This window comes from Aquarana catesbeiana, linkage group LG03 (assembly GCF_042186555.1).
Source record: "Aquarana catesbeiana isolate 2022-GZ linkage group LG03, ASM4218655v1, whole genome shotgun sequence".
Taxonomy (NCBI): domain Eukaryota; kingdom Metazoa; phylum Chordata; class Amphibia; order Anura; family Ranidae; genus Aquarana; species Aquarana catesbeiana.
Window position 1 is genome coordinate 704,612,366 of NC_133326.1, and position 288,358 is coordinate 704,900,723.

Below are 288,358 nucleotides of genomic sequence, written 5' to 3' on the forward strand. Positions count from 1 at the left end.
AATGTATGATAATGTAAAAATGGAAATAGAGCCACGGCCCAACCTGGAGCCCCATCTCAAAATATTCATATACTAAATGAAATTATATGAACAATACACCCCAATGTAACTAGAAATTCAAAAAAGGATAAGAGACAGAAATGGGAAAATGACAAAACACATTTGTAATCATTTAGGACTGGTTAATAAGGGCATTGATATCCCACTCGACATTGAGCCCCAATGGCGAGTGGGATTGGAGCTCATATAGCCAGTATTTTTCTAACTGTGACACGCCTCGAGTCAAGGCCCCTCCCCTCCAGGGGGGACATACCTATCTATGATAAGGAATTGTGATCCAGTTGGATCTCGGTTGTGATACTGTCTATAGTGCCTGGGAACAGTATGTTTGGTGTCACTCCCAATGATTTTTGCGATATGTTGGCCTACCCGGACGGAAAAGGTAACATTTTTTTAGCGCTGCACTTTTTTTCACATAGTATATTCCTTTGTAAGATTAGATCACTTGTTACGTGTCAGCTGCTTATTTAATTCAATCTATAGCCGATATACACACACCTTTTTTTCACGGGTTGTGGTCACATGACTACACCCACATGACTACGATCACATGGCAATGCTATACTGACTGGATATCTTTCTGCTTTCTTTATGTCCTATCACAGATGGGGATGCAGGTGGTCACATGATTTTGAGCATGTGACCGATGATCATGTGGAGTTGTTCTACGTCACATGACTCTGCTCTTTTGGCACAATTTTCAAGCTGCCACACCCCTCTACTTCCTCTTCCTCTATATAAGCTGGTACGCACATGGGTTTGGGTCACACACAGCAAGGAAAGCCATACACAGGGGTGTAGCACCAAATGGTAAGCCGTATTTTTGCTCAACCAATGTAGTAACCACTATGCGACTTTATGTCTTAAATTGGATATTTATTCCATTCAATTGCTTCTGTTACAAGGGCACACTTTTCCCCTATGTTTGAGGCAATACCAACTTGAGCCCCAACAAAAGGTCTCCCCCTATGTGATAAGCGCAGTATTTACACATTCAGGTGGGTCTGTGCGCTTTTTTTTAATATGCTAAAATAAATATACAATTGTTTCATTCACCAACATCTCTATTATGACTGATCTCCTAACACTCTCATGTTCATGATGACGTTTGGACTTTTTTGGCACATCTAAACCCTTTTTTGGTAAAGATTTTATTCTTTGATTACTTGGCTTAATTGATTGAAGCGGCAGGAGCCATGAAATACATTATGTGGTGTTCAGTAAATATGCTTTTGTTTTGTTCACTAACAACTCTGTGATGACTCATCTCCTAACACTTCCATTTATGTTACTTTTGTACTTTTTGGCACTTCTTTTCTTTTAACAAACATTTTATTCTTTAAATGAGAAAGTTTTTTTTTTTTTTTGTAACTTGCTGATTTTTATTGGGTTCTCTTAATAGTTATGAGTAACATACTGTAAATTTAAAAAGAAAATATTTAGAATTTTTTTTTTCACATGCTCTTTGCATATTGTATGCTTTTACTGTAAAACTTGTCAATATTTGCCTAATGAAGTGGCAGTTGGAATTGAAACATGTTACTTGGTGCTCAATAAAATATACTGTTGCTTTGTTCACGCCATGATGACTCCGTGATGACTCATGTTCACTCCCATGATGACTTTTGGACTTTTTGATACTTCTAAAGCTTTTTTTTATTGTTTGATTAATATTGAGTTTTTTAACCTACTGATGTTATATTTTCCTAAATTTTCTGGTACAATATTTTTATTAAGGCATGAAAAAAAAATACTGCTGTAATAATCCTGTGCAGGGGTTATGAATAAAAGGCATAACATAGTAAAACCTAAAAATAATCATATAGAATATATATTAAGGTATAAACTGTCAGAAAACAATTACCCTCTGACCGGGGCCCGGGTCAACATAGGGCGCATGAGTCAAAGGGTTCAGGAGCTAGGCTGTGGAGCAACCCAAAAAAGATTGGGAGAAATGAAACATAGACCAAGCATACAAAAACAGGAAGAAAAAAAAGGGGAGGGAGTGTGGTACGAGGGGGAAGGGGTCAGGTAAAGGTAAGGGGAGTCACAGAAGAAAAAAGAAGGGGGGAAGAGAGAAGAATGGGGAGAGTTACCCCAAGGCCGGGGATCGGACAAGGGAGCAGAGCCAATTTAGCGTCTTTGCAGGTAGGTACATGGAAGAGGGTGAATAGAAGTGCAAATACCCTCGACCAAAATCCCACTAGGCGGGGGCAGGACCACCAAATATGGAGTTCATCTGCTCTTGACCACATCCCCGGAAACATCTATCACTGTAAGATGGGTTCAATTTGGAAATATGGGCTGGGACCCAATACCAATTGAGAAGGACCTTATAGGCTGCCTCCAACATGGCCGTATTAAAGGAGCACTTTGCAATAATGGACCAGGATTTTCTGCAATCTGCCAATTCAATGGGGGGATAGATCTCGCTCCCACTTGAGGATATAGGATAGAGAAGCTGGGGTACCACTAGAATTGAGGGAAGAGTATATTAAAGATATTGTACCAGAGGCTCCTGGAGAGTGCAGGCAGGTATGCTCCAAGGCTGTCTTCTGGTATGGGAAAGTGTCATGACGTCGGAGAGAGGTTATCCAGTGTCACAATTGGAGGTAGCGAAAGAATTTGACCAATGGAGCGTTGGAGCGTTCTCTTGGAGGGAAGGCAATGAGGGAAAGGTGCGAGATGCGAGAAAATGTCAGACCAGAGATCACCCATGAGCGGGCCACCATGAAAAGACATGTGGTTGTTCCAAGCCCGGAGGAAACATAGGGTTTTTTAAAGGGGGAAGGAGTGGGAGGGACAGAGACATGAGCCTGCTGGAGTAATATTTTGCTTAATTTTAATAGTCAAGTGACACATATTTAAGAAAGAAAAAAAGAAAATACTTTTTTTTATTCCATTTCCTTTGTGTAATGGTTGTAGTTTCAGACCACCATTTTCTCACTAGAGTCTGCTTGGCAGCTGTGAAGATGCAAAATTATTTTCTATGAAACTTAAAGCCTAATAACCATTTTCAAACCAGCTTTACTTTAAAAAAAAGTGCTGTCAGCCATAGGTTCCTGCTGACAGGCAAGTCCAATATGTGGTGGAACAGCTGGCCACCACTGAGTGCCAAGCCACAAATCTTAACCTGTATTTCAGCAACAAAGCTCTGTAGCACAATATAATATCTCAGAATGATGTTTCAGTAATCATTGACATTTCCTGTGGGCTTTGATGACCTCCATGGTTTAGGGGAGAGGTAATCCAGCCTTGCCTCTAATGACACCATGAGATCCTTGCAATACTTGTCAGATGATTGCTTGGTGATGGCAGTCTGTATTAAAAGAGAGCTGACAGTGGCACAGCTGACCAGAGCCACTTACAACCAGTAGCAGAGGATCGAGATCTTGAAATGATGCCAACAGCTACTACAGCGAGGTGCGGAAATGAGACCTGGCTAGTCCGCCCTCAAACAAGTGGAGATATCGTAGCCCCTGCACTTTCCTTACTCCTCAGAAACCTTTCACTGCCGCTATGAGCTTTCCCTGCCAGGCGGAGCCTACACTAGCCACTCGCACAAAGAGCGCCGACCCAGAGCGCCAGAGTCTTAAAGTGGAACTTCACTCTCCCATTCATTGATTATTTTTAATCCTTATGCTGCTAACATCAGTAAAGGGGAGAGGGGGGTTTCTAAGCTAAGCACATCCTCCTGCATACATGCTTGGGCTAAGGGCAGATAGACTCCAGGAAGTAAATGTTACATGAATCATTTGCCCTTATTTAAGATGGCCACGGCCAGAAATGCTAGGGGGGGTGTTTTTCAAAGTGATTTCTCAACAAAATAAAGCATGGAGACATGGATGGATGCGGATTTTGCTTTGAATAATAAAAATGAATTAAATTGTGTTTTTGGTATGTGGTGCTCAGATGCAGTGAAGATCCACTTTGAAACAATATAAAGTTACTGAAATTACTCCATTGCCACATCTGTACACTTCTAGGTAGAAAACAAAACAAACTGACTTTAAAGGCAAATTGAACCACAACAATTTATAAAAAAGTCTATATTTTATTATACATAGAAAACATAAAAAGATTTTTACACATGAGTAAACACAATTTACCACTTACGGACTGCCCGCTGCAGTTTTACATCGGCTGTTTGAAGGAGGATATCGTTGTTATGGCAGCAGCTAGCTGCCATAACCCCGGTATACTCTTCTTCAGCGGGCGGTCCACTACAAGATAAAAGTGGACTCTACGGCGGATTCACCACGAGATCACTTTTAACGGCGGATGGAGAGGGCCCCCACCCCCGCCATGCTCCGGTGCAGTCTGCTGCTTACCAGAGCCATCAGGAGCGGCGGAGGCGATCATGTCCTGTCTCCTGTTAGGTATGGATACAAGTGAGGGGAAGATGGCCCCCACCCATCTCCATAACAATGCAGGGCGGAAGCAACGTCAAAATGTCACTTCTGCCCACAGCTCTCAAAGGGCCATTTTTTTTTTTAATTATTTTTTTAAAGACAATTTTTTTTATTGCATTTTAGTGTAAATATGAGATCTAAGATCTTTTTGACCCCAGATCTCATATTTAAGAGGTCCTGTCATGCTTTTTTTCTATTACAAGGGATCTTTACATTCCTTGTAATAGGAATAATAGTGACAATAAAAAAAAAAACAGTGTTAAAAATAAAAAATAAAAGGTAAAATAAATAAGAAAAAAAAAATGTAAGCGCACCCCGTCCCGACGAGCTCGTGTGCAGAAGCGAATGCATACGTAAGTAGCACCCGCATATGAAAACAGTGTGCAAACCACACATGTGAGGTTATCTATCGTTATCGGTAGAGCGAGAGCAATAATTCTAACCCTAGACCTCCTCTGTAACTCAAAACTTGCAACTTGTAGAATTTTTTAAACATCACCTTTGGAGATTTTTAAGGGTAAAAGTTTGTCACCATTCCACTAGCGGGCGCAATTTTGAAGCGTGACATGTTGGGTATCAATTTACTCGGCGTAACATTATCTTTCACAATATAAAAAAATTGGGCTAACTTTACTGTTGTCTTATTTTTTAATTAAAAAAAGTGTATTTTTTTAAAAAAAGTGCGCTTGTAAGACCGCTGCGCAAAATACGGTGTGACAGAAAGTATTGCAACGACCGCCATTTTATTCTCTAGGGTGTTCGAAAAAAAATGTATAATGTTTGGGGGGGGGTCTAAGTAATTTTCTAGCAAAAAAAAAGTTTTTAACTTGTAAACAACAAATCTCAGAAAGAGGCTCGGTCCTTAAGTGGTTAAGAGCATTCAGCGTTTTTTTTCTGCTGGAAAAATGCTCTGAAAACTCTACTTAACAATTTTTTTTTTTTGCTCCTAGATGCTGAAGCTTCAGAAAATGCTAATAGCCAAAAGTAATGTGCATGGACACATAAGATAACACTATTTAGCTTCTAGGAGCAGAAAAAGAAAAAAAATGCTAATAACAGCTTCTAGGAGCTTAAAAAAACACTAGAGTGCATTGAGCCTGAAAGCTACTAAAATGCTACTACAAGCCGGCATAAAAATGTTATTATCAGTATTTTTCATCCAGCGTTTTTTCTGGCATTTTTTGAGCTTATTTTTTGAGCTTATATGCATGCAGCCTCACAGGGCTAAATCTTTTGTCCAATTTCTAAATTGGTGAATTTGTAAGTTTCAAAAGCCAAAATAGAGGAATAGTAGTGTTTAAAAAAAGCACTTTTGGATTTAACCACTTCAATACCAGGCACTTATACACCTTCCTGCCCAGACCAATTTTTAGCTTTCAGCGCTGTCACATTTTGAATGATAATTGCACGGTCTTGTGACGCTGTACCCAAATAAAATTGTTATAATTTTTTCCCCACAAATAGAACTTTCTTTTAGTGGTATTTGATCACCTCTGCGGTTTTTATTTTTTGCGCTATAAACAAAAAAAGACTGAACATTTTTTAAAAAGTTATTCTTCGTTTTTGTTACAAACTTTGTAAATAAGTATGTTTTCTCCTTCACTGATGAGGTGGCACTGATGATGAGACACTTATATGCAGCACCGACGGTCACTGATAGGTAGCACTGATGGGCACTGATAGGCGGCACTGATAGGCACTGATGGGCAGCACTGATAGATGACACTGTTAGGCAGCACAGATCAGGGGGCACTGGCTGGCATCACTGATGGGCACAGTGCCATCCCTATTGGGCACTGATTGGTATACCTGGTGGTCATGGGTGGGCATCTCTGTTGGCCCTGGGTGGGCATCCCTGGTGGTCCTGGGTGGGCATCCTCGGGGGGCTGCACTGATAATCAATCAGTGCAGACCCCCCTGTCAGGAGAGCAGCCAATCAGCTCCTCTCTACTCGTACCTGTCAGCGCAAGTGGAGTAAATGCCTCTTCCTGTGTACACTGTGATCAGCTGTGATTGGACACAGCTAATCACAAGGTAAAGAGCCTATGTCAGAGGCTCTTTACCAGGATCGGCAATGCAGTGCATCAGACTGAAACACTACATCATCGATCACCGCGCTGCGTGCCCCAATGGGAGTGCACTAGTGGCTTATCCTGCTGACGTCATATTGCTATATGGCGGGCGGGAAGTGGTTAACTGGTGGGAAGTGGTTAACTAACCTTTTTTTTGTATATGTCTCCTTTAAGGAGGAGTGGTAGCGGGTGTGTCCTTGGCCTATCATTTTATCATAATAGACATCCTTCGTTGCCATCTCAAAAAATTGGGAGGTAGGCAATATCACACTGCATTGTCTTAAAAGTTTAATTAAATGTCAAAAAACAGAGAAAGAAAAAACCTTCAAATCCATAAACCCATGTTCTCTGGACCCCCTTCCATCCCTGTACCCTCAGGGATTCCAAAATATAAAAAAAAAAGGCTTCAGGTATGTGTTTGATAGAAACTTGTTAGCATCAGGGCAGTACACAAGCACTTGAATAGGCAGAAAATTAGGAGACAAGGCAGGTTTTATCTTGCAACAAACATTAGATTGTATTAAAGAGACGATAGTCACAAATATTATTCAGTGGCTGGAAAGTACTGTACGTAAGCAGCCTGGTAGAGTTGCAGTTTAAAAAGTAGAGACAAGGAAGGCTTTATCCTGTAATATGTCAACCTCACCGTACAAACCTCAAATAACCCATCTATAAAGGTGAGTGCTTGGCTAAATGGTGACACTGTGCAAATCCAAACATAGAAAATAGTCCAATGTCCCTTGTGCATCGCCTTCCCTCCCTCATCCCTGTACTCTCCATACCCCCATCCATCACAACCAACCTTAATTAGCTCACCCTCACTATTCACATTTACATTAATGTTCTGAGGTTTCTGGATACTCACCCTTTCTCTGATTGTCACTGTTCACTATGTGGCACATAGTGACCACATGTACGAGGATGAGAAGAAAAAGAAGATGGACCTCCATCTCCACTACAGGCTAAGCACTGAACACTGATATAAGGGATAGCTGATGCTGAGGCTTTATACTAGTGAGGGGTGTGTACTGACCATTATTAGAGGAAATTATTTCAATAGATGATATCTATGAGGTATTCACATTTCCTGGTGGTCATCACTGGCTGCTCTTAGTTTGTCACAGATCATGTTTTTGCACAGCTGGGTTGTCTCTCAGTGCCTCTGATATTAGCCAGATGATGCATAACATAGACAACATAACTACTACTACTACTACTACATCTAAAAAAAAACATAATAAAGTATGTTGGTAGACCCAAAATCAAATGTAGTCCTTCTTTAACCACTTGACCTCCGGAAGATTTACTCCCTTCAAGAATAGGCCATTTTTTGCTATTCAGCACTGTGCTATTTTAACTGGCAATTGCGTTGTCATGCAACACTGTACACAAATTAAATTTATATCATTGTTTTCACATACGGTAAATAGAGCTATCTTTTGGTGGTATGTAATAACCTTTGGGTTTCTTATTTTTTGGTATATAAACAAAAAAAAAAAATACAGACAATTTTGAAAAAAAATATTTATGAAATTATTCAAATAAATAATCTTTCTTTATACATTTAGGCCAAAATGTATTCTGTTACATTTCTTTGGTAAAAAATAACAAAAATCTATGTATATTATTTAGTCTGTAGGAAAATTATAGAGTCTACAAATGATGGGATATACTGTAGGTTTGAAAATTGTTCAATCCTGATGTACTGTATCTCATTTCTTGAGGCCCTAAAATGCCAGGACAGCATTCCCCAAATTATCCCTTTTCAGAAAGTAGACAGTCCAAGGTATTTAGCAAGAGGTGACCAGGACATTTTGATGATAGGCAGCTCCTATCCTCATATTGATTAGTGGTTCCAAATTAATAATAACTACTGCAGTGGGGAACAGACACAAAAGATACGCTCAGCATCTTTACAAATAACTGTCCTGCTTTATTATGATGCAATTGAAGGTTTTTATACACATGATTACGTAGATATCACATTAATATTACAATTGTACGTTTATGGTAACAAGAGGCGTTACATAGGCAGGGTAATTCTAATCATGACTCGAAAGAATGTAAACATGTAATGAAAACATTATTAGTGCTGTGTGCACAGTGAGGGCAGTGTACAATACATATAAAATAGAATACAATTATATACAGAACTTACAAATTTCCATTACAGTCTCCCCTCTTTTCATCAATATTTTGATCACTAACCATACCTGCTATCACCTTTAACCTGGAACCTTCACACGCTTAGGTGAAGGTAGTCCTGGCCAAAGAGGCAAAAAACTCCATTGTGGAGAAAATAATAGATGAGCAGTTTTTTTCATTACAAAATGACTTTTCATTGTGAAATACAAATGATTGATAAGACATATTTACAGAGTACTGGCTGTACACTCCTGTGGCCAGAATGGCCTTCTAGCCGAATTGTTGGCATGCTGACATATATGTAAACACAGACAATTCTACATAAAATGGAAGACGTACAAAAGACAAATATAACTTCAACATGGTTAAACTACTTCTCAAATATATATATATCCCTTACAATTAAAGTAATTGAATCAAAAAGTACCCTAGACTGTTATAGCAAGAGGTAAACAAATCAAACACAGAGATTGCTTTAATTTAGTCATTTTTGCAGTGTCTGGTGTGGATCCAGGTGACTTTTCCTTCAAGTTTTGCAAAACTGTACATGAAATAGATGCCATATTAAGTCTCCAAACATTATATACATTATTATATATAAATGTCTCTTAACAATCCACAAGTCACCTGGCTTTAGTTTTAGATCCTTCCAAACTTTTAGGATCTGGAATTGGGGAGAAAAACATAAATGAGTTTGTCGAAAAACCTTAAAAGATCAGCAACATTCTCTGTGAGATCCGAATGGAGGACTTCAGCTGCTGAGACAAAATATAAGCAAGTGAGTAACACTCCCAAACCAAATCTCATAGGGAGAGAGTCCAACATCCCCCTTAGGGGCTTCATAAAATATAAGAAAACATTCAGGCAAAAGTTTTCTAGTTTCTTACTCTACTTTGTCCGCTACATTGTAGACAGTAGGAAGTGGAAAAATAAAACCCCAAAACGTCTAGTAAGGACTCTCCTATAAAAATGATTTCCTCTGTTACTCTCTGTAGATTCTGGCACTCTGTACTTACAAACTACTTCTGATAACACTTTTTACTGTGGCCTTTGCAGTAGCATTTGCCACTGGACATCCAGAAAACATGTCCATACAGACAAAATGCCTACTCGTAAGATCCTGACTTGGGCATCTGGATATATCTTTTTGTAATCTCTGAAAGGGATGTTCAGCTTTTGGTAACACCTTTGGTAACAGGTAAAACAAGAAGTGGTATGTTATAAAAACAACCGTGGAGAACCCTGGCTCTATCCCACGCTCATTTACTAAGGCAGCCATAACTGCTTGTGACCGATGACACGGTCCATGTGTCAAGCTGGAGGGAAAAGAGTGGCTGGCAGACATAAATGATCACCTTTTCCAAAGTCCTGTTTCATAAGAAGTTGCCCCCTGTGGACCACTTGTTCTTCTCGTTCTGGGGTCCTTAAAGTTGAATTATTAATCCCAGTTATACTGGGCCAGAACTAAGGTTCAATCTGTGAGTTGCACAGACCCATCAAGTGTCCGGGGCTGTAATGCAGCATCCTTAGTCACCTGGTCTGCTTCCATGTGTGAAAGTTAATATGACTACCTCAGCAAGAACCTGGAAGGCTGAAAACAGCCAATCAAATTAATTTGGCATGCTTGGTTGGTTTACCTGCCGAAGTAAAAACAAACTTCTGGCCCTTCAAATGGAACCAAAAGCTCTTGATATCTCGACTATCTATATAAATATACACTCTTTTTATAGCTTACAGGCTTTGCTAAAACATGGAGCTCTGTTTCTTGAGCTGGGGAAAAATGATCCAATGACTTTGAATACAGAGTACCCTTCTGGGTGATAAACTGCATCCTCAGTATAAAACCGGGAATAACTCTACAAAAAATAAAATATCTGGGTCTTCAGGGAGTGTGTCCTGCACTGGGCTCACAGCAGCTGATTCCTACAACATTAATTTAACACATGTGGCTTCCGTTGTCTCCAGCCTCCTCCAATAGAGGCAATAAGGTGGCTGGATTCAAATGTACACATTTTTCATTGTTAGATTTGTACATAAACAAATTCATATTTTAAACCTTTCATTAGACAAACATTTAGTTAGCTGTATATTTGCTGCACAGAATGTGGGACCATTAAAAATTAAATATTTGATCAAAATAATGTCTGTAACTTTGTCTAGCACCTTTGCATAAAGTTACAGCTCTGATATATCAGGGTGAACCCTTCATTACTGGGTCAAGCTTGCATAAATATATTACAATGGCTTGTTTTCTTTCACACTGTTTGTGTAAGAACTCTAGTTTCATGTTTCAAAAAGACATCTTTTTCCTGGCAATATTATAATAAACAATAACAATACCCTGCGGTCATGCAGAGATGTCCATAAATCCAAAATATTCTTCTCCTTATACCACTGCACTTACAAGGAAAAGGGGCACATCATTTCACAATCCACACATTCTGCTTTGGATTTCAAAAATAATAATAAATAAAAACAAAAGGACCAACAATCTGTATGATGGACCAGAAAGCATCAAAAACTATAAAACAACGGGCTACAGGTGGCATCTATCCTAACATAACAGGGTGTGTGGACTTGATGTGATGGGTCTGTTATATTTAAATTCTATTTATTATAACTCTCACATCATGGACCGCACATCAATTTATTATCAAAAACCTTAAAATGTCATTTTTGTAGAAAAACTTCTTATGTATCCCATCCATCTTGGCTTTGTTAAATATTATGGCAGCTTTATTCCGAATAACAACCTCATCTTAATCTTTTTTTCTCTCGATAAGGGCTTATTGTATAAATGTAAAATTACAAAATTGTTATCTTAATCTAAAATAATCCCATTAATTACAAATTTCCCCATTAACCTGGATTTCATTTCCAACCAAAGGTTGTCTAAACAAGTTTCAGTATATCTATATTATTAATAAAATTGTTAAACTCATATTAGAAATGAATACTCATTATTACTTAATTTTACTTAATTTCCCTTTTTTAAAAGCACTGTTTCCACTATCAAAGGATATTAAATTTGTGTAATACACGGTTAAATGTAACCTAAATGTAAAATTTAAACCTAAATGTAAATTTTACCATGTTTGGAAAACAGATTAAAAAAATAATTGTGATCACATTGTTTACCATTAGATTCGTTAACCCGGCACATTTTGTTTTGTCTAAAAAAACTGGAATTGGCATGGTTTCCTTCCAGCTTATCACTGACCTCTCTTTTTTTTTTTTTTTTAATCTTTATTTAAGTTTTAAATATCCATACAAAAGGAAAAGGAAAGAAAAACATACAATAACCCACACATCCTATCTCTAAGACCTCCCCTCTTCCCGCCCTCCCTTAACCATACCCCCCCCCTCTTCCCCCCCGCAGACCCCAATACTGTTTTTTCCACCAGTGTAGGACACCTATTTCCCCCCAGCGTATATGGGAGATTTCCTGAAGGCCGCCCACGCTGCCCATCTTCCTCCCACCGTCGCTTTCTCTTTAGATAACAAGTCTTTCTCCCTTTTTCTCTAAAATATATGTTTCCTGTATTTTTAGAAACCAATCCCTAATCTTAGGGCCTTCCGCATTCTGCCAATTCTTGGGAATTTCACTTTTTGCTGTATTTAATAATACTGGAATTAAGGACGTGTTGTACTCCCGATTACCTCCCTCCGAGCTATGAAACAAACATATCCAGGGGTCATATGGTATTAATTTGCCCGTTATCATCTCAATTATTTGAATTACCTCCTCCCAGAACTTTTTAGCCACCGGACAGCTCCACCATATGTGAGCCATAGACCCGGGCTTCCTGCAACCCCTCCAACAGTTTGGCGACCTGTCTGGTTGGTATTTATTGATTTTTACAGGCGTTGCATACCATCTGGATAGGCACTTATAGTTTGACTCTATCATTTTTGTGTCAGTTGCCGTGCTGTGTGTTGCCTTTATTATGTTACCCATTGCACTTTCTTCTAGTGGTACCCCCAAATCCTTCTCCCATTTCTTAATGAATGGCGGCATTTCCATCTCTCCACTGTTTAACAGCATTTTGTATATGGCGGACATATACCCTTTGGTCTTATTGCTGCTAAATATCTTCTCTATTGGTAAGAGGCTATTTTCCTCTCTTATAGGCGCAGGAAGACTTTTGACAAAGTGCGAGAGTTGGGCATATCGCCATCCATTTAGTCTCATTAAGTCTCTACGTGTATCTAAGTGCTCATAAGTGCCTATTTTCCCTTTCTTCACTATATCTTTTAATTGTGTTTCGTTGCTTATGATCCAGTTACCCCCAACTTCTTCCATCCCCGGGGGAAACAGCTCATTGTTTTTTAAGTAAATCAGTGGTGAATTATACTCCCACCTGTTTAGTGTGTGCAACCAGTCCCAAATTTTAAATGTATGTTGTGTAATGATATGTGTGTTTGGTCCTAGCTTTCTACAACGTGGGGGATTCCATAACAAAAAATTCAAACGTGCGTTACTTAAGCCTATTTCTAGACTGACCCATCTTTTGTCAGTCCCTCCCTTAACCCAGTCTACCGCCCGTGCAATTACTATTGCGTTATAATATTTTTTGAAGTCGGGGAGAGCCAACCCCCCTTGTGCTTTCCCTCTACATAATTCTTTATGTGCAACTCTGGGTTTCTTATTGTTCCAAACAAACCCCTTTAATATTTGTGTCAACTTTTTAAAGTAAATTTGAGGCAATTGGATAGGCAGCATTTGCATCTTATACTTTTGGGGCCAGCACCACCTTGACTGAATTGATTCACCCTATCCATGAGGTCGGGCAGTGACTCTGCCTTTTAGCTTCTGCTCGGACTTCGTCCAGAAGAGATACAAAGTTTAAAGCATATATCCTCTGCACGGAGTTCGAAAGCTTAACCCCCAAGTATTGAATATTGTCTCTCACTGGAAAGTGGAAAGTTTCCTTAATCCACGCCTCTTCTTTCTTTTCCATGTTGATATTTAAGGCTTCGGATTTTCCCAAATTGATCTTATAATTTGATAGCTCACTATATTTCTTAATATCCGATAGTAGGTTAGGGATCGAGATCCTTGGGTTTGTGATATACAGGAGGACATCGTCGGCATATGGGGCCAATTTATGTTCCTCCTTCCCCACTATACACCCACCTATATCCGGATTCTTTCGTATGGTGGCTAGCAATGGCTCTAATGTCAACACAAACAGGAGAGGGGATAGCGGACAGCCCTGTCTAGTCCCGTTTTTCATTTCAAACTGAGCTGAGGGGATGTTGTTAACTTTGACAAAGGCAGAGGGATGGTCATATAAAATTTTAATCCACTTTATCATTTTTTCTCCCACCCCCATAGCTTCCAACGTTTTGATCATGAAACCCCAGTCTACTCTGTCAAAGGCCTTTTCGGCATCAATTGACAGAAATAGACCTGGGGTTCCGTTGCTCTTAAAGGCCTCTGCTATGAGCAAGGACCACACCCCATTATCTCTGCTCTCTCTCCCAGGGACGAAGCCCACCTGGTCCGGGTGGACCAGATGCGCCATTCTCTCCTTAAATCTAGATGCGAGCACCTTCGCGTACAATTTAATGTCTGCGTTTATAAGCGCTATAGGTCTATAACTTGAGCAGAGGGTGCGGTCCTTGCCCTCCTTGGGAATTAAGGTCACAGCCGCTAGCAGAGCACCTTCACTCAGCTCACCCTGCGACCCGAGCTCGTTCCAAAGCCTACACATCTTCAGGACTAGCGTTTCTTCAAATATTTTGAAAAAAACAGCTGTAAAGCCATCCGGGCCTGGGCTTCTCCCAGAGGGAGAGGATCTCAAAGCAAGACGGATTTCTTCCTCTGTTATGGGATTGTCGAGATCTTTTGTGTCCTTTTCAGATAGTTTATTGAGCCCTGCCTCTGTTAGGAAAGCCTCCGCCCTTTCTTTATTCCCTCTGCTACAACCGTTCTTACTAAGTGAGTATAGGGAAGTGAAATATTGTCTAAATTCTTCTCCGATTTCTCCCGATGAATGCTTCAGTACCCCATTTTTATTTTGGATCCTGTCAATAAAATTTGTGTCCCGTTTTTTCCTCAAAGTTTTTGCCAGGTGTTTACCTACTTTATTACCCCACTTGAATTTTTCTCTTATATGTCTATTCATTATATGTTGTGTCTCCTCTTCCATTAAGTCTTTTAGTTCCTCTCTCTTGATGGTTAGCTGTTTCAGTAGTGTCTTATCTGGTCCTCTATAGGCTTTGTGTATCTGCTCTAATCTAAAAATTTCTGCAATAAGAGCTTCCTTTCTTTTTATTCTTTCTTTTTTCTGCCCTGCTCCCACCGAGATCAGGATCCCTCTAATATACGCCTTAAAGGCTTCCCATACCATCGCCCCCTGCATTTCACCCGTGTCGTTGGTTAGGAAGAAATAATCAATTTCCTGTTGGATTCTTTCTGCGCTTTTGGGGTCTTTAGTTAGGTTCTCATTTAGGCGCCAAGTAAACGGGGGTTTTTGCACTTCTTTTAGTTTTATTTTCATCGTGGCAGGGGCATGGTCTGACAGTGATCTAATCCCAATCTTAGTTTCTACTACTGAATCCACCAATCGATGATCCACCAAGAGATAATCCAATCTGGAATATGTGCCATGCACGGGGGAGAAGAAGGTATAGTCTCTGACCCCCGCATGTTGGATCCTCCACATGTCTAACAACTGACATTCGTGTAGCTTTTTCCCCACTCTTTACTCATCCCCCGTGCATTTGATGAGCTGTCGAGTGGTGGATCAATACAGAAGTTGAAGTCCCCTGCTACTAGCATCTCCCCTTCCCTGAATTCCAATAAATCATTTAAGACCCGCACCAGAAATTTAGACGGGTCTTTGTTCGGGCAGTATATATTGGCCAGGGTGAGGATTCTCTCTCCTATCCTAATTTTCAAAAATAGGAATCACCCATTGGGATCTGTTTTCCTATCTTTTAAAAGGAAATTGACATTCTTCGAGAAGCCAATTGCCACCCCTTTTGCCCGTTTTGTTGGGGAGTCGCTGTAATACCACTTTGGGAGATGTTTAGAATAGAGGTTTATATCTGTTTCCCATGCAAAATGGGTTTCTTGCAGGAAAACTACATCTGCTCCATAGTGGTGCAGCTCTCTAAGTAATTTGTGCCTCTTATTGGGGGAATTTAAACCCTTTACATTATATGTCAGACATATGAAATCCATTTAACCAAAACCTTGTACCTTGTCTGCAACCCGATGGAAATATAGAGAACTCTATGTTGAGTATGTCTGCAAGGGAGAGAGCCCCACCTATCCCAACCCTCCTCCCCCCAACCCTCCCATCCCGTCCCCACCTCCCCCCCTTTTCCCATGTCTCCCTCACCCCACCTCCCCCCCTCCCTATTCCCCCCCGCCACTACCAGGCAATTGGATCGCAGAGCGACTTTTGCTGTACTCCTGCTCTGCGTCCGTTGTACCCTGGGGTGGGTCCCGGTGATGGACAGCAGCGGTGTCTTCTCAAAGCTCTACTATTTACGCTTGTTTCCCCCCTTCTCCTACCCCCCCCCGCCCCCCAACCCCTCAGCCCACCCCCCCATGTCCCCCCCTTCCCCTAAATACGTAATGTAGTTATCAGACCCCTTAACTACGGGAAAACACTTTCAGGGATATTAGGGACCACAATATCTAGTTTCCCACAAAAGTCCTGCAAGTCCTCCATATATCTCAATTTAAAAGTCCTGCCCTCTTTTGTCACGCTTAGGGACAACGGGAAACCCCAACTGTACTTTAGGTTTGCACCCCTTAGTAAGTCCAGCAAGGGCTTCAGCTGTCTTCTCCTTGCTAATGTACCAGCGGATAGGTCCGAGAATATCTGTATCTCTTGATTGTTGAATTTTACCGGTAGAGCCCCTCTTAGTTTGCTCCAGATTTTGGCTTTGTCCTCAAATTGGTGAAATTTCACAATGACGTCTCTAGGTGCATCTTCTCTTAAATTTTGAGGTTTCCTGATCCTGTGGACTCGATCGATTTTCAATTCGCTATCCGGGTTTCTTCCCAAGAGAGGGTTGAAGATCTTTTTGCAAACTATGAACAGGTCTTCATCTCTCTGCTCTGGGAGAGATCTTATTCTTAAATTTTGTCGTCTGTTTTGGTTTTCTTGTTCTTCCATCTTGTACAGCAGCTCTCTGTGTCCCCTCTGTAGTGTTTTTACTTGTTTTTTTAACCTGGCGATTTCTCCACCTTGCTGTTCCACCCCCTTCTCCACTTCTTCTACTCTTGTTAGGAGGTGTCCCATGTCAGTCCTTACGTTGAGGATTTCAGCCTTAATTACCTTTTCCAGCTTTTCAAACATGTCTTGAATCTCCATTTTTGTGGGGAGAGCTTCTCTTGCCAGATCTGCCTCCATATTTAGAACTGGATCACTTTCAGATAGTGCCCCTGTGATAGCTGCTCCCCCCTGGGCCCCTTTATTTTTAGTTGCGGCCTTTTTTTTATCCTTTATCCTTGATTCTTTTGACTCTTGTTGTTTATTGTCCGTACCTGGGCTCTTCAAAAACTTTTGGATAGTACTGGAGTTCAAACTGTCTCTGGTTTTGTTGGAGTCTGCAGATTTTTGGGGACGCCCTCTCATGTTCATCCCCGCTCCCCTAGACCGCCTGAGCCTTGTTTGACCTGGTTAATACCAACTCCTGTTATTGCAATCTGGTTCTAGTCCCGGCTTATACCAGTAGAGAAACTTTTTCACAGGGATAGGTACTAGTCCCGGTGTCCTTCACTTTGGGGAGGACACGACAACACGCCAAGCAAGCTTACAGCGAAATAGGTAACCTCGACTATTATGTAGCTACGGCCAGGTCCCAGCTCGCACTTAGTAGTTGAAAGACCGTCTCACAGACACTCACCCTGTCTAACCGCTAGGAAAGCAAAGAGAACGGGAGGCCCCTCTAAGACCTTCAGGATTGTTGGTCAGGTAGATCTTGTTTTTTTTTGTCAGGTTCCCCTGTCACGCTCGAGTTGCGCAAATGTTCAGTTTAACCTAGCTGATCTGACCCGGCTCTTTGCATTGCTCTTTATTGGGAAAAAAGCCCACACACCCCAGGAGGCGGTCCTGCCTTAATCCCAACTTGAGCCCAGCCTTAAGCAAAGTGATAGAATGTTGTGGCCTAAGGCAGTACCTATGTTGAGTTGACACAGATCGATTAAGCTGACAACGCACCTTGTAAGAAATATCAAGTGTTAGACATATCACCACTTTTAATTAAGTATTGTCCACTCTATCAGCAGCAACGATATATTGTTTTAACATCCACTTGCAACTTTCACATGGCTTTACTTGGATTTTCTTCCACAGGTAGCTTTAATTAGCATTTAGGACAGTTCTTATGAAATTGGTATCAGCCAGGCTGATCCTACCTGGATCCAGGGGACCTCTTGTGGGGGAGTCTTCCACATTCGAAGAGGGTATCTCTGCCAGCGCCTGTGCTGTGCTTAGGAAGGGAGCAAGGGGGGGAGAAAGGGGGGGACCCCATACAGTTCACTGCGTTGTCTATCTGCCAGGATGACCAGTTTTCGTAGGACCCGATTCCGCCGTTCTCCTTAAGGCTGTCCCAGCGCGAGTGTTAGGGTGTGGGGGAGCAGTGCCGAGGAGTCCCGGAGCGACAGCCACACAGGGTGGGGGGGGGGGGCCGGGGGATATTGTATGCGCTGCTGTAGTGTGCCTCTGCACCGTCTGCTCTCCTAATCGCTCCGAATGAAGCGCCAGTCCGCAGCGCTCGTGATGCGGCCTCTCCTGCTCACTGGATCCAGCTGACAAGTGAGCCTACCTGTAGCTTCAGAGGAAGGGGACAATCGTTCGTCGGCCACGGTCTCTCACCCCGGGCTTTTAGGACGCTGACATCTTGCAGCGTTCAGCTCTCACCGCCCCATCACCGAGCCCCGCCCCCAAACCTCCGCACGTTACGTCATGCCTCCTCCTGATCACTGACCTCTCATCCCAGCCACATTCTTTCAGGAGAGCACAAAGGAGGGGGTCACATCTGCATACATGACACACACAAGCGATAGAACTAAAGATTCCAGCATTCACACACATACACAAATATCTCTCTAAAATCGCTTACATTTATCCCATTTGTACACAACACATGCATATCATTCTCTCACTTTCTTTTAACTCTTTAATATTTCCTTGCTTAACTTCTGCTTTCCTTATTTTTTTCTGATATCCTTTGCATCCAATGTATTGTAATACCATACTTCACATACTGTACCTTCTATGATCAGACGGGCAGCAATAATGCTCATCCCATCTTCCCTCTCTGACAACATATAAAGTATTCTGCTTTAACTCTCCATTTCTCTGTTATGACTTTACTAGTTGTAGTGTCTGACCCCAAATTCATCCCACAACTTAATATGAAAATGTCTCTGTCTAGAGTTAGTTGTCACCCTTGATCCATCCTGCTCACATAGATAGCTGTTCCTCTAGCTGTTTACTCTGCATGATTCTTAGTCCCTGTGGACCTTGGTGGTAACCAAGTTACCCAATGTGGATCCCTGTCCACTTTACCCATTAATCTAGGGGCTCAGTATAGGCGGAACCGCAGCTCTGGTTCATGTATAGTGCTCCTCTTGCGCTGGGCATTTTTGAGGGTCTCTTACCCTTCATTCCCTTACTTAATTTAATGCCCATAATGACTGGCCAGTCTTCTCTACTTGTGCCTATACCCTCTTGCCTCTAAACTACTTTATCTAGCAGATGTACTACATGTACCTGTAAACAGCACTATTCTTTCCTTTCTTATCTATAACACTCCGATGGACAATAGACAGTGACAACATAACATATAACCACCATTCAATACAGTTCGATTAAGAGGAGTAAAATGGGTACCCTTTGTCCCGACAATGCCTTACCGATCAAGGAAGTCTGATAACTCAAATGTAAGCAAAAGGCTTACCTCAGCCGGCTGATTATCAGAAATTCCCGGATCGTCTCAAGCTCCTCGTTTCGGTTCTCAGGGTCACCTGTAAACCCCTCCTAAGCGAAGCTCGCCATGTGACCAGGACATTTTGATGATAGGCAACTCCTATCCTCATATTGATTAGTGGATCCAAATTAATAATAACTACTGCAGTAGGGAACAGACACAAAAGATACGCTCAGCATCTTTCCAAATAACTGTTCTGCTTTATTATGACGCAATTGAAGGTTTTTATACACATGATTACGTAGGTATCACATTAATATTACAATTGTACTTTTATGGTAACAAGGGGCTTTACATAGGCAGGCAAATTCTAATCAGGACTCGAAGGAATGTAAACATGAAAACATTATTAGTGCTGTGTGCACAGTGAGGGCAGTGTGCAATACATACAAAATAGAATACAATTATATACAGAACTTACAAATTTCCATTACAGAGGCATGGCGAGTTTTGATAATTTTTTGTAATAAAAAACACATTCACCCAACAGTGCAGTTCAGTGTCGCCATACTGACACTGAATTTCTCTGGGGGTGATGATCCCTGTAACAGCAATCTTTTAAACTGTTATGCTTGCATAAATGTTTGCTTTCATTTATGACTCATTGTTTACCATTGTGATGCGGTGATTGGCCCACAGCTATAACATTGTACAGGGTGCTATGATTGGCCCAGATATCATGTGATCACTGGTAGCCATTCGCAGATCACACACACAGTAGTAAACAATGATGTCATGAATGGATTCCATTCATGACTATTGTTTACCATGTGATATGTGATCACACAGCGATCAAGTGGTGTCTGGACCACACACAGCGGCCCAATACCAAGCACTGCACTCTGCTGTGTCTGGTTGAAGATCGTGCTGCTGCGTTCCCCAGGGGTCCCACGTGGTGCGCATTAGCTCCTCAATAGGGATGAGCTGAACACCCCCAGTTCGGTTCGCACCAGAACCTGCAAACGGACCGCGAACTTTAGAACCCCATTAAAGTCTATGGGACTCGAACGTTCAAAATCAAAAGTGCTAATTTTAAAGGCTAATATGCAAGTTATTGTCTTAAAAATGGTTTGGGGACCCGGGTCCTGCCCCAGGGGTCATGTATCAATGCAAAAAAAATTTAAAAACTGCTGTTTTTTCGGGAGCAGTAATTTTAATGATTCTTAAAGTGAAAAAAAAAAAGTGAAATATTCCTTTAAATATCGTACCTGGGGGGTGTCTATAGTATGCCTATAAAGTGGCACGTGTTTCCTGTGATTAGAACAGTCCCTGCACAAAATGACATTTTTAAAGGAATAAAAGTCATTTAAAACTGCTTGAGGCTTTAATGTAATGTTGGGTCCCGGCAATATGGATGAAAATCAATGAGACAAATGGCATGGGTACCCCCCACCCTCCAGTCCATTACCAGTCTTTTATAGATATTAAGGGGAACCCCGCACCCAAATTAAAAAAAGGAAAGGCGTGGGGCCCCCAGGCCCTATATACTCTGAACAGCAGTATACAGGCGGTGCAAACAAGACAGGGACTGTAGGTTTGTTGTTAAGTAGAATCTTTATGTAATTTTGAACTGGTACATTTTTAAAGTGTAGCTCCAGCCCAAAAAATCTATTTTTAAGCTTTTTGGAAAACATAGGGAAGGGTTATCACCCCTGTAACATTTGTTTTGCTGTCTGTGCACCTCTTCAGAGGATTTCACCTGAGTCTGTCCCAATGACAATTTTTTTTTGAAAATTTGGGGTTTTTAGTGAAACAAGGATTGGTGATAAAGCATCAGTGAAGAGCAGACACGTTTTTCTCATATTAACTCTTACAGGAGAGAATTTCCCTTCCTAGGGGTAAATTTCATCTCACTTCCTGTTGTCTCCTTCCGTTTGCAAGTAGGAGTCATTTGTAAGTTGGATGTTTGAAAGTAGGGGCCTGCCCTATATACTCTGCAGAAATTTAGGCCTTAGGTGTTGGTGTTGCTACAACACTGTAAGCCCTCACAGTTACTCTTGGTGGGCACAGGAACAGGCCGTGCTGTGAAATATTAGATCAAGAATTGTAATTACATGCCATTGTTGAACAGTGGTAGAAAAATTTAGCCTTTGGTGGTGGTGGTGGTGCTGGTGCCACAACACTGTAAGTCCTCACAGTTACTCTTGGTGGGCGCTGGAACGGGCCCTGCTGTGAAATATTATATCAAGAATTGTAATTACATGCACCTGTTGAACAGGGGCAGAAAAATTGGGCCTTTGGTGGTGGTGTTGCCACAACACTGTAAGCCCTCACAGTTACTCTTGGTGGGCGCAGGAATGGACCCTGCTGTGAAATATTAGATCAAGAATTGTAATTACATGTCCCTGTTGAACAGGGGCAGAAAAATTTGGCCTTAGGCACAGGTGATAAAACACTGCAACCCCTCACAGATGCTATAGTTGGAGCGCAGGAATGAGCCCTACTGCAAAGTATTGCATCAAAAATTGTAATTATACGCCCCTGTTAAACAAGGGCTGGAAATTTGGGCCTTGGGCACTGGTGCTGGTGCCACAACACTGCAACCCCTCACAGATACTCTAGTTGGAGCGCAGGAATGAGCCCTGCTGCAAAGTATTGCATCAAAAATTGTAATTACACGCCCCATTAAACAGGGGCAGAAAAATTGGGCCTTGGCCACTGGTGGCGGTGCCCAGAACCAAAAATGTTCTTACAAGCTATCAGCATGAAAATTGAGGAGGAAGAGGATTGTCACTCAGCATAACAGGATAGTCACTCAGCATCAGCATAGGCAGTCTTGAAGGGATCTCACATTAAAAAAAAAAAAATCAATCGGTTACATCCGCATCAGGTGCTTGGTAGCTGGTGATCCAAGACTGATTCATTTTTATGAAGGTCAGCCGATCGACCGATTCGATGGACAGGTGCACCCTGTGATCGGTTACAAAGCCTCCAGCAGCACTGAATGTGCGTTCCGAAAGAACGCTGGATGCAGGACAGGCCAGTAGCTCAATTGCATACTGTGCAAGTTTTGACCAGTGATCCATCCTCAAGACTCAGTAACCAAGAGGATTTTCGGTGGGAAAGGTGTCCAAGTTTGATCTTGCCCCTAGGTAATCCTGCACCATGTGAATCAGACGCTGGCGATGGTTGCTGGAACCGATCAGACCTTGGGGCTGCGGACTAAAAAATTGTCTGAACGCATCGGTCAGACGGCCACCTTCTCCACCGCTCCTTCTTTGACTGACCGAAGCCTCAGCAACACGTTGTCCAGGAGGACCAGGAAATTGTAAACTCCCAGGCTCTGGAAAAGTGTTGCACAAACCTTTCTGCAAGGCCTCCTGAAGATGTTTCATCCTCTGCTCCCTCTGCGATGGCAAGATAAGGTCCGCAACCTTACCCTTGTGACGTGGATCAAGGAGGGTTGCCAACCAGTAATCATCCCTCCCCTTGATACCACGAATACGAGGATCCTTCCGCAGGCTTTGCAGGATCAGGGAGGCCATGCAGCGTAGGTTTGCTGAGGCATTTGGTCCAGAGTCCTCTGGGTCACTAAGGACGACATGATCCGCAGCCACCTCCTCCCAGCTACGTACAAGTCCATGGGTTTCTTCGGACTGTAAATGATCCCTTGAAGACTGCTGCTGATGCTGAGTGCCAGGCTCCACCTCCATGCTGACACAATCCTCCTTTTACTCGTCCTCCTCCTGTGTGGCATGCAGGAACACTGTCTGGATAAAGGGGGCCTTGAGAGGTAAGGAAGTCCTCCTCTTCCTCCCTCTTTTCTGCCCTTCTCAAATGCCCTGTCCATTATTCCACGCAGTGTGTGCTCCAACAGGTGGACAAGAGGGACAGTGTCACTGATGCATGCACTGTCACTGCTCACCATCCTCGTGGCCTCCTCAAATGGTGACAGGACAGTGCATGCATCCCTGATCATAGCCCACTGGCATGGGGAAAAAAAACAAGGTCTCCTGACACTGTCCTGGTGCCATAGTCACATAGGTACTCATTGATGGCCCTCTGCTGCGTGTGCAGCTGCTGCAGCATGGCCAACATTGAGTTCCACCTGGTGGGCATGTCACAGATTAGGCGGCTCTTGGGCAGGTTAAATTCCTTTTGAAGGTCAGCCAGCCGAGCACTGGCATTATATGACCTGTGGAAATGCACACAGACTTTCCTGGCCTGCCTCAGGACATCCTGTAAGCCCGGGTACCTGCCCAAGAACTGCTGCACCACCAAGTTAAGGACGTGAGCCAAACAGGGCACATGGGTCAGTTGTCCCTGTCAGAGGGCAGAGAGGAGGTTGGTGCCATTGTCGCAAACCACCATACCTGGCTTAAGCTGGCGTGGCATCAACCACCTCTGAACCTGCCCCTGCAGAGCTGACAGAATCTGTGCCCCAGTGTGGCTCCTGTCCCCGCAGAACACCAGCTCAAGCACCATATGGCATCTTTTTGCCTGCATGCTTGCGTAGCCCCTTGAACGCCTACGGAGCACCGCTGGTTCGGAGGACAAATCAGCACAGGAAGAGGCCATGGAGGAAGAAGAAGAGGAGGGGGTGGAGTAGAGAGGTGTGGCAGAATCACCACCAGTAGAATTGTGGAGGCGTGATGGTGGAACAACCTCCAACACTACTGCACCCTGTCCTGCATCCTTCCCACCTGCCAGAAGAGTCACCCAGTGCGTGGTGAAAGATAACGTCCCTGTCCATGCCTGCTGGACCATGAGTTAGCAGTAATATGCACCTTACCGCTGACCGTCCTGTCCAGCGAGGCCAAGACATTGCCTTCCACATGCCGGTAGAGAGCCAGAATCACCTTCCATGAGAAAAAGTGGGGTTTGGGAACCTGCCACTGAGGAACCGCACATTCCACAAACTCACGGAAGGAGGCAGAGTCTACCAACTGAAAAGGCAGCAGTTGAAGTGCTAGCAATTTAGCCAAGCTAGCATTCAACCGCTGGGCAAGTGGATGGCTGGGAGTGAACTTATTTCGGCGGTGCAGCAGCTGGGGCAGGGAAATTTGCCTGGTATAATCTGACATCGGCGTATCGATAGCAGATTGCCCGCAAGTACTTGGCTGTGACACACCTAATTCTACACCTTCATTCCTCTCAGTGCAGGTTTCAGAGAGGACTGAAGGTATAGTGGGGTTGGAGATCCCAGCTGATGAGGAGCAAGGAGAGGTCCGCTTTGTTCTTTGGTGTGGGTCTTTTAGGTACGCTTGTCAACGAACTGCATGGCAGGTCGACATATGTCTGGTCAAACATGTGGTGCCTAAGCGGGTGATGTTTTGGCCACGCAAGATACGCTTGAGACATATGTTGCAAATAGCAGTGGTGGGATTTGATGCACTCGTCTCAAAAAAGGCCCACACCAAAGAACTTTTGAAGTAACGCACAGAGACAGCAGCGCCTAGAGGGCATGCTCCTGCCTCGTTGGAGATGTGTCTCCTCCTCCTCCTCCTGCTCCTCTCTCCTATCAGGCACTCACATGGAGTCAGTGACCTCATCATCCCCTCCCTCCTCATCACTGGAGCAAAGCTGGCAGTATGTTGCAGCTGGGGGAACATGACTGCCAGATTGCTGTCCTTCTTGGGCATCCCCTCTCTCTGGGCTCACGTTACTGCCTTCCTCTAGCTGGGTACCATCATCGGAGCCTTCAAAATGCTGGGCATCCTCCTGGAGCATGTACCCAACACTGTGGTCAAACAGTTCGGGGGACTCCTCAGGAGGACATGGTGGGGCTAGGGAAGGAGTGACCGATGCCACTGAGCCAAGGGAAGAGGCCACGTTGGCAGCTGCTTTGCCAGACAAAGTACCCTGAGCCCAGGTGAGAGAGGGTGAGGAGTATGAGGACGGCTTGGTCATCCACTCTACCAAGTCTTCCGCAAGTTGTGGCTCAACATGGCCAGCTGCCGAAAAAAAGGACAAGCGTGTCCCATGGCCACGTGCTGATGAGGATGCACCGTCTCCATGACCAGCACTGTTGCCTCTAGACACAAAGCCTGCTTGCCCTCTTTTATTGGCTTGTGACTGTCTGCCTCTCCTTGTTGGCCTTCCAGACATACTAATGGCCTGCAGTGAGATGTAGCTGCACAAAGCTGGGATGTATATATATACTGATACTGCAGCTAGCAGAATCAACTGCCTGCCTGTGGTACTAATAGGATCAGAAGAACACCACCAATTTTCTTCAGGTAGCTTTAGGTGCACACTGTTCAGAGAACGCACTACACTAACTTGTAAATACTGCAGCTGCCTGCAGTACTAATAGGATAAGAAGAACACCACCAATTTTCTTCAGGTAGCTTTAGGTGCACACTGTGCAGAGGAAGCACTACACTAACTTGTAAATAATGCAGCTGCCTGCGGTACTAATAGGATCAGAAGAACACCACTAATTTTCCTCAGGTAGCTTTAGGTGCACACTGTGCAGAGGACGCACTACACTAACTGTAAATACTGTAGCTAATAGGACTAATAGGATCAGAAAAACACCAGCAATTTTCTTCAGGTAGCTGTAAATACTGTAAAAACACTTGCCTGCCTGTCAGTAGGAAGAGAACAGGAACGGATCTAGATTAACTGAATACAGTATATATATATATATATATATATATATATATATATATATATATATATATATATATATATACACAACACCTAGGATGCATATATATACACACAATACACTGTAAGTGCAGCTAACTGACTCGCCTGCCTACTCTATCTAACTTAAATCAATTGACTCTCTCTCTATCTCTATCTCTCTCTCAACGCCGAACACACTACACAGGGCCGACGTGCAGGCGGCCTTATATAGTGTGGGGCATGTATTAAACCTCCTGAGCCATAATTGGCCAAAGCCACCCTGGCTTTGGCCAATTACAGCTCTCTACAGACGGCGCTGTGATTGGCCAAGCATGCGGGTCATAGTACATGCTTGGCCAATCATCGGCCAGCAATGCACTGAGATGCCGCAGTGAATTATGGGCCGTGTTGCGCCACTCCCCCTCTGACGCACGGGACATGACGGGACTTCCCTGTGGCATTCCCCGTGACGTCACAGGGAAGTCCCGTCAAGTCACCGTGTGTCAGAGAGGGGCGGGGTCACCGGGTGGCCCCGCCCCCCGTTATTTAAGAACTGTCAGACGAGGAGCGCCGTCACACAGCAGGAGCCTCCCTCCATGCCAGCATGGGTTGCGGAGCGGCCCGGAGAAGAAAATGAAGAAGAGAAGAAGAGAAGAAGATGAAGAAGAAGAGCGGGAGCCTCCCCCCATGCCATGGCTGCGGAGCGGCCCGAGGAGAAGAAGATAGAAGACGCCGCGGAGGAGATGCTGGACGAAAACGCCGGAGGAAGAACCAGAAGAGCCAGAAGAACCAGAAGAACCAGAAGATGAAGGAAGATAGAGGAAAGAAGAAGCATTTAAATAAAGGAATTGTCAAAAACTGTCTCTTGTCATTTTTAAAATTTTTGACAGTTTTTTAGTGAAATGGTAGGCCCTTACCATTTCAAACGGGGGGGGGGCCGGGATCTGGGGGTCCCCTTGTTAAAGAGGGCTTCCAGATTCCAATAAGCCCCCCGCCCGCAGACCCCCACAACCACCGGCCAGGGTTGTGGGGATGAGGCCCTTGTCCTCATCAACATGGGGACAAGGTGTTTTGGGGGGCTACCCCAAAGCACCCTCCCAATGTTGAGGGCATGTGGCCTGGTACGGTTCAGGAGGGGGGGGCCGCACTCTCGTCCCCCCCTCTTTTCCTGCGGCCTGCCAGGTTGCGTGCTCGGATAAGGGTCTGGTATGGATTTTTGGGGGGACCCCACGCCGTTTTTTTTTTTTGGCGCGGGGTTCCCCTTAAAATCCATACCAGACCTGAAGGGTCTGGTATGGAATTTAGGGGGAACCCCACGTCATTTTTTTTTTTAATTTTGGCCGGGGTTCCCCTTAATATCCATATCAGACCTGAAGGGCCTGGTATGGAATTTAGGGGGACTCCCACGTCATTTTTTTTTTAAATTTTGGTTCGGGGTTCCCCTTTGGGGAATTCCCATGCCGTTTTTATCAATGAACTTCTATGTGTATTGTCGGCAATGCAATAGCCGCGGGTAGTTTTAAATGAGTTTTTTCCTTCAAAATGTCATTTTGCTGTCAGACTGTTCTAAACACAGGAAACATGCGCCCCTTTATAGGCATACTATAGACACCACCCAGGTACGAAATTTAAAGGGATATTACACTTTTATTGTTTGACTTTAAGCATTATTAAAATCACTGCTCCTGAAAAAACGGCCGTTTTTAAAACTTTTTTTTGCATTGATCCATGTCCCCTGGGGCAGGACCTGGGTCCCCAAACACTTTTTATGACAATAACTTGCATATTAGCCTTTAAAATTAGCACTTTTGATTTCTCCCATAGACTTTTAAAGGGTGTTCCGTGGCATTCGAATTTGCCGCGAACACCCCAAATTGTTCGCTGTTCGGCGAACTTGCGAACAGCCAATGTTTGAGTCGAACATGAGTTCGACTCGAACTCGAAGCTCATCCCTACTCCTCAACATACGAGTATGTCGCTGAGCCTGGGGGAGCTGCCCGCCAGCAGTAAAAGTACTGCTGCTGGTCAATAAGTGGATAATGTAAATGTTTCTAGAGAGAAGGGGGTTTCCACTGCTGAATTTTTTAAAATGCTCTTTGCCTGGCTATTATGCTGCACTACTCTCTTCTATCTTTTTTTTTTTTTTTTTTTACATTATTTCTGTCTTTTTTATAAAATAAAAAGAAAACTATACATGTCTACCCAGCTTAAGTAAAGCTGCATATAGGGAGGAGAGAGGCTTCTGAAGGACATCCTGGGATAGAATCAGCTTGAAGTATAGGCAAAATGTGGAAACTGGAACTGACCTGCACGACTCAGTTGAAAGTAGCGAGGCATGTCTGTGGAGGAAACAACTCCAACCAGACACTGGCATCCCTAGGAGTGTTAGAAAAACTGACAATATCTCCACCTACAGCTTACTAAGAAAGAGAACACTATACTATACCTTTGCACACATGGTGGAAGGATCTTTTCAATTTCTGTGCCAGGTTACAGTGGTAGTGAGCCCTTGTCGAGCTCCAACTTGGGATTCCCCTGGGTGTGGAGTCTAAGCCACAGTCTACTTCTTCCCCAGGGCCCCTGATGGTGGGGAACTGGGGATGGCCTTGCAGAAAACTGGAGCCAGGTTGCAGCCCCCCCAGTACACCCAGCAGAAGATGCGGAGACCACTTGTGTGTACAGAGTACAAATGGCAGGAGACAGAAGAAGATCTGGAAAACAAGCCGAAGTCAAAGCAGGTGGCTGGCAGGCACAGACAGTAGAAAAGGGAGGGGTAGAGAAGGAAGCGCCACCTGAGTGTAGTATTAACAAATGATGTTTAATGACACCAGGTAAAAACACACTTACAGGATAAAAACATATAAAAGGCTCATCTGTATGAGTATGTGGTCCTCAGTGTTCCCTCTGATCCTGTGGTGGTGACGCTGCAGGGATTTGTTAATACTACACTCAGGTGGCGCTTCCTTCTCTACCCCTCTCTCATCCATCACAGAGCCAGCTCTCTGAGGAAACAGCAGCCGCCTAGCCTACCAGCCTACTTTAACCATTACATTACCGGTTACCACTTAACCCTTGAACTTCCAGCCTGTCCCCTATGGACTAAGTTGCCCAGCCCTTTATATCTCCTGTTATATATGGACTTGTGTGTTTGCGCTTACAGTTACCAATACTCTGACAGACAGTAGAAAAAGCTGGCATCTTTACAAGGAAAGTCAGACACTGAATACAATTAATACTAGACAAACAGGAGCAAAAAGTAACTAGGAAGTTGCTCAGGCAACTTGGGTTGCACTGAGAAGGTCTATATAAAGGGAAGCAAACTAGAAGTGATAGAAAGAAAAGGAATATAAATCCACAGAATAGTAGGTGACTTGGTGAATCAGACTAATATCCAGTTGCACAGAATCAATCTTGCAGGTCAGCACTGCCTGACAAGTAGAGATGGCTGCCATAACATCCGAAAGGCTAGACTCCTGACAGTCAACATCATCCACAAAGTCAGTCTGAAACTTCCCAGTCTGAAACTTCCCAGGGCGCCCTACCACATTCACTCCTGGTCTAGAGAGAACTTCAGTAAGAAGGGGAAATTAGGTTTCATACCCTTGTTAAGTCTCCCTAAATGAAAACCACCACTTCAGGAGGCCAGAAAGACACAGCACAAAGGAAAAACAGGACCAGCTCCAGCAGAACTCTGGGATAGTTGTCCTCTCAGATCACCACCATCCCATTTACGTAAACAGGTGACCCCGCCCCCCTCTGATTCCATGGGAAAGCCATAGGGAAGTCCCCATGGCGTCAGAGGGGGCGAGGTCACCGGGTGGCCCCGCCCTCAGTTATATAAGAATTGTCACAAGCACAGAAGCATCACACAGCGGATCGTTCGGAGGACGAGGCGGGGAAGAAGAAGCCGGAGGAAGATGGAGAAGACCGGAGGAAGAAGCAGAGGAAGATGGAGGAAGCGGGGGAAGAAGAAGATGGAGGAAGAAGGAGAAAACCAAAGGAAGACCAGAAGAAGATGGAGGAAGAAGCGGGGGAAAGAAGAAAACATTTATTATTATTAATAAAGGAATTGTCAAAAACCGGCTATTGTCTTTTTTACCAATTTGACACTTTTTTTGTAAAATGGTAGTGGTACATCGTACCCTATTACCAATTCACACAGGGGGAGGCCAGGATCTGGGGGTCCCCTTGTCAAAAGGGGCCTCCATATTCCGATAAGCCCCCCGCCCGCATACCCCCACAACCACTGGGCAAAGTTTGGGCTACCTCAAAGCACCTTCCCCATGTTGATGGCATGTGGCCTTGTACAGTTTAGAAGGGGGGCGCTCTCTCATCCCCCCTTTTTTCCTGCGGCCTGCCAGGTTGTGTGCTCAGAGAAGGGTCTGGTATGGATTCTGAGGGGGACCCCAACACCATTTTTAAAAAATTTTGGCACAGGGTTCCCCTTAAAATCCAGACCAGACCTGAATTCATTACAGCCGCGATCAGTTTTAAATGACAATTTTTCCTTTATAAATGTCATTTTGCTGTGGTACTGCGCTAAACAAGGGAAAAATGCGCCACTTTACAGGCATACTATAGACACCCCCTAGGCACGATATTTAACCACTTCCCGCCTGACCTATAGCAAAATGACGGCTGGGCGGTGGTTGTGTTATCCTGACTGGGCATCATATGACATCACATGGGGGTGCACATCGCGGTGATCGGTGGTGCGGTGTGTCAGTCTGACACACCGCTACACCGATCTCGGTAAAGAGCCTCCGGCGGAGGCTTTTTACCACATGATCAGCCATGTCCAATGTATGATGATGTATGTCACGATGTAAACAGGAAGAGCCGTTGATTGGCTTTTCCTCACTTGCGTCTGACAGACCCGTGTAGAGGAGAGCCAATTGGCTGCTCTCCTGACAGGGGGGGTCTGTGCTGATTGTTTATCAGCACAGCCTCCCCATGGATCCCGCCCAGGACCACCATTATGCTGCCCAGGACCACCAGGATGGCCATCCACACTGGACCACCAGGTATGCCCCCCTAGACCACCAGGAAAATGCAAATCTGTGCCAAGGCAGCTGCCAATCAATGCCCAGGCAGTTGCCAATCAGTTCCCACTAACAATGCCTGCCATTGCCACCAGGGATGCCTATCAGTGCTGCATATCAGTGTCGTGTATCAGTGCCCATCAGTGCCATGTATCAATGCCCATCTGTGCCGCCTATCAGTGCCCATCAGTGCCCAGCAGTGCCGCCTATCAGTGCCACCCATAAGTACCCATCTTTGCAGCCTTTCAGTGCCCATCAGTGTCACCTATCAGTGCCCATCAGTGCCCACCAGTGCCACCCATGAGTGCCCATCAGTACCGCCTATCAATGCCCATCAGTGCTGCATATCAGTGCCACCCATCAGTGCCTCTCTACCAGTACCCATCTGTGACGCATATCAGTGCCCATCATCAGTGCCCATCAGTGCCCGCTCATTGGTGCCACCTCATCGGTGCCGCCTTATCAGTGCCCATCATTGCTGCCTTATCAGTGCCAATCAGTGAAAGAGAAAACTTACTTATTTACAAAATTTTATAACATAAACAAAAGCAAAACTTTTATTTTTTTCAAAATTTTCGGTCTTTTTTTATTTGTTTAGCAAAAAATAAAAACCGCAGAGGTGATCAAATACCACCAAAAGAAAGCTCTATTTGTGGGAACAAAATGATAAAAATTTTGGGTACAGTGTAGCGTGACCGCGCAATTGTCATTTAAGCAGCGACAGCGCATAAAGCTGAAAATTGGCTTGGGCAGGAAGGCGGGTAAGTATTGAAGTGGTTAAAGGAATATTTCACTTTTATTGTTTCACTTTAAGCATTAAAAAAAATCACTGCTCCCGAAAGAACGTCCGTTTTTAAAAAAAAAAAAATTCATTGATCCATGTCCCCTGGGGCAAGACCCGGGTCCCCAAACACTTTTTATAACAATAACTTGCATATAAGCCTTTAGAATGAATACTTTTGATTTTTCATGTAAATGTCCCAAAGACTTTAACAGTGTTCCGGGGGCTTTCGAATTTGCCCCAAACATTGCATATTGTTCGTGTTCGCAGAACATCCGAACAACCAAAGTTCGGCCCGAACTTATGCTCGGGCCGAACCATTCGCCCATCCCTAGTGATGATGTTCTACCAGACAGATTGCCGCTAAAAAATAAAATGTATAAGAAAAAGTTTGTTTTTTTTTATTGATAAGGACATGTCTGTGTAAGGGTAATAATTAATGAACTGAATCGCAGTTATCTAAATGCCCAAAATGGAACACTGATCATATCTCATCTCATAATCAGTTTTACCAATAGAGAGGCTCAAAGGACTTGACACAATATAAAAGATTAAGATGAAGATCAAGATGTATAATATGCAGCCCCATAATGGACTATTGACACAAATATTCAGTCCATAATTGCAATTAACAAGATTGATAACAATGGCATAAGCTTTATGAATAGGGGTTTTGTGTTATATATTATGTCCACCAGATGGCATAAATCTCACTTGATAGTCAACAATGACTAATGAATAAGATGAAAATTAGTGAGTGAGGTATAAAATTTCTAAAGTCTCTATGAGATGGCCATAAAATAGTGGGATTACGAGAGAGAGAGAGAGAGAGAGAGAGAGAGAGAGAGTGACCATAGCAGCAAAAAATAGCATGAATGATTGTAATCATACCTTGTGAAAATGGCGATGTGAAGACACAATCCGGCATCCGACCTGATGGTGGATGTCGGCTTGTGCTACACAAAGCCTGTGATTTATATTGAACCCCCCCAATCACAGACACAGCCGATCAAAATCAGCTGCGTCGGAGAACAAGGAGGGAGGTAAAGGAACAACACGTCATCGGATTCCTGAGCCGAGCATTCACGTCCCCATCCAGAACCGCGCATGTGTGAAGCGAGCGTGGCAGAATGACGGCCTGCACCCACGGCCCACCGGGGCAAGATGGCGGCCAGACAGAATTAATCCATCTGAGCGGCCAGCCAAATAGAAGCCGCCTCGGATTACCAAATCCGGGCGGCTTTGTGTGCCGGGCATGTAGGATGCAGATCCCGGGAGGCCAGACACTACAAGCACTGTGAAAAGAGAGAAAATATATTGATTAAGTAAATTAAATCTTATGAGGGGAAAAAATTAGGTGCAATGAACAGCACCACCTAGAGGTCAAAGTAACCACATATGTTCTTTTCAAATGTTTTTTTTATTGGTATTTTTCACAAAATACAGATAATGGCATACATACCGTATGGACTAAGGTAACTAGGTAGTTCCTTGCAATTGCTTTCTTTAGCTATATATTGAACTAAGTACAATAAAACTGTTACCATCAATACATATTTCAAAAAACTGGATAACACATAACTTCGTCCTGTAATCACACCCAACTAGTTAGTCTGGTATACTTTTCTGTTCCAAATGTTGATCCAAGCATTTAAATTCTATTTCAGAAGTGAGTCAAGTTATATTCCTGGGTCCAAGGCAACCATTTTATATCAAACGAATGAATTGAGTTGTTTTGACTCGCTATGTACTTTTCACAAATGTAGTTTGTATTTACTCTAGGTATAACTTCAGCTACGTTAGGAGCTTTAGTTTGTTTCCATTTGCTGGTTATTGCCATTCAAGCTGCTATTACGATATGGGAGACTATTGTTAAGGACTGTTTGGGGAAACTTTCTAACTGCATTCCAAAGATAGCCGTAGTTTGGTTTAGATTCGTGCTCGTTTTAGTAATGTGTGAAATTAAAGTGGACACTGATCTCCAGAATGTTTTAATAATCTTGCATGACCATAAAATGTGTAGTAGGTCCCCATTTTCACCACAGTTGCGCCAGCATACCGTAGGTGTATTGGGGTATATATGATTGAGTTTGGATGGTGTCAGATACCAATTGTAGGTTATTTTTAAAGCATTCTCCCAATGAGAGGTACAATGGGAAGAGCTCAGTGTCATATTAAGGGCCTTATTCCAATCTGCTAGGGGATATTCCTTTTTTATAATTTTTTCCCATTTAATAATTTGAGGAGGTTTAAATGTGGCCTGTTGATTGTTCAGGTACTTATAGAACCACAATATTCCTTTCTTGTGTGGCGCAGTACTTTGATAGTATGTCCAAATTGCATTATTCACTTTGACATAGGGAAGGGTGATTTCTGTGGAAGTGTTTTATTTGTGCTGCTTTATATAAGGTTTTCATATCTTGGGACTTTAGCATCGTGTCTATGGATAGTTTATCGGTATTGGAGCAGGAGACTACTGAGAGTTCTGGGATGAGTTATTCGTAGGCTGTTGGAGGGATGGTTATGGCCCTGAGGGAATCATTGTAGGGAAGCTCTAGTAGTGATGTGTTCCAAGCTTCAACTGCTGCCAGGATAGTGGCTGCACTTTTTATATAAGTTTTCTGATGTGTGGCACTCGCTATCAATAAGGAAGTTAGATTCCTATTTGATAGAATACTTTTCTCTATATTGACCCAGCGCTTGGTAGGAGTAGGCTCTAACCATGCTTTAAGTTGGTCCAGTATTGTTGCTTTGTGGTAAAGTTGAATGTTAGGTAGGCCCACTCTACCTTGTTGTTTTTCTCTAAAGAGGATGTTGCGTGTCAGTCTCGGCTTACCTGACTGCCAAACATATGCGTTAATATACTTATTTACAGTGGTGAAGAAACTAGTGGGGATTCTGATAGGTATAGTGCGAAAGAGTATTTTGGGGAGGGACAGCATTTTGAATGCCGCTATGTGGCCTAACCAGGAAACTTCAGTTTTCCTATATTTAAGCAAGTCTTGCTTGATATCTTGTAGTAGTGGAGGGAAGTTCATTTTGTATAGTGTAGATATGGGGAACGTTAGTTTGATACCTAGATAGGCTAATTTGTTGTTATCCCAGGAGTAGGGGAACTCTCTTTTTAAGTGTTTGATGGCCTGTTTGTTGATATTAACAGGGAGAATTGAGGATTTCGCTATGTTCACTTTGTAGAATGAAATTTTACCAAACTTCTAAATTTCATCTTGTACCGTCCTCAGGGAAGGAGCCACATTAGTCAGAGTAAGTAAGACATCGTCCGCAAAAAAGTCCAATTTTGTGGTCATAATCAGCAGTATTGATACCTTGAATTTGTGAGTTTTGTCTGATAGTTTCAGCACATGGCTCCATTATGAGGGTGAAGATTATGGGAGACAGAGGACAGCCTTGTCTAGTTCCATTTGTGATCTTAAATTGGTCTGATAGTGTATTGGACGTATACACTTGGGCTGAGGGATAAGAATATAGTGCTGAGATTGCCCTCAATATGGTGCCTTGAATTCCAAACTTACTGAGAGTAGCTTTGAGGTACCCCCAGTGGACCCGATCGAAGGCCTTCTAAGCATCTAGTGTTAAGAAGGCTGCTTGTTCCTTTTTGGATTCTAATATTGTAAGAAGGTCGATCATTTTCCTAGTAACGTCTGAGGCTTGGTGGCCTTTGACAAATCCTACTTGGTTCATGTTTATTAGGGAGGGAGTAATTTCGGTCAATCTGTTAGCAATAATTTCAGAAAAAATCTTGAGATCTGTATTCAAAAACGAAATTGGGCGGAAGTTTTGCGGGTATGTCGGCTCCTTCCCTGGTTTGGGCAAAGTAACAATGATGGCTTTAAGCATTTCCTCAGGAAATGAACTGGAGGTTGCAGCGTCATTGAATAGTGTTTGCAAGTGTGGTGTGAGAGTAGCCTTGAAGGTCTTGTAGTATTCTGAGGATAGGCCATCTGCTCCTGGGGATTTATTATTAGGGAGGGATTTAATTACTCTAGAGATTTCAGCTTCAGTCATAGGGGAGTTCAATTGTGAGAGTGTGTCTTCATCAATGGTTGGGAGTTGAAGGTCGGCCAGATATTGTTGAATGGCTTCCTCTTTGGGTTGTATAGTGTCTGGGCTATTCTGGAGATTATATAATGTTTGATAGTATTCTCGAAAGGAGTTTGCTATATCCCTTGGGTGGAATATCTTAGAATTAGTTCCTGGTTTCAATAGATATGCTATTGAATGTTTTGTGTGTCATGCTTTAAGTTGATTTGCTAAAAGCTTGCCAGCCTTGTTACCTTGTGAGTAGTACCTGGCTTTGAGTCTATGTGTCTGTTTTTCGTGATCTGAGAGCATAAGAAGTCTCAGTTTGTGTCTACATGCTGTTAGGTCGGCTAGAGAGCTTGGGTCGTGAGTTTGTTTGTGGTGTGTTTCAAGGTTTTGTATTCTGGTGAGTAGATTCTCAATCAACTGCAACCTGCGCTTCCTTTCTCTAGATGCTGTATCAACAGCCCCCTAGTATATGCCTTATGAGTGCACCATACATTAGGCATGTTTGATTCGGGGGTTAAATTGAGTTGGAAGAATTCCTCTAATTGTACATTCAATCTTTCCCTATATGTTTGGTTGTTAAATAAAAATGCATTGTTGTGCCAGAGGCAAGTCGGAAGGGCTCTGTGGTCTTCTGTCAGAGTCAATTTGATGGGATCGTGATCTGACTAAGTTATAGACATAATTTCCGATTTAAGGACTTTATGTAATAGGTTCAGGTCAGTTAGAAAGAGATTAATCCTTGAATATGATCCGTGGGGAGCTGAAAAGTAGGTGAAATCTCTTTCCGTGGCATGCATACACCTCCACGGATCATATAGAAGGTTCCTCCTAAGGAAGTCTTGCAAGGTTGGTCTAACATGGGAACTTGGTTTTGAGACACCTATTTTTTGGTCTACTATGGTGTTGAAATCACCCACAAGTAGGAGCGAGCACTTCCGAATCTTCTCTACCTTTCTGTAAAGAGAGTTTAAGAACTTAAGCTGGCCAACATTAGATGCATACAGATTTACAATAGTATAGGAGGTATTATTAATAGTACAGATTAGTATTATATATCAGCCCTTTTGGTCAGTGTGGACCTCATGCATTGTAAATGCTACCGAGGAGCTAATAGCTATAATGACACCATTTTTCTTGACTGGGGCATTAGCAGTGAAAATGTGTGAATATAGGTGGTGGGAGCACTTTGGTGCTTTGGCTGCATGAAAGTGAGTCTCCTGGATACAGAAGAAGTCTGCTTGTAGCTTCAGTGCTTCTTTCCAAGCTGCTTTGTGCTTAAAGGGACTATTCAGCCCGTGGGCATTAAGTGAAACAAGTGATATGGACATGTCATAGGGTTATAGTCATAAATCTTAGTAGATTACCGGACATTTGGGTAGTGAGTGTGTGAATGGTCATCTTGAGCCATGAGATACTGGGGTCCTCCTGGGAGTAATGCAAGTACTTGACATCCTCCAGAGTGTGTGGGCATCGGTGCAATGGAATTGACGTCATCTGAGAACAGAAAAAAATAATGCAAGATACATGTACAGGTGATCTTTTCCCTGTGGGTGGTGAGATCAAGATAGCAAGGAACAAACAGCTTTAAAAAAAAAAGGAACTTACGCCATTGTTGCGCTAACAAAAGAACAACAACAAAAAAGCATATTTCCAAATGTGGTAAATGTTAAACTATGTAGGTAATCCGGTGGATTACTGAGTAGTGGCCGCTACTCTACGGGTGAGTGGGGATAACTTCCAGCTCTTAAGGGACGGCTTCCTTAGATTCATTCAGTAGGGGAGTAAGAACTAGGAATGGAGAAATCCTATTGGTTCCTGTGTAAACTGGGGTTTTCTGAAGAGTGAGGGTTGTATCAATCCTCAGTAGATTGTCAATGGTCAGAGATGTCATCAGGGTGTTTGGGCTGAGTATCACTTCTTCTTCGTTGATCTTGGTCGTCACGGGGTGGTAGGAGGTTCCATGCTCGGAGGAGGTTGAGGCTGTCTGCTACTGTAGTGATTATATGTTGTTTGTTGCCTCTGGTAATCACTAATTTAGCTGGGGGGCCCCATCAATATAGGATCTTGTGGTTTTGTAGCATTTTTGTTACAGAGACCAGTTATCTACGTGCCATCAAGGTGTGTTGGGAGAGGTCCGCAAATAGTTTAATCCCTGCGTAGGGGTCTGGGAGCGGGTTCGCTTGTCTGGTGAGTTGGAGTAACTTCTCTTTAACATGGAAAAAAATGTATTCTAGCAATAACATCCCTAGGGATATGTTCCGAGAGATATGGAGGTTTGGGCAATCTGTGTGCCCTGTCAATCACGATTTCTTGCGCTGGAATTTCTGGTAGTAGGGTGGTCAACATTTGATGTATGTAACATTTCAGGTCGCCCGGTAGTACAGACTCAGCCACCCCTCTGAATTTAAAGTTGTTTCGCCTAGAGCGGTCTTCGAGGTCTGCGATTTTCATTTTGATCTGTGTGATGGTGTCCCCTGTATCACTGTGTGCTTCCACTAACTCATTGTGGGCCTCTGCATACTCTCCCATTCTGTCCTCCATGTGGTCGATCCTGTCTCCCAGCTCTGCTACTTCAGCTTTCAATGAGGAGACTGCTGAAAGCATGTCTCTGTGCAGTGTGCTGCGTAGAGCTACCAGCATGCTTTTTATTGTAGTGTCCACAATCGGTTGTCCTGTGGTGGGGAATTGTGTGATGGGGTCTGTGGAATCTGCGCCCTCCTCCATGCTGCCCCCTCCCCCTCTTCCTCATCTGTGTCATGCAGGACAGGGTCCAGTCTGGGTCTGGATTTCTGGGGGCTGTGGGAAAGGGAGCTGTGGTTACTTACCTGCTCCAAGTGACGAGGAGTCAGTTTCTTTTGTGTGTCCAGCCTGTGTGGTCCGGAGCGGTATCTGCCTCGGGTTGTAGTGGCTGAGGTGGCGGTGCCATTTTGACTGCGGGGATTCTGGACCTGAGTGAACATGTCCGCAAGCTTGCGGGGGCCGCTCTGGTATTCCCGCTTGCTGATCTCCGCTCCGGTGTCTGAGTGTTTCTCCTGTATGGGGATGAGGTTTTCCAAGCCCCGAGTCGCTGCGTGCCGCTATAGGAAGCCTGTGTGTCCCGGAGCTCTCCTACACCGCGGCCATCTTCCGCGCTGCCGGCCACGCCCCTGCTCATAACATTGACACAAAAAAAAGTGACATACAATTTAGATATCATTTAGTATAAGACTCAAATTGATATTGCATAAATAAAACTTCCAAATTATTACATACAGACAACAATACTGCTGCAATGATTAATACAAAGCAACATGAAAGTCTGATAAGTATACACCATATTGTACATTATGTTTGTGACATCACTGCAATATTGAAGCTGACAAATGTGAGTGGATGAATATCCGTCATTTAGGAAAAAGGAATTTATCTCTATGGGAAAAAGAGAAATAAAGGGGTGGCTCCATCTCAAATAGCATGGAGCAGCAAATTGCTATCTCTCCATGCCACCGCATGAGAACCCCTCCAGAAAAGGCTTGAAACATTTCACCTCCCGTTGAGGCCGGGAGGTGAAGTGGCTTTGAGGATATGTATCCACCGCAGCTCTAGCTGGAGGAGGGTTTTGTTCCAGTCCCCCCCTCTGGAGCTGGGGTGAACACGATCCAAAATCAGGAATCTGATTCTGGGAAATTTGCCCCCATGCACCGTACTTGTATGGCGGCCCAAAGGCAGGTCAGGATTGTTTGTTTCCACACTTCTAATGTGCCTATAGGTCCATTTCCAAAACTCAAATTTCGTCTTACCTATATAAAAGCAACTGCAATCACAGCATAGCACGTAGATGACACCCATAGTTTTTCAGTTTGCAAAATGTTTTGGACCAATTGTTCCGGGGGAACAAGACTTTCAAATTCAGGCATTGCAGCTCCATGACAGGCTACTTCGGAGGGGCTATTCCCATGCCTCTCTGAAGAGGGCCTATTAATGTGTTCTGTCACGAGGCAGAAGTGAACTATTACATACTCAAAAGCCTAAAAATGATATCAACCCCATCTGCATTATCACATGATATAGTAATCAACAAACTAAAGTAAACAACATCATCAAAAAATACTGGCATATGTTATTATTGGATTCAACACTGGGACAATTTGTCTCTGAATGCCCCCTTTTTTCATTCAAAAGAGTAAAATCTATTAAAGACAAACTAATTACAAGTGAATACAAGGGTTAAGCTCGATTAGATCCTTGCAAATATAAAGCAACGTATATGTGCGGTACCTGCAGATATTGTAAATATATGTGAACTCCTTAGAATCCTATACTTCCAAATGGCCAGATATTCCGTCCAAAACATTTTGCAAACTGCAAAACTATGGGTGTCATCTACATGCTATGCTGTGATTGCAGTTGCTTTTATATAGGCAAGACGAAACTTGAATTTTGGAAACGGACCTATAGGCACATTAGAAGTGTGGAAACAAACAATCCTGACCTGCCTTTGGGCCACCATACAAGTACGGTGCATGGGGGCAAATTTCCCAGAATCAGATTCCTGATTTTAGATCGTGTCCACCCCAGCTCCAGAGGGGGGGACTGGAACAAAACCCTCCTCCAGCTGGAGCTGCGGTGGATACATATCCTCAAAGCCACTTCACCTCCTGGCCTCAACGAGGCCATATGTTTCAAGCCTTTTCTGGAGGGGTTCTCATGCGGTGGCATGGAGAGATAGCAATTTGCTGCTCCATGCTATTTGATATGGAGCCACCCCTTTATTTCCCTTTTTCCCATAGAGATAAATTCCTTTCTCCTAAATGACGGATATTCATCCACTGAAATTTGGCAGCTTCAATATTGCAGTAATGTCACAAACATAATGTACACTATGGTGTACACTTATCAGACTTTCATGCTGTTTTGTATTAATCATTGCAGCAGTATTGTTGTCTGTATGTAATAATTTGGAAGTTTTATGTATGCAATATCAATTTCAGTCTTATACTAAATGATATCTAAATGGTATGTAACTGTGTTTGTTTTCTTTTGTGTCAATGTTATGAGCAGGAGCTCTGTCCTGGGGGATTTGTCTCGTCACATATACTTTCATTTAGAACAGGGGTCTCCAAACTTTTCAAACAAAGGGCCAGTTTATTGTCCTTCAGACTTGAGGAGAGCCGGATTGTGGCTAGCAGGGGCATAAAATGTCACGGGCCCAGCATGAGTGAGAATAAATATGGCCTTAGGGTTCGTGATCAATAGGAGTAGTAGTACTGTTCCTATAAGTAGTACTGTTCCTATAAGTGGGAGGAATAGTATCCCCTCATTAGTATCAGTAGAAGAAATAGTGCCCAATTGTTGGTGTCAGTGGGAGGAATAGTACCCCAAGGGCCGGATAAATGCTAGCAAAGGGCCACATCTGGCCCTCGGTCCGCAGTTTGGAGACCCCTGATTTAGAACATATGTGGTTACTTTGAGCTCTAGATGGTGCTGTTCATTGCACCTAATTTTTTCCCCTCATAAGATTCAATTTACCTAATCAATATATTTTCTCTCTTTTCACAGTGCTTGTAGTGAAAGCACTAGGCCTCCCGGGATCTGCATCCTATATGCCCGGCGCACAGAGCTGCCCGGATTTGGTAATCCAAGGTGGCTTCTATTTGGCTGGCCACTCAGACGGATTCCATCTTGCCCCTCCGGCGCGCATGCGCTGTATGCCAGTGAGACCACTGTGTTGGTGGGCCGTGGGTGCAGGTTGTCATTCCGGTTCAGGAAGGGGGCACGCACGCTCAGCTCATGAAGCCAATGACGTGTTGTCTCTATACCTCCCTCCTTGTTCTCAGACGCAGCTGATTTTGATTGGAGGGGGGGTCAATATAAATCACAGGCTTTGTGTAGCACAGGCCGACATCCACCATCAGGTCGGATGCCGGATTGTGTCTTCACATCGCCGTTTTCACAAGGTATGATTACAAACATTCATGCTATTTTTTGCTGCTTTTTGTCCATGGTCACTCAGACACCTCTCTCTCTCTCTTGTAGTCCCACTATTTTATGGCCATCTCATAGAGACTTTAGAAATTTCTTTTCAAATATTTTATTGGTAATTAACAAGCGACTGTTCCATACAATACAGTAGAGACAGCAAGGTAGCATAAGACAGTGCTTATCATAGTCAAAATTAAATCTTTAACAGAGTGAAGTATAGTGAAATATACAAACAAGTGAATACTCAGTCGAATCCCAGGTAAAAACGATTAAGGTTGGGTTGCAAAAAATTTTTGAGGGAACAGGGTCCCCTAACTAGGTATGTAGAGGTGCCGGGCGTCTCCCCAGAAAATAAACATGGGAGTCACCAGGACCAATGTGTAAGACCGAGTACATTACCAAATGGTATTAATAGGAGAAGGAGGGAGAGAGAAAGAAGGGAGAGGGGGGAAAGGGGAGGGTGACAACAGATAGAAAAGGGAGGAGCTAGAGGGGATATGGGTCGGTCGGGCCACATGGGCAGGAGTGTGGTATCGAGATCTTAGATTTAGGATTGAGTAGATTCAAAGTCCCAACAAGTGTTCATCAATGCCGGCTGGTAGGAAGTGGTCTATCCATGGTTGCCAGATTCTGGCGTGCTGGGAGACTTTATCTAAAATTTTGGTTTCGATCTTGCTATGGACCATTGCTTGGGTGATCCTGTTTTTAGTTTCGGTTATATTTAGTGTGGGTGTTTTCCATGCCTTAGCAATCGTTTGCTTAGCAGCAGTGAATAGCTGAAGAAGGAGGCGAAGCTGTGCTCTTGTGTAATCTTGTGGAATAAGACTGAGCAGAGCTATCGCTGGGTTGGGTTTTAGGGTGACTTGGTGAAGGGTAGACGCCATCTGGAATATATTTTCCCAAAAGCGTTGCACCAATGGGCATGTCCACCAAATGTGCAGGTGTGTACCTCTGTCACCGCATCCCCTAAAACAATTTGGGGAAAATTCAGGTAAAAATTTAGCAATTCTGGCTGGGACTAGGTACCATCGCATCAACACCTTGTAGTTTGCCTCTGAGGCAATCACATTTTGGGAGGAGTTTTTTGTGTTGGTCCAGATAGTCACCCAAACCTCCGCTTCAATATTAATATCTAAGTCTTTTAGCCATCGTTGTGCATACGCAGGAGGGTCCGAAGATGGTGTAGTAAGATGGGCGTAGAGTCGGGAGATAATACCTGGAGCGTGTGGGTCCGAGTCACACATATTCTCGTACTCTGTCATAGTATCCAGTCCAGAGTGAGATTTTATTGTAGTTTGAACAAAATGAGTAATTTGGAGATAATGGAAGTATTCTCTACTAGGGAGTTGTGTTTGTGCTTGGATACTGTTGAATGATTTAATAGTGTCGGTATTGACTATATCACATATGCGAGTCAGACCTGCCCGCTCCCAGGACTGAAATGATGTTGGTTCAGTATAGGCTGGGTAGAATTGGGGGTGACCTAGAAAAGACAAGAGGGGGGAGTGCGGGGAAATCAATTTGAAGGGTGTCTTCAGTTTATCCCAGATTTTGAGTGTGTGTTGTGTGAGTGGATTAGTTATGGGGCCTCGTGATACTGGGGAAAGCCATAACAAATTGGTTATAGTAAGGGGAGATGAGTCAATAGCTTCGAGACTAACCCAGAGTGGTGTTTCGAGTTTCGAGTGGTAGAGAGTAGTCTGGGCCAGCCTTGCAGCATGGTAATAATGTTGGAAGTTTGGGATACCAAGGCCTCCATTGAGCTTGTTACGAAGAAGAACGGGTCTAGCCACTCTGGGTCTTATGGAGCCCCAAATGAATTTAAAGACTTTACTTTGTATTATCCTATGATAATATGGAGGGACTGTGACAGGGAGAACTCTGTATAGAAATAACAGTTTCGGTAGAAAAGACATCTTGACAGCCGCAATGCGTCTGAGCCAGGAGATACATAGGGGCAACCAAAGGTTAAGAAGAGAAGTTAGTTGAGTTAGCATAGGGAGGTAATTGTGTTGGAACAAGTGAGATTTGTCACTCGTCAGTTTAATTCCTAAATAGGAAATAGATGTGGTGGACCATTGGAAATTTTGGCGTATCTTACCTAAGTCAGCTTGCGGCAAAGACACATTGAGAGCCCTCGATTTAGCTTGGTTGATTTCAAGCCCTGAAACTCTAGCAAATCTATCTAGGGTGTGTAGTAGGATCGGGATGGTAGTATGGGGAGATGTGACGAATAGGGATGAGCTTCGAGTTCGGGTCGAACTCATGTTCGACTCGAACATTGGCTGTTCGCAAGTTCGCCGAACAGCGAACAATTTGGGGTGTGCGCGGCAAATTCGAATGCCACGGAACACCCTTTAAAAGTCTATGGGAGAAATCAAAAGTACTAATTTTAAAGGCTAATATGCAAGTTATTGTCATAAAAAGTGTTTGGGGACCCAGGTCCTGCCCCAGGGGACATGGATCAATGCAAAAAAAGTTTTAAAAATGGCCGTTTTTTCAGGAGCAGTGATTTTAATAATGCTTAAAGTCAAACAATAAAAGTGTAATATCCCTTTAAATTTCGTACCTGGGGGGTGTCTATAGTATGCCTGTAAAGGGGCGCATGTTTCCTGTGTTTAGAACAGTCTGACAGCAAAATGACATTTTGAAGGAAAAAACTCAGTTAAAACTACCCGCGGCTATTGCATTGCCGACAATACACATAGAAGTTCATTGATAAAAACGGCATAGGAATTCCCCAAAGGGGAACCCCGAACCAAAATTAAAAAAAAAAAATGATGTGGGAGTCCCCCTAAATTCCATACCAGACCCTTCAGGTCTGATATGGATATTAAGGGGAACCCCGGCCAAAATTTAAAAAAAAATGACGTGGGGTTCCCCCTAAATTCCATACCAGACCTGAAGGGTCTGGTATGGATTTTAAGGGGAACCCCGCGCCAAAAAAAAAAAAAAAAAAACGGCGTGGGGTCCCCCCAAAAATCCATACCAGACCCTTATCCGAGCACGCAACCTGGCAGGCCGCAGGAAAAGAGGGGGGGACGAGAGTGCGCCCCCCCCTCCTGAACCGTACCAGGCCACATGCCCTCAACATTGGGAGGGTGCTTTGGGGTAGCCCCCAAAACACCTTGTCCCCATGTTGATGAGGACAAGGGCCTCATCCCCACAACCCTGGCCGGTGGTTGTGGGGGTCTGCGGGCGGGGGGCTTATCGGAATCTGGAAGCCCCCTTTAACAAGGGGACCCCCAGATCCCGGCCCCCCCCTGTGTGAAATGGTAAGGGGGTACAAAAGTACCCCTACCATTTCACTAAAAAACTGTCAAAAATGTTAAAAATGACAAGAGACAGTTTTTGACAATTCCTTTATTTAAATACTTCTTCTTTCTTCTATCTTCCTTCATCTTCTGGTTCTTCTGGTTCTTCTGGCTCTTCTGGTTCTTCCTCCGGCGTTCTCGTCCAGCATCTCCTCCACGGCGTCTTCTATCTTCTTCTCCTCGGGCCGCTCCGCACCCATGGCATGGGGGGAGGCTCCCGCTCTTCTCTTCTCCGGGCCGTTGAGGGCATGTGGCCTGGTACGGTTCAGGAGGGGGGGGGCGCACTCTCATCCCCCCCTCTTTTCCTGCGGCCTGCCAGGTTGCGTGCTCGGATAAGGGTCTGGTATGGATTTTTGGGGGGACCCCACGCCGTTTTTTTTTTTTTTTTTTTTTTTTGGCGCAGGGTTCCCCTTAAAATCCATACCAGACCTGAAGGGTCTGGTATGGAATTTAGGGGGAACCCCACGTCATTTTTTTTTTTAATTTTGGCCGGGGTTCCCCTTAACCACTTGACCACTGGGCACTTAAACCCCCTTAATAACCAGACCAATTTTCAGCTTTTGGTGCTCTCACATTTTGAATGACAATTACTCAGTCATGCAACACTGTATCTATATGAATTTTTTGTCCTTTTTTTCACACAAATAGAGCTTTCTTTTGGTGGTATTTAATCACCGCTGGGTTCTTTATTTTTTGCGCTATAAAAGAAAAAAGACCGAAAAATCTGTAAAAAAATAAAATTTTCTTCGTTTCTGTTATAAAATTTTGAAAATTAGTAATTTTTCTTCATATATTTTGGCCAAAATTTATACCGCTACATATCTTTGGTAAAAATAACCCAAATTAGTGTATATTATTTGGTCTTTGTGAAAGTTATAGCGTCCACAAGCTATGGTACCAATATCTGAAAATTGATCACACCTGAAGTACTGACGGCCTATCTCATTTCTTGAGACCCTAACATGCCAGAAAAGTACAAATACCCCCCAAATGACCCCTTTTTGGAAAGAAGACATTTCAAGGTATTTAGAAAGATGCATGATGAGTTTTTTGAAGTTGTCATTTTTTCCCACAATTCTTTGCAAAATCAAGTTTTTTTTTTTTCTTTTTTTTTTTTTCACAAAATTGTCATATTAGCAGGTTATTTCTCACACACAGCATATGCATACCACAAATTACACCCCAAAACACATTCTGCTATTACTCCCGAGTATGGCGATACCACATGTGTGAGACTTTTACACAGCGTGGCCACATACAGAGGCCCAACATGCAGGGGAGCACCTTCAGGCGTTCTGGAGCACCCAGGCCAATTCTGACATTTCTCTCCTACATGTAAAAATCATCATTTATTAGCTAGAAAATTACACAGAACCCCAAAACATTATATATGTTTTTTTAGCAAAGACCCTAGAGAATACAATAGCAGTCATTGCAACTTTTTATCTCGCATGGTATTTGCGCAGCAATTTTTTTTAACGCGTTTTTTTGGGAAAAAAACTGTTTTGTGCTTTACAAAAACCAAAACAGTAAAGTTAGTCCAATGTTTTTGCATAATGTGAAAGATGAAGTTACGCCGAGTAAATAGATACCTAACATGTCACCCTTCAAAATTGCACGCGCTTGTGGAATGGCGCCAAACTTTGCTACTCAAAAATCCCCATAGGCGACACTTTAAAATTTTTTACTGGTTACATGTTTTGAGTTACAGAGGAGGTCTAGGGTCAAAATTATTGCTCTCGCTCTACCGATCGCAGCGATACCTCACATGTGTGGTTTGAACACCGTTTTCATATGTGGGCGGGACTTACGTATGCGTTCGCTTCTGCATGCGAGCACACAGGGACAGGGGCGCTTTAAAATTTTTATTTTTTTTTTTATTGTTCATTTTACTTTATTTATTTTAGTTTGATGCTTTTTTCCAAAAAAAAAAAAATTTGACCACTTTTATTCCTATTACAAGGAATGTAAACATCCTTGTAATAGGAATATGGCATGACAGGTCCTCTTTATAGTGAGATATGGGGTCAATAAGACCCCACATCTCACCTCTAGGCTGGGAAGCCTGAAATTTAAAAAAAAAAAAAAACTATCCTGGCTTCGATCGTAGCTGTGAGTCGATAGAAGCATGGGAGGGGGGGACATCCCCTCTCGCCTCCCGTAAGAACGATCAAGCAGTGTAACAGCCGCTATGATCATTCTTATGGTGTAGGGAATCGCCGGCTGAAAAAGCTGATATCTGAATGATGCCTGTAGCTGCACCCATCATTCAGATATTCCCGCACAAAGTCAAGGACGTTGTATGACGGCCGGCGGGCGGGAAGTGGTTAAAACGCATTTTTTTTTTTAACACAAAGTTGTCCATTTATACAATATTTCTACCACATAACATGTACATAGCAAAAATGACACCCCGAAATAGAGCATGGCTCGGTATGGCGGGGTATTGCGGAGTATGGCGGGGTATTGCAGAGTATGGCGGGGTATTGCAGAGTATGGCGGGGTATTGCAGAGTATGGCGGGGTATGGCAGGGTATTGCGGGGTATGGCGGGGTATTGCGGAGTATGGCGGGGTATTGCGGAGTATGGCGGGGTATTGCGGAGTATTGTGGGGGTATTGCAGAGTATTGTGGGGGTATTGCAGAGTAATGTGGGCTTTGCAGAGTATTGTGGGGGTATTGCAGAGTATTGTGGGGGTATTGCAGAGTATTGTGGGGGTATTGCAGAGTATTGTGGGGGTATTGCAGAGTAATGGGGGCTTTGCAGAGTATCGTGGGGGTATTCAGAGTATTGTGGGGGTATTGCAGAGTATTGTGGGCTTTGCAGAGTATTGCACAGCAGAAGGGATGGCTGAGCATGGATGGATGGATGGCTGGATGTCTCTGTGCAGCGCTGTGGGCACTACACATGCAGCCCACAGCTCTGCAGCCATCCACCCATCTCCCTCTCCTCCACAGTGTACCGATCGGTACACAGGAGGGGAGGAGAGGAACCGGCGTCATCGGATGACGCCGGTCTGTTTACATGTGATCGCGCCGTCATTTGACGGCGCGATCACATGGTAAACGGCCGCGATCAGCGGCCATTTACCGGTATCCGTGATGCGCCGGGTCCTCTGGACCCGGCGGTCACAGATGTGCTCGGGTGCGCGCCCCAGGGGGCGCGCGAGAGGGGAATTCCGGGAGGACGTCATATGACGTCCTCCCAGAGTTAAGCAACCGCCCTGAAGCCGTCATTCGGCTATGGGCCATTTGTTAAGTGGTTAATATCCATACCAGACCTGAAGGGCCTGGTATGGAATTTAGGGGGACTCCCACGTCATTTTTTTTTTAAATTTTGGTTCGTTGGTTCCCCTTTGGGGAATTCCCATGCCGTTTTTATCAATGAACTTCTATGTGTATTGTCGGCAATGCAATAGCCGCGGGTAGTTTTAAATGAGTTTTTTCCTTCAAAACGTCATTTTGCTGTCAGACTGTTCTAAACACAGGAAACATGCGCCCCTTTACAGGCATACTATAGACACCCCCCAGGTACGAAATTTAAAGGGATATTATACTTTTATTGTTTGACTTTAAGCATTATTAAAATCACTGCTCCTGAAAAAACGGCCGTTTTTAAAACTTTTTTTTGCATTGATCCATGTCCCCTGGGGCAGGACCCAGGTCCCCAAACACTTTTTATGACAATAACTTGCATATTAGCCTTTAAAATTAGCACTTTTGATTATTCATGTTTGTGTCCCATAGACTTTAACGGTGTTCGCGTGTTCGAACGAACTTTTTTCCTGTTCGCATGTTCTGGTGCGAACCAAACAGGGGGGTGTTCGGCTCATCCCTAGTGACGAACATGAGAGCATCGTCAGCAAAGAGACACATCTTATGCGAGGTAGAAGCAATCTCCAAGCCTCGGATATCAGGATTACTCCTTATCAGGGCAGCTAAGGGTTCGATTGCGAGTGCAAACAATATGGGGGATAGTGGGCAACCCTGCCTAGTACCTCGTAGAATGGGAAAGGGGTCTGAACGGAAGCCAGAGTAATGCACGTATACTTGTGGGTGATTGTACAATGCGTTGACCCACCCCAGAAAGTGTGGGCCGAAGCCCCAGCGTTGAAGAATATAAAATAAATAGGGCCAAGAGACAGTGTCGAAGGCTTTCCGGATATCTAAAGAGAGGAGATGCATTGGAATTTTACGGGAGCGGGCTAAGTGTTGGAGGAGAATTACACGGCGAACATTATCACTCGCCTGCCTTTTAGGTATAAAACCTACTTGGTCTTTATGAATCAATCCCCCTATTATGGGATTGAGGCGTAGGGTTAGAATTTTGGCTAGAATCTTGATGTCAACATTCAAGAGAGAGATTGGTCTGTAGTTAGACCATGAGGTGGTGTCCGTGTTTGGTTTCGGGATCATTGATATTAGTGCCGTCAATGTGTCTCTGCCAAAGGAGTGCTGTTTAAGTATAGCGTTAAAGGAGTTGGTAAGAAGGGGGGCTAGTTCAGTTGCAAATTTTTTATAATAAAGGCTTGGAAGGCCATCCGGGCCTGGGCGTTTATGGGGTTTGAGTGACTTGATGGCTGATAAGACTTCCTCCGTAGTGATCGCGCTCTCTATCAGTTCACGACTAGCATTAGATAATGTAGGAATAGGAAGATTGCTAAAAAGCTTTTCTGCCTGATTCTGCGAAAACGCTGATTTAGGCTCGTACAAGTTTGCTAATTGTTTATGAAATTCAGAGAGAATTTTAACCGGATTGCTAGTTACATTTTCTTTAGACAGTCTAAGCCTGATAGGGACGCGAACACGGTCTGGTCTGCGAAGGCGTAAGGCCAGGTAAGTGTCTGGTTTGTTTGCTTTGGTGTAGATCGTGTGACTAGACCTGCGGATAGTCTTATCAGCCGCTTCAGCCAAGAGTAGGTCTAGTCCGAGTTTAGTCTTTTCTAAAGTTATTTTATGAGCTTTAATTGGGTTAGTTTGGAATTGTAGGAAGTGATTATGATATTCTGCTTCGAGTTGATGTAATCGGAGGATTTTATCTCTATTGAGATGTGACACTACTGAAATGCATGTGCCTCGAATGACTGGCTTATGAGCTTCCCAGAGTAGTATAGGGGAGATATCGGGCGTAGAATTATGAGTTAGGTAGTCTTTGAGGGCTATCTGAATATCTAAGCAATATGATTGGTTAGTTAGGAGAGAATCGTTCATGGACCACCACCTGTGAGCAGCCTGTGGTATTAGAGAAGAGACTGTGGAGATAACAGCACAATGGTCTGTCCATGTGATTGGATGGATATGTGAATGGAGGAGAAGCGGGGCGGATGCTATAGAAATAAAAATGTGGTCAATTCTAGAGAAAGATTTATGGGGGTGCGAATAAAACGTAAAATTTTTCTTAGTGGGGTTGGATTCTCTCCACGTATCCAAAAGGGAAGCCTTAAGTATTTGTTTACGGAATTGAATAGAGGGGGTGTGATGCTCAGGGGCATAGGGGGATTTATCTGTGTGTGGTTGTAGAACAGAGTTGGAGTCACCACACAGAAACAGAGTTCCTTTACAGTAGGTTTTCACTATCTGTAGTAAATGTGAGAAGAAGGGGTTTGGGTTTGAATTGGGGGCGTAACAAGAAACAAAGGTCGTTGTAACATCCTGTAACATCCCTACAAGCAGCAAATAATGGCCCTCCGGGTCTTTTATTTCAGTTAGGGGAGTGAATGGCGTGGTGTGGTGAAAGGCTAGCAGGACCCCTCGGTGTTTTGTGTCTGCTGAGGTGGTGAAGACTTGCGGGTATTTAGGACTAAAAAAGCTGGGGGTGTGGCGCTTTGAAAAGTGGGTTTCTTGAAGAGCCACTATGTTGGCTTTTAGGGATGCAAACGTTTGAAAGGCTTTGACCCGCTTATGTGGAGAGTTAAGCCCTTTAACATTTAGGGTAAGTACATTAAGTGGTGCCATGGTTGGGTATGTGGAGAATTGTTAGCCAGGGATACAGAGCCCATGCGAGCCGACCGACAAGAAAGAAGGAAAAAAGTAGAAGGAAAAAGTTTGAGAGAAAAGAAAGAAGGGGAAAAGGAAGGAAGGGCATAGGGTGTAGGGCACGCCACCGAGGTCGCCTCCTACTAGGGAGGCAATAGGTCAGTGACGCCCGACCAGTAAGTGCACCAGCTCTGCAATCAGTAGACCAATCAGAGAGGGGGTTCACCATAGAGAGGGAGCGCATTGACTGCTCCCCGCCGCAGTCGGGAATAATCAAAACAGTTTAAAGTCAAAACTTTCAATGATGCAACTTATATTAGGGCACTAACCCAACACAGAACATGAGTAAAAAGCTTAAGGAGGAGATTATTAGTTATAGGTAAATAATGGGTGTATACACTTTTGCTTTCCTTGTACCATTCCCCAAAAGACAAGATTGTACAAAAAGGCAGAGCTTATATGAGGACAGGGGAGGGGGTGGGGGGGGGGGGGAAGAAGGGGAGTGAGACGGGGGTGAGGGGAAGGCCTAGGGGGGGAGGGAGGGAGATGGGAATAGAGGGAGGGGAATGGAGGGAGGTGAATGGAGGGAGGGGCGGGAGAAAGGGAGGTAAGGGAATAGGGATGGAAAACATAAGCTAGCTTTTAAATCTGACATGAATTGCATTCAAAATAAAGTCTCGTGGGATTATGATCGCTATATTGTGATGGTATTGGAGCGGGAAAGGCGGGATACTGGGATTAATCTGGCATACTTTGCATAAACCAGCTTAATCGTACAAGCTATAATTCAGTTTGTGTATACAATATGCAAGCAGGTAGAAATGTAGTCTTAAGGTTAAAACAATTCAACTCAACATAAAAAGAAAATAAAGAAAAGGAAAATAAAGAAAACCTTTGAAAAAGGGTGAAATAGCTAAACCTGAGTAGGCCGTAGAAAGCCTAAGAGCCCTGCAGTGAAGGCTTGCAGGACGCTGTATTAGTTCTTAAACCAACCGTTGTCGTGCAGCAGCTCCTGGTCGCTGAAGCATTCTATGCGGAGACAGTCATGAAAGATGCAACCGAGGAACTGTACGCTGGAAGAGACAAGGGAAGAAGAAAAAACAAGGGGGGAGAAAAAAAGTTATATATCTGTCAGGCTTTCAGCGGAGGGCTTGAGGTTTCGGGCTGGGATAATAGCTTCCAGGTGATCGTGCTGGGGTTCCTTTCCGGATAGACTGTGGATCGGGATTACTCCTCTTCGGGGTCGTGTTATAGGGCTGGAAAGTAGATCTGGCTGGTGTACGAGGCAGAGATGTTTCAGATTGACGCGTCTGGGGCGACAGGTGCAGAGATTCTAGCAAGCGTTGCAGCGACTCAGGGGTGGTGCAAGTATGTTGTTGTCCTTGGTAGGAAAATTGCAAGGCAAATGGGAATCTCCATGTGTACTTGAGTTGGTGCTGTTGTAGTATCTGCAGCTGCGGCTTCATAGCACGCCGTTTAGCGATGGTAAGGGGCGCTAAGTCCGTAAACAGTTGGAAGTCGTGATTCTGGAACTGAAGGGAGTTCTTATTCCGTGCTGCTGTTAGTAGCTGTTCCTTCGTGCGGAAAAAGTGTAATTTAACTGTGATATCTCGCGGTGGTCCGTCTGCTTGACGGCGGGTTAGCGCCCTGTGAATTCTGTCGAACTCAAGGCGTTCGATGGGTATGGAGGGTGCAAGTTCTTGAAATAAAGCTGTGGTGAATGATTGTAGATCATCAATCGCCTCTGGTATACCCCTGAGGCGCAAATTGGACCTGCGAGAGCGATTTTCAGTGTCTTCCAGACGTGATAACAGCATAGCGTTCTCCTCACGGAGGGCAATTTGCTCATGGGCCTGTTCCTGCAACGTGAGTTCCATATTGTCAAACCCTGGTCTCAAGGTCTGCTGTGCGTTGGCCTATTTCACGGATCTCTCGTGTTAGATTATTTGTAATCTGGTCTGAAGTTGTTTTCAGTGCTTTATGGAGCATAGTTTCCATCAGCCTTATGAAGGCAGTCTGCGACATACCTGCTTGCGGTAAGGAGGGGGAGCCGCCTGGATTAGATTGAATGTCCGGCTCGTCTTCACTCTCCAGCATTTCTGAGCATGCAGGAGAGGACGCTGCTTGATCAGCCAGGGCTCGGGCCTTCGCCGCCATTTTGGAGGAAGCGTGGGCCAGCGCTTCTTTTATGGGTTTCGGCTTCGTTTTGCCGCGATGACCCGTAAGAACCATACCAGAGGGGGCACTGATGTCTGGGGAAGTAATCCCTAGAAAACGGGAGCTGGATCGCCGGTTTAAAGGTGCTTTATGATCCCGAATGTGCGGCGGGGAGTGCGGAGCTTCACAGTGAGACGTCCGCCATGTAAAGCTTCGCGCATGCGCCCCCCGAGACTTTAGAAATTTATACCTCACTAACTCATTTTCATCTTATCCATTAGTCATTGTTGACTATCAAGTGCGATTTATGCCATCTGGTGGACATAATATATAACACAAAACCCCTACTCATAAAACTTATGCCATTGTATTCAATCTTGTTAATTGCAATTATGGACTGAATATTTGTGTCAATAGTCCATTATGGGGCTGCATATTATACATCTTGATCTCTACCTTAATCTTTTACATTGTGTCAAGTCCTTTGATCCTCTCTATTGGTAAAACTGATTATGAGATGAGATCAGTGATCCATTTTGGGCATTTAGATAACTGCGATTCAGTTCATTAATTATTACGCTTACACAGACATGAACTTATCAATAAAAAAAAAAAAAAATCTTTTTCTTATACATTTTATTTTTTAGCGGCAATGTCTGGTAGCACATCATCACTGCCTATGAATGAGCAGCACTCATCTTTACATCATCAGGTATGATTGGTATCAAATATGGTATCCTGTGTGTGACACTAATATTTGACTCTCATATAAAGTTATAGTAAGTATACAAAATATCTTATAACGCTCTCACTCATAGGGTCACGTCTTTTTTTGACTTCAGCATGTTGGGTGATTTAACCTTTCCCGGGTTGATCTGACCACTTTCCAACAAGCACATCCATACTTATGCCCCGTACACACGGTCGGACATTGATCGGACATTCCGACAACAAAATCCTAGGATTTTTTCCGACGGATGTTGGCTCAAACTTGCCTTGCATACACACGGTCACACAAAGTTGTCGGAAAATCCGATCGTTCTGAACGCGGTGACGTAAAACACGTATGTCGGGACTCTAAACGGGGCAGAAGCCAATAGCTTTGATCTCTTTATTTATTCTGAGCATGCGTGGCATTTTGTGCATCGGATTTGTGTACACACGATCGGAAATCCCGACAACGGGTTTTGTTGTCGGAAAATTTTATAGCCTGCTCTCAAACTTTGTGTGTCGGAAAATCCAATATAAATTGTGTGATGGAGCCTACACACGGTCGGAATTTCCGACAATAAGGTCCTATCACACATTTTCCGTTGGAAAATCCGACCGTGTGTACGGGGCATTAGAGAAAAAGCCTAGACAGGCAGATCCAGGACACAACTCCGCTCAATCTTCCTGTTGTTTTTAATATTCTTGGAATGTTCATGCATATGACAGTTTCAGAAATATATGTAAGTACACATGTCATCTGTACTCATTACCAACACTATACTTTGCTATCTATCCATATGGCTATTACGATTATATGCTTAAACTGTTCATTAATATATTATAGACATATGATTGACTGTTTCACGTAGCCCTGAAGAAGGAGATTTTAGAAACTCTGAAATGCATTGAGTGAACCATAAAGAAATATTGTCAATTGATACGGTGACTGTCAGAATGTATATGCATTGTTGCTAACATTCCGCTTTTTATTCTGTATCTTATGCAATCATTTTGTTGTTAATAAAATTTATACCTTTCTACTCATTATGGAACCCTAGTTCTTTTAAAGTCCAGTTAGGGGATTACTCTTCTTTCGATTCAGATATTTGGATGTGGCACCCCACAGAGACTCTTTCTGATAATTAAATTTGTCAAGTCACAATTTTAACCACATCAGCCCTGGAAGAATTTACCCCCTTCCTGACTAGAGCACTTTTTGCAATTCGGCACTGCATCGCTTTAGCTGACAATTGCGCGGCGTTGTACCCAAACAAAATTGATGTCCTTTTTTTTCCCCACACACAGAGGTTTCTTTCGGTGGTATTTGATAATGTCTGCGGTTTTTATTTTTGACAATTTTGAAAAAAAAAGCAATTTTTTTTCACTTTTTGCTATAGTAAATTTCCCCAAAAAAATATAAAAAACTAATTTCTTTCTCAGTTTAGGCCGATATGCATTCTTCTACATATTTATGGTAAAAAAATTGCAATAATAATAATAATAATATAATAATATATAATAATAATAAACAATAATATTGATTGGTTTGCGCAAAAGTTATAGCATCTACAAAATAGAGGATAGACTTATGGCATTTTTATTATTATTATTTTTTTATTAGTAATGGCGGCGATCTGCGATTTTTAACATGACCGCGACATTGCAGCGGACACATCGGACATTTTTAACACTATTTTGGGACCGGTGACATTTATACAGCGATCAGTGCTATAAAAATGGCAGAGAAGGAGTTAAACACTAGGGGGCGATCAAGGGGTTAACTGTGTCCTAGGGAGTGATTCTAACTGTAGAGGGGATGGGCTCACTACAACATGACAGAGATCACTGCTCATGGTGACAGGGAGCAGTAGATCTCTGTCATGTTGCTAGGCAGAACAGGGAAATGCCTTGTTTATATAGGCATCTCCCCATTCGGCCCCTCCAAGTCATGATCGCTGGCCCCTGGCGGACATCTAGCCCGCAGGACCTGCGTGCATGCTCACAGAGTACACGGCGGGCTTAAAGGGGACGTACAGGTACGCCATTTGCCCAGTCATGCCATTGTGCCGACGTACATCGGCAAGGGGTTAAAAACACATTGTCCTATCTGCGTGGAATTTCTACATACATCATAAACCTTCTACATTAATCTGAAAACCCTCCATTATAGTCAAAGACAGCAGTTGGCTCCTGCTGCTGTCAATCAAGGGCCATGTTTAATACTGATTGGACCCTGGGCAAACATTTTCTTAGCCCCCCTCCCCCCGAATCCAGTTATCAACTATTTGCAGGCAGTGGGGGCTCCAGGGGCAGCTGCTTTGGGCCCCACAACAATGACTGTGCCCAGGGCAGCTGCCCCTTTTGCCCTGCATTAAAGACAGCCCTGCTGTCAATTAGGGCCACTGAGAATAGAATGTAAAGCTGAGCTGCACTGGCTGTGTCAGGTAGTGAGTCTACCTGAAGTCTAGGTAGTAAGCACATGCAAGTGCCCACATAGCAAACTGCTTGCTATGAGTGAACTCTGCGGAAGTAAACCATGGGGCACCATCATAGGACCCAAGAAGAGGATCGAACTGCTCTTTGCAAAACAATTGCTATGAACAGGTCAATTTTACATGTTCCAATAGTTGACACTTATGATCTTAAAGAGGTTGTAAACCTAAAAAAAAAAAAACTTGCAAGACAAAGGCATAATGAACATATATGCATTGCATACTAGCTCATTATGAAATACTTACCTTGGAATGAAGCCCTGCAGTGGTGCCCACACACCACTGACACGGCCAACATCTTTCCCGGCGTTACTTCCGGGTTTGCTGGCTTCGGCGCTGTGATTGGCCGGAACCGCAATGATGTCACCAGTAACGGCACAGGGCCTAAAGAAATGGCACATTACAGCCATTTCTTTAGGGTGCATGCACTGATGATGTAATCGGCGCAGTATACAGTAAATATCTCCTAAACGGTGCACCTTTAGGAGATATTTACAGTTCCTATAGGTAGGCTGTATTATAGGCTTACCTATAGGTACAAAAACACCAGAGGAGTTTACTTCCTCTTTAAGTCTATGACACTTCGTAGAAAGTCAAGCATAGTGAAAAGACGCTCAAGGCTCCTGAACCAGCACGGCATTCTTTGCTTCTTCCTTGAGGTCCAATCTGTATTGGTCCCTGAGCAATCTTGTCATCACTTTTTTCCCTAGACATACTGAAAAGTAGACACAGTGACCGGAAAGAATTCCAAAATCACTATGTCATTTTAGGAGCACAAGTGGACTACAGGTGCCAGCATGCCAAGGGTGAACCGTAGGTGGACTACAGGTGTCAGCATACCAAGGGTGAGACATAGGTGGACTACAGGTGTCAGCATGCCAAGGGTGAGATGTAGGTGGACCACTGGTGTCAGCATGCCAATGATGAAATGTAGGTGGACTACAGGTGTCAGTATGCCAAGCGTGAGATGTAGGTGGACTACAGGTGTCAGCATGCCAAGCGTGAGATGTAGGTGGACTACAGGTGTCAGCATGCCAAGTGTGAGATGTAGGTGGGCTACAGGTGTCAGCATGCCTAGGGTGAGACATAGGTGGACTACAAGTGTCAGCATGCCAAGGATGAGACATAGGTGGGCTACAGGTGCAAGTATGCCAAGGGTGAGACATAGGTGGACTACAGGTGTCAGCATGCCAAGGATGAAATGTAGGTGGACTACAGATGTCAGCATGTCAAGGGTGAGAAACATAGTAGTTCCAGCATTCCCCCAGTGATACTGATCACAAATGCAACAAAATATTAAGCAGGCACTTACCACGGTATTTGCACTGCTTTACGTTCATAGCTGACCAATTTGGGTCACTTCTGTGAAAATTTCTTCCCACAGCTTCCTCTCTTTATGCCTGTCACTATATTCAGGACATGATAAGTCCCATAACCTCTGGCCTGTGACCAGGTTTATGAGATGCTCATGTGCAATGTATTACTACCTGGGTCTTAGGTTATGTTTTTATAGGAAAATGTTGAAAAAAAATATTTTGCTCAAAAAAAGGTCGGAGGAAAAACAGATGTAAGTGGATGACGTTTGTTGTCATCCGTTTTTTTCATCCGATACGTTTTTATTTGATGGATAAAAAATAGGGCTTTCGTCCATTCAAAAAAACAGATGTTGACGGAAGTGGATGAAAACAGAAGAAAATAGATGATCATCCGTTGTCATCCATTTTTCCATAGGAATGCATTGATGTACATTTTTCATCCATCAACGGATGGATGAATAATGGTCGAACGGTCTGTATGTGTGAAAGGGAAAGAAAAACACACTTTTTTTTTAACAAACCCTTTACTAAAAAACAAAAGTCCCACAATTTTTTTTTTTTTTGTTCGGAGGTCCCCCATTACCATCTATACCGGACCCTCATCTAGGATAAAGCTCTGGTATAGATGAATGGAATCCCCGGCTGCTTTGATTACACACAGCTTTTTTCTTTGTAAATGTTAGTGTTGCTGTAGTAAATTTATGTACATTGCACAGATGTCCCACTTCACAGGTAGGGTCAATGCATCCCCCAGACATGTTATTTATTGAAGTTTTGCATTTTTATTGTTGCTCGTTAAACAGTTGTACTCAGCCCCTCCATACCACTTTTGCTCATTAGCCTAGAAAATGACCAAAAGCGTGTTTTTTAACATTCCCCTCTAATCGACGGGGTTTGTGATTTGGCACCTGGACCTTAGTCATGTTGGCTGAACCCTGCTTGAGCCAAACCCAAGTATGTTCAGATCATCATTACTAGACAGTAGTAGGATGCTACCTTTAGGTACGGAAGAGTAGTTATATAGCCTGGCTCATTGTGCCTAGTGACACCAATCCTTTTTTCTTTAGTGGTAAGTTAATATAGTCGTATATACTGTAGCTATTGCATGTGAAATTCAACATGTGTCAGGACCTGGACTTGAACCTGGGACTGCGGCTGTGTCTGGCAATAAATCTTCTCACTGAACTACCTGAGATGCTGGACAGTGCCTTCTTGGAACCTTTGGACAACCCTGCCTTGTGCCTTGATTTCTGCTGAACATTGAATTCTTTGCTCCTCCCACAAACTTCCTGATTTAAGCCATGTCTATGCACTTCCTGTTTGCCAGAATATTGTGCTATCTCCAGCCAGTATCTCACTCCTGTCTTCACTGCTGCCACACATCCATGTTTGCTAGTTGTTACCACTAGTTATCGACACTTGGCGTGTTCCTCTACTATAGTTCCACCTGATCCCAACCTGCAACTACTTGTTACCGACCTTTTGGCTTGTTTACCGACCACGCTTCTGTTTGATGCTTACCTGCTTATCCGCTACTGGACCCCAGCTTGCTCACCTCCTGGTGGTGCAATCCTGAGGACAGTGACCTGGTATTAACACGCAGCAAAATCCATCTCCACCATCAGGAGCTCTGGTTAACACCGGTTGGTACTTAGACTCCGCACCTCAGGTGAGCCTGTGTCAACTGCCAGGTTGACTGCCTGTGTACCTATCCTGCTGGTTGGTGGTAGTCCTGCAATGCTATAGCAACTGGTCTTCAAGCCTGACCCCTGATTGTGACAACATGTGAGGTTATAACAACCAATTTGTTTTTTTTTTCTGCTCCTTAACCATTTTCCTTAACCCTGGTTAATAAGCAGGATTCCCAGAACCGAGAAAAAAATTTGGGCTTGACCTATGAGGACAAGGCCATTTTTTAGCAGGGGGAGAGTGTAGGGATCCTGCTCTAAGCTGGAGTGTCCATAATTAAATTCTATGTTCCCTTTTCCCTTTTTCAGTAAGGCTGTAGCAAGCCTGAGATTTGTTTTTGTTTTTTGTGCTCTGTAGGGGAAAGCAGCTCCCTGCAATTGTTTTCCACTTATATTTGTCTTTTTTTTTGTATGAAAGAGTGGTTCTTTTTTGTCTTTCAAGAGTTACATATTCAGGATGAAAAGACACACAAGTCCAACCAACCAATGTTTGAGCTGTATGTTTGGATTATTAGATCATAGGTGTGCAGCTGAGATATATCGATGATATACTGTTTTTCTTTTATTTGGGGAGTATCAGGGTGTGATATTAAGTCTTATTTGATTTTAACTATTGAATCCTGATAAGGCTATCCACAGACAAAAAATAAATAAATAAATAAAAGTTTGCCTAGAGATATACTCTTTACTCATCCTATTGGTCGTTCTGCTGTCACTGGGAGTGAGATGAAATTCCCCAATAGGACAGCAATGAAAAGTGAGCAGAAGTTTTTGACTTTTCAAAGATTTGGGGTTTTCCCCATAACTATCCTAACACACAGCCCAATGTAAGTTTTCTAGGTGAACTAAAATTAGTTGTTCATTGTGTTCTTTTATTTTTTCAGCCGTACAATTTATCAAAGAGACAGGATACAAATATGACAATTAACAATTTGCTTTATTATAAACAAAGTAATAACAACAAATATCACATACATGAATATATAATTAAATAATGTACAAGACAGCCAAGCCATTTAAAGAGTACCTATAATAAGATTTAAGAATGCAAGCAGGAAAATGGAAAGCCTTCAATGCCTCAAATATCTTCTAGAGTTTCCAGAATCCTCAAAACAGAGCCATGAACATCTATGAAGGATGGGGATCTGGGGGATGCAACTTTTATAGACAATACAATTATATTAAATCTTGGGTATTTTCCATTAGCATGTTATATCTCTGGTGTGTTTATGTATAATACTCCACCGGTCATAACTCGAAGCAGTGGTGGCCATGTATCAGTCCCAGGTGGACATTCCTATGAGGGATCCATGTTCTCTGTGCTGCCAGTTTCTGGTTGGACACTGTGGTTACCTATCATAAGGCCAGAAATGCAAGGAATACTCCCCTCAAGGGAAACAGTTTTGTGAAAACCTTCCATTACTTCAGTAAGATGGGGCAGAGGAGTTATTTCAAAAATGTACCAAGGCACATACTGTAGGTGTGCAGGGTGGTCAATGTAGAAGGTTACTGGACATTTGGTCTAGAGCACACTAACATTGTTTTGGCCTTGGGCTAGAAAATTTCTCATGGATGTCCAGGGTGTTGTTTTATCCAAATGTAAACTTCAACTCAAAAGTCTGTGATTAGGACCACCCTCTGCAGATCACAATATTGGATGTAACGGACAGCTGTGCTGACCAATAGGAAAATACTGTAGATGGCAGGAGGCAGAGCACAGCACTGACATCTGAGCTGAAGTCTGTATTTGTATAATAGAATGTTCTAGGTCGCTGGGTTCCCTGGAGGGCAGTAGAAGATGATAAGGTATAGACGGTTACATTCTTGAAGCTCAGTACTGATTTAATTAAGTAAACATGAAAAAAAAAAATCAATTGGTCAATCAATTAAATAACTCTAATGAGATACACTGTCCTCACATTCTGATTGTACCATCTTCTTTTGATCTACCAACAATATGATTGGATACATAATGTATGGATTGAACAGGCCCTCATATTAAATGGATTTGATGTTTACAGGAGATTGTACAGAATTCAAACAATCTGATTGTCACATGTACGGCCATCATAACAATACATACATGGCTTCAGTAAGGCTTGTAGTCTATATCTTCAGCTCCATACCTGGATGGGATCTCAGGAGCTGTCTGCTTAGTGAGGTCTGAAGGACTCTACATACTCATATTTTATACCAGGGCAGCCCCTCATTACCTACTCCCAATCATTACTATATAATCAATAAATCTTTTCTATTCTAATTTCTACATAGATCATTGAATAACTGAAACTATTAACACAAGGGGGGCAGGAGGCGGAGCCTAGCAGAGCAGACATGCATTGTTAGAGCTCCACACCGCTGAGGAGAGAAGAGAAGGACAAAGCGGAGCCTGCAGGCTCAAAAGGTATCCATTTGAACCTTTTTGCCCCAGGGAACAAACTGTGAAAGTTTGGGCAGGAAATATGGTACTGGGAGGAAACCGTGGCAGAAATAAAAATCACCTCACAAAGAGCTCACATACACTCACTGCAGCTGAAGCAGCTCCAGTTACCTCACAATATACAGCATCAGGGCGCTCTCACAGACAGAAAATGTCACAGCAAGACTCTCCATTTGAGTCAGATACAGAACAAATCCTCTCACAAACTTCTCCACAAGACTCCTCAGCATCCCCAATAATATTATTACAATTTGAAAAGGCTTTAAAACAAACCTCAGACCAAATAACAAAAAGCCTAACCAAAGAAATAAGAGAGCTGGGAAACCGCACCGCAGCCTTAGAAATAAAAATGGATGAAATTGAAATTACAACCCAAGAAAATATAACAGAATTGGAACAATTAAAAAAAGAGAATTTAATACTTCAAACTAAGCTCGAAGATTACGAAAATAGAGCCAGACGTTCAAACTTGCGCATAAGGGGAATACCTGAAACTGTGACAGACCTGCAATCTACTATTACTGCTCTATTACAAGAACTAAAGCCAGATATCCCTATTGATCGTTTAGAACTGGACAGAGTACACAGAGCCCTCACAGCCAAAAAGAAAGATGGACCCCCACGTGATATAATCACAAAATTTCATTATTACAGAACGAAAGAACAAATACTAATTGCTGCAAGAGAAAAAAAGGAACTTAATTTTCAAGGACACAATTATCAAATTTTTGCTGACCTATCCCAACTTACTATTACTAAAAGACGATCCATGAAACCCCAACTAATGGAACTGCAACGCCACAACATTATGTATCAATGGGGCTTCCCCTTTTCAGTCTGATTTAACTACCAAGGTACAATTTACAGAAGCAGATCAGCAGATGAACTACAACAAACCCTTTTAAAATTAAATCTGACAGAACCCACAAGCAGCAACACTCCCACACGCAGAAGAATGGCATCATCTTCACCTTCAGGCAGCACCCAGAAAATTTCAGAACAAAATGGGAAGCATCATTCTCACAAAAAAGGTCGTTATGCCACATCATCCATGGACCAAGAAGATTCAATGGACTGACATCCTAATTCCTGATATCTCTTCATTTATTATACTAAGAGATGGTTCTCTATAAAATACCTGTATTTATAACTGAATGTAACTGCATTCTGATAGTCACACACTGTGTGGGATCATGTTACATTCCAGTTATATTTCTTATTACTTCTGATTCATATAGCCTTAGAATATATAAGTGAAATAAGGAAATTCTTGTTCAGTTATATATTATCAGGTAATAACAATAGATTTATTACTTTTTAAGACAAATATGTTCAATAACCCAGAAGTAATGGAAGCTTTTTCTTTCTTTTCTTAAAACAAATATATTATTACCTAACTAGTTCCTAGAATTATGTTTTTGTTTATTCTAATCTGAAGCAATACAACCTCAATTTTATGAGTTAACATATCTAAACAGTTACATATGAATAAAATATGTAATTGTTTACTCTAAAAGGGTTAAAATCCCAAAATAATTCAAACTATCTTCATCAATACCAAAGTTATTAACAGTACCTTTCTAACTGAATTATTTAGCCTAGGGCAAGACTAACCATATACAACCACCCTGGAATAAATAATTTAAACAAAAACTATATTCTGCACTCCAATTAATGAAACATCATTTTGATGTCTTTTGACATAGCACTTCTCTCCTGTAAGCGGAAGATCCGTGTACCCCCATTAGCCCTCCTCATTCTCCCAACCATATTATGTGGGATTGTGACGAAGGCACTTATTCCCCTGAGAGAGATATTTATTCTCTTTCACGGGTAAATTGTGATTACTTGCAAAAAATAATTTATACAATGTATCATCTAATCTCATATGTTTTTTGTTTACTCTTTACTCCAGAATTCACTGGTTTCTTTTCTATCTATTCATCTCTTCAGTCCACACAGGTTGATCTGCGCAGTCAGCTCTGCAGAACAAAAAGTAAGTCAAAACTATTTGATCTGTTGCCATGGCACCACTGAATATACTTTCCCTGAATGTTCAGGGAATAAATGTCCCTCAAAAAAGGACCAAAGCCTTCCGTACTTTCCATAACAAGAAGGCTCACATAGTATGCCTCCAAGAAACACACTTCACCAAAGATTTTACTCCAAAATATATTTCTCCTTTTTATCAACAAATTTACACGGCTTCTGCCTGTACCAAGCAAAGGGGAACTCTAATTGCATTTCACTGATCCACACCATTCACCTTATCATCAGAAATTAAAGACCCAGAAGGTAGATACCTGATACTCATGGGTTATATAATGGATGCAGCAATCACGGTGATTTCCTACTACGCTCCTAACAAACAACCTACACCATTCCTCTCACATATATTACAAGTGATTAATACACACAAAATAGGAACAGTGATAATGTGTGGGGATTCGAACCAGGTCCTCCTCCCATTTCTAGATAAATCACCTTTTACACCATCCAAAATAACCTCTAGATTACCTTTTTCTCAACTTCTTTCCAAATACAATCTGGTAGATTCGTGGAGAGAAAGTAACCCAATGAAAAAGAAATTCACTTATTTCTCGCACCCTCATCAAACCTTCACCAGAATAGATCATATTTTTCTAACAATAGGAATGATACCAGAAATTATTGCATCAGATATAATTCCGATTCCGTGGTCTGACCATAATGCAGTATACACTACTATAGCCTCAGCCATACCAAAAGCGCATGACCCAACGTGGTACTTACCGGGCATAATGCTCAAACACCCACTACATCAGATGGCCATTGAACAAGCTTTAAAGGAATACATATCAATTAATAATACAACAGACATCTCCCCAATAACACTGTGGGAAGCTCATAAGCCTGTCTTGCGTGGTACAATACAAAGACAAATGGCACTATTTAAACAGGAACGCAAAAATCTAGCAAAAAAACTAGAACTCAATTTTAATGCAGCCTACATATCATTTCAAGATAATCCATCTCAGAGTACAAAATCTCATCTGGAAAAATCTAGATTGGAATACGATCTATTTCTCACTGAGTCAGTTGATAAATCCCTCAAACGCTCCAAACACAATTTCTACATGAATACAAACAAACCAGGTACATATTTGGCTCGGGAATTAAATTCAACTAACAAATCTTTCAAACCAATACGTTTGAAATTATCAAAAAATGTTTACACTTGTAATCCAGTTAAAATAGTCCATAAATTTCACTCACATCTCGCAACTTTATACAAGACAAACAATGAATTTAATCCTACAGAGGCTGAATCCTTCTTCTCAAAAATAACCTTACCTGAGTTATCTCAGAATCAAAAAAGCAGTTTGGATGAGCCTATAACTATAGATGAAGTTGCTAACACCATAAAAGACCTAAAACTTAACAAAAGACCAGGCCCAGACGGCTACTCGGCTTTATACTATAAAACATTCTCAGAAATACTCTCTCCCATTCTCACTGAAACTTTTAACAAACTTCTAGATGGACATTCTTTTCGGCAAGAAACACTAATGGCAATTGTTTGTATGATCCCAAAACCCCTTTCTGATGATACTTCCTGTGTGAATTATCGGCCTATCTCTCTGTTAAACCTCGATATTAAATTATTAGCAAAAATAATAGCAAAACGCCTCAATAGCATTATAGGAGAATTAATACATAGAGATCAAGTAGGCTTCATGCCAAATAGACAGGCAGGCGATAATATACGCAGGGCAGTGTTATTGGCACATATTGCTAAAAAACGGAAAATCCCTTTATGTTTTCTATCTCTCGATATTAAGAGGGCATTTGACACAGTATCCTGGCAATATATGCAATATTCATTACAAAAATGGGGTTTTGGACCCCACTTTTTAACATGGATCAAAGCATTATATAATAAACCCAAAGCCTATATAAAATATGCTGGATACAAATCTGAAGCCTTTAATATCGAAAGAGGTACCCGACAGGGTTGCCCATTATCTCCCTTATTATTTGTCCTTATACTCGAACCCATGGCCCAATACATCAGAACAAACCAAACTATAACTGGCATTGAAGTAGGAGGTATTACACACAAATTATGTATATTTGCAGACGATATATTACTTAACTTAATACCAGTTCTTGATGGATTTGCAGCCCTATCCGGCCTTATGATTAATCCTAAGAAATGCCTAGTGCTTAATATTTCACTCACAAACATGGAATTGATCCCGGCTAGGGCTGCACTCCCATTCACATGAGCAGAAAAATCAATTCCATATCTTGGAATTCATTTAACAGCATCTCATTCTGACTTATTCTCAACCAATTATCCTCCTGTATTAAGACAGATCACAAATCTAATAAAACAATGGTCGCAACTTCCTTTATCCTGGATAGGGAAGATTAATGCAATCAAAATGACTATTCTACCCAAATTGCTTTATCTATTCAGAGTCCTCCCTATTCCAATTCCTTTCCTATTTTTTGAGAATAGTACAAAAAAAGAGCAACTTCGTTTATATGGGGCTCTTCTAAACCACGTATACCTATACACACACTACATCTTCCCAAAAATAAAGGAGGCCTAGGATACCCTAATTTTACTAACTACTACAGAGCAGCACATTTGGCCAGTCTGTCCAAATACCATGCAAAACAGGAAATCCCATTATGGGTATTTATAGAGGCTTCAGAAAATGACCCTCTATTAATATCAAATTTATTATGGCTTGATCCTAAAGACCGCTTTAAAATTCATAATCCCATAACTAAACACTTCTTATCTCTCTGGGATAAACTAAAAACCAAATATCAGTTACAATCTCCACACAATCCTCTCCTTTCTTTTATCAGAAATCCGGCCTTTTATCCAGCATGGATCTACCCAAATTCTTTTAAAGCTTGGACAACATCAGGCATTCAGACACTAAATGACTTCATAGCATCTAAATCATTCCTTTCATTCCCATCGCTTAGAGAAAAATATGATCTACCAAACTCTGAGATATTTAGATATCTCCAAATCAAAAATTTCTATACACCATTCCTAAAGGGGGATACACCATTATCCCAATTATCCATTTTTGAATCAATCTGTACAAAAGATCCATTTGCTAAAGGTACAATTTCATCACTTTATAATCAATTATATGGAGTAGCAAATCTTAATAGACCCTCTTATGTTCAGAGGTGGGAGGAGGACCTGGGACGAACTTTAGAAGAAACGGACTGGTATAACATATGGCTCACATCTAAGTCATCTTCACCCAACATCTTAGCACTGGAGACAAATTATAAAGTCCTAACTCGCTGGTACCTTGTACCCGCTAGAGTGGCAAAATATTCACCTAATACCTCAGCTCTTTGTTTTCGAGGATGCCCAGAAATAGGCACATATTTACACATATGGTGGACGTGCCCAGTAATCCAAACCTTCTGGAAGGAAGTCTTCGTGATTGCATCTAAAATATTTAAAAAAATAATACAACCAGATCCATATTTAACTTTACTTAATCTAAAACCGGAATGGTTAACACTCTCTCAATTCAAACTTATGATCCAACTAATAACGGCTGCAAAACAAACAGTGGCCAAGGCATGGAAATCTCCTACATTGGTACTAGCAGAAACAATTCACAGAATGAATAATACAATGTCCCATGCTAAGATGGTTGCCATCGATCAAAATCAAATTCCAAAATTTGAAAAACTTTGGCATCCTTGGATAAAACAACAGTTCCTGTCAAACTTCAATGACTCTGTCCTGTTGCCATGGTAACAGATTAAATGACTTACAGAGACACCCATTCTAAGGCTTCAAAGAGAACTAAATAGAATAATAAACTGACGAGCGGGACAACCTTGTGGACCATACCTCTACCTTTCAACCCTTTTTCTTCTTTCTCTTTCCTTTTCTCCACCTTACGATTAAAGCTCATTATCAGAATTTATTTGACCTATATACACTCTACTTGTAAACAATATGTATAGTAGGTATAAATCATTTAAATACCTACAAAAGTAACTAAGGAAATGATATATATCTTTAATTTAGGTTTACATGAACCCAACGTTTAATATTTGAAATTTCATGATATTTACCTATATAAACCCTACTGTAAAACAATGAGCTTACTTTATAGATCCTTGTAAACTTACTTTATGTATCTTTATAACATTGTATACTCAATAAACTTCTTTTGACAAGGAAACTATTAACACAAATATAATTACATGTTATTGCTATGTGCTTAATATATATTTACAGTAGATGTAAACCCAATCACCAAACTCTCACAAAAGTATTAATATGATAAATTAACATTCAAAAGTAATTTCCATTATCTTTAAATCTGTGTCTTTCATTAAAATTATTCCATCTGATCCTGCCATGAAGATCCATGTTCGGGCACTTTCTAGTATAGGGTGACAACACTCTGTCCCTGTCTCCCAATTTTGCTCATGTGTTGTCACCCTGTCAAAGCTTCGGTATGGTCCACTGTTGTCACCATCAGGAAACCCAGCCTGAGAAACGTCATAAAGTCATCACTGTTATACCCTCCAACTGTCTTGAGAGTCCCTCAGTTTTATGGATCCTGAACGTGTCTCACCATAGAAGTGAAAAGGGGGTTTGTGAGATTATCCATCATCATGGAAGAAAATGATATGCTGCTGGACCAAGTTGCCTGACTATACATAAATGTCTCCCTCCACTGACACAGGGGATTTTTTTTCAGTCAACACCAGAGTATTTGTTTCCTCACTAAGGTATATTTTCCCATCAACACTTTTTCACCAGCAATGTAAGGGACAATATGTTAAAATGGTGGGTGTTGCAATTTTTTATGTGACATGGTATTTGCGCAGCAATTTTTTAAACGCAATTTTTTGGGAAATAAAATCTTATTCATAAATTAAAAGAATTAAAAAAAAAAAACACTAAAGCTAGCCCAATTTTTTTGTATAATGTGAAAGATGACGTTATGCCGAGTAAATAGATACCTAACATGCTTTGGAATTGCGTTTGCCCGTGGAATGACGGCAAACTGCGATGCTTAAAATTATCCATAGGCGACGCATCAAACGCCTTTACAGGTTACCAGTTTAGGGTTGCACAGGAGATCTGATGCTACAATTATTGCTCTCGCTCTGATGTTTGCAACAATACCTCACATGTGTGGTGCAATCACCATTAACATATCCGTGCAGGAGTAACATGTGTTTTCATTTGCGCGTAAGTACATTTTTTTTATTATTATTGTTTTTATTAAAAAAAATCATTTTAAATCCTTTTTTTTTGGGATGAACTTGATTGCTTTGACAAGGATAAACAACATCCCCTGAGACAGCAAGGGCCGTGACAAGTCCTCTTTATGGAGAGATCTGGGGTCCATTAGACCCCAAATCTCTCCTCTGGCCTCCCATGCAGCCAATCAGATACAGATCGGTCTGATCGGCTGCTTTCTTGGCTGCTAGCTACCAGGTTAACAAAAAAGTGGAACTGAAGGTACAGAGAGAGAGAGGAATGATGTCAGTTCCTCCCTCTTTGTTCAGGGCAGCCATCACTCCCATCCTCTGCGATGGGATGGTAGAGTCCAGAAGAAGCGGTCGCTGCAGGGGGGGTGGGACCTCCTTTTGCCATCCGCAGAAGTGATTGAGTGGCAAATAGCCATTCAGATAACTTCTGCATGAAAGAGAATCACCAGCTGAAAATATACATACCGGAATGATGCCTGTAGGTGCAGGCATCATTCCGGTATAACCACTGCAACTGGAGGACATTCATGGACATCCTCCTGGCGTGGTTAAAATTCATTAAAGTGTTTTCCAAAAAATTGGCATTTGAAAAACCACTGTACAAATACCGTTTGACATTAAAATATGCAACATTCACCAAAAAAATAGCATATTTTGGGGTTATAAGTAGCAAAAAATTATGTTTTATACATATAAGAAGAGAATGTCAGGATTGGCCCAGACTGGAAGTAGTTAATAAACGGTGAAAGAGAGAGAAGTGCCTTATCACCATGATAAGCATTGAGAGAAGCCCCCTAAATTTATAACCAGGTCGGACTACATAGTTACATAGTTAGTAAGGTTGAATAAAGACACCAGTCCATCCAGTTCAACCTGAGCGAGTGTGGGTGCATGTTTACAATTATCCCTAATTTTATTCAAGGTACCCATATAGCGCTGTCAATTTACGTAGCCCTCCACACATACAACGCACACTCACATTGGTCCGACCCTCAAGGAGCCCACAATCCAAGGTTCCCAACTCACATTCATTTACCAAGGCCAATTTTGGACAGAAGCCAATTACCTACCAGCATGTCTTTGGAGTGTGGGAGGAAACCGGAGTTCCCGGAGGAAACCCACGCAGGCACAGGGAGAACATGCAAACTCCAGGAGGGTAGTGTCGTGGTTGGGATTCGAACCAGCGACCCTAGCGAGAGTGCTAACCACTACACCACTGTGCCGTCCCCGGACTATTTATAAAATAAAAAATCTCTGTGCAATCTCTGTGCATATGTGTCAATCATTCATCCAGTCATCACAAATAAGGACTAAATGTTTATTTCCTATGATCATCAGCTCCATCTAATGGCCATAATGTGGTAATTTCCTGAGATACCTCAATTAGGAAGAAACATAATAGACGCCTCATGGGGAATATTCATGTTGACTGTGTGAATTATTAACACACCCACACAGGTGAATTATTTATAAACAGACCCCTTAGTGATAAAGGACTTTGTCGTGCGTTTGAGAATAATTTCCCGAATGATAATAATAATGAGTTGTTTTTATCAATCAAATTTATTTTTAAAAACACACATCAAATGATATGAATACAGACTAAATATGGAATATGTATTCACTAGACATGTATTCACAATAAATAGTTAGATTATGGATGACATAATAAAATCTTACATAAAATACAAAATTGTTCGCAAAATACTTGCTAATGGGACAAGGATGGATTTCTTCCTGTAGGCACAATAACCATAGATATATATATAGAATATTAGTGTGCTAAATACGCTGCTATTACATGCTTAAAAAAACTGATGTAAACATATAGGCAGATATATTCTGTAGAGACAATTTATGTAGTCCTAAGCCGAAGATGTCAAGTCCACTTCCTACATAGAACCTTAAGAAGTTGGTGTGGAAAAAAATAAAAACAAAACAAAGAAGTCTTTTACAAAATGATTATCTTCCTTATTGAATTCAGCCTGTGTTGTGATTGCACGTTAAATCAGCTCACTGTCCCCTCTGGTGATGCACTGGGTATCCATCTCCAATGCTAAAACTCCATTCATGCAATCAAACAGAAAAAACATTCATTGCGCAGTGAACCTTTCACTTTATATCTTCTTGGTAAGACAAATCAAGTACACTCACTTGTATTAGTATCAATTACTAGCGCATAGAGTAGTCAGCCAGCCAGCCACCGCGATCTCCTCCTCTCACCGAGCTATGAGTATCACTCAAGCACTAAGGATGACGTCACTTGGCACCTCCCGACGTGTTGCGTCACATGTCACGTGACTTTATCTGTTTGATTGCGTGAATGGAGTTTTAGCATTGGAGATGGATACCCAGTGGATCACCAGAGGGGACAGTGAGCTGATTTAACGTGCAATCACAACACAGGCTGAATTCAATAAGGAAGATAATCATTTTGTAAAAGACTTCTTTGTTTTGTTTTTATTTTTTTCCACACCAGCTTCTTAAGCTTCTATGTAGGAAGTGGACTTGACATCTTTGGCTTAGGACTACATAAAGTGTCTCTACGGAATATATCTGCCTATATGTTTACATCCGTTTTTTAAGCATGTTATAGCAGCGTATTTAGCGCACTAATTATTCACATTAGTTTATTTAAGCATGTAATAGCAGCGTATTTAGCACACTAATATACTATATATATTTCTTTTGGTTTTAGTGGTATCAGAGCACTACTTAGAGGTGCGGATTTATACACAATCACAATATAATTTATATATTAATGTTGCTGATGTGGAAGTGCACTATAGTGTAACACCATTACACAAAAACATTTTTTGATCACCCTATTTTGTGTCTGATGATGCGGAAGTGCAATATAGTGTAACACCATTACACAATTTTTGATCACTTTTATTTTTTTAATTACCACATTTATCCTGTATTACCATACAATTGGGAATCATCACTATTAGTAATTTATCCAATTATCGCTTTAGTTTATCATTCAACAATAACCATAGATATCTATATAATTAACTATCAGACAAAATGTCTGCGTTTTAGGTAGCCAACAGTTACTCCACTGCAGCAGAGTCTTACCCTTCCAAATCGGCTGCTGGCTCACAATGGTCATTACCAGAGTCCCCTAACATGGCTGCCTTTCCCAAAATGGTGGCTTATTAAGGAGGAGCTTGTGTCTTGTCTCCTTAAAGTATCACAGTATGAGGCCTGATGATGAGGGTATAAAAGCATGTTTGAAGTATGATGGATGAAGGGTGTCAAATGTGTGTGTAGTGATGAATGTGGTGAGTGTAAGTAGTGTCTGTATGTCTGTGTGCATGTCCAAGTGAAGTCTGTTCTAATGGTTTCCTCGCCTGGTCCTATAAACCATCTGGACAATGAGTTCATAAAAATTATAATAAGCCTAGCCCAGAAGGTGGAACTCATTTCCATTGGTTGATGCAGATAAAAATGAACTGCCTTGTTTGACTAGGCATTGCCTCTTTTAACCACCAAGTGTCATCCTAAGACCAGGGATACATTTGTTCTAAATAACTTGTTGTAGGACTGTGTACTTTCTCATGATACAAATGTGGCCATGTGCTATTTCTAATTTTATATATATATATATATATATATATATATATATATATATATATATATATATATATACAGTGGGGACAGAAAATATTCAGACCCCCTTAAATTTTTCACTCTTTGCTATATTGCAGCCATTTGCTAAAATCATTTAAGTTCATTTTTTTCCTCATTAATGTACACACAGCACCCCATATTGACAGAAAAACACAAAATTTTTGACATTTTTACAGATTTATTAAAAAAGAAAAACTGAAATATCACATGGTCCTAAGTATTCAGACCCTTTGCTCAGTATTTAGTAGAAGCACCCTTTTGATCTAATACAGCCATGAGTCTTTTTGGGAAACATGCATGTTTTTCACACCTGGATTTGGGGATCCTCTGCCATTCCTCCTTGCAGATCCTCTCCAGTTCTGTCAGGTTGGATGGTAAACGTTGGTGGACAGCCATTTTTAGGTCTCTCCGGAGATGCTCAATTGGGTTTAAGTCAGGGCTCTGGCCGGGCCATTCAAGAACGGTCGTTGTTGAACGGAGTTGTTGTGAAGCCACTCCTTTGTTATTTTAGCTGTGTGCTCAGGGTCATTGTCTTGTTGGAAGGTAAACCTTCGGCCCAGTCTGAGGTCCTGAGCACTCTGGAGAAGGTTTTAGTCCAGGATATCCCTTGTACTTGGCCGCATTCATCTTTCCCTCGATTGAAACCAGTCGTCCTGTCCCTGCAGCTGAAAAACACCCCCACAGCATGATGCTGCCACCACCATGCTTCATTTTTTGGACTGTATTAGACAGGTGATGAGCAGTGCCTGGTTTTCTCCACATATACCGCTTAGAATTAAGGCCAAAAAGTTCTATCTTGGTCTCATCAGACCAGAGAATCTTATTTCTCACCATCTTGGAGTCCTTCAAGTGTTTTTTTTTAGCAAACTCCATGCAGGCTTTCATGTGTCCTGCACTGGAGCTCAGCCACAGTGATCTGGGTTCTTTTTTACCTCTCTCACCGAGGCTCTTCTCCCCCGATAGCTCAGTTTGGCCGGATGGCCAGCTCTAGGAAGGGTTCTGGTCATCCCAAACATCTTCCATTTAAGGATTATGGCGGCCACTGTGCTCTTAGGAACCTTAAGTGCAGCTGAATTTTTTTTCTAACCTTGGCCAGATCTGTGCCTTTCCACAATTCTATATCTCTGAGCTCTTCAGGCAGTTCCTTTGACCTCATGATTCTCATTTGCTCTGACATGCACTGTGAGCTGTAAGGTGTTATATAGACAGGTGTGTGGTATTCCTAATCAAGTCCAATCAGTATAATCAAACACAGCTGGACTCAAATGAAGGTGTAGAACCATCTCAAGGATGATCAGAAGAAATGGACAGCACCGGAGTTAAATATATGAGTGTCACAGCAAAGGGTCTGAATACTTAGTGACCATGTGATTTTTCAGTTTTTCTTTTTTAATAAATCTGCAAAAATGTCAACAATTCTGTGTTTTTCTGTCAATATGGGGTGCTGTGTGTACATTAAAGTGGAGGGCCACCCTGAAAAAAAAAAAATTCACCAAAAATCCTAAAAAAAATTAAAAAAAACACTTGAAAAAAAAATGTAAAACTTACCTAAACCCTTGTTGCTAGTCAGTCTTCCTAACCTGCCTCTTCCTTTTCCGTGGCATGTTCTGCTCCTCAGTGAGTGGCCCCGTTGTCTTCTGGGAACTGTGTGTGTTCCCAGAACACCAGGGGGCCATTCACAGAGCGCCGCGCCACTCACGCGTGCACAGTAGGAAACTGGCAGTGAAGCTGCAAGGCTCCACTGCCTGTTTCCCTTACCTAAGGTGGCGGTGCCGGGACCCGAGAGCCCAGGACAGGTAAGTACTTATTTAATGTCAGCAGCTACAGTGTTTGTAGCTGCTGACTTTTAATCCAGCTTTAATGAGGAAAAAAATGAATTTAAATGATTTTAGCAAATGGCTGCAATATAACAAAGAGTGAAAAATGTAAGGGGGTCTGAATACTTTTCCTCCCCACTGTATATATATATACTGTGTTTCCCCGAAAATAAGACCTAGCGTTATTTTCCAGGAGAGCTGCAATATAAGTCCTACCCCAAAAATAAGCCCTAGTTTAAAATGCTTGTGAAAACCTATAACCCACTCTATTACAGTAGTATATAATGTACAATGTGCATGTTTCTGCAATATAAATGCGGAGAAGAGCTCCGGCGGGTCACAGAAGCGCAGAGCGGCGCTATAACAAAGGTATTTGGCACAATTATATTACAGAAACACACACATTGTACATTATATACTACTGTAATAAAGTGGATTATAGGATTTTACAAGCATTTTAACTCAGTTTACACTGGATATTTCTGTAAGGCAGGGAGAAGGAGGGGAAGAGAAGACAGCACATTGCATGGTAAGACCTACCCAGAAAATAAGCCCTACTGTGTCTTTTGTTGCCAAAATTAATATAAGACCCGGGCTTATTTTCGAGGAAACACGGAATATATATTGTTAGGAGATCTGGTAACTCCGTCAGATGAGTATACATTACTAATGCAGCAAATTATATTGATTAGGAATAGATGTTTTATCTATATAAATATTCAGATTATTTACACATCTAGATAGAAGCAGAAAACATACTAATATCTATCTATCTATCTATCTATCTATCTATCTATCTATCTATCTATCTATCTATCTATCTATCTATCTATATCTACACAATAATTTGTATGTGTAAAGCATTCTACAGATGGGATATTTCAAATTGAATGAATACATATTACCTACTAGATGATTATTATGCAGCAGACAATACAATCATGACTTGATCTATTTCATAGAATAGAGTACATGAGGTTATACACTGTAGTCTTATATTCATACACGCTTAGATATATGCGGATATGGTGCGATTCTCAGTAGAATATTATCCTAAACACAAACAAAAATTCCATTGTTCCTTTTTGGCATATTATGGGCCATGGAGGTTATACATCAATATTTATGTCACTATTTCCAGATATTTTAAAATAATGTTTGAGCTGTATGAAATTGCTACAAGAGAAAAAAAAAAACAAAACAATTCTTTCTACGAGGGAGTTTTTTCTCTGTATTACTATTTCCGGTATTACTGACGTCACTTTCGATCCGGTGGAACGCACACCAAGATCGGCATTCTTACACATATAACTCCATGATTGTGCCTGTTTTGATCTTACTTTATGTAAGTACCCATTCCCTTATGCAATAAAAACCATTTTAATGGTACTTCACTATCAGTTCCATTCTTTCTCATTTCTGGGTACCTATTTGGCCGGCTGAGAACCATTCCAAAAGAATCTTTGACCTGACGATTTGACACCAATCCACCATCCCTGGATATGATTATCAAGCTTTTACTGACCCCCAGACTGAAAAGCTGGATGTCATTTGGATCTGGTGAGTGGGGACACATGAGGGGGTGTTGTGTACACCTGAATATCTCTGAAGCATTTTGCATTTCCTTCACTTTGGATTGGAGCAATTTAGTCACGATTTTTGGACTTTGTTTTGTTTATTTTGTATTTATTCTTTTTTTTTTCACTTTTATTGTGTTTGCGAGTGCTATATTTATATTTTTACAGTTATTTTCTCTGTGTTTATCTTTCTCAGAGCTGAGACAATGGCTTGGTCATTGGATAACTAGCTTTGTTTATCCTTTCTGGTTCCTCGTGTTCCTCAAATAAATTATGTTTAGAAACCATAAAAATATATTTATCCTTGGCTTTTATATACCCAGTTTTGCAAACAGCTTGTTTGAAAACCTTCAAAGAGTGATAAGAACACAGGATGTTCTGTTTGAAGACTTATGTGAGTGTTCTGAGTTTAACCTTTTTTTCTGAGGCTTATTCAGTTGTAAACCTCCCTAAAAAATTTATGAAAATTAATCTATTTTTTCATCATAGTTCTGACAACTTTTTTGGTGAAACATTGAGAAAAGGACCAGGAAATTACTATTTTACACATTATCAAGCGTAGCTGCAGGATTGCTTGTGCTGTAAATCATCCAATAGGGTGTTGTGCAGCACATAACTCAGTAATTAGGGTAATAATTAATTGACCCTGAGGGGGGTGGATTGATGATTACCTAAAAGACTGTTTTTTGGTGCACAGATGCATCAGGAAAGATGTGGGATTAAGTTTCGCAAGAAGCTATTTTCCCCCACTTTCAACTACTACGCAAGCATACCTCGGCCCTGGTTTCCAACCCTTCAGGTAGTGTGTATGACGTCATTGTGCCACTCACTGAACACTGCAATGAGGTGAACCATATTCACACACCCGGCTTTTCCAGGAGGACCAGTGACACCACCAACACCTCCAGTGACATCACTCACACCTCCAGTGACATCACCAACACCTCCACTGACATCACTCACACCTCAAGGAAGTGTCAGAAGTCGGGCCGAGGTAATATTTTTTTTTCTAAAAACTATTTATAAGGGAAGTAAAGTGAACCTTCAGGTATTGCAGATCTCAGTGACATGTATGTTATTTGAATATTTATTCAGGAAAATTACTGTGAGGTAAAATAAGGAGCAGTGTTAAATAAATCATCCACTCTTAGTGGATTGAGTGGAATAAGTCTCCTCTAGTTCTCTTACTGGTTGCAGCCCTTTGTGTTTTAGGATAGACTTTTGTTTTCCTGGTGGGCGATAATCTTTCTTACAGCACAGCAAACTGTAGACGTATCTCCTATACTCAGGGTAGGCAAAATAATAGATAAGAGGATCCAGACAACAGTTGATGCTGCTGATACTGATACAGAGGATGTAGGGAATATACAGAGATCGATCAGAACTCTTAAACAACTTCACATAATGAATTAAAAAGAGGACATTGGTGGGGCCAAAACAAAGGACAAACACACTCAATACAATCACGGATAGGCGGATAGCCTGTGATCTCTTATGTGCGCGATCAAATTTTGATCTGCTGAGGCGGTGGATGATTCCGATGTAACAGAAAGTTGTAATGCATAATGGTAAGAAAAAGAAAAGTGAGATAACAGTGGTGAAATAATAAAAATAGAAAACCAGAAACAATTTATTAAACTGAATATCATGGCAAAATATGTTATCTAGATTTGAAAATTTCCAGGTTTGATGTGTTATGAGAATGGGCACAGTGCTGGCCAATGAGATGACCCAGATGACACCACACATCAGCCAGGCTCGGGTCACTGTGCGCCAGGGGAGAGACCGCACCGGGTAGACTACAGCCAGGAAACGGTCCACGCTGATACTTGTCATGAGTAGGACAGAGCAGTACATGTTACAGTAAAATGCTGCTGTGACAAAGCGACACATTCCTTCTTCGAAGATCCATTCATTTCCCAAGAATCGAGAGACAATATAAAAAGGCAAAATGCTAACAAGCAAGGTATCTGCTATAGCGAGGTTGAGCATGTAGACCATTGCTGGCTTCCTGACCTTCATCTTTACCAGGAATATGATGATAGCCATGATATTGAGAGGAAGAGCCACAAGGAACACAACAGTATAGATCGATGGGACAAGCCTGGTCACACTCCAATGTCTGAATGAAGTATATAAGCTCTGCATTAATTCATATGCCATATCTGGAAAGTAAACACCTAATATTAGCATCAATAAATGAGCAAGACACATTTAACTACATTTTAAAGTGGTATTAAACCCAAAACTAATATTGTAATAAATTGCAGCTTACCAATCATTAGGTGTGGTGTTGGCATTAATTTAATTTTTTTGAGTTTTTTCCCCTCTGCTTTCCCCTGGTGATCTGGCCAGTAGCACACCCCATGTAATAGAGTGTCCCGCACTCTGGATGAAGGATAAACAGGGACAGCAGCATTGTCAGTCTGGAGGAGGGGAGTGTTAGAGATTTATATACACTGACAAATTGAAGCCGAACTCCAGCTCACATGGCAGTTATAACAGCAGCTTTTCTTTTCTTGTGTAGTGCACCCCCTGCTGGTTCAAGTTCTCCTCTGATACTAGTCTCAACTGTGTGGATACCTCTACCAAAAGGGGTCGGTTGGGGGGGCCTGAGGGGGGCTGGAGCCCCGAGTGGGCAGAGTGACATAAGTCCTGCCTCCTGGACCCTGCAGCGCCTATGGTGGATGTCACTGGTCCAATGCCGGGACCGCGGGACATCCAATGCTGGGTCCAGGAGGCAGGAATGACACTGCAGCCGCACCAAGCACTATGAGATCCCCGATTGGCGCTCGCTATGTGTAAATGGGTGGGCCGATCTCCTACCCTGGCTCTGGCTGCCTGGTTTGTGCATCCTGCTGTCTCTGACTGGTCATGAATGGGATGGGCACACCGCACACTACAGGTAAGGCTGAGCGGCAGCCTGCAGAAGTGTCAAGAGGTCACCTGAAGTCTGACATGGAAAAGTCAGGTAAGTCAGTGTATGTGTGTCAGGAAGGTCAGTGTAGTGGTCAGGTAGGTCAGTGCAATGGTCATGTAGGAAAGTGTAATGGTCAAGTAGATCAGTGCGTGTGTCAGGTAGGTCAGCGTAATAGTCAGGTAGGTCAGTGTAATGTGAAAAACAAAACATAGCACTGGATGTACTCATAAAACAATAGAACAGTGATAAACTGAAAATATTGAAATATGAAACATAGAATATGAACATGTAATATATGGGTATTAAAATATGAATTTGTAATGTATGAGTACAACAATCACATGTAAAAGAAAAGTAATTAGTGAAGATGAAGTCCAAAAAGTGAGAGACATAATGTAAACAACAAAATAGCGAGCTTCCTAAGAAGTGTGTCCATCAAATAGCTGACTTCCTCTATGGGAATAGTAATGATGCATTGAATTGAATTGAAGCTGGCTGTAGAGCTGTTAAAACAGGAAAGTCTTCTATTAGAAAGATGTAGATATATACTCTTACCAGACAAGGTGGACCCACTTGCTAGTGGCGGTGGGTCAATCGAGCTCGTATTGGCAGAAAGCCTGGAAGTCAGAAGTTGTACCAACTCAAATACAACTGGAACCCGGAAGGAGGTCGCTCCAAACACAGTGGGTCCACTTGTCAGCAGAAATGAATCAGTGTAATGCGTTTTAGCCGGAAGCCCAGAACTCAGGTGATTCTCCAAACCAAATGGGACTATAACTCAATGAAGGATCCATCTAAAGACCGGTAGTAGGTGAGGAAGTATTCTCAGTCTTTTTTTCCTTACGTGATCACATTCCCTCTGTTCTCAGCTGTATAGGAGCTTAATTGGTGCGCTGGAAAAGTCATTAACCGAACATGTGAGCCAGTGCGGTAGGTCAGTGTACTGTATGTGTCAGGTCAGTGTGTGTCAGGTAGGTCAGCGTAATGGTCAGGTAGGTCAGTGCAGTGGTCAGGTAGGTCAGGTAGGTCAGTGTAGGGGTCAGGTAGGTCAGTGTAGGGGTCAGGTAGGTCAGAGCTGTGGTCAGGCAGGTCAGTGTAGGGGTTAGGTAGGTCAGTGTAGGGGTTAGGTAGGTCAGTGTAGGGGTCAAGTAGGTAAGTGCGGTGGTCAGGTAGGTTAGTGTAGGGGTTAGGTAGATCAGTGTAGTGGTCAGGTAGTGACTTACACTGACTTACCTGACACATGCTGAGCTACCTGACCATTACACTGACCTACCTGACCACTACACTGACAGTCTATGGTGGGTTATGTGTAGGGATGAGCTTCGAGTTCGAGTCGAACACATGTTCGACTCGAACATTGGCTGTTCGCAAGTTCGCCGAACAGCGAACAATTTAGGGTGTTCGCGGCAAATTTGAATGCCACGGAACACCCTTTAAAAGTCTATGGGAGAAATCAAAAGTGCAAATTTTAAAGGCTTATATGCATGGTATTGTCATAAAAAGTGTTTGGGGACCTGGGTCCTGCCCCAGGGGACATGGATCAATGCAAAAAAAGTTTTAAAAACGGACGTTTTTTCAGGAGCAGTGATTTTAATAATGCTTAAAGTCAAACAATAAAAGTGTAATATCCCTTTAAATTTCATAGCTGGGGGGTGTCTATAGTATGCCTGTAAAGGGGCGCATGTTTCCTGTGTTTAGAACAGTCTGACAGCAAAATGACATTTCGAAGGAAAAAACCCATTTAAAACTACTCGCGGCTATTGCATTGCCAGTCCGACAATACACATAGAAGTTCATTGATAAAAACGGCATGGGAATTCCCCACAGGGGAACCCCGAACCAAAATTTAAAAAAAAATGACGTGGGGGCCCCCTAAATTCCATACCAGGCCCTTCAGGTCTGGTATGGATATTAAGGGGAACCCCGGGCAAAAAAAAAAAAAAAAAAACGGCGTGGGGTCCCCCCAAGAATCCATACCAGACCCTTATCCGAGCACGCAACCTGGCAGGCTGCAGGAAAAGAGGGGGGATGAGAGTGCTGCCCCCCCCTCCTGAACCGTATCAGGCCACATGCCCTCAACATTGGGAGGGTGCTTTGGGGTAGCCCCCCAAAACACCTTGTCCCCATGTTGATGAGGACAAGGGCCTCATCCCCACAACCCTGGCCGGTGGTTGTGGGGGTCTGCGGGCGGGGGGGCTTATCGGAATCTGGAAGCCCCCTTTAACAAGGGGACCCCCAGATCCCGCCCCCCCCTGTGTGAAATTGTAAGGGGGTATTTACCCCTACCATTTCACTAAAAAAACTGTCAAAAATGTTAAAAATGGCAAGAGACAGTTTTTGACAATTCCTTTATTTAAATGCTTCTTCTTTCTTCTATCTTCCTTCATCTCCTTCTTCTTCTGGTTCTTCCTCCGGCGTTCTCGTCCAGCATCTCCTCCGCGGCGTCTTCTATATTCTTCTCCTTGGGCCGCTCCGCACCCATGGCATGGGGGGAGACTACCGCTCTTTTCTTCATCTTCTTCTTCATCTTCTTCATCTTCTTCTCTTCTTCTCCGGGCCGCTCCGCATCCATGCTGGCATGGAGGGAGGCTCCCGCTGTGTGACGGCCGGTGACCCCGCCCCCCTCTGACGCACGGGACATGACGGGACTTCCCTGTGGCATTCCCCGTGACGTCACAGGGAAGTCCCGTCAAGTCACCGTGCATCAGAGGGGGGCGGGGTCACCGGGTGGCCCCGCCCCCCGTTATTTAAGAACCGTCAGACGAGGAGACGCCGTCACACAGCGGGAGCCTCCCTCCATGCCAGCATGGATGTGGAGCGGCCCGGAGAAGAAAATGAAGAAGAGAAGAAAAGAAGAAGAGAAGAAGAAGAGAAGAGCGGGAGCCTCCCCCATGCCATGGGTGCGGAGCAGCCCGAGGAGAAGAAGATAGAAGACGCCGCGGAGGAGATGCTGGACGAGAATGCCGGAGGAAGAACCAGAAGAGACAGAAGAACCAGAAGAAGAAGATAAAGGAAGATAGAAGAAAGAAGAAGCATTTAAATAAAGGAATTGTCAAAAACTGTCTCTTGTCATTTTTAACACTTTTGACAGTTTTTTAGTGAAACCATTTCACACAGGGGGGAGGGCCGGGATCTGGGGGCCCCCTTGTTAAAGGGGGCTTCCAGATTCCGATAAGCCCCCCGCCCGCAGACCCCCGCAACCACCGGCCAGGGTTGTGGGGATGAGGCCCTTGTCCTCATCAACATGGGGACAAGGTGTTTTGGGGGGCTACCCCAAAGCACCCTCCCAATGTTGAGGGCATGTGGCCTGGTACGGTTCAGGAGGGGGGCTCTCTCTCGTCCCCCCTCTTTTCCTGCAGCCTGCCAGGTTGTGTGCTCGGATAAAGGTCTGGTATGGATCTTTGGGGGGACCCCACGCCGTTTTTTGTTTTTTTTTGTGCGCGGGGTTCCCCTTAAAATCCGTACCAGACCTGAAGGGTCTGGTATGGAATTTAGGGGGACCCCCACATCATTTTTTTTTAAATTTTGTCCGGGGTTCCCCTTAATATCCATACCAGACCTGAAGGGCCTGGTATGGAATTTAGGGGGACCCCCCACGTCATTTTTTTAAAAATTTTGGTTCGGGGTTCCCCTGTGGGGAATTCCCATGCTGTTTTTATCAATGAACTTTTATGTGTATTGTCGGACCGGCAATGCAATAGCCGCAAGTAGTTTTAAATGGCTTTTTTCCTTCGAAATGTCATTTTGCTGTCAGACAGTTCTAAACACAGGAAACATGCGCCCCTTTACAGGCATACTATAGACACCCCCCAGCTACGAAATTTAAAGGGATATTACACTTTTATTGTTTGACTTTAAGCATTATTAAAATCACTGCTCCTGAAAAAACGGCCATTTTTCAAACTTTTTTTTGCATTGATCCATGTCCCCTGGGGCAGGACCCAGGTCCCCAAACACTTTTTATGACAATAACTTGCATATAAGCCTTTAAAATTAGCACTTTGGATTATTCATGTTCATGTCCCATAGACTTTAACGCTGTTTGCGTGTTCAAAGGAACTTTTTTCCTGTTCGCATGTTCTGGTGCGAACCGAACTGGGGGGTGTTCGGCTCATCCCTAGTTACATGTGGTGGGCATTAGCCCAGGGAATGAGAGAGTATGGTTGTGATAGGTGGTTAAAAGGTTCCTGCTGTACAGTCTATGCAATTGGGTAAAAAAAAAACCTTACCAGTTCTGCGCTTCAGATTAGGATGCCGATGACTTGAGCTTCGGCAAATACACACAAGGAAGGTTGGTGATGGTGATGGCAATTGGCAAACCCACTTGCTTCCTCTGAAATATGCTGGAGATGAGTAGTAAATGTGCCAACAGTCTCTAACTGCAGCACAGGCCACACTCCTAGCAGAAATCCCATCCAGCTGGACACACTAACTCAGATGTATCTATCCTTCTCCGTCCTGACGCCAACTGCCCCAAACCTTTCCAGGCAGTGCACTCCCAATCTACTCACTAATCCCCTTCAGATCATGGCTCAGAGAACTTTAGTCTTGGCAAAACCTGTACAGTAGCATGAGGGAAATACCAGCACCACACTGCGGAACTACAGCTCCCACAATTCAGCAGTCCTCCTCCATACCCTGACGCTGCCCAATCAAGGGAGGGCGTATAGTACGCATAGAGATTTAACAGTCAGTCATGTCGGGACCTGTTGTTCTACAAGAGCAGTCTTAGAAGCCTTCCTTCTTAAAGGGGCCAATTTCCAGCATCTGGCTACATTTGGGATAAAGGTTTAACATACATTTAAAAAAAAGCTGATCATTGTAAGTACTCCTGTCAGTGGTAAAGAGTTTGTCTCAACCGTCTAACTGCTACATTTGAAGAAGCACTTGTTCTGTTAAAAACAAAACTGGTTTACTAGCTATATCACGAGGTGAAAATGGAGGAAAGAAAGAATAAAAATTAAAACTAATGCAGTCATCCTATCTAACAATTGGTAAACCGCAGTACAATATGTTATTTTAGTTTAATACCGCTTTACAGCAGAACTCCAGTTTAAATAAAATAAAACAAATAGTTCATATATAAAAGTGAAAAGAAACAATAATCAGTCAACAGTAATTAGTCTGAACCCAGAACCCCTTCCCCAATGAGATATATATATATATATATATATGTTGTAAAGGACTAGCGTCAAATGTAGAGTTTTAAAGACACAGTCACTTGCTGGTTCTTCTGTTTAAGGGCTTTGTCTGCCCATTTTTATTAAAAGCAAGTTCAGCAAACAAACATAGGTTTCCCTCATTCCTTTTTCCATCAACAAAATGACATTCAGCCTAGTTGGCTCTCACTTGCAGCACTGCAGCTCTGACCTTACACTCTAGGCCCTTGTCTGTCTCATACAGACTGTTTCACCAACCACCTTGATGCACACAGCTAACAGCCTCTTGCTGCACTGGCTCCCTCCGTGGAGCCCTCCTGACTCCTGGTACTCAGACTTCCTGTCTTCTGGGGTGGAGCCCAGAACTATGGTCAGGTTACTACTAAAAGCCCAGCACACACCTGACCAATCAGTATGCTGGCTGTTCTCAAAATCAGGACCCAGGACTGGGGATTTCATCCCACCCGGATCACTCAGAAATCCCCAGGCTCCGGGTCCCAAAGTAGACTTTGCAAAACACAGAGGAAACTGAAAGGCCAGTTTCCTCTTCATGTTACAAGCTCCCTGGAGCCCCTCAACCCGTCCGGTTGAGAATTCTGGGTCACAACCTCCTTCTAGACCCTGGCAGGGCAACACTCTGCCACAATATATATATAAATAAAATGTATAGCATAGCGCAGTGTTTAATACTCTTTTTTTTTATTCACAGTGACGAATACTGTATATATGTACTGTACGAGGGGGGTAGCTATTTGGTCTCCCTAGTGGTTTCTCTCCTATAAAGGCTGGGAGCAGATCAGTGTTGTGTAGGCCCTTAACCTAACTGTAAGGTGTGGAAGAGGAGGAGTTAGGACAATAGGATCCATGCTATGTGTCCGGCGGGATCTCATTCTGTTACTAGGAGTGAGGTAACAGATGTACGCTGGCTGGTGAAGGTAGTATGGCTCGGCCCTATACTACGAATGCAAGATATTTAAGTCACTATGTGTAGAGCTATGGGACAACACTTAAAAGAGAAACTCGGATTTATTATTACATGCAGGGAAAAGCTCATCTCTAAGTCGGAAGACTGCCTTAATGTTAGACTGTTCACATTATCACAGTTCCCAACTGGTCCGAGGCATTGGTGAGTGCGCCATTAGGAAAATTACCTATAATGCACAGGCGCATAGGCTCCACCCATAAACGACTTTGTATGAGTGTGATCAGTGCATCCTCCTGCTCAAGGAGGTCACCATTTAGTAGTCTGGATTTGTCCTCAATGTAACAAATGTTTATAATGGAGCACTGCTCAGAAAATGTTACAGACAATATTTTTACTATGTACATTACCCAACCTGGACCCCTGCACTATGTACATTACATACCGTACTTCTGACTCCTGCACCCTGTATGTAGGCTCAGGTACTAAGCCCCTCCCACTGTTAGCACAATTTTGCTACACCGACCACTTGATGAGGCGTACTATGGTCCCACCCCATAATCTACCCCAATTCTCAGAAATTCCAATTTTCAAAAGGTATGCTGATCATTATAACATTAGGTGACATCCAAACCACCATTTCTGGAACTAAAGTGACCCCATTCCAGGGCAAAATGCCTGGCTTTTAGATTCAACAGGGGATTGTTAACAAAGACAAACAAAATGTGCAGACGTAATTGAAGTCAGGACAGTAATGTGCTATAAATTAAGTTGCACTGTATGAAAAGTTCCTTACCATAGATAATAAACGTAGATTCATCATCTGTAAAAACATTGGAGTAAAGCGTCAGAGAATCATACAATCAGAACATACAATTCAGTTATTTTATTACACAATTGTTTTCATTTATTTTTATTTTGTCTTTTTCTATCCATGTTAATATATGTTATTTGAAACTTTTTTTTTTTCATTTAGTAGATTTTTATTGAGTTTACAAATTACAGCAGTATATAAGCATATATGATTATACAAAAGTAAGTATTCAACTGACAAGTCAAAGAAAATGCTTGAAATGGAATTCACTGAGATGTAACAATAACAGGAAAATTGAGAACCATATAGATACACAATTAAACAATAATAAGTCCGTTCTAAGGCAGGTTTCTGCTGAATAAAAATATATAAATCTTGCGAGCTACTCTAGAGTAGGGATGAGCAGAGCACCCCCCCCCCCCCCTTTTGGTTCGCACCAGAACATGCGAACAGGCAAAAAATGTGTTCAAACACGCGAACACCGTTAAAGTCTATGGGACTCGAACATGAATAATCAAAAGTGCTACTTTTAAAGGCTTATATGCAAGTTATTGTCATAAAAAGTGTTTGGGTTCCCGGGTCCTGCCCCAGGGGATGGGGCCACCCGGTTAGAGGGTAACCCGAGTGACCCCGTCCCCCTCTGACGCTACAGGAAAGCCATAGGGTTATCCCTATATGTCAGAGGGAGCGGGGTCACGCGGCAATGACATTGTATGGCTCCGCCCTCACTTATAAAAGAACTGCCACCTGAGAGACCCGTCATTACAGAGGGTGCCTCCCATGGAGGCAGATCATAGGCGGCTTGCAGCTTTTTTTTTTTTTTCAGTCCATTGGAGCGCGAGAAGAAGAAGAAGAAGAAGACTCCGTGGGACAGTTTTATTTATTTATTTTTTTTAATAAAGGACTTGTCCCAAGACGTGTAGTGTCTTTTTTTTACCATTTTTGCACATTTTTTGAGATATGGTAGGGGTACATTTGTACCCCGTTACCATTTCACATGGGGGGGATCTGGGGGTCCCCTTGTTAAAGGGGGCTTCCATATTCCGATAAGCACCCCACCCGCAGACCCCCACAACCACCGGGCAAGGGTTGTGGGGATGAGGCCCTTCTCCCCATCAACATGGGGACAAGGTGCTTTGGGGGGGTCGCTACCCCAAAGCACCCTCCAAATGTTGAGGGGATGTGGCCTGGTACAGTTCAGGAGGGGGGCATCCTCTCTTCCCCCCCCTCTTTTCCTGCAGCCTGCCAGGTTGCATGCTCAGATAAGGGTCTGGTATGGATTTTTGGGGGGTACCCCACACCATTTTTTTTTTTTATTTTAGCGCAAGGTTCCCCTTAAAATCCATACCAGACCTGAAGGGTCTGGTATGAATTTTGAGGGGGCTCCCATGCCATTTTTTTTTAAATCTTGGCACGGGGTTCCCCTTAATATCCATACCAGACCTAAAGGGACTTTTTTTTCCTGACAATTCATTAGAACTGGCACTAGCTCTAGCACTTTTAAATGACTTTTTTTTCCCTTTAGAAATGTCATTTTGCTGTCAGACTGTTATAAACACAGGAAATATGCGCCCCTTTACAGGCATACTAGACACCCCCCAGGTATGAAATTTAAAGGAATATTACACTTTTATTGTTTCACTTTAAGCATTATTAAAATCACTACTTCCGAAAAAACGGCCGTTTTAAAAATTCTTTTTGCATTGATACATGTCCCCTGGGGCAGGACCTGGGTCCCCAAACACTTTTATGACCCGTAAGATAAAGCCCATCCCTACTCTAGAGCAACCTGAGACTGCAATCAGCATCAGGTATATAGTAACCTGAGGTTACAACCCCCCAACACCCCCCCCCGTGTGAATGCGCTCACCTTCCAACAGTGTGACCGCACACTTAAGTTTGGGCCACATAAGCAGTTGAACCACTCCTGGGCTTTAAGTGAAACAGGCTCAGCAGGATCCCACAGGAAAAGCCAGAGAAGTTGTCCTCAAATTTAAAACAAGAAAGAGGCTGGATAGTGCATTATCGCTAGTTTAAAAATGTATTTAGAAAACATAACATCAGGGTACTCACACATTTTAGGTGCTTCCAGCGCACCAAACTATAAAAGCATTAAGCATAGGATTCATCTCCAAGCGACTTCCAATCTTGTATGTGTCAGCAGCTTGTACAAACAAGCATATATCCGAGCTCTTCCACCGTCCTGGCCCCTCCCCTACATGTGACAACACAGGGCTAACCACGTGTCTTGATCTGATCTGATCTCTGATCTGATTGGATGGTGGAGATTACTAGAATATATACCAAGCCGGCGGCCATTGAAGTGTCCCTGCGATATGTGCCATTTTGTTGTAGGTGTATTCCAATGATAACCATTTGTATTTGTTATTACGCGACTTGGGAACGAGTAAATTATAGTGGCTAAGTGGTTAGCACTTCCGACTTAAAGCCAGTGGGTCATGCGTTCAAGTCCCACCCATGACACTATGTGCATTATTTAGAGGGATTATTACATGGGGGTTATTGATGTGTTTAATTTCATTTATATTTGTTATTAGAACAAATTATAAGAATTATAAAACAGGCTCTTATTGTAATTACTAGTTGTTGAATGGGGAATATATTATATGTATTGTAGTTATTTCTCCCCAGGTGGCTTCCTTCTTATGTGTCCTCCCCATCCTGTATTTAGTGAAGTTCTCCATATTATTTGTAATTAGCTTTGTCACTGGGGTTCTTTATTTATATGGCCGCGGATGTGTTTTATCTTTCGGGTAGAACCACAATAAAATGGTGCCTATGGTGGCGATTTGCTTATGGCCACGGTTGTGGTTATCATTGGAATACACCTACAACAAAATGGGGCATATCGCGGCTACACTTCAATGGCTGCCGGCATAGTATATATTCTAGTAATCTCCACCATCCAATCAGATCCCCCTGAGGAAGACACGTAATTAGCCCAGTGTTGTCACATGTAGGGGAGGGGCCAGGATGGTGGAGGAGCTCGGATATATGCTTGTTTGTACAAGCTGCTGACACATACAAGTTTGGAAATCGTTTGGAGAGGAACCTAAAATGTGTGAGTACCCTGATGTTATGTTTTCTAAATACATTTTTAAACTAGTGATATTGAACTATCCAGCCTCTTTCTTGTTTTAAAATTGAGGACAACTTCTCTGGATTTTCCCGTGGGATCCTGCTGAGCCAGTTTCACTTAGAGCCCAGGAGTGGTTCAACTGCTTATGTGGATCAAACTTAAGTGTGCGGTCACACAGTTGTAGGTGAGCGCATTCACGCGGGGGGGGCAAGTGTGTAAAGTCACCCTCTTCTGATCAGGATTACCATCACTAGAGTCACTTTTTGAACAGTAATATGTATAATACCCCAATTTGCACTTTTGTCTTTGTGGATTGATGAAAATAGGGAGAAAAAAAATCTCCTTTTTTTGATATACACTTGATATTATGGAATAATACTAAATTTCTTTCACTGTGAGCTTGCTTGTTACACAAAAAATAGTTTTTTTTTATATTTATAGTTACATTTTTTAGTAATATTGATTTTCATAGTTTATGGCACTATCTATGCATTTGTAAGGTTCAGTATCACACAGCGATGCATTTTTTTGTTTTTTGTATATAAGGTTTCTGCTGAAGTTAGAGAAAGGTATTAAATGTCAAATACCGGTTGAGGCGGGGTAATAAAGAATCAACACCTATTAGGCGCTGAATAGTACCCAGGGGAATATCATATACAGGAAGAAGTATCTGAAGTTTCAAGGAACAGGGAACTGTGTATAAGTATCAAATGTAGAGTTCCCCACTCAAGCCAGGGTCTCCACATACGAGAGATGTATTCTGCTTTACCCATACTAAAAGCCATTATTTGTTCATACGGAAAGTGTAGATGAGTCGCATCTATCATTTCTAGTAGTGTGGGAGAATTGGCACTCCTCTTTGCTTCAGAGAGTAATAGATTTTGGTTATGGCTACACGGTGGTGATGAGTCCTGGGCGAAATTAGTTTCTTGAGCGCATAATACGTCGCAATTATGCGACAAGGCAGTCTTCCACAAAGAGGCTTGTTTCACCGCATGATTCAAAGCCTTCGCGCTCAAGGACGGAATGGACAAGGGCATGTTGGGTGTATGCTAGATTGTGTGTTTTAAAGCGATAACTCACTGTTGGGAGCCTCAGGTGAGGTGACTTCAGGAATATGCCGGGGTAAATCAAAGGATTGCTCCTCTGTGAAGATTGTCAAGTAATGATGTGGGGAGAGAGTAAACTTCTTGTGAGTCTGTATTGACAGAAAGTAAAGTTTATTTTTTGACCAGCAAACCTGGGATATGGGATCCGTATAGGTATTGTGTATACAGTATTCAAGAATAAACACAGAAAAAAAAGTGCAAAAAGAACCCAAAAAGCAGCAGCTCAGAAATCTGAGAGCTGCTGACCAATCATGGAGGAAATTTCAAACTGTAAAGGTAGCCAAGCAGGATGCCAGACAGGAGATTAGATCCAAGGTTGAGCAATTATAGAGCAGAAGAAACTAATTTGTATTTATTTTTCAGAAAAAAGTTGACACATTTGCCACGCCTGGCACGTGTGCTCAATTTGGTGGTGAAACATTTCCTAAATAGGTACCCAGGGTTGGAAGATCTGTTAAAGCAGGCCAGAAGAGTCTGTAGCCAGGCAGTCATACACAGCCAGTGCTCTGTTGGCTGAAATTCAACGGGAATTCCACCTTCCTGTAAACCGCCTGATTTGTGACATGTCCACCAGGTGGAACTTGACTTTAGCAATGCTGTAGTGGCTGCACATGCAGCAGAGGGCTGTCAAAGTTTACCTGTGTGAGTATGGCACAACGACAGGCTCAGGCCAGCTCGACTTTTTTCCCCCAATGCCAATGGCTGCTCATAAAGGATGCATGCACTGTACTGTCACCATTTGAGGAGGCCACAAGGATGGTGAGCTGTGACAATGCATTTATCAGTGACACAATGCCTGTTGTGTTCCTGCTGGAGCAGACTCTGCATGGCATTATAGACATGGCACTCAAGGCAGAGCAGCAGGAGGAAGAGAAGGACTTCCTCTCAAGTCCTGCTTTATGCAGACAGTGACACCATTTGTCAGGGGATGTTATACACAACATCCAATGCAGGTGATCAGATCGCTGGGCTGCTTCCCTCCAGAGGTGGTTCTGGCCAGCTCAGTAGATTGCTTTAAGAAAGGCCTGGATACTTTCCTAAATGTACATAATATAACTGGGTACTGACATTTATAGGTAAAGTTGATCCAGGGAAAATCCGATTGCCTCTCTGGGATCAGGAAGGAATTTTTTCCCCTGCTGTAGCAAATTGGAGCATGCTCTGCTGGGGTTTTTTGCCTTCCTCTGGATCAACTGTGGGTATAGTATTGGGTATATTGGATTGTACGTTTTTTTTTTTTTTTTTTTTTTTTTTTTTTTGTGGTTGGACTGGATGGACTTGTGTCTTTTTTCAACCTGACTAACTATGTAACCAAGGAATCAGGGACAAACGAGTAAATAAAGAAAGTATGTTTATTATAATGATAACTATACACGTGAAAACAAGACAGCAAACCAAAAACAAGAAAATGGTGAAAACACAGCAAACCCCCAAACCAACCTAACTATCTATCTAACTAATATAATACACAAGCAAGGAAACCAACATGCAAAATATAAGGCATGGGCCAAAGCAACAAGGGAACAGAAACCAGGAATAATGAAGCAGACCAAGGAGCAGGTAACAGGGAACAGGAAACAGGGTTCAAGGACAGGATACACAAACGGGGTTCAGGAACAAACAGGAACAGGCTGGAACAAGAGCAGGTACTGGCAGGGACAAGGGCTAGCAGAGGAATACTGAAGCACTGGAGGTTAGTTCAGGGCGGGTTTATATAGTCCAGCAAAACCATGACAGGTGTGCTTGATGGCAAGTCTGCAGACCAGGCAGGGAGACCCCCGCTGGTGGCCACTGGAATTACACCCTTTTGGTGCTGAATGTAATAGTGCCACCAGCAGGAGAAACCGGAGATGACACCGTTCCTGACAGTTCCCCCTCCTAAAGGAGTGGCCTCCGGACACTCCATTCAGCCCTGGGTACGGCAGTCCGAGTGGGTGCAGAAACACCTTAAAATGTTTCCCTACAGAGTCTGCGGACTTCTTCGCACTTCCAAGGTCAGAGTCTTTTAGTTCAATGGGGGACGTGCCATCAGAGTCTGAAAATAGGACACGTACCCCACCACCCGGGTCAGGAAGTTTGGATCTGGAGATGAAAATTAGCAGGGTAACGGGAAAGAAACCATCGGAGGCAGACCACACAGGAGCTTTACATTCAAGCCAGGCGACAGACAGGATTGACCCAGCGGCAAGATGGCCATCAGTCAGGAACAGTTTTAGCAGGCACCATGTCATCAGGCTGAGCAGAAAGCAGAGGTACATCACGCTGGGCAGTAGCACATCCGCATCGAGCTGGGCAGCAGGCAAAAGCACATCGAGCCGGGCAGCAGGCAAAAGCACATCGAGCCGGGCAGCAGGCAAAAGCACATCGAGCCGGGCAGCAGGCAAAAGCACATCGAGCCGGGCAGCAGGCAAAAGCACATCGAGCCGGGCAGCAGGCAAAAGCACATCGAGCCGGGCAGCAGGCAAAAGCACATCGAGCCGGGCAGCAGGCAAAAGCACATCGAGCCGGGCAGCAGGCAAAAGCACATCGAGCCGGGCAGCAGGCAAAAGCACATCGAGCCGGGCAGCAGGCAAAAGCACATCGAGCCAGGCAGCAGGCAAAAGCACATCGAGCCGGGCAGCAGGCAAAAGCACATCGAGCCGGGCAGCAGGCAAAAGCACATCGAGCCGGGCAGCAGGCAAAAGCACATCGAGCCGGGCAGCAGGCAAAAGCACATCGAGCCGGGCAGCAGGCAAAAGCACATCGAGCCGGGCAGCAGGCAAAAGCACATCGAGCTGGGCAGCAGGCAAAAGCACATCGAGCTGGGCAGCAGGCAAAAGCACATCGAGCTGGGCAGCAGGCAAAAGCACATCGAGCTGGGCAGCAGGCATGGGCACCTCAAGCTGGGCAGCGGACTCATCAAGCTGGAGAGCAGGCACTGGTACTTCCGGCTGGAACACTGGCACCTCAGACTGGAACACTGGCACCGAGACATCAGGCTGGAGGGCTGGCACAGACATCAGGCTGGAGGGCTGGCACCGAGACATCAGACCAGGCGGCAGGTACTGGAACTTCAGACTGGGCAGTAGGCCCATCAGGCAGAACAGCAGGTGCTGGCACAACAAGCTGAACAGAAGGCACATCGGACTGGATAGCAGGTACTGGAACTTCAAACCGGGCAGCCGGTACTGGAACTTTAGACTGGGCAGCAAGCACAGACACTGGCACATCAGGCAGAACAGCAGGTGCTGGAACAACAGGCAGAACAGCAGGTGAATCGGACTGGATAGTCAGTACTGGAACTTCAGACTGGGCCGTGGGCACAGGCGCTGGCACGTCAGGCAGAACAGCAGGTACTGGCACAACAGGCAGAACAGCAGGTACATCGGCCTGGATAGCAGGTACTGGAACTGCAGACTGGACAGTGGGCACAGGTGCTGGCACATCAGGCAGAACAGCAGGTACATCGGACCGGATAGCAGGTACTGGAACTGCAAACCGGGCAGCTGGTACTGGAACTTCAGACTGGACAGTGGGCACAGGCGCTGGCACATCAGGCAGAACAGCAGGTACTGGCACAATAGGCAGAACAGCAGGTACATCGGAATGGATAGCAGGTACTGGAACTTCAAACCGGGCAGCTGGTACTGGAACTGCAGACTGGACAGTGGGCACAGGTGCTGGCACATCAGGCAGAACAGCAGGTACATCGGACCGGATAGCAGGTACTGGAACTGCAAACCGGGCAGCTGGTACTGGAACTTCAGACTGGACAATGGGCACAGGTGCTGGCACATCAGGCAGAACAGCAGGTACTGGCACAACAGGCTGAACAGCAGGTACATCGGACTGGATAGCAGGTACTGGAACTTCAAACTGGGCAGCTGGTACTGGAACTTCAGACTGGACAGTGGGCACAGGTGCTGGCACATCAGGCAGAACAGCAGGTACTGGCACAACAGGCTGAACAGCAGGTACAGCGGACTGGATAGCAGGTACTGGAACTCCAAACCGGACAGCTGGTACTGGAACTCCAGACTGGACAGTGGGCACAGGTGCTGGCACATCAGGCAGAACAGCAGGTACTGGCACAACAGTCTGAACAGCAGGTGCATCGGATTGGATAGCAGGTACTGGAACTTCAAACCGGGCAGCTGGTACTGGAACTTCAGACTGGACAGTGGGCACAGGTGCTGGCACAGCAGGCTGAACAGCAGGTACTGGCACAACAGGCTGAACAGCCGGTACATCGGACTGGATAGCAGGTACTGGAACTCCAAACCGGGCAGCTGGTACTGGAACTGCAGACTGGACAGTGGGCACAGGTGCTGGCACATCAGGCAGAACAGCAGGTACATCGGACCGGATAGCAGGTACTGGAACTGCAAACCGGGCAGCTGGTACTGGAACTTCAGACTGGACAATGGGCACAGGTGCTGGCACATCAGGCAGAACAGCAGGTACTGGCACAACAGGCTGAACAGCAGGTACTGGAACTTCAAACCGGGCAGCTGGTACTGGAACTTCAGACTGGACAGTGGGCACAGGTGCTGGCACATCAGGCAAAACAGCAGGTACTGGCACAGCAGGCTGAACAGCAGGTACATCAGACTGGATAGCAGGTACTGGAACTTCAAACTGGGCAGCTGGTACTGGAACTTCAGACTGGACAGTGGGCACAGGTGCTGGCACATCAGGCAGAACAGCAGGTACTGGCACAACAGTCTGAACAGCAGGTGCATCGGATTGGATAGCAGGTACTGGAACTTCAAACCGGGCAGCTGGTACTGGAACTTCAGATTGGACAGTGGGCACAGGTGCTGGCACAGCAGGCTGAACAGCAGGTACATCGGACTGGATAGCAGGTACTGGAACTTCAAACTGGGCAGCTGGTACTGGAACTTCAGACTGGACAGTGGGCACAGGTGCTGGCACATCAGGCTGGAACAGATCAGCTGGTGGGGAGGCAGGATTGGATACTGGCATGATGGTATGGGTTGGAAAAAACTTCCGCTTCTTTTTGCTTTTAGCCACTAGGGATCTATAAGTGGGTACAGGGCTGTAGGTAGGGAATGCAGCTGGTAGAAGCGAAGAGTGAAAGGATGGCAAGACAGAGGGAGTAGGTTTTGAAGGGAGATTTAGTGGAGCTGATGGAGGCAGTTGAGAAGCATCAGGGGAGTTAAAGGCAGGGTAGGTGCAACAGGAGGAAACAGGGTACTGGTATTTCATTGGTAGAGAAGTATATTTGGAGCTAACAGAAGCTGAATGCAACAGACTTGACCAGGCCTGTATTAATGATTGCACTGCATCAGGTTTGCACTTGGCTTGTCTGACCAGAGACTGCACTGATTCAATGCATTTTGCAAGCACCTGCTGAGGACAAGCTGAATATTGTTCAAAAAAAAATGCTGAGTCATCCTCCAACAGCCAAACTAAAGATTCTACCTGAGCTGCACTAAAAGGGGGTGTATAGTCATCACCTCCCTCAGCAACATCAGACAGGGCCAACTCAGTACAGATCTTAATTAATGGTTGCACATCTCCAAACAAAAAACTGCCTTGCTCAATAAAAACATGAGCTAGGCGGATGCATTCTAACAATTGTTCCCTAGTGTATTCAGCCAATGTCTGATAACAAAAGTCTCTGTCATCAGTTGCCAGGAGCGATAAATACAAAATACTTTCAAAATCCATCTTTCAACAATAGCTGGGACTCAGGCCCCAATTCCCAGGTGCAACCGATCTGATTGTATGGCTTCAGTATTCTGTCAGGGGATGTTATACACAACATCCAATGCAGGTGATCAGATCGCTGGGCTGCACCAAGGAATCAGGGACAAACGAGTAAATAAAGTAAGTATGTTTATTATAATGATAACTATACACGTGAAAACAAGACAGCAAACCAAAAACAAGAAAATGGTGAAAACACAGCAAACCCCCAAACCAACCTAACTATCTATCTAACTAATATAATACACAAGCAAGGAAACCAACATGCAAAATATAAGGCATGGGCCAAAGCAACAAGGGAACAGAAACCAGGAATAATGAAGCAGACCAAGGAGCAGGTAACAGGGAACAGGAAACAGGGTTCAAGGACAGGATACACAAACGGGGTTCAGGAACAAACAGGAACAGGCTGGAACAAGAGCAGGTACTGGCAGGGACAAGGGCTAGCAGAGGAATACTGAAGCACTGGAGGTTAGTTCAGGGCGGGTTTATATAGTCCAGCAAAACCATGACAGGTGTGCTTGATGGCAAGTCTGCAGACCAGGCAGGGAGACCCCCGCTGGTGGCCACTGGAATTACACCCTTTTGGTGCTGAATGTAATAGTGCCACCAGCAGGAGAAACCGGAGATGACACCGTTCCTGACACCATTCTTCCTATGCCACAGAACACACAAGATGAGAGGGAGGGGGAGGATGATTCTGGCAGTTTTGTAGGCATTGAAGCAGAGGAAGACATAAGTCAAACATTAAGAGATGGTTTTCAATCCCCAGAACCCTTGGGAGTTGTACGTGGCTGGGAGGAGGCAGTTCCAGCTCCCTCATGCTTTAAAGCCTGTGAAAGGATCTAAGTATATGTGGCATAAAGGAGAAGGATCACTATTGGTTGGCAACCCTCCTTGACCACCATTACAAGGGAAAAGTCGCAGAACTCATCCCATCCCCACACAGGTTGCAGAAGATGAAATCTCTTGAGGACACGTTAAAGAGAAGTTTATCTGCCACTTTTTCCTGACTCTGGTAGGTTACAGTGTCATGAAAAACATAGTTTTGAGGCTTCTGTTGGTCAGGAGAGGAGCAGTGGAGAAGACGGATGATTATCTAGGAGCGAAAACAGAGATAGAGAGCTTTCCAGTTGACGATCCACTGGGTTACTGGGTCATGGGAATAGATCACTGGTCAGAACTTGCCCAGTATACAATTGAGCTGCTGGGCTGCCCTGCATCCAGCATGCTTTCTGAAAGGGGCATTCAGTGCTGCTGGAGGTTTTGATACTGATAATAGAACACATCTGTCCATAGACTCTGTGAACCGTCTGACATTTATCAAAATGAATCAGTCCTGGATTACCAGCAGCTATGAAGCCCCTGATGCCGATGTTGCTGATTAAGTGTTTTTGGGATGTGGAATCTCTGCAGGACTTCTAGGCTGCCTAACGTTGTAGGTGTTGATTTCATCTGGATGAATTTTTTTGGTGTAGGTTTCCTGGGCACAATAACACCCAAAGACCAATTTTTCCACACCTGTTTGACAGATGCATATCATTTTAATTATTGAGAGCAAGTCAATTCTTGCTTTTATCAAGAGTACCTCTATAGGGTTATGGTGTCTAGACACCTTCGACACCCAAAGACCAATTTTCCACACCTGTTTGCCAATTCTTGCTTTCATCAAGGGTACCTCTATAGCAGTGGTCATCAACCCTGTCCTCGGGGGCCCACTAACAGGTCAGGTTTTATGTATTACCTTGGAGAGATGCAGACTAGACTACTGCAATTACTGAGCAGCAAATGATATCACCTGTGATGTATTTCAGTTATCTTGCAAACCTGGCCTGTTAGTGGGCCCTGAGGACAAGGTTGATGACCACTGCTCTATAGGATTATGGTATGAAGACACCACAGACACCCAAAGACCAATTTTTCTGCAACTGTTTTGGCCTGTACACACGATCGGACTTTGTTCGGACATTCTGACAACTAAATCCTAGGATTTTTTCCGACGGATGTTGGCTCAAACTTGTCTTGCATACACATGGTCACACAAAGTTGTTGGAAAATCCGATCGTTCTAAACGCGGTGACATAAAACACATACGTCGGGACTATAAACGGGGCAGTGGCCAATAGCTTTCATCTCTTTATTTATTCTGAGCATGCGTGGCACTTTGTCCGTCGGATTTGTGTACACACGATCTGAATTTCCGACAACGGATTTTGTTGTCGGAAAATTTTATATCCTGCTCTCAAACTTTGGGTGTCGGAAAATCCGATGGAAAATGTGTGATGGAGCCCACACACTGTCAGAATTTCCGACAACAAGGTCCTATCACACATTTTCCATCGGAAAATCCGACAGTGTGTACAGGGCATTTGACAGGTGCATTTCATTTCAATTTTTGACAGGAAAGCAATTCTTGCCTTCATCAAGAGTACCTCTATAGGGTTACGGTGTGAGGGCGCCATGGACACCAAAAGACCAATTTTTCCACACCTATTTGACCGGTGCATATCATTCAATTTTTGACAGCAAGGCCAATTCTTGCTTTTATCAAGAGTACCTCTATAGGAGTGGTTTCAAAGTGGTGGCCCTCCAGCTGTTGTGGAACTACAAGTCCCATCATACCTCTGCCTGAGGGAGTCATGCTTGTAACTTCCAGCCTTGCAATGCCTCATGGGACTTGTAATTTCGCAATAGCTGGAGGGCCACCAGTTTGAGACACCTGCTCTATGGGTTTTTAGTGTGAAGGCACCAGGGATACCCAAAGACCAAATTTTCCGCAGCTGTTTGACCGGTGCATATCATTAACATTTTTGACAGCAAGATCAATTCTAGCTTTCATTAAGAGTACCTCTATAGAGTTACGGTGTGAAGGAACCTCCAACACCCAAAGACCAATTTTTCTGCACATGTTACTTCTATCCAAAGTCTGCGGAAGAGACACCAGAATTTATCCCAAAAAATCGCTAATCTTGTTCCCAGTGCACTACATTGTGGCCTCATCATACAGACTGGCTCCCCAAGCTGTTGTTTACAAAATAAAGAAAGCTTGCATGGAAAAATTCATTTTTTGGGCTTTATAAATGCAATCATTGCTGCAGAAGCTTCTATAGTCAGTATAGATGTGCCACTTTACAGGTAGACTAAGAGGACCCCCAAGGCACTATATTGAAAGGATTTTTTAATGTTATTTCTCATTTTTATGCTTTCACTTTAAGCATCAGTAAATCACTGTACTTTGGGAAAATGGCCACTTCCGGTTCCGACTGTATATGGCGTTTTTTCAACTTCCAGTTCAGATTTTGGGCATTTCCGGGTCTGTGGTCATTTAAACAATTCCAAAACCAAGCGTCAGTAATAGGCAGGTCCCTTTGACAATGTGCTTGAGCACAAAATGCGTCAATGACGTTTTCATTGCTGCAGTCTCGTGGTAGGAACGGCATTTTTTGCATGTGTTTTTATGTTTGTTTTTACTGGCCATTTGTACATGTACTACTATTGAATTCCAATAAATACTACACCATTTCAGCTTCTCCTTGGCTCCCGGTGAGCTTTTTTTACACAGCACTCACCTCATTGGGGGTATTGAGGATGGATTAACTTTCTGATTCCATATCCACCTGCTAACTGAGGATAGTCACATCTACTGGACACCACAGTTTGGACAAAAGATACCTATACAATGCTTGTTTACATCCAGTTTCTAGTGAGTGCATTGTATACTGGTGGCGGGATTTCCGCATGAAGTTTCATTATATCACAGTTTTAGTGGATCATTTTTTCTCCACGGAGAGGATGTCTTATTTCAAATGTTGGTCACTATATGTCCTGATATCTTCCATATCTAGAGAAGGAACTGTGTGAAGCTAATTTTATTCACAAACTGATGATTACTTATTTTTGTTTTTTGGACATTTACACACTATATGTATTTTTAGCGCTGCACTTATTTATTCCACATTTTGTTTGAGGATTGTATATTCACCTTTTTAGTGCTAGCGGCGTGATTATTCATTGTCTTTTTGCACACTTGTTTTCCTTTGAATTTTTTTCATTTATACATGTCCCCTAGGGCAGTACTTGGACCCCTATAAACAATGTATGCCCAATTATGTGCATATAATCCTTCAAAATATCATTACAGGTCCTACTACTCCAAACATGTCCATTACAGGTCCTCTTACCCCAAACCTGATCATAATAACATTACAGGTCCTCTTACCCCAATCCTGTCCATAATAACATTACAGGTCCTCTTATCCCAATCCTGTCCATAATAACATTACAGGTCCTCTTATCCCAATCCTGTCCAAAATAACCATGCAGGTCCTCTTACCCTAATCCTGTCCATACTAACATTACAGGTCCTCTTATTCCAATGCTCTCCATAATAACTTTCCAGGTCCTCTTACTCCAATCCTGTCCATAATAACATTACAGGTCCTCTTATTCCAAACCTGTCCATTATAACATTACATGTCCTTCTAACATTACAGGTCCTCTTACCATAATCCTGTCCATAAAAAACATTATAGGTCCTCTTACCCCATTCCTGTCAATAAGAGATAATAATGAGATTTTTACATTTCTATAATAATACCCAATTCCCCCGTCAAAATCATCCTGATTATGGCAAACTATTCAAAATTTGGCCACTAATCAACTTTTTTTGCTTTAGCTTCAAGGAAACGTTTACTCCCGATAAAAAAAAAATTGTGTGGATAAATACCTAGTCCACTTCACCAGTAGGCTTGGCATTAAACAATACCTCCATAGCAAATGGGCCAAATATGGGGTAAAATTCTACAAGGCAAGCGATAGGGCCACAGGATATACCTATAAGTTCAAAATTGATGAGGGAAAGGACTCCCTTGGATGCTCTACCTATATGGGGAGAAGTGGCAAAATTGATTGGCAACTTATAGAACTGCTGCTTGAGAAGGGTTATCATCTGTATGTAGATCATTTCTACTCAAGTCTCCCACTATTCCACCATCTCTATAGGAAACAAACTGTGGCCTGTGTGACAGCACGGGCCAACCACAAGGGCTTCCCACAAAAGACTGGTCACCACAAAACTAAAAGGGGGGTGGGTAACAGCCAGTCTGGGGAATGAAGAGATACAGTACTAGCCCTAAAGTGGAGAGATAAGAGAGACGTCTATATCCTTTTCTCAATACATTATGACACCTCTGTGGAACTTCAAACAAGACAAGTTCCCGCCCAGAAACCAAGTGTACACAAAGATCCCTAACCTACCTGAAATACCAAGCGGACATTGTTACAACCCTTCTCTATCCGCATGGCCATGCCCTTGAACAAATTCGCTCTGATGCATTGACAAGACTCCATGAAAAGCATTTCCCAGATATCCTCCCTTTTACCCAAATAGGCTGCAAACCCCAAAGAAGATGTTGTGTATGTTCCAGTAGTGGATATTGCCGTGACACCCGATACTAAGGTCCCCAATGTCCCTCCCAGCCAGGCCTCGGATCTATCACATATCACTACACTATTAGTGAATTATATGTGAACTGAAGATATTTTTCTAGTGTCCGCTATCTGCTATTTCTGGTTATGAACCGGACTGTTTATCGACTATGCCTCTGCTTGCCACCTGAACTGACCCTGGACTGTTTATTGACTATGCCTGTTGCTTCAACTATCAACCAAGTTTCAGCCTTTCACGTAAATTTACCTCAGCCTGTTAAATGACCATGCTTGTTGCCGGCATCCTGAACAGATCTTTTTCCCTGACAATGTATTAGTGGGATTCAAGACAACACAGGGGTCTCACGTATGTGAGGTGCTCCAGAATAGTCTTCCCTTGGCCCTGAGATGCCGGCTGAGGCAGCAGCCAGCTCAGGAGCCTCCACTCCTATTTTTAATAGCCCAGCCATGTCTAAACTCTGCCAGGACCCACAACAAATAGATGAAGAAGAAATGCCAGGGGAGGCATGTCCAGATTCACAGCAACGTTCCCCACTATGGGTCAGACAGTGTCGAACACAAAGTTAACCACTTGACGTCCGAAAGGTTTTACCCCCTTCATGACCAGGCCATTTTTTGTGATACTGCACTGTGTTATTTTAACTGACAATTGCATGGCCGTGCAACACTGTACCCCAAAAGAAGTATGTATTTTTCTCCCCACAAATAGAGCTTTCTTTTTGTGGTATTTGCTCACCTCTGCGGTTTTTATTTTTTACGCTATAAACAAAAGAAACTTGACAATTTTGAAAAACAAAAACAAAATTGTATAGATAGATAGATAGATAGATAGATAGATAGATAGATAGATAGATAGATAGATAGATAGATAGATAGATACATAGATAAATAGATACATAGATAAATAGATAGATATGTAGCGCTGGTAGATTTTTTATTTACCACGTATAGGTAAATTTAATGGATCATCTGGTTTAATCTAAGGTTAGTTTAGCCTCTGTTCCAGCTTGGCTGTGTTGCGTGCAGTTCCACATTGCGCCTGTGGGTGTCATTGTCATCGTGGGTCAATGTTGGAAAGCAACAAGCTGAAGTGTATGGGTGCTCTTCTGTCACGGAGATAACTCGGCGGAGGTGGTCCTCCGAGTTGCATTCTGGGAGAGGGTATTTATGGGGCAGACGCCATGTTTCGGAGAGCTTTTTGCCTCGTGGCCCTCCTGGCTTAGAGGTATGTGTCAGTGAGTGCTATCTCGTGGCCCTCCGGCTTGGAGGGTTACACCGCTGCAGCTGGGCAGGTAGGCCCAGAAGTCTGTCTGGGGCCTGCTACTGCTGGGATGGTCCTGTGTGATCTGTCCTGCGGGAAGAAGCCGGACAATTGAGAAGAATTCGTGGAGGATCTGTCTTGGGAGGGACCATGCGGAGCGCTGGTCTGGAGAGGGGCCTGGTGACTCAATTAGAGGATGCATCCTAAATTACCCTACCACACAAGTACTGCCAGGTCAGCTTAAAGGTTCTGGTAGTGTGTTAGCTGTTCATCGAAAACTACTACATCCCGTGGCAGAGGATCGTATGAGTTTGTCCCACCAAAGTCTGTGGCAGAGACTTTTTGTTTGTGATGCGTTTCGGGTGTTAGGTCAGTGAGAGAAACCTATCCGGGCGGGCAAAGATTTAATCCTAAGCTGAGGATACATTCATCCTAAAGATTTAAATTCCTTGACGCTACGCCAAGAAAAGGTATTTGAACACCCCTGCAACTCTCCTTCTACATCTTTCCTGCTACTTCTTCCAGTTATCTCCCATTAAAGCATTGAAAAAGTACTTAAGTGACTGGTGCCTACATTGCCTCGCAGTAAGCTCAACGGAGACCCCTAGACCCGGTGTTGGTGAAATTACAGGTGACAAGGTGACGGTAACAGCCCGCTTTAAATCAGCAGCTCCACCGTGAGTTAGTGCTACAGATAGATAGATAGATATTTTTTCACAATATAATTTTTATGGAAAGGTTTTGAAAGTATACAAGGTATACATACAATAAGTAAAATATAACACATATAAAGAGATACAATTATGCCCTGTACACACGATCGGACATTGATCAGACATTCCGACAACAAAATCCATGGATTTTTTCCGACGGATGTTGGCTCAAACTTGTTTTGCATACACACGGTCGCACAAAGTTGTCGGAATTTCCGATCGCCAAGAACGCGGTGACGTACACCACGTACGACGAGACTAGAAAAGGGCAGTTCTGAACCAAGCGCGGCACCCTTTGGGCTCCTTTTGCTAATCTCGTGTTAGTAAAAGTTTGGTGAGAGACGATTCGCGCTTTTTCAGACTCGTGGTTTTCAGATCATTTTCTGCTGTTCAGTTTGTGCTTGTGGGTTTGTATCTGGTCTTCAGTGTGTGCAGTGAGTACAACTGACTTGTCGTTGTGTTTGTGTTCGTTGGTTACTGATTTTCAGGTCGCTCTTCACAGGTCTTGCTGTTCTTCAGTGCATTCTGTTACTTCTTTCTGAGCAGCTGACCGTTTTCTAGCCATGTTGCGTATACGTACTCCTCGTAGAGTTCATGCTGTGCGGGGGATTGGTGTTGGGGTCCTGACCTTGACACAAGTCCAGTCCATGAACAGGGTGGGGAGGAGTTCATGGACCAAGAATTGGTTGCTCCAGCGTGACCAGTTCTGTCACATGCCTTTGCTCCGTGAGATCCGTGAGAATAATCCTGATGATTTCAGGAATTTTCTCCTGATGACGGACCCCGTATTTCACCATTTGTTGGCTTTGCTGACCCCTTATATTAGCAGGCAGGATACCTGCATGAGGCAAGCCATCACTCCGAAGCAGAGGCTAGTTGCCACCCTGTGGTACTTGGCGACGGAGAGAAGCCTGCAGGACTTGAAGTTCTCGACAGGCATCAACCCCCAGGCTCTGGGGATCATTATCCCGGGACCTGTTCTGCCATCATCCAGGTCCTGCAGAAGGAGTATATTAAGGTAAGATTTTTATCCTTTAACATCACATTTTATTGTATTTAATGTTTGATAATATATTGTATTTTCTCCTGATGACGGACCCCGTATTTCACCATTTGTTGGCTTTGCTGACCCCTTATATTAGCAGGCAGGATACCTGCATGAGGCAAGCCATCACTCCGAAGCAGAGGCTAGTTGCCACCCTGTGGTACTTGGCGACGGAGAGAAGCCTGCAGGACTTGAAGTTCTCGACAGGCATCAACCCCCAGGCTCTGGGGATCATTATCCCGGGACCTGTTCTGCCATCATCCAGGTCCTGCAGAAGGAGTATATTAAGGTAAGATTTTTATCCTTTAACATCACATTTTATTGTATTTAATGTTTGATAATATATTGTATTTCTTTCCTCATTCCCTAATTACCATGATTGTAATATGCTGTGAATGTCCCCTTTGTCCTCATGCATGCTGTTTTTTTTTTTAAAAAATGTTGTCCTTCATACATATTTGCCTTCACTTACCTCCCTAGCATGCTCTCCTGGCCTATATTCACCTCATGTAGTCACTTAACAATGTATTTTGTCAGCTCCATAGTAGTGCTTTACCTCAAACACCCCCTAAAATGTGTAAAAATGTGATTGTGCTTTAAATACAGGCAGAGTGGCAGAGGCTTTTTTTTTGGTGTCCCAAAATCATTTGGAACCCTCCCTCCCCCCAACTGCTAACTCAGCTGATAACAATCCTCTATCTGCTGACTTTGCCAAACCCATACACACTATACCCACCTCTTTTGTGGTCAGATTTATGGATGAATTCCCCAAAGCATGTAGTGCAAGGGCCTGCCTGAATACTTTCAAATGGTACTGTTTCAAGTTTTTGTATCCTATTATTATCTTGATAGGTAATAGCAGAATGTAAAAATGTGCTAAAATGTGTACAGTGTGTATTTATCGCTTTGTATTATGACACTTCTTACCTATCCAGTGGGCTGCCAATAGTGTAAGTAAGGAGGGGCTGGCCAAAGTAATACACATTATTTAGGCATTAATCTCTCAATGAAATGGAGATGGTTACCTGTCCAAAACACCCCCCCCCCATAAAATTTTACAAATGGCCCATGGGGGGGGGGGGGGGGATCTGATAGGTGGACCTTATACCTTTGTCTTTAAATACTCCCTAAAATAAATGTTATACTGATGTTGGCCAAGAATGTTTGTGTCTAATCTGTTTTCCCTGTTTATGTGCAAAATGATTAATTTATTTTTCTTGTTTGACTCCAGTTTCCTTCCAACCCACAGGAATGGCAGACTGTGGCCTCCCACTTTGCCCAGCGGTGGGACTTTCCTAACTGCGGAGGGGCAATTGATGGGAAACACGTCCACATCGTCCCACCACCCAACTCGGGGTCATACTATTATAATTATAAGGGGTTCAATAGTATTGTGATGTTGGCAGTGGTGTCGGCTACTTATGAGTTCCTGTTTGTGGACGTGGGGAAGAATGGCCGGATGTCCGATGGTGGAGTCATCGCCCAGACGGAGTTCTACAGGCATCTCCAGAATGGTAGCTTGGACTTGCCACCTCCAGAAGACAATGTTGAAGGACTCCCATTTGTCTTCGTTGCTGATGAAGCGTTTGTGCTGGAGGACCATCTTATGCGGCCAATCCCAATGAGGACCCTCACCCCGGACCAGAGGGTTTTTAATTACCGGCTGGCCAGAGCCAGAAGAGTGGTGGAATACACATTTGGAATCATGGTCAGCCAGTTCCGCCTATTTCTTACACCCATACACATGGCGGAGTATAAACTGAATCATATCATCCTGGCGTGCTGTGTTCTCCACAACTTTTTAAGGTGAAATTCTGCCAACTATGCTGCCTCAGTTGGGCATGAGGCCGGAATTCAAGTAAATGAACCAACCCTGACGGCGCTTGAAAGTGGCCGTCCTGGCTTGCCCCCCCCGAGTGCCTGCGAGGTCCGTCTTAGATACCTTGATTTCTTTGCAGGTACGGGGGTCATCAATATGCCAGACAATGTCTGATACATTTTTAAAATAAAAAAATCATTTTAACTACTATAATCTATGGTGACATTTACTGCTTGTGTTTCTTTTAGCTGACCCTGACAGAAATGTGGGGAGTCCTGAAAATGTTGTGATTGTGTAACATTACAAAGCACTGTTGGGTGTTTTTTACTAAAGGAAAATACACTTTGCACTACAAGTGCACTTGAGCCTGCACTGAAACTGCACTTGTAGTGCAAAGTGGATTTGCCCTTAGAAAATAACCCCCATTGTCACAGAAAACAACAATTTTACCACAACAAAATTTTAGGAGCATTGAAACAATAATCCACACATTCTTGAGTATCAATCTTTTTAATACCAGCACAATCACATGTGCATTCATGTTTGTTGTATAACAATTTTTTGGGTCACATTAATAAAAGTAGAAATGTCCATTTAAGGTAAAAGAGACATGTTTCAAACAAACAAGAAATACACAAATCTGGAACTTACAAAGTTCAACTTTTGTAGAAATTGAAGGCAATATCAGACATGAGTATTTAAAAACTCTGTTTGATATTGCGTTCAGATGGGGTGAAGTCATCCCGGGAAAAGCCAAATTTTGAAGCTGCACACGAATTGCCGAATGTCAACATGTGCTAGCTGCCATCATGGGGGATCGAGTGATGTGTTTTGGGGGTGCAACCCCTTCCTCTCAGCTACTTTATTATTGAGGAAGGGGTTGCACCCCCAAAACACATACATTGATCTCCCGTGATGGCAGATAGCACATGTTGACACACTGTGTGCATCTTCAAAATTTGGCTTTTCTATAAAATGGCAAAAAATGTTAAAAGTTCTTCCATTACAAATACCACTAAATAGTAAGGGATTTGGAGGTCTTTTAAACTCTCCCTAAAACATCAGTGATGTTCTTCATTTTTTTTTTATCATCATTGATGTTTTTCTGGATGTTTTCCAAGTCCCCATTACACCCCATGATCTCCCTGATCAGGATCTGGGCACTCTCACTGGTGAAATGACCTGGATCCACGACATCACGATCACCTAAAAATAGAGAAACAAAAACACACCATGTATTATAAAAATGCCGGCATCCATCTCTTACCTGAGCCTGTGGTCGCAGACACTTACCTGTTGTGGTGACTATTTCCACCACGTCTCCTTCCTCCTCCTCCTCCTGTTGACTTTGAGGGATTTCACCTTCTTCATGAGGTGCGAGGTCTGTTGTCTCTTTTGATGAGTGGTGTCCTCCGAGTCTTTTCTCTCCTATGTAAAAAAAAAAAAAAGGTATACTTAGCACACAGATATTTGATGGCAGAAATAGGAATATGAAACATTGCTTGGAAGTGGGGTACAATTGTCTATTTTGGCAGAGTTCCAAGATGATTAAATATTGTTTTCCTTTGTCAAGCTTAAATACTTACCTGTTTTGTACAAGCTTCACAGATAGAGACACCTCTATAGTAATCACTGGAGCACCTGTGTGGGCCCCCTAATAAAAAGGTTGTTCTTGTGTCCCACACTAGTGCTCCAGCGTCCAGATGTGTAAACTGCTGCTGAGTGTCCTGTCCTTACACAGAATATAATTTGCATTACATTCTAGTTACAAACCCATCTAGAGTCAAAAATTATTTTAAGAGAAGTAGGGCCGAAAAAATGTAATAAAATGCATATGGCCAAAACAATGGGGTTTTCTATGCCGAACGAACAATGTTTCATACGAACGAACAATGTGCCTATGAACATGAAAGCTGCCATTTTAAACTGTACAACAGTAAAGAAAAGCACATGGAGCAGCACGAACGTAATAAAAATAAAGAATAGGAACACAGCACAACTACTTACTTTTTTGCAGCACTCTCCTGATCCTTCTGTACTGCTTGTGCTCCCTTAATTTAAGGTCCACCCACCGCTTCCTGAGCTGATCCTTGGATCGTCGTACCACAAAATTCTTCTGCAGACTTTTGACCACTTTTGCCATGATCTTGGCCTTTCGGACATTGGGGTTGGGGTAAGGTCCATACTTCCCGTCATAGTTGTCCCTCTTCATTATGTCGACCATCTCCAACATCTCCCCAAAGGACATATTTGAGGCCTTAAATCGTCTCTTCTGGGATCGGGATGTTTCTGGCTCCGGGTTTTCCTCCTCCTCCTTGTTGCTGTAATTAGCACGCACCTGTTGTGTCTCCGCCATGTGCTCTTCCCCCACTGCGCCGAACGAGAAGGGGCAGGGAATAGACTAGAAAGAACGTCAGGGACTGGCTGAGTTTCATTCATGCGCAGTGTATATAAATCATAACACGCGTGCGTAGTACGTATGATCTGTGAGCAGAGGAAGGAGTATTGGAGGCGCCGATCGTGATAACGAAAGTAAGATTTAAATTTGGGCCTATACTGCTTATAGATTGAGGCCTGTATTTGGACAAGTTTTGAAGACTTTAGGCTGACATTAAGGTTTGTCTGGTGTTGTGTCTTGCAGTGAAAATGGATCTAGTCAATGATCAGGACTTTATGCCAATCTTCATAGATATGTTCAGGGAGCTGCCTTGTCTGTGGCAGGTAAACCACCCTGATTATAAGAATCAAACAAAGAGGAAGGCAGCGCTGGATAATTTGCTGCAATTTGTGAAGCCGGTGATCCCCACGGCAGACATCACCTATTTGAAGATCCTAATTGGTGGCATGAGGAGTACTTATCTAAGGGAGCTCAAGAAGGTCCAGGATTCCCAGAGATCATGAGCTGCAGATGACATTTATGTCCCCAGGCTGTGGTACAATGACAGGCTGCATTTTCTGGCAGGTCAGACTGAACCCAGGCCAGCACTCTCCACTCTTCCTTCCACGCTTCCTTCCCCCCAGCTGAAGCTTCTGACGCCCAACCTGGGCCTTCTAGGCAGCAACATGTGGAGGAGCCCAGCTTGAGCCAGGTATAGCATTCTTCAAAATATTTCTGGTTGTCCAATCAATGATGTTAAATAGATGTTAGTTTGGAGTACTAATTTATGATTGTGATTGATGAACCAAAAACTAAAACCATGTCCCTTTTTCATACACAGGGAAGTCTCAGCCAGGAGGTGGCCGGTGCCAAGCAGGCTGCCCAATACCAGGTCCCTCCCCTCCGCCTTCAAAGAAAAAGTGGCAGGAAGAGGAGTAACCTGGAGGAGGCAGCAATTGGCCTATTTTGGAAGGCTACTGAGGCCCTCAGAACAACCCACAGTGTGGAAGATGATTTTGCAGAGCTAACTGCATGCAAAATGATGCAGATGGAGGAGGGCCGACTCTTATGTGAGTTTGTAATTTTGGAAGCTCTAAATAAGGGGTTGAGGGGCCAACTCACATGTGAAACCCACATTTGTCAGCTCACCCATGGTCCTCCTCCTCCTCCTGTCACATCTCCAACACCAGAGCCACAGCATGTAAGGAAGCGTCTAAGGAAGACCAGAGAGTGATGGCCTGGGTTCAGTCTGGTCTGGCAAAAGATGCAGGCTCTTGTATGACCACAGCCTGGGGACATACATGTCATCTGCTGCTTTCATGATCTATGGAACTTCTGGACCAGACTGCACTCCCTTAGATATGGACTCCTCAGGCCACCAATTTTGCTGTAAAAGAATGGATGTCTGCCCTGGGGGCCAAAGGCTTTGCCAATCTCTGCTGTTTCTCCAGCGTTGCCTTCCTCTTTTTTTGGTTATGCGCCCTTAATAAAGGAATTTTTGTTTCAATTATACTTGCCTATGTGTGTTTTTCTTCAAAAAGGACAGTTTGTTTGTGAGGAGGCAGGTACATTTCAAAAATACAATGTGAAATTAACAAGAGACACCAACACCAAGCAATCTCCTTGAGATTAAATAATACAAGATAATAATGGTGTGGTGGTAACTTGACACACAAAACACACCCAAAAATATTCTTGAGTAAAATAAAAAAAAATAATAATAATAACACGATCAGGCTTGAAAAAAATACAAACCCCCCAAAAAAAACATATATCTTTTTTGTCAGATGTGACAAATCAAAATATATTGATGAAATCATGATAAATAATAAAGAAAGAAGTTTGTGAGAAGTCTGTGTGAATATGAGCAGCAAAACTACTTAATTCTTCTAGCATTATAAAGAAGAACAGAGTGTGCTGTATTAAACAATTTTAAACATTGCAGCCTGTCGAAAGTGCTATATCCATTCCGAACGCTAATTTTACCAGACCGAGCTGATCCGTCTCGGAATTTCTTCTGAGCATGCGTGGCACTTTGTGCGTCGGAACTGGCCACACACGGTCGGAATTGACACGATCGGATTTTGTTGTCGGAAAATTTTATAGCCTGCTCTCAAACTTTGTGTGTCGGAAAATCCGATGGAAAATGTCCGATGGAGCCCACACACGGTCGGAATTTCCGACAACACGCTCCGATCGCACATTTTCCATCGGAAAATCCGACCGTGTGTACAGGGCATAAGAGTTACATTTTTAACATTATTAAATGATCATGAATAGAAATTGACTTAGGGTTGCAATATGTTAAGATAGAAAGATAGATTACCAAAATGGGGGAAGAATGTGTGGGAAGCAATATAAAACAAAACAAATCATATAGCTAATATTATTTGTAGGGGGGGATCAAAATTTAATAATAAAAGCATATCCTTCTTATTTATGATAGTAAAAAAAATTGTGGTATAATAAAATAAAATAACAAAATTTCAACATAACGTTTGGCCTTAACAGGTAAGGGCCCTTTCATACTGGGGCAGTTTGCAGGCGCTATTGCGCTAATAGTAGCGCCTGCAAACCGACCCGAAAGTGCCGCTGCTTTCATTCCAGTGTGAAAGCCCCGAGGGCTTTCACACTGGAGCGATGCGCTTGCAGGACGGTAAAAAAAGTCCTGCTAGCAGCATCTTCGGAGCGGTGAAGGAGCAGAGTGCTCCTTCACCGCTCCTGCCCATTGAAATCAATGGGACGGCGCGGCTATACCGCCGGCAAAGCGCCTCTGCAAATTTTTAACCATTTCTCGGCCACTAGCGGGGGGTAAAACTGCCCCGCTAGCAGCCGCATACCGTCAACGCCCGCCCCAGTGTGAAAGGGCCCTAAGTCAAAGCAAAACCTTGAGTTGCAAAGGTATTTGGGAACATGGAATTAGATGGATGGGAGCAGAAGTTTTTCCTCACATTCCCATAATATGGTTATAATCATCATGCATTCCAGATTTTATGATGATGACCTAAACGATCATATGAAATGGCCATAGCTTCTTCCATAGCATGAAAATTATTGATCTCAGATAATCATTCTTTGAGAGAAGGGGTATGTGTAGTTTTCTACGCTCTGGGTTTAGGACTTTTGCTGCATTTAGCAGGAGTTAAGTCAAAGAGCTTTTGTAGCGGTGTATAGGTTGTGTAGAGATATTAAGGAGGCAGGAAGCCAAGTCAAGCTCAATATCTGTCCCTGTGATCTTCTTTGTCAATTCGTATACATTTTTCCAGAATTCAGAGATCAATGGGCAATGCCACCAAATGTATAGCATAGATCCAGTGTAATTTTTGCATCTCCAGCAGGAGTCTGTGGTTTGAGGATACCATGAATGTATCTTATCTGGTGTGGCATAGCACTGAGTGAGAATCTTGTATGAAGTTTCTTGGAGTTTGGTGCTAATTGAACACTTGTGAGCTAATATACAGGCTTTTTTTTCCCATTGGGAGTCTGTAAAAATACTATCTAAGGCCCTTTCCTACTTAGCTTTAAAATTAAGGCCATGTTTGCTAACATGGGTTTGAAGCCAAGTGTATGCTAATGAAGTTGTTTTCTTTTTCATTGTGGTATTCAAACAAATGGTTTCTAGTGGTGTGGGTGCCTTAGAGGAGACGTATTTAAATTTGTGTTTACTCAAAAAGCTGCGGAGCTGTAGATATGTCCACTGGGGAAGAGTCTGTTCACTACATAAGTTTTGTAAGCGTTCTATGGATTTAACTACTCCTGCCTGCATACAGTGTGAGACTAGTAGTGGGGAGCCATCACTAGTAGTGGGAATCCCTTTGTTTTGTAAACCAGGACTGAATTCTGGATTACCCCTGGTAAGAGGGCCAGGGATTGAAACTAATTCATGGTGGAGTGCAGTTAGATTGAAAATGTGTAATATAGTGCTTATGAAGGGATGTTGCATTATGGACAGTGGGTACAAAGATTTTTGAGTCCATGGTTAGAATCTGAGAAGAAGGTGTCGCATTTTAAATAGATATCCAATCCTTGTTTTGGGTATGGCCATGCCAGTCTATGATCCTTGTGATGTGTGTGGCATAATAGTATTTCTTAAAGTCAAGTAGACCCATGCCTCCTGCCTCTTTTGAATGAGTGATCATGTAAAAGTTTAGTCTTGGTTTTTTGTGAGCCCACACAAATTGTCGCTGTATATGCTGAAGGTAGATGGTAATTTGATAGGTAAAGCATGCATGTAGTACAAAAGTCTGGGAAGGATGACCATTTTGACAACTGCAGCTCTCCCAAGCCATTAAAAACCTCCTGTGTGCCATTTCTTAAGGTCTGATGAGATATTTTTAGTAGAGGGGAGAAATTTGGGTTAAAAAGTTCTTTGAAATTAGGTGTGAGCCAAATTCCCAAGCATTTCAGTGCCTTATCTTCCCATTTGAAGAGGCAGATTCTTTGGGCTGATTGGAGTTTATCCCTTGGTAGTGAGATATTTAGGGCCTCTGATTTGCTGTAATTTATTTTTAGATTTGAAATATATCTAAATGTTCTGAAATTTTCAAGTAAATTAGGGATAGAAATGTGTGGCTGCGTCAAAAAGAATAATGCCCTGTACACACGATCGGACATTGATCGGAAATTCCGACAGCAAAATCCATGGATTTTTTCCGACGGATGTTGGCTCAAACTTGTCTTGCATACACACGGTCACACAAAGTTGGTTGGAAATTGCGAACGTCAAGAACGCGGTGATGTAAAACACGTACGACGAGCCGAAAAAATTAAGTTCAATAGCCAGTGCGGCTCTTCTGCTTGATTCCGAGCATGCGTGGAACTTTGTGCGTCGGAATTGTGTACACATGATCGGCATTTATGCAAACGGATTTTGTTGTCAGAAAATTTGAGATCCAGATCTCAAGTTTTGTGCGACCGAAATTCCGATGCAAAATATCCGATGGAGCCTACACACAGTCGGAATTTCCGACAAAAAGCTCCCATCGAACATTTTCCGTCTGAAAATCCGATCGTGTGTACGGGGCATAAGAGGTCATCGGCATAAGCTGCTGATTTAAATTCTCTTTCCGCTATTTTAAAACCATGGATGGAGGTGCTTTGATTGACTAAATGGATAAAAGATTCTAGGGGAAATTATAAATATTAACGGGGAAAGGGGACATCCCTGTTGGGTGCCATTTTTAATCTTTATAGTGTTGGAAAAAGTGCCATTAATTAAAATTTCTGCCGTCAGTGAGGTGTAGAGAGTGGAGATCCAGGATAGCATTTTTTCTTGTAGGCCAATGTGTTTGCAAGTTGCAAACATGTGGTTCCATGCCACTCAATCAAAGGCCTTCTCCGCATCAGTGGACAGGAGAAGGCCCTCACTTTTATTTAGATGTGCATTATTGATCAGGTTGAGGGCTTGGTGATATTGTCTCTGGTCTCTCTTCGCGGCATGAAACCCACTTATTCTGGACCTATTATCTTCAGTAAAAGGGGTCTGAAACGAGTGGCTATTATTTTTGCGAGAAGTTTTAAATCAATAATAAGTAATGAGATTGGTCTATAGCTTGAGCATTCCTTTGGGTCTATGTTTGCTTTTGGAATCACTGTAATATGTACTTGCATGGAAGACTCAGGAATTTTTTGTTGGTTATTTAAAGAGTTGAGATTTTCAAGGAGAGGGGTTTTTAGGATTTCAGCGAATAATTTGAAATATTGGAATGTCAGGCCATCCGGTCCTAGACTTTTTCCTGATTAAAATTCTTTGATTGCCTGTAAAAGTTAAGTTTCTTGGATCGGGAGTTCTAAGTTGTGTATTTCCTCTAGGTGTAGGGTTGGGAGGGAACTTTGTTTCAAAAATTTCCTAATAATATGGTTATCCCCAAGTAGATTGTTAGGTTTGTGAGCTAAGGGAAGGTCATAAAGTTTTGAGTAATATTCATAAAATTGAGCTGCTATTTTGTTTGTCGAGTGTTCTATTGTCCCATTTCTTGTGCGTGTACAATTTGTATTTTCTAGTACTTTGGTATCTTTTAAGGCTCTGGCTAAGTATTTTCCCCTCTTGTTACCATGTTCGTAATGGAGTAGTTTTTTATATAAATAGTAAGCGTCTTGTCTTGTTCTCTAAAATAGATTGTAATTCTTTCCTAGCTTCTAGTAATTCAGAAGCTGTAGCTACGTAGCTGCGTTTGTTTATAAAGAGATTCCAAATGGGAGATAGTGACAGAGAGAGCAGATTTTTTTTTTTTCAGATTCCTTTTTAAAGCGGAGTTCCACCCAAAAATGGAACTTCCGCTGATCGGATTTCTCCCCCCTCCGGTGTCACATTTGGCACCTTTCAGGGGGGAGCAGATACCTGCATAACACAGGTTTTGGCTCTCACTTCTGGGCATAGATCGCCGCAGGTTCCGCGGTGATCTACGTCATGTCCGGGCCCTCCTTCACCCCCCCCCGCTGTCTTCTGAAGACACACAGGTCCCAGAAGACAGCAGGAACCAGTGAGGATGCGCAGCACGACTCGCGCATACGCAGTAGGGAACCAGGCTGTGAAGCCGCAAGGCTTCACTTCCCGATTCCCTTACCGAAGATGGCAGTGCCTCCAACCGAGAGCTGAGGGGCAGATCGGCTTTGGGTGAGGACATGGTGGGTGCCCTGGACAGGTAAGTGTCCATATTTTAAAAGTCAGCAGCTGCAGTATTTGTAGCTGCTAACTTTAAAAAAAAAAAAATGGCGGAACTCCGCTTTAAGGTGAGCACCCTATTAAATGAACTCCCCTCTTATCACGCATTTGTGTGCTTCCCAGGTAATAAGTGGGGATGTCTCCTTATTGCTAATTAAGGCAAAATATGTCTTGATAGACTCTGTAATCTGATTACATCTGGTAATCTGTTTGATTACATCTGGTCAACATCAGGGATTTAGTCTCCAATTACATGTTCTAGTTTGGTTACCAGGTTGAAAGAGGATAATCGCAATAGGACAATGATCGGATATGGATTGAAACCCTATTTTGGGTTCTGTCAATAAGGCAAGATCCCTTTGTGTTATAAAGATGTAATCTATTCTCGAATATTTATCATGTGGTATCGAGTAGAATGTGAAGTCTTTCTCTGAAGGATTCAGAAGTCTCCAAGAATCCATTAACATTATAGAGCTCAGCATGGATTTATTGTGTTTAAGTGTTTTATATGCAATTGAAGTTTGACCATAAGAGGTGTCTTGGAGTGGGTTTGGTGGAATATTGAAATCTCCACCAAGTATCACCGTTCCAGCTGAAAACCACTTCAGTTCATCCACCACCCTCTGGCAAAAAGAAGTATATGCTTTGTTGGGAAAATACACATTCACAAAAGCTGTTTGTTGTCTGTTTAGGGGCCCTTTTAGGAAGAGGTTTCTGCCTTCTGGGTCAGTCAACTGCTCTGTGACCGAAAAATTTGAATTTTTACTAAGAAAAATTGCAACACCTTTTGTCTTAGCCAGAAGGATAAAGGCATCAAATACCTTTGTGAAATCGTTATTGAGCAGTTTTGGGATTTTATTCATTTTATAATGGTTTTCCTGCAGGAATGCTATTCTAGGTTTAGCTTTAGAGAGTTCCCTTAAGGAGGTCCTTTTTTCAGGTACGTTAAGGCCTTTAGTGTTGTACGAAATTAGTGTGCGATGTTTTCCCAGTTCAGAGTAGGCCATGTAAAAAAAGAAAAAAAAAAAAAAAGAGGGGAAGGTGAGTGGGGAGTAGGGCAAGGTGTTTGAGATAAAAGAATAGGTGTGAGGAATAGAATAGTGAGTAGTATTTAGTGAGAGCAATAGCACAATACCTATATAAGAGTAGACCGTAGTCTATTACTAATGGCAGAGTTTATCTGTAGACCGGTTAGAGACTATCATAAGAGAGCTTATTCTCTAATAGTTCTATAACCATTAACAAGAAAAACTTAAACACTGGTAATTGGTGATTGTGAGAACTGCTAAAGGTATATATATATATATATATATATATATATATATATATATATATATATATATAGAGAGAGAGAGAGAGAGAAAAAGCTGCGCAAAATAATAACAAATAACAAAAAAATAAATAAAAATAAAACAATGAGTAAATATCCGTGATATGCCAAAAGTGATCTGATTACCATAAAAAACAATGAAGAATAAAAAAATATGTAAAAATGAATATGAACAGTCCTAAGTGAATATAAGTCCAATAACAATGATCCAGTGATTAACAGTGAAGGTGAATAAAAACTGCTTGATACACAGACGCCAGCCTCTGATGTGATCCACCACCACATAGAATGCACGCTTACCGGAGGGCAAGTTTAAACAAGCCTGTATAATAAATCAATGTCCGGTCATCAATCCAGTAGCAGCACCCCTCCGCAGTTAAACCAAAGGCAAGCCAGGATATTTCAGTCCAGCGGGTATACGGGGCAAGCAGCAATCAGAAACCCAGAGAGATGGAGAGAGGCTCACCATAGTGTGAATCAGTATAACCAGAGTTTGTTAAAAATAGAATTGCACTTACACAGAAAAGAAGGTAAAAACATCAATAGGACAACAGACACCCATCCAACTACGAGGTACACCACGATGACGTCAGCACGTCAACCTCCCGACGTACGTTTTGTTTCAAAAAGATGTCATCTGGGGAATGGGGTATAACCTTAGCTCCACGGTGAGAAACATAGCAATATGAAAAAACTTAGCAGTAAACGGTCAGATATATAGCTAGTGCCCTCTGAATTCACTTCAGTTGTATCTCTGCAATTATAACAGAACAATATATTCTCTGTAAAACAGAACCATCTGAGAAAACATATCTTAAGTACATTGTATGAAAATCAGAGTCCATCTTATTCGTCTAAATAATTATAAACGCTGAATATAGGAGAAAAGAAATATATTAAGTAATAGAGGAGGTCCCCTTTCCTGACCTGCCAGGCTGCATGCTTGCATAACGGCCTGGTTGGTAAATTTTGGCGTGGGGTTTACCTTACATTCCATACCAGACCCCAATGGCCTGGTATAGATGGGGGGGGGGGGGGGCACTCCATTTTTTTTCACTTTATTCATTTTTACTGCTTCTGTAAAAATGATCTTTAAAAAAAAATAAAAAAATTCATTGATACAGTACATGTCTCCCAGGGCAGTAGCTAGACCACCATATACAGATGTGCTCATAAGTTGGCACACCCTGGCAGAATGTATGATGCACACACACATCCCAAAGGATTCCATGGAGGGAGGGGGGAGAGGTGAACTTCCTTCCGGCGCTGCGGAGCACCGTGAGGAAGTGGGAGCTGGATGCCTCTAAAAAGAGGGTATCCGATCCCCCCCCCCCAAAAAAAATTACATGCCAAACGTGGCATGTCAAGGGGTCCCCTGCACTTAAAGAGGAAGTTCCATTTTTGGGTGGAACTCCGCTTTAATCTAATATCTAATATTTATCAATTAACAATACTAACCTATGTATGAATGGGTTGGGTCTTTATAGTATAACTGAGTTATATATATTTATCACTTCTAGATTTGGAAAAGTGAACAAATAGATAAAAGGTTTCTACAGTCTGTGCTTCTCTTTGGAGAGCTTACATATGGAAGTAATTATGATTATATACACAATCTTCATTTCAAGAATATAACTACATTATTGATGTTATTTTTACATTGCACATGTTGATATTGTTCTTGTAATATTTTGCTATTTTATTATTAAATCAATTTTTGAGTTTTTACACAAGAACTGAACAGACTCTCTATTTTGGGACTTTTCTCACCAATATAAGTTACAGAATATAGAGAATATTATTATATTTAACAGTGTGTGTCTGTATATATGTGTATATTTGTGTGTGTCTGTATATATGTGTGTGAGTGTGTGAGTGTGTGTGTGTGTCTGTGTACATCCAGGAAGTGAAGTGCCCACAGTTAAAATGGCTGCAGCCAGACTCGGTGGAGGGAGATTTCTGTAGCATATTTGGCAAGTACAGAATCACAATATATATAAAATAATATGCAAGTGGTTGGAGTGGAAGCTTCAGAATGGCAAAGATGTTTTTATTACAAATTATGTAAGCAGACTGCAGTTCCTCTTTAACCTCCCTGGCGGTATGATTATTTCAGATTTTAGGTGCTGAAAGCGGTACAATTATTTTGCACAGAAATTTGACGTTTTATATTATAGACCTGTAATTCTTAGGAATAATTCACTTAAATCTGAACAAGAATCTAGTAGACATTGCAGGTATGATAAAGTTTGAAAAATGAAATAAAAAATTATAATATAATAAATAACTATAAATAATTATACCAACTAATAATATAATAATAATAACGATTATTTAATAATGTAATCAAATGAAAAACACTGAAATTTGCTCAGTTGCAGAATTGTCACTTTCGTTACTTTTAGTGTTTGGTAACGGATTTCCCCACCAATCACTATCACTCAATTCTGAAAGTGATTCTAATTTTATTATCGCTGTTTTCTAGCTGGTCTAAAGCCACTTTTGATCTAAAGGGACAGTTTTGGTTGCTATGGACAATCTCCAGTTTTTATAATATAAAACTGCATGCAGGACACTGGACAAACCACTAGGGACAAAGAGGATGTGTAATTATTTGATACAGTACTGTCATCTGTAATTTTTGAATTTGCCGCGGAACTCCATCCCCGTGCGTCGCAACGCTCGCAGGGAACGGAGCTCGGCACTGTGAATCGAGCGAGACACGGCGGCTCACCAATCATAGCGGGGAGACATCGCAGGATCTAGGGGACAAGGTAAGTATCCTCTACATGGATCCTGCGATGCAATCCCGATGCCTTTGGTATTGAAAATCCACCCCGAGCCAGACTCGGGAATACCGCCAGGGGGGTTAATAGAGTTTGCATCACTTGTAAACTGATTTCTTTTGCATGGGTCATTTGTAAGCAGAAAAACTTTTAATAAAGTTTTACTGTTGGCAAAACAAAAAGAGTATTAGTAATGCATATTGATATTGTCATCTGATGCCCCGTACACACGGTCGGATTTTCCGACGCAAAATGTGTGATAGGACCTTGTTGTCGGAAATTCTGACCGTGTGTGGGCTCCATCACACATTTTCCATCGGAATTTCCGACACACAAAGTTTGAGAGCAGGCTATAAAATTTTTCGACAACAAAATCCATTGTTGGAAATTCCGTTGGTGTGTACACAAATCCCATGCACAAAGTGCCACGCATGCTCAGAATAAATAAAGAGATGAAAGCTATTGGCTACTGCCCCGTTTATAGTCCCGACATACGTGTTTTACGTCACCGCGTTCAGAATGATCGGATTTTCCCACAACTTTGTGCGACCGTGTGTATGCAAGACAAGTTTGAGCCAACATCCGTGGATTTTGTTGTCGGAATGTCCGATCAATGTCCGATCGTGTGTACGGGGCATTAGTGTGTCTTACCTCTCAAGAAATTGCTGCTTTTTGTAAAGGCCTGAATCTTGACATCCAGGAGCACAACGCTCACCTCGCGACTAATCCTCAATATCACTTCTTCACAGGTAAATGAATGCCCAAGTGGGGTAACCAAGGCTTCTTGAAACTCATATATACCTGTGAGGTTGTGCTCTGTAAAGCAAAAAGAGACATCTGAACATTACTACCAAGTGTAGGAAGACAAATGGTGTAGGATGGGGGGATGGTTTACATGGGAAACAAAGGTTGGATATTGCTAGAGCTGCTATACGAAGATAATGATGCTATACCTACCTAGACTAATATACAAGTCAGCCCAACTGAGCATCATGAGGGATATTACCCAAACAATGAAAACAAATACAAGTATTTAACAAGGAAAGTGGTTGTAACCCTGTCTAGATTTACAGTGTCTTGAAAAAATATTCATACCCCTTTTAATATTCCACATTTTGTCAGGTTAGAAGTAAAAACCTAAATGTATTTCTTTGGGATTTATGTGCCACAAAGTGGCACATAATTGTGAAGTGAAAGGAAAACGATAAATGGTTTTCAAAATGTTTTACAAATAAATATGTGCAAAGTGTGACATGCATTTGTAATCAGCCCCCTTTACCCTGAATACCCCTAACTAAATTCTAATGGAACCAATTGCCTTTAGAAGTCACCTAATTAGTAAATAGAGTCCACCTGTGTGTAATTTAATCTCAGCACAAATACAGCTGTTCTGTGAAGCCCTCAGAGGTTTGTTATTGAACCTTAGTGAATAATCAGCATCATGAAGGCCAAGGAACACACCAGACAGGTCAGGGATAAAGTTGTGGAAAAGTTTAAAGCGGGGTTAGGCTATAAAAAAACATCCCAAGCTTTGAACATCTCACGGAGCTCTGTTCAATCCATCATCCGAAAATGGAAAGAGTATGGCACAACTGCAAACCTACCAAGACATGGCCGTCCACCTAAACTGACCAGCCAGGCAAGGAGAGCATTCATCAGAGAAGCAGCCAAGAGGTCCATGGTAACTCTGGAGGAGCTGCAGAGATCCAGAGCTCAGGTGGGAGAATCTGTCCACAGGACAACTATTAGTCGTGTTCTCCACAAATCTGCCCTTTATGGAAGAGCGGCAAGAAGAAAGACATTGGTGAAAGAAAGTCATAAGAAGTCCTGTTTGCAGTTTGCGAGAAGCCATGTGGGGGACACAGCAAATATGTGGAAGAAGGTGATCTGGTCAGATGATACCAAAATGTTACTTTTTAGCTTAAAAGCAAAATGCTATGTGTGGTGGAAAACTAACACTGCACATCACCCTGAACACACCAGCAACAGAGAAGCTGGTCAGAGTTGATGGGAAGATGGATGGAGCCAAATACAGGACAATCTTAGAAGAAAACCTGTTATGCTCTGTACACACGATCGGACTTCTTGTCCGCCTGAACTCCGAAGGATTTTTCGACGGAGTTCCGAGGAAACAGACCTGCCTACACACAATCCCACCAAAGTCCGATCATTTAGAACGTGATGGCATACGACCGGACTAGAATAAGGAAGTTCATAGCAAGTAGCCAATAGCTGCCCTTGCGTCGTTTTCGGTCCGTCGGACTAGCATACAGACAAACGTTTTTTTCGATAGGACTCGAGTCCGTCAGAAAGATTTGAAACATGTTCTATTTCTAAAGTCCGTCAGATTTTTCGACAGAAAAGGTCCGATGAAGGTCCGATGAAGCCCATACATGATCGAATTGTCCGACGGATTTGTTCCGTCGGACCTTTGATGCCAAAAAGTCCGGTCGTTTGTACGCGGCATTAGAGTAAAATACATGAGACTGGGGCGGAGGTTCACTTTCCAGGAGGACAACGACTATAAACATACAGCCAGAGCTACAATGGAATGGTTTAGATCGAAGCATATTCATGTGTTAGAATGGCCACTTAGGTTCTGTAGAGTCGACTGAGCAGTGGGCTACAGCGCCCTTTGTCATCTTCCCCGTCGGCACACTGCTCTAAGCTGCCTGTGAAGCCCAATGGTGCCTGCTAGCTGCTGGTAGTTGCTGATACCGGCTGGAGCTCCTGGATTGAGTGGTCACGTTAGTCTGTGGCCAGGCCACACCCCCCCAGCTAATACTTTACAAGTAATTGATCATTGTAATCACCCTTGCCAGTGGTAAATGGTTTGTCTCATCTTTGTAAACTGATACATCTGGAAGAAAGCTTGTTCTTTTGAAAACAACAGACTTGCTGGCTGGATCGCCATGTGAAAATAGAAGAAAGAAAGCCTAGAAAAGAAAACGAATACAGCAACCACATCTAATAACTGGCAAGATGCAATATAATAAATGTTTTTTAAAAAATAGACCGGAAACACTCCTATGGCCACATCCATAGAAACAATGCCCCCCCCCCCATAAAAAATGTTTGCTTTTGAATTTAATACTGTTTTAATGCTTCAGCATCTGCCAAACACTAACATTTAAGTTTTTGATAGAATGACTTTTAAACTTGGACTAGTACATTTATATTTGAAGGCAGTGCTAACAAGTTTAATTTTGTTGTTAAAACATCCTTGCAGCTGAAAATGTTTTTGGTGTCTTACCTTTTTCCTGAATGTAAATTTTAATGTGCCCCAGGGAAAAAGAACTGTCCTTCTTGTTCTGCAATAAAAAGAGCACAGAAATATTTAATGAAAACAATTGTATTTCAGGATGCAAAATTCCAAACTCTCCACCAGAATAAGTAACACAATTTGAAGTGCATCAAAGGATTTTAAATGCAGAAAACATTAGAAATGTGGCCGCTGAGGTCTGGCTGCAGAAACATTTTACAGTCCTGAAGCTTGGGAATAGGTCAGGAAAGATGGCAGAAGCTGGTATCAATTTTAATACTTATTAACCACTTCAGCTTCCTAACCAGAGCATTTTTTGCGATTTGGCACTGCGTCGGTTTAGCTGACAATTGCGCGGTCGTGCGGCATTGCACCCAAACAAAACTGACATCCTTTTTTTCCCACAAATAGAGCTTTCTTCTGGTGGTATTTGATCACCTCTGCAGCTTTTATTTTTTGCACTATAAACAAAAAAGTGTGTCAATTTTGAAAAAAAAGCAATATTTTTTCTTTTTGCTATAATAAATATCCCCCCAAAATATATAAAAAAAACTCATTTCTTCCTCAGTTTAGGCTGATATGTATTCTTCTACATATTTTTGGTAAAAAAAAAAATCGCAATAAGCGTATATTGATTATTTTGCGCAAAGGTCATAGTGTCTACAAAATAGGGGATAGATTTATGGCATTTTTATTATATCTTTTTATCTAGTAATGGCGGCGATCTGCGATTTTTATCGGGACTGCCACATTGCGGCAGACAATCAATCAATTGACACTATTTTGGGACCATTGTCATGTATACAGCAATCAGGGCTAAAAATAGCCACTGATTACTGTGTAAATGTCACTGGCAGGGAAGGGGTTAAACACTAGGAGGCGATCAAGGGGTTAAGTGTGTTCCCTCAGTGTGTTCTAACTGTGGGGGGAGGGGCTCACTAGAACATGACAGAGATCACTGCTCCCAATCACTGTCATGTTGCTAGGCAGAACAGGGAAATGCCTTGTCTACATAGACATCCCCCCGTTCTACCTCTCCACACCGCAATCGTGGGCTGCCAGCGAACATCGAGTTCACGGGACCCTCGGCCACGTTCTTGCGGCGCTTGGAGGGCGCACGTGTGCCCGCTGGGTGGGGATTTCAAAGGGACGTACGCGCAGACCCTTTTGCCTGCCCGTGCCATTCTGCCGACGTAAATCGGCGCGCAGTGGTCGGCATGTGGTTAAAGGTTTGTGTGTAGCATCAGCAAGGGTCTTATAGTCATTGGTAATCCAAGACTAGTTCATTTTAATGAAAGTGAGGAAGTTCATACTGTCGGTAGTTTTTCTTCTCCTTAAAAAAAAAATCTCCTTCTGCATTAAAGTCCCTCTCAGACAGTACACTGGCAGAAGAGAAGGTCAACCCAGTAGCTCCAGTTCAAATTGTTCAAGCTCCGGCTAGTGGTCCAGCTTAGACACAAAATACTGCATGGAGGGTCTTCACTTCTGAGAGTGCCCACATCAGCCTTCAACCTGATGTAGTCAGCATTTAGGTGGGTCAGATGCTGCCTGGCGCCAGGCATGGCCACTGTGGTTTGCAAAAAACTTATAAAAGAGGCAACCATCGCCACTGCTGCTCCTCCTGAAAACCAAGGCAATTAATGGCGAATAGTGACGAGCTGAATGTGCCTGGGTTCATTCTAATGCCGTGTACACACGACCGGACTTTTCGACAGCAAAGGTCCGACAGAACAAATCCGTCTGACAATTTGATCGTGTGTGGGCTTCATCGGACCTTTGCTGTCGAAAAATCAGACGGACTTTAGAAATAGAACAAGTTTCAAATCTTTCCAACGGACTCGAGTCCGGTCGAAAAATCAGTTTGTCTGTATGCTAGTCCGACAGACAAACAACGATGCTAGGGCAGCTATTGGCTACTGGCTATGAACCTCCGTATTTTAGTCCGGTCGTACGTCATCACGTACGAATCTGTCGGACTTTGGTGTGATCGTGTGTAGGCAAATCCGTTGTGTCAGAACCCCGTCAAAAAGTCCTTTGGAGTTCAGTCCGTCGAAAGTCCGCTCGTGTGTACACGGCATTAGGGACATTTACCGAACAAAAAATTTGGAAATTAAGAATGTTCCATGAACCCTACTGAAGACTATGGGGGACGAATTGTGAAAATCAATTCTCTCCATTTTTAATGCTAACAAGAAAGGGATTGTCAAAGTGGGGGAGCATGTACCCATGCAAAAAAGATTTTGGCTGGGGGCAGCACTTTTTGACTTTTCAACGGACTTTACGACGGACTTTCTGAATGAACGGACTTGCCTACACACAATCCACCAAAGTCCGACGAATTTGTACGTGAAGACGTACGACCGGACTAAAACAAGGAAGTTCATAGCCAGTAGCCAATAGCTGCCCTAGCGTGGCTTTTTGTCCGTCGAACTAGCATACAGACGAGCGGACTTTTCGACCGGACTCGATTTCGACGGATTGATTTAAAACATGTTTCAAATCTAAGTCCGTCCAACTTTTGAGAAAACAAAGTCCACTGGAGCCCACACACGATTGAATTGTCTGACGAAATCCCGTCCGCCGGACAAAGTCTGCCGTAAAGTCCGCTCGTGTGTACGCGGCAGTAGATGGAATATAAGATCTAGATACACTAATGCCACATACACACGGTCTGACTTTTTGACCGGACTGGTCCGACAGACTTTCCAGCAGACTTTCGACGGACTTCCGACTGATTTTCTAACCAACGGACTTGCCTACATATGATCACACCAAAGTCCGACGGATTCGTACGTGATGACGTACACCAGACTAAAATAAGGAAGTTGATAGCCAGTAGCCAATAGCTGCCCTATCGTCGTTTTTTTGTCCGTCGGACTAGCATACAGACGAGCGGATTTTTGGGTCCGGCGGAGTTACGATGTAAAGATTTAAAGCATGTTCCAAATCTAAAGTCCGTCAGATTTTCAACCGGAAAAGTCCGCTGAAGATCCGGTGAAGCCCACACGCGATCGGATTGTCCGCTGGATTTGGTCCGTCGGCGTCCGTTGGACAAGTCTGGTCGAAAAGTCCGACCGTGTGTAGGCTGCATTACAAATTGAAGCCAGCTCACTAAGGCTCGGTTCACACTGGAACTGGCTGCGGATCGCACAGGAAAGCTCCAGTTCAGGGATGAATCAGGGCCGAATCTGTGACTGCATTCGGCCCTGAAATGGAGCCAAAGACGCACAGCGTTTCTGTGCAGTGCGCTCCACAGCCTCCCCGGAAATGTGTGAACCGGCTACATAGAGAACCGGTCACAATCTTCTGCTATGCGAATTGGATGCAGGGAAAGCCACATCCAATTTGCATAGTTGTGAACCCAGCCTAATGCTCTTTAACCACTTTTAGCAGAGATCCTAAAGAATAAAATGGCGGTCATTGCAATATTTTATGTCACATTGTATTTGCGCAGCAGTCTTTCAAACACAATTTATTTGGAAAGCATGTACTTTAATGAATAAAAAGAAAAAAAAAAAAAAGTAAAGCTTTTTTTGTATAATGTGAAAGATGATGTTACGCCGAGTAAATAGATACCCAACATGTCGCACTTTAAAATTGCGCACATTTGTGGAATGGCGATACTTTAAAATCTCCATAGGCGACGATTTAACCACTTCCGCCTGCCGTCATTTTACATTGGTACTTTGAAGAGGAATACCATTGTTATGGCAACAGCTGGCCGGCATTCCAATAAAAGTGGTCTCTGCAGCAGATTCGCCGTAAGATCACTTTTATCGGCCCTCCACCGCTTTCTGAAGGCATCGGTAGCGGTAGAGGCGATCACGTCCTCTTGCTGGTTTGGTCGGGAGACGAGGGAGGGGAAGATGGCCCCAACCCGACTCCATATCATTGCAGGGCGGAAGCGACATCAAAACCTCACTTCCACCCATACGTCTTAAAGAGACATTTTTTATTTTATTTTCAAATGACATTTAATTTTTTTTTTATTGCATTTTAGTGTAAATATGAGATCTGAGGTCTTTTTGACCCCAGATCTTATACAACCCCTGGCAAAAATTATGGAATCACCAGTCCCTGAGGATGTTCCTTCAGTTGTTTATTGTTGTAGAAAAAAAGCAGATCACAGACATGGCCAAAAACTAAAGGCATTTCAAATGGCAACTTTCTGGCTTTAAGAAAGAAATCAAGAAAAATAATTGTGGTGGCCAGTAACAGTTAGATTTATAGAACAAGCACAGGGAATAAATTATGGAATCACTCAATTCTGAGGGAAAAATTATGGAATCGCCCTGTAAATTTTCATTACAAACACTAACACCTGCATCAGATTAAATCTGCTTGTTAGTATGTAGGTAAAAAGGAGTGATCACACCTTGGAGAGCTGTTGCAACAAGTGGACTGACATGAAGCATGGCTCCAACACCAGAGATGTCAATTGAAAAAAGGGAGAGGATTATCAAACTCCTTAAAGAGGGTAAATCATCACGCAGTGTTGCACAAGATGTTGGTTGTTCACAGTCCGCTGTGTCTAAAACATGGACCAAATACAAACAACATGGGAAGGTGGTTAAATCATCAAAGCGTCAAGACAGAAATCCAATCATCCACAGTCCACGATTGCCTTTCCTTAGCCCATTGTAACCTTGTATTTTTGTGTTTAGGTGTTAGAGATGGCTTTCTTTTAGCTTTTCTGTATGTAAATCCCATTTCCTTTAGGCGGTTTCTTACAGTTCGGTCATAGATGTTGACTCCAGTTTCCTCCTATTTGTTCCTCATTTGTTTTGTTGTACATTTTCTGTTTTCAAGGCATATTGCTTTAAGTTTTCTGCCTTGACGCTTTGATGTCTTCCTTGGTCTACCAGTATACTTGCCTTTAACCACCTTCCCATGTTGTTTGTATTTGGTCCATGTTTTAGACACAGCCGACTGTGAAAAACCAACATCCTGTGCAACACTGCGTGATGATTTACACTCTTTAAGGAGTTTGATAATCCTCTCCTTTTTTTCAATTGACATCTCTGGTGTTGGAGCCATGCTTCATGTCAGTCCACTTGTTGCAACAGCTCTCCAAGGTGTGATCACTCCTTTTTACCTACATACTAACAAGCAGATTTAATCTCATGCAGGTGTTAGTGTTTGTAATGAAAATTTACAGAGTGATTCCATAATTTTTTCCTCAGAATTGAGTGATTCTATAATGTATTCCCTGCGCTTGTTCTATAAATCTAACTGTTACTGGCCACCACAATTATTTTTCTTGATTTCTTTTAGTGTTTCTTAAAGCCAGAAAGTTGCCATTTGAAATGCCTTTAGTTTTTGGCCATGTCTGTGATCTGCTTTTTTTTCTACAACAATAAACAACTGAAAGAACATCTTCAGGGACTGGTGAGTCCATAATTTTTGCCAGGGGTTGTATTTAAGAGGTCCTGTCATGCTTTTTTTCTATTACAAGGGATGTTTACATTCCTTGTAATAGGAATGAAAGTGACACAATTTTTTTTAAAAAGAACAGTGTAAAAAAATAAAATAAAAGGTAAAATAAAGAGAAAAAAAAAAGAAAAAAATGTTTAAACGCGCCCCGTCCCGCCGAGCTCGCGCGCAGAAGCGAATGCATATGTGAGCAGCGTCCGCATATGAAAACGGTGTTCAAACCACACATGTGAGGTATTGCCGCGATTGGTAGAGCAAGAGCAATAATTCTAGCCCTAAACCTCCTCTGTAACTCAAAACATGCAACCTGTAGAATTTTTTAAACGTCGCCAGATTTTTAGGGGTAAAAGTTTGTCGCCATTCCACGAGCGGGCGCAATTTTGAAGCGTGACATGTTGGGTATTAATTTACTCTGCATAACATCATCTTTCACAGTAATAAAAAAATTGGGCTAACTTTACTGTTGTCTTATTTTTATATTCAAAAAAGTGTATTTTTTGCAAAAAAAGTGCGCTTGTAAGACCGCTGCGCAAATACGGTGTGACAGAAAGTATTGCAACGACTGCCATTTTATTCTCCAGGTTGTTAGGAAAATATATAAGCATATAATGTTTGGGGGTTCTAAGTAATTTTCTAGCAAAAAAAAATGTTTTTAACTTGTAAACACCAAATCTTAAAAAAAGGATTGGTCCTTAAGTTGTTAAACATTTATAATGGTTACATGTTTCGAGCCACAGAGGAGGTTTTGTACGAGGATTATTACTCTTGCTTTAACAATCGCAGCGATACCTCACATGTGTGGTTTTAACACTGTTTACATTTGTGGGCGTGACTTACGTATTTGTTCGCTTCTGCGTGCGAGCACAGAGGGATGGGACGCTTTCAATTACTTGTTTGTTTGTTTTTACACTGTCCCTTTTTATTTTCTTATAACCTTTATTGCTGTCATAAGGAATGTAAAAATCCCTTGTGGCAGTAATAGGCGATGACAGGTCCTCTTTATGGAGAGATCTGAGGTCTATAAGACCCAAAACCCCTCCTCTGCCCTTGAAAGTATTAAAAAAAAGCCAAGATCAACATTTTTAAATACTTTATATTTCTGAAAACTGGCGCCTTTAGGATGCCAGTAAACAGGAAGTGATGTCATAAAGTCATGTCCAGGTTAATAAATCTTGAGACCTGATCAAAACCAATTCCGGCTTTATTTGAGTCTCCGGCCAGCTGGCGGATGCACCGTCTGGTGGTTCGGATCTCCTGGTGGGACGGGAGAACCCGGGCGGAGTGGTAGAAGGAGGGAGGGAGGGGGGGCATCCCCTCCCGCTGCTTGAAATAACACCTTAGCAGCATTGGTTGTTATCACATAAAAGCCAACCGTCAGCTCTAACAAAATTGCAACTGCAGGAATCACCCCGGGACAACTGAAGGCATCACCCCAGGACAACTGCAGGTATCACCCCGGGACAACTGCAGGTATCACCCCGGGACAACTGCAGGTATCACCCCGGGACAACTGAAGGCATCACCCCGGGACAACTGCAGGAATCACCCTGGGACAACTGCAGGTATCACCCCGGGACAACTGCAGGAATCACCCCGGGACAACTGCAGGAATCACCCCGGGACAACTGCAGGAATCACCCCGGGACAACTGCAGGAATCACCCCGGGACAACTGCAGGAATCACCCCGGGAAAACTGCAGGTATCACCCCGGGACAAATGCAGGAATCACCCCGGGAAAACTGCAGGCATCACCCCGGGACAACTGCAGGAATCATCCTGGGACAACTGCAGGAATCATCCTGGGACAACTGCAGGAATCATCCTGGGACAACTGCACGAATCACCCCGGGACAACTGCAGGAACCACCCCGGGACAACTGCAGGAACCACCCCGGGACAACTGCAGGAACCACCCCGGGACAACTGCAGGAACCACCCCGGGACAACTGCAAGCATCACCCCGGGACAACTGCAGGAACCACCCCGGGACAACTGCAGGAACCACCCCGGGACAACTGCAAGCATCACCCCAGGACAACTGCAGGAACCACCCCGGGACAACTGCAGGCATCACCCTGGGACAACTGCAGGAATCATCCCGGGACAACTGCAAGCATCACCCCGGGCAGCAAGTTAGAATTCCAGACATGGTAAATTTTCATAAAAGCTTGGGCCAATGTATCTATGTATATACCATACCTGGCCGATGTCCCTGGAAGGTGGAAATCACTGTAAGTAAACACTTCTACTACAGTGATTTCAACTTACTTCCACATCCTCTGCTGAGTGGCCAGCCTGATGCTTTGGTAACACAGGAGGTTAGCAGCTGAGCATGGGTGCCATTCAGAGAATGCTTTGTATTTTCTGAATGAATGCAAAGTGTTCTCTGATTGGACAAGGTGGAGAATGTTTTGTCACTGCTCCACCTCTTCAACTTGTCCAATCAGAGAATGTTTTGCATTCATTTAACAAATACAATTTTTTTTTCTGAATGGTACCCATGTAGGGTTGCCCCCTGTCCAGGATTCCCCCAGACAGTCTGCGTTTTAAATAATGTGTCCAGGCTTCAGATGGACTGAAACCCGGATGTGTTATTCAGACTGGGCTGTGGCTCCCCCGAGTAACCGAGATAGTCACATACAAATCTGTTGTTGTCTGGGAGCTGCGGGTGGCTGCCTGGGGGCAGGTTCAGGATCACTAGGGGGCTGGGCAATGATGTCAGCAAAAGCAATTTGGCCACACCCACTGTTCGCTGCTGCACTCAATGCCCACTGCATTACTAGTCTCTTTGGGGCACCCAAAGGTGTCCCAGGCTATTAAAGTGTTTAGGTTTGGCTTGAAGAAAAGGTGGCACTGGCAACCCTATACCCATGCTCAACTGCCAACCTCCTGTGTCAACAATGCATCAGGCAGTTACAACAACAGTGTTTTTCCTGTTAGAATAAAGGTTTAACCACTGCTGGACCCCCCCACACAGATATACTGCGGCAGGGCGACCCTTCTGCATGAAATCACGTACCTGTACTGGTAAAAAAATAAAAATAAATAAAAATTCCATACAAATATCTCATAGTTTGTAGACGCTATAACTTTTGTGAAAACCAATCAATATACGCTTATTGGGATTTTTTTTTTACCAAAAATATGTAGCAGAATACAAATTGGCCTAAACTGATGAAGAAATTGTGTTTTATAGCAGAAATTTAAAAAAACGCAGAGCTGATCAAATACCACCAAAAGAAAGCTCTATTTGTGGGAAAAAAAGACATCAATTTTATTTGGGTACAGCGTCGCATGACCGCGCAATTGTCAGTTAAATCAACGCAATGCCGTATCACAAAAAATGGTCTGGTCATGAAGGGGGTAAAACCTTCCTGGGGCCAAAGTAGTTAATAAATAAGAACTGACCTCTGTAAGCATCCTTGCCAGTGTTAAATGGGTTCTCTAATCGCTCTAATGCCGCATACACACTGGCGGACTTTTCGACCGGACTGGTCCGATAGACTTTCCAGCGGACTTTTGACGGACTTCCGATGGACTTTTTAACGAACGGACTTGCCTACACACGATCACACCAAAGTCCGACAGATTCGTACGTGATGACGTACAACCGCACTAAAATAAGGAAGTTGATAGCCAGTAGCCAATAGCTGCCCTAGCGTCGGTTTTTGTCCGTCGGACTAGCATACAGACAAGCGGATTTCTGGGTCCGGTGGAGTTACGACGTAAAGATTTGAAGCATGTGTTCCAAATCTAAAGTCCGTCAGATTTGCGACTGGAAAAGTCAGCTGAAGGTCCGGTGAAGCCCACACACGATCGGATTGTCCACCGGATTTTGTCCGTCGGCGTCCGTCGGACCAGTCCGGTCGAAATATCCGACCGTGTGTACGCTGCATAACTGCTATATTTTCAGGAAAGCTTGGCTGGATCACCAGGTGAAAATAGAGGAAAGAAAGCCTAAAAGAAAGCAAATTCAGCCACTGCATTTATGAATTGGTAAGCGGCAGAATTATAAATGTTTGCTTTTGGGTTTAACACCACTTTAAAATGAAACATTAAAAATACACGATTCCTTAAAAAAAAAACAAAAAAAACTGCTTGGGGGATGCAGTGGACCTGTCTGTAAACTGTTCTATCAATATAATGTATACAATGTACTATACTACAGCAAAAGTGGCTTTTACAAAGGAGAAAAAAATCCTGATAAATGACAGCACCCTGCCTTTTCCTTCTGTTTGTAAACCAACGGCCTACAATTCCTTACAACGTCTATTTCTGCTTTCACACTGATGTGGTGTGGCTTGACCACAGCGCAGGAGCGGTGGGTTTGGTACTAGCTGCACTTTCCCATAGAGTTCTGTTATGCGCTTTTAGTGCGCTTTCTGAAAGCGCAACAAAAATGCAGCATGCAGGAGTTTTGGAGCACTTTCAGAAAGCATACCAAAACTGTGGAGCATAATACTGTAGAACTCTATGGGAAAGCACAGCTAGCCTACACCAAACCCGCGGGTACATTGCTTTGCTCCCGTGGTGTAGTCAAACTGTACCAAGTCAATATGAAAGCTACCTAATGCAATCATTTACAGTGATAATAGTTGCTAGAATGCCGTCAGCCACAGTCATCATAGCACAGCTCCCAACTGTCCCTGATTTGGAGCAATGTCCCTCTGTCCCTCTTTCCTCCTCATTTGTCCCTCATTTTGGTCTGATCTATATAGATGTATAAAAAATGCACTTTTTAGCTATCAAAAAGTGTTTCCCAGTGCTAAACCTTTCATCTAATTTCCAAACTGTTGCATTTGTAAATTCCAAAAGCCAGTATGAAGGAATAGTAGTGGTAAAAATAAGCACTTGTGGGTTTAACCAATCTTGTTTTTTGTACAATTCTCCTTTAAAGGGGCGTGGCAAGAGGTGTGTCCTATGCCTACATACTTTTGCTGATAGGTGTCTCCCATTCCCTTCTCAAAATGTTAGGAGGTATGGTCATAGCAATCAGTGTTGCATCCTCAACACCATTTGCTGCTGGCTTGAGGACTCCTTGGCCAACAGTTGAATGCAAACAAAAGGGCATAGGGAGGTGGTACTGTATGGCCATATTTGGTTATTTGACATAAGACAGCATCCCAAGACCCACTGTTTACATTCAGCTGATTGGGCCAGGGATGCAGCCCAGAGAGAGAAGCTGTTGTTCATTAAAAGTGGTAGTATTATGGTCAGTAATGAATAACTTCCTGCACAGATGGGAGGTTCACTGCAGTGGGCGGGTGAACAGGCCCACAAATAGACCCCTGATGTCTTATTAGACAGAAATGATCACCACAAGTATGCTATAACAGGTGGCAGTGGGATAGCAATAAAGTGTAAAAAAAAATCAAAAAGTGCACCCAAGCACTTAAACACCCCCAAAAAACATTGAGCGCCCCTCCATGTACACTGCGGGGATTCAGCTCAAGTGTAGTGCCTTTCATGAACTTCAGTCTAGCCAGTGAGGTTCTGAAACTCATACAAAAGGTTACCCTTGAGGGGGGGGGGGGGTCAGCTTCACAGCAACAAATATAAGTGTAGCCAGGAGCTGGCTAATGCTGCCTGCATTGTCAGAAGACACTGTGCAGCGTTGCTGCTGTGGAGCTTTTCTCTCCTAGTGTTCAGCTGGACTGTGTTGCCATATCCTAAATATAGAGTGACTGAGTTCTATGAGCAAAGCAAAGCATCTTAGGTAGGGATGAGCTTCGAGTTCGAATCAAACTCATGTTCGACTCAAACATCAGCTGTTCGCCAGTTCGCCGAACAGCGAACAATTTGGGGTGTTCGCGGCAAATTCGAATGCCGCGGAACACCCTTTCAAAGTCTATGGGACTTCTTCTCCTCGGGCCGCTCCGCATCCATGATGGCATGGAGGGGGGCTCCCGCTGTGTGACGCTTCTCTCTTCATCTTCTTCTCTTCATCTTCTTCTCTTCATCTTCTTTTCGGGCCACTCCGCATCCATGATGTCATGGAGGGAGGCTCCCGCTGTGTGACGCTTCTCTTCTGACGGTTCTTAAATAATGGGGGCGGGGCCACCCGGTGACCCCGCCCCCTCTGATGCACGGGGACTTGACGGGACTTCCCTGTGGCATTCCCTGTGATGTCAGAGGGGCGGGGTCACCCGTTACGTAACTCCACCCCCTTCTGACGTTATGGGGCATGCCACAGGGAAGTCCCCGTCAAGTCCCCGTGCGTCAGAGGGGGCGGGGTCACTGGGTGGCTCCGCCCCCGTTATTTAAGAACCGTCAGAAGAGGAGAAGCGTCACACAGCGGGAGCCTCCCTCCATGCCATCATGGATGCGGATCAGCCCGAAAAGAAGATGAAGACAAGAAGATGAAGAGAAGAAGAAGAAGATGAAGAGAAAAAGATGAAGAGAAAAAGATGAAGAGAGAAGCAACACACAGCGGGAGCCTCCCTCCATGCCATCATGGATGCGGAGCGGCCCGAGGAGAAGAAGGGAAGAAGACGTCGATGCCGCGGAGGAAGATGCCGGATGAGAACACCGGAGGAAGAGCCTGAAGAAGCATTTAAATAAAGGAATTGTCAAAAACTGTCTCTTGTCATTTTTAACATTTTTGACAGTTTTTTTGTGAAATGGTAGGGGTACTTTTGTACCCCCTTACCATTTCACATAGGGGGGAGGGCCGGCATCTGGGGGTCCCCTTGTTAAAGGGGGCTTCCAGATTCCGATAAGCCCCCCGCCCGCAGACCCCCACAACCACCGGCCAAGGGTTGTGGGGATGAGGCCCTTGTCCTCATCAACATGGGGACATGGTGTTTTGGGGGGCTACCCCAAAGCACCCTTCCAATGTTGAGGGCATGTGGCCTGGTACGGTTCAGGAGGGGGGGCACTCTCTCGTCCCCCCTCTTTTCCTGCGGTCTACCAGGTTGCGTGCTCAGATAAGGGTCTGGTATGGATTTTTAGGGGGACCCCACGCCATTTTTTTAAAATATTTTTTCTTTTGAAACCTCATTTTGCTGTCAGACTGTTCTAAAAACGGGAAACATGCGCCCCTTTACAGGCATACTAAAGACACCCCCCAGGTACAAAATTTAAAGGGATATTACACTTTTATTGTTTCACTTTAAGCATTATTAAAATCACTGCTCCCGAAAAAACAGCAGTTTTTAAAACTTTTTTTGCATTGATCCATGTCCCCTGGGGCAGGACCCAGGTGCCCAAACACTTTATGACAATAACTTGCATATAAGCCTTTAACATTAGCACTTTTGATTATTAATGTTCGTGTCCCATAGACTAACGGTTTTCGCACAAATTTTTTGCCCTTTCGCAAGTTCTGGTGCGAACCGAACAGGGGGGTGTTCGGCTCATCCCTAATCCTGGGGCGTGTAGTTCAGAAAGATTTGCATTCAGTTGGACTTCATTGAACTACAAGTACCAGCCGGGTGAGGAAGAAGAACAGGACGCTGGGAGAGGTGATAAAAGGCCTGTGTGCAGACAGAATCTCGCTTTTGGGACCTCGGCCTGGAAGCTGCTAGCAAGTGACTGTGTGTTAGTGTGTGCTGTGGCCAAGTTGCAACCTGTGTTTCAGAGAGAGAATCATCGCATTAGGGTGCATAAGCATCCATCGTCAGCTACCTATCTGACCCATGGCGGCAGCTCTTCACACGTCCACGCCAGATTCAGCTGGGCTGAAGCGCGGTGTGTTGCCGGACCGCTGTACCCTATGAGCAGGGTTTTACCGGGGCCAATCACCAGGGCCGCTGATAGGCCAGTACAACTGGCCCTGTTGTACCGGGCCTGGCCAGCATGGGGGCCCGGGCAATCTTCACAGAGACCGAATTGATGCAAAATAAAAAATATATATATATTCCTTCAGCCAGCACCCCAGGACCCATCATCAACCGACCTCACCCCCCACCCCTGCTCCGAATTTTCAGGGTATTTTTTTCTATTTTTTTGCCACCTCCGTACCGATGTTCCTGGGAGGGAGTGACTATTTCTTCTGTTTCGGGAGCATGTCTCTTCCGCGCCCGCTCCTCATGCTGACTCAAGTCCCAGCCTGCATATTATTGCCTTCCCTGGCGGAGTGATTCCTCTACCTCCCCTCATGGCGGTCTGCTCTGTTCTCCACTCTGGCTGAGACAGAGGCAGTGAGACTGGAGAAGCAGCGGTGATGACGAACGTCGTTGGCAGTGGCAGAAGAAGGAAGCAGCTGACATCTGAAATTGTTTGTGACTGACACTCCAGGCAGCAGCAGGATCAGAGAGGAAGTGACTTGTGGGGCCCAGCTAACACAGGTTTGTGCTTGCTTGGGGGGGTGTGATTCAAGATCTACTATATCACTGTATCTATCTGCAGCAGCATCTATACATTATGGCATTGGCAGCATGGGTGGCACTGACTCTGCAGTGCCACCCATGCTGCCAATGCCATAACACATGCGCTGCCTGCAGAGACAGTGCTACCCATGCTGTCAATGGCATTATGGCATTGGCAGCATGACTGGCACTGTCCTACAGTACATTATGGCATTGACAGCATGGGTGGCACTGTCTGCAGCATATTATGGGTGGCACTGTCCTACAGTACATTATGGCATTGGCGGCATGGGTGGCACTGTCTGCAGTGATAAATATCACCTGAAGACAAACCTGCCCTTTGTTTCAAGGCAGGGTCTAGGGAGGGGCCAGGGGTGGGGCTGAAGGAGGGACCAGAGGCGGGACCAGGGGTGGGGCTGAAGGGTAGGGGCCCTATGATTTATATCATCGGCCCTGCCTATCACTGAAGCCTTTGCCACTTCCATTACCAAGAGTCATTGGGATTCGTGAGTGGGCACTTGCCCTTTCTTTTACCACTGAGATACTGCATGCAGACATCACTGTTTGTTCCGTTGCCTAAGCCTGTAGGACATGGTGCTACACTGACTCTTTGTGGAGCAGCAACAGCATTCTTCTAACAGAGGACACATTTATTATTATTATTATACAGGATTTATATAGCGGCAACAGTTTACGCCACGCTTTACAACTTGAGAGTAGACAGTACAAATACAATACATTTGTCATGGTTATGCAATAGAGTTTCTTTGTCAGCTCACCTGTCTCCATGTATTCCTCTCTAGAGACCAGCTGCCTCTCACCTGACTGCTTTTATAACCTCTCCTCTAAGCATGGCCCCACCCCAGGCCCTATCAGGAAACCCTATATTAACCTGTGCACTGCAAGCCAGCAGTGCTGATCAACCATTGTGTGTTAGCCTCCGTGTCTACTTGCTGTGTTCCTGCATCTGATTCCTGTTACCGACTTTGGCCTGTTCTTCACTATTCCTGTCTGCTTGTGACCCTGACCTTTGGTGTGTCCCCGACCATCCCTGTTTGCCTGTGACCCTGAAACTTGGCATGTACTCTGTTGTCCTTGTCTGCTTGTGGCCCCGACCTTGGCTTGTCCCTTACTTCCTTGTTGCTCCAGCCTGCTGCCTCCTTCCACTTCTCCTGTAGTCTACCGTGAGCGTGAGCTGTGAGACCCTGGGGGCCGTGACCTGGAGCCAGACTGCAGCTCAGTCCATCCTTACCATTAAAGGCTCTGGTGAACACCTGCTGGCTCTTAGACTCCGCGCCCTGGGGAATCTATGCTTTAGCTCCCAGTGGGATCTGTGTCAGTGATCCAGTAGACCTGCTTCCTGAACCTCCCAGGGTTCAATCCGCAGCAGTCAGTCCTAGGGTCCACTACCTAGCAGTGCACTTCTGACTCCTATAGAGTGCATCTGTCACCTAGCCTTGAGGTGACCTGACAGTTTGATCAGCCATGGACCCGGCTGATGTGCCGCTACCCGCAGATGATCCGTTGCAGGGCTTAGTTCGCAGACTTGAGACCCAGGAATCGCATCAGACCCAAGTGATGCCATTCCTTCAGGATTTGGCATCCTGTTTTGAACAGGTTCAGGCCTCATTAGGACCCCTGGTTCAAGAACCTCAACCGCTATCTGCTGCTGCACCTATCGCATCAGTCGCAGCCACACAGTCATTACAACTGCCAGCTCCAGCCTGTTTCTCTGGGGACTCCAAGGCGTGCAGGGGGTTCCTTAGCCAGTGCACAATTCATTTTGAACTTCAGCCCCAAACCTTCCTGTCCGATCGAGCGAAAGTAGCCTATATTATATCCCTTCTGTCCGGCGAGGCGCTAGCTTGGGCTTCCCCTCTGTGGGAACTGAATGATCCAGTGGTTTCTAGCTTGTCTGATTTTTTGAAACTTTTTCAGAATATCTTCGAGGAACCGGGTCGTGTCTCCTCAGCGGCTAGCGCTCTTTTACGTCTCCGTCAAGAGTCCGCTTCTGTGGGACAGTATGCTCTTCAGTTCCGTATCCTCACAGCTGAATTGAGCTGGAATAATGAGGCTCTAGTTGCAACCTTTTTACATGGCCTCTCTGATAGAGTGAAGGATGAATTAGCAGGAAGATCCCTTCCTGCTGATCTGGATGGTGTTATCACCTTGTGTAACCAGATCGATATTAGCTTTCAGGAGAGGGCCCTGGAAAAAAGACGCCAGCACTCCCCATTCCTTAGGCAGCTTGAGCTCCCAGTCCCTTCTCTTTGATCCGAGGAGCACCCCCTGCCCGCTGAGCAACCTATGCAGCTGGGCTGGACCAAGTTGTCTCCTGAAGAACGCGCTAGGCGCAGAACTCTGGGCCTGTGCCTCTACTGTGGGTCCAAAGGTCATTTTAGTGACACTTGTTCTCTTCGCCTGAAAAAACGATCGGGGCTAATACATCTGGAAGGTGGAGTATTAGACCCTGAAGTATCACCTTCCCCTTTCTCGTCTTCTTCTTTCTGTGTTCCTTCATATCGGCGCTTCCTCTCGTTCGGTCTCGGCACATCTGGATTCCGGAGCCGCTGGCAATTTTATGGACTGGGGAACTGCGTCTTCCATGAGACTTATCCTTTTGCCCCTTACAACGCCATTGGTGGTCTTGGCGATTGATTGCACTGTTCTCCCAGGTGGCCCTATCCGCTTCCAGACTATCCCAGTTAAGATGTCGGTAGGGACACTCCACCAGGTGTGGATATCCTTCCTTGTCTTACCTAAGGCTTCGTTTCCTATCATATTAGGTCTTCCTTGGTTACGGCTCCATTCTCCACATGTTGACTGGACTGCTGGACAGATCTTGACTTGGGGTTCCTTCTGTTCCTCCTCCTGCCTACTCAAGGTTACCCCAAAAGAGAATCCTCCTGTTGCCACCATCCCAGTATCTTCTGCTCTTCCCGCTGCGTATAGCGATTTCTGGAATGTCTCCTGCAAAGACCTCAGATGCAGTGATCCAAGACCTCTCCTCAGGTCCCGGCTCCGTAAAGGCATTCTTCAGTACCTCGTACATTGGAAATGGTTTGGTCCTGAGGAGAGGTCTTGGATCACTGCATCTGAGGTCTTTGCTCCTCGTCTATTGAGGAGGTTCCATCTGGAGTTTCCCTTTAAGCCTGGGCACAGGCGGGGGAGGGGGAGGTCTCATAAGAGAGGGGGTACTGTCATGGTTATGCAATAGTTTCTTTGTCAGCTCACCTGTCTCCATGTATTCCTCTCTAGAGACCAGCTGCCTCTCACCTGAATGCTTTTATAACCTCTCCTCTAAGCATGGCCCCACCCCAGGCCCTATCAGGAAACCCTATATTAACCTGTACACTGCAAGCCAGCAGTGCTGATCAACCATTGTGTGTTAGCCTCCGTGTGTACTTGCTGTGTTCCTGCGTCTGATTCCTGTTATCGACTTTGGCCTGTTCTTCACTATTCCTGTCTGCTCGTGACCCTGACCTTTGGCGTGTCCCCGACCATCCCTGTTTGCCTGTGACCCTGAACCTTGGCGTGTACTCTGTTGTCCTTGTCTGCTTGTGGCCCAGACCTTGGCTTGTCCCTTACTTCCTTGTTGCTCCAACCTGCTGCCTCCTTCCACTTCTCCTGTAGTCTACCGTGAGCGTGAGCTGTGAGACCCTGGGGGCCGCGACCTGGAACCAGACTGCAGCTCAGTCCATCCTTACCATTAAAGGCTCTGGTGAACACCTGCTGGCTCTTAGACTCCGCGCCCTGGGGAATCTATTCTCTAGCTCCCAGTGGGATCTGTGTCAGTGATCCAGTAGACCTGCTTCCTGAACCTCCCAGGGTTCAATCTGCAGCAGTCAGTCCTAGGGTCCACTACCTAGCGGTGCACTTCTTCTTTTTTTTTTTTTTTTGTTTCATAAAGTTTTATTCAAACATAAAGGGGTTATACAAAAAGATAACGATGCCAGTACATTTTAAAAGTGTACAAAGGTACATTAGTAGTTAACAATTTTGAAAAGTACAGAGAAACATCAGATGACTTATATGCTTATTCGTGAATCAATTAAAACGTATATTAATAAGTACTTTGAAGTTCAGGTCACCTCGAATATACTAAAGCTAGCATAATAAACATAGAGTTGTCTAAGGACAAAACATAGTAACTGGGGTAGGTGCTTTAAGGGTGCATCTATTGATGGCGTGTGGACCTGGGCAAAGCCGCTCCTTTCCCAAGCACCCCTAATGGGATCAGACTGTGCGAGGGGGGATGGCAGTATTTACTTAACGTATGGGGTTAGTACTGATGGTCCAGTATGAGTAGCAAAGTATTCTTAAAGTCTTGTATGACATTCAGAGTAATTACGTGTGTGCTATATTTAGGTTTTAAAGTGGAATGGGAACTAAGTATGCAGGCATCAATAAAAGGTAAGTCATGGGCAAAGTAAGGTATAACTAAAGGTAGGAAGGTATGGACATGGCGGGTAAGGACATGGCGGGTAAGGACATGGCGGACACTCCAGCCCCCGGCCAGGGCATTCTTCCACTGTGTGGGTTATTTATTTCATAGTATGAATCTTGATTATTTGTCAAGTATTAATGTCTTAAACTCTGAGGAGTCTCTAAAGTGTATCCAGCAATCCCAAGTATTTCGATATTTTGTTGGGTTGTCTTTGGCTTGATGTATTAAGTCCTCCATCTCTGCTGTTTTTTCAACCCGTTTCAGCCAATCGGATAATGTGGGTGGGGCAGCGCTTCTCCAACGTAATGGGATACATTGTTTAGCCGCGTTTATGAGGTGAAGTATGAGAGATTTTTTATAAGTAGCTTGTGGTAGGGATGTGTGGTGTAGTAGATATTGAGCAGGAGAAAAGTCGAGGGTGTAGGTGGTGATGTGAGAGATCATGTTGTGCACTTTTTCCCAAAATGGTTGTATGTGAGCACATTCCCACCAAATATGGAGAAGAGAGCCCACTGCAGAGTCACATCTCCAGCACAAAGGTGAAATAGTAGGTTGAAATATATGAATTTGTGTAGGTGTGCGATACCATCTTGAGTATAGTTTGTAATTGTTCTCCTGAGCTGAAATGTTAATAGAGCCCTTATGCATGTGCTCATATATGTTCTCCCATTCCTCATTGGGGAGGTCTACGTTAAGCTCTCTCTCCCATTTTTGGTTGACCGGGTAGGCCTTAAGGTTAGTCTCACCAAATAGAATAGAATATACAGTCGAGGTTAGGTGGTTTTGAGGACCAGATTGGGAGCATAGTGCTTCAAAGGGATTTAGGTCTCTATACCATTGAGATTTGTGGTTGGCGCTGTTGAGGAAGTGTCTAATTTGCAGAAATTTGAAAAATGGTATGTTACCATCTGGGAATCTAGAGGCCATGTCAGTGAATGGGATAATGGAGCCCTTGTGAAAAAATTGATGAGCTCTCAGAATAGATTCAGTGTTAGCTAAACGTTTATTGTCTTCTAGAAGGCTAGGGGGGAAGTCAGGGTTGCTAGTTAGAGGAGTCATTGGACCCGGAGAGGGAGTCAGTTTAAGAGATTGACAAGCATTTCTAAAGCTATTTAACGTAGGACCTGTTAGTGGATGTGTGGAGTGTTCTTTAGGGGTGGCCTTAACGCTAATCCACGGCACGTGTGATAAAGGAATCTGGGTGCATGAGTCTTCTAATGTGATCCAATCTTTGGAGCGAGCATGTATGTGCCAATCGATTAGTCTGGTGATGTGGCACGCCGTATGATATTTATGGATATCCGGTAGGCCTAACCCGCCTTTAAGTTTGGGGGAATCATTCTGTCCCAGCCAATTCTCGGGGGCTTATGGGCCCAAATAAAGTTTCTGCAGATTCTTTTGTAAGTTTTAAAAAACGTTGGTGGTAATTTGATCGGTATGGTTTGAAAGACGTATAATATACGGGGTAGGACGTTCATTTTTAGAATGGAGATGCGTCCAAACCAGGAGAACTGTCCCGAGGACCATTTAGTGAGATCCTTTTTTATGTTTTGGAGTATGGGAGAGTAATTTCTATCATATAATTCAGTAAGTTTGGAGGGTAATTGAATACCTAGGTATGTGAGGGCGTGTGGTTCCCAACTAAATTGAAAATTAGCTTGGCATTGAGATACTATTGATGAAGGGAGGGTTATGTTGAGGGCCCTGGATTTCGCAAAGTTTATCTTTAAATTAGATAATTTGTGGAATAGGGTAAAATCCTGCAGTAAGTTAGGTATAGAGATTAACAGATTAGAGAGAAAAAGAAGAATGTCGTCTGCGTAAGCCGCTAGTTTGTAATGTCTTTGTCGGATGTCAACTCCCGTTATGTTTGGGTTGGTCCTAAGTTTATGTAAAAGAGGTTCCAATGAAAGAACAAAGATAAGGGGGGACAGAGGGCATCCTTGTCGGGTGCCATTTGAGACAGAGAAGGCGTCCGACAGGTGGCCGTTGACCCTTATTCTGGCTGTTGGAGAGGTATATAATGCTAGAATCAATTTGAGGAAGTGTGCTGGGAACCCCATCGTCTGCAGCACTGCCATCATGTAGTCCCATGCCACCCTGCTGTCGAACGCCTTCTCTGCGTCCAGTGACAGGAAAAACCCTTGTTTGGAGGAATTTGAAAGCCAATGGTGGATGTTGATGGCCTTTATAGTGTTATCCCTGGCTTCCCTGCCAGGGATAAAGCCGACCTGATCCAGTGAAATTAGTTTAGGGAGGAAAGGGAGTATCCGATTGGCTAAAATTTTGGCGTAAATTTTCATGTCGATATTAAGGAGGGAGATAGGTCTGTAGTTAGAGACTAGCGTCTCATCCTTGCCAGGTTTAGGTATGAGTGTAATGTGGGCTTCAAGTAGGTCTTTATTGATTTGGGTTGGAGAGGAGAGAGCATTAAACGTCTTAGCAAGGTGAGCGGTAAGTACGTCGTGCAATGTCTTATAGTAACTTACTGTCAGTCCGTCTGGGCCTGGGCTTTTACCTGTTTTTAATTGTTTTAACACCGCATTAATTTCTTCTATACTGATAGGAAGGTCAAGACTGGCTGCATCTTCTGGTGCAATAGGAGGGGGGCAATATTGTGTTAAAAAATCTCTAATGACCACTTGTCTTTCTGGAGTGTTACTCGTCTCGTTGGATGAAGGGAGATTGTAAAGATCTGAAAAATAATGTACAAATTGGTTGGCAATATCTTCAGAAGACACAAAAGAAGTTCCAGACGGGTCTTTGATTGTGTGTATGGTATTTGTCGCTTTCCTAGATTGCAGAGCTCTGGCTAATAGTTTACCGGATTTATTTCCGAACTCGTAAAACAATTTTTGTGTTAAGACGTATTTGCGTTTTAGTGACTTGCCTAATTCTTCAAGGAGTTCCTCCCTAGCTTTGATCAATTCAACCAAGGAGTTGGTGGCTAACGTTAGTTTATGCGATTGTTCCAAAATATGTATTTTCTCTGATAGGGCAGCAATGCGATTCCTTTTGAATTTGTGTCTGTTGGCAGTAAGGGAGATGATTTCTCCACGTATTACGCATTTATGCGCTGCCCATATGCTGGATTGTTTTGAGTCCTCAAGAGTGTTTTCTGTAAAATACTGCAAGAGTCGTGTGCTGAGTTTGTGAGTAATCTCAATGTCTGTAAGGATTGAGTTATCCAGGCGCCAGATCATATTTTTGGATCTATTTGACGGTATGTCTAGTGTAATGGATATGGGGTTATGGTCTGATATGACCATAGGGTCAGTGGAAGCTGAAGAAAGGAGAGATAGGTCCGACTGGGATATGAAAAAATGATCAATTCTCTTGTATTTGTCGTGTGGCGAAGAGTAGAACGTAAAATCCCTCTCATTCGGGTGTAGTGTACGCCAAGCGTCGTGCAAAGTCAATTCTCTTAGGTGTTTTTTGATGGCCCTGAGGGCTTTGTACGGCATAGAGGACGTCCCTGTGGACGAGTCTTGAGAAGGTGAGAGTGCTACGTTGAAGTCTCCGCCAACAATGAGGAGGCCAGAACAAAACTCAGTCAGCAGTTGGAGAGTTTCACGGAAGAATAGAACTTGTTTTGTATTAGGTGCGTACAAGTTTGCTAACGTGATGGGTTTGTTATGAAGAGTCCCCTTTAGGAAAAGATAACGACCGTTGACGTCTCTTTTAATTTCTAGTACTTGTAAGGGGCAGTTTTTTGCTATCAGAATCGCTACACCCTTTGTTTTAGATTCATCATTGGATGCGTGATAAACCGTAGGGTAGTGTAGGTTGTAGAGTTTTGGAATGTTGTTTGAGCGGAAGTGCGTTTCTTGGATGAATGCTAACTGAGTTCTGCTCTGCCTTAAGGTGTGGAGTAGCTGAGATCTTTTCTCTGGTATGTTAAGCCCGCGCATGTTCAAGGAGCAGAATTTCACTTGGGAGGTAGGTGGTGATTTAATGCAATTATCCATGTTCGGGGCTGGAGTGTCCGTCATCACTGGAGGGGAAGAGGTGTTTATTTGGAGCTGTTGATATGTAATTGGTTAAAGATCGGAATTAATGAGAGTTCTTAGTGGATTGTTTGGTTGTGTCAGAGTGGCACAATGGGGGAAAAGGAGAGGGGGGGGTATTCAGGTACCCTCTGCGAGCAGAGGGAAAATATGTACCGTGTGTCATCAGAGGAATCTGGCCTGAACTCAGATCCAAACCAGTCCACTGCACCGTGTGGGGGTTGGCTAGAACCTAGCACAAAAGATGTTTTCCAAAGCGAGCAAGCCCGCCGTTACCAGTCCTATGAGTAAATACGTGGAGGATAGTGATTATCATGATGTATGCGAGAATGCATCAATTATGAGGGGTATATTATGAATCGTTTTAACAGTGGAGGTGGTGATCAAAATTATATGTGGTAAATATGGAAACTTACAAGGTTATGTGACCAAAAGAACCGGTGTCTAGGGAAGAGATTATGCTCCCTTTAATCAACTACCTGATATGGAAGTAAAGAGCAGTGTACTCTTTACGTAAATGTGAGTGGTGAAACGTTAAGCCCATGGGAGGAATATAATGAAGAGCCGTATGAGCGGCCATATCTAAAGATACCGAAGCACGTAAAAAATACACCAGAAAGAAAAAACGTAAAATAATTCAACAAAATAAAGCATTAAATGAGCCTTAAACCTTATATTGTATGAAAACATGGCGTAGGTAAGCGGATCTGGAAATAACAACAAGTTTCAGCAGTTTCTACGAAGTTCTGATGAATGCTGTGAGTGAAAATAAAGTTTATCTTATCCACATTCTGTCTGCTGAACTGTCTCCGTCTCCTGCTATGTGCCTAGTGTGTTAAGTGTATCACTGTACAATCGCATTGCTGTATATATATTATCGGTTCATTTAACTGACAAACATTTGGTGGTGGCTGGATAGAAGAAATTAGTCATATCTTGATATCCAAGCTTTTCATATAATTGCTGAATGCTAGAGGATATAGTCCTCTCTATCCCTGGTCATATTTAGTTCCAGGTGCACTTCTGACTCCTATAGAGTGCATCTGTCACCTAGCCTCGAGGTGACCTGACAACATTTTAATACAGTAGGAATCAAAGGGACCTGCTCCTTAGCGTTTACAATCTAAGAGGGAAGGTCAAGAGATACAAAAGGTAATAATTGTGGGGGATGTGCTGATGGAGAAGATAAATGTATAGTTGTTAGGTGGGGGCCAGATAGTCTTCTCTGAAGAGATGAGTTTTCAGGGAACGTCTGAAAGTGGATAAAGTAGGAGAAAATCGGACAGATTGGGGTAGAGCATTCCAGAGGATGGGAGAGGCTCTGGAGAAGTCCTGAAGGCAAGCATGAGATGAGGTGACAAGGGAGTTTGAGAGCAGGAGGTCTTGGGAGGAGTGAAGAGTATGTTTAGGTTGGTATTTTGAGACTAGGTTAGAGATGTAGCTGGGGGCCAGGTTGTGGATGGCTTTGTAAGTTATAGTTAGTATCTTGAATTTAATTAGGTGACTGAGTGGCAGCCAATGGAGGGATTGGCAGAGGGGTATAGCAGACGCTGCGCGGTTTGTGAGGTGGATGAGCCTGGCAGCAGCGTTCATGATGGACTGAAGTGAGGATAGCCTATTTAGAGGTAAGCCAATGAGGAGGGAGTTGCAGCAGTCGAGGCGGGCGATGACCAGGGAGTGGATTAGAAGCTTGGTGGTGACATTGGTTAGGAAGGGGTGTATCTTGGAGATGTTGCAGGGGTTGAGGCGGCAAATTTTGGCTAGCGATAGGATGTGGGGCTGAAAGGTTAGTTCAGAATCCAGGATTACACCTAGGACCCTGGCGTGGGAGGACAAGTTGATAGTTGAGCCGTTGATATTGACCGAGAAATCAGGGGAAGTGGCACCTGAGGGAGGAAATATCATAAACTCGGTTTTGGATAGGTTGAGTTTGAGGGAGTGATGTGACATCCAGGTTGATATGTCTTTTAGTAAGTTGGTGATACGTGAGGAGACAGATGGAAAGAGCTGGGGGATGGAGAGATAGATTTGGGTGTCATCAGCGTAGAAATGATATTGGAAGCCATGGGAGGCAATCAACTGACCCAGGGATGATGTAGATTGAGAAAAGAGAAGGTCCAAGAACAGAACCTTGGGGGACCCCAACGGAGAAAGGAAGAGGAGAGGAGGAAATAGAGTTGTAAGTGACACTGAAGGAGCGGTGGGATAGGTAGGATGAGAACCAGGGAAGAGTACAGTCACAGTCCAAAGGAGTTGAGTTTATTGAGGAGGAGGAGGTGGTCCACTTGGTCAAAGGCAGCAAAGAGATCCAGGAGAACTAGTACAGAATAGTGTCCGCTGTTTTTTTACTTGTTAATAGGTCATTTGAGAGTTTAAGGAGAGCAGTTTCCGTGGAGTGTTGAGGGCGCAATCCGGACTGAAGGGGATCAAGAAGTTTGTTCATAGTCAGATGGTCGCTCAGTAGGTTGTAGACCAGTCTTTCAAGAAGTTTGGAAGAGAAGGCGAGTAAGGAGATAGGACGTAAGTCGTTAAGATTGGTGGGGTTCAGTGAGGGCTTTTTAAGTATGGGGGTGAATAGCGCATGTTTTAGAGAGTTTGGGAAGATGCCACAAGAGAGGGAGAGGTTGAAAATGTGAGTTAGAGTGTGTAGAATGGAGTCAGAGGGTGAGCGTAGCATTTGTGAGGGAGCAGGATCCAGGGGGCAGGTGGTTAGATGAGTGTTAGATAAATGTTTAGCAAACTCATTAATACTAGCAGGGTTGAATGAGGGAAGTAATGATTGTATCTGTGGACATGGGGTGTTATGTGGGGGAGGTTTCTGCGTGTTGGAGATCTCCTCATGAATTGTATCAATCTTATTTTTGAAGTTATTGGCGATCTCCTGGGCAGTGAGTGAGTTAAAGGTTGGAGGCAGTGGAGGACAGAGTAGAGTGTTGAAGGTAGAGAAGAGTTGACGTGGACTGGATAAGAAGGTGTTAATGAGTGTGAAAAAGTAGGTCTGTTTGGCAGTGTGGAGGCAGATTTATATTGTGTGAAGTCTTCCTGGAATGTAGTCTTATGCCACAGATGTTCAAGAGCGCGGCTACGTTTTCTGAGACTTCTGGTGTCATCTGTTTGCCAGGGTTATAGCAGTCGGGGCCTAATTCTACGTGTAGTGAGGGGGGCAAGCTTGTCTAGGGAGGAAGACAGTGAGATGTACTACACATTGCCAGTTAAGGTGTCACCAGGCATCTTCACCTTCTTCCAATAACCAGAATATCTCATGTATTCCATTAAAGAGCTAGCTGAAGACTGAAGGCTTCTTTTTTCTCTGAGAGACTACAACATATCCTACTCCCCACTAAGGGACTAATCAGTTAGTAACATAAGTACAAGTGCCTACACCCAGGACTCTATTTACTCACTGAGCAGGTTTAAGTATTCAAGCGTTAACAATTCTATTAATTTAAGGACATTGTTGCAACTTGCTGGTCCATTTGGCCAGTGATGTTGAGGCACAGAAGGGAGTGGTTTGACTCAAGAGCAGTCACCCCTCTGCCCTCCTCCTGCCTGTTCACATAGGTTTCAGCTGAATATAGTGTTGCCAGATTAGTCTTTATATTATGCAGTCAGTTATTGCTGTTAATATCATTGCTATATTTTTTGCTTCTGTGAGACTTCCTCAGGGATTAGGTTAATTTCACTGGGAACTAATGCTGATAACCTTTCAGTAAACACCATTCAACTTTTTCACTTAAATTGTGTGTGTCTGACTCTTTTTATTATCATTAAAAATATCTGAACCCAGGGTGTCAGAGAACTTGCATGGTAGGGGCAACCAGTGGGGTAAAGATTCAGCAACGGAAAAAAAGGGGAAGAAACTGCACTCTGGTGAAACAAAAAAACGAAAACAACAAAACTAAATAGTTGTGCAATTTAGGAAGCAGCAATTCCTCTGTGCAACACAAACACAGTGAATAACAAATGGAAAAAAATGGAATCGCGCTAAAAACTGACATGCATATAAATATATATCATACAAAGGGTAGGCATTTCAAAGTGTCATAACCCCAAACATTATAAAATAATTATGTTCAACAATGTTGAAACAATTGAAAATAATAAAAATGATGTGAATCCACACACATAAATGACTAAATCACCCATGTCGTAAATAAATACATTAATGTGAAAAAGCCCATTAAAAAGCTGTGTAATCCTTGCTGGTGTGAAGATAGTGCTCGATCCACCAACACGAGTGAAAAAAATGGCCGCTTACCAGAGACTCATGATCCCCCACTACAGAGGATCAGAGAAAGCCTAATGTTTCTGAAATGGCATAGCACTGTCGCAACATGCACATACACATGTAAATATACGCATGGTGCACCTACATATGAAAACAGATGGGCACTGGGTAATTAAGTTTGTTGTCATTCCATGGGCATGTGCAATTTTAAGGCTTGACATGTTGGGTATCTGTTCAGCTTACCCTCATTATGTATATTTTACCAAAACATTGGGTAATACACTACTGTGGAAACGTTTTAGGCAGGTTTTAAAAGCTATAAATGAAGAATGCTTTCAGAATTATTTCAGTGTTAATAGTTTATTTTTATTAATTAACAAAATGTAAAGTAAATGTACAGAAGAGAAATCCAAATTAAATCAATATTTTTTGTGAACCACTGTTCCTTCAAAACCGCATCAATTCTACTAGGTACATTGGTAACTACTATGTCATCTCCGCTGTACTAACTATATCTCCCCCCACTGAGCTGTTGTGTTCTGACAGGGGGGTCCCCCCCTGCCAGAACTTTCTGATTAATGCTCTCTGCCATTGGCTAAGAGCGCTGATCGGAAGTCGGTTGGCTGCTGGCTTTCCCGCATGCTCGCCTGACAGAAGCCGGCCAAACGGCCGACTTCTGTCAGACAGACCGACATACACACGGGCTGTTTTTCTTTTTTAACCGGCCGATGCCTCCTGACATTCGGCTCATGTGTATGGGGCTTTACACACAGTTTTTAAAAGGATCTCGGCAGGTAGGTTGTTCCAAACATCTTGGGGAACTAACCAGAGATCTTTTGTGGATGTTTGTTGCCTCAAAACCTTCTGTCTCTTCATTAGGGATGAGCTTCGAGTTCGAGTCGAACTCATGTTCGACTCCAACATTGGCTGTTCGCAAGTTCGCCGAACAGCGAACAATTTGGGGTGTTCGCGGCAAATTCGAATGCCGCGGAACACCCTTTAAAAGTCTATGGGAGAAATCAAAAGTGCTAATTTTAAAGGCTAATATGCAAGTTATTGTCATAAAAAGTGTTTGGGGACCTGGGTCCTGCCCCAGGGGACATGGATCAATGCAAAAAAAAGTTTTAAAAACGGCCGTTTTTTCAGGAACAGTGATTTTAATAATGCTTAAAGTCAATCAATAAAAGTGTAATATCCCTTTAAATTTCGTACCTGGGGGGTGTCTATAGTATGCCTGTAAAGGGGCGCATGTTTCCCGTGTTTAGAACAATCTGACAGCAAAATGACATTTCGAAGGAAAAAACTCATTTAAAACTACCCGCGGCTATTGCATTGCCGACAATACACATAGAAGTTCATTGATAAAAACGGCATGGGAATTCCCCAAAGGGGAACCCCGAACCAAAATTAAAAAAAAAAAAATGACGTGGGAGTCCCCCTAAATTCCATACCAGGCCCTTCAGGTCTGATATGGATATTAAGGGGAACCCCGGCCAAAATTAAAAAAAAAAAATGACGTGGGGTTCCCCCTAAATTCCATACCAGACCCTTCAGGTCTGGTATGGATTTTAAGGGGAACCCCGCGCCAAAAAAAAAAAAAAAAACGGCGTGGGGTCCCCCCAAAAATCCATACCAGACCCTTATCCGAGCACGCAACCTGGCAGGCCGCAGGAAAAGAGGGGGGGACGAGAGTGCGGCCCCCCCTCCCTCCTGAACCATACCAGGCCACATGCCCTCAACATTGGGAGGGTGCTTTGGGGTAGCCCCCCAAAACACCTTGTCCCCATGTTGATGAGGACAAGGGCCTCATCCCCACAACCCTGACCGGTGGTTGTGGGGGTCTGCGGGCGGGGGGCTTATCGGAATCTGGAAGCCCCCTTTAACAAGGTGACCCCCAGATCCCGGCCCCCCCCCTGTGTGAAATGGTACGGGGGTACTTATACCTCTACCATTTCACGAAAAAAGTGTCAAAAATGTTAAAAATGACAAGAGACAGTTTTTGACAATTCCTTTATTTAAATGCTTCTTCTTTCTTCTATCTTCCTTCATCTTCTGGTTCTTCTGGCTCTTCTGGTTCTTCCTCCGGCGTTCTCGTCCAGCATCTCCTGCGCGGCGTCTTCTATCTTCTTCTCCTCGGGCCGCTCCGCACCCATGGCATGGGGGGGAGGCTCCCGCTCTTCTCTTCTTCTTTTCTTCTCTTCTTCTCTTCTTCATTTTCTTCTCCGGGCCGCTCCGCAATCCATGCTGGCATGGAGGGAGGCTCCCGCTGTGTGACGGCGCTCCTCGTCTGACAGTTCTTAAATAACGGGGGGGGTCGGGGCCACCCGGTGACCCCGCCCCCCTCTGACGCACGGGACATGACGGGACTTCCCTGTGGCATTCCCCGTGACGTCACAGGGAAGTCCCGTCAAGTCACCGTGCGTCAGAGTGGGGCGGGGTCACCGGGTGGCCCCGCCCCCCCGTTATTTAAGAACTGTCAGACGAGGAGCGCCGTCACACAGCGGGAGCCTCCCTCCATGCCAGCATGGATTGCGGAGCGGCCCGGAGAAGAAAATGAAGAAGAGAAGAAGAGAAGAAAAGAAGAAGAGAAGAGCGGGAGCCTCCCCCCCATGCCATGGGTGCGGAGCGGCCCGAGGAGAAGAAGATAGAAGACGCCGCGGAGGAGATGCTGGACGAGAACGCCGGAGGAAGAACCAGAAGAGCCAGAAGAACCAGAAGAACCAGAAGATGAAGGAAGATAGAAGAAAGAAGAAGCATTTAAATAAAGGAATTGTCAAAAACTGTCTCTTGTCATTTTTAACATTTTTGACACTTTTTTCGTGAAATGGTAGGGGTCCCCTTACCATTTCACACAGGGGGGGGGCCGGGATCTGGGGGTCACCTTGTTAAAGGGGGCTTCCAGATTCCGATAAGCCCCCCGCCCGCAGACCCCCACAACCACCGGCCAGGGTTGTGGGGATGAGGCCCTTGTCCTCATCAACATGGGGACAAGGTGTTTTGGGGGGCTACCCCAAAGCACCCTCCCAATGTTGAGGGCATGTGGCTTGGTACGGTTCAGGAGGGAGGGGGGGCCGCACTCTCGTCCCCCCCTCTTTTCCTGCGGCCTGCCAGGTTGCGTGCTCGGATAAGGGTCTGGTATGGATTTTTGGGGGGACCCCACGCCGTTTTTTTTTTTTTTTTTGGCGCGGGGTTCCCCTTAAAATCCATACCAGACCTGAAGGGTCTGGTATGGAATTTAGGGGGAACCCCACGTCATTTTTTTTTTTTTAATTTTGGCCGGGGTTCCCCTTAATATCCATACCAGACCTGAAGGGCCTGGTATGGAATTTAGGAGGACTCCCACGTCATTTTTTTTTTTAAATTTTGGTTTGGGGTTCCCCTTTGGGGAATTCCCATGCCGTTTTTATCAATGAACTTCTATGTGTATTGTCGGCAATGCAATAGCCGTGGGTAGTTTTAAATAAGTTTTTTCCTTCAAAATGTCATTTTGCTGTCAGACTGTTCTAAACACAGGAAACATGCGCCCCTTTACAGGCATACTATAGATACCCCCCAGGTACGAAATTTAAAGGGATATTACACTTTTATTGTTTGACTTTAAGCATTATTAAAATCACTGCTCCTGAAAAAACGGCCGTTTTTAAAACTTTTTTTTGCATTGATCCATGTCCCCTGGGGCAGGACCCAGGTCCCCAAACACTTTTTATGACAATAACTTGCATATAAGCCTTTAAAATTAGCACTTTTGTTTATTCATGTTCGTGTCCCATAGACTTTAACGGTGTTCGCGTGTTCGAACAAACTTTTTTCCTGTTCGCCTGTTCTGGTGCGAACCGAACAGGGGGGTGTTCGGCTCATCCCTACTCTTCATGTAATCCCAGACAGACGATGTTGAGATTAGGGCTTTGTGGGAGCCAAACCATCACTTCCAGGACTCCTTTTTCTTCTGTACACTGAAGATAGTTCTAGATGACATTGCCTGTTGTTTTCAGCCTTGATGACACCATTGATCATGACCAAATCTCCAACTCCATTTGCAGAAATGCAGCCCCAAACTTGCATGGAATCTCCACTATTCTTCACTGTTGCCCGCAGACACTCATTATTGTACCTCTCTCCAGCACCTGCTGCCATTTTCTACACCCCAGTTCTTATGTTTTCCTGCATAGTTGAGTCACTTAGCCTTGTTTCCACGTTGGAGGTATAACTTTTTGTCCGCAAATCTTCCATGAAGACCACATCTGGCCTTATCTCTACAATTGGGTTGGACTCCAAGCCTGAAGTCCCAACCCTGCACTGCTTCTCCTGCTCCTGGATAGGCCTCAGGCAGCCTAGCAGCCAGGTGCTACCGAGATAGGCCTCGGGTTTTTGGCATAGCAGCCCGGAGCACTTCAACACATGTCCACCCAGACAACCATCCAGGTGGCACAGAACAGCGATCACTTGACTCCTCCCAAATAAATAGGCTCTCCCAGCAGGCCAAGGGGCTAAAGAAACCCCTGCCAATTGGCTGAGACAACCCATCCACTCACTTCGCTATACCCTTGTCAATCCAATGTCACAGGCAACAGTGCCACCCAGTGACAGGAGAGATTTGCAGCAAACACAGATTTAAGGAAAAGTTTGTGGATCTTCTAACATTCAGCCAAGACACTTACTGCCTGACAGACTAAATTTGTTAGCAACCCTGCCTAAACACCAGGGTGCTACATCAGGAAGATTAATGAACTATGAGAGCGCTCACCAGTTTCCTCGCAGTTCATTAGGAACAACAAGCCATCTGCTGCAGTGACTTATGGTTCTTGGAACTTGTATTTGAATTTTGCAAAAGCATTTGACACAGTTCTCCATAAAGGTTTACTGTACAAAATAAGGTCCGTTGGCATGGACCATAGGGTGGGTACATGGATTGAAAACTGGCTACAAGGGCGAGTTCAGAGGGTGGTGATAAATGGGGAGTACTCGGAATGGTCAGGGGTGGGTAGTGGGGTTCCCCAGGGTTCTGTGCTGGGACCAATCCTATTTAATTTGTTCATAAATGACCTGGAGGATGGGGTAAACAGCTCAATCTCTGTATTTGCGGACAATACTAAGCTAAGCAGGGCAATAAATTCTCTGCAGGATGTGGAAACCTTGCAAAAAGATCTGAACAAATTAATGGGGTGGGCAACTACATGGCAAATGAGGTTTAATGTAGAAAAATGTAAAATAATTACTTTGGGTGGCAAAAATATTAATGCAATCTACTCACTGGGGGGGAGAACCTCTGGGGGAATCTAGGATGGAAAAGGACCTGGGGGTCCTAGTAGATGATAGGCTCAGCAATGGCATGCAATGCCAAGCTGCTGCTAACAAAGCAAACAGAATATTGGCATGCATTAACCACTTGCTTACTGGGCACTTAAACCCCCCTCCTATCCAGACCTATTTTTAGCTTTCAGCACTGACGCATTTTGAATGACAATTGCGCGGTCATACAACACTGTACCCATATGAAATTTTTATCATTTTTTCACCATAAATAGAGCTTTCTTTTGGTGGTATTTGATCACCTCTGCAGTTTTTACTTTTTGTTAAAAAAATGTAAAAATACTGAATTTTTTTTTTTAATTTTAAATTTTTTTTATATTTTGTTATAAAAAATTTAAAACGGGTAATTTTTCTCCTTCATTGATGTACGCTGATGAGGCGGCAGTGATGGGCACTGATAGGCGGCAGTGATGTGCACTGATCAGTTACACTGATAGGCAGCACTGCTAGGTGGCACTGATTGGCACTACTGGTGGGCATTGATAGGTGGCACTTGTGGGCATTGATAGGTGGCACTTGTGGGCAGTGTTAGGTGGCACTATTAGGTGGCACTGATGAGGCAGATGTGCCTCTTCCACTTCGGGACCGATGTCCCTCACATCTGAGCAGCTGATCACATGGTAAGGGGCCGGTACTGGCCCCTTCCATAGATCAGTGATCACCTGGGTCTCAGTGACTCGGTGATCACAGCATGATCGGCGCGCGCCCAGTAGGGCTGTCCAGTTCTGGGAACCAGTCCTCATCGGGAAGGATGTACTGGAAATGGAGCGAGTACAAAGAAGGGCAACAAAGGTAATAAAGGGTCTGGAGGATATTAGTTATGAGGAAAGGTTGCGAGCACTGAACTTATTCTCTCTGGAGAAGAGATGCTTGAGAGGGGATATGATTTCAATTTACAAATACTGTACTGGTGACCCCACAATAGGGATAAAACTTTTACGCGGAAGGGAGTTTAACAAGACTCGTGGCCACTCATTAAAATTGGATTAAAAAAGGTTTAACCATAAACTACGTAGAGGGTTCATTACCGTAAGAGCGGCAAGGATGTGGAATTCCCTTCCACAGGCGGTGGTCTCAGCGGGGAGCATCAATAGTTTCAAAAAACTATTAGATAAGCACCTGATTGACCACAACATACAGGGATATACAATGTAATACTGACATAATCACACACATAGGTTGGACTTGATAGACTTGTGTCTTTTTTCAACCTCACCCACTATGTAACTATATATTCACAGAACTCTATGAGTGAATGTTTGAATGATGAAGCCTTGTGGGTGGAGCCCAACACTGCTGTACTGTTTTTGAATTGTGACAGCTGGTACAGAAGAAGAAGCCCCATCCGCTGTCACAATGGGGGATCGTGTCGGGGTGTGGGAAGGTGCTTTAGTAACATGTTACACCCTGAATATGGATGTAACATGTAACATGTTACTAAAAGGGAACTTATCCTTTAACTAATCATCAAGCCTAAAATGATTATGTGTGTAGAGGAACAGGAGGCGGAGCCTAGCGGAGCAGACATGCATTGTTAGAGCTCCACACCGCTGAGGAGAGAAGAGAAGGACAAAGCGGAGCCTGCAGGCTACAAAGGTATCCATTTGAACCTTTTTGCCCCAGGGAACAAACTGTGAAAGTTTGGGCAGGAAATATGGTACTGGGAGGAAACTGTGGCAGAAATAAAAATCACCTCACAAAGAGCTCACAGGCACTCACTGCAGCTGAAGCAGCTCCAGTCACCTCACAAGATACAGCATCAGGGCGCTCTCACAGACAGAAAATGTCACAGCAAGACTCTCCATTTGAGTCAGATACAGAACAAATCCTCTCACAAACTTCTCCACAAGCCTCCTCAGCATCCCCAGTAATATTATTACAATTTGAAAAGATGCTTCATAAGGCTTTAAAACAAACCTCAGACCAAATAACAAATAGCCTAACCAAAGAAATAAGAGAGCTGGGAAACCGCACCGCAGCCCTAGAATTAAAAATGGATGAAATTGAAATTACAACCCAAGAAAATATAACAGAATTGGAACAATTAAAAAAAGAGAATTTAATACTTCAAACTAAGCTCGAAGATTACGAAAATAGAGCCAGACGTTCAAACTTGCGCATAAGGGGAATACCTGAAACTGTTACAGACCTGCAATCTACTATTACTGCTCTATTACAAGAACTAAAGCCAGATATCCCTATTGAACGTTTAGAACTGGACAGAGTACACAGAGCCCTCACAGCCAAAAAGAAAGATGGACCCCCACGTGATATAATCACAAAATTTCATTATTACAGAACGAAAGAACAAATACTAATTGCTGCAAGAGAAAAGAAGGAACTTAATTTTCAAGGACACAATTATCAAATTTTTGCTGACCTATCCCAACTTACTATTACTAAAAGACGATCCATGAAACCCCAACTAATGGAACTGCAATGCCACAACATTATGTATCAATGGGGCTTCCCCTTTTCAGTCAGATTTAACTACCAAGGTACAATTTACAGAAGCAGATCAGCAGATGAACTACAACAAACCCTTTTCAAATTAAATCTGACAGAACCCACAAGCAGCAACTCTCCCACATGCAGAAGAATGGCATCATCTTCACCCTCAGGCAGCACTCAGAAAATTTCAGAACAAAATGGGAATCATCATTCTCACAAAAGAGGCCGTTATGCCACATCATCCATGGACCAAGAAGATTCAATGGACTGACATCCTAATTCCTGATATCTCTTCATTTATTATACTAAGAGATGGTTCTCTATAAAAAACCTATATTTATAACTGAATGTAACTGCATTCTGATAGTAACACACTGTGTGGGATCAAGTTACATTCCAGTTATATTTCTTATTACTTCTGATTTATATAGCCTTAGAATATATAAGTGAAATAAGGAAATTCTTGTTCAGTTATATATTATCAGGTAATAACAATAGATTTATTACTTTTTAGGACAAATATGTTCAATAATCCAGAAGTAATGGAAGCTTTTTCTTTCTTTTCTTAAAACAAATATATTATTACCTAACTAGTTCCTAGAATTATGTTTTTGTTTATTCTAATCTGAAGCAATACAACATCAATTTTATGAGTTAACATTTCTAAACAGTTGCATATGAATAAAATATGTAATTGTTTACTCTAAAAGGGTTAAAATCCCCAAATAATTCAAACTATCTTCATCAATACCAATGTTATTAACAGTACCTTTCTAACTGAATTATTTAGCCTAGGGCAAAACTAACCATATACAACCACCCTGGAATAAATAATTTCAACAAAAACTATATTCTGCACTCCAATTAATGAAACATCATTTTGATGTCTTTTGACATAGCACTTCTCTCCTGTAAGCGGAAGATCCGTGTACCCCCATTAGCCCTCCTCATTCTCCCAACCATATTATGTGGGAGTGTGACGAAGGCACTTATTCCCCTGAGAGAGATATTTATTCTCTTTCACGGGTAAATTGTGATTACTTGTAAAAAATAATTTATACAATGTATCATCTAATCTCATATGTTTTTTGTTTACTCTTTACTCCAGAATTCACTGGTTTCTTTTCTATCTTTTCATCTCTTCAGTCCACACAGGTTGATCTGCGCAGTCAGCTCTGCATAACAAAAAGTAAGTCAAAACTATTTGATCTGTTGCCATGGCACCACTGAATATACTCTCCCTGAATGTTCAGGGAATAAATGTCCCTCAAAAAAGGACCAAAGCCTTCCGTACTTTCCATAACAAGAAGGCTCACATAGTATGCCTCCAAGAAACACACTTCACCAAAGATTCTACTCCAAAATATATTTCTCCTTTTTATAAACACATTTACACGACTTCTGCCTGTACCAAGCAAAGGGGAACTCTAATTGCATTTCACCGATCCACACCATTCACCTTATCATCAGAAATTAAAGACCCAGAAGGTAGATACCTGATACTCATGGGTTATATAATGGATACAGCAATCACGGTGATTTCCTACTACGCTCCTAACAAACAACCTACACCATTCCTCTCACATATATTACAAGTGATTAATACACACAAAATAGGAACAGTGATAATGTGTGGGGATTCGAACCAGGTCCTCCTCCCATTTCTAGATAAATCACCTTTTACACCATCCAAAATAACCTCTAGATTACCCTTTTCTCAACTTCTTTCCAAATACAATCTGGTAGATTCATGGAGAGAAAGTAACCCAATGAAAAAGAAATTCACTTATTTCTCACACCCTCATCAAACCTTCACCAGAATAGATCATATTTTTCTAACAATAGGAATGATACCAGAAATTATTGCATCAGATATAATTCCAATTCCGTGGTCTGACCATAATGCAGTATACACTACTATAGCCTCAGCCATACCAAAAGCGCATGACCCAACGTGGTACTTACCGGACATAATGCTCAAACACCCACTACATCAGATGGCCATTGAACAAGCTTTAAAGGAATACATATCAATTATTAATACAACAGACATCTCCCCAATAACACTGTGGGAAGCTCATAAGCCTGTCTTGCGTGGTACAATACAAAGACAAATGGCACTATTTAAACGGGAACGCAAAACTCTAGCAAAAAAACTAGAACTCAATTTTAATGCAGCCTACATATCATTCCAAGATAATCCATCTCAGAGTACAAAATCTCATCTGGAAAAATCTAGATTGGAATACGATCTATTTCTCACTGAATCAGTTGATAAATCCCTCAAACGCTCCAAACACAATTTCTACATGAATACAAACAAACCAGGTACATATTTGGCTCGGGCATTAAATTCAACTAACAAATCTTTCAAACCAATACGTTTGAAATTATCAAAAAATGTTTATACTTGTAATCCAGTTAAAATAGTCCATAAATTTCACTCACATCTCGCAACTTTATACAAGACAAACAATGAATTTAATCCTACAGAGGCTGAATCCTTCTTCTCAAAAATAACCTTACCTGAGTTATCTCAGAATCAAAAAAGCAGTTTGGATGAGCCTATAACTATAGATGAAGTTGCTAACGCCATAAAAGACCTAAAACTTAACAAAAGACCAGGCCCAGACGGCTACTCGGCTTTATACTATAAAACATTCTCAGAAATACTCTCTCCCATTCTCACTGAAACTTTTAACAAACTTCTAGATGGACATTCTTTTCAGCAAGAAACACTAATGGCAATTGTTTGTATGATCCCAAAACCCCTTTCTGATGATACTTCCTGTGTGAATTATCGGCCTATCTCTCTGTTAAACCTTGATATAAAATTATTAGCAAAAATAATAGCAAAACGCCTCAATAGCATTATAGGAAAATTAATACATAGAGATCAAGTAGGCTTCATGCCAAATAGACAGGCAGGCGATAATATACGCAGGGCAGTGTTATTGGCACATATTGCTAAAAAACGGAAAATCCCTTTATGTTTTCTATCTCTCGATATTAAGAGGGCATTTGACACAGTATCCTGGCAATATATGCAATATTCATTACAAAAATGGGGTTTTGGACCCCACTTTTTAACATGGATCAAAGCATTATATAATAAACCCAAAGCCTATATAAAATATGCTGGATACAAATCTGATGCCTTTAATATCGAAAGAGGTACCCGACAGGGTTGCCCATTATCTCCCTTATTATTTGCCCTTATACTCGAACCCATGGCCCAATACATCAGAACAAACCAAACTATAACTGGCATTGAAGTAGGAGGTATTACACACAAATTATGTATATTTGCAGATGATATATTACTTTTTCTATCATCACCACAGGTCTCTGGTCCTAACTTAATACCAGCTCTTGATGGATTTGCAGCCCTATCCAGCCTTATGATTAATCCCAAGAAATGTCTAGTGCTTAATATTTCACTCACAAACATGGAGTTGATCCCGGCTAGGGCTGCACTCCCATTCACATGGGCAGAAAAATCAATCCCATATCTTGGAATTCATTTAACAGCATCTCATTCTGACTTATTCTCAACCAATTATCCTCCTGTATTAAGACAGATCACAAATCTAATAAAACAATGGTCGCAACTTCCTTTATCCTGGATAGGGAAGATTAATGCAATCAAAATGACTATTCTACCCAAATTGCTTTATCTATTCAGAGTCCTCCCTATTCCAATTCCTTCCTATTTTTTGAGAATAGTACAAAAAAGAGCAACTTCGTTTATATGGGGCTCTTCTAAACCACGTATACCTATACACACACACTACATCTTCCCAAAAATAAAGGAGGCCTGGGATACCCTAATTTTACTAACTACTACAGAGCAGCACATTTGGCCAGTCTGTCCAAATACCATGCAAAACAGGAAATCCCATTATGGGTATTTATAGAGGCTTCAGAAAATGACCCTCTATTAATATCAAACTTATTATGGCTTGATCCTAAAGACCGCTTTAAAATTCATAATCCCATAACTAAACACTTCTTATCTCTCTGGGATAAACTAAAAACCAAATATCAGTTACAATCTCCACACAATCCTCTCCTTTCTTTTATCAGAAATCCGGCCTTTTATCCGGCATGGATCTACCCAAATTCTTTTAAAGCTTGGACAACATCAGGCATTCAGACACTAAATGACTTCATAGCATCTAAATCATTCCTTTCATTCCCATCGCTTAGAGAAAAATATGATCTACCAAACTCTGAGGTATTTAGATATCTCCAAATCAAAAATTTCTATACACCATTCCTAAAGGGGGATACACCATTATCCCAATTATCCATTTTTGAATCAATCTGTACAAAAGATCCATTTGCTAAAGGTACAATTTCATCACTTTATAATCAATTATATGGAGTACCAAATCTTAATAGACCCTCTTACGTTCAGAGGTGGGAGGAGGACCTGGGACGAACTTTAGAAGACACGGACTGGTCTAACATATGGCTCACATCTAAGTCATCTTCACCCAACATCTTAGCACTGGAGAGAAATTATAAAGTTCTAACTCGCTGGTACCTTGTACCCGCTAGAGTGGCAAAATATTCACCTAATACCTCAGCTCTTTGTTTTCGAGGATGCCCAGAAATAGGCACACATTTACACATATGGTGAACGTGCCCAGTAATCCAAACCATCTGGAAGGAAGTCTTTGTGATTGCATCTAAAATATTTAAAAAAATAATACAACCAGATCCTTATATAACTTTACTTAATCTAAAACCGGAATGGTTAACACTCTCTCAATTCAAACTTATGATCCAACTAACAACGGCTGCAAAACAAACTGTGGCCAAGGCATGGAAATCTCCTACATTGGTACTAGCAGAAACAATTCACAGAATGAATAATACAATGTCCCATGCTAAGATGGTAGCCATCGATCAAAATCAAATTCCAAAATTTGAAAAACTTTGGCATCCTTGGATAAAACAACAGTTCCTGTCAAACTTCAATGACTCTGTCCTGTTGCCATGGTAGCAGATTAAATGACTTACAGAGACACCCATTCTAAGGCTTCAAAGAGAACTAAAAAGAATAATAAACTGACGAGCGGGACAACCTTGTGGACCATACCTCTGCCTTTCTACCCTTTTTCTTCTATCTCTTTCCTTTTCTCCACCTTACGATTAAAGCTCATTATCAGAATTTATTTGACCTATATACACTCTACCTGTAAACAATATGTATAGTAGGTATAAATCATTTAAATACCTACAAAAGTAACTAAGGAAATTATATATATCTTTAATTTAGGTTTACGTGAACCCAATGTTTAATATTTGAATTTTCATGATATTTACCTATATAAACCCTACTGTAAAACAATGAGCTTACTTTATAGATCCTTGTAAACTTACTTTATATATCTTTATAATATTGTATACTCAATAAACTTCTTTTGACAACGAAAATGATTATGTGTGCATATAATGCAAAAATGGCTCTGGCAGCAAAAGGGTTATTGGAAGGGATGGAATAGGAGAAATAAACATGTAGTGACATTCTGCAAACAATGGGGTTTAGGTATATTAGTGACAAGCATACACTGAGGACACTAAAATAAAAATAGGCCCTAGCCCATAACCCTAAGACATTAAACCCAGGGCTCCACAAATCCCAGGCGCCACGTCACCATGGCGAAAAGGAATAGCGTCCTGGCACCTGGGCTGCCACCTGAATATTTCGACACAAGCCGTACCCCCCCCACTATGTAACCCGGGCTCCACTTGCCCATCTGGGGGCCAAGGACCGGCATAGCGGGTGCTGCTGGGAAGAGAGGAGGGAGGAGAGAAGACACACATCTGCTCTCCTCCCCTTCTTGCTACTGACCCAGAAGTGACATCACTCCTGGGTCCCATTGACAGTTTCCTTGGCCACCAAGGCCGGAAAAGAATGTAATTCAGTGCGATGTGCATTGCATTACATTCAGTGGAGCAGAGGGGAGATGTCTCATTAAAGAGAACCTGTCACCAAAAAATCATCACATAGAGAACTTTTGTGATGAAAAAAAAAGTTTAGTAAAAAAAAAATATATATTTATTTGTAATTGTAAAAAAATGTAATTACACCCAAGCACAAAAAAACCCTCCCCCACAAAAAATTGAGGCCCCCGACCCCCACACACAGTATCTCACAAAACTGAGTACACCCCTCACATTTTTGTAAATATTTTATTCTATGTTTTCATTTGACAACACTGAAGAAATGACACTTTGCTACAATGTAAAGTAGTGAGTGTACAGCTTGTATAACAGTGTAAATTTGCTGTCCCCTCAAAATAACTCAACACACAGCCATTAATGTCTAAACCGCTGGCAACAAAAGTGAGTACACCCCTAAGCGAAAATGTCCAAATTGGGCCCAAAGTGTCAATATTTTGTGTGGCCACCATTATTTTCCAGCACTGCCTTAACCCTCCTGGGCATGGAGTTTACCAGAGCTTCACAGGTTGCCACTGGAGTCCTCTTCCACTCCTCCATGACGACATCACAGAGCTGGTGCATGTTAGAGACCTTGCGCTCCTGCACCTTCCGTTTCAGGATGCCCCACACATGCTCAATAGGGTTTAGGTCTGGAGACATGCTTGGCCAGTCCATCTCCTTTACCCTCAGCTTCTTTAGCAAGGCAGTGGTCATCTTGGAGGTGTGTTTGGGGTCATTATCATGTTGGAATACTGCCCTGTGGCCCAGTCTCTGAAGGGAGGGGATCATGCTCTGCTTCAGTATGTCACAGTACATGTTAGCATTCATGGTTCCCTCAATGAACTGTAGCTCCCCAGTGCCAGCAGCACTCATGCAGCCCCAGACCATGACACTCCCACCACCATGCTTGACTGTAGACAAGACACACTTGTCTTTGTACTCCTCACCTAGTTGCCGCCACACACGCCTGACACCATCTGAACCAATTAAGTTTATCTTGGTCTCATCAGAGCACAGGACATGGTTCCAGTAAACCATGTCCTTAGTCTGCTTGTCTTCAGCAAACTGTTTGCAGGCTTTCTTGTGAATCATCTTGAGAAGAGGATTCCATGCAGACCAATTTGATGCAGTGTGTAGCATATGGTCTGAGCACTAACAGGCTGACCCCCCACCCCTTCAACCTCTGCAGCAATGCTGGCAGCACTCATACATCTATATCCCATAAACAACCTCTGGATATGACGCTGAGCACATGCACTCAACTTCTTTGGTGGACCATGGCGAGGCCTGTTCTGAGTGGAACCTGTCCTGTTAAACTGTTGTATGGTCTTGGCCACCATGCTGCAGCACAGTTTTAGGATCTTGGTAATCTTCTTATAGCCTAGGCCATCTTTATGTAGAGCAACAATTATTCTTTTTTTCAGATCCTCAGAGAGTTCTTTGCCAATAGGTGCCATGTTGAACTTCCAGTGACCAGTATGAGAGAGTGAGAGTGATAACACCAAATTTAACATACCTGCTCCCCATTCACACCCGAGATCTTGTAACACTAACGAGTCACATGACACCGGGAAGGGAAAATGGCTAATTGTCCCAATTTGGAAATTTTCACTTAGGGGTGTACTCACTTTTGTTGCCAGCGGTTTAGACATTAATGGCATATATTTACAAAAATGTGAGGGATGTACTCACTTTTTTGAGATACAGTATACAAATGTAAACGCACGTGTCAGGACGTCTACACCTGAAAACGTTGATTGTGATACACATGTTACATATCGCCTCACATGCTGAAATGAAAGCAATATTTCTAGACCAGACATCGTTCGTAACACTAAACTTACAGTGCCTTGCAAAAGTATTCACCCCCCTTGGCATTTTTCGTGTTTTGTTGCCTCACAACCTGGAATTAACATGGATTGATTGAAGATTTGCATCATTTAATTTACAGAACATACCCACAACTTTCAAGATGTTTTTTTTATTGTGAAGCAAACAACAAATAGGATAACATAAGAGAAAAAGTCAATGTGCATAACTATTCACCCCCTAAAGTCAATACTTTGTAGAGCCACCTTTTGCGGCTATCACAGCTCCAATTCGCTTTGGATAAGTCTCTATGAGCTTGCCACATCTTACCACTGGGATTTTTGCCAATCCTTGCAAAACTGCTCCAACTCCTTCAAGTTGGATGGTTTGTGCTTGTGAACAGCAATCTTTAAGTCTGACCACAGATTTTCTATTGGATTGAGGTCTGAGATTTGACTAGGCCATTCTAACATATTTATATATTTCCCCTAATCAATTTAAGTGTTGCTTTAGCAATGTGTTTGGGGTCAATGTCCTGCTGGAAGGTGAACCTCCATCCTAGCCTCAAATCACACAGAGTGGTACAGGTTTTACTCAAGAATTTCCCTGTATTTAGCACCATCCATCTTTCCCTCAACCCTGACCAGTTTCCCAGTCCCGAATGCTGAAAATCACCACAGCATGATGCTGCCACCACCATGTTTCACTGTGGGGATGGTGTTCTTTGGGTGATGTGATGTGTTGGGTTTGTGCCAGACATAGCGTTTTCTTTGATGGCCAAAAAGTTCAATTTTAGTCTCATCAGACCAGAGCACCTTCCACCGTACATTTTGGGAGTTTCCCACATGCCTTTTTGCAAACTTAAAACGTTCCATTTTGGTTTTTGCTGAAAGTAATGGCTTTCTTCTGGCCACTCTGCCAAAAACCCCAACTCTATGGAACGTACGGCTTATTGTCGTCCTATGTACAGATACTCCAGTCTCTGCTGTGGAACTCTGCAGCTCCTCCAGGGTTACCTTAGGTCTCTGTGCTGCCTCTCTGATTAATGCCCTCCTTGCCCGGTCCGTGAGTTTTGGTGTGTGGCCGTCTCTTGGCAGGTTTGCTGTTGTGCCATGTTCTTTTCATTTGGTTATGATAGATTTGATGGTGCTCCTAGGGATCATCAAAGATTTGGATATTTTTTTATAACCTAACCCTGACTTGTACTTCTCAACAACATTGTCCCTTACTTGTTTGAAGAGTTCCTTGGTCTTCATGGCAGTGTTTGGTTAGTGGTGCCTCTTGCTTAGGTGTTGCAGCCTCTGGGGCCTTTCAAAAAGGTGTGTATATGTAATGACAAATCATGTGACACTTAGATTGTACACAGGTGGACATCATTTCACTAATTACGTGACTTCTGAAGGTAATTGGTTGCACCAGAGCTTTTTATGGTCTTCATAACAAAGGGGGTGAACACATACGCACATGCCAATTATCAGTTTTTTATTTCTGAAAAATAGTTTTATGTACCGTATTTATCGGCGTATAACACGCACCGGCGTATAACACGCACCTCAATTTAGGAGGGAATTTTAAGGAAAAAAAACTTTTAGGAGGGAAGTTGAAGGGAAAAAAACTTACATTTAAATGCCCATCATTGCAGCCTTCTCAGTGCAGCCTTGCCCCAGTCCAGCCTTGCCCAGTGCAGCCTTGTCAGTGCAGCCTTGTCAGTGCAGCCTTGCCAGTGCAGCCATGTCAGTGCAGCCTTGCCAGTGCAGCCTTGCCAGTGCAGCCATGTCAGTGCAGCCTTGCTAGTGCAGCCATGTCAGTGCAGCCATGTCAGTGCAGCCTTGCTAGTGCAGCCATGTCAGTGCAGCCATGTCAGTGCAGCCTTGCTAGTGCAGCCATGTCAGTGCAGCCATGTCAGTGCAGCCTTGCTAGTGCAGCCATGTCAGTGCAGCCATGTCAGTGCAGCCTTCCCCAGTGTCCAGTCCAGCCTTGCCCCAGTCCAGCCTTGCCCCAGTCCAGCCTTGCTGAAGCCTGTGAGCTTCAAAATCGCCGACCGCGATTTGAAAATGGCGCCGCCGGCGCCGAAATACACAGAGCCGGTCCTCGGCTCTTCTCGGCGGCTCTCGTTTACTTTCGGTTCCACTCGGACGGTGAGCGGAGCTATCCGAAACTAGCCGAGTATACTCGGCTAGGTTCGGGCGGCGCTCGAGTGAAACCGAAAGCCGCCGAGAAGAGCCGAGGACCGGCACTGTGTATTTCGGTGCCGGTGGCGCCATTTTCAAATCGCGGTCAGCGATTTTTAAATTCTGACAGGTCAGGATCGCAGAGGATCGGCGTATAACACGCACCCGCGATTTTCCCCTGATTTTAAGGGGAAAAAAGTGCGTGTTATACGCCGATAAATACGGTATATATATTTTTCCTATTTTACTTCACCGACTTAGACTATTGTGTTCTGATCCATCACATAGAATTCAGATAAAAAAAAACTGAAGGCTGTAATGTAACAAAATAGGTAAAAAGCCAAGGGGGGTGAATACTTTTGCAAGGCACTGTATGACCTATAGGGGGCTTTAAAGTGTTGGCTATGGAAAATATAGGGTACTGAAGTCTGTCACCATTTCACAGGCACACGCAAATTTAACCACTTTCCACCCGCCGTATGCAGAATGGCATAGGTTTTTTACCACATGATCAGCTGTGTTCAATGACAGCTGATCACATGGTAAACAGGACGTGCCATTAATCAGGTTTCCTCCATTTGCGCTGACAAGGTAGAGGAAAGTGGCTCTCCTGACAGGGGGGTCTATGCTGATAATCAACGCATTGATTATCAGTGCAGACCCATCAGCAGTGCCCACCAGTGATGCCCACCTGTACTCACATGTGATGCCAATCAGTGCCCACCTGTACCTACATTTAATGCCAATCAGTGTTCATAAAGGATGCCAATTAGTGCCCATTAGTAATGCCAGTCAGTGCTTCCTCATCAGTGCTGCCTATCAGTGCCATCTATCATTGCCCATCAGTGCCCATCATTGCCACCAATCAGTGCCCATCAGTGCTATCTATCAGTGCCCATAAGTGCAACCTAGTAGTGCCCATCAGTGTTGCAAATCAGTGCTGCCTATCAGTGCCCATAAGTGAAGGAGAAAACTTATTTACAAAATGTTATAACAGAAACAAAGAAAAACGTTTTTTTTTCAACATTTTCGGTCTTTTTTTATTCGTAACACAAAAAATAAACAAGCCAGTGGTGATCAATTACCACCAAAAGAAATCTCTATTTGTGGGAAAAAAAAGATGACAAATTTCATATGAGTACAGTGTGGCATGACCGCCCAATTATCATTCAAAGTGAGACAGTGCTTAAAGCTGAAAACTGGCCTGGGCCAGAAGGGGGTAAAAGTGCCCTGTATTGAAGTGGTTAAGGTTTGACATGTTGGCTATCTATTTACTCGGTGCAACCTCAGCTTTTATATTTTATACAAAAAATGGGTAATTTATCGTGTTTTTGTGCCCCCTACAATTAACTTCAATGTGTTTATACTGAAATTTCATGGTAATATCATGTTGTCACACGATATTTCTGAAAATTTTCAGTGAAAAAAAATTGGAACTACCACTATTTTATTCTCTAGGATATCTGCTTTCAGAAAATATATAATGTTTTTGGGGTTTTATGTAATACTCAGGCCTAATTTTTTTTTTTTTTAAACTTGATCAAAAAATGCAAAAACGGCTCTCGCAGCCAAAGGGTTAAAGGATGAGTTCACCTTTGGGAACATGTTACATGATCTACCTATCAACTTTGTTTGTTATAAAAAAACTAGCTCCTAACTTTTTTAGCTGGCTCCTAGATTCAAAGCAAATTTGTCAAGCCCTGACTTAACCCCAACCCCATTTTCTATCTGTTAGAAAATTAAAAACAAATGGATAAACATGAAATCAAATTAAATAAAAATGGGAAAGTAGAAAAAAATAAAATAAAACAAAAGACTACAAGTGGGGGCAGCAGCTAAATAGCAACTACATTTGCTGCTGAACTGTGGGGGTTACAAAAGAAATAGGTAGCCCATCACACTGCAATCCACAGTCATTTAGCACAATATAGCACAGTATAGAAAACGACTAACCCTAAACATATTGTCAGCTCTCCCTTCTCACTGCTGGGAACCCACCCATTTATAGTTAGGGGATTGTCACATTTGAAAGCCCCCATTATTGGCCCTTCTAAGATAGCTGCTCCATTCATTCCAGTGTGAAAGCCCGAGGGCTTTCACACTGGAGCGGTGCGCTGGCAGGGCGTCAGAAAAAGTTCTCCCAGCGGCTTCTTTGGAGCGGTGAAGGAGCGGTGAACTCACTTCTCCTCCACCGCTGCTCCCATTAAAATCATTGGGGCAGTGCTGCGATACCGCCGGCAAAATGCTGCTCCGGCGGCGTTTTGCGGGCGGACCTAACCCCTTTTTGGCTGCTAATGTGGGGTTAAAACTGCCCCGCTAGCGGCCGAATAGCACTGCTAAAATGCTGGTGGCAGCTCAGTGTGAAAGGGGTCTAACAATTGACTTCTGTCAAACATTTCTGTTGGAAAACTTTTCCTCGATCAGCAGCTGCAGTCCTCGCTGTAAGAATACAAAGTCACAGTGTGGAGGATTCCTCCATCCACCTCACATGTGTAGATTGGGGAATCCATTGTTTTGTTTTGTTTTTTTAAATCAGCCGCTGGATGATCGAATAAAATTATCAATCTATGACCAGCTAAAGGCATATTTTACCCGCCATCTCCCATCTACCAATTACACCCCATTCTGTAGTCTGTGCCTTCCATACCTCTCTGAATGTCAGGGTAAGACGTCCTTCTGGAAAGATCAATGTCAGTTCTGCTGTGTTAACACAAGACCCTTCGGCCTCAGTGGTTGGAGGTGATGGGATGGTGACCTGAAGAACACAACAAACACAATGATCAGAGTAAGACAGACCAGGGTGATGACTTACTTTTACTGTTTACTACATTTGTAGTGAGGGGATTCATTTTAATGCAACAAAAGTAATTCACAGAGATGACAATCTCTCTGTTCTATATCCCATGTTCATTACATCTCCCCCCAAACTCTGCTCCTCACTGCTGTGTGTTATCCTTTTTCAGGACTTTGTCAAAAGAAGTTAGAGAAAGATGGGGACACTTACAGTATCTCACAAAAGTGAGTACGGCCCTCGCAATTTTGTAAATATTTTATTATACCTTTTCACGTGACAACACTGAAGAAATGACACTTTGCTACAATGTAAAGTAGTGAGTGTACAGCTTGTATAACAGTGTACATTTGCTGTCCCCTCAAAATAACTCAACACACAGCCATTAATGTCTAAACCGCTGGCAACAAAAGTGAGTACACCCCTAAGTGAAAATGTCCAAATTGGGCCCAAAGTGTCAATATTTTATGTGACCATCATTATTTTCCAGCACTGCCTTAACCCTCCTGGGCATGCAGTTTACCAGAGCTTCACAGGCTGCCACTGGAGTCCTCTTCCACTCCTCCATGATGACACGTGCTGATGGATGTTAGAGACCTTGCGCTCCTCCACCTTCCATTTGAGGATGCCCCACACATGCTCAATAGGGTTTAGGCCTGGAGACATGCTTGGCCAGTCCATCACTTTTACCCTCAGCTTCTTTAGCAAGGCAGTGGTCGTCTTGGAGGTGTGTTTGGGGTCGTTATCCAGTTGGAATACTGCCCTGCGGCCCAGTCTCCGAAGGGAGGGGATCATGCTCTGCTGCAATATGTCACAGTACATGTTGGCATTCATGGTTCCCTCAATGAACTGTAGCTCTCCAGTGCTGGCAGCACTCATGCAGTCTCAGACCATGACACTCCCACCATCATGCTTGACTGTAGGCAAGACACACTTGTCTTTGTACTCCTCACCTGGTTGCCGCCACACACTCTTGACACCATCTGAACCAAATATGTTTATCTTGGTCTCATTAGACCAGTAATCCATGTCCTTAGTCTGCTTGTCTTCAGCAAACTGTTTGTGGGCTTTCTTATGCATTATCTTTATAATACGCTTCCTTCTGGGACAACAGCCATGCAGACCAATTTGATGCAGTGTGCGGCGTATGGTCTGAGCACTGAAAGGCTGACTCCCCACCCCTTCAATCTCTGCATCAATGCTGGCAGCACTCATACATCTATTTCCTAAAGACAACCTCTGGATATGACGCTGAGTACGTGCACTCAACTTCTTTGGCCTGTTCTGAGTGGAACCTGTCCTGTTAAACCGCTGTATGGTCTTGGCCACTGTGCTGCAGCTTAGTTTCAGGGTCTTGGCAATCTTCTTATAGCCTAGGCCATCTTTAAGTAGAGAAACAATTCTTTTTTCAGATCCTCAGAGAGTTATTTGCCATGAGGTGCCATGTTGAACTTCCAGTGACCAGTATAAGAGAGTGAGAGCGATAACACCAAATTTAACATACCTGCTCCCCATTCACACCCGAGATCTTGTAACACTAACGAGTCACATGACACCGGGGAGGGAAAATGGCTAATTGGGACCAATTTGGACATTTTGACTTAGGGGTGTACTCACTTTTGTTGCCAGCGGTTTAGACATTAATGGCTGTGTGTTGAGTTATTTTGAGGGGACAGCAAATTTACACTGTTATACAAGCTGTACACTCACTACTTTACATTGTAGCAAAGTGTAATTTCCTCAGTGTTGTCACATGAAAAGATAGAATAAAATATTTACAAAAATGTGAGGAGTGTACTCACTTTTGTGAAATACTGTATATTTACAACATTTCCATATCTCCTAACTTTTGAACCAATTCACCAATTCCCCTCCTCTCTTACTAATGCCCTAATCCCCCCTCCTCTCTTACTAATTCCCCACCCAGCTCTCTCACCAATGCCTACTCTCCTCTCTTACTAAATGCCCCGCCCCAGCTCTCTCACCAATTCCCCCTTCCTCTCTTACTAATGCCCCCAGCTCTCTCACCACTTCCTTTTTCCTCTCTTAATAATGCCCCCCCCCCAGCTCTCTCACCAATTCCCCCCTCCTCTCTTACTAATGCCCCCCCCAGCTCTCTCACCAATTCCTCCTCCTCTCTTACTAATGCCCCCCTCATCTCTCTCACCAATTCCCCCCTCCTCTCTTACTAATGCCCCCCCAGCTCTCTCATCAATTCCCCCTCCTCTCTTACAAATGCCCCCCCACCTCTCTCACCAATTCCCTCCTCCTCTCTTACTAGTGCCCCCCAGCTCTCTCTTACAAATGGTATGTATCCCTGTGCTTTTTTTTTCCTAGCACAGTGCTGCTGACAGCTCAGAGTGTCAGAACTGTAGCATAGATCCGAGGAGGAGTTTCATAACACTTCACTCGGCTCCAGTCCTGACAGGCGGAGAAAGAAGACCCCTCCAATATCTCCAATAAAAAAACAATGTGGGCGGTTGTGGCGCTGAGACCCGAGGCACCCACCAGTAAATGTGGGCCATGTCTGGGTGTCTGACACTAACACACAGAAGCTGATTGAGTACTTCTGTGTGACAAGGATTTTTTTTCTTACCGTTCCTGAGCCGTTGAGAGGCAGGAATCGGGAGCAAAAGGCGGGATGGGGCGGGGCTGGGAGGTGGCCTGCAAATCATGTCATCGGTTGCCAGGATGGCAGTAGTCCTAACAACCGATGACTGCATTGAGGAGTGGGGGAGCAGAGATTGTCAGTCAGATCTTCTCCCAGAAATCCTCACTTGGTGCTGTTTGTGAGAGCACCTGTTGCGCTCATTGAGGATACCACTACTGAGTAGAGCCCAGTGCTGTAACTTGTTCCAGCACTAGGCTCTGGGACTCCAGTCCAGATCCGCGGGACCCCAGGACTTAGTTCAAATCACACGAATCCGGAACAGTATGCACAGAGAAGGAAGGGCTGAGAGCCCAGCCCTGACAGTACCCCCTCCTCAATGACCCCACCCCCTAGGAGGACAGAAGCATGTATGTCTGAGGATGAGACCCAAGAGCGTTCCTCTGGACCATACCCTTTCCAATGAACCATGTACTGTATGCGCTCATGGAACCTACGGGAGTCAATGATCGATTGTATCTCATACTCCTCATGGTTCTCGACCTTCACCGGGCGAGGATGTGGTACTGAGGTGGTGAAGCGGTTGCACACCAAAGGTTTTATTAGGAGACATGAAAAACATTTGAAATACTCATGTTAGAAGGAAGGGCTAATGCGTAAGCCACTGGGTTGATCCTACGTAGAATTTGGAAAGGCCCAATAAATCATGGTGCCACTTTCAGTGAAGGAACATGGAATCTGAGGTTATGAGATGACAGCCAGACCCTCTCCCCAACCTAGTAGGAAGGCGCAGGTAGGCGTCGGCAGTCAGCATGTAGTCTGTACCTCTCACTGGCATGTCACAAGGACCCCTGGACCTGCATCCAAGTGGAGTGAAGATCACGGAGATGCTCCTCTAATGCAGGAATTCTTTGAGGAACAAATGAGTCAGGCAACATGGATGGTTGGAAACCACAATTTTGCCATAAACGGAGACAATCTGGAAGCGGTATTGAAGGCACTATTGTGAGCAAACTCCGCCCAAGGTAGGAGGTCTGACCAGTTGTTATGGTGGTAAGAAATATAGCAGCATAGAAACTGCTCCAAGGCTTGGTTGGATCATTCTGCGACTCCATTAGACTGCTGGTGATACGCAGAAGAGAAGGAAAGCTGAATTCCCAACTGTGCACAAAAGGCTCTAGAAAACCTGGAGACAACTGGCAACCCCTGTCAGAGATGATAACCTTGGGTAGCCCATGTAATCGAAAGATCTCCTGAGCAAAAATGGATGCCAGTTCTTTAAATGTGGGCAACTTCTTTAGTGGAATACAATGTGACATTTTCGAGAACCGGTCGACAACCATAAGAATAACTGTGTTGCCAGGGTCTATACAGATAAAAGTCATTGAAAAAACAACATGGGATCCCCCCAGTCCATTACCAGGCCCTTTGGGTCTGGTATGAATAATAAGGGAATAAAATATACAAGAAGAAACCGCGCTAAAAAGCAAAAATTGTAAAGGGGGGCTGCAGCTGCAACAAAAACCACAAATATCAATGCAGTGAAAACTTTAAAGAATATAGAAGTGCGCTTGCAATAAAGTGACATAAATCAGTGATCATACATAATACGTGACAGAAATGATCATAATTAAAGTTCATGAGCTGCTTTAAAAGTACATGAAAAAGTCCATAAATAGACAAAACGAAGAAAGCTTGATGAAAGCAAGCAAATCCAGTGAGGAAGGGTCACACATCCAAAATTCATCCACCTTAACCCGCATGAGAGGAGAGGGGAGGAGGGAAATGTGAAGGAAGCATCCAAGCTGAAGGTGAATCCAGATGACAATGAGATTATGCTCTTACCAGAACCGGTGGACCTCCTTTAGCGCAAGGTCATATGCACAGCCCTCTGCGGGGACAGATGGACTCCCATGTCTGTTATCCTCAAATGTCTGTGACGTCCCAGGTGCGAGCAAATCTGGAGTGTCAGTCTAAGGGGAAACACTCACTGGTCTGAAGGGCCGTGAGTGCAAAAATCGCAGAAGACGCCTATAGTGTAGTATGAAAAAGCCTTTATTGCTCAAAGGGGCGGGGAACATATCTCCACCATAAAAACATGTCTAAAAAGCCGGCAAGTAAAAATAGTAGCGAACACCCGTGTACAAACACAAACATGGGGCTAAAACTTGATGGCGTATAGTGCGTAGCCACGCCCTACATGTTTCGTCATAAATTACATCTTCAAAAGTGAATAATAAGGGGAACCACGAACCAAAATTAAAAAAAAAAATTGAGTGGGGGTCCCCCCAAATTCCATACCAGGCCCTTCAGGTCTGGTATGGATATTAAGGTGAACCCTGTGCCAATTTTTTTTTTTTTAAATGGCGTAGGGGTCCCCCTCAAAATCCATACCAGACCTTTCAGGTCTGGTATGGATTTTAAGGGGAACCCCACGCCAAAATTTAAATAAAATGGTGTGGGGATCCCCCCAAAAATCCATACCAGACCCTTATCCGAGCACGCAACCTGGCAGGTCGCAGGAAAAGAGGGGGGATGAGAGAGTGCCCCCCTCCTTAACCGTACCTGGCCACATACCCTCAACATGGGGCGGGTGCTTTGGGGTAGCCCCCAAAGCACCTTGTCCTCATGTTGATGGGGACAAGGGCCTCATCCCCACAACCCTTTACCGGTGGTTGTGGGGGTCTGCGGGCAGGGGGCTTATCGGAATCTGGAAGCCCCCTTTAACAAGAGGACCACCAGATCCCAGCCCTCCCACTGTTTTAAATTGTAACAGGTACATTGTATCCGTACCATTTCACAAAAAAATGTCAAAATGTTAAAAAACCACAAGACACACCTTGGGACAAGTCCTTTATTAAGAAATAAAAAAATTAAAATGCTCCACAAAGTCAATTTATCTTCTTTCCCGGGGTGTCAGAGGGGGCGGGGCCACCCGTTTATGTAACCGGGTGACCCCACCCCCTCTGACACCCCAGGAGAGCCATGGAGAAGTCCCCATGCATCAGAGGGGGGTGGGGTCACCCGGGTACGTCACCGCGTGGCCCCACCCTCAGTTATATGCGAGGACGCATCAGACGGCGGGAGCGATAGAAGAAGATGAATGGACTTCGTGGGACATTTTTATTTTTTATTTTTTAATAAAGGACTTGTCCCAAGATGTGTCTTGTGGTTTTTTAACATTTTGACACCTTTTTTGTGAAATGGTACGGGTACAATGTACCCATTACCATTTCAAAAAGGGGGGGCCGGGATCTGGGGATCCCCTTGTTAAAGGGGGCTTCCAGATTCTGATAAGCTCCCTGCCCGCAGACCCCCCCAACCACCGGGCAAGGTCAATATGGGGACAAGGTGCTTTGGGGGAGCTACCCCAAAGCACCCTCCCAATGTTGAGTGCATGTGGCCTGGTACAGTTCAGGAGAGGGGGGGTGCTCTCTCGTCCCCCGCTCTTTTTCTGCGGCCTGCCAGGTTGCATGCTCAGATAAGGGTCTGGTATGGATTTTTGGGGGGACCCTCAAGCCATTTTTTTTTAATTTGGCATGGGGTTCCCCTTAATATCCATATGAATTTTGAGGGGGAGCCCTACACTATTTTCTTAAAAAAATTTGGCACAGGGTTCCCCTTAATATCCATACCAGACCTGAAGGGCTTGGTATGGACTGGGGGGATCCCATGCCTTTTTTTTCAATGACTTTTATCTGTATTAAATTGTAATTCATTATAGCCGCTAGTAGTTTTAAATTACTTTTTTTCCTTTAGAAATGTCATTTTGTGCAGGGACTGTTCTAAACAAGGAAATGCACCACTTTACAGGTGTACTATAGATACCCCCCAGGTACGAAATTTAAAGGAATATTTCACTTTTATTATTTCACTTTAAGCATTAAATAAAATCACTGCTCTTTTTTGCATTGATACATGTCCCCTGGGGCAGGACCCAGATCCCCAAACCTTTTTTGACAATAACTTGCATATTAACCCTTAAAATTAGCACTTTTGATTTTTCACGTTCGTGTCCCATAGACTTTAACGGTGTTCGCGTGTTAGAACAAATTGTTTGCCTGTTCGCATGTTCTGCTGCGAACCGAACCGGGGGGGTGTTTGGCTCATCCCTAGTCACCATGTTTCTCTGGAGTATACTGGATCTGAGCGGCACAAATTCTGTCACCCAAAGGTGAGGTGAGACTGGTGCGTATACTAGCCAGAATGCGATCAGGAGCTATTACAGGAACAGGCACTGGCTCAATCTTGGAAACGGAGGAGAACTGTTGCGACAATGCGTCAGCCCTTACATTCTTGGTACCGGGTAAGAATGAGACAATGTAATTGAAGCTTGACAGAAAAAGAGCCCACTGCCCTCTTCTGGGAGATAAGCTTTTAGCATCAGACAAGAATGTAAGATTCTTATGGTCATTCAAAATGAGGACCGGCAAAGTGGTACCTTCGCGGAGATGCCTCCTTTATTTAGGAGCTAAAATGATAGCTAACAATTCTCTGTCCCCAATCTCATAATTGCATTCTGCAGGAAACAATTTCTTAGAAAGGTAGCCGCAAGGATGCATAGCGCTCTCAGAGGTAGGATGTTGAGACAGAATGGGCTTTAATGGAATCCGGAGACCAATTCTGTGGGTTACCGTCCTTTCTGGTCATATCAGTCAGGGGTTTGACCAAAGAAGGGAAGTTCCAAATACATTTCTGATAATAATTGGCAAAGCCAAGAAAAGGTTGTAAAGGACATAGACCTACGGGTCGAGGCCACTGTAGAACTGTAGATAATTTCTCTGGGTCCATCGAAAAAATGGCAGTAGAAATGCTATAACCCAGAAATTTAACCTTTTCACAATGGAACTCGCACTTCTCCAACTTACAATACAGGTTATTATCTCTCAACCTCTGTAGCACACGGGAGATATCTGTGTGGTGGCTCTCTAGGGATTGAGAATATATGAGAATTAGACATTCGTTTTTGTCCAAATGCATTTTCATCTGAATTTCAGGTATTTTCGTTATCAAAGTGCAGAATACGAAAACCAAAATATCCGACATAAACAAATACTTTATTTTCATTTTCGTTGCAACAACAGTTCGATATAGATAGGAGATTTGACATGACGCTGACAATAACAATCTGTGTCTATCGAACCTGTGGTCGAATGTGCCTAACCTTAACTCTATTAGTCCAAGATTATTCTACATAGAGAGAAAAGATTCGACATAGAGAGAAGAGATTCAACATAGAGAAAAGATTCGACATAGAGAGAAAAGATCGCTGCTGGAATTGGGTGGGGGAAGTAAAATAAAAATAATGATGATGATGAATGTTATTGGCTGATTGTAACCAAAGAGGAGGGGCAGTAAAATAGCTAGAACTAAGTACACATGTACAGCCAACTTACTTTCACTTACGATTTGCTAGCAGAGAGAGACACACACACTGAATCATTTCAGAAGACAGTCAATCTTAGCTGGTCCGTTTGTCAGAGAATCTGAATTATTTAGCAATTAAGCATAAGCACAGCAGCAGAACAATAGTGAAGCAAGCTACAGTTCAACTTAACTTTTTCATAATAATCTGCTGCTATTGTGTTAGTGTTGTGAACTTGATAGAGATACTAGTGTTGCTAGTGTTGTGATAGCCTCAGAGGCTGCCCATGTTGTGGGGGGGGGGATTTATTATTTTGGATTCTATATTATAATGCCATATCAATATCTGACACAACGTCGGATGCCGCGCCCACCATTTCACTTGGAGATAGAGAAACGAATGTGAAAGTTGGCTGACTGTTGGGGTAGAGTAGACCATTCAACATGAACGACGAAGATTCAACAAAGCAACGAAAAACATACAAACGTCGAATCTTTGGCTTATGGTGTCTGTCAAAAGTTCTAAGAAGATTCGACGGAGCAGCTAAACTGTACGACGCTGCAATCGTACATTTCCGGTCAAATGCATCCGCCCTTAGGCTATAGAAAAATTCTAATGTTGGTTGACTAGTAAAATAATTAATAAATATAATTATTACTAGTCATACAACATTAGAATTCTACTACAGCTAGCTTGTAGGCGGAAAATTCGACCGAAAATGTACACATACAGTTTAGCTGCTCTGTTGAATCTTCTTTGAACATTCGACAGACACCATAAGCCTTCAATGACAGATTCAACCTTAATTAATTTGGATTTTCAGACGAATGCAATTTTTAACGAAAAACGAAATAAATGAAAACGAATTTCGGGAGTAACTAAATAAATGTATTTTTCCGACCAAAACGAAATTCCAGAACAAAATATTTTAGTGTGCACATGTCTAATGAGAATATCGTCGAGATAAACCACCACACATTGCTGCAACATATCTAGAAGGACATCGTTGATGAACTCCTGAAAAACCGCAGGAGCATTGCAAGGGCCAAACGGCATTACGAGATATTCATAATGTCCTGTCCTGCCGTTAAACGCAGTTTTCCATTCATTGCCCTCCTTGATCCTCACAAGATTGTATGCCCCTCTCAGATCGAGCTTTTGAAAACTGTTGCTCCCTTGAGGTGGTCAAATAATTCCGTAATCAACTGAATCAGGTAGGCCTTCTTAATTGTGATGTGACTGACGCCCCTACAATCGATACAAGGTCTCAGTTCGCCACTCTTTTTTTTCACAAAGAAGAAGCCAGCACCAGCAGGAGACGAGGATTTGCGGATGAACCGTTGAGAAAGTGCTTCATCAGCATAATCCTCCATAGCTTTATCCTCCGAGACAGACAAAGGGTAAACCTGGCCACGGGGGAGGCATAGTATCAGGTTGATGGTCAATTGGGCAATCATTTGATTGGTGTGGAGGCAAACTACCAGCTTGACCCTTGTCAAAGACATCACTAAATTCATGTACTCCTCTGGCAAGGAGGAGAGAGAAGAGGTGCACAAGACCTTAGCCACTTTCCGAAAACATGTCTTACTGCATTGTGATGACCAGGAAAGAGCCTCAGCCTCAAGCCAATCAAAAGAGGGGTTGTGCCTCTGTAATCAAGGATAACCAATAACCACCAGATAACAAGGAGAGGAAATGACTTGAAATTGGATTATCTCATGGTGAAGAGCCCCTATGGCCATGGTCAATGGAGCAGTCTCATGAGCAGGCTGTAGAGGTCTCCCATCAATAGCCTCAATGGCAAGTGGAGTGGCACGAAGCTCCAACAGAATTGAGCTCTTAGACACAAAGGCACTGTCTATGAACAGGCCTGCAGCCCCAGAGTCGATTAGACCCTGAGTATTGATGGACGACTCAGACCACAAAATGGTAACCGAAACTAGAGGCTTATCCTGCAAGGTAACTGGGGACGTAATGACACCACCTAGGGTCCTACAGAACCACAGGTGCAAACGTTTTCCCTTGACGGGTAGAACAAGACTTCAAAAAGTGACGCGTGGCTTGGCATCGGAGCAGGATGGCGGCTTAAACAGAGAGCTCCGCATCCAGAGTCCCACAGCACAGCGTAATCAGCGGGAGAAACTCAGCCTGTCATCATTAAAGATGTCCGGGAGAAGCCGGTCGGCCTCCCGGTCCCAGCAGGATCCCTCCACCCAGCTCAGCAAACACATCTAGGTAATGTTCTGCACACAACACGTGGACTCGCAGGCCGCGACCCAGGCCTCAGACTGTAGTGTAGTAACCTACACAGCCACCGTGGACTCACAGGCTAATCTGCAATCGCCGAACATGCATGCAGGTACATCCGCTGCACATCCCTCTCCTCTCCTCTGCCTGTCAGACCTACAACAGGTCGCATTAGACATAAAGAGCACCCTGTCAGCAGCCATATCTGATCTAAAAACGGACATTAGAGCTATTGCTTCTCGCCTGGAACATGTGGAGTCGGTCACCATGACACACGGCGCTGCCATCCACCAAGTACAGAGGGTCACAAATGCCCATACACAGCACCTTATGGAAATGCACAGGCACATGGAAGACCTAGACAACAGGGGTCGCAGACGCAATCTGCGCATTAGAGGGATTCCTGAATCAGTGGAAAACCCTCAAGTGCAAACTGTGGTATGGGCCATTTTTAACACCCTGTTAGGCAGACCACCCGATGCCCCAGTCTAGATGGAAAGATGCCACAGAGCACTTTGGCCCAGGGGAAGAGACACTGACCCTCCCAGGGACGTAATATGCTGTCTTGTCAGCTTTACACAGACCTGCAATCACACACACCTGGAACATGAAGGGGCATGCATTCAGCTATTTCAGGATCTCTCCACCATTACTCTTCAACACAGAAGAGACCTGCGCCCACTCCTTTAGGTCTTATGGGAAATACGCATACCCTATCGGTGGAAGTTCCCTTTCTGCCTGCAAGCTACAAATGGGAATCGCACAGCACTACTGAGATTACCAGCGGATCTACCATTGTTCTGTCACACCCTGGGTGTTCCAGCATTCAGCTTTCCTGATTGGTATGGAGCGTTTATGCAACTGGAACCCTGGATCTCCACGCAGCCTTATTACACCCCACGGATGCAAAGTAGCAGACAAAGAAGATGCAGAACCTCAGCCCTCTCCCCCCCGAGGTATCGCGGGGACATGGAAACAGATGAAAGCCCATGATTGTCTCCATCCTCAGTGCGACGCAGGACCGAACATTGACTCTGCAGTTGACTCTACATTTACTGCTACGGTGAGCTGAACCTTATAGTTAATATCCTGTACCCCCATTTTCTGACCGCTGTTGCCCACGGGCTGTTGCTAAGGGTTGCTTGGGCCCCCCATGTGCTTCTAACTTAGAGCTCTTCCTGTTGTGAAACTGCTGGGTAATGGTAGGTGCAGGTGCTGCCACTCCTGCCCGGACCGGTAACCTCTGTGGCAGTGGCATTAGGAAATCTGACACTCTGCTCTCGCTCAAGGTCACAATTGTAATTGTAATGATTATCATAGCAACCAGCTCATACATGGGATTCTCAGGCCATAGGCCCCTCTAATGCCAAAGGGCAGGGGTGGGCTCCTGTTTGCAAACACTTCTATTACCCTGTGTTCCCAGGCCCAACTCTCCTGCATTGCTGAAGGATCATGCTCCACATGGGGCCCGGAGTATGCCTTGGGGGGATGCTTGCTCCCCTCCCATTGCTATACTATAGAGGACAGGCTATCTGCAGAAGGAGGTTACCCATGAATGCCGACGAGGCTGGCCCTCTATCCCATCTAGCCCACACCTGATGTGAGGTGCTGATCACCCATGCAGGCCTGCAACCATATCGGGGAACCGGGGAACATTATGACAAATGCAACAGAAGCTCTGGAACTATCAACCTTTACAATGCTCTACTTTCATTGGTCCCTGGGGATCTCTTGGGATGGCTCAAGCCTATGCAGGACACACAGGGCTGAGACAGCAGTGAACTACTATCTTCTCTCAAGCATGGGGGAGGGACAGGGTTGAGGCTCACTGATAGCCTTTGATGTTATTGTTATGGTTGTAATTTTTCTGTTGGGTGTTGAGCCTCAGGAGCGCCCGGTGATACTGGCAACAGGTTATCCTGGGGTTTGGTCGCTGGGTGCTTGGTACGCTGACAACTTCCACTCATTGTTTTTACCACTAAGTAACTGTGGGGTTCGTTGGAGGGCGGTTGAATCAGGGTTGCCCCCTATCCCTCTTTGGTGTTCTTAAACACGGGGGGAGAGGTGGGAAACCCTATGTTAGGGTTATGTTACTTGATTTCACGGGTAGTAGTTATAAGAGTTTACCCATAAGTCTGTTTCTAAAATGATTAAGTTGGCCTTGCTGCTTCACAGGGTCTAATGGCTGACTGCTTCAGGAAAGGTCGGGGCGCTGGGGTCTGAGCAGTCTGGACGCAGGCCCAATACGTCTGTGTACAGGCGCTGGGACCTCCGCGGGCCAATCTGGTACACGCAGCTATGAGCAACTCTTCTGCCGAGGTCCAGGCACTGAGTAATTTTGTTAAATTGATGGGATCGTACATGCTGAGGTCCCTGGCCCAACTGCTTGGGGGTACTCTTGAAAGGGCTTTATTCAACATTTATGGGTAGGCCTGACTGGGATATTCCCGAGTAGCGAAGCCTGGGTTCTCCCTCAATACTCCTATCTGTATTCTGTGGTCTTTGGATGCTAGAGTGTTTATACTTGTTCTGTTGTTAGGCTTCTTCCCCACCTCAGGGACGCAGGACCCTCCTTTGAAAACAACTGGCATATTTTTTCTCCCCCTTACCCCCTCCCCCCCTTTTTTTTTCTCTCTTACCCCCTGACTAGGTTGTCTATCAGGATTAGGATAACCTCCGGTACGTACTACAAAACTCCCCATACAGGGGAAGCCTACTTCATAAGAATACTAGGCTTCTTTTAGATTACTGAGTATCTTTTGGGCAACTACAAGTCAAAGGTAGGCTCTACTCTCCTAACTCTTCACACTCTCTTCTCCTCCCCTTTCTAACTCTTCCTCTCTCCCACTTACCCTCTCCCACCCCCCTTGAGCCCTCTCCATCTGCTTCTTAAAGGCGACACTGTCGTGTAGACAAAAAGTTTAAAATGCAGCCTACAGTGCACTCCTCAGCTCCTCTATCACTTAAGGTTTACTCCCTTAATGCGAAAGGTCTTAATATCCTGGAAAAGCGTAGCAGTCTTCTTGCTGAAGCCCACCGATATAGAGCTCAAACCATCTTCTTGCAAGAAACCCACTTTAAATCAAGCGCCATCCCCGGCTTGACTAACGGTTGTTTCCCAGAAACTTATCACCCAACTTGCGCAACCTCCAAGATGAAAGGTGTATCGATACTGTGTGCAAAGTTGCTTGCATTCTGTGTTGAAGACCGTATGGCTGACCCAGAGGGCAGGTTCCTTTTTCTGAAGGGGACCTGGCAGGGCAAGCCCATGACCTTGGCAAACATATACTGTTCCAACTCAGAACAGGTTACCTTCCTGAAAGACATTATCCTGAAACTAACAACATTCAAGACAGGCCTTCTAATCCAAGGGGGGAACTTCAACATGGCCCTAGACCCGCACCTTGACACATCCACGGGCTCCTCTTCTTTCCCATTCTCTGCGTTACGAAAGTTGAAACTCCAGTTGGCCTCTCTCACACTCCATGATACCTGGTGTACCCTGAACCCACGAGGGAAAGACTATACATTCTTCTCATCCTCACATAATCACTGCTCGAGGCTAGATCACTGGCTTACCTCTACCCAACAAGAAGAGTTCTTCCTGGCAATGGATGCAGAGAAGGCGTTCGACCAGGTGGGCTGGGACTATATGAACGCAACCTTGGAGGCACTAGGCTTGGGGAGCTGTATGAGAGCCTTCATCGGGTCGCTGTACGCCAACCCCACAGCAAGAGTTCGGGTCAACAGCCACCTGTCGGACGCCTTCTCCATCCATAACGGAACCAGACAGGGATTCCATCTTTCGCCAATACTATACATTATCACCTTAGAGCCCCTCCTGCGTTGCATCCGGGCGAACCCAAACATAAAAGGGATTGAAGTCCCTTTTTAAAGATCGCTGCCTTTGCGGATGACATCTTGCTCTTCCTTTCATCCCCATTGACATCCATACCCACCCTATTACAGGTTCTAGAACAGTTCCAGTGTATATCAAACCTAAAAATTAATTGTGCCAAATCCTTTGCATTAAATATTTCCCTACCTCCTAAGCTAGTACATCTATGCCAGGGGAACTTCCGCTTCCTTTGGAAGACCGAGGCCATTACATATCTGGGCATCCAACTACCCGGGAATCTTGCAGACTTGTACGCAAAGAACTTTCTGCCAGAACTAAAGTCGATACAACAGGACTTAAACAGATGGGATGTTCCCACTGTGTCCTGGTTTGGGCGGGCCTCAATTCTGAAAATGACGGTTCTTTCCCGCCTATTGTACAAATTACAGACCATCCCTATTAGTCTGCCACTTTCCTTTTTTGCAGCATATAAGAGGATGTGTAGGGGTTTTCTTTGGGGGAACAAGGCGGCGCGGATTGGATGGGCTAAGCTGGTCCTTCCAAAATCGGAGGGCGGCATAGGCCTTCCTGACCTCCAATGATACTATTGGGCAGTCCATTTAACACGGGTGGTGGATTGGAAGATACATGCCAGATGCAAAGGATGGGTTCTACTGGAGTACCTGATCTCGGGTATGAAGCTACGCTCCACACCCTGGCTTACCAAAAAACATATATTCCCCAGCATATACTCTTACCCTCTTATGGGGGCGACACTTCACGCCTGTGAGAGGGCCTGTAAAGTGCATGCGCTTTCGGCTAAGAAATGCGTGATCACCCCTATTAAGGGCAATCCAGACTTTCTCCCAGGTATGGACAAAACCTTCTTAGCAGCCGAATGTCCGAATAAGAAATACAGGCGAAATTTTTTTCTTTAGAGGCAGATTTCTCCGGTTAGGGGATCTTGCAGCTCGTTCTGAGACCAAGTCCTTTCCCTTTTGGGCCTACCTGCAACTAAAGCACTACCTAGATGGTCCAGCGAACAGGGAAGGCTTCACGAAAAACCCCACTGTCTTTGAGTCGCTGTGTTCTAGCTCCTCTCCCCAGAGCCACGTGATCTCCACACTGTATGCCTCGATGTTTGGAGAATCTCATGCCGCTTTACGGGCGGAGCGTGCGTTCTGGGAGAGGGAGTTGGACGCAGAGATTGAGGAAGCTGGCTGGGATCGGGTTCACCTTTATATTCACAAGGGCTCCCCAGGAAAATGGATATAAAATTAAAACAAGGTGGTATAAGACACCTGAGCTGCTTCATAAATTTACTCCAATGATTTCAGATCGATGCTGGAGATGCGAGAAAGATAAGGGCACTTTTCTCCACATCTGGTGGACATGTCCGCTGATTCAGCCATACTGGCATAAGGTACACGATGCGACTATGGCAATTTCCTCGCTCCCATTGGAGTTCACGCAAGCACAGTATCTTCTACATTTGTCCAAAATACCCCGGAAACAATACCTAAAATCGGTAGCCATTCACATGATCAACGCTGCTAGACTTTGCTTACCGGTTTATTGGAGGTCTACATCGATCCCCTCAATAAAACAATGGACATCAAGCATTAACCACATAGCTGCGATGGGGGAGCTGATACAAATTGCACAGGATAGGATTCTCAATTTCTCGAATATATGGGATAATTGGTTTACCTTCCAAAAATCCCAAAAGTAGCAGGCTTTAATACAAGACAGCGTCTAGGTGAATGAATGGCTCACTAGCATTCCCTAAGATACAATCTAAAGTCACCGGACACATTTAACATTTTTCGACACTCGAAGCAGATGGAGAGGGTAGTTGGTGGTTACCCCACCCCCTCTCATCACCTCTAGTTCTCAATATACCTCTTCCTCCCTTCCCCCCTACCCTTCCCCTCCCTCTCCGATCCCATTCCTCAACTCCCCCTTTTTTTTTTCTACCCCCCCCCACACAAAGTTCCAGCTTAAGCCAATTGGGGAATAGGGGGACGATGTAGCCGTTGATCCCCTGTTCCTCCTCCCACAGACCCTGCGAAACATACAGAAAATTAATTAGGAGGCAATGTTGCGGCACCACACCCCTAATGGCCCTGGTAGATGAGTAGCTCCTCGAGACATCTCACATTAGCTAAGCTTAGCAATGAGGCTTGAGGAACGTACAAAACATTTCAAACCAGGAATTGTACTTATATTTGAAATATTTCCAAGGAGTCCTAGCTAGACTTGTTACCCCAAAGTTCTGATGCTATAGGTTGTAATTTGTACCAGGCTCCTTTACATATCTGTATACGTGAGAATTGTATTGTATTTTCTATCTTCTGTAATGTTGGATAAAATCTTCAATAAAAATCTTTATGGAAAAAAAAAAAAAATAAGTGACCTGCCTGGGCACAATAAAGGTACAATCTCTCCCTCCTCCTAAAGGCCCTCTCATCCGCAGAGAGACGTGTGAAGCCCAAATGCATGCATTCTACTTCACTGGCAGACTTGGTACCAGGAGGCATGGGAGGTGAGGGAGGCAAGGGTGGGACTGCAAAGCTCAGAGCCAAATGTACAGGAGGCTTCTGCAAGCACTCCTCAAAGGAAGGTCTCTTACGGAGTCTGGAGTCAATGAGAATGGCAAACGTGATCAACTTCTCCAGATCTGTAGGTATGTTTTGGGCTGCTATCTCATCATTGATGTCATCTGAGAGACCATAAGAAAAAACAGCCACAAGGGCCTCATTGTTCCAAGTGACCTCTGCTGCCAGAGTATGGAATTCAATGGCATAATCGGCAACAGTTCTCGTACTTTGTTTGATGACATAAGGCTCCTGGCAGCAGAAGTGAAGCATGCGGGAACGTCAAATACCTTTTTAAAGGAAACCACAAACTCTGGGTAACTCAGGACAATGGGTTTTTGCGTCTCCCATAGAGGGTTTGCCCAGGCCAAGGCTCTATCAGAAAGCAAAGAAATGATGAAGCCTACTTTGCTTCTGTCCGTGGGGAACACCTGGGGCAGCATCACAAAGTATATCCCAGCCTAGTTCAGAAACCCTCTGCATTGAACTGGATCGCCCCCAAATCGCTGGGGAAGCGAAGCGGAATCAGACATACCCCTTACAGAGGTCATATTCAAGGTGGGTGCCTGCACAGAGACTTGAGCAGCAGCAGGGACGGCCTGCAACACTGGTTGTACCGGAACAGCCACAGTGGGAGGATCCAGGTGAGCAGTGTGAATCAGGAGTGTCTGTAACGTTATGGCAAACTGATCCATGCAGTGATCCTGCTAATTCAACCTGGAAAAAAATATTACCACTAGGTGGATTGCCTGCATATTCTGAATTCTTGGCCTTCACCTACTGTCAGGAACCATGAAACAGACGGAGACAGAAAATGCAATAAAAATCACACCTTTTAATAAAATGGTAAAAATTGTTCAACTGGTAAACGTAGTCAAAACATAGCCAGGGTTCGGCAGCCAAATTGTGTAGTCAGAACAAGCCAGGAAATCGGGGAGCCAGAGATCAGCGTAGTCAGAGGCGGCAGACAGGATCAGGAACCAGAAGGGACGTCAGCCAGGCAAGTCTTCAACAGGAACACAACAGAGAGTCTCTAGATATGTTTAACTAAGGCGAAGGCAATTGAGGAAATGAACCAGGCAATTTAAATAGCCAGGAGGGGCTGGCTGTGGGCTTGACTGACGAGCAGGAGATGATCAACAAGTGAGTCGCTGTGGAACGATGAGTTCTGGCAATTAACCGACGGCTGAGCAACCTGAGCACAGAGAAGGAAGGGCTGAGAGCCCAACCCTGATAGTCCCCTATCCATGCATCTGGCACCTTTCAGGACACTGGTGAATGGATAGCAATGTGGGGAGGCAGTTTTTTGAACCACCGTTTAGAGCAAGAGTCTCTAATAGCCTTCCTTATAGGGTGGGCTCAGGTCGCAGAGAGTGCACTCCGAGCCCACCCAGGTGTGTTACAACAGTGAATAAATATTTGCTGTTGTAACACTGACCCTCTTCCCGGCCAGTCAGAAAGCAGGGTTTGACACCGGTCACCCGATTGGCTGAAAGGACAGGCAATCCTTTTGGACACCTAGGAGGGGAGGAGCTGGAAGCCGCCATGGAGGAGGCAAGAGAAGACTCGGAGCCGAGCCGCTGCTCCACTCTGCCTGCCACCCTTCACGATAGGTTAAGTGCCGGACCGACCGGCAAACAGCAGAGGGGGGGGGGTGAGTGGTTGTTTGCGCTGCCCAGTAAAAACCAGGCAGTGCAAGGAGGGAGAGGAGTTCTCCCCTGGGCTGCAGCATGTCACCTCACAGTCCTCCACATAGGGCACACATTCAGAGCCCTTGATTGATGGATTCCCAGCCACAGACCAAGCCATATCAGAGAACACTATGAAAAATATGCTTTTATTCCTCAGAAACACCCTGTATCATGACTTCTCGTCATATGTTTACTTCTTTAAACAATACGGTTCAAACTCACACTAATTGAATCCAGCACCTAGAATCTAAAATGGCTGATGTCTATACTGCTCACAATGATTTCGTTGACGCATATGCTGATCAAGAATCAGAGATACAACGCCTTCAAAATAAAATAGCGGATTTAGGAGACCGCAGGAGGCAGAACAATGTTATGTTCAGAGGGATCCCTTAATCTATTCCACCACATGAACTTACCAAATTTGTTCAACGCCTCATGAAAGCCCTTATACCGTCTCTGAATGATATTGATCTATGCATTGACAGGGCCCACCACAAACCCAAACCAAAAATTTTTACCTGACATAGCACCTAGACATACCCTGCCACGCATTCACTATTATCATGTGAAAGAGCAAGGGCAAACAAAACACAGCAGTCCCAGAGGACTTTAATGGTATCTCTTTATACATGGATATATCACAACAGACCGCATTGAACAGAAAGAATCTTACCCCACTCACAAAGATTCTGCGCAACAATAGCGTTGTATACCGTTGGGGATTCCCCATGAAGCTACTTGTCACCTGGAATGGCAAACTATTCCCTATATACAGTGTGGAAAAGGGCATTCTACTCTTCAAACATTGGCAATTGCTCCCTCCAGATGCACAACCTCCTGCTCAAGCCACCTCGGAACGTCTGGATACAGAGTGGACCTAAACCGTTCTCCATAATTAGTAATGGGCCTCCTCCTATCACTATTACTCTGTAGTAGCGTGAGGCATGGAGACCAAACGTTTGGTTTGTCCTCCTCTACCAGTACCTAGTGCATTGCACTACTGGTTTGCCTAGCACCAAGTTACCACAGCAGCCTAAGCTGCCCATTGTACCTGTGTTTAACAGGTGTTTTTTACACATGTTGTTACTGTTCCTTTCTTCCCTATTCTTTTTTTTTCTAGCACCCTCTGCCCACCTAGTCACTGCCTGCGATGCTTCTCCAGCTACAAATGAACATGGATTATTGACTGCACTACCTACTTGGATTTCTGACATCAAGAACTTGCTACCCATTGAGATGAATATGAACTACTCCGCTACCATTTCCACAAGCAGAACTACCCTCCGGATTCCTAAGTTTCCATTGCACAGGTACTCTGTTCCTCACCCTCAGTATTACAATATATCCTTGCATTGCATTATCCTAGCATATAACAAACTTCTACCATGCCTCTGAAGTCTATGTCCATAAACTCAAAGGGCTTCAATAGCCCCTTTAAGCGTGCTGCGCTGTTGAAAGAAGCCGTTCCCTTAAATCGGATATCATTTTTGCCACGGAAACTCATTCTGCCCACAAATGCCCTCGATTGAACTTCTAATGCTACTCCCATCTGTACACAGCTAACGACCCCAAAAAAGCATGTGGAGTCTTCATTGCTATTAAGGACTCCATAAACTCCATAACTCACCCCCTCCACTCTGAAAACGAAACACCTCCCTTTTGGAGGAAAATCTACTGTGCCAATCATGCAAGAACATCAGAACTTCTTTAACTATAAAGACACTCCTGAAATCAATAGATTCACATTGTGGAACACATATAAGGTGTATATGAGAGGGGTACTGATCAAAATGGCTTCATATGTTAAAAAACGGAGGACGAGGGGGGCGCATGCGCTGCGCGATACAGGACGGACGCTGCTGAGCTGAGCTCCGTCTGACGAGGAAGGCCAGGCAGGATTCCCAGGGCTATTTTTACAGAAAATCAACCTAATTCACCCGATCACCCCCGCGGGACATCCCTGTGCATGCCATCGGGTAAAAAGGGGCGATATCGCCGCTCCCAACACACTTTAACCAACTATCTCCTGGACCTGGAGAGGTCTATTACAGCAAAGAGGATGACCCAAAATGCCGCCGGTCACCATGCAGCCACCAGCGTCCCTGTGCAGGCATCATCAAAAGGCAGTGAGTACACTCAGTCCCACTCTAAAGCTGATCTCGATGCAAGCTTGTCAGCTATATATGATAGGTTTGTGGACAAGTCAGAACATGAGTTCTAACACAAATCTACCAATGCACTCTCACAGGAGATCGCAAGCATAGGAGGCCGCACAGACATACTTGAAGCGAAGCATGATGAACTAGCCATCGCACACAATGACCTCAGAAAAGATTATGAGACTTTGGCAGATAGCTTCTCTTTCATGCAGGCTCACATTGAAGATCTGGACAAACAAAACAATATAAGAGTACGCGGCATCCCAGAGTCAGTCACAGAATTAAATCAAGCTCTCACAAAGCTGTACCACAATCTGGTACCAGATAAACCACTGTCTGCTTTTGCATGTGACAGAATGCATAGGGCACTGCGACCCAAACCAACAGCAGATAAACCCCCTAGAGACGTGATAATGTGCATGAAAGACTTTGTCACCAAAGAGGATATCATGAGGGCCTCCAGAAATTCTCCAAGCATTGAATTAGACGGGGTAAGGCTGGAGATCTATCCTGACATCTCCCCTGCGACTTTATACCGAAGACGCAGGATGAAAGAGGTCACAAACATCCTTCAAACAGCCAGAATTAAATATCGATGGGGCTTCCCATTTGAACCATCCATAATGCACAATGGCACAATATACACTGTATATAATGTCATTGAAGGGAAAGATTTGTTAATCAAGTTGGGCCTGTTGGAGCCACAACCATCGCAACGTCTCTCTGCAACCCCCAGATCTTCACCTATATGGTCTACACCCTGTACCAGACGCAATCCGAGAGAACAGAGAAGATGGCAGCAGCCCCTCTTCAAGATCATGCCACTTAGCCAGCTAAAATCATCCACGATGGGGCGAGTTTTTCATTGCTCCTTTTTCATTTAGATGGACAATGATCTGTAACTACAGTTCATCCTTACTTTACCTACAAGTGCTGAAGAAATATTTCACTCTAATATAGTTTGATACCAATCACACAAGCAGCTCTGGGTATGAAGCACTGAACAGAGACTCAAACTGCTATTTCTTTTATACTAACACTTTTTATTCTTTTAGGCATAATCTTTTATTTTTTCCCCATACAGGTTGTTAACGCTTTTGTTCTTCTAGTTTTACAGTCACCCACCTCTTTAACCAGGAGGACAACAGACACTCCCTACGAAATCATTATGGAACCAAGCATCTGGTGACTGCACTCCAAAGAACTGTGAGACTTTATATACCTGTCATATATCACCCCATTGACCCCAGTTTTCCCCTTTGGCTCTTAACATTATTATATCAGAGCCCACTGTATTATGGTTCTCCTTGTTCAACATTGTTGTTATCTACTGTTGTGGAAAATTTTATATTAATGTATTGTCATAAGTCTCCCAGTGTCTGATCTCTTGCAGCCCGCTCTAAAGAGCTGACTGAGGCAGACTGACACTGGCTGAGACTGTTAGGTAGTGGAAAACTTCCTGGTGTTTGGAGAGAGGTGTTTGCGGAGAGAGGACATGTCCGCCAGCAAAGGGCCCCTGTGTAATGCACAGAACGATCGTCTGGTGGGGATGCGTTCACTCTGCAAAAACATTATCGGTTTAGCGGTGGTTTGCTCTTGTCACCCCTGGTATGCCTGATCAACATGTTTGGGGTGCCATGACATACACCTGTAGATAATATCCCAATGCACGAGGAACTTTAGTCATCGTCATTAAGTATATTGTATCATGTCCTGTAGTAATTGGTGGTTGTTTTGTGTTCTGTGTTGTTAAATCCTTATATGGTCATTGATATCTTGTGAGGTCATATCCTGTGAGGTCACAAGCTTTGTAAGAGGTGTGTTTGGCTGTTGGAGGCCGAACCCTCGAGCTTTGGGGACTTCCTGTTATGCTAATAAAAAGTAAGCACACAGCTGAGCAGGCAGTGTGTTCTTGGAACTTGAAGCGTGAGGATGTGTTTCTATTTGTGAGCATGGGGCACACACCAGAAGAAAGACATATGATCATAGGTTAGATGCATTTATATCATTAGACGAAATTGTTATTATTATTAGAAACAGGAGATTTGGCTATGTGCTTTGCGTACAACCAAAATTTCTATGTCAGAATGGTGAGCCAGGTAGGAGTGAACAGAACCTCCTTCAGAATATGTGCTGGGGAGGTTCTGCTTCGCGAAAAGAACACATTTTTCGTCTTTTGAAATAATGCTGGAAGTTTGATCGTATGTCTGGTGTGTGCCTGTGTGAGTGCGCGTGTGTGTGTGTGCCTGCGTGTGTGTGTGTGTGATTTGTATCTCTTTTTTTAACAAAAACAGTGGTGCTTTATTGTTGTAATAGATAATCAGAGTTACAGAATACCATTCAACAGAGTACAATACATTACATACGTAGATTACATATTTGAGGATAGGGAAAATAATATGCAAAACCCGCAAGCAATACGTAAGGTTAGTAGTACCATTCTCAGCAGGTACCGTCCACCCTCCAAAAACCCTCCCCTATTGGGACAAATGATCGTTGTGAACCGAATGTTTCTCTACGAGGCCATCCACGGAGCCCAAACTTTTTCAAATTTCCACGGGCAGCCACGGTTTATATATGTCATTTTATACATGGGGATTACTGCTTCAATCTGTGCCTCCCAGGCTGAAAAGGATGGAGGGGAAGAATCTATCTATTTCATAAGTATTTCTTTTTTGGCATAGAAAAGAAGGAAGGAAATCAGTAATTTAAGATGATATGGCCTCTGCTCATCATCATGTATCCCCAACAACGCCATGGCCGGCAAGAGCGGAATAGAGGTCTGCAATCTGGAGTTGTAGATAGTAGTAAATAGTGCAACAACTGGGCACTCCTAGAACATATGTATAAATGTACCTATATAGACTTTGCATTTAGGACACATGGGGTCTCTCTCAGGAAATATGCGATGGAGTCTCTGCGGGGTATAGTAGACCCTGTGTATAAATTTAACTTGAATCAGTTTGTCCTTGGATGCTATCACTAATTTTGGGCCATACTCTAAACAGTCCTCCCATCCCTCCTTATCCAGTGACGGGATATCAGCCCGCCATCTTTCCCATAATTCATTAATCTTAGGGGAATCTCTTCCCAGCAACGCATTATATAGAGAGGATAGGGGTTTAGTCAAGTCTCCAGGAGATAGGAGATCTTCGATGGGATCCGTCTGTAACAGGGGAGTTTGCAGGAATTGAGCCCTGGCCGCATGTCTCAGCTGTAGGTACCGGAACCCCATCCAACGGGGCAGTCGAATTTAGCCGTAAGATCATGTAAGGAGAGCAGTTGTCCCCCAGACATTACGTGTTCCAACATGGTTACACCATATCTGGCCCACACCTGTGGGTCCGGTATCATACGGAAGTGTTTAAGTCGTGGGTTCCCCCATAGGGGATGAGCTGGAGACAATTGGCCAGGTCTCAAGTATCTGCGCCTAGCCGCCTCCCATACTCTCCAAGTTGCTCTAGTAGGCCCAGGGACCTCACAATATGCCTTGGGTCCTCTATAGGGAAAATTCTGAAGGTCCGTCAGGGAACCCAGAATATTCGCCTCGAGACAGGTTGCCACATTGGATCTAGAGCCCTGGAACCACCAGTGCACCGTCACCAACATGGCCGCCCAAAAATATATCTGGAAATCTGGGAGTCCACCCAAATCTGCAGGTAAACATAACGTTGTACGTGCCAACCTAGGGTTTCTCCCCGACCAAATAAAGGAACCCACTATACGGTCAATCTCCCAAAAAAAGGAGGCGGGGACCCAGACCGGGCAATTCCTAAACAGATAGTTACATTTGGGCAGTATCATCATTTTAAGGAGACTAATGCGACCCAGAAGATTCAGAGGAAGATTCTCCCAGGCAGCACATTTCGAACGTAGGGTGTTCAGGACAGGGGCCAGGTTTTTTACAATAAAACCAGAGAGATTCCTAGTGATCACAACTCCAAGATATTTAAATTCCTTAACCCTTTGTAGTGGGGAGGAGAGGGGCCAGAGTTAACTCCATCATCTATAAAAAATAGGACTGATTTGGTCCAATTTATTTTAACTCCCGAGAGTCCACCAAAATTGTCAAAGATACGCAAGGCAGCTTGAAGAGAGGGCCGAGCATCATTTAGGTACAATAATGCGTCGTCAGCATAGAGGGAGAGGCGCTCTTCCATCATACCCACCCGTAGGCCCAGAACGTCCGGGGCACTCCTAATGGCAATTGCCAGAGGCTCCAGCGCCAGGGCAAACAGGCTGGGGGAGAGTGGGCATCCCTGCCTCGTACCGCGAAACAGATCGAAGGAGTCTGAGACCCAATTGTTGGTGCGAACCCGTGCCCGGGGGGATCGGTACAGCAATCGTACTCCGTGAATAAATTTGGGACTGAATCCGAATCTACGTACATACTCCCATAAAAATTTCCATTCAACGGAGTCGAAAGCCTTCTCGGCATCTAAAGAGGCAATAACCCTGGACCCCGTGTTGTCATGCGATGTTGCTAAGTTAAGGAATAGGCGCCTAATATTTATATCTGTGCCCTTGCCTGGCATAAATCCCGTCTGGTCTATAACCGTGATTTGTATCTCAAATCTTTGTGTAAGGAGACTGTGTGTATGTGTGTGACTGATGCTGTGTAACAAGTTTGTAATGCATATGAGAAATAGAAATGTATGATCATTCGCAGCCTGCAATGTGTATGTGTGTAGTTTTGTAAGTAGCTGAACCTGTTTGTAAAGATCCCATGAGTTTTACTGGGGGAAAGGGGGGGCAAGCATTTTAAGTTGGCTACTCCCTGTTGACAATAGGTTTTGTTTTGAGATGAAAAGAACAGGGAAGCATCACTGTTTGTACCTCTCAATGTCTTGTTCCTGTGAAAGCTGATGTGAACTGAGTTTGAGGGTATGTTTCAGCCGTGTAATTGTGGGTTATGTGGCTTGGTTGTTTCATTGGATAGCATGTGTTCCTAAGTTGTGCTTTTTGTAACTTTAACACTTTTAAATGTTTGTCTAAGCGTTCATTTAGTATCTCAAATGTGTAATTTTTTGGGGAGAAATTTTTTGTTTTGGCAGGAAAATGGTTTTTGTCTGCTACTTCCTTTTGTTCTCTTGTTGTCTGCCATGTGACTACGGTCGGCCATTTTCAATTCCTTTGTGTGTGAACTTTGAAATGTTTATCCACCTTTGGTCAGTTTTGGCGGGAAAATGCGCAATTTTGTTTGGGCCTGGCCTTTGTTGTGGTCACCATGTGCATCGGTGGTCATTTTGAAGACCTCTGGGCCCTCCTATAGGGGAAGCTGCTCCATTGTGTATTCCTTTGTGTGTGCAAAGCCATGTGCTTTAAGCTACAATCTGGCTTCTAAGCACCATTTTGTGAATTCTATTTTTGTACTGTTTACATACTTTTCAAGGAAACTATTGCGTTTTCTGTATTGAATATTGGTTTTAAGTTGAAATGCCTGTCGCATATCCAAGGGCCCATGCATTGTTGGGACATCACAATAGGAGCTGTTTACACCCTATGGGGGTCTCAGGTTTCTAGGTAATAACATGGGGGGAGTTCTAACTCTCAGAGTCAAATAGAGTGTATTGTTTAAGAAATCCTGGTTTGTCTTGTCATTTGTTAATGTCGGCCATTTTTCTGTAGTCCTGGTTTCATTCACCATTTTGCCGTGGACCGATTTTCGATTGCTGCAACTGCCTCTTTGTTTATGCTGATTTTAGTCTCCAGCGAAATATCTCTGGTTTTGTACTGAATTCCATTTCCAGTAGAATCATTTAGGTTTTTATTCCAGTTGTTTTAAAGAAGTTTATGTTTCTAGTGAAGATTTCTAATGTCTTCATAGACAAAATATGAAGCTATATGAGGCTTCCCCTCCCCCTCCCTCTTCCTACTCAGGTGTACAACAGGAAGTTGGTGGGAGGGGCTTGGGGTCTTTTGACTTGTGTTTGGAAGGACAAAATCATTTTTATTTTTAAATTAAATTAAGGTTTATACTGTAATACAGTTTTGGGTAGAGAGCAAACAGGAGGCATCCAAGTTATTGTTGTAATATCGAGGTACAGATAGAAGCCATAATATTTTTTTGAATAGTGGAGGATTTCATGGTGTTTTTGTAGTTGTCGGACAAACACGTTTAGAAGGCTGTATATCGTGAGACTGGTCGGGCCGTGTATAATAGTCGGAATTCCAGTTCACGATTGTATTAGCATAAACGTGAGGAGTAGTACGCTAACAGCCCCGCTCGGGCCGTGTATGATAATCGGAATGCGGGGGTCGATTATGGTGATAAAGGCGCAAACCATAATCGCTCCGAAAGTAAAGCGCAGGGTTCTCTGGATGCAGAGTTCGCCAAAAAAAGCGATTTGAATCGTCATGGGCAATGGGTCGTTCATGCACCCCAGTCAGACAGCTACATAATACATGAAATCTGAGTTCTGAGGAAAAGGCCATTAAACCCCAGAAAGATTGACATAGGTGGCCCAAGGATACTATTTTGGGTATCCCTCTGGAGTTGATGTTGCGCGACTGTGGCTTCAGAAATCTGTAATGTTGAGTGAGTTGATGGATGCGTAGTACACGTTTGTGTGATTAAAAATACACAGGCCTGTTTTTGAACTTTGTGTGGCAGGTCCATGCAAAGATTTCAAAATGCTCTCGTGCTTTTCAAATTGTATTCTTTTTCTATCGCTAAAAGAGTGAAGGCAGCATTCCATCTGGTTGTTTTTATTTTTTTCATTTTTCGTTTTTGGGAACTATAAAATATCTCCCCCACATTTGTATCTAAATGTTTGTCTCATTGTTTGTATGTGGTAACAAGATGTTTGAACCTACCGTGACAGCCCTCTTGCGTGTCACGGCTGTTGTATTTTAGAAAAAAAAAAAAATGTGAAAGTAAGATTTACAGAGGGTTTAGTTATTTTCAGTTTTGTGGAATGTCAGTGACAATTTACCAATGTACATGAATATTGTATTGTTTACCATTCTTTGAAGGATAGAGTAATAACCTTTGTTTATAAGTATCTTTTCAGGTCCAAAGAGTTTCTGGAAGTGTGTGTACAGGTGTATAAGAAGGTAAAAGTGTCATTTCACTGTTTTATTTTGCACCATTCTAAACCCTGCATGTCTTCCTCCAGTTTGTAATGAGGGGGAAGAAAAGGGGGGATGAGAGTGGTGAGAGTAACGCATTTTAAAACCAACAATACTAACCGCTCTAATTCTAACCAAGTTTGTGCCAAGACTTTCTTTCTTTGATAGAATTTGAATCAGCAAGCAGCAGTCTGGTGAAAGAGGCTCCTATCCCAGGTGCTAAGAACCTTTTTGTCACTGGTTCCAAGTATTACACCCCAGATGGTAAGCCACGCACAGGTTATGCAGTGACCACAGTCCCGATGTCTGGGTTATTGTCATATGAGGTTTGTTTGGAGGTCAACCAAAACCAGAGTTGTACTTTCCTCATTAGCTGTCACCTACATTGTCAGCTGATGGGGTAGGTGCAATCACTGTAACATGAACTTCAAAAGGTCCACCACAGGGTTCACGAGTCCACCCTGGACCCTGACACAATAACCAGTTTACATTCTTTCCAACCAGGTGACTGGGCCATTGTAAAGAAACTTGAGGGATGAGACCACACCAGCCACTGCAAGAAGCGGATCAACTACAAAGAATAGAGGAGTATCTTCGCTAATTTATATTTTTTTGTTTAATAAATTTTGGCAAGGGTAACGATGAAAAGCATCCCAACTAGCTAAGAAAGAGAACAGGACACATGGTCGGGTATTAGTGCCCCAGCGATGATGGCGGTACATGCTATATGTGACGTTCATATTGGTGTGAGGAGTTTTGACAGACTAGTAAAATCCAAACAGACACCTGTCAAAGGAACTTAACAAAACATTTCTAGAGGGTAAAATTAATTATAATTTTAACAATAGCTCTGGTTCTTGCCAGCTTTGGTATCGGGATAACTAGGTAGCCCACAAGTGTGCTTCAACTGTAGTTTGGTATTAATGCAGATCTACAGCTTATAAGGTAATTTCCCGTAAGGCAAGAGGTTCATGTGTGCTGGTGAAACTCGTCCCAGCATCTTATGTCGCGGCCGATCGCGAGGATCTGATGGCGCGAGAGAAGGTAAGAATGGCAGGGACAGCTGGAAGGGAAATGCTTGTACACGGCGGGGGCTTGAGCTTATGAAACGCTTGAACAATTTCTCATCCATTGAGGATGGGATGTTTCATGTAACTGTTGAAGCTACAAGGAAGTTCCCACAGTCCAAGGGTTTCTGGGAATTCATAAGTAAAGATTGTTATATCTGGATCGGGGGTAGTAGTGACAAAGTTCAGGCCCATATGGATAAGGTTTAGGTCCCTACAAGGCAAAGCCAGAGCAATAGATAGTGAAGGTTGGAATCCTTTTTAAGGGGTTGGGAATCGTTGGAGATTTAATTTTTATCTTGCAGCGGATCATAGTGAAGGAAGTAGGGGTATATATACTCATGTTGTTTTTGTTTCTATTCCTTCTATATGCCATGATGAGGTGCTCCTGTTGCCTGATTGGACGCGTGACCAGAGCCTGAGCAGATGACCACATCTTCCCTGATGAGATTCCCCGAAGCCCGACCCATGTACAAGACACAGAGGATCCCAGACCGACCGGTGACTACTACAGCTCACCATGTCATCTCCAACAGAGTCTACATGTCAAGCCGTGTTTTACTTTTTATGGACTAAGAAGAAGATCAGGATTCATCGAGGGACACATGGGATCATATGACAAGAGGAGGGAACTGTTGTGGAAAATTTTATATTAATGTATTGTCATAAGTCTCACAGTGTCTGATCTCTTGCAGCCCGCTCTAAAGAGCTGACTGGGGCAGACTGAAACTGTCTGAGACCTGTTAGGTAGTGGAAAACTTCCTGGTGTTTGGAGAGAGGTGTTTGCGGAGAGAGGACATGTCCGCCAGCAAAGGGCCCCTGTGTAATGCACAGAACGATTGTCTGGTGGGGATGCGTTCACTCTGCAAAGACATTATCGGTTTAGCGGTGGTTTGCTCTTGTCACCCCTGGTATGCCTGATCAACATGTTTGGGGTGCCATGACATACACCTGCAGATAATATCCCATGCACGAGGAACTTTAGTCATCGTCATTAAGTATATTGTATCATGTCCTGTAGTAATTGGTGGTTGTTTTGTGTTCTGTGTTGTTAAATCCTTATATGGTCATTGATATCCTGTGAGGTCATATCCTGTGAGGTCACAAGCTTTGTAAGAGGTGTGTTTGGCTGTTGGAGGCCGAACCCTCGAGCTTTGGGGACTTCCTGTTATGCTAATAAAGAGTGAGCACACAGCTGAGCAGGCAGTGTGTTCTTGGAACTGGAAGCATGAGGATGTGTTTCTATTTGTGAGCATGGGGCACACACCAGAGGAAAGACATACGATCAAAAGGTGAGATGCAATTTATATCATTAGACAAAATTGTTATTATTATTAGAAACAGGAGATTTGGCTGTGTGCTTTGCGTACAACCAAAATTTCTATGTCACTACCCCTTTGGTAGCCTGCTATGGTCTGTTTTTAAACTTACATAACCATGCACAATCTTCTTCAAATAAGTTACTTATTTTTAGAATTGCCTGGCTCATCCGCCGTCGCCGGTTTGACCCCCATTCTGCCTGTGTGGCCTGCTACCTGACCTCCTTTTGGGGTGGTGCGGACTGATATGTCCTCTCGTTGACTTTATTAGGCTGGGCGACTCACAGTCCCCCAAACCCCTTATTTTCTATTTTTTAGTTACAGTTATTTTTGCCCTTATGGCAACCTATTCAAGAAATATATGTTCCGGAAGACTTATACTATTACTCAGTTCAGGTTCTCTCAGATTGGGTATCTTTGTACTGTTATCTTATATGTTATACAGGAATCATTCCCTTAACATAGTTATTACTACTGTTTCATCTTACACCTACATTATACTAATTATTGTTACACTGTCACTCATTATTCACTAGGCTCCCCTTTATGGTTCCCGTTGATCACCCACCACTCAACTAGTATTATCTTCCTCCTTAAAAATGGGACTTAAAATATTTTTCACATAATGTTCAAGGCTTTAACTCCCCCAACAAACGTAAAAAAGCATTCAGACAATACAAAAGATTGGGAGCTGACATAATCTTGATGCAAGAGACTCACTTTTCTGCTGCCAACCACCCACAATACTTTGACAAATCATTCAACCAATTCCACTATACCACCTTCTCCAACAAATCATGTGGTGTTGCAATCTTTAATAAAAACTTTATAATTTTTGAACCACACAACATTTATAAAGATGATAAAAGTAGATTTATTATTATAAGGGGCAGTATAAACAGACGAATTGTCACAATAGCTTCACTATACACCCCAAATAAAGCCCAATCAACATTTTTCATCACGTTTTTTAACACGCTAGAACAGTACATCTCTCCACATATGATAATTGTAGGAGACTTCAATTTATCTGCTCATCCAGCTCTCGACAGAAGTAGGATATTCCCCTCTTCTAAAGCTTTTAACAAATCTATAAACCGCTCACTTAGTAAACCACAGTTAATAGACTCCTGGAGAGCACACAATATAGGAATTAGAGCATACAACCATTATTCCCACCCCCATGATTGCTATGCCAGATTAGACTATATTTTCTGCACACCCATCCTTTTAGCTAACTCTTCCATGGCGACTATCCATCCTTGCCCATGGTCAGATCACAACATAGTAGCCTTTGAAACTTCCCATATTGGCATGGCTCCCACCCCTTTTAATTGGCGCCTTAATGACTCACTCCTCTCAGACCCCTCCACAGTTCAACACATTAGCACCCACATCGAAGAATATTTCCAAATCAACTCTTCAGAGGATGTCCTTCCTACCTCTATTTGGGCTGCTCACAAAGCAGTCCTAAGAGGGCACTTGATTAACATAGCCGCAGCAAAAAATAAACTTAGCCAACAGCAAACCTCTTCCTTAAATGAGCCATGTACTGACGCAGAAATTCTAAATATAATAAAATCCCTTAAAACTTTGACAGCTCCAGGCCCAGACAGCTTTACAACAACATATTACAAAAAGTTTGCTCCCCTATTGACCCCTAGCCTCACCAAGATGTTCAATCATGTTTTATTGGGTGGACATTTTCCAGAGGACATGCTGCTGGCTAATTTATCCTTAATACCTAAACCTCAAAAAGATCACACCCTACCACAAAATTTCCGTCCCATCTGGGTCCTTAACAATGACCTCAAACTGTTTGGCAGATTATTAGCAAATAGACTGGCCTCCGTTATTACTTCCCTGATTCACACTGACCAAACGGGTTTTATCCCAGGCAAGCAAATAGTGGATAACATTAGACTGGTCACAAATATCGTCCAAGACGCTAACCTCCACTCTTGCCCTCTATACTTACTTAGCCTTGACATTCACAAGGCCTTTGACAGTGTCAACTGGTCCTACCTAAATCACTTATTACCCAAATTGGGCATATCAGAAAAATGTATACACGGCTTTAATGCTCTATATCACCTTCCCCAAACCAGAATTAGAATCCCAGGTAATAATTCAGACTTCTTCCCCTTGAGCAGAGGAACCAGACAAGGCTGCCCACTCTCCCCCCTCCTTCGCATTAGCCATAGAACCCCTATCACTAGCCATCAGAAACAATATTAATATTAAAGGATACCATAAAGACCCATATCACTTTAAACTTAGTCTATATGCAGATGACGCTCAATTATTTTTAATAGACCCACTCATTTCAATCCCTAATCTCCTCTCAGAACTCCATTCATTCCACAAATTATCCGGTCTATACATCAATACAAACAAATGTTCTATTTTGCCCATTAACTGTCCCCCAAGCTTATTATCCCTTTTGGAAAAAAAACTTTAATTTATTATGGTCCCCACATTCATTCAAATATCTTGGAGTATATATTACAGCCTCCCATAACCTGTTATACAAAACTAATTACCTTCCCCTTTTCTCTCACATCAGCTCATTGATCAAAACATGGTTGTCTGGGATGCAGGGCAGTATTCCAATATGATAACGACCCCAAACACACCTCCAAAACCATTGACTTGCTAAAGAATCTGAGGATAAAGGTGATGGAGTGGCCAAGCATGTCTCCAGACCCTAACCCTTGCATTATACAGTATCTCACAAAAGTGAGTACACCCCTCACATTTATGTAAATATTTTATTCTATCTTTTCATGTGGCAACACTTAAGAAATGTCACTTTGCTACAATGTAAAGTAGTGAGTGTACAGCTTGTATAACAGTGTAAATTTGCTGTCCCCTCAAAATAACTCAACTCACAGCCATTAATGTCTAAACCACTGTATGGTCTTGGCCACCGTGCTGCAGCTCAGTTTCAGGGTCTTGGCAATCTTCTTATAGCCTAGACCATCTTTATGTAGAGCAACAATAATTTTTTCAGATCCTCAGAGAGTTCTTTGCCATGAGGTGCCATGTTGAACTTCCAGTGACCAGTATGAGTGAGTGAGAGCGATAACACCAAATTTAACACACCTGCTCCCCATTCACACCTGAGACCTTGTAACACTAACGAGTCACATGACACCGGGGAGGGAAAATGGCTAATTGGGCCCAATTTAGACATTTTCATTTGGGGGTGTACTCACTTTTGTTGCCAGCGGTTTAGACATTAATGGCTGTGTGTTGAGTCATTTTGAGGGGACAGCAAATGTACACTGTTATACAAGCTGTACACTCACTACTTTACATTGTAGCAAAGTGTCATTTCTTCAGTGTTGTCACATGAAAAGATAGAATAAAATATTTACAAAAATGTGAGGGGTGTACTCACTTTTGTGAGATTCTGTAATTCACAATGTACATACCATCATGTATCAGTTCAATATGAATCTGTTTCACCCATTACATACACTTCTACATGAGCTATGAGAACACAGTTTGGTTTTTACAACTTAAGGTCCTCTTTTTATATACATATCATGTATTAGTGTAATATGAATTTGTTCTGCCTATTATGTGCATTTCTACATGTCAGCTTGTTTTCATGGCCATTTGGTGGCTTTATTGTTCATTTAGGGTTTTGTTGCATTTTTAGATCATGGAATGTTATTTTTTGATCTAATAAACTTTCTAATTTTATATATTCTATGTATTAATATTTTGTACAGTAACATGTCTCATTTAAAGTCCCACGACCATTGCCTTTTATGTACGTTTGTATAATAGGGATGGAAACATGCTACGTTGGTTGTGCCAGGTCATATTTCTTTTTTTATTATTCATAAATTACACATCTCATTTCCTGATGACCTATCAAACTTTTGAAGGTCCTGGAGCACCAGGAAAGTAGAATTACCCACAAAATGACACCATTTTGGAAAGCAAACACCCCAACCTATGTTCTATGAGGCATGGGCTGGAGACAGGTACTCAGGTACTCTGATGGGCTGGAGACACGTACTCGGGTACTCTGATGGGCTGGAGACACGTACTCGGGTACTCTGATGGGCTGGAGACACGTACTCGGGTACTCTGATGGGCTGCAAATAGATAGTTGGGTACTCTGGGCTGGAGACATGTACTCGGGTACTCTGGGCTGGAGACAGGTACTCTGATGTCCTGGAGACAGGTACTCGGGTACTCTCATGGGCTGGAGACAGGTACTCGGGTACTCTGATTAGCTGTAGATAGGTACTTGGGTACTCTGATGGGCTGGAGACAGGTACTCGGGTACTCTGATGGGCTGGAAACAGGTACTCGGGTACTCTGATGGGCTGGAAACAGGTACTCGGGCACTCTGATGAGCTGGTGACATGTACTCGGGTACTCTGATGGGCTGGAAACAGGTACTTGGGTACCCTGATGGGCTGGAGACAGGTACTTGGGTACTCTGATGGGCTGGAGACAGGTACTCGGGTACTCTGATGGGCTGGAGACAGGTACTCAGGTACTCTGATGGGCTGGAAACAGGTACTCGGGTACTCTGATGGGCTGGAGACAGGTACTCGGGTACTCTGATGAGCTGGTGACATGTACTCGGATACTCTGATGGGGCTGGTGACAGGTACACAGATACTGGTGAATGTGCAGCGCTCAGTGCATTGCAGGGTGTTCTTTGGAGCTCACAACTGGCTCACACCCTACAAATTCAGGGGGTTCGGCGAACGGCCGAACAGGCAAATGTTCGGCCTGAACTCATGCTCGGGCCGAACCGTTCACCCATCCCTAGCGGCCATTGCTCTTTGCTGGCAGCCCTGTCTATGGACAGAAATGTCAGTGCTACTACCCATATGACACATATATAGCAGAGCTCCCAGGTGCTCGATCCACAGTCGCTGGCTGAGTAAAGTAATGTGGGAAAAATGATCCGCACTCTGGTTGTTGCTCTGGTTATGACTAAGACCTTATAGGCTGAAACACATCAAACTGACTTCATCTGCGTTTGTTCACTGTGGCTTTTCAATAAAATGAAGAAAATTTAAGAGCAAAAACCGGAGTGTGAATCATTTTTCCCACAGCCCTGTCTATGACCTCAGGATTACTTATAGTCATTGATCGGCTTATCCTGGGACCTTTAAAACTTCTAGATTATATTCAGGTCGAACTTACATTTTTCATCTTGGTGATGTTCAGCATTATTATGTAGATTGCCTTTATTTTTAAACAGACTCCTGCTCCGCCAACCAGGATGTATGTTATGGGAGAGGGTGGAGGAGAAGGCCCTTGTGCTGTATGATCAGTGTGTAGCACAGTGGTACGATTTGTGGTGTGGTGTTTGGTAGTATTTATTGGACAATTATCACACTGTGGAGTATTCTGTATAGTAGTCGGTCTTGGTGTGGCAGCTTGAATGCCCCAGACGTACCCTGCAATAAAAAGATGAGATAAAGACATATGAGTGACATCTCAATGATAGCTTCAGATTAAATGATTTTTTTTGGTGAATAAATCATCAACAATCAACAGATCTCTTTTCATGGATCATAAACAGTGACAGCTTATCACTTGTGAAATTCCCAGATTTTGAGATACATTAGATATTTCCATAATAACATTGCAGGTCCTCTTATCCCAATCCTGTCCATAATAACATTACAGGTCCTCTTACCCCAATCCTGTCCATAATAACATTACAGGTCCTCTTACCCCAAAGCTGTCCATAATAACATTACCCCAAACCTGTCCATAATAACATTACATTACTCTGCAAAACCAACTGGTTTAAAACCCGCACAGTTGTTGGTGCAGTGGTTGGTGGGGATTCAGGTGGTGGAGAATGTTTAAGATTTGGATGCACAGTTTCAGGTAGAGCTATGTGAGTGGTTTGGGATTGGTGTATAGGTTTAATTACAACTGAAAGCACTATGAAAATCTCTATTTCCTATTTCTGAGCACATCTTGTCTGGGATCATGGACAAGAATCCATCAGAGAGGTTGTGTAAATCACCTGGATGGTTTTCCTGGAACCTGAAGTCTGCTTTACTATATAAAAGGTGATCTGTGGACCTTATTAATATTGAGTCCTAGAAAGAAGGTGAGAGCACATCTGACTCTGAAGGAGATTGTATTTGAAAAAAGGTGGAGGTTTATGTGAACATTCACATTAGGATGGAGACTTTTATGAAAGAGCTCTGCTGAATAAGAAACACGATTGCAGTGAAATCAGGGACTCCTTCACAGGGCGGAGAACTGGATACTATTAATTTATTTAGAACTTCAATTCAGGGTGGAATAAATATGTAAAGATTGATTCATGGTGGATTTTATATCAGACACTGAGTGAGGAGACAAATGTTTTATTATTTGATCTATGTAGCGGGTGCTGCCCGCGGCCCCGCACCTCCCACCAGCCATTGAGAGACTAACACTGACAGGCTCCGGGGACACAGAGTCTGTCAGCAGCTGCAGGAGAAATCACCCCTCTCCCTCTCCTTTCCAGCTCTACAGTGTGTGAATGGCGCTCACAGGGACTCAGCTGCCCGACCTGCTCCCTTCCCTGCTTCCTTATTAACAGGGGGAGGGAACCAATGGAAAACAGAGCTACAGGGGCAAATGATCTTGGGACATGTAGTCTTCAACACCAGAGGTCCCATTGTAATCCCTGGGGGCAGAACTACACACTCCAGCATGCCCAGGGTGAGGGAGAGGTGTAAGCTTACAGACTACAAAGGGTATTCATGTGGATGGCAATTTTGCAATGTATTGTTAACCCATAGCTCCACTGTGTGATACTTGCTAGTTATGATGGAACATGTTTTTATATGTTTGTAACCAGAACTCATATTTTAAACTCTATCATGAATCTGAATTCCATTTGGTATAATAAAAGATTTTACTAAACCCAGCTTTTATTGGTGGAAATACTTTGGTGCTAAAAAAACCCTTAGGGGAACCATCCCATATTACAGACTACAAGGCTGCCTGGGAAGTAAGGGGAGATCACCATGAGGCGAGGATAAGACCAGACATAAGTGAGGGGGCTGCTGCATCTCTGTCAGTGTGACTATACTGCCACAGCTCTAAGGGTCAGTGTGCCTATCCCGCCATAGCTCCACAGTCGGCGGTTGGCGGACATCTTGCCAGAGGGACCCTGGCTGTATCTCCAAGTGCAACTTCGCAGACATCGCTGAGCCTTCCTGCTGCAGTGCCAGGTTGTCATTCGGGCATTGCTGGGGAGCCTGTCCCGGGATGTTTATCCCCTTGGGCCCTGGTGTTGCCAGATTGGTGAGCGGGCAGTAGCCCATCTTGCGCAAAATCAGAGAACATGCATGTAGCCACCTTTACCCTGTCTTCTTGTCAGAGCCTTCCCCAGGAGACACTTTACATCAGTTGCCCTTCATTCTTGAGTTACTTTACATAGAGATCTTTCTGGGCCCTTAATCTAGCTGAAGATACCAGACATCTCTATTATAAGGACTCCCACATATCTTCTTCTGCCATGTCAAGGACTTAGACAAACACTGAGACTCATTAGGGAGGAACTCTTACTTTAAAGCATAAAGTTGATGTTGCATGTTGTTGCATATTGTAGCACGCATTTGTGTTCGTGCCTATGACCTCAAGATTTTAGGTAAGAAGATTGACCGGCTACAAATCATTTTTGTTCCCCTTCATGCCTGAGCACATGGGTCATATTTAGGCCTTATGAGTTGGTCAAAACTGTGCTCTAGATAATTTGTCTGTGCCTTTGTGTTATACTGCATTATATCAGAGTTTGCCATATTTAACTAGTTATAGTTATTACTGCCGTTTGATGCAAAAGTCTTTCAGTAAAATACATTTGGTTCATTACAGTCTGGTGTCCTTCTGCCATTCTGTCTATAGTAATATTTGATCATTAGGTGTGCCAGAGGGGCCAAGACTGTTCTTGGGGTTGAGAGGCAGAGTACAGAACCAAATATTCTCAAGTGGCTTCTTGGGGGGTGGCGCTACATATAGTATATTAGAGGTGTTAAAGTGCACTAAGGTAGCACTAGAGCCGTACATTTATAATATTGTTGATATTGTCATCCCAATTTGACTTACCTCTTGGGAAAGTGTCTCCATCCAGTGTAAAGGCCTGAGCCTCGACATCCAGGAGAACAATGCTCACATTGGGAGTAATCCTCACTATCGCTTCTTCACAGGTATATGAATGTCCAAGTCGGGTCACAAAGGCTTTTAGAAACACATTCTCATATATGAAGTAATTCTCTGTAAACCAATAAGAGACAGATCATTTCCATCTGAGCATGACTGTCAAGTGTAGGAAGACAAATGATATGTAGTTGGGGGATGGTATACATAGGAAACAAGGTTGGACATGGTTTAAACTGGTATACAAAGAGAACAATGCTATACCTACCTAATATACAAGACAGCCCACCTAAACATCATGAGGGCCATTGCCCAACCAACAATGAAAAATTATGAAGTAGGATGAAGAAGGAAATCAGGTGAAATCCTGTCTAGATAAATGCATGGACACAAGGCTGAGCTCAGCTAGGACCATTATACCAGGGACCAAAACTGATTGTAGTAGGAATTAATAACAGTGAAAACAAGTAAAAAAGACTAGGACTAGTATTTAAAAAAATGTTACATTGAAATACATCCTATAAAGGGTTGCTGTGTCCAGAGTGAGTACTGGGTGCAGCCAACTTTAACCACTCGCCGATTCACCACAGTACATACAGTGCCTTGAAAAAGTATTCATGCCTCTTGAAATTTTCCACATTTTGTCATATTACGACCAAAAATGTAAATGTACTTTAATGGGCTTTTATGTGATAGACCAACACAAAGTGGCGCATAATTGTGAAGTGGAAGGAAAATGATAAATGGTTTTCAAAATTTTTTACAAATAAATATGTGAAAAGTGTGGGGTACATTTGTACGGCGCCCCCCAGAGTCAATACTTTGTAGAACCTCCTTTCACTGCAATTACAACTGCAAGTCTTTTTGGGGATGTCTCTACCAGCTTTGCACATCTAGAGAGTGACATTTTTTCCCATTCTTCTTTGCAAAATATCTCAAGCTCTGTCAGATTGGATGGAGAGCGTCTGTGAACACCAATTTTCAAGTCTTCCCACAGATTCTCAATTTGGATTTAGGTTTGGACTTTGACTAGGCCATTCTAACACATGAACATGCTTTGATCTAAACCATTCCATTGTAGCTCTGGCTGTATGTTTATGGTCATTGTCCTGCTGGAAGGTGAACCTCCACCCCAGTCTCAAGTCTTTTGCAGACTCTAATGCCGCGTACACACGATCAGCAAAAGACCGATGAGAGCTTTTGGTCGGAAAATGTGACCGTGTGTATGCTCCATCAGACTTTTGCTGGCCGAATTCCAGCCAGCAAAAGTTTGAGAGCATGTTCTCAATTTTTCGGTCAGAAAAAGTTCCGATCGGAAATTCCGATCGTCTGTAGCAATTCCGACTCGCAAAATTCCTACACATGCTCGAAAACAATTTGACGCATGCTCAGAAGCATTGAACTTCATTTTCTCGGCTCGTCGTAGTGTTGTACGTAACTGCGTTCTTGACGGTCGAAAGTTCAGCGAACTTTTGTGTGACTGTGTGTATGCGTAAGACAAGCTTGAGCGGAATTCCATCAGAAAAACCATCCAAGATTTTTCTGATGGAAAATCCGCTCATGTGTACGCGGCATAACAGGTTTTCCTAAAAGATTGCCCTGTTTATGGCTCCATCCATCTTCCCATCAACTCTGACCAGCTTCCCTGTCACTGCTGAAGAAAATCATCCCCACAACATGATGCTGCCACCACCATGTGGGGATGGTGTCTTCCAGGGTGATGTGCAGCGTTAGTTTTCCACCACACATAGCATTTTGTTTTAAGGCCAAAAAGTTCAATTTTGGTCTTATCTGACCAGAGCACCTTCTTCCACATGTTTGCTGTGTCCCTCACATGGCTTCGCTGCAAACTGCATACAGAACTTCTTATGGCTTTCTTCTTGCCACTCTTCCATAAAGGCCAGATTTGTGGAGTGCACGACTAATGCCCTGTACACACGATAGGATTTTCCGATGGAAAATGTGTGATAGGACCTTGTTCTCGGAAATTCCGACCGTGTGTGGGCTCCATCACACGTTTTCCATAGGAATTTCCGACACACAAAGTTTGAGAGCAGGCTATAAAATTTTCCAACAAAATCCGTTGTCGGAAATTCCGATCGTGTGTACACAAATCCGACGCACAAAGTGCCACGCATGCTCAGAATAAATTAAGAAACGAAAGCTATTGGCTACTGCCCTTTTTATAGTCCCAACGTACGTGTTTTATGTCACTGCGCTCAGAACGATCGGATTTTCCGAAAACTTTGTGTAACCGTGTGTATGCAAGACAAGTTTGAGCCAACATCCATCGGAAAAAATCCATGGATTTTGTTGTTGGAATGTCCAATCAATGTCCGACCGTGTGTACAGGGCATAATAGTTGTCCTGTGGACAGATTTTCCCAGCTGAGCTGTGGATCTCTGCAGTTCCTCCAGAGTTACCATGGACCTCTTGGCTGCTTCTCTGATTAATGCTCTCCTTTCCTGTCAGTTTAGGTGGACGGCCATGTCTTGGTAGGTTTGCAGTTGTCATACTTTTTCCATTTTCAGATGATGGATTGAACAGAGCTCCAAAAGATGTTTAAAGCTTGGGAGATTTTTTTATAACCTGACCCTGCTTTAAACTTCTCCACAACTTTATCCCTGACCTGTCTGGAGTGTTCCTTGGCTTTCATTATACTGTTTGTTCACTAAGGTTCTCTAACAAACCTCAGAGGGCTTCACAGAACACCTGTATTTATACTGAAATTAAATCACACACAGGTGGACTCTATTTACTAATTAGGTGACTTCTGAAGGCAATTGGTTCCATAAGATTTTAGTTAGGGGTAGCAGCGTAAAGGGGGCTGAATATAAATGCACGTAACACTTTTCACATATTTATTCGTAAAAAACTTAGAAAAACATTTATAATTTTCTTTCCACTTCACAATTATGTGCCACTTTGTGTTGGTCTATCACATAAAATCCCAATAAAATACATTTACGTTTTTGGCTGTAACATGACAAAATGTGGAAAATGACAAGGGGTATGAATACTTTTTCAAGGCACTGTATACTGCAGTGGGGCAGCACGTGCAGGCACAATGATGTATATGGACATCATTGTGCTTGCCCATCCCCTCCCCCTTTCCTGCGACAGCAGATTATGGCTCACAGTACCAGGCCGAATCTCATCCATAACAGCTCTGCTTCTGATACTAGTGATACTAGTGATCTGTGATTGACCCACAGCTATCACATAGTACCAGGGGCAATCACAACACCCTGTACCTGTAACTGTGCAGCAAGCAGTGCATTTTTAGGGCGTTTGGCGGGGCGAACAACCGCCAAACACCCTGCAAATTCAAGTGTTCGTCGAACGAGGCGAACAGCCAATGTTCAGCCCGAACACATGCTCGGCCAGAACCCTTCACTCAACACTATTCGGAAATTATGTAATGTATTGTATTGTATTCTTTTGTTTCTTAGCACGTGTGCTCTTGCTCTTCTGATTTTTTAGAGGCAGATACTGTACCGATTAAACAGAAATTGGATGATCTGATATTGTAGGAGAAAAATTATGTGTTTTTTCAGATAATTTAGGATGAACTGTTGTCATTGGCTCTCGAAGGCTGTATGCTAACAATCAGATTATTGTACGATTGCTTCGAAAGTGGTATTTTTCGTCTGATTTTCTGATCGTATGTACTAGGCTTAACTATGGTGACACTGATCTACTTTCATAAAAGTATGTAATACAGTAAACAAATAAAAAAAAAAAAAATGTTAAAAAATATTTAAAAAATGGTATAAAAAATATTTAAATACTATTTTTTATTTTTTTATATTTTTAACCACTTAAGTACCAAGCACTTTTACCCCCTTCCTGCCCAAAACAATGTTCAGTTTTCAGCTCCAGGGGCATCAGGAGGCTTACTGGAAATCAATGACTTAAATGACATACGTCACACAAGTCATAAAATTTTAATAAACCAGTGTTTTAAACATTATCACGCTATGTGAGTTTTTCTACTTCTCGCATTATATTTGACATGATCGTTTGGCCTATGCCGGAGTTCTTATTGATGTGGAAGTTGTGATGTCACCCTCCCTTCCCATTGTATGCTGACGACATCTAACAAGCTACAATGTTCGGACCGGGTGGTCAACCAGCCTTTTATGACTTGTGTGACGTATGTCATTTAAGTCATTGATTTCCGGTAAGCCTCCTGATGCCCCTGGTGATGGTCCTGGCACCGATGTAGACCTTCTGTTCACCTGTGGTTCCCTCAGTATCGATCTACCTGTCAGACTCTGAAAACGAATTACCCATTCACCTGTGAACTTGGGAGTTACATTTCCATTAGGTGTTACATACTACCCCCATAGACCTTTGGTGGTGGTTTTCACGATTTTCTACATTAACTTATATTATGGACTGTTGCGGTTCAAGTTTTTCTTTAATATTAATTTAGGTTCTTTGAAATTGTCACTGTTTTTATTATCAGTCATTGTTTATTTATTTATTTGATGATTAGGTTTATCATTCATTGTTTCACCTAATTGTGTTGGCAGATCAGTACTGCACATTTGTATCGTGTAATTCACAATTATGATCACATTTAGTTTGTTCTAGACTCTATTCAATGTGTATATGCACCCAGTTTTTGATTTATATGCTTGCTAGTTATAGCGCTACACTTTTTATATGTTTTTGCATTTTCTACCTTTAGTCTAAGGGTGTGTTAGCGGCTATTTTTAGCGTTTTTCTTTGGTCTGCGCAGCGCTGTACATATCCATCTATCTGTTCTTACATTTCTTTGGTAAAAATAACCCAAATCAGTGTATATTATTTCGTCTGCAGAAAAGTTATAGAGTCTAAACACTATACCTGTATATCTGAAAATTGATCAGTCCTCATTTCATGAGGCCCTAAAATACCCCCCAAATGTCCCATTTTTTGGAAAGTAGAGAGTCTGGGGTATTTAAGAGGCATGCCAGTTTTTTGGAAGTTATAATTTTTTTGTCATTTATATGACATGGTCCCTGGAAGTACGTCTCCAAGTGGGACTAATGCCAGAATGGAAAATACCTTAATTCTGGGCACCTTCCCACTTCCAGTGCGCCCTTGTGACTACAAGAAGACAACGTTATTAAACACAGCACAATATGCAATCCCTAGGGAGCTCCCCCTGCTTTAGAGTATAAACTCTCTATTAACCAGAAATTAGGATGAAAGGCCTTGCAATGAAAGAGGCAGTCTTTTCTTTGTCTTCTGTCTTCTGCTAGCTATTTACGAATAATAAGTTGTAATCCAATAGTTAAATAAACCAATGTTAGATAAAGTGGATGTTGAAGATTATTCTTGAAGCGTAATAACCTGCAACTGTATCCAATGTAATTAACTTGGTGTAACATAGTGCTAATAGTGCAGTGAAGGGTAGGCTTGAGGCCTATTTGAACTCAGTCTCTAGTTCCTTCAATCCTCCTGCATGGGACTACAGGTCCCAGCACACTGTGTCACAGATTCAGGTGTGCAAAAGTGCGTTAGGAAAACTTTGAGCAACAACCCTCTCACCCAACCAGGTCCGTGTAGTAGGACAGCTCCGCTCCGGTGTACTTGGTCTTGCTTTCAGCCGGCCGGCGCTGTTACACCGCTCCGCTCCGCAAGATGGACCAGGACCCTCTGATGGCTCCGACAGGTGCTTCTGGATCTTCTTAGTTCCGTCCCAGCGTCTCTACAGCTCACTGATGCACAGCAAAGTCACTGATTGTGCCGCTCCACAGTAGGTGTAGGCCGCGCTCTCTGGAACACCTGTGCACAGGTCCTCACAGGCAGGCCATGCGTCCAGAGGAGCCCTAAGATGGCCGCGCGGAGTTCTTTTATAACCCACCCATCATGCATTTCAGTACTGAGTGTTGCTGGGTAAAATCACTCAGCATTCTGGGTAGGTAGGTTAATGTGAAAAGTAAACAACAGTCACTTCCTGTCATATTTTCTCACATCCTTGAATAAGGAAAATAAAATACAGTCCATTCACCAATTTAATCACTAGATGGTGCCACATACTAAATTATAATACTGTTCATAGGTTAACATTGTATTAGATAGATAGATAGATAGATAGATAGATAGATAGATAGATAGATAGATAGATAGATAGATAGAGATTTATTGAGATATATATCTATATATACAGTATATATATATTTTTGAACACACTGTGACCAAAGCGATATAACACTGTATTACTCTGGCGAAGTGATTAGGGTTTTTTTTATAAATTATGATTGCTTATAGCAGTGAATTACAGTGCTATAAGAAGGCATTTTACTAAATGACACTGATCTTACTAAATACCTCAGCCTGTCTGCTTTCCAAAAAGGGGTCATTTGGGGGTATATGTACGGTCCTGGCATTTTAAGAAGGCCCCATGAAATCGATCTGTTTTCAAATATACATCCCATAGTTTGTAGACTCTGTAGCTTTCACACAAACTATTTAAAATACAGAATTTTTTTTTTTTTTTGTCAAAGACATGTAGCAGAATACATTTTGTGCATTCTGGCCTATTAAAGAGACTGAAATGCAATCAATAATTACAGTTATTGATTTATTTTAATGGATGGATATAATAAAATTGTAAATGTTTTATTTTTGAGACAGATTTTTTTCTCTTTCATTGAATCACAGATCACAACCATAAGCAAGCTGCTCATGAATGTTTAACCCATTCAGTGTTGCCAACCGTCAGCATTTTTACTGGCATCCAGTAAAAAATGGGTACTTTTCTCCTGCCAGTAAATGCCAGTAACAGGAAAAGGTTGCCAGTAAAAAATATCACTGTGGCGCTCAGCTCCTAACTGCACATGCTGAGACCATCCGAGTTCCTGCTACAATGTGTTCAGGCAGTGCTGGGGGGGCGCCGGTCTAGCAGAGGCGGAGTGTGTCGTGTGATGTCATGGTGCAAGGGGGCCGAGCAGAGCGGCCAGAGCCTCTTGTGCGGGTTTGTGGGTCAGAAGCAAGGCAAGCCGGGAGTGGGACTGTGTTTGGACTGGAGTGGACTGAAGGGATCACCAGGCGTTGAGAGAGACTGTCACTGTGACTCAAGAGGGGACATGTCGTGTCGGTGAGGTGTCATCATCATCTGTGCTTAGGGTTGCCACCTGTCTTGGACTCACCCGGACAGGCCGGGTTTTAAATCATGTGTCCAGGTTTCAGTCCACCTGAATCCTAGACACATAATTGAGACAGGAATGTGGCTCAGAACAGGGCCTGATAGGAGGGTGAGGAGGCACTACGTGCGCCGCATTACTATTCTCTTTGGAGTGCCCAAAGGTGTCCCAGGTCTGCTACAATCCTATAGTGTATAAAAAAAAAATTTAATCAAAAATGTAAAAAAAAAGCTGTGTGCGGGTTTGGCTTGAATAAAAAGTGGCAAACTTATCTGTGCTGCTGCACACTGCTGTCAGTGTCACTGTGATGAGTCTATTTCATGTGTGTGTACCTGTCCATTCTAACTTATTGCCCTCCCGAGTCCTGTCCCTGAGCTACTTACTACTGTACATTGCAAATAAAATAAGAAATATGTTATTTGCTCTAATATCCACCTTAAATCACATTGCTAATTGCATATTGTACGTGTTTATACCCTGAAAGCCATTCACAACTCTGCCCCGAGCTACGTCACCAATCTTGTCTCCAAATATCACACAAATCGTCCTCTCGGCTCTTCTCAAGACCACCTACTCTCAAGCTCTCTCATCTCCTCCTCCCATGCTCATCTCCAGGATTTCTCCAGAGCCTCTCCCATCCTCTGGAACTCGCTACCTCCACCGGTCCGGCTATTCCCTACTCTTGCTACCTTCAGGCTATCCCTGAAAACTCATCAGCCTATCACGTCTCCAACTAATCTCCTACCACTTCCATTAGCTCGTTCCCCACAGTTACAACCTTTTGTACCACCTGCCCCACCCTATTAGATTGTAAGCTCTTCTCTTGATCCTCCTGTGTTTTATTGTATTATAACTGTATTGTCTCCCTTTTGTAAAGCGCTGAGTAAACTGTTGGCGCTATATAAATCCTGTATAATAATAACAATAAATACTGAAATTTGCACTTAAAACTGTAATTTTGTAACTTTTGGAAAAACGCCAGTAAATATTTGGCGGTGCCAGTAAATTTTGGGTGTGATGTCAGTAAATTTCAAACTCGTAGGTCGGCAACACTGAACCCATTCATGACAGCTAATACTATTGCTTATACAGTGTCTTCAGCAAACTGTTTGGGGGCTCTTTAGAAGAGGCTTCCTTCTGGGATGACAGCCATGCAAGACCAATTCTATGCAGTGTGTGGCGTATGGTCTGAGCACTGACAGGCTGACCCCTCACCCCTTCAACCTCTGCAGCAATGCTGGCAGCACTCATATGTTTATTTCCCAAAGACAACCTCTGGACATAATGCTGAGCACGTGCACACAACTTCTTTGGTCGACTATGGCGAGGCCTGTTCTGAGTGGAACCTGTCCTGTTAAACCGCTGTATGGTCTTGGCCACCGTGCTGCAGATCAGTTTCAGGGTCTTGGCAATCTTCTTATAGCCTAGGCCATCTTTATGTAGAACAACAATTCTTTTTTTCAGATCCTCAGAGAGTTCTTGCCATGTTGAACTTCCAGTGACCAGTATGAGAGAGTGAGAGCCATAACACCAAATTTAACACACCTGCTCCCCATTCACACCTGAGACCTTGTAACACTAACGAGTCACATGACACCGGGGAGGGAAAATGGCTAATTGGGCCCAATTTGGAATTTTTTTTTTACTTTTGGGGTGTACTCACTTTTGTTGACAGCGGTTTAGACATTAATGGCTGTGTGTTGAGTTATTTTGAGGGGACAGCAAATTTACACTGTTATACAAGCTGTACACTCACTACTTTACATTGTAGCAAAGTGTCATTTCTTCAGTGTTGTCACATGAAAAGATAGAATAAAATATTTACAAAAATGTGAGGGGAGTACTCACTTTTGTGAGATACTGTATATACTATAGTTTGTAGATGCTATAACTTTCACACAAACCAATAATATACACTTATTTGGATTTTTTTTTTCTACCGAAGACATTTATGAAGAAATTTGATTTTATTGAATAGGTTTTATAACAGAAATTAGAAAATATAGGTTTTTTTTAACATTTTTGGTCTTTTTTCGTTTACTTAATAAAAAATAAAAAACCCAAGGGTGATCAAATACCACCAAAAGAAAGCTCTATTTGTGTGAAAAAAATGAAATAAATTTTACCTAAGGCATCAACACTTGGTTACTGTTCTGTTTGTATTGTTACTGGTTATTCCATGTAAGAGGCCTATTAGTTTGTGGCATATGTTTTGTCATTCTCAAGCCACTCTCAGTCACTGGCCTTGGCGGCTGTTCACTGTTTAGTGAGTTTTCTATTACTCAATAAAAATATTGTGAAATAAAAAAAAATTATATCAATTTAATTTGGGTAGAGTTTTGCATGACTGAGCATTTGTCAGTTAAAGTAGCACAGTGCTGAATATCAAAAAATTGTATTTGTTGTATTACCTTTGAACCGCATGTAAATTTGAACTTTCCCCAGGAAAAACACACTGTCCTTCATGTCCTATAAAAAGAATAGTACAAATTATTCCATCAATACAATTGTTACTAGTTGCTCCCACATATTATATGTATTACTGCTTTTGCAATGCATTGAGTCATGTTATTGTAGTGCCATTCTTCTCAACCTTCTTCCACTTTCATTCCCCTTTACAGCCCATTTCCATAAATTGTCTCTCCCCCACCCCCCCAGGACAGAGGGTGGAGTAGGGGTTGGAGATAATAGCGGTGTGATAAGTAGAACCATTCTCCAAGCTGTAGAGAGTCAGCCTGGGGCAGGGTTAAGAAGGGGTTTTTGAAGAGGGCAGGCACTTTCCTTTCAGACCTGCTTATTACCAGCTGAGCTGAAAATGTGAGAGAGAAGTGTGTTTGGAGAGAGATGGCTGTTGAGCTATCAAAGCTGAGAGGAGCTTGAAGCTGGAAGGACCCCTGTTACCTATGACTTGATCCTGCTGGGTGAGCTTGCCTGAACTGGGACTTTGCTATGTTATATGCTGTGGCTGGGATGCTGAGCATTATTTAAAAGGACTGCCTTATACTGCTAAGAAGAGTTTTTGTGTTGTTTGAACTGCCTATAAAGACAAAGCTTGTCAATTTTCTGTTGCTTTTTGCTGAATAAAGCCTTTTAAGTGGACTGAACTGTCTGAGCCGGCTTGTCACCCCCTGATCCCTTACAAAGCTTGTCCTTCAGGAGCAGCAAAGTCCTAGCACTGATCTTAGGACAGCTGGGTGGTAGTGTTGGGAGAAAGTAGACCTGTTCATTTTGTTCCAAATTAATATTTGGACCCATTTTTTCGTTATTTGCATATATCCGAATACCTGAATTACAATATAAACAAATTTTTCCGCATGCTCCAAATAACGAAAAACAAATTTGTTCAGAATTTCGGAAATTCTAATCAAATTTTACATCGAATAGTAGAATTCTAACTACACATATTGCTGAAATCAAAGACTGTGAGTGTGTTATTAGAGAACCATTTCAAAATAATGCTGTTTTAGTCAAAGGATAACTAAAGGTTCAGTTTTTTTTTTCTCAAAACAAACATGTTATACTTACCTCTTCTGTACAGTTGGTTTTGCACAGAGTGGCCCCAATCCTCCTCTTCTGGGGTCCCTCCATGGCGCTCCTGGCTCTTGCTTTTCTCGAGTGCCCGTTGGAGAGCCGCTCTCCCTTGGGGCACTCGTGCGGGCGCATTCCTATGTCCTGCTGCTGCGTCACAGACAGCAGGACTCTGCCCCACCCCCCCGGCTCTCACGTCATTGGATTTGATTGACAGCAGCGGGAGCCAATGGCTGCGCTGCTATCAATCTATCCAGTAAGCACCAAGACAGTGGCTGGAGCTGGTGTGCTTGTCCCCATCGCGGGAAAGACAGGGTTCAGGTAAGTAAAAAAAAGTAAAGTAAGTAAAAAAAAAACCGTAAATTTGAGGAAAAAAAATTCAAAAAATTCTGACTATGAATTTCGAATACAAATTCCGATTGCGATATCGGAATACGAATCCCGAATACAAATTGAACAAATCAACCACATTTAATGAAATTAAATAACTAGATTAACGAATCAAAATGAAATAAAGCAAATTTTATCGTCATGCACATGTCTAGGAGAAAGATGGATGTGGAGAAGATCTGTAAGAGCCGCCTGACAGTTTTCTCAGCCCTCTATGATGCTATTGTACACTGTAGACTTTGCAGAGATAGCGAGTAATAAAAGTGCAGGAGCAGAGGGAGCCAATCTCATCACTCTGATAGCATTGCTTACTTTGTAAGCTCACCAGGTGATGACAAGTCTGCTGTAGGTCCCTCACTAATAGGAGGACCATCCAGGAGAGGATAGAGGACATATGAGAAAGACTATCCACACTCCACTGGCCATGTCTGCCCCAGTTAGTATGCTCTGCTCTCCTACATGGAGCCTGTACCTAATGGGGCACAGTGATCTGCTCTCTGCAGGGGAGCGGACAGCGCAGTCAGCAGAGAGAATGGAGCAGCTGGCTGGGATGGTGAGAAAAGTTGGCAGGAATTGTAATTAGCAGCAAGGATGGGAAATGTTATCATAATGGGGGATTTTAATTATCCAAACATAGACTGGGTGGAGGTAACCATGCATTCATCTAAGGCTCGCCAGTTCCTAAATGTCTTGCAGGACAATTTTATGGGTCAGATGGTAGACGCACCAACTAGAAATAAAGCGATACTGTACTGATTACCAACAACACAGACCTGATCACGGATGTGGAAATATGGGGCAATTTAGGAAGCAGCGATCACAGGTCAATTGGCTTCAGTATAAATCACACAAATAGGAAACATAAGGAGAATACAAAGACACTGAATTTCAAAAGAGCCAACTTCCCTAAACTATGAACCTTGCTGGAAGGCATAAATTGGGATAAAAGCTTAGGAACAAAGAACACGGAGGAGAGATGGGTTTGCTTTAATAACATATTAAATAAGGGCATTAGCCAATGCATTGGGTAATACATTTAAAAGAGCAAACAAAAGTCCTGAATGGCTTAACTTCAATGTAAAAATGCATATAAAAGCAAAGGAGAAGGCCTTCAAAAAATACAAGGTTGAGGGATCATTATCAGCATTCAGACTTTATAAAGAATGCAACAAGAAATGTAAGGGTGCAATTAGAACGGCTAAGGTAGAACATGAAAGACACATAGCAGAGGAGAGCAAAAAAAAAACCCCGAGAAATGTATGTAAATAGTAAACAAGGGAGGACAGACCATATTGGCCCCATAAAGAATGAGGAAGGACATCTGGTTACAAAGGATGGAGAGATAGCGAAGGTATTGAATTTATTCTTCTCCTCAGTCTTCACAAGGGAATCGGGGGGGCTTCAGTAACCAAAACTGCAGTGTTTTTCCTCATGACACATCACAGGAAGCACCTCCATGGTTAACAGAGGACAGAATTAGATGGCTTGCACCCGAGGGTACTTAGGGAACTCAGTCAAGTAATTGCCAGACCATTGTTTTCCAGGATCGCGCTGGAAACATTCTCGTGGGCAGGTGCTGTAGCTGCCCTTGCATCGTATTTGATCCATCGGACCAGCATACAGACGAACGGGCTTCCCGATTTGAAACATGTTTTAAATCTAAAGTCCATCAGATTTTCGACCGAAAAGGTCCGTCGGAAGTCCGATGAAGCCCACACACGGTCGGATTGTCTGACGGATTTGTTCCGGCGGACAAGTTCGGTCGAAAAGTCTGCCCGTGTGTACAGGGCATTATACTGACATATAATCACACACATAGTTGGACTTGATGGACTTGTGTCTTTTTTTTAACCTCACCTACTATGTAACTATGTAACTATGTAACAGACAGCAAGAGGAGGAGCCGGGAGATCCAAAAACTGACAATGCTGCCTGTCCTGGAGCAGGTGATTCAGGTGCCTCCTAGCAACCAACGATACTGAATTGTTGAGTGACACCATCACTGATTTTTTTTTCTTTTTCACATACCCGTGGGGGTGTGCATACTCCAAATTGGGAATCACTGATATCTAGTGATATCTACTGACACCTAGTAGGGAGTGTGGTGCCACAGAAACTTGTTTAGTTATACCCCCTCCTGTTTAGTGCTAGTTAGTACTGTCACTAGCCAGATACTCCTTGCTCTCTTATCTGGTTAGCACTTACCCCCAAAGGAGCAGTGCCACACACAGCACCACACACACTGACACATCTGGCTGAGCGTGTAATATATATTTTTTTCCAATAATGTTTATTGCGAGGTTTACAGATAACAGAGAGCATATAACTTAAGAACAACTGTATACATCAGACATTGAGATCCCATAATGAGTGAGGCATGTGGTTAGATACAATTGGTAAAATAGGGTGTAGGTATATATGACACCCAGTGCACCGTATTAACAGTCGGGAACCCGGTTAGGAGTATAGTCTGGTCTCCCTCGACACCCCAACTGGGATCAAACTGTGTCGGGGAGGGAGACCATACCTCCCACCCTCTGTTCCTTCCCAAAGGCACTAATCTAGTTACAAACCGTCTGACATATTAACACTGAAGATGTGATACAAATCAGCATGCATCTAAACCTCCTGTCCTGTAACCGTATTTGCTGATTGTACATTGTGTTTATGGTGAAAAGGTTCTGTTTGAAGATATCTATGTCTCCTTGACTCTAAAGATAAAGTATCCTTGGTGGTTAAAGAAATCTACATTGAGTTTATCGTGACCTTGGTTTATCAAGACTGCTGTGTTATCCTTATGAGGTTCGAGCTAGTCATAAACAATTGTAGTTCTTTAGTATGGTATGGTAACTTGTGGATTATAATAAAGGTAGAAGGAAATATGGACTAGCGTAATTGGGGTCTCAGGGTGAAAAAGGGGGAAAGGACCCATGGCAGCCGGGAGAAGAACATGAAGAGGGGTGAGGGAAAGGGAGGACAAGGTTTCCATTCTCCTCCGCTAGGGATATTGGGGGCTTAAATTAATTGGTTAGGTCATGAGTTTGGCGTATTTGTCTGTCGTAACAAAGTGAAGCCAGCATGACCATATCTTGGTAAATTTGGGCTGAGTCTCCTTTGCTTGGTGGACAAGCTCCTCTATCTCCATGTATTTTTTTTTATGCGTTAGAGACATTCTGCTATTGTGGGGGGGGGTTAGGGTCTTGCCACCAGGATGGTATACACATTTTTGCTGCATTTATCATGTGCATGGCTAGAAAACGATAATATTCTTTTATAGGAGTGGTGGGGTGATGTATTAAAAATTGTGCTGGGGAGAGGTCTAGGGAGAGTGTCGTATTTTGAGTGGTAATGTGGTGGAAATTAGGTGTCTATGAGGTTCCTGTTTGCAGCATAGGGTTTTTAAAAAATGGTGTTGGCGAGACCAAAATGGAGTACTTTTGGGATTGGTTAGGAAGTGTTGGATTTGGACTTAGGTCCATAAAGGAATTGTGTGAGTTGTCATTTGGGACGATAATGAAGGCCAGGTCAAAAGGTGTCCATTGTCGAAGAAGTGTTCTGCTCGAAATTTGGCGTGTGGCCAAACGTCATTTAAAAAAGTGTCTGCCAAGCCCGGGGGAAACTGTAGGTTTTTATCGGATGGGGGTTAAAGGGCTCAGTGTTGAAGAAATCTTATGTTTCACACAAGCTTCTTTAAAGATGTGTAAAGTATTGCTGATTAAGGGGTGGGATTTATACGTTGGTTGGATGTGTGCTTGATCTGTCCATGGGAGCTGGTGTAGAGGTAAAGTGGAAAAAGAGTGTTCAAGTTGAACCCAGTCTTTGACTTCGGAATGTATTTTCCATGCTCTATGGCAGGGGTGCCCAACCAGTGGCCCGCAAAGCTCTCTGATGTGGCCCGCGACCTCCTGCTCTGGGATGGCGGGCTGGCAAGCCCAGGTTGCAGGTTGCCTACCTGCAATGCCAGAGCATCAGTGTTGTGAATAAAGACAGTGGTAGAGAAAGCAAGCAGCTGTGGAGCAGAGCTACATAAGCCAATGTTTCCTGTATTTCACTGGCTCCTGTCATAGGCAGAGTGATACCAACTGCACTCTGCCTGGGACAGCAAGTTTATTACCAAAATCAGTGTATGTATGGACATATCTGTTCTGCAGTGTTTACTGGGCTGCTTTCAAACTGATCTGCAGGTGTAGTGCATTGCACCTGCGGCTTACCCGCACTGAGCCATAGACTTCTGGTTTTACCTGTGGGTTTGGTGCACTTTCAGAAAGTGCACCACAACTGCAGGTTATAATAGAATTCAATGGTAAAGTACAGATAACCCACAGGAAAGCCAAAGGTGCACTGCGCTGTACTCACAGTGTGCGTAGACTGCAGACCATCAGTGTAAAAGTAGCCTTAGGCCCCTTTAACAAGATCGATCACTTCAGGCTCCCAGCTCTGCCACAGCTGAGACCTCAGAGAACAGCTACACAGTCCACAGGCTGCCTCAGATGGGTAACAGCCTCCTAAGGCTTAGGAACCCTCCCTGCCAAGGAAAGCACAATCTCTCCAGGGAACCAGACTATTTATCAACTCCCCAGCCAATTCTAGACACTTCTTTCCAGGGATTGGGTAGGGCATGATAAATATTCAGACTGGTTATTTGACTCTCCCAGCCCCATATTCCGGAAACTTCTTCCAGAAACAGAGGGAAGCAATCAAACTATCAGCCTATGAAACCCTGAACAGACCAAAGCAAACAATTACTGTTCCCTTGACCCCAGAAGCACTAAAAACTAAATTTGTCTACTGTCCTATGGTAGGAGGGTCCTATAGATATATAGTATATATTAGTGGCAGTGGGACCCCGTGCTACCTTGAGGATAGCTTGGTTTATGCCAGATTTTGGAGAGACAGGCATTCTGATTGCACAGCTGTGTGCTGGGCTATTTAGTTGTGACCTGACTATGGCTCAGGGCCCCACCCAACAGACAAGAAGTCTGTGCATGGGAGTCAGGTGGATTCCCATTCCACTCTAGGAGTCAGAGATGCATGGGGCAGCCATAACATGCATGTCTGCAGGAGGCAGATGTAGTTTGTGACAACTTTAGTTTTCTGTGCTTTTAAATAAAAGTGGTGCTACCATGCCCTTACAAAAATAGTTTTGGACTGGTGCACTCATTGAAAATGCACCTATCGCTTGAGTCTGATCACCCCAATCCTACATACGGTGCAGGTATTGCTTTGGGCAGAGATGGAAGAGTTCTAAATCCTCGTATACCAAAAACGATGAGTAGCAAGAAACTGTGTGTTTTCCAGCAATGCTGCAATGAGCAGCTAATCAGTGGAGTCTGCATGTGAAAGTGTGCTGCTTGCAAGTCTTAAAGAGACAGTATGCCAAATTATCCTGTGTTAAAAGGAACTGTGTTAATAAGTGTTGTGTGCCTGACTGCAGAGATGGGGCGGCCATAATGCAAAAAGGAAGCAATGTTTGCTAAGATTAGAGACAGAGCTCTGTGGCTGGAGGGGTTGTTACCAACTGATCGAGCCCCATACAGGCCTAAACAGAGTTTATCAAGGAGAAAGAGGGCTGCGGTTGCCTCTAGCAACACTGGTGCAAGGAGACCAGTTATGGAGATACAGAATTCTAAGCTTTCAAGAGGATGCAGTGTGGGAAGCCTGGACAAGACACTCAGGGAAGAGTGCTGTTTGTGGAGCAGTGAGTGGGGGCATGCAGTCTCCAAGTTCCCCTTGTCCCAGGCTCCAGTACAAAGTCGCCTAGCAAAGCAAAGGTCTGCATTTGTGTTTGGAAAGCCTGCTATAAGTTGCCAGGAAGTTACCAGAAGTTTGAGAGGAGTGCGGTTCCCAAAGCAACGCCTGTGATGTCAGGTCTGTGGACCGCAAGACAAAGATATTGCCTACAGAGGATTGTGGCAAGTCTTAAAGCAACACCACTTTGTGGAGAGAGAAGTCTACGTATTTTGGAGAGCCAGCAAAATGCAGCTGGGGGAGCACCGTTTCCATTCGCAACAGGAGAAAATGTGCCAATGGGAAGGAGGAGCTACAGGAAACAGTTGGCCCACCGTCCCCATAGAGATGCCAGTGAGATTCTGCATGTTGGGAGAGTGCCATCTCCCATAGCAACCATGGAAAGTCTGTATACAGAAAAGAGGAGCTACAGCAGAGAAGTGGCTATGCTTTCCCTTAGAGATGAGAGTGAATTTGTTCCATGCCTGGAAAGTGGTCAAGTAGGGCACAGTATTTTTACTTGCCCCAGATTCTGGAATACAGCTGAGCGTAATGATTTTGAGGAAAATCCTGTACCTGCAATCCCAGGTTCTTGTTCCAAGGTGGTGTCTGTTGCTGCTGGCAACAAAGAAGCTGTTTTTCCTGCAGGGGATGTTGGAGCGTCCAAGAAGGCTGCAATGTTGCCCTGTGTCCATGTGGGGGCATTAGCCTGTGAGAGCACAGCCAAGAAGGGACTACTTCCTCAATTGAAGTGTTCATTACCTGCCAACTGGAATGGTAACACTGTTCCTATTTCATGTGTGAGAGAGACTGAGTTTGTGTTTAATGCCAGTGAAGTAGTGGCAAGTCCGGTGAGAGGACACGCTACCAAGAAAGACTTGCTGCTTTGCAGGGGGGAAGCACAGATTAATGCTAAACCCACAGCAAGACTGAGAACTGATAATGACTTGTCTTCAGGCAGTGTACTCTTTAGCAGGAAGACAAGTGGTAAAAATGAATATAATCTGTTGCTCACTAAAGTGATTAAAAATGCTGATGGTGAAAATGTGGTGTAGCAATAACTCTCAGTGGAGCCGCTGGTTTAAAGCGGGCTTTTTACCTTCACTCTCGATACCTCTGTTTCACCGGCACCGGGTCTAGGGTTCCGTTGAGTTTACTTCTGGACGATGTAAGCACCAAACACTTGAGTATGTTTTCCAATGCTTTAATGAACAAATAAAGGAAGTAGCAGGAAAGAGGCAGAAGGAAAGCTGCAGGGAAGCTCAAATACCTTTCCTTAGTATTTTTCAGAACATTCTTTGTAATTGAACACTTGTAGTTGAATGCGCTCCCCTTGTGGGATTCAATCTTTGCCCGCCTGGATAGACCTCTCTCACTTGTCTAGCAGCCAGTAAGTAGCACGAACAAAAGTCTCTGCCACAGACTTATTTGAAATAAAACCCATATGATCCTCTGCCACAGGATGTAATGGTTTGCGATGAATGTCAGACACAGTACTTGAACCTTTAAGCCAACCCGGCAGTACTATACAGTAAGACTACTTCAGGATACGTCCTCCAACAGAGTCACCAGGCCCCTCTCCAGACCAGCACTCTGCATGATCCTTCCATGACGGGTCCTTCCCTGGGATCTTCTCAGTTGTCCAGCTTCTTCACTCAGGATAGACAGCTCAGGACCATTCCTCTGCTGCTGTGGTAGGCCCCAGACAGGCTTCTGGGCCCACCCACACGCCGCAGCGACGTGGGCCTCTGGAACGGAGGACCACGAGGTGGTACTCTTAACACATACCTGTCGGCCAGGAGGGTCAGCAGGTGGCTGAAAAAAACCCCCAGAACACGGCGTCTGTCCCATAAATACCCTCTCCCAGAATGCAACTCGGAGGACCACCTCCACCGAGTTATCTCCGTAACAGAGGAGCACTCATGAGCTTCAGCTTCAACACATTGCTTTTCCAACACTGATTCATGGTGACAATGACACCCACCGGCACAGTGTGGAACCACACGCAACGTCAGCCAAGCTGGAACAGAGGCAAATATAACTTCCTATAATAAGTAACCCACTAGATTTACCTATCAGCGGTAGATTAAAATTTACCAGCGCTACAGTGGTATTGCATCCAGATATGTCAGGGATGACGCCTGAGAAATGTGTGCCATTGCCCCTAGCAACTGTGACAGGTGCAGCAGAGGTGTCCCTTGAGACCGTACAGGAGCTCATGGTGTCTCAGCTTGGGGTTTCCCAGGACAACTATGCTGCCGCCCCGATGGGCGGGTGTGTTTCACATGAGGTGAAAAGTGATGTACTAAGTATCCTACAATCTCAAACTTCTAATGTGCTAACACAGCCTATACAAGGCAGGAATGTGGATGATGATGTTGAAAAGTGTATTACTGACAATGTTGATGATTTGGTGTCTCCCACAGTTACCATGGGCAGTGCTGCAGAGTCCCAGGAAATCTCACGAGGAATCCCTGTGTTGGAGCCAGCGGTGGTTCAGGACAGTTCTGATACTACTTGGGTGGAATACAATGGGAAAACAGATCAAATGGTGGAGCATGAATTATCACAATCTGATGTGGTTGACAGTGACTGGAGCAGGATGTCTTCTGCCAAACCACTCTGTCCGCCTCTGTCTTCTAGGGTAGATGGAGCAGTGCTATGGAGTGCTGGTGATTGGAGCACAGACAGGATAGACTGGGAGGGGTGGAACAGGGAAGTGCTTGCAATATTTAATGAAGTAACTATGCCCCACCAGACTAGGTTGGGTAATAGTGAGGTGGACACTATTGCTGCTGTGCACAATGGAGAGACTGCAGAGCCAGTAGTCACAAGTGCATTGGCTGTTGCAGAAGTTAACCCCCTCCAGTCGGTTGAGAACCACTGCACTAGACCTCATGTAAAGGAAGGGCCCGGAACAGACGCAGCAGTAGTGGGAATTCCGTCCATCACTCACAAAGAGGTGCAGTTTGAGGTACCCCTAGACATTCTGATAGGAAATAACAGTGGTTGTAACTGTAACTAGAAAGGGTGTAAACCCATGTGGAATGTTGTCTCACAGTGTGCTGGGTTGCTTCCTACTGATGTGGTGTATGAGAAGCACTCTAAAGCACTGTCGGGCAGGTCAGAGGTATTGGTTGAGGTACCAATGGACACAAATGTTTAAAGAGATTGGTGTGGAAAAATGTGGCCAAAAATGTTCATTGGTAGGACAGTTGCTATTGGAGTGTTGGACAACAAGGGGTCATGTGAAACTATGGGAAGGTCCCATAGGGAGTAACTGCTTACCTGAAGGTGGTCCCTCCACAGACACTGTCTTAGCAAATGAGGGGACAAGAGGTCCTGATGACAATGATAATAATGAGTTAAATAATCCATTGTTGAACGCTACTATTGAGGTTAAACAGAAGGATGTGGTGTTAATTTCATATGGTTTGGTTGCCAAGGGTAACCACACAAGGATAGTGAACCTAAGAAACAGATGTTGGTTAGTGTTGAGTCAGGTACTGAGAGAAGTCAGTCCCTGACAGGTGTCATGGAAGTGGGTCCCCAACAGTCCCGGGAGAGTAGGTCTGGGGGAGGTAAAAAGAAATAGAGGGCCCCCGAGGCCAGAAGGTAGAAGGGATAGTAGAGAGATTAGTGGGAGCCCATGGTTCAGGAAGAAGTGCTTGTGGAAGCACACCAGGAAGAAGATGTGGGTGGGATGCCCCTTTAGAAAAAAGGTTGGGCAGGTTAGGGCTCTTGCTGCTGATAGTTGGCACAGAGGTAACAAAGTGAAGTGCTGGTGAAAACATACCCGGAAAAAGAAATGAGCCTATGCAGCTAATGGCTGGCACAGAGGTGTCCCATCCATGGTGACGGGTTTATGTGTTCCTCCCTTTGGTTCGAAACAAGGGGGGAGGATATGTGGCAGTGGGACCCCGTACTTCCTGGAAGATTTCTGGTTTACGCCAGATTTTGGAGAGACAGGCACGCTGATTGCACAGCTGTGTGCTGGGCTATTTAGTTGTGACCTAACTGTGGCTCAGGGCCTCACCCAACAGACAGGAAGTCTGTGCATGGGAGTCAGGTGGGTTCCCATTCCTCTGCAGGAGTCAGAGGCTGTATGGGGCAGCCAGAGCATGTATGTCTGCAGCTGGGGGGAGTAGTTTGTGACAGAACAGCAAGGAGCTGATCGTAAGATAGGAGAGAGCTTGACTCTTTTGGTCTGAGGAGCAGACCTAAGGCCTAGGCTGGAGGCCTGAAGCAGCCGTGTGGCAAGAGAGTAAGCCAGCAGGCTGAAGTATTTTGATTGTACAAGATACAGTAATGGTGGGACCCCCCCTTTGTGGACTACTGATGTCTTTGTAAACTTTTCCATGCTTTTAAATACAAATGGGCTACCATGCCTTTAAAAAATACAGTTTTGGACTGGCGCACTCATTGAAAAAATATATAAATACATAAATAAATTAAAAAAAAAAAAAAAAATATATATATATATATATATAACAGTATCTTACAAACGTGAGTACACCCCTCACATTTTTGTAAATATTTTATTATATCTTTTCATGTGACAACACTGGAGAAATGACACTTTGCTACAATGTAAAGTAGTGAGTGTACAGCTTGTATAACAGTGTAAATTTGCCGTCCCCTCAAACTCAACACACAGCCATTAATGTCTAAACCACTGGCAACAAAAGTGAGTAAACCCCTAAGTGAAAATATCCAAACTGGGCCCAATTGGCCATTTCCCCTCCCTGGTGTCATGTGACTTGTTAGTGTTACAAGATCTCAGGTGTGATTGGGGAGTAGTTGTGTTAAATTTGGTGTTATCGCTCTCACTCTCTCATACTGGTCAATGGAAGTTCAACATGACACCTCATGACAAAGAACTCTCTGAGGATCTGAAAAAAAGAATTGTTGCTCTACATAAAGATGGCCTAGGCTATAAGAAGTTTGCCAAGACCCTGAAACTGAGCTGCAGCACGGTGGCCAAGACCATACAGCGGTTTAACAGGACAGGATCCACTCAGAACAGGCCTCGCCATAGTCGACCAAAGAAGTTGAGTGCACGGGCTCAGCGTTAGATCCAGAGGTTGTCTTTGGGAAATAGACGTATGAGTGCTGCCAGCATTGCTGCAGAGGTTGAAGGGGTGGGGGGGTCAGCCTGTCAGTGCTCAGACTATACGCCGCACGCTGCATCAAATTGGTCTGCATGGCTGTCATCCCAGAAGGAAGCCACTTCTAAAGATGATGCACAAGAAAGGCCGCAAACAGTTTGATGAAGACAAGACTAAGGACATGGATTACTGGAACCTTGTCCTGTGGTCTGATGAGACCAAGATAAACTTTTTTGGTTCATATGGTGTCAAGCGTGTGTGGCAGCAACCAGGTGAGGAGTACAAAGACAAGTGTGTCTTACCTACAGTCAAGCATGGTGGTGGGAGTGTCATGGTCTGGGGCTACACGAGTGCTGCCAGCACTGGGGAGCTACAGTTCATTGAGGGGACAATGAATGCCAACATGTACTGTGACATACTGAAGCAGAGCATGATCTCCTCCCTTCAAAGACTGAGCCGCAGGGCAGTATTCCAACATATCGACCCCAAACACGCCTCCAAGATGACCACTGCCTTGCTAAAGAAACTGAGGGTAAAGGTGATGGACTGGGCAAGCATGTCTCCAGACCTAAACTCTATTGAGCAACTGTGGGGCATCCTCAAATGGAAGGTGGAGGAGCGCAACCTGTGAAGCTCTGGTGAACTCCATGTCCAAGAGGGTTAAGGCAGTGCTGGAAAATAATGGTGGCCACACAAAATATTGACACTTTGGGCTCAATTTGGACATTTTCACTTAGGGGTGTACTCACTTTTGTTGTCAGCGGTTTAGACATTAATGGCTGTGTGTTGAGTTATTTTGAGGGGACAGCAAAATTACACTGTTATACAAGCAGAACAGGCCGGAGCTGAAGGGAACCTTGGTGCAGGGCCAACATGACTGGGGGTCACTGAGCAGTCTGGAATGGGGGTATGGACAATTACTTTCCTAGGGGGCTTCCCATTGGTACAATGGAGAGGCAGAAGAGGGGAAACCATCATAGGAAGTTTTTCTTTCCCTCCCTATCGTTTAGGCTGTATGGATGGTTTAATGTTTTTCATCTATGTGAATGAATGACTTGTATAGCGCTACCTATGCGAACTGAATCTCCTCAGGGCGCTTTTTGCTGCCGGTGTCCATCTGCAGTATAGTGTGGTCCTTGCCCCATGGGGTCCTGACACGCTTACAAACACATACACATATTTGGCCAATTTTTCGACAGGATCTAATTAACCTACCAGCATGTCTTTGGAGTGTGGGAGGAAACTGGAGTACCCGGAGGAAACCCACGCAGGCACAGGGAGAACATGCAAACTCCAGGCAGATGGTGTCATGATCGGGATTTGAACCAGCGACCCAATTGCTGCTAGGTGAATGTGCTAACCACTACACCACTGTGCTGCCCATTATGTGTGTGGTAGCATGGGCGGCTTTGGGTTTGTAATAAAAAAAAATAGTAAAGGGGTGCGAAGAGGGGGGTATGTCAGGTTTCGGGTTGTCATAACGGTTGGCAGGGGTCTCGGGTTCTTGAAGGTGGGAATGTTGGAAGGAATACAGTATGTGGTGTGGAACGGGTTGGGCCTATCTCGGTATAGGTACCTTCCCTATCATGGAAATAATGGGCTATCGGGCACCAAGCTGCATCGGGGAAGAAAATGGTAAAAGTTTGTCCCTGAGCTGGTGGAATTGCAGCTAGGGGCCAGGATGCCTAGGTGGTGGTGGTACAGCCGATGCAATAGAAAACCTTCCTTCATTAACCTGAGATATAGTCAGTCAGTTTAAGTTGGGTAAAAAAGTTGGGTTATAAAATGGAATTTATTTTATATAAAAATTGTTATGGTTGTTAATAAAGGGGCTGCTATGGCCATTTTAAAATCCAGAGTGTGTTGCTTTCTAAGGTATTGCTAGGTATTGAGTAGGAGGTGTTGGCAGACGATACATCAGCCATACATGTACACTCACTACTTTTACATTGTACCAAAGTGTAATTTCTTCAGTGTTGTCACATGAAAAGATATAATAAAATATTTACAAAAATGTGAGGGGTGTATTCACTTTTGTGAGATACTGTGTAAATATAAATATATATTACTGTGGAAAAGTTTTGGGCAGGTGTGAAGAAATGCTGTAAAGAGAGAATGCTGTCAAAAATATATAATTTTAATAGTATATTTTTATCGTTTTACAAAATGGAAAGTAAATGAACAGAAGAGAAATCCAAATCCAATTAATATTTGGTGTGACCACCCTTTGCCTTCAAAACAGCATCAATTCTTCTAGGTAGACTTGCACACAGTTTTTGAAGAAACTCAGCAGGTAAATTGTTCTAAAAATCTCAGAACTAAGCACAGATCTTCTGTGGATGTTGGAGAAAGGTGCCTCAATCAATAATGAAGAGTAGGGGCAGGTACCATCATCCTTAATTAACAATGATGAGGTATAGGGGGGGATATGTCAGGGGCTACTCCATTTCCGTCTTCATTTTTCACTACTTTTATGTCTAAATCCAGCCTTTTCATCTCCTTCTCACATTTTTTTTCATATCACGGTCACGTTTTGTTCTTTTTTTTCCTTTTCCACTCATTCACTTTCTTTCCCTATCCTTCACCTCCCCCCTTGTTTCTCCCCTCCCCTCACTCACACCCTCCCTTGCTCTTCCTTTTTCACCCCTCCTCCTTCCCCCATCTCCACCCTTTTCTACCCTCCACCCCATCCTCACTTGTGTGTCCATGGACTCACCAATGATAGCCAAGTTATATAATATAATATCAACACAAATATCTTTCAGCTATTGCACCTCTCTGTTCACCGTGGGGAGGTTCACCCTATTTTGGGTGCCTCATCTACGGTCGTCCGTGAGCCTGACTGGGTCCCCATCGGTAAGCCAAGCTCGCCTGCATAAAAAATTTTCTCCAGTACTGTTGTCATTTAATGCCTAATTGTGTATGTTTTTCTTTTTTATTAAATACTCTATGATTCAATTAATTAGAAGATTGTATTTGTCCTTAGATGTATAAGGTCAATCCCTCCCCAAGAAGCAATTTTTTTCGCAAAACATGTAGAGGATTATACATTGGACCTACATCTCCGGAGGCTCCACCAATGTGTGGGGTTCCCATTGTTTAAAGTCGGTATCATTTTTTGCTTTATATGCAATTTTGTTTTACACGTGTTTTTCTATGTGATTTGTATCAGTGTGTATTACGTTTTTTTTTCACAATAAATATAAATTTTTATATTCAATTGTCTATTTCTGGGTACCCAGATAGTCCATACAAACTTTATGTCATGGGGCAATTTTGGAGTAGCCCCTGACATAACCCCCCCTATACATCTTCTGTGGATGTTGGCTGCCTAAAATCCTTCTGGATCTTCATGTAATCCCAGGGAGATTAGAAATATAGGCAGATACTTATCCATCATGCCATACCACCAGGGAGGCGTGTGATTGGCCACAAATGTGTTTTGCAGAAATAACCCCAAATATACAGCCAATGACATTTAATAACTATCTTCAGTGTAAAGAAGAACAAGGAGCCCTAGAAGTGATGGTTTGGCGCCCACAGAGCCCTGATCTCACCATCATGGAGTCTGTTTGGGATTAAAACTGTGGGCAAGTGTACCTAGAAGGATTTATGCTGGTTTGAAGGCAAAGGGTGGTCACATCAAATATTAGATTTGGATTTCTTTTCTGTCCATTTACTTTCAATTTGGTGAATTGATAAAAATAAATTATTAACACTTCTATTTCTGAAAGCATTCTTCATTTACAGCATTTTTTCACACCTGCCTAAAAATGTTGCATAGTAGGGTATATCACAATAACAGTCAACAGTCAGTAATATGCTACCCTATTTCTTCGACTGTCCAGCTCATTGTGGCCCAACCGTTGTGTTTTGCTCAAGGTATTGTTCCTTTAGGAACTGATGCAAGCACTGCCACTGTAGTTCCAGCAGGCAGCTCTGTCCCTCTTTTATCAAGGTGAAATGTACGATTGGCCAGTGGCCACTCAGCAGGCTGTCTAAAGGGGATCTTCTTCTGCTTCCTGGCAAAGTCTACCCTGGTCAGTGTCCTCAGCACCCATCTCCTCAATTGGGCAGCAGGCTCCACCAGTATTCGGGGTGTAGGCAGGTTGGAGTTAGCTGGCCCACACTGGGGAAGGGGTTAAACATTTTCCACAAAGTTTCCGGGCTTTTGGTTTTGGTGGGCCCACCTGTGATATAAATAGGGGGGGGCACTGAACCAAAAGGCAGAAAGGAGAACATGCTACAGAGCGTATGGAGACCCACCTGTGAGCTCAAGGAAGGTACTAAAGATATCAGGAGTCACAGACAGCGTTCAAGTCATGGACAATGCATGGATTCCCACTTTATGGAGGTATGTCTAGGCTACTGCATCATGATAGTTAGGATTAGGGAAAGGACATTGTTCATTTTGTGTTTTCTTGCCACATTTCTTCAGTAAAGTTATCATAACCGTTATGAGCCTGGTCTGAAGTTACTCTAAAGGGGTGCATGTTGGTTTATTCCAATGTATGAAGCTACATTTTTATACAAGGTTAACTCGGCAAGAAAAGAAGTGTAGTTGCTATGGGTAACCGAGTAAAGGAACAAGCAACAAGTCCTAGGCTTAGTACCTGGGAAGGTGACAGAAAGCGAAGTATCCTGGCCTAGGCCAGCACTTTGCAAGGGGGCAGCATGGAAAGAGTCCCCGCCGGCTTGCGCTACACTGTGTAGCGCCAGTCTTATGGGGTGGACTGGGCTGAGAGGCAAATTAGTCTAGCGCCCTCATAAAGCGGCTGTACTGGGGGGGGGGTAGCGGTAGGGGCGCCGCTTCTAATTTTGACTGTCCTATCATCCTGGACCACAAACCTTCCTCACTGTGCTATGTTTTCTGCTGCACCATTGGCATGGTTATATCTTCTTAGTCCTCTTCATAAAATTATCAGAAATTTGTGCTTAAGATAGAACTATAGGCAACACTTTTTTTTTTATAGCCCCTGTCAGTTTATTTTTTACCATCCCTGTCCCATTGCAGAGATTTCCCTTGCCCCATAGCCAAACAGGAAGTGAGAGTAAATCTATGCAAATTAAGGGAATCCATTTGCCCCCCCCCCTCCAGAAGGGGTGGATCATATTTAAATTAGGGGGTACACAAGTTTACTCAGGTCTAGGGCAGCACAGAACCTAAATACACTACTGGTGACAGTGCTTCTGGTAGTAAGGGGATTGGTATTCTGGATCCCTCCCTAGTGGTCATTAACCAACGGTGAACCGGATCTGAACCCATGGTACGGAGACATAAGGCTTGGCCATGAGGTATGGGAAGTGAAGGAGTTAAAGAGCACGCATGAGGTTTGCGCTATGTGCTCAGTGGGACCCCATTCTGTGAGGTAACAGAGGTACGCTGGACTGGTGGAGAGGGTGCAGGCTCAGGGCGTTCCTCCTAATGCAAACATACAAGTACAGTGTGAAATGACATGGTGGGACCAGTGTTCAGAGTGAAATCGTTTTAACTATGGACACTTTCCCACCTCCAGCTCACTGTAGCAAGCGCAAAGACACAGGAATATAAATATCCCACAATATAGATACCAGGGAGCTCCCCCTGCTTTAAACAGTAAAGTCACTATCCTTTATGACTAAATGCAGGGCCCTGCAATAGGAGAGATAGTCCTGTCGTCTTCAATCTTCAGCTAGCTATAAATCAGTATTTGTAATCCACAAGAGAGTTCTTCTGTAGTATTGCGCAGTGCAAGGTGATACATAAAAGTATGAATAAAGTGAGTGGTGATTGCGCTGTGATAAAAAGGGGGAAGGAGGGAAGAGGAAGGGGAAGGGGCTAGCTCAAATGTATAGAGAGGTGAGTGAAAAAATAAAAAAATATATTTAAAAAAGTATAATAAGCATGAGGGCTAGTATCATACTAGCACATGAAAAATATTGTAAATACTGAAACGAAAGAAAAGAAAGTTCTCAGTGCAAAAGGGCTAGTATCATACTAGCACATATGTGGTAACTCAGCAAATTCTTATTAGTGACTCCAAGTAAATAAATAAATGGTGAGCAATCCCACCACCTTGTAGTACAAAGTGCTCAAACAATAAATCATCAGTTCCAAAAAGGCAAAATGAATTTTTTTTTTACAAAATATAACAGTACAATGAAATGTAATAAAGTGCGGTCTCATGGGCACTAAATCCGAATAGACTGAGGAAACAAAATTGCCTAAAACATATAAAAAGCTATAAAATGAGTGACAAATACAGTGTGGGTACAAATATATATATATATATATATTGAACCAAATAAAAATAAATCAAAAAAAGTCCATGTGCATGAGGGCTAGTATCATACTAGCACACAAAAAATATTGTAAATACTGAAACGAAAAAAAGGAATCTCAGTGCAAAAGGGCTAGTATCATACTAGCACATATGTGGTAACTCAGCAAATTCTTATTAGTGACTCCAAGTAAATAAATAAATGGTGAGCAATCCCACCACCTTGTAGTACAAAGTGCTCAAACAATGAGTCATCAGTTCCAAAAAGGCAAGTCCACAAACCACAGGAAAGGGGAAAAAAAGTCTTCAGTGGAGACACCTCTGTGCTCGCAAGCAGCTCACCTTACTGCTGCAAAACAACAGCTTGTAATTCAATAACAAATCACCAGCAGGCAAGGGTCCCATCCAGTAGTTCAGATGATTGGGGTGGTGGGTGTGCAGGATGGTATATAAAAAACATAAGCAGACAGTATATAGTATAACTCCGTGGCGGCCAGAGTGGAAAAAGGGGACAGGACACAGAAGGGGGATGCACTCACTTTTGTAAAATGAGTGTGGGCGTCAATCCAACGAACGCCGAGTTCGTATACCTCAAAAGGGTGTCTATAAAACCGTCTCCGTTTCCTCAATGCTTGTCACAATGGGATGAACATATGTTGGAGTGTTGGAACGTATATGAATCAGTTTATTAGGTTAAAAACAACATAGTACACTTACATTTAGCAGAAGGCTATAGTAAAAAACATCCACGAGCACCGAGCTCGTATCCTATCGTCAGTCTGTGACAGTTCCCATGCTCCAATCCTGACGCGTATCGTCACGTCACGTGACCTTATCAGAGGATAACACGGGGTGAAAAGTCTATGCTTTTATATGGTCTCTATGTAATGGGCGTTTAGCGGCCATTTTCTCGAAGCCCGCCACTACAAAAATGGATGCCCGGCGGCCATTTTCCCGAAGCCCGCCACTGCACTGGGTGAACCCAGCACTGGACAAATCCGTCAGCCATTTTGTTGAGTTCTCATTCTTATATTAAAAGAGGCACTAGTAGTCATAATCATGCTTATTAAAAGGCAGCCAAGAGGCGCAGCAAGCCGCACACACCGCAAGGTGCATAGCAGCCAACTAATATATGTAATCCTGGGAGAAAGAAAACAAATAAATAAACTGTGAAATGTATAACAAACTAAAAAAATGTATAAAAAGGGGCAAGTATACAATAAAAACGAGAATACAAAAATCAGCAAAATTATATATATAAAAAAAAAAATACACTAGTGGTTAGTCCAGCGGGAGAGGGGACATCCAATAAATGTCAAAGGTAATGGATAATATAAAAAATTATTTAAAAAATATATGGAATAAACAGAGATATCAAAAAGATACTGGAGCTTGGGGAATATCACAGGCTCACTGAAAGGGAATGCATAAGGTAAATACACTAAAATTAGAATATGTATATATTGCAGTGATAACAATTTAGCAAAACAAAAAGATAAAAAATATATAAGTAAAACTAAGGAGAGTATATAAGAAAATCAGTAAAGAATTAGAAAAGGAAAGGATATGGGACCCGGTGTACATAGTCGCATGGGGTGCAGAAGATTAATAGTCGCTAAGAAAGCAATTCAGGTCAAACTCGATGTTAAGCCTTTTGGGTACAAGAGTGTCCATAGCAAAGATGCACTGGGACTCGAGTTGACTTTTTTTTTTTTTTTATAACTTTGCTGATTTTTGTATTCTTGTTTTTATTGTATACTTGCCCCTTTTTATACTTTTTTTAGTTTGTTATACGTTTCCCAGTTTATTTGTTTTCTTTCTCCCAGGATTACATATATTAGTTGGCTGCTATGCACCTTGCGGTGTGTGCGGCTTGCTGCGCCTCTTGGCTGCCTTTTATTAAGCATGATTATGTCTACTAGTGCCTCTTTTAATATAAGAATGAGACCTCAACAAAATGGCTGACGGATTTGTCCAGTGCTGGGTTCACCCAGTGCAGTGGCGGGCTTCGGGAAAATGGCCGCCGGGCGTCCATTTTTGAAGTGACGGGCTTCGAGAAAATGGCCGCCAAACATCCATTACATAGAGACCATATAAAAGCATAGACTCTTCACCCCGTGTTATCCTCTGATGAAGTCACGTGACGATACGCGTCAGGATTGGAGCACGGGAACTGTCACAGACTGACGATAGGATACGTGCTCGGTGCTCGTGGATGTTTTTTACTATAGCCTTCTGCTAAATGTAAGGGTACTATGTTGTTTTTAACCTAATAAACTGATTTATATACGGGATCACGCTATGTGCACTCTCTTCCAACACTCCACATATATGCATCCCATTGTGAGGAGCATTTAGGAAATGGGGAAGGTTTGAAGACACCCGTTTGAGGCATACGAACTTGACGTTCGTTGGATTGACGCCCACACTCATTTTACAAAAGTGAGTGCATCCCCCTTCTGTGTCCTGTCCCTTTTTCCACTCTGGCCACCACGGAGTTATACTATATACTGTCTGCTTATGTTTTTTATATACCATCCTGCACACCCACCACCCGAATCGCCTGAACTACTGGATGGGACCCTTGTCTGCTGGTGATTTGTTATTGAATTACAAGCTGTTGTCTTGAAGCAGTAAGGTGAGCTGCTTGCGAGCACAGAGGTGTCCCCACTGAAGACCTTTTTCCCTTCCCTGTGGCTTGTGGACTTGCCTTTTTGGAACTGATGACTCATTGTTTGAGCACTTTGTACTACAAGGTGGTGGGACTGTTCACCATTTATTTATTTACTTGGAGTCACTAATAAGAATTTGCTGAGTTACCACATATGTGCTAGTATGATACTAGCCCTTTTGCACTGAGATTCCTTTTTTCGTTTCAGTATTTACAATATTTTTTATGTGCTAGTATGATACTAGCCCTTATGCACATGGACTTTTTTTATTTATTTTTATTTGGTTTTACATATTTATATATATATATATATATATATATATATATATAATTTTTTTTTTTTTTTTGTACCCACACTGTATTTGTCACTCATTTTATAGCTTTTTATACGTTTTAGGCAATTTTGTTTCCTCAGTCTATTCGGATTTAGTGCCCATGAGACGGCACTTTATTACATTTCATTATACTGTTATATTTTGTAAAAAAATGTTTTCATTTTGCCTTTTTGTAACTGATGACTCATTGTTCGAGCACTTTGTACTACAAGGTGGTGGGACTGTTCACCATTTATTTATTTACTTGGAGTCACCAATAAGTATTTGCTGAGTTACCACATATGTGCTAGTATGATACTAGCCCTTTTGCACTGAGAACTTTCTTTTCTTTCGTTTCAGTATTTACAGTATTTTTCATGCGCTAGTATGATACTAGCCCTCATGCTTATTATACTTTTTTAAATATATTTTTTTATTTTTTCACTCACCTCTCTATACATTTGAGCTAGCCCCTTCCCATTCCTCTCCCCCCTTCCCCTTTTTATCACAGCGCAATCACCACTCACTTTATTCATACCACTTTTGTCTGTTTGGATCAGCCATTTAGGTGTTGTAGCAGTGCCTCTTAGCATAGGTATTTCTGACAGCGCAGGAGTTTCTTCATCATTTATCTATTTGATACATAAAAGTAATTATAATCAGGCAAATTGATTGAGTGTTCTTACTTGAAGGAGACAGACATCTAGTATCAATCCCTGGATATTGAAGTCTGTGTAAATGTAATGCTTTCCAACTAAATTGTTCCGTGGGACTATCAGTCCCAGCAACACTCTGTAACAGCTCTAAATGTGTGTAGTGTCGAACAAACTTCTGGGCATTAACCTCCTCACCGCATCGGATCCGGACAGATGGGGGTGTCTCCGTTGCAGCAGTTCTCAGTCCATATGGAGCCACAACCACGCTGTCACACTGTTCCGTTTACTAACGACCAGGAGTCCTCGGTTACCTCCTCCACGGGTCTCCGGAAGGATCACTTCTGCTGCTCCAGCACACTGTGATCAATGGCAGGATCTTTGCTGCTGTTCCGCTCCTTCACAAGGTAGGCCGCAACCCTGTGGCACACACACACCGACAGAGTTCTGCTGGCAGGCCACGCGTCCCAGGAACAAGAGACCTAATATGGAGCTCCCAGCCCTTTTATAACCTCCCCACAATGCAGTTCAGTTCTCCTCTGGTCCATGAGCATTGTGGGTAGGTCATAGTTAATGTCCAGGAGTAAACAATCAATCACTTCCATGTCACTTCTCAAAATGATGAAAAATAAAAGTATTGTACCCTTATAGTTGGGCACTAGATGGCACTATATCAACTTATTACCTTTACAACAACACATATGACTAGAAACAAAAGTTGTCAGCGCTACACACATGACTGCAGTCTCTGCCTGGCCCAGGGCATTGATGAGTGCCCCCCACGAGAAAGGTGCCCCAATGTGCACCAGCGCAGATGACCCCGCCCACAAGGGTGTCCTCCGATGCTCCAGGATGGCTTACATTGTCTCTCTCTCCCAGCTGCAGTAGTGCGCTCTCTGACTTAGTCTCCATGCAAATGTCCTCCTCCTCCTCTCAGCCTGGGAAAAACCGAAACACGACCCTTCCTTCTCCTCTGCGCCTCTGAGAGTTGAATTTCAAAACAAAACTGTAGTGCAGGCTGAATCTCTATTGGAAACGATATTTCCCACAGTCCTCCACATTTCCTCTGAGAGTCTCCGTCAGTCTACAAATCCTCAGTGCGCCCCCTAGTGAACGGAGGGTGACTTACACTGGCTGCTCTATGTTCTGTGATAACATCCTCTCCTACAACCATACTTGTATAAAAGTCTCACAGTCCCTTTACTGCCAGAGCTGGAATTCATCCTCTGTACTGCACTGAAGTAAAACTATTCTGAGTTCAACTTATGTGTCTTATTGAGGAGTTAAAGAGTAACTCCGCTTTTGTTGAGAAAAAAACATTCCCCTCTGGGTGATCGATGTACATTGCAGGGATTGTAGCAACCTTTGTTGCAGATTCCTGTCTGTCTGTGTCCATGTAGAAAGTGATTGTGAATGGGAGTGGTTTCATAATTATCAATCGCTGCTGCACTTGCAAGGCTCTAATGAGGAAAGTAGCAGGGTCTACATCCTTTAGATGTACAAGACAAATTAGACAGCGCTTGGTGCCCTGGATAGTGACTTTTGAATTGATGGACTGTGGGGAATGGGAACCAAAAGTAACCCAGACCAAGCCATGATCAAAAGGATACTTACTGTTCGCAATTTGGGTGGAAAAAAGTTAAAAGTAAACAAAGCAAGCTGGAGGTCCTAGGCATTGATGGGCTATGGTCATCTGGACCTGTGATCAGGGCTGCTTGGGGAGGTGCCAATCACAGAAACCCTTGGAAGAGGAATCGAGCCGCTCGATGAACCAGGCCGGAACACGCTGGTGTGCCTGTATAACATCACTGCAGGCCGACGGGTGGAAACACGGAGACCAAGGTGGATGCCTCAGAGAACCAGCAGAGAACACAAGTGTGTCTGTTGCCGTGATGGCGCATTTCACACACATGTGCTTTGTCAAAGCACATGCGAGCGAAACGCGCCATGGCAACAGACACATTTGCGTTCCATCGGCCTGCAGTGACGTCATCCATGCGCGCCGAAGTGTCCTGGCCAGGCTTATCGAAAGGCTCCAGTTCCAAGGGTTTGGTGGTTGCAACCTCCCCAAGCAGCCCTAATTGCTGGACTGGATGACCATAGCCCATCAATGCCTAGGACCTCCAGCTTGCTATGGTTTGATTTTTAACCTTTTTCTCCCCAAATTGCGGGAAATAAATGTAAGTGTTCTTTTAATCATGGCTTGGTCTGGGTTACTTTTGGTTCGCATTCCCCATGGTTCATCCATTCACAAGTGACTATCCAGGGCACCAAGTGCTGTCTAATTTTGTCTTGTATGTTCCTATGCTGCTTTTCTCCAGACTGTGAACTGACAGCTGCATAGATTAGCCCGCCACTCACCACTCACACGTGAACTTGGAACTGATTTATAGTTTTTAGCCCTTGGAACACAGGTTGTCTTTTTATCCCTTTTAGACGTGATTGAGTCTATCTCATCAAAAATTTAATTTAGTTTCAGGGTATGACCAAAATCTGACTTGTATCTTTGTACAGATTTCCAGGAAAATCCGTAAGCAGGAAATTACATTTCTGGGGGGGCTCTGTATACGATCTGTGTACAGAACACCTCCAGGTCGCCATATTGCATTATAAAGAAATGCAGATTGAAAAGGTAATTTTTTCCTTGTCAAAAGAAGTTTATTGAGTATACAATGTTATAAAGATACATAAAGTAAGTTTACAAGGATCTATAAAGTAAGCTCATTGTTTTACAGTAGGGATTATAGAGGTAAATATCATGAAATTTCAAATATTAAACATTGGGTTCACGTAAACCTAAATTAAAGATATATATCATTTCCTTAGTTACTTTTGTAGGTATTTAAATGATTTATACCTACTATACATATTGTTTACAAGTAGAGTGTATATAGGTCAAATAAATTCTGATAATGAGCTTTAATCGTAAGGTGGAGAAAAGGAAAGAGAAAGAAGAAAAAGGGTTGAAAGGTAGAGGTATGGTCCACAAGGTTGTCCCGCACGTCAGTTTATTATTCTTTTTAGTTCTCTTTGAAGCCTTAGAATGGGTGTCTCTGTAAGTCATTTAATCTGTTACCATGGCAACAGGACAGAGTCATTGAAGTTTGACAGGAACTGTTGTTTTATCCAAGGATGCCAAAGTTTTTCAAATTTTGGAATTTGATTTTGATCGATGGCTACCATCTTAGCGTGGGACATTGTATTATTCATTCTGTGAATTGTTTCTGCTAGTACCAATGTAGGAGATTTCCATGCCTTGGCCACTGTTTGTTTTGCAGCCGTTATTAGTTGGATCATAAGTTTGAATTGAGAGAGTGTTAACCATTCCGGTTTTAGATTAAGTAAAGTTAAATATGGATCTGGTTGTATTATTTTTTTAAATATTTTAGATGCAATCACGAAGACTTCCTTCCAGAAGGTTTGGATTACTGGGCACGTCCACCATATGTGCAAATATGTTCCTATTTCTGGGCATCCTCGAAAACAAAGAGCTGAGGTATTAGGTGAATATTTTGCCACTCTAGCGGGTACAAGGTACCAGCGAGTTAGGACTTTATAATTTGTCTCCAGTGCTAAGATGTTGGGTGAAGATGACTTAGATGTGAGCCATATGTTAGACCAGTCCATGTCTTCTAAAGTTCGTCCCAGGTCCTCCTCCCACCTCTGAACGTAAGAGGGTCTATTAAGATTTGCTACTCCATATAATTGATTATAAAGTGATGAAATTGTACCTTTAGCAAATGGATCTTTTGTACAGATTGATTCAAAAATGGATAATTGGGATAATGGTGTATCCCCCTTTAGGAATGGTGTATAGAAATTTTTGATTTGGAGATATCTAAATATCTCAGAGTTTGGTAGATCATATTTTTCTCTAAGCGATGGGAATGAAAGGAATGATTTAGATGCTATGAAGTCATTTAGTGTCTGAATGCCTGATGTTGTCCAAGCTTTAAAAGAATTTGGGTAGATCCATGCCGGATAAAAGGCCGGATTTCTGATAAAAGAAAGGAGAGGATTGTGTGGAGATTGTAACTGATATTTGGTTTTTAGTTTATCCCAGAGAGATAAGAAGTGTTTAGTTATGGGATTATGAATTTTAAAGCGGTCTTTAGGATCAAGCCATAATAAATTTGATATTAATAGAGGGTCATTTTCTGAAGCCTCTATAAATACCCATAATGGGATTTCCTGTTTTGCATGGTATTTGGACAGACTGGCCAAATGTGCTGCTCTGTAGTAGTTGGTAAAATTAGGGTATCCCAGGCCTCCTTTATTTTTGGGAAGATGTAGTGTGTGTATAGGTATGCGTGGTTTAGAAGAGCCCCATATAAACGAAGTTGCTCTTTTTTGTACTATTCTCAAAAAATAGGAAGGAATTGGAATAGGGAGGACTCTGAATAGATAAAGCAATTTGGGTAGAATAGTCATTTTGATTGCATTAATCTTCCCTATCCAGGATAAAGGAAGTTGTGACCATTGTTTTATTAGATGTGTGATCTGTCTTAATACAGGAGGATAATTGGTTGAGAATAAGTCAGAATGAGATGCTGTTAAATGAATTCCAAGATATGGGATTGATTTTTCTGCCCATGTGAATGGGAGTGCAGCCCTAGCCGGGATCAACTCCATGTTTGTGAGTGAAATATTAAGCACTAGGCATTTCTTAGGATTAATCATAAGGCCGGATAGGGCTGCAAATCCATCAAGAGCTGGTATTAAGTTAGGACCAGAGACCTGTGGTGATGATAGAAAAAGTAATATATCGTCTGCAAATATACATAATTTGTGTGTAATACCTCCTACTTCAATGCCAGTTATAGTTTGGTTTGTTCTGATGTATTGGGCCATGGGTTCGAGTATAAGGGCAAATAATAAGGGAGATAATGGGCAACCCTGTCGGGTACCTCTTTCGATATTAAAGGCTTCAGATTTGTATCCAGCATATTTTATATAGGCTTTGGGTTTATTATATAATGCTTTGATCCATGTTAAAAAGTGGGGTCCAAAACCCCATTTTTGTAATGAATATTGCATATATTGCCAGGATACTGTGTCAAATGCCCTCTTAATATCAAGAGATAGAAAACATAAAGGGATTTTCCGTTTTTTAGCAATATGTGCCAATAACACTGCCCTGCGTATATTATCGCCTGCCTGTCTATTTGGCATGAAGCCTACTTGATCTCTATGTATTAATTTTCCTATAATGCTATTGAGGCGTTTTGCTATTATTTTTGCTAATAATTTAATATCGAGGTTTAACAGAGAGATAGGCCGATAATTCACACAGGAAGTATCATCAGAAAGGGGTTTTGGGATCATACAAACAATTGCCATTAGTGTTTCTTGCCGAAAAGAATGTCCATCTAGAAGTTTGTTAAAAGTTTCAGTGAGAATGGGAGAGAGTATTTCTGAGAATGTTTTATAGTATAAAGCCGAGTAGCCGTTCTGGGCCTGGTCTTTTGTTAAGTTTTAGGTCTTTTATGGCGTTAGCAACTTCATCTATAGTTATAGGCTCATCCAAACTGCTTTTTTGATTCTGAGATAACTCAGGTAAGGTTATTTTTGAGAAGAAGGATTCAGCCTCTGTAGGATTAAATTCATTGTTTGTCTTGTATAAAGTTGCGAGATGTGAGTGAAATTTATGGACTATTTTAACTGGATTACAAGTGTAAACATTTTTTGATAATTTCAAACGTATTGGTTTGAAAGATTTGTTAGTTGAATTTAACCACTTCAGCCCCGGAAGGATTTACCCCCTTCCTGACCAGAGCACTTTTTACAATTTGGCACTGCGTCGCTTTAACTGCTAATTGCGCGGTCATGCAATGCTGTACCCAAACGAAATTTGCGTCCTTTTCTTCCCACAAATAGAGCTTTATTTTGATGGTATTTGATCACCTCTGCCGCTTTTATTTTTTGCGCTATAAACGGAAAAAGACCGAAAATTTTGAAAAAAAATGATATTTTCTACTTTTTGTTATAAAAAAAATCCATTAAAATCAATTTTAGTCATACATTTAGGCCAAAATGTATTCGGCCACATGTCTTTGGTAAAAAAAATGTCAATAAGCGTATATTTATTGGTTTGCGCAAAAGTTATAGCGCCTACAAACTAGGGTACATTTTCTGGAATTTACACAGCTTTTAGTTTATGACTGTCTATGTCATTTCATGAGGTGCTAAAATGGCAGGGCAGTACAAAACCCCCCCAAATGACCCCATTTTGGAAAGTAGACACCCCAAGGAAATTGCTGAGAGGCATGTTGAACCCATTGAATATTTTTTTTTTTTGTCCCAAGTGATTGAATAATGACAAAAAAAAAAAAAAAAAAAAAAATTACAAAAAGTTGTCACTAAATGATATATTGCTCACACAGGCCATGGGCATATGTGGAATTGCACCCCAAAATACATTCAGCTGCTTCTCCTGAGTACGGGGATACCAAATGTGTGGGACTTTTTGGGAGCCCAGCCGCGTATGGGGCCCCGAAAACCAAGCACCGCCTTCAGGATTTCAAAGGGCATACATTTTTGATTTTACTCCTCACTACCTATCACAGTTTTGAAGGCCATAAAATGCCAGGATGGCACAAACCCCCCCCAAATGACCCCATTTTGGAAAGTAGACACCCCAAGCTATTTGCTGAGAGGCATGTTAAGTCCATGGAATATTTTATATTTGGACACAAGTTGCGGGAAAGTGACAATTTTTTTTTTTTTTTCACAAAGTTGTCACTAAATGATATATTGCTCAAACATGCCATGGGCATATGTGGAATTACACCCCAAAATACATTCTGCTGCTTCTCCTGAGTACGGGGATATCACATGTGTGGGACTTTTTGGGAGCCTAGCCGCGTACGGGGCCCCGAAAACCAAGCACCGCCTTCAGGATTTCAAAGGGCATACATTTTTGATTTTACTCCCCACTACCTATCACAGTTTTGAAGGCCATAAAATGCCAAGATGGCACAAACCCCCCCCAAATGACCCCATTTTGGAAAGTAGACACCCCAAGCTATTTGCTGAGAGGCATGTTGAGTCCATGGAATATTTTATATTTGGACACAAGTTGCAGGAAAGTGACAATTTTTTTTTTTTTTTTTTTTTTTTTGCACAAAGTTGTCACTAAATGATATACTGCTCAAACATGCCATGGGCATATGTGGAATTACACCCCAAAATACATTCTGCTGCTTCTCCTGAGTACGGGGATACCACATGTGTGGGACTTTTTGGGAGCCTAGCCGCGTACGGGGCCCCAAAAACCAAGCACCGCCTTCAGGATTTCTAAGGGCATAAATTTTTGATTTTACTCCTCACTACCTATCACAGTTTTGAAGGCCATAAAATGCCAAGATGGCACAAACCCCCCCCAAATGACCCCATTTTGGAAAGTAGACACCCCAAGCTATTTGCTGAGAGGCATGTTGAGTCCATGGAATATTTAATTTTTGACACAAGTTGCGGAAAAGTGACAATTTTTTTTTTTTTTTGCACAAAGTTGTCACTAAATGATATATTGCTCACACAGGCTATGGGCTTATGTGGAATTGCACCCCAAAATACATTCTGCTGATTCTCCTGAGTATGGGGATACCACATGTGTGGGACTTTTTGGGAGCCTAGCCGCGTACGGGGCCCCGAAAACCCAGCACCGCCTTCAGGATTTCTAAGGGCGTAAAGTTGTGATTTCACTCCTCACTACCTATCACATTTTTGAAGGCCATAAAATGCCCAGATGGCACAAAACCCCCACAAATGACCCCATTTTGGAAAGAAGACACCCCAAGCTATTTGCTGAGAGGCATGATGAGTACATGGAATATTTTATATTTTGACACAAGTTGCGGGAAAGTGACAATTTTTTTTTTTTTTTTTTTTTTTTTTGCACAAAGTTGTCACTAAATGATATATTGCTCAAACATGCCATGGGCATATGTGGAATTACACCCCAAAATACATTCTGCTGCTTCTCCTGAGTACGGGGATACCACATGAGTGGCACTTTTTGGGAGCCTAGCTTCATACGGGGCCCCGAAATCCAATCACCGCCTTCAGGATTTCTAAGAGCGTTAATTTTTGATTTCACTCCTTACTACCCATCACAGTTTTGAAGGCCATAAAATGCCAAGATAGCACAAAACCGCCCCAAAATGACCCCATTTTGGAAAGTAGACACCCCAAGCTATTTGCTGAGAGGCATGGTGAGTATTTTGCAGCTCTCATTTGTTTTTGAAAATGAAGAAAGACAAGAAAAACGTATTTTTTTTTTTCTTTTTTCAATTTTCAAAAGTTTGTGACAAAAAGTGAGGTCTGCAAAATACTCACTATACCTCTCAGCAAATAGCTTTGGGTGTCTATTTTCCAAAATGGGGTCATTTGGGGGGGGTTTGTGCCATCTGGGCATTACATGGCCTCCGAAACTGTGATAGGCAGTGAAGAGTGAAATCAAAAATTTACGCCCTTAGAAAGCCTGAAGGCGGTGCTTGGTTTTCGGGGTCCCCTATGCGGATAGGCTCCCAAAAAGTCTCACACATGTGGTATCCCCGTACTCAGGAGAGGCAACAGAATGTATTTTGGGGTGTAATTTCACATATTCCCATGGCATGTTTGAGCAATATATCATTTAGTGACAACTTTGTGCAAAAAAAAAAAAAAAAAAATAATAATTTGTCTTTTTCCCGCAACTTGTGTCACAATATAAAATATTCCATGGACTCGACATGCCTCTCAGCAAATAGCTTGGGGTGTCTACTTTCCAAAATGGGGTCATTTGGGGGGGTTTTGAACTGTCCTGGCATTTTATGCAGAACATTTAGAAGCTTATGTCACACATCACCCACTCTTCTAACCACTGGAAGACAAAGCCCTTTCTGACACTTTTTGTTTACATGAAAAAATTATTTTTTTTTGCAAGAAAATTACTTTGAACCCCCAAACATTATATATTTTTTTAAAGCAAATGCCCTACAGATTAAAATGGTGGGTGTTTCATTTTTTTTTTTCACACAATATTTCCGCAGCGATTTTTCAAACGCATTTTTTGGGGAAAAAACACACTTTTTTAAATTTTAATGCACTAAAACACACTATATTGCCCAAATGTTTGATGAAATAAAAAAGATGATCTTAGGCCGAGTACATGGATACCAAACATGACATGTTTTAAAATTGCGCACAAACGTGCAGTGGCGACAAACTAAATACATTTTTAAAAGCCTTTAAAAGCCTTTACAGGTTACCACTTTAGATTTACAGAGGAGGTCTACTGCTAAAATTACTGCCCTCGATCTGACCTTCGCGGTGATACCTCACATGCATGGTGCAATTGCTGTTTACATTTGACGCCAGACCAACGCTTGCGTTCGCCTTTGCGCGAGAGCAGGGGGGGACAGGGGTGCTTTTTTTTTTTTTTTTTTTTTTTTTAATTAATTTTTTGATTTTTTATCTTATTTTTAAACTGTTCCTTTCATTTTTATTTTTTTTAAATCATTTTTATTGTTATCTCAGGGAATGTAAATATCCCCTATGATAGCAATAGGTAGTGACAGGTACTCTTTTTTGAAAAAATTGGGGTCTATTAGACCCTAGATCTCTCCTCTGCCCTCAAAGCATCTGACCACACCAAGATCGGTGTGATAAAATGCTTTCCCAATTTCCCAATGGCGCTGTTTACATCTGGCGAAATCTAAGTCATGAAATGCTCGTAGCTTCCGGATTCTTAGGCCATAGAGATGTTTGGAGCCATTCTGGTCTCTGATCAGCTCTATGGTCAGCTGGCCGAATCACTGGCTGCATTCTCAGGTTCCCTGTTGGGACAGGAGAGCCAGAGAAAAACATGGAAGACAGTGGGGGGGGGGGCATTTCCTCCCACTGCTTGTAAAAGCAGTCTAGAGGCTAATTAGCCGCTAGGATTGCTTTTACATGAAAGCCGACCACTGGCTGAAAAGAATGATACCAAGATGATACCTAAACCTGCAGGCATCATTCTGGTATAACCACTCAAAGTCCAGCAACATACCAGTACGTTGCTGGTCCTTGTTGGGCATATATTGTAAACTTTTTTTTCATGCAGCCTGTGGGCTGAACGAAAAAAAGATATTGATCGGTGGGTATGCCCACCATTAGAATACCTCCCTTCATCCACCCACTTCTAATGATGGGCATACATGCACCATTTATATATGCCGAAGCATGAGGGCATCCTCCCGCAAAAGGCAGGAGCAAATTGCTCCTCCACCCACTGCCCCCACGCTTCGGCATATATGCTGAAGTATGTAACTGTGGTGGTGAAATCACCTCCGACAGCGCTGGAGTCACGGCTTTATGTATCGTGGGAGCAAACGCTGTTGCTGTCAAGATAAATAAATCCGCGCTGCAACTGAATGGCGTACCTGCTAAGCAAATGATGGTTAACAAAAAACAAAGTAACATTAGAGTATAACAGTAATACTTACCATACCTGCAAAGCAAATACAAAAAAAAACCATAGTAAAAAATAAAACATTTAACGCAACCTGTGCCTACCTAAAATATATATATGCCGAAGCATGGGGGCATCCTCCCGCAAAAGGCAGGAGCAAATCGCTCCTCCACCCACTTCTGCCCCCACGCTTCGGCATATATGCTGAAGTATGTAACTGTGGTGGTGAAATCACCTCCGACAGCGCTGGAGTCACGGCTTTATGTATCGTGGGAGCAAACGCTGTTGCTGTCAAGATAAATAAATCCGCGCTGCAGCTGAATGGCGTACCTGAAAACACAAAGGTGGTTAACAATAAAAAAAACAAAGTATAAAAAAATTACATACCTGAAAAGCAAACATGATAAAACATAACAATAAAACAATGCAGAATAGAATACAGTAAAAAAGAGCAGAACAATAGAGAGAAAATAGAGAGAGAGAGAACAATAAAACGACAACTATTTTTGGTTTTTTTATTTTATATTTTTTTTGTGTATTTTTTTTTTTTTTACTTTTTTTTTTTTTATAACTGTAACTTTTAAAACTGTAACGGTTCCAGGTTTGGGTCTCTCAAAATGCGATGGCATCTTGGGAGACCCTGTGGAAGTGTGTCCTAGTCTGTGCAGTGCTGTACCCTACGCTAATACTCAACTAGTGTATGGTAGCGTTCAAAACATTCACCAATGCAAAGACCAGGATTGCCAGGACAGGAGGGACAATAATACCGGGTGTCACGCCTAAATCCGCGCTTTCTGCAGACACGACATTTTCTTTGGGGGGCTCGTTGGGTAGGGGTACTCTCGAGGACATAAGGAAAATGCCTCTCATGCAGCCGGCCTACTGCATTTGGATTGGGAAGGTGAGGTGGAGCACCGTCTGGAAACAGAAGGGCTCTGACGATCTCTTCCTGGAATTTAAGGAAGGATCCAGTCTGTCCTGAAGCTCTGTATAGCACATGAGCGTTCAGCAAAGCCAATTGAAATAAATAAACAGACACTTTTTTGTACCAGCGTCTGGCCTTACGGGCAATTAGGTACGGCGCCAACAACTGGTCGTTGAGGTCCACCCCTCCCATATTAAGGTTGTATTCGTGGACACAGAGGGGTTTCTCCACAACACCAGTCGCCGTAGTAATTTGGGTCGTCGTGTCTGCATGAAGGGAGGTGAGAACGAAAACATTCTTCTTATCCCTCCACTTCATAGCGAGCAAATTATTATACTTCAAGCAGGCTCTCTCCCCCAGCCTAAGACGGGACTCTACAAGCCGCTGGGGAAAGCCCCGGCGATTAGGTCGCACGGTGCCACATGCTCCAATCTGCTGATCAAACAAGTGACTAAAAAGTGGCACGCTCGTATAATAATTGTCCACGTACAAGTGGTACCCCTTTCCGAATAAGGGTGACACCAAGTCCCACACTATCTTGCCAGCGCTTCCTATGTAGTCAGGGCAGTTGATCGGCTCTACGTGACTATCTTTGCCCTCGTAAACCATAAATCTACATGTATAGCCTGTGGCCCTGTCACAGAGCTTATACATCTTGACCCCGTATCTGGCACGCTTGCTGGGAAGGTACTGTTTGAAGGACAAGCGGCCAGAAAACTTAATCAGGGACTCATCAACGCAGACAACTTGATGGGGGGTAAACAAGTCTGCAAAACGTTGGTTGAAGTGGTTTACGAGGGGCCGAATTTTGTAGAGCCGATCGTATGCAGGGTCTCCACGAGGACGACAGAGTTCATTGTCGTTGAAGTGCATGAACCGCAAAATCTGCTCGTATCGTGCCCTGGTCATGGAGGCAGAGAACACGGGCATATGGTGAATTGGGTCAGTGGACCAATATGACCGCAACTCACTCTTTTTGGTTATGCCCATGTTGAGGGAAAGGCCCAGAAAGATCTTAAATTCGGAGACCGTAATTGGTCTCCAATCTCTGGCAAGGGAGGACTGGGGATTAGCGGCGATGTGTTGACCAGCGTACAAATTGCTTTGGTCCACAATAGATCTATAGAGATCTTCGGTGAAAAACAGTGAATAAAAATCCAGTGGCATAAAGTCAACTGTTTCCACCTGAATTCCGGGTTGGCCAGTGAAAGGGGGAAGTACGGGTGCTGCAGAAGTGGTGGGTACCCAATTCGGATTGGCGAATGCAGCAGGAAGGGCACTATGGGCACGACGGGCCTGTCTTTGTCTTATTGGTGGCAGCGGGACACTAGTTGTGCTTGCCACCTCGCCAGCTTGAACTGCACTTATGGGACTCGCCACGTCACCACGTGATACTGCAGTGCTGGATGTACGACCAGGGTGTACTAGGCCGCTGGTGCTTGCCAGTTCACCAGAAGGAGTAGCGGCACTAGTACCTCTCTGCTCCCTACGAGAGCCCTGCGGTTCTTGCACTTCAAGGACAGAAGAAGAAGATCGGGGTCTGGTACGCCTGACCCTAGCAGGGACCACAACTCCGTCGTCAGAGCTATCTGTCATGGAGCCGCTGTCCTCTACAGGTTCGTATTCTGAGCCTGAACTTGACAGATGAGTGACTTCCTCTTCACTATCTGTCATACTCAGAAACGTGTAGGCCTCTTCACTAGTGTACCTTCGATTTGCCATTTTGGCCTCTAAATTTAGGGGTACACTAGTGAGACTCACAGGCAAAAAAGCTCCTGACTGTCAGCGACTGATTCAAACCGCTACCAAAAAACTGTTAGCGATCGCAGGGATCAGGCCTGACTCTGCGAACGCTACAGTTATGTGTGCTTAGTGTTTTGTGACAGTTATCGATCGATACTGCACTTGGGTGGGCTGGGCTGGGCTGGGCCGAGGAGCAAAACGCAGGTGCTAGCAGGTATCTGGGCTGATCCCGCTAACACTGCGTTTTTTTGGGGGACCCTAAACTGCTGGGGAGTATAGATCTGATCGGATCAGATATCGATCCGATCAGATACTATAGCACTAAGGGAGGTGTATGCTGCGTGCGTGGGTTTTAGCGGTACTGGCGCTAACCTGACGCTGCCTGGGGCGACGCAGACCTTATCTGACCCTAAAAACTTAACTTCTATCACCGCCGGGCAATTAGGGGGTTAAACCTTTATAGGGTAATAAACGGCGGGTGCCCTAAAACTATAATAAACTATAATAAACTACAAAAAACAAACCAACTAACCAGCGTCACCTGTAACAATTATATGGTGATCGCTGGTGAAAGGGTTAACTAGGGGGCAATCAAGGGGTTAAAACCTTTAGAAGGTAGTATATGGGGGTCCCTGTCGCTATAAAACACTGACAGCGAACCTATATACTTACCTCCCTAACTAGCGTCACCTGTGTCACTAATACAGCGATCAGAAAAACGATCGCTTAGTGACACTGGCGACGGGGGGTGATCACGGGGTTAAAACTTTATTAGGGGGGTTAGGGGGGTACCCTGGACCTAAAGGGGGGTACCCTAGACCTAAAGGGGGCTAACCTAACTGCCCTAACACTTGTAACTGACACAAACTGACACCAATGCAATAAATCAGAAAAAAAAAAAACCTGCTATTGGTGTCAGAGTGACAGGGGGTACAGGGGGGTGATCAGGGGGTGATCGGGGGGTGACAGGGGGGTGACAAGTGTGCCTGCGTGTTCTACTGTATGTGTAGTGTTGGTGCACTTACTTGGATGTCTTCTCTCCTCGGCGCCGGACGAAAAGACCGACTCGAGGAGAGATGACATCACTTCCTCCGCTTCTGTTTACATTCACAGAAGCCGAGGAAGCTTGTCATTGGCCAGGAGCGATCGCGAGGGGGGGGCCACGAATGAGTGGCCTCCCCCTCACCTTTGATCGACCCTGACCTCGATCCGACCGCCGCTGGCACCGGGGGGGGGTCCGATCGGACCCCCCACCCGCGGGCAGGCAAGGACGTACCTGTACGTCCTTTTGCCTGCCCGTGCCGCTCTGTCGACGTATATAGTCGTGCGGCGGTCGGCAACTGGTTAATGCCCGAGCCAAATATGTACCTGGTTTGTTTGTATTCATGTAGAAATTGTGTTTGGAGCGTTTGAGGGATTTATCAACTGACTCAGTGAGAAATAGATCGTATTCCAATCTAGATTTTTCCAGATGAGATTTTGTACTCTGAGATGGATTATCTTGAAATGATATGTAGGCTGCATTAAAATTGAGTTCTAGTTTTTTTGCTAGATTTTTGCGTTCCCGTTTAAATAGTGCCATTTGTCTTTGTATTGTACCACGCAAGACAGGCTTATGAGCTTCCCACAGTGTTATTGGGGAGATGTCTGTTGTATTATTAATTGATATGTATTCCTTTAAAGCTTGTTCAATGGCCATCTGATGTAGTGGGTGTTTGAGCATTATGTCCAGTAAGTACCACGTTGGGTCATGCGCTTTTGGTATGGCTGAGGCTATAGTAGTGTATACTGCATTATGGTCAGACCACGGAATCGGAATTATATCTGATGCAATAATTTCTGGTATCATTCCTATTGTTAGAAAAATATGATCTATTCTGGTGAAGGTTTGATGAGGGTGCGAGAAATAAGTGAATTTCTTTTTCATTGGGTTACTTTCTCTCCACGAATCTACCAGATTGTATTTGGAAAGAAGTTGAGAAAAAGGTAATCTAGAGGTTATTTTGGATGGTGTAAAAGGTGATTTATCTAGAAATGGGAGGAGGACCTGGTTCGAATCCCCACACATTATCACTGTTCCTATTTTGTGTGTATTAATCACTTGTAATATATGTGAGAGGAATGGTGTAGGTTGTTTGTTAGGAGCGTAGTAGGAAATCACCGTGATTGCTGTATCCATTATATAACCCATGAGTATCAGGTATCTACCTTCTGGGTCTTTAATTTCTGATGATAAGGTGAATGGTGTGGATCAGTGAAATGCAATTAGAGTTCCCATTTGCTTGGTACAGGCAGAAGCCGTGTAAATTTGTTGATAAAAAGGAGAAATATATTTTGGAGTAGAATCTTTGGTGAAGTGTGTTTCTTGGAGGCATACTATGTGAGCCTTTTTGTTATGGAAAGTACGGAAGGCTTTGGTCCTTTTTTGAGGGACATTTATTCCCTGAACATTCAGGGAAAGTATATTCAGTGGTGCCATGGCAATAGATCAAATAGTTTTGACTTACTTTTTGTTATGCAGAGCTGACTGTGCAGATCAACCTGTGTGGACTGAAGAGATGAATAGATAGAAAAGAAACCAGTGAATTCTGGAGTAAAGAGTAAATAAAAAACATATGAGATTAGATGATACATTGTATAAATTATTTTTTGCAAGTAATCACAATTTACCCGTGAAAGAGAATAAATATCTCTCTCAGGGGAATAAGTGCCTTCGTCACACTCCCACATAATATGGTTGGGAGAATGAGGAGGGCTAATGGGGGTACACGGATCTTCCGCTTACAGGAGAGAAGTGCTATGTCAAAAGACATCAAAATGATGTTTCATTAATTGGAGTGCAGAATATAGTTTTTGTTGAAATTATTTATTCCAGGGTGGTTGTATATGGTTAGTCTTGCCCTAGGCTAAATAATTCAGTTAGAAAGGTACTGTTAATAACTTTGGTATTGATGAAGATAGTTTGAATTATTTTGGGATTTTAACCCTTTTAGAATAAACAATTACATATTTTATTCATATGTAACTGTTTAGATATGTTAACTCATAAAATTGAAGTTGTATTGCTTCAGATTAGAATAAACAAAAACATAATTCTAGGAACTAGTTAGGTAATAATATATTTGTTTTAAGAAAAGAAAGAAAAAGCTTCCATTACTTCTGGATTATTGAACATATTTGTCCTAAAAAGTAATAAATCTATTGTTATTACCTGATAATATATAACTGAACAAGAATTTCCTTATTTCACTTATATATTCTAAGGCTATATGAATCAGAAGTAATAAGAAATATAACTGGAATGTAACATGATCCCACACAGTGTGTGACTATCAGAATGCAGTTACATTCAGTTATAAATACAGGTTTTTTATAGAGAACCATCTCTTAGTATAATAAATGAAGAGATATCAGGAATTAGGATGTCAGTCCATTGAATCTTCTTGGTCCATGGATGATGTGGCATAACGGCCTCTTTTGTGAGAATGATGATTCCCATTTTGTTCTGAAATTTTCTGGGTGCTGCCTGAAGGTGAAGATGATGCCATTCTTCTGCGTGTGGGAGTGTTGCTGCTTGTGGGTTCTGTCAGATTTAATTTTAAAAGGGTTTGTTGTAGTTCATCTGCTGATCTGCTTCTGTAAATTGTACCTTGGTAGTTAAATCTGACTGAAAAGGGGAAGCCTCATTGATACATAATGTTGTGGCGTTGCAGTTCCATTAGTTGGGGTTTCATGGATCGTCTTTTAGTAATAGTAAGTTGGGATAGGTCAGCAAAAATTTGATAATTGTGTCCTTGAAAATTAAGTTCCTTTTTTTCTCTTGCAGCAATTAGTATTTGTTCTTTCGTTCTGTAATAATGACATTTTGTGATTATATCACGTGGGGGTCCATCTTTCTTTTTGGCTGTGAGGGCTCTGTGTACTCTGTCCAGTTCTAAACGTTCAATAGGGATATCTGGCTTTAGTTCTTGTAATAGAGCAGTAATAGTAGATTGCAGGTCTGTCACAGTTTCAGGTATTCCCCTTATGTGCAAGTTTGAACGTCTGGCTCTATTTTCGTAATCTTCGAGCTTAGTTTGAAGTATTAAATTCTCTTTTTTTAATTGTTCCAATTCTGTTATATTTTCTTGGGTTGTAATTTCAATTTCATCCATTTTTATTTCTAAGGCTGCGGTGCGGTTTCCCAGCTCTCTTATTTCTTTGGTTAGGCTTTTTGTTATTTGGTCTGAGGTTTGTTTTAAAGCCTTATGAAGCATCTTTTCAAATTGTAATAATATTACTGGGGATACTGAGGAGGCTTGTGGAGAAGGTTGTGAGAGGATTTGTTCTGTATCTGACTCAAATGGAGAGTCTTGCTGTGACATTTTCTGTCTGTGAGAGCGCCCTGATGCTGTATATTGTGAGGTGACTGGAGCTGCTTCAGCTGCAGTGAGTGCCTGTGAGCTCTTTGTGAGGTGATTTTTATTTCTGCCACGGTTTCCTCCCAGTACCATATTTCCTGCCCAAACTTTCACAGTTTGTTCCCTGGGGCAAAAAGGTTCAAATGGATACCTTTTGAGCCTGCAGGCTCCGCTTTGTCCTTCTCTTCTCTCCTCAGCGGTGTGGAGCTCTAACAATGCATGTCTGCTCTGCTAGGCTCCGCCTCCTGCCCTGAAAAGGTAATTTTTAATAGCATTCAATTACAATATGACTTGTGTAGTAATTGTACAGTATGTGCTATATACATTTTTTTTAATTTTTCCACTCAGCCAGTTTATTGTCATTTCTAGGCATTTCATCTGCGTCATTCAAGTAATACAATATTTCAGCATAAAATACAGCATTAAAATGCCAGCAGACTTTCAAACTAGCTGTGAGAAACAGGCTTTATTAAAAACAACATGTCAATTTATACCATTCATTAATCTGCATGCCTTCTCTGCTGTCTCTGTGGAATCAAATCTCACAGTTCCACAGCCTTTAGATTTTCCGTTCTCCATTTTAATCTCAGAAAACATTACTCTACCACACTGACTGAATTCTTTCAATTTCTGCCATGTCAAGTCAAATGGCAGATTTCTAACAAAGATTTGGCATCCTTTATTTCCTCGTTCTCTTAAGCCACTTCCCGAATGGGTGGAACCAAACCCTCTAAAAGTTTTGTCCATATCCATGCCTCTGTCCAAGCCTCCACCAATACGGTCAAAGCCAGAGCTCATTCTGTCCATGCCAAAGCCCGTACTCATGCTATTTACAGCGTTCAGTCCAGTACTTATTCCAGATCCCAAAGGAGCAAGAGAAGAAGAACCCATTCCACCAAAATTTCCAACCATGGTACTGCTCATTCCTCCAAATGAATCTCCAAAGCCACAACTTAATCCAAGCTCACTGTGACCAAATTCTCTGTCCATGCTGCTTCCCATTCCTCCTCTGTATATGTCTCCCATGCTACTTGCTATGCTCGCCATGCTGCTTGACATGCCTCCACTCATGGCAGAACCTAAACCGCTTCTGAAATCATCTACACCACCCATTCCTGTCATTCGGCTCACTCCACTAAATCCTGATTTGCTACTAAGTCCATCCATGCCACCAAATCCATTCCCTCCCATTCTACTCATTCCACCAAAGCCAGGGCCATCCATAGCTGATGGACCCATGCTGCCCATTCCACTACCCATTCCAATTTGTGTTGCACTGATAGGTTGTCCACCTGGTCCAAGACCCATTCCAATTCCACTAAGTCCACAAGGTAACTGAGGTGGTTTTTCCATGGCATGAAAGTCATCTGGGGGGAGCGACTTATCATCCATTTTCACGTGCATCATTCTATCAAACAAGAACTTCCCATTAAACATAGAGATTGCTTGAACTACCTCTATAGCTTCTTCAAAGGTAACAGTTCCCAATCCACTACTTATTTTCCATCTTTGTCTTCTTTAAATTCGTCTCTCTTCAAATTTCCAGCAAAGCTGAACACTTCCTTTAGTTTCTTCCACCCAACTTTAAAGTCCAGATTAGCAACAAAGACTGTTGTTCCAAGTTGCCCCGCTCTCAAAACACTGATTATCTCTAAAGGGTTGTTGGTGTTATTGAGTATTGAAGGTGGGAGGTTTACAAATGAAGGACCTACATCAGCGCTATTGCTCCCAGGGAACATATACATGTGGTTGTACCATCAAAAAATATAAATGAGTGAGTCAAATAGACTCAAAGGTGGAGCTCACCTCTCACCACATCCCAAAAACAATCAACAAGAAAAATTATATATCTATGGACCCTGAAATGGTGGCGACCCCAGGGATTTTGTGGGTGGGAGGGAGGCAAAGAGTAAAGGTGGAGGATAACAGAGTGTATAAAAATTGTATACTTTATTCAAAATTACACATAATGTAGAAAATTAAAAACAGTAAAGTGTACAGACACTGCAAAATGATCCTAGACATACAGGTTCTACTAATGAAGAACTCATACGTGTATAATACATATGGAAGAATCCAACATGTTTCGGAATATATGAAATGTGAATTCCTTCTTCAGGGGATTTCCTGTGCAGTTATACAATTAAATCTGCAAATGTATAAAAGATAAAAATATACTGAGAAACAAAGTACAAAAATATTGGGCATCTATAGTTTGGTGGGCATACAGGAGTTGGTTGGGGAGCTTGAAAATAAATGTAGCTAGTAAAATGGCACATCAACAGAAAGTAAACTTACTTTACACAATTTACAGTTGTTTTGTGAGAATCAAGGAGGATGCAATGTTCCCGGTGTGGTGCTAGCAGTCTCGATCTCCCGAATTTTTGAGGTAGTACAGGAGAAAGGGTTGGAGTAGATTGAAAACTCAAAACAGCGTTTTTTGTCGTGTTGCCCCATATCAATATTCATGGGTAACACCATTTGGTCATAGAATGCATCCGACCAGTGCGGTCCACAAGGAATGGCTAAATGGATACGTATGCCAAAACCTATGGTATAAAGATAATGTATAGTCAAATATGCTATACTGGTTATAAACTCTGGTAGTTTGATCTATATGTGAAAGGAAAACATGACCTACATGGAAGATTGGTGGAAGCTGGATAGACTCAAAAAACATGATACTACGGTAAAGGGGAGGGGGGGGGAGAAAAAAAGGGGTTTTATAGAGTAGAATTATAAGTCTATAGATATAGACCTATACTCTGTTATGTCCATAGGTGTGGAGCCAACAGGCAGGTTTACTCATTATGGCGAAAAGGGGGGGCTCTAGGGCCCTATAATATATATATAAAAAATACATTATTTTTGAGGGCTATAGCAGTAAAAAATTGCCCATGAATTATAAATAAGGAAGCCATTTGTTAATTAATAAAGTTGGTTACACCCTATCAAATATATGTAATTACTAAGACATAAAGAAAATAAGAATAAAAAAGAGCATGATAGCAAGTGCTTACTTTGTAGTTGAGAGTCTGCATACATCTGCTCCATAAGACACACAAAAGGTGTATGAGAGGAGACTGGTATGTTGCCAGATTATAAACCAGCTGATTGCGAGATAAGACCGCCCATAAAGGACGTAGGATCTCGCAGCTGTGAATGTTTAGTAGGTCAGGAACGTAAGAGCAGCAGGGAGGGCTGTATCAGCTAGGTGATACACCTCCCACAGCTGATAAGTGTCAGCAAGGGAGGTGATGCTATCACCTAGAGCTTGTTCCCCCGGCGCAGCGGCGCATGACGCCATCACGCCCGCTGGCGCGATGACGTCAGACGTCCAAGCGCCGCCAACACAGAGAGAGGGACGCCAGTGTGTCGAATCCGAAGGTCCGCCGTACAGCGCATATGCAGACGGCGGGATGCTGCAGATCCCCAGGCGTCCAAGATATTGCTCCACGCATAGATGTGTGGAGCCTACCCGTGCTGGGGGACAGCGCATGGGTCAAAAAACAAAATGACAGTGCCTGAGTGATAATGGTTGACATGGGAAAAAAGGAATGTTTGGTAATACATTGGAGTATTCAATATGGGAGGTCAGAACTAATAATTGTAATAATGCGCAAGAGGATGTTAAAGGTGATATAGTGTTACATTGCATTTTCCCGATTTACATACCATGTATACAGTTGGAAAGTATTAAATGCATTTGTACCATCAATGAGTAAAGTTTACTTTCTGTTGATGTGCCATTTTACTAGCTACATTTATTTCCAAGCTCCCCAACCAACTCCTGTATGCCCACCAAACTATAGATGCCCAATATTTTTGTACTTTGTTTCTCAGTATATTTTTATCTTTTATACATTTGCAGATTTAATTGTATAACTGCACAGGAAATTCCCTGAAGAAGGAATTCACATTTCATATATTCCGAAACATGTTGGATCATTCCATATGTATCATACACGTATGAGTTCTTCATTAGTAGAACCTGTATGTCTAGGATCCTTTTGCAGTGTCTGTACACTTTACTGTTTTTAATTTCCTACATTATGTGTAATTTTGAATAAAGTATACAATTTGTATACACTCTGTTATCCTCCACCTCTACTCTTTGCCTCCCTCCCACCCACAAAATCCCTGGGGTCGCCACCCTTTCGGGGTCCATAAATATATAATTTTTCTTGTTGCTCCCAGGGAACTGGCCTCGTGCATGCTCTCCATCTGGTTCCGCCTTGATGTTGAGGGGTCTTCCATTTATATCATGCTTATTCATTACATCCAATGCCTTTTGTACAAATTCAATATCTTTAAACTCTACCACACCACAGCCCCTTGATTTTTCTTCAGCATCCTTAAACAGCTGTATGTAACTTCACCAACTTTCTCCCTCATAAGGTCTTTAATGGCTTGACATTTCATGTCATATGGAATATTGCTGATGAACACCCTATTCTGGCTCTGATCCTTTTTCTCCCCAGAACCCTTACCTTTTCCATAAGGATAGAATCTGCTTCCCTTTCTATTTCCCGATTTCTCTTTTAAGCGTGGATTTCTGTTTTGTGTTTTCGTTTTCCTTCTTCATGTCGTTGGAATGGCTCTCCTCCACCATGCTGGTGTCACATTGGTCGTTGCATTCTCTGTTGTTGTCGCTGCCATTGTTGAGGGCATCCTGTGAGTCCTGCTGGTTGATGTCTGCCATAGTTTTGCTGTGAAAGGCCTTCTGCACACTGCTGCCATCCACGAGGAAAGAGTTCATAAGGCCGCAATGCCTCTTCTTTATATTCGTTTTTATTTGCAATTTTTTTTCCCACAAAAGTGGAGTTACTCAAAGAGGACCTTCACTCCCCCTCTATTTTCCCCCTCTTACTCCTATAGCTGGGATCTGCACAAAAAACATCTTTACACTCCCAATGATCCAGAGATGTTCTGTAGAGATCCACCACCCCACCACTACACACCTGATCTTCTTCTGCCATCATCTTCTTCTGACATCTTCCTCTTCTTCTGACATCATCAAGGGGTGGCCTTTCTCTTCCAGGTTATTGCAACCTGCCCAGTGACACGGGTGTGCTGCAATGTGTGAGAATTGAAAAAAACAGTAAGACAGCCCACCCCCAACCCCCCGCCCCTCGATGACATGGTGCATAGACAATAGAGCACCCCATGTCCTCCTAGGATGCATGATGTGGGTAATATAGGAGGCCATGGCTCAACTAGGCAAGAAACCAGGAAGTGAGGGGGATGTGTTCCCTCAAAAAAGGTATTTAAAAAATCTGATGTTGTGAGAGGAGGATGATAGGAGAGGAATGAGTTACAGTGGGTAAGGAGGTGATGGTCAGATATCTTTGGATTCTGCTGAGTCAGCAAATGTCTGTACTGTCTGTACAGACTGGTCACTGTATAAAGAGGTATGTGATACAGACCATTACCTCCGGATACAAAAATTGCAACCTGTCCTCATATTGTCTGATATCTGGAGATCAAATATCTCCTCTTATTAGAAACCAGTTCCCATGATACTAACCTGTCGTCGCCTCTGCACCCGCTTGGCATCCTGGGATTATTAGACATCTCACCCCTCCCCCAGTCTGTGCCCTTCATGTCCCATCAACCCATTACACCCCTCCCCCAGTCTGTGCCCTCCATGTCCCCTCTACTCGTTACAACCCTCCCCCAGTCTGTGCCCTCCATACCTCTTGGAATGTCAGGGTAAAACTTCCTTCTGGGAATCTCAAATCCAGCAATGCTCCGACGTCATCACATCTACCATAGATGTCTGTGATTCGAAGTGATGGGAATGTGATCTGAAGAGCACAAAGAACACAAGGATCAGTATGACAATGACCAGACCTAACAATTCTATAATTACATACTGCCTGACATTTGTAGTGCGGGGATCATTATAAACCAACAGTCATCCACAGAGCTGACAATCTATTCAATAACCCATGTTCGTTACATCTCCCCCCAAACTATACACCTCACTGATGCATTTTACCCTCTGACAGGGTTTTGTCATTGAGAAAAAGATTTAGAGGGATGGGGGACATGTATATGAATGACATTTTCACAATTAATCTCAAAGGTTCCGCATTTCTGTAACATTGTTCTTTCCTCAGAAAGCACATAATTGGGGGGCGGTGCTAGGTGGGTGCTGAAACAGCTTCAAAAATTTCTACAGCCCCCCCATAAATGCACCTGCCTGGGCTGTGCAGATTTCTTTGCAAAATTGCATCAATCCTCCCTGAATCCTGCATACTTTTGTAGAACCCTCTAACATGTTCTACTAGTAGCGAGATTAGTTAATTATACTCTGACTCATGTTACATGGTGAGTCTGTAATTGGGTCAGGGTTACAAGAGTTCCAGGCGGGGTGACTCATCTTGGCAGCTCTCTGGTGCCCCTCCCCCTTTCTAGACTGTTGGGGGTGGAGCAGGAGGCTAGGAGGGGCTGCCATGCGTATTTATGAGCCCTCAGCCAATCCCCAGGGGTGGGCCTGGCAGGGGATTGGGAAAGCTAATAAATAGACATGGGCCATGCCAGCAGGGGAGTCGGTAGAAGATGAAGAAGTAGTAGTGAGGGAAGCTGTCTGTGGCCCTTGAGGAACCTCTTACCAAGGGGGGGTTGCCTTGGGCTGGGAGCTCAGGAAAGTTGGCCTGGAAGGATCCTACCACAGGAGGCGGTGGAGGGTTTCATGCTGGATAAGCAGCAGGAAGGAGCAAGCAGAGACAGTGAGTAGATCAGCACGCTGCAGGGACAGACAAAGGGATAGACTGTCAGCTGTAACCATGCTCTCTTGAAGACCACAGGCTGCCAAGTCTTCATCTAACTTTGCCCTGGGGAAACTCCATGTGTGTGTGTGTGTACCAGTCAGGCAGGACTGGGGCAGAGAGTCAATCAGCAGGACTGGGAAGAGAGCAGACAGGCATGGCTGGTGGCAGCCAGGTGGGCTAACATTCTGCAAGCAAGTGGAACTCTTCAATATAGAGAGGTGAGTTCAGGTAACAGTGCTCATCACAGTCCTGGAGGAGGGGCAGTGCACATCACAGTCCTGGAGGAGGGGGCAGTGCTCATCACAGTCCTGGAGGAGGGGGCAGTGCTCATTACAGTGCTGGAGGAGGGGGCAAACAGTGCCAGTGCTCAGGGCCTCCATCAGGGGGGTACAGCTGATACAACTGTAGGGGGCCCCAGGGGGCCAGACTGTGCCAGAATGAGGTATAATGAGCGAAGGGGAGCCATGTTGTGCACTATAGAAATGATCTTGCAGCCTCTGCTGCTTTCTGTGTCATTGAGCTCAGATATCAAGTTCTTTACTGCCATCTCTGACTACTATGTGCATGTGCACCCCTCGTGTGAGCTGCCTGTATTGTGCTCCTCTGTGACACCAACATGTCAGCTTTGTGAAAATAAGCTTAGACTAGGTAGGAAGATTTCCTTTACAAGTAGGCGCTGTGAAGAAAAGGGAGGGGGGCCGTTTGTGTACAGGGAGGGGCCAGAGCTTTGTATGTTTACAGATTGTATGTGTGGGGCTGACATACAGTGGGGCAAAAAAGTATTTAGTCAGCCACCAATTGTGCAAGTTCTTCCACTTAAAAAAATGAGAGAGGCCTGTAATTGTCATCATAGGTATACCTCAACTATGAGAGACAAAATGTGGAAACAAATCCAGACAATCACATTGTCTGATTTTTGAAAGAATTTATTTGCAAATTATAGTGGAAAATAAGTATTTGGTCAATAAGACCAAATACTTATTTTTGGTCAAAAGTTCATCTCAATACTTTGTTATATATCCTTTGTTGGCAATGACAGAGGTCAAACGTTTTCTGTAAGTCTTCACAAGGTTGTCACACACTGTTGCTGGTATGTAGGCCCATTCCCCCATGCAGATGTCCTCCAGAGCAGTGATGTTTTGGGGCTGTCGCTGGGCAACACGGACTTTCAACTCCCTCCAAAGGTTTTATATGGGGTTGAGATCTGGAGACTGGCTAGGCCAATCCAGGACCTTGAAACGCTTCTTACGAAGCCACTCCTTCGTTGCCCGGGCGGTGTGGTTGAGATCATTGTCATGCTGAAAGACCCAGCCACGTTATATCTTCAATGCCCTTGCTGATGGGAGGAGGTTTGCACTCAAAATCTCACGTTACATGGCCCCATTCATTGTTTCATGTACATGGATCAGTCGTCCTGTTCCCTTTGCAGAAAAACAGCCACAAAGCATTATGTTGCCACCCCCATGCTTCACAGTAGGTATGGTGTTCTTTGGTTGCAACTCAGCATTCTCTCTCCTCCTAACATGACGAGTTGTGTTTTAACCAAACAGTTCTACTTTGGTTTCATCTGACCATATGACATTCTCCCAATCCTCTTCTGGATCATCCAAATGCTCTCTAGCAAACCTCAGACAGGCCCGGACTTGTACTGGCTTAAGCAGGGGGACAAGTCTGGCACTTCAGGATCTGAGTCCCTGGCGGCGTAGTGTGTTACCGATGGTAGCCTTTGTTACGTTGTTCCCAGCTCTCTGCAGGTCATTCATTAGATCCCCCCGTGTGGTTCTGGGATTTTTGCTCACCGTTCTTGTGATCATTTTGACCCCACGGGGTGAGATCTTGCGTGGAGCCCCAGATTGATGGAGATTATCAGTGGTCTTGTATGTCTTCCATTCTCTAATTATTGCTCCCACCGTTGATTTCTTCACACCAAGCTGCTTGCCTATTGCAGATTCAGTCTTCCCAGCCTGGTGCAGGTCTACGATTTTGTTTCTGGTGTCCTTCAACAGCTCTTTGGTCTTCACTATAGTGGAGTTTGGAGTGTGACTGTTTGAGGTTGTGGACAGGTGTCTTTTATACTGATAACAAGTTCAAACAGGTGCCATTAATACAGGTAATGAGTGGAGGACAGAGGAGCCTCTTAAAGAAGAAGATACAGGTCTGTGAGAGCCAGAAATCTTGCTTGTTTGTAGGTGACCAAATACTTATTTTCCACCATAATTTGCAAATAAATTCTTTCAAAAATCAGACAATGTGATTGTCTGGATTTGTTTCCACATTTTGTCTCTCATAGTTGAGGTATACCTATGATGACAATTATTGGCCTCTCTCATCTTTTTAAGTGGAAGAACTTGCACAATTGGTGGCTGACTAAATACTTTTTTACCCCACTGTATATACAGGAATGAAGGGGGCTGACATATATACAGGTGTGAGGGGGGCTTACATATATACAGGTGTGAGGGGGGCTGACATATATACAGGTGTGAGGGGGGGCTGACATATATACAGGTGTGAGGGGGGCTGACATATATACAGGTGTGCGGGGGGCTGACATATATACAGGTGTGAGGGGGTTGGCATATATACAGGTGTGGGGGGCTGGCATATATACAGGTGTAGGGGGGCTGGCATATATACAGGTGTGGGGGCAGGGGCTGACATATATACAGGTGTTAGGGGTGCTGGCATATATATAGGTGTGGGGGGCGGCATATATACAGGTGTGAAGGGGGTGACATATATACAGATATACAGGTGTTAAGGGGGATGGCATATATACAGGTGTGAGGGGGATGGCATATATACAGGTGGAGGGGGCTGACATATATACAGGTGTTAGGGGGGCTGGCATTTATACAGGTGTGGGGGGATGACATATATACAGCTGTGAAGGGGCTGGCATACATACAGGTGGGGGGGCTGACAAATATACAGAATTGAAGGGGGGGCTGAGTGCGCACAGGTGGGGTGGCTGGTGTGTGGATTCGGTGTAATGGCCGTGGACAAACCCTGGGGAATGTTGGTGGTCAGGCTCCGGGAGGCCCAGGCCTAAAGCTGTGTAAGGGCCCAAAAATTTTTGATGGCTGCCTTGGCAGTGCTCATCACAGTGCAGGGCCATCAATAGCACTGTACATCTGCATTCAGTATTGTACATGTCTCTTGTTACTGTCAGCGTTTTCTTGTTGTTTTTCTTTAGGCTGATAACTCCATCTCTCTATCAGGCGACTTGTCTCATTCCCTTCAGTACAATGGAACCATTCTAATAGGAGCGACTCGACTCGCTCTGACTTAGAAAAGGGTTCCTGTACTACTTTGGGGCGACTTCAGAGCAGCTTGCATTGACTTCCATATAGAAGTCGCTTTGCAAGCCGTGCTGAAGTCCCGCTGAGTGGTGTGGCTTCATAGTCAACGGCAATGCATGTGAATAGCACAGGAATGTGCAGTGCGTTCTGTGCGATTTCCTGGTGTGTCCATCCCTCTGAACATTGATTTAAAGTGGTTTGCTTTTCAGAGGAGTTTGACAGGCGATGAGGAGACAATATGTTTCACCACCTGTTTTAACACTGAGAATCCTGATCTACCTTTTAAAGTTAAGTTTTAATACTGGTGGCCTTTGTGTGTGGAGTAACACTCCCTCGTTCAGATAAGAATCCATATACTAGGGTGACCAGACATCCCCGGTTTCCGGGGACAGTCCACTGACTGAGGACACTGTCCCTGGACCAAGTCTGTCTCTGGATTTTTCCCCGGATTGGATTAGAATTTTGCCACCCCATCCCTCCATACTGTACATCCCTTTCCAGCCTGGCTGCAGTGGCAGCCACTGTCACAGGGATCGGAGCCTTGCCTGCAGTGCAGGGTCCCGTTTTGTGGCAGGGAGACAGATGAATCCTGGTCCTCCTGACTCCTGACTAGGGATGAGCAGAACACCCCCCTGTTCGGTTCGCACCAGAACTTGCGAACAGGCAAAAAATTTGTTTGAACACGCAAACATCATTAAAGTCTATGGGACACGAACATGAATAATCAAAAGTGCTAATTTTAAAGGCTTATATGCAAGTTATGCCAATAAAGGCAATCATGCGTCCCTTTACAGGCATACTATAGACACCCCCCAGGTACGAAATTTAAAGGAATATTACACTTTTATTGTTTCACTTTAAGCATTATTAAAATCACTGCTCCCGAAAAAACGGCCTTTTTAAAACTTTTTTTTGCATTGATCCATGTCCCCTGGGGCAGGACCCAGGTCCCCAAACACTTTTTATGACAATAACTTGCATATAAGCCTTTAAAGTTAGCATTTTTGATTTCTCTCATAGACTTTTAAAGGGTGTTCCGCGGCTTTCGAATTTGCCGCGAACACCCCAAATTGTTCGCTGTTCGGCGAACGGGCGAACAGCCAATGTTCGAGTCGAACATGAGTTCGACTCGAACTTGAAGCTCATCCCTACTCCTGACCTTCACGCACACTATGTTTCCACATGATGATGCTTAGTAGTAGCAGGAAAGTAGTGTGTGTCAACCACCGACCCGTCCCGATTCCAGAGGTTAGTAGCCTGCAGTTATGGCTTATGCAGTAGCAACTAAATAACTTTAACTTAATGTAACAGAATACAATATTGTTTCTTAAATGGCAGTGATATATTTATTAAGTTACTCAATTTACTGTACATCTAGCTCTTAAACTTAGACCATCAGGGTCCAGGTATAAAGCCAGGGTTGGACAGATAGTCTTCCGGTTTAGAAATCTTCTTTAGAAATCTTGAATTGGAAGGCTCCTGCAGGGCTGGCCAGCGGCGCCTCTGATTGGCTGAGAATGGCTAGCTGACGCTCTCAGCCATTCAGTGACTCCCATTCATAAAACTGGCTTGAAAAAGAAACATACCTTTTTCAAGCCAGTTTTATGAATGGGAGTCACTGGTTGACTGAGAATAGCAGCTGACTGCTCTAGGCCAATCAGAGGCGCCGCTGGGAGATCGACACTGGAACACAGACTTTGGGGTTAAACTGTTCGAGAACAGGTTAATCCCATAAGGTAAGACAGTGTTCATGGACCTCCTGACCTCATGAAACCTTCATTTAGATGAAGTTGTTACTGTTCCTTTAACATTTGTAGTCTTATAACAGTTAGCTATTAATATTTGTTTATGTTCAAAGGTATCCTATGTGTTGTTACCATACAATCTTTTACTGTTCAGAATTGTTAATTTATAGTGTTATTGCTGAACCAAAATTCTTTGGTAAGAATAAAATAAAAGATACGCATTGAAAAGTTTTTTCTGTCTTATCTTTTTAACATTTGGTAGCCATATCCCCAAAAAATTGAAGTATCTTTATTTTATCTCATGGATGAAATAACATATATACCATACAATCATTCCATAAACACATACCACATATACTACATATATAATTTGAGGAAAATATGCTTATAAAATAATTTACCATTTGCCAATAAAAAAAAAAAAATATGTCCCCGGATTTAATTTTAAAAATCTGGTCACCTTATCATATACTGTATATGTTTAATGAAAGTATGCCAGTAAGTTAATGATATCCTTCTTGTAGAACCACTTGCATTGTTTAATGAATTCCCCACCGCTGATTAAAGTAGTTCTCCACCTACAATGGCTTGCTGGATACACAGCAGAACTAGTGTCCCTGAAATTGTTTTTAGAACTGTAGCAGGAGCAGAGGAGCGGACTGACCACCAGTATACAGGGGGACTGACCACCAGTATACAGGGGGACTGACCACCAGTATACAGGGGGACTGACCACCAGTATACAGGGGAACTGAACACCAGTATACAGGGGGACTGACCACCAGTATACAGGGGGACTGACCACCAGTATACAGGGACTGACCACCAGTATACAGGGACTGACCACCAGTATACAGGGGGACTGACCACCAGTATATAGAGAAATGACCACCAGTATACAGGGGGACTGACCACCAGTATACAGGGACTGACCACCAGTATACAGGGACTGACCACCAGTATACAGGGGGACTGACCACCAGTATATAGAGAAATGACCACCAGTATACAGGGGGACTGACCACCAGTATACAGGGGGACTGACCACCAGTATACAGGGGGACTGACCACCAGTATACAGGGGGACTGACCACCAGTATACAGGGGGACTGACCACCAGTATACAGGGTAACTGACCACCAGTATATAGGGGGACTGACCACCAGTATACAGGGGGACTGACCACCAGTATACAGGGGGACTGAACACCAGTATACAGGGGAACTGACCACCAGTATATAGAGAAATGACCACCAGTATACAGGGGACTGATCACCAGTATATAGAGAAATGACAACCATTGTACAAGGGGCACACTGACCACCATTGTACAAAGGGCATGACCACCATTGTACAAGGGGCACACTGACAACCATTGATCAAGGGGCACACTGACAACCATTGTACAAGGGGCACACTGACAACCATTGTACAAGGGGCACACTGACCACCATTGTACAGGGGGCACACTGACCATCAGTACACAAGGTGCACACTGACCACCATTGTACAGGGGGCACACCGACCACCATTGTACAGGGGGCACACCGACCACCATTGTACAGGGGGCACACTGACCACCATTGTACAGGGGGCACACTGACCACCATTGTACAGGGGGCACACTGACCACTATTGTACAGGGGGCACACTGACCACTATTGTACAGGGGGCACACTGACCACTATTGTACAGGGGGCACATTAACCACTATTGTACAGGGGGGCACACTGACCACTATTGTACAGGGGGCACACTGACCACTATTGTACAAGGGACACACTGACCATCATTGTACAGGAGGCACACTGACCACTATTGTACAAGGGGCACACTGACCACCACTGTTAGAGGGCACACTGGAAATCTAATGGATGTAGCCCTGACCCCCACGGCCTCTCTTGTATCTCCAGCCCATGTCCTGCTAAGGATGGAACAGAAGGAGCCGAGGGTCAGGAGGAACACAAGTGCCTGTAGATGAAGACCCGGAACATGTTGCAGGAAGTCGCAGCTGGTCGCAGGACTGTAGTTGCAGACACTCGGATGGTAGTGCTGAGCCAAACAGGACACAGGAGCAAGGTCACAAGGATAGCCGGGTTCGTTAACAGATGGGCAGCAGTGTACCAGGACATCAGGCAGAGCTAAGGTCAGATGGGAAGCCGGGATCAGGAGCCAGGAATCAGGTATATCAAAGTCCAGTAGCAGAGTCCAATGGAGAGCTGGGATCAGTAGCCAGAGATCAGGTATAACAGAATCCAGAAGCAGGGTCAACAGGAGCCAAGGTCAGCAACAGGTAATCAGACAGGAAAATCACAAGGTTCAGGGTATCAGAAGCACAGCTGAAAGACCATCAAGCATTGATCAGTGGTTAGGGCACCCTTTAAGCAGGCCGTCTGGCACCAATTGGTACTAGAGATGTGCTCCTGCGCATGCACGCTGGTCATTTCATTTACTTTGAGCAGGCAGTTTATTCAGTTAGCTGCAGTGTATTTAGTATATACAGTGTATGTATATATATATATATATATATATATATATACTGTATCCTGTGCAGCTAGATCTGATTGCAGGCCATTCCTGTTGTACGTATTCAAATACTCTTTCAGGCAGGCAGGCCAGGGAGGTTATTCAGTGATCTGCAGTGCATAAAATATATATACAGTCACCAACATATATATATCCACTGCATTCTAGTCTAGCCAAGCCTATATCTGACTGCAGGTCATTGCTAGTGTACGTTTTCAAATACACTTTCAGGCAGGCAGGCAAGTGATTCAGCAATCTGCAGTGCATTAAATATATATACAGGGGGGGTGTGACCGGAAGCCGACCTAGATGGACGCCTGAGCCGTCTGCTCTCTCTAAGCCCGCAGCTAAATACCTATTTGGGGACGCTATGCTACAGCTACATGGGCAGATCTAAGGCCCCCCGATCCGCTAAAGCGCGGGGGTCGTCACAACCACCACCCGGCTCGTCATCAGACCTCCGGTCCTTCTTCCCGCAGACCGATAGTCCGGCTAACAGCACAGCCAATATGGCGCCGGAGGCAGCGGCGGCTCGCTCCAAGCTCACCACGCAGCTCTCCCAGCCGGACCCGAGCCCACACCGAGACCCGGTCGGCACACCACCAGTCCTACAACACACCACAGACATCTCCTCTCCTTTGGGAACGGTGAGCATGATTTGCCCTGGCCATCCCGGGACCTCGCCACGTGATCCCCCAGCCGCCATGTTTGACCCACCTCCTTCCCTCTACACTCAATGCTCGGAGGCCTTCCCGCGCCTGCTGCGGACAGCCTCAGACCCCTGCCTGACAGGGGATGCCCCTGGATCCCCATCATCTTCTGACATATCAGTGGACTTTCCGGCCTTACCGGACCCAAGATTCCCGGCATCCAACACCTCATCTGGACCGGATGACTCCGCAGCGGCCTTCAGAACCCTCACACCTGGTTCACCCCCACCTAAAACGCAGAGACTCTCGTTCTCTCAAGCACTGAGCACACCCAAAGAGCAAGCCGCACGCCCTCCCAATTCAGACCGAAGGGACCCAGCCTATGTCCCCCAATGTCACGCTCTGGAAGAGATCGAGGCCCCCTTACACACTCAGGGCCAGCCCTGGGAAAACATATGGACTGCATCCCCACAACCCATACCCGCCACGTGGGGTGAAGCTGCACTACAAGTGCAACACCAGCAAGCATTCCATCAACGACCACCACAGCAAAACCCACTGCCAGTCCCCCATCACCCACTCCCCAATGAGTGGTACTCCTATTTACAGGCGGTGCCCACCAAAGATGACTTCAAACAGCTGATTGCAGATGTAAAATCCACCTGTCGCTCAGAAATACAGATACTACAAACAGGCCTTAAACACCTAGCTGACAGGGTGGAAATGGCCGAAGAAGAAATCCAAGAAACTAAACTAGCAGTCCATAGGACTCAACTCCAAGGAGCAGATCACCGTAACCAACTAAGAGAAATGCAGCGCCACCTTGAGGACTTGGATAATAGGGGGCGCAGAAATAATATTCGGGTGCGGGGGGTTCCGGAGACGGACGGTCCGGAAGACATCCGCAACAAATTACAACACATATTTAACAATCTACTTGGGGACCCCCTAACCAATCGTATCGACATGGATAGAGCCCGACGGGCCCTCCGCCCCAAGAATCTTACTTCCAAACCGAGGGACATTATTTGCAGAATAAGCTCATACCCCTTAAAGGAGGACATTATGCGTCAATCCCGCCTGACACGCAAAATAACTTTCCAGGATGCACACCTGCAACTGTTTCCAGATCTCTCCTGGATAACCTTACAGAAGCGCAGACTCTTGCAACCTCTTCTACGTATCCTTCAAGAAGAAAATATCCCCTATCGATGGGGATTTCCCTTCACCCTTACAGCCAAGAACCAAGGCAGATCCGCTGTTCTACGGTATCCAGAAGATCTAACCAACTTCTGTGACGTTTTGGGGATCAGCCCCCCTCAACTCCCAGATTGGGACTTAGTAACCACCCCACCCCCGCCGCCTACAATGTGGCAGAAGGTTCCCTCCTCTAATCGCACCCGGAAAGAAGGCACCCCCCACAAGAGTTCCAAATCCAGAAATGGCTGAATTAAACTCATAAAATTTTTTCTCTTGGATCCTTAAATTTATAGATGCTCAGCCATCCTACTAGGCTGATGGATCTGTCCTGGACATTTTGTTCACTCAGTCCCCAATTTTTTGCCCCAATCTTTTTATTTTTAAGTTTGCTTTTGTTTTACTCTATGGGCACGTCTCCGTTGAGGCTTGGGAGTGTAGGTGATCTTTCCTTAAGCTCACCAACCCCTCCCCTAATTAAGTGATGACCGTCACAATAGTTTTGGTAATATCCTGTTATATGATCAACCCAGGGCTCCCTTGCATCCATCTGGCCTGCTCTGCTGGAGCGGGGCTGGGCGGATCCTTGGGAAACCGTACTGACCTAGGTCCATCGACCTTTCAAGGTCAGCTGAAAACACCTTTTAGGTTTTGTCTTGTTTTGTCTAACACTAACCTTTGTTTCTTTCCTCTAGTCTCCTCTTCTCTCATTGACTATCCCTTGCCCCTGAGTGACTCTCTACATGGACCGCGGATTAGGTCCAGATCCCTCGCCGGAGGTTGCCTGCTTCCAGTCCCAGGATCCATGGCCGTCGTCTTCAACCCAGGTAACACGAGCCCCCTCCCCTTCCCAACTGGAGACCATGGCTAGGATATTTTCATTAAATGTCCATGGATTAAACTCCAATAAAAAGAGGCATCTGGCACTGAAGGAATTTAAACAATCTGGCGCTGATATTATTTTTGTCCAAGAGACACACTTTGACAGGGGGGGCACCTTTGCTTTCGCATCCAGGCACTTCCCAAACAGCTACCTTTCCTCAGGTCCACATAAACGGGCAGGGGTGGCCATACTCATTAAGCAAGGCTCTCCATTTGTTTATGAGAGTCACTATGGGGACCCACATGGTCACTATATTATCGTTAGGGGTCGGTGGCAGTCACGGGAGATCACCTTGTGCGCTCTGTACACACCTAATGTCAAACAACATAGATTTCTATCTAAAATGTTTACACGTCTTTTTCGTTCGGAACATGGGATCCTGGTGGTGGGGGGTGACTTCAACTTAATCCACTCCGCAAATGCCGACCGCCTTGTGGTGGACCCCCGGGCACCATCAGCTCGAGCCCTTAGAGACTCGAAGTTTTTTCGCCAACTACTTAGAAAACATGCGCTCTTTGATGCCTGGAGGGCCCTCCACCCGGGGGATCGGCAGTACATTTTCTACTCAGCTCCCAATAAAACCCACACCAGGATCGACTACTTTTTTGTTAACAACTCTACTCTTAGAATAGTTTGTGAGGCCAAGGTGCTCCCGATCTCCTGGTCTGATCACGCCCCGATCACTCTTGCATTAGATGTGGAGTCCCCCAACCCTAGACCCTGTAACTGGAGACTAAACACTTTTCTCACTCAACACCCTCAGTCAACCGCGGAAATAACCTCTTCCCTGAAATTTTACTTTAAGGAAAACAACGCCCCTGACATCTCTCCTGCTACGCTATGGGAGGCCCATAAGGCGGTCATCAGGGGTAGATGCATAGCCCTAGCGTCGGCCATGAAAAAAGACGCATTAGCCACGAAACACCGAACTGAGAGGGAACTAAAGGTTCTAGAGACACAGCTTCAAACATCCCCTACCGTACCCCTTCTCAGGAAGGTTATTAAGCTTAGGACGATCCCGAGGGACTTTGCACTGGGGCAAGTGGAAAAAGCCTTGCTTCGGTTAAAGCAGGTGTACTATGATAGGGGAAACAAGGCACATTCCTTACTAGCAAAAAAGTTACGGGAGGACTCCCTTAACACAATGCCCCACCAAATTAAGAATAAAAAGGGTTGCCTACTATCCCATCCCAAAGATATTGCGCATGCCTTTGCAGACTTCTACACCGAACTCTATAACAATCCGGACATCCCAAAAAATCCCCCCACCCCAGAGATCTCACTTAGATTACATTGTTATCTAGAACAAAGTGGTGTCCCCCGCCTACAATCCACAGACATAGAGGCCCTAAACGCACCCATTACAGAGGAGGAAATAGAACTTACGATCAAATCATTACCATCCCATAAATCACCAGGTCCCGATGGCCTACCATACGAATACTATAAAACTTTCCTTCCACTCCTACTCCCACATATGAGCAGACTTTTTAACACCTTTCTCCGGGACACTCCGGTTCCAGCTGATATGCAAAGATCATTTATTACCCTGATACCCAAGCCAGACAAAGACCCCGTACTATGTGCCAATTATCGACCCATTGCCCTTTTGAATTCCGACCTAAAAATCTTCACGAAAATACTCTCAATCCGCCTAAATGTAGTTCTCCCCTCTCTCATACATAAAGACCAGGTAGGTTTCGTGCCGCTTAGACAGGCGGGAGATAACACGAGGAAAGTGATTGACCTGGTGGATGTGGCGAACAGGGAGGACTCAGCGTCCCTGCTTTTAAGCTTGGATGCCGAAAAAGCCTTTGACCGTTTGGGTTGGCCCTTCCTGTTCGCCACCCTACAGCACATAGGAATGAAGGGCCCCTTCCTGCGAGCGGTGCAGCACCTATACTCCAACCCCACTGCACAGGTCAGAACTCCCTTTGCCGTTTCGGCCCCGTTCTCAATACACAACGGTACACGGCAGGGGTGCCCCCTTTCTCCCCTACTGTTTGCGCTATGCATGGAACCTTTAGCAGCCCACATCCGAGGTAACCCGGATATCCACGGGATACCAGTTCGCGGTAGGGAGTTTAAAATCTCATTGTTTGCTGATGATATCATTATGACCCTGACACAACCTAGAATATCCCTCCCGAATCTCCACGCCGAGCTTGATAAATATGGGGCCCTATCGGGCTATAAAATTAATGCGTCCAAATCAGAAGCCCTCCCAATAAATATCCCAGAACCGGAAATCGTACACTTACAGGCCAACTTCCCATATCACTGGAAAACTATATCTTTAAAATATCTAGGAATCCGCATTACTCCAACATTCGCAACTCTTTATCAGGAAAATTTCCCCCCCCCTATTTCATTCTATCAGAGCCATGCTCCTTAGATGGAAAAAACATCACCTCTCCCTCCTGGGGCGAATAGCATCCATTAAAATGACGATCCTCCCGAAATTACTCTATCTATTTCAAACATTACCCATCTCAGTCCCATACAAACATCTCAGAAAACTTCAGGTAGATCTACTTAAATTTGTCTGGAATTATAAAAAGCATAGAATTCCCCAATCAGTCCTTATGGCAGCTCGGTCTGATGGTGGCCTTGCTTTACCGAATCTAATTAAATATTACCAAGCCACTCAACTCAGAGCTATAATCTCGTGGTCCACCCAGTGGTCCTACAATAAGTGGACAGAAATTGAGAAGATCTGGCTGGCCCCAGCCCACCCAAATAGCTTGCTCTGGTATGTGGATGCGGAGGTGCCCTCTGAACGTTAATTAGGAGCTATGTCCCAACTCCGTAAAACATGGAAAGCACTGTGCTCCCCACATGGCCTCTCCTCTGAAAAATCGCTGTTAACCTCCTTTATATGCAACCCCAAAGTGCCGGATAGCCTTACACACCAGATGTCCTTCCCATGGTCCTCCCGAAACTTGTTCCACTTCGGCAACATAGTAGATCCCAGAACACGTAGGCTATTAGCCTTCTCCGAACTCCAAACTAAATATGATATACCATGCCAAGCTTTTTATAGTTATTTACAGATTCGCCACTATGCCCTGACCATAGCGCCTGACCTGCGATTTTCCTCCTTAACCCCCTTTGAAAACTTGGTTATGACAGGTTCAACTCAGAGGGGGCTGATCTCTGATATTTATAAAATCTTAAATTCCTACTCAACAGAGGCGCAAGGCAAACACCTCTATATGGTTAAGTGGGAGAAAGCTCTTAAGGAGGAACTCTCCACGGAACAATGGCAGGTGATATGGTCTCAGGCAGCTAAAAGTTCAATTTGCACACTATATAAAGAAAACGCATACAAAATAATTTTCTTCTGGTACATGACCCCAGATGTACTCCATGCCATTTACCCCACCAGCTCAGATCGATGCTGGAGATGCTCGGGAGCCAGGGGTACCCTTCTTCATATCTACTGGGAGTGCCCCCAGATTGTCACCTTCTGGGGAAAAGTTCAGCAGTTACTGACCAATCTCCTAGGAAAATCACTTCCTATGACCCCTAAATTTTTCCTATTAGGCTTATCTCCACTAAAGCTTTCAAAAAACAATAAAAAATTAGTACGCCATATTCTAACGGCAGCACGATGCCTCATAGCATTGAATTGGAAAAAGAAACCCCCCCCTACCCCTGAAGCACTGTATGCGAGGATTAAAGATGTGGAACTGATGGAGAAGATGACGGCCAGGATGCAGGACAGATTGGAAACCCACGATAAGGTCTGGGAGCTGTGGCACCTCCGGGAGGACTCTTTATAAACGGATCATTGACTCACTCAGGTGACTTTATTCCTTCTCTTTCCCTGTTCTTCTCCTTTTCTTTTTCCTTCTCCTTCTCTTGTTCTTATTACAAAAGTTACTTTTGTTACTAGACATCAGAAGTTTATCCTTGATTTGTGATGTTGAGAAGCTGTTGTAACCATGCTAGCTTAGAAACCATAACCCTCTCGCAACACACTAAGGAGAACACTACATGTACCTGTACTAGTATGTTTAATACCATGTATCGCATTTTTCTAATGCATCACCCGTTGTATTCTATGCAATGTAAATTTTGGTAACAGAATAAAATAAAAATGTTATTGGAAAAAAAAAAATATATATATACAGTCTCCAATATATATATATATATATATATATATATATATATATATATATATATATATATATATATATATATATATCCACTGCATTCTAGTCTAGCCAAGCCTATATCTGACTGCAGGCCATTGCTGGTGTACGTTTTCAAACACACTTTCAGGCAGGCAGGCAAGTGATTCGGTGATCTGCAGTGCATTAAATATATATACAGTCTCCAACATATATATATCCACTGCATTCTAGTCTAGCCAAGCCTATACCTGACTACAAGCCATTCCTGGTGTACATTTTTAAATACACTTTCAGGCAGGTAGGCAGGTGATTCAGTGATCTGCAGTGCATAATATATATATACTGTCGCCTACATATATATCCACTGCATTCTATTCTAGCCAAGCCTATACCTGACTACAGTCCATTCCTGGTGTACGTTTTCAAATACACTTGCAGGCAGGTAGGTGATTCAGTGATCTGCAGTGCATAAAATATATATACAGTCTCCTACATATATATATCCACTGCATTCTAGTCTAGCCAAGCCTATATCTGACTGCAGGTAGTTCATGGTATACGTTTTAAAATACCCTTTTAGGCAGGCAGGCAGGTGATTCAGTGATCTGCAGTGCATAAAATATATATACAGTCTCCTACATATATATCTACTGCATTCTAGTCTAGCCAAGCCTATATCTGACTTCAGGCCATTCCTGGTGTACGTTTTCAAGGACACTTTCAGGCAGGCAGGCCAGGCAGGTGATTCAGTGATCTGCAGTGCATAAAGATATATATATATATATACATATATATATATATATACAATCTCCTACATATATAGCCACTGCATTCTAATCTAGCCAAGCCTATACCTGACTGCAGAGACCTGCACTGAGAGGAATGGAGGTGTAGAATTAGGTGTCCCAAGCACTTGCGGGCAATCTGCTAGCGGTACAGCTAAATCTGATTGTAGCAGGCAAATTTCCCAACCCCAGTTGCTAAACCGGCGAAAGAAATTCGGTCCCAGCCATCCACATGCTCAGTGGCTGAATGCTATTTTGGCTAAATTGCTAGCACTCCAACTGCTGCCTTTTCAGCTGGTAGACTCTGCCTCCTTTCGAGAATTTGTGGAATGTGAGGCACCTCAGTGGCAGGTTCCCAAATGCCATTTTTTTTTTTTGAAAGGCCATTCCAGCTCTCCCGGCATGTGGAAGGAAATGTCTTGGCCTCGTTGGACAGGGCGGTTAGCGGTAAGGTGCATATTACCGCTTACTCATAGCTCAGCGGGCATGGTAACCCTGCTGGCAGCTGGGAAGGATGCAGGATAGGGTGCTGTAATGTTGGAGCTTGTTCCGCCACCATGCCTCCAAAATGCTGATAGTGGTGATTCTGCCACACCTGTCCTCGAAACCAGCGGTGCTCCGTAGGCATTCTAAGGGCTATGCAAGCACTCAGGCAAAAGGATGCCATGCGGTGCTTGAGTTGGTGTCAGGAAATGTTCCATCCGCTGGTAAGACCTGTTATTTCGCATGCAGTACTGAGGTCCACCAGCAGGTGTCTCCTGGCAGTTTGGAACTGTCAGGAGAGCTTTTCCCTGTTAATAGTATATCATCTTTGGGCCGCAGTACTGGCGTCCACCAGCGGATGGATCCTGGCAGTGTGGAGCAGACAGTACCTCCTACAATCAGGTGTCACTTGAGGCCAATCACAGGCCTATAAATACCTGGCAAACATTCACATGTTTGCCTTGATTTCGTCATTGCCTCCTGACCTGCTAGCTATCTGAGCCCTGAGCCCTGAGCCCTGAGCCCTGAGCCCTGAGCCCTGAGCCCTGAGCCCTGAGCCCTGAGCCCTGAGCCCTGAGCCCTGAGCCCTGAGCCCTGAGCCCTGAGCCCTGAGCCCTGAGCCCTGAGCCCTGAGCCCTGAGCCCTGTCTCCCTGTCTGGGACCCTATCCTGTCCCACCTGTTACCTTGGATCCCTGCCTGCAGTCTGACCCATCCATCCTCTCCCTGTCCTGTGTTCCATACCCCATCTACTGACTTCCCTGTGTATGACCTTGGCCTGGCTTATGTTTACGTCTCTGGAACATTCCCTGCTGATCTGCTGTGTATGACCCTGGCCTGGCTATTGTTTATGAACCTGGTATTTCCCATTTATTGCATTTATCTGTCTATTGTTATTTGTAGGTCTCTGTCTGTGGTTGGTTATTGCACTGTGTCATATTGGAGTTGGTTGTTATTTATTACTCACTTTCCTTAATAAATTAATATATATATTCACTTATATACGTTTGGGTGTCCTCTGTCGCAGATCACACGGTTCTGGTCACACCAGTTCCTGACAGTAAATCAAGGCCATCTCTGACCAGAAGTGACTGCGCAAAGGAACCATTGTAGTGCTATGAAAATGCAATCAGAAATAGTTGTTCTCCTTGCCTCACTGGTGTTGGAGGATAACAATTACTGTCGTCTGGTATTGAAAGAGTGGGCCAGGGATCAGCTCCTGGAGTGTATCCATCTGGCCCATTCTCTGGTTGATCAGGGTAGATTGCTATTTGAAAATGTTCAGCCTCTGATCCAGCTGTGTGCAGAGCTAGCCTTGTCCAGTACTCCAGAGGGCAGGGATGATTTTTCTCCCCCCTTCAGTTTTGATCAGGTTGAGTCTCTGGTGTGGTTATTAGAGGATGACCCAGCCTTTTTCAAGGAACATTATGCCTCTTGTTCCCCGCAGGTGTTGTCTGATTGCATCCATTCAGTGCAATCTCTGGTTAGTCAGGCTGTGTGTAAATCAATGTTTGTTCATCCTGTGCTACAGGCATGGTCAGATCTCTTTAATTTAGCCAAGCCACAACAACCCAGCCCTGCCATTAATCACCTGCCTTCCCAAGAATCTATTCCCCCATCGCTCATGGCAACCTCAGCTACAGCCCAATATACCCTGCTCCCCACCAAGTATCAATGCCCTGTTTCTCCTTCCTGTACCTATCCTGCCTTTAACCCACCTGCCTCTTCTCTAATACCTGCAACTTTCCCACAAGAACTCCCTCTGGCTGCTGTTCCCCCTTCCTTGCCATATCCCAGCCCTTCCTTTCAGTATGCCTCACCTCCTGTCTACAGTCCTACAGCCACCTACAGATCTCCAGCAGTTAAGCCAAAGAAGAAACGGAAGTTCTTCCCTACTCATACAATCCTGCCAGTAACCCAACCTGCTCCCAATTTCCAGTCTGATGTTCCAGCTTTGCAGTCTGATGTTCCAGCTTTGCAGTCTGATGTTCCAGCTTTGCAGTCTGATGTTCCAGCTTTGCAGTCTGACGTTCCAGCCTTCCAGTCTGATGTTCCAGCTTTGCAGTCTGATGTTCCAGCTTTGCAGTCTGACGTTCCAGCTTTCCAGTCTAATGTTCCAGCTTTCCAGTCTGATGTTCCAGCCTTCCAGTCTGATGTTCCGGCTTTGCAGTCTGATGTTCCGGCTTTGCAGTCTGATGTTCCGGCTTTGCAGTCTGAAGTTCAAGCTTTGCAGTCTGAAGTTCAGGCTTTGCAGTCTGAAGTTCAAGCTTTGCAGTCTGCTGTTCCAGCTTTGCAGTCTGCTGTTCCAGCCTTCCAGTCTGCTGTTCCAGCCTTGCAGTCTGCTGTTCCAGCTTTGCAGTCTGCTGTTCCAGCCTTCCAGTCTGCTGTTCCAGCTTTGCAGTCTGCTGTTCCAGCCTTCCAGTCTGCTGTTCCAGCCTTCCAGTCTGCTGTTCCAGCCTTCCAGCCTGATGTTCCAGCTTTGCAGTCTGATGTTCCAGCTTTGCAGTCTGATGTTCCAGCCTTGCAGTCTGATGTTCCAGCCTTGCAGTCTGAAGTTCAAGCTTTGCAGTCTAAAGTTCAAGCTTTGCAGTCTGAAGTTCAAGCTTTGCAGTCTGATGTTCCAGCTTTGCAGTCTGATGTTCCAGCTTTGCAGTCTGATGTTCTAGCCTTGCAGTCTGATGTTCCAGCCGTCCAGTCTGATGTTCCAGCCGTCCAGTCTGATGTTCCAGCCGTCCAGTCTGATGTTCCAGCCGTCCAGCCTGATGTCCCAGCCTTCCAGTCTGCTGTTCCAGCCTTCCAGCCTGATGTTCCAGCCTTGCAGCCTGATGTTCCAGCCTTGCAGTCTGATGTTCCAGCCTTGCAGTCTGAAGTTCAAGCTTTGCAGTCTGAAGTTCAAGCTTTGCAGTCTGAAGTTCAAGCTTTGCAGTCTGAAGTTCAAGCTTTGCAGTCTGATGTTCCAGCTTTGCAGTCTGATGTTCTAGCCTTGCAGTCTGATGTTCCAGCTTTGCAGTCTGATGTTCCAGCCGTCCAGTCTGATGTCCCAGCCTTCCAGTCTGGTTTTCCAGCCTTCCAGTCTGATGTTCCAGCTTTGCAGTCTGGTGTTCCAGCTTTGCAGTCTGATGTTCCAGCTTTGCAGTCTGACGTTCCAGCTTTGCAGTCTGACGTTCCAGCTTTGCAGTCTGACGTTCCAGCTTTGCAGTCTGACGTTCCAGCTTTGCAGTCTGACGTTCCAGCTTTGCAGTCTGACGTTCCAGCTTTGCAGTCTGACGTTCCAGCCTTCCAGTCTGACGTTCCAGCTTTCCAGTCTGACGTTCCAGCTTTCCAGTCTGACGTTCCAGCTTTCCAGTCTGACGTTCCAGCTTTCCAGTCTGACGTTCCAGCTTTCCAGTCTGACGTTCCAGCTTTCCAGTCTGACGTTCCAGCTTTCCAGTCTGACGTTCCAGCTTTCCAGTCTGACGTTCCAGCTTTCCAGTCTGACGTTCCAGCCTTCCAGTCTGGTGTGCCCACCTTCCAGTCTGGTGTGCCCACCTTCCAGTCTGGTGTGCCCACCTTCCAGTCTGGTGTGCCCACCTTCCAGTCTGGTGTGCCCACCTTCCAGTCTGGTGTGCCCACCTTCCAGTCTGGTGTGCCCACCTTCCAGTCTGGTATGCCTGCCTTCCAGCCCGAAACCCCAGTGTCCATGTTCCAGTCTGACGCTCCAGCGACTATTGACCAGTCCGATGTACCTGCTGTTCAGCCTGATGAGCCTGCATTCCGGTTTGATGTGTCCATCCTCCAGCCTGATATCCTGGTATCTGTCTTCCAGCCTGATGTCGTGATGTTGGTATCCCAGCCTGAGGTTTCGGTGCCCGTGTCTCGGCCTGCTGAATCGGTGCCCGTTACCCAGTCTGTTGAATCGGTGCCCGTTACCCGGTCTGCTGAACTGGTGCCCATTACCCAGTCTGCTAAACCGAAGTCCATCACTTTGCCTGTCAAGCCAGTATCCGTTATCCGGCTTGCCGAACCGGTGCCCGGTGTCCAGCTCGCTGAGTCAGGGCCTGTTACCCAGCCCACTGGGCCGGGGTCCGTTATCCAGCTTGCTGAGCCGGTGCCTGTAATCCGGCCTGCCCTTACGGTGCTCGCTGTTCGGCCCAATGTTCCAGAGCCTGCTGCCCAGCCCGATGACCCAGAGCCTGCTGCCCAGCCTGATGACCCGGAGCCTGCTGCCCAGCTCGATGACCCGGAGCCTGCTGCCCAGCTCGATGACCCGGAGCCTGCTGCCCAGCTCGATGACCCGGAGCCTGCTGCCCAGCTCGATGACCCGGAGCCTGCTGCCCAGCTCGATGACCCGGAGCCTGCTGCCCAGCTCGATGACCCGGAGCCTGCTGCCCAGCTCGATGACCCGGAGCCTGCTGCCCAGCTCGATGACCCGGAGCCTGCTGCCCAGCTCGATGACCCGGAGCCTGCTGCCCAGCTCGATGACCCGGTGCCTGCTGCTGCCCAGCTCGATGTCCGGGTGCCTGCTGCCGCCCAGCCTGTTGTCCCGGTGTCTGCCCTCCAGCCTGATGTCCCGGTGTCTGCCCTCCAGCCTGATGTCCCGGTGTCTGCCCTCCAGCTTGATGAGCCTGCTGCCCAGCTTGAAGTGCCCATGCCTGTTGTGCCACCACCTGTTCTGCCTGTTGTGCCACCATCTGTTGTTCTGCTTAATACCATAGACTATGGACAATTACAACCAATTGGAGCGTCCGGAGGCCGCTCCTTTGAGGGGGGGTACTGTCAGGAAATGTTCCATCCGCTGGTAAGACCTGTTATTTCGCATGCAGTACTGAGGTCCACCAGCAGGTGTCTCCTGGCAGTTTGGAACTGTCAGGAGAGCTTTTCCCTGTTAATAGTATATCATCTTTGGGCCGCAGTACTGGCGTCCACCAGCGGATGGATCCTGGCAGTGTGGAGCAGACAGTACCTCCTACAATCAGGTGTCACTTGAGGCCAATCACAGGCCTATAAATACCTGGCAAACATTCACATGTTTGCCTTGATTTCGTCATTGCCTCCTGACCTGCTAGCTATCTGATCCTGAACCTGAGCCCTGAGCCCTGAGCCCTGAGCCCTGATCCTGTCCCTGTCTCCCTGTCTGGGACCCTATCCTGTCCCACCTGTTACCTTGGATCCCTGCCTGCAGTCTGACCCATCCATCCTCTCCCTGTCCTGTGTTCCATACCCCATCTACTGACTTCCCTGTGTATGACCTTGGCCTGGCTTATGTTTACGTCTCTGGAACATTCCCTGCTGATCTGCTGTGTATGACCCTGGCCTGGCTATTGTTTATGAACCTGGTATTTCCCATTTATTGCATTTATCTGTCTATTGTTATTTGTAGGTCTCTGTCTGTGGTTGGTTATTGCACTGTGTCATATTGGAGTTGGTTGTTATTTATTACTCACTTTCCTTAATAAATTAATATATATATTCACTTATATACGTTTGGGTGTCCTCTGTCGCAGATCACACGGTTCTGGTCACACCAGTTCCTGACAGTTGGTCTGCTTAGGGAACAGAAGCCACACTGGGGCAGAGATTCTGGCAGCTCTGCAGGGGCAGGCTCAGAGGTGGTTGACACCATGCCAGCTTCAGCCAGGAATGGTGGTTTGCGACAATGGCACCAACCTCCTCTCCACCCTCTGACAGGGACACTTCACCCATGTTCCCTGTTTGGCTCACGTCCTTAATTTGGTGGTGCAGCGGTTCTTGTGCAGGTACCCGGGCTTACAGGATCTCCCGAGGCAGGCCAGGAAAGTCTGTGGGCATTTCCGCCGGTCATATAATGACAGTGCTCATCTGGCTGACCTTCAAAAGGAATGCAACCTGCCCATGAACCGCCTCATCTGTGACATGACCACCAGGTGGAACTCAACATTGGCAATGCTGCAGCGGCTGCACACGCAGCAGAGGGCCATTAATGAGTACCTGTGTGAGTATGGCACCAGGACAAGGTCAGGGGAGCTTGGCTTTTTTTTGCCATGCCAGTGGCTAATGATCAAGGATGCATGCACTGTCCTGTCACCATTTGAGGAGGCCACAAGGATGGTGAGCAGTGACAGTGCATGCATCAGTGATACTTTCCCTCTTGTCTTCCTGTTGGAGCACACGCTGCATGGAATAATGGACAGGGCACTTGAGGCAGAACAGAGGGAGGAAGAGGAGGACTTCCTTACCTCTCAAGGCCCCCTTTATCCAGACAGTATTTCTGCAGGCCCGCCTATCACACAGGACAGGGGGGAGGAGGAGGATTGTGTCAGCATGGAGGTGGAGACTGGCACTCAGCATCAGCAGCAGTCTTCAAGGGATCGTTTTCAGTCCCCAGAAACCCATGGACTTGTACGTGGCTGGGAGGAGGTGGCTGCAGATCATGCCGTCCTTAGTGACTCCGGACTGAATGCCTCAGCAAACCTACTGCTGCATGGCCTCCCTGATCCTGCAAAGCCTGCAAAAGGACCTTCAAATTCCTGGTATCAAGGAGAGGGATCAGTACTGGCTGGCAACCCTTCTTGATCCACGGTACAAGGTAAGGTTGCGGAACATATCCAGCCTTCGCAGAGGGAGCAGAGGATGAAACATCTTCGGGAGGCCTTGCAGAAAGGTTTGTGCAATGCATTTCCAGAGCCTGGGAGGTTACAAGTTCCTGGTCCTCCTGGACAACGTGTTGCTGAGGCTTCGGTCAGTCACAGAAGGAGTGGTGGAGAAGGTGGCCGTCTGACCAATGCGTTCAGACAATTTTTTAGTCCGCAGCCCCAAGGTCTGATCAGTTCCAGCAACCATCTGCAGCGTCTGATTTACATGGTGCAGGAATACCTTGGGGCAAGATTAGACTTGGAGACCTTTCCAACCGAAAATCCACTGGGTTACTGGGTCTTGAGGATGGATCACTGGCCAGAGCTTGCACAGTATGCAATTGAGCTACTGGCCTGTCCTGCATCCAGCGTTCAATCCGAATGCACATTCAGTGCTGCTGGAGGCTTTGTAACCAATCACAAAGTGCGCCTGTCCAATTTTTTTATGAATGTGAAATCCCTTAAAGACTGCCTATTCTGATGCTGAATGGGCTATCCTGTTATGCTGAGTGACTATCCTATTCCTCCTCAATGTTTATGTTGATAGCTTCTAAGAACATTTTTGGTTCTGAGCACCAGCACCAGTGCCTAAAGCCCAATTTTTCTGCCTCTGTATAACAGGGGCACGTAATTACAATTTTTGCTGTAATATTTCGCAGCAGGGCACGTTCCTGCGCTCAACTAGAGTATCTGTGAGGGGTTGCAGTGTTGTGTCACCACCACCACCACCGCCGCCGTCTAAGGCCCATCTTTTCTGACACTTTTTTAACACGGCGCGTAATTACAATTTTTGAGCTAATATTTCACAGCAGGGCTTGTTCCTGCACTCAACAGAATCTGTGAGGGGTTACAGTGTTGTGGCACCACCACCACTGCCTAAGACCCAATTTTTTTGCCCCTGTTTAACAGGGGCGTGTAATTACAATTTTTGATCTAATATTTTACAGCGGGGCCCATTCCTGCACCCACCAAGAGTAACTGTGAGGGCTTACAGTGTTGTGGCAACACCACCACGCCACCACCAAAGGCCCAATTTTTCTGACCCTGTTCAACAGGGGCATGTAATTACAATACTTTATATATTTCACAGCAGGGCCCCTTCCAGCGCCCACCAAGAGTAACTATGAGGGCTTACAGTGTTCTGGTACCACCAACAGCTAAGGCCCAAATTTCTGCAGAGTATATAGGGCAGGCCGTATAGTATATACAGGCAGTCCCCTACATTCAAACATCCGACTTACAAACGGAGAGAGACAACAGGAAGTGAGAGAAAATCTACCTCTAGGAAGGGAAATTCTCTCCTGTAAGAGTTAATACGGGAAAAAAGTTTCTCCACTGATGCTTTATGACCAATCCTTGTTTCCCTAAAAATCCCAAATTCTCAAAATCCAATTGTCATTGGGACAAAAAGTGAGGTGAAATCTTCTGAACAGGGGCACAGACAGCAAAAACAAATGTTACAGGGGTGATAACCCTTCCCTATGTTTTCCAAAAAGCTTAAAAATAGATTTTTTTGGCTGGAGCTACACTTAAATGTACCTGTTCCAAATTACAAACAGATTCAACTTAAGAACAAACCTACAGTCCCTATCTTGTTTGTAACCCGGGGACCGCCTGTATACTGCTGTTTAGAGTATATAGGGCCTGGGGGCCCCACGCCTTTTCTTTTTTTAATTTGAGTGCGGGGTTCCCCTTAATATCCATACAAGACCCAAAGGGCCTGGTAATGGACTGGGGGGGGGGAACCCATGCCGTTTTTCTCAATAATTTTGACCCATATTTCCGGGACCCGACATTACATTACAGCCGCAAGCTGTTTTAAATGACTTTTATTCCTTTAGAAATGTCATTTTGTGGAGGGACTGTTCTAAACATGGGAAATATGCGCCACTTTACAGGCATACTATAGACACCCCTCAGGTACGATATTTAAAGGAATATTTCACTTTTATTTTTTTCACTTTAAGCATCATTAAAATCACTACTCCCGAAAAAATGGCCATTTTTAAAACTTTCTTTTGCATTGATAAATGTCCCTTGGGGCAGGACCCGGGTCCCCAAACCCTTGTTAGGACAATAACTTG

General features: G+C 43.7%; 1 protein-coding gene and 1 pseudogene across 1 annotated transcript; both read right to left on the reverse strand.

Annotated features, from left to right (window-relative positions):
• Nucleotides 1-77,581: 77,581 nt before the first annotated feature.
• Nucleotides 77,582-217,515, reverse strand: LOC141134342 (proteinase-activated receptor 1-like). The gene is made up of 8 exons (XM_073623913.1): nt 217,461-217,515; nt 207,860-208,027; nt 205,093-205,200; nt 169,654-169,823; nt 122,877-122,934; nt 120,275-120,439; nt 86,242-86,268; nt 77,582-78,609 (listed from the first exon to the last, which is right to left on the reverse strand). The coding sequence occupies exons 1-8, from the start codon at nt 217,513-217,515 to the stop codon at nt 77,582-77,584; spliced, it is 1,779 nt and encodes a 592-aa protein (XP_073480014.1).
• Nucleotides 217,516-257,683: 40,168 nt separating this feature from the next.
• LOC141134343 (myelin expression factor 2 pseudogene) lies at nt 257,684-261,902 on the reverse strand (annotated as a pseudogene).
• Between the last annotated feature and the right edge of the window lie 26,456 nt (nt 261,903-288,358).

Coding starts and splice junctions, on each gene's coding strand:
- LOC141134342 (XM_073623913.1), bottom strand. CDS start 217,515: ATGAAGGACAGTGTGTTTTTCCTGGGGAAAGTTCAAATTTACATGCGG. Junction 122,935..169,653: donor TTACCCTGACATTCAGAGAG/GTATGGAAGGCA, acceptor TTTTTATTGCAG/AACAAGAAGGACAGTTCTTT. Junction 86,269..120,274: donor AAGCAGCAATTTCTTGAGAG/GTAAGACACACT, acceptor ATGTTTTTACAG/ATGATGAATCTACGTTTATT.